The following is a 244,400-nucleotide window of genomic DNA, read 5'->3' on the forward strand; positions in this document are numbered from 1 at the left end:
TCCATTTTTAAAAATTAGAAGAAAATGAAAACAAGTAATTCATTAAAAAAAAAAAAAAACACAAAATAAGCAAAATATTCAAAAAAATAAAAAATAAAAAATTAATAAGACAAAAAGTTTAAGGGAAAATTACTTTTTTCATTATTTCTAAATATTTATCATTTTGTGTACGAAATGGAGCATTGCAACTCTTAACAGTAAATTAGAGGACATTGCAAAAATTGAAAGATTGGCATTACATATTTGTTTGTAAGGAGCTGCTCAGGGAAATATGACTGTTCCTACACTTAAGAGTGAAATCAAAGTATGCCTTGAGTGTATTGGTGGGAACTGCTGGTATGGCATTTAGGAACGATTTCCAGGCATACTTTCATCGCATTGCTCATCATAAACAATTGGCTGACTATAAAAGATCAGTTGGGTTATACAGGTGCTCCGCTGTGCATTTTTTGCAGAGGAATTATGACTATGGTTTTTTCATAAAGAACATTTAGTCATTGAGCTGCTGTTTTATCTCCAAACAAACTGGGTCATAGGAAAATGAATTAATTGTAGCCATATCCATGTCGAAAGATATGCATCATTTGACAACAGGTAGTCTTTTGCTTTTTGGCAAAACAAAAAACAAAAAAACAAAAAATTAACAAACAAATCAAAACATAAATCACTCACAAAATACTCCAAACTATTTTCACATTTATGTCACATCACAACCAAAAAGCAAAAAGCACCCTCTAAAAAGTTTTATCAAATAAACTGTTAGTTCCGATTGTAACCATTCTCAGGATAGACTGGGTACCCCATTGGTGTGACAGGAATCTGGCTAGAGTCGTTCTGAAGAAATCATTTTTCACGTAGTAATAAAGGATGTTCATATGAAACTTACCAACTGCAAAATTGTATCTAATTCACCTCTCAATAGAAGACCCTGTCAGTTGTCAGCATGGAAGTATGCCTACTGCAATGACTAGCCTTGTGTTAGGATTCTTTTCTTTAGAAAGTTCTTTCTTTTCTTAGGTGTTAAGTGTTATGTTGAGTTCTCTTTGTGCATCTGTTTGATGACTACTATTTGATTCATTTGAGGCACCAATTAGATCATACTATGCTTACTAGTAACCCTAATGTGATTACAACAGTAGACAGAAATGTTGCCAAAGAGGCCCGTAACAATCAATTTTACATTTGCACGAGTAGAACATTATAGAAAAATGCAAATAGATAACAGTTTAGTTGACAGTCATAACTTACCCCCTTGAACAAGTTAAGAACCCATGAACTAGATCCCCTTGTACTGTATTGGCAAAAGTTGAATTGTAGTTGTTTCTCACTATCAAGGGTTGGCTTTCTTCTCTTTTATCAGAGGGAGAGTTAAAAGATCAAGGTAAAAGAAAACCAATATGGAAGAACCCCCCCCAAAAAAAAAAAAAATCCCAAAAGAGGTGAAAAAATATAAAAGAAAAGAAAAGAATCCCCAGAAGGCAGCATGCTATGAAGAAGTTGCGTTTCCTGTCAATCCAACATTACAAAACCTAAATCTCTATTAGTTCACAAATAGCATCATAAAGCAGATAAATTACTCTTACATCCTTTTTGCCTACATTTTACTTGTTCATCTCTTTCTTTCTTTTCTTTTCTTTTATTTTTATTTTTTCTTTTTCTTTTGTTTTTTGAATCTCTGGGGTGTTTTTGTAGCAACTCAACCTCATAATATTTTGTGATGATAAAACTAATATTTCCTCTGAAGGACTGACCTAATATGGCTCAAACATTTCTGGTCATACTTCACTCAACAAGCCAACCAAATGTTACCTTAAGTAATCGAAAATCATTAAAAGAGTAAGGCGTCCCATTTTTTTTTTTTTTTTGATAAGTAAATGAAATTTTATAAAAAGCGTAATACAAGAGAGGCCACCTAGGTAAAAGGAACAAAAAGAACAAGAAAATCATGAAAACTAATCACTAAAAGATAAACATATGCAGCTGTCCAAAGGTATGAGGTGTTTAAGAAAAAAGATTTCAACTCCTCCAAAGACCTCTCGCAATCCTCAAAACACCCTATCATTCCTCTCCCGCCATAAACACCACAAAAGACACAAATGCATCATCTTCTAAACAATGGCACTCTGAGTGCTGTTAGCAGTCCACCAACAAGCAAATAAGTCAACAACTTGTCTTGGCATAACCCAAGACAACCTGAAACGTTTAAAGAAAACATTCCACATGGCACAAGCAACCTCCCAATGAAGAAGAAGGTGATCCTCAGACTTTCCATTCTCTTTACACATAACACACCAATCCATTACAATGATTTTCCGCTTATGGAGATTGTCAAGGGCAACCACACAAAAAAAGCTACCCTCAACGGGACCTTAGTCCTCCAAATATTCTTCCAAGGAAAATGAATACCATCAAGACAACCCATTTTTAAACCAAAGCTTCACAAAAGTCCAAATCATCCCACTAGAACTGCCACCAAAAGATAAGCTACAAACTTATTTGGAGATTACCACCTCAAAGAATGCGAGCCAAACAAAATTCTTTGGGAGGTAGTATAGAATTTCAAAGGTGATAAGGTCCCTGGTCCTGATGGCTTTACTCATTTTTCCAAAAGTTTTGGGAGGTTTTAAAGGTTGATATTATTGCGGTTTTGAAGAAATTTCATAACAGTGAAAAATTCGAGAAGAGTCTAAACACTACATTTGTTTCGCTTATTCCAAAGAAAGCCAGAGCGGTGAAAATCAAGGATATTCAACCTATAAGTTTAATAGGTGAAATGTACAAAATCATTTCGAAGGTTCTGGCAAACAGGTTGAAGTCAGTGTTAGGGAAAATTGTTTCTCATGCTCAGACTGCATTTATCAAGGGGAGACAAATCCTGGACTCTATATTGGTTGCTAATGAATGCTTAGGTAGTCGGCTTCGCTCTGAAACACCAGGTATTATTTGCAAATCGGATTTGGAGAAAGAAGGCCTATGACCATGTAAATTGGGATTTTTTGCTTTATTTGTTGGAGAGATGTGGTTTTGGAGAGAGATGACGAGGTTAGATTGCTCATTGTATAACTGTCCGTTTCTCTATCATTATTAATGGGTCACCTTTGGGATTTTTTAGTAGTTCACGAGGTCTACGACAAGGGGATCCTTTGTCTCCTTTACTGTTTATGTTGGTGATGGAAGCTTTAAGTCGGATGTTGTCTACAGCGGTGGGAAGTGGGCAACTCTCTAGGTTCTCTGTAGGCTCGAGATATCAGGAGGCTATGATTGTGTCTCATTTATTATTTGCAGATGATACCTTGATCTTTTGTGAGCCTGTTGAACAATTCCGAGATTTGAGATGCTTGCTGCTATGTTTTGAAGTGGTTTCGTGGCTGAAAATCTACTTGCCTCAATCCGAGATTGTTCCTATAGGTAATGTAGAGGATGTGGAGGAGTTGGCTAGCATTCTTGGGTGTGGTGCGGCTTCGCTTCTTATGGAGTATTTGGGTCTTCCTTTGGGTGCTAAGTATAAGGATTCTAATATTTGGACTAGCATTATTGAGAAAATGAAAAATAGATTGGCGGGGTGGAAGAGATTGTATTTATCAAATTGCGGGAGGTTAACATTGATCAATAGTACTCTTTCGAATTTGCCAACACATTTTTTGTACCTCTTCCCTATTCTAGTGGGAGTAACTAATCGTTTGGAAAAACTTCAGAGAGATTTCATTTGGGAAGGTATTGGAGATGAGTTTAAATTTCATCTGGTTAATTGGTCTACGATTTGTTCATCAAAGGTTTCGGGGGGGTTGGAGTGAGAAATATGATTCAGTTTAATAAAGCTTTGTTGGGTAAGTGGCGGTTTGCTATGGAAATGGATGCTCTTTGGAGAAAGGTGGTGGATATTAAATATGGTAGAATGAGGGGTGGTTGGTGTTCTAAGGAGGTTGGGGGTTCTTTTGAAGTAGGAGTGTGGAAGTGTATTAGGAGGGGTTGGGATGCTTTTGCAGCTCATGTGAGATATGAGGTCGGAGACGGTTCTAGAGTTTTGTTTTGGCATGATGTGTTGTGTGGCGATTTACCTTTAAAGCCTCTTTTTCCAGAACTGTTTACTATTGTGTGTGGTAAGGATAAATGGGTGGGAGAATATGCAGAAACAAATTTGTAACATTCTGTGGAATATTTTGTTTACTCGACTTGTACATGATTGTGAGATGGAAGTGGTCTCTAGATTTTTTGAGATGTTGTATTCTCTTAAAGTAAGGTATGAAGGAGAGAATAAAATTTGTTGGATTCCTACGAGAAGGAAATCATTTGAAGTGAAACTATAAGGTATTATCTAGCCCTATAAATTCTTCTTTTTCTTGGAATAGTATTTGGAAAGTTAAGATTCCTCCGAGAGTGGCTTTCTTTTGTGTGGACGACGACTTTAAGGTAAATTATAACTTTGGATAATTTACGCAAGAGAAATATTATTGTGATGGAGTTGTGCTATATGTGTAAGACTTGTATCCTTAATCTTTTTGGAGTCTCGTGAGTTATGCTTAACAACATCCAAGAACTTCTTCATTGCTAGAAAGTACAAGGGAGGGACATCCCAAAGATGCTATCTGGAAAGTTATTCCTGCCCTCTTAATGTGGAGCATTTGGAGAGAATGGAATCGTCGTATTTTCGAGGATAATGAGACAAACGTGCTCTTTCTAAAATCTTCTTTTTTGAGATCTCTCTTAGGTTGGGTTCTTGTTAATGTTCCTAACTTTGTCTCTACAAATTTGATTGATTTGATTAGCTTTTTGTATTGTAGCAGCTTATAGGGTTGAGTCCATATTGTATACTCTTCTTGTACGTAGGTTTAACCCTTTTTTTTTTTTTTTTTTTTTTTTTTTTTTTTTTTTTCTCAATAAGAAAAAAAGTGTAAGACTTGTGGAGAGTCTATTGATCATTTGTTCCAGCATTGTATGGTTGTTACAGAATTGTGGAGTACGATATTGCAGTTGTTTGGTGTTGTGTGGGTTATGCTGCGATCGGTGATAGAGATGTTGGGGAGTTGGAGGTGGCAAATGGGCAACCGGTTGTTGGTACCGATTTGGAGAATGACACCATTATGTTTGATGTGGTGTCTATGGAAGGAACGGAATGCACGCAATTGTGAAGATTGTGAAACTGGTTCGATTAACTTGAAAAAGTTGGTGATACAAACCTTGTTTATGTAAATAGTGACACTACAATATATTTCTAAGTGTTCTTATTCTGATTTTTTAGATTTGTGCTCTTTTTTCTCATTGAATCAGGGGTATCATGTATATATCTTGTGTACTTTGGGTTGCGCTTTTTGAAATATACTTTATTTATAAAAAAAAAAAACAGATTCTCTGATTCTACAAGTAATCAAGAGAGGAAATCTTTTGGGCTATGAGAATGAATGGAATACCCTGACTCTCCATTTGGGAGCTAACAAATCATAGAGAATAAAACACCTCAAGTGCAGGTGGGTAGGTTTGATTCTAGACTGCAACCACTTCATGTTAATAATTTCGACTATGTCAAGATCCACTCTCTCAGGATCCCGCTTTGTTAAGACCACCACAATTTTTGGCCATTGTAACAGTGTCTTCCCACAAAATTAAGTAATAAGCCAAATATACTGGTGCATGTCAAATAACAAAACCTAAGATCCAAATTTTAAATTTTATTTCTTTCATTTGCTATATCTTCTCAACAACCAAAAAGTAACTATCATCTCTAACAGATTTCAAGAGTTTCTCAAGCAGTAAATCAAACAAAATGGGTTCACATAAAAAAACAATTGCGCATGAAAACAGGTTTTTTTAAAACAAAAACAGAAGTAACATGTAATTATGGGCTCTAGCCATGTTCAAGGTGGGATTTTTGTGTGAAAAGATGTTTAGAAATAGTTAGTGCAAGCAAGACATTACAAGGGATCTGAACAACCTAGTGTGTAAATGGGTCAAACTTAAGCAACTACAAAATCTAGGGAGAAGAAAACAACCAATCAGTTGATCATCGTATCATCATTCAGGGGTGTCAGATTGGACCATATAAATCTAGGGAGGTGCTAAGTACAATGTATGCCTCCCTGCGCTTGGTGGATTGATGAGGATTGGCACCAACATAGATCAAAGCACCAACTCTTAAGTTCAACATTAAGCTTTGAAGCAACAAACAACTATCAACCATTTTTTTTATATATATATATATATAAATTGGGCCTTCCAACGATAATAAATTATCAACATCTATGACCAGTATTATTGCCTCCTTAAGAACTATCTCAACACGGCCCCGAAGAACAATTTGAATTGTCATAAAAGTGTGCATCAATGCATTGTTATCATTCTTACAACTAGTTGCGCACAATTCAAAGATCCCCTATTCAACTCTTACACTTTCCCCAGCAATCCCATGAACCCATCATTAACCTCCCAAAAGCAAGGGAAGCAATAACAGAACAAATAAATTACACAAGAAAGTAACAAGCTTCAACATGCCCACTATGACAAATCTTGAAAGGGCAAATCTTTTAACACAAACAAAACAAAATTAGTCTCTTAACACAAAAGAGCTTTGCAAATTTATTGAACGGAAAGCGAAGAACAACACAGGAAAGGAGAAGAATTATGGAATGTCCCAGGGCTTGGGCTCGGGGATGGCGACGACCATACCTTGGAGGTCATGGTTGAGGACGACCTGGCAGCCGAGGCGGGAGTGCTTGTTGAGGACGCGTGCGCGAGAGTTGCGCTTCAGCACGTACTCCTCGTCGTAGGAGCGAGGGGGGAGCCTTTCGAGCCATTCCTGGGCGATGCTGACCTCGCACTCGGCCGAGCAGGCGTCGATGTCCTCAAGGCGGTGGGAGGCCGGCTCGATCATCCCGCAGTTCGTCAGAGCCTTCAACAGGGTCTGCCCCGACAGCCCCACCACCTCGCGCTTGTGGCCATCCGGGTCCACCGCGAACAACTTCACGATGCGATCCGACACTTTCTTCGAGGAGGAGGTGGAGGTGGAGGTGGCGCTGGTGGTGGCGGTGGCGGTGGCGGAGGAGCGCGAAATCAGGACGGATTTGGAGGGGATTCGGGAGGAGATTCTCTGGAGGCTGCTTAGCCGTGACAGCATCGCCATTGCTTGCTTTCTTGCTATCACGGTTCACAATTGCTGTTGCCTGTTGGGACTAAAGGGGAGAAATCTTGTGAATTTCTGTGTTTTCCCCAACATTGTTATTATATTCTAATATTTCCCCATATATATATATATATATACCTCTCCACCCATTTTGCAAAGAGTAATGCTTCTTGTACACAAAGTGTACACACTTTATACACAACTCTTTTGTATTCATTTTAAAAAACAAAAACAAAAAAAAAAAAAAAAAATACAAAATGCACGCACTTTATGTACAACAAGCATTACTCTTTTGCAAAAGCACTATCAAATAACTGTTTAGGACACTTGACCCTCAAAGTATTGATTTATTTGGTGTTAAAATGGACATGAAATGGCACATATGACCTCACGTGTATGTTCTGGACTTAAAATTTCAAAATTTTCCTAAATTAGGATTAGCAAAGACACTCAAAACTACCAATTTGTAACACTCGTCAGCTTCCAACTACTATTTCATTGTAATTGATCCCTTTTTTTGATGTTGGTGAGAGACGAAAAATGGCCTATGTGCTTTAAGTCAAAATAAAAGAGAGATCGGTTCGAGGGGTTGCCGATCAGAGTAGGATTCCATTCATTTCAAATAAAATAGATACTAACTATTTTATGGTCAGGATATAAAGTTTATGTATTTAATGTTGTAGATGATTTTATATTATTTAAATTTTTAAAAAACGTGTCAATATTGACTTCATACACACGGATAACAACTTTAAATCTTGACATTTCATTTGAAATAGATAACATCAATTTTATTAAATGTAAATGGAGGGAATCATATTCCTTGTCGACCGCCCTCTAAAGAAGTAGCCGAATACCCCTTTAAAAGGCTAAGGAGTAGTTCATAACCTCTTCCTATTTTGGAATGACGGAACTATCCCATCATCATCGACATTTTGGGATGACCTAATTAAGGGGATGCTGATTCACCCCAAAACAAGGGTTGGCTGCTCCACAAGCTTAGGACATGACCTCCCATGCTTTGAAAGATTTTAATAATTGGTAGGGCTCCTCCCCTCAATATTTATGTTTTGGCCCTACAAAAAATTTTAGTTTGGCCTTGGCCCTTAAAAAACAATCCACGCACGCCCAAAATTGGAACACAGCCCAAAACTCTTGTTGCATAATTGCCCTAAAGTTGCTTTCTTAATGCAGGCCGAGAGCTCCTACATTATTTTTGGTGTACTCGAAGCCCACACACCATTGCCTCGAAAAATTTGTTTGTAGTTTAAGGGAGGTATCGACACAATTGATAGTTTGGGGAGATATTGTCAATAAGACGATAATCTTTTTCCTAGTTTTTATTATGGAGAATTTTATGCACTCTGACGACTGACAAGATATTCCAATTATGTTTACGTGAATGTTAATGAAAGAAATGGCTCTTAACTCTATAAGCATGATTTTCGAGATGTAAAAGAATGTTGAGTTGTATTTTAATAGGTGACTGAGTTGAAAATTGAAATATATTAAAAAACAATTATTCTTTGTTTTAATCTCCAATCTTGACATATTTTTCATTGAAGCTTTGATTCTCTATCTCAATATATTTCTCATTTGTGCTTTAACCCATCAAAAAAAAATTCAGGTTTCGTCGTCCTTGAACACGCCCCGATCTCCTCTGCCAACTCCGCCACCTCCAACTTATTGCAAGGGTGAGCCGTCTTGTGGGTAATGTGAATTTCTCCATTCTTTTTCACCATGTCAATTGCACTCCCCAAGAATCCCCTAACCAACTTCCTGTGAAGCCTAAAAAAAAGAAAAGAAGAAAGAAAGCGCAATTTCAAACGCACATTTTAAAATCGCAATTTTTAAATCGCACATTTTGAAATTGCAGATCCAAATAGACAGTAAAAAACTGAAAAAGAAGGTTTACTTGATTTGGCGCTTATCATTTTCTGGCCAAATGAAACCATCATGAGGGAAATTGAAGACAATCCTGTCGAACAATTTCGAATGAAGAAGAGGTTGTCGGTTCATAGCATGGGCATCCACATCATGCAAAACAGTGCATTCGAGCTCCTCCAGTTCTTTCAAATTGGTCATGGCATTTGGATATTTATTCATCAACACCTCTTTGGTATACATGTCCAAAATTATGTAAACAAACATATATACCAAGTATCAAATAGGCTAGGGAAGACATAAATAAATGTCTAACAAGAATAAATGAAAGAATGTTGTCATATTACCCAACTAACAATTACGAGAGGGATAGGGATCATAATTATTGGTAACAATTTAGGCAAGTAATATGAAATGTCTAGTATGGGACTCACTTACCCGTATGAGTGTAGTCGGGCATACCATAATTTATTTGGACAGGTGAATCCCATATAAGCTTTCTTAAATTATCTGTCCATATCTAAATTGCTAGCAATTTGAGAAGGTAATTACTGTGGATTCCTATCCGAGAGAGAGAGATGGAAGAGGTAACGGCACCCGACTTATACCTTTGGAATGAAAAGAGATGGCAATCATGTTGGCAGCAGTGCCAAATGCTTTTGCTAAGCATGAAGCAAAAGAGAAATCTCCCTCACCCACAAGTATTTTATGAGAGCTGCTATAATGCTCTATCCATTTCTCTGCTCCATTGTTGTCTACACTACACTCACCCATTTGATTCTCTTTGAATTTCAAAAAAATGTTCAAATTTCTTCTGTAAATTAATATTAACATCTTCATATGTGGGATATGTGTGTATATATATGTGTGTGTGTGTGTATGTGTGGAATTGAACTATCATTAAAATCACTATCATTAAGTCCAAAGAAATTCAAGTTGGAAGGCTTCCATGCATGCATGTATGCATTTATGTGGTGAGGCCTCCTCGTTTTCTTTCCCTATGGCTCCCCATTAAGGTTTGTTTGTTTACCGAAGTTTGTTGTTGTTCATGGTGCCTCTTTGAATTCTTGGTTGGGCCCTTTTTGTATATTTACCTAGCAATAGATGAAGAAAATGAAAAACACGTTATATTAACTAGGGGTGAAAAGGCAGGCGGTTAATAATCGTCCACTAACTGCTAATCACCCAACCGCTTTTATTAGCGATTTCAGTGGTAAGCAGAAGCGGTCACTAACCGCTAACTGTTTACTCATATATATTATATATATTTTATAAATGACACCAAAATGACATCGTTTCATATAAAGTTTTAAATGACACCATATATTTGGCAAAAAAAAAAAAAAGGGCCAAAATCATCTAAAACATGCTTACAAAGAAGTCAAATGAAGGCCTAACACACCCAAATTTAAAAGCAGTTATGCGGTGCGGTTATAGCTATTCTCCATGTAGTGAATATGTTATCACGTCATTTGAAATTTTTAAATGATGTGACATTATACACACCGTTAAATGAAATAAAATAAGATCTTAACCTTAAAATAATTTCGCTCTATTTCACTTAAAATAAAGAAAATAAACTTAATTACATTTTTAAAAATCGCTGTTCTTTAAAACACACATTTTGAAACCGCAAATCCAAATAAAAAAAATAATGCCATTGTTTTAGTAGAGCAAAGTTTACTAAAAATTATACCACAAACCTATATCAAAATTTACCTTAATTATTATTATTATTATTGTCTGGTGTATATATATATATATATATATATATATATATAGTAGCTAGCTCACTAAACAATTTTGGCATTTTATATTAGCTCACTAGAGAAGAAACCTAAGATGGAGGAAAGGTATCATATGCATAACCAAAAACCAAAGGCACGTAAAAACATGTTCAGGTTTTTCAATATATATATATATATATATAATGCACAAAGAAAGAATTTCATCATGAGTTAACCGGGAAAAAGAGAGCGCGGCCGGCCAATATGGAACGCCGACGCAGTACTATCGACGGGAAGGTTGTCATTATCCTTCATGGCCAATCACCTCCTGCAAATTCATCCATTTTTCTTCGGATCTTTGGTTGCACTGAAGCCACCCCAGGTTACTCGATCATGCCCAATCATTTCATCTTGTTTCAGAAATTTATATATAAGAAATAAATACCTTCTCTTCTCCTTTTTTTTTTTTTTTTTTTTCCATTTTTTTTTTTTTTGTCTAATCGGTAATTAATGCTACATATAGAAACTTAATTTTTATTTCACAAGGTTGACATAGCAGTGCTAACCAACGTTTAGATTAGTGCTTATTAAAATAATAAATAAAAAAAATTTAAGGGTTGGTTGGAACTGCCACATCAGCGTGGTGAGATAATTGCCGGATAAAAAAATGTGGTTTCTAGCATTACTAAATAAATAATAATAAAAAAAAAATCACTGGTTATTAGACCTTGCTACATCAGCTTTATGAGATATTTGTGTGGTATGTAGCGTTAGAGATTGATTATTTGTACACACTTTGTACACGTACTCACATTTGGTGTGTGACTCATGTATGTGAGACCCATCATACATGCATGGGTCTCACTGAGTCACACATGCATAGGTCTCACACCAAATATGAGTGTATGTACAAAGTGTGTACAATATCATTTGTTGCAACATTACTCCTATCTAATATCTTATAGAGTTGATTAAGATATACAGGCATGCATTAATTCAGTTACATATTTCCTTCATATATGTATATATATATATGACATGCAGCAGGATCTGGCGTAGGGAAGTCCGCAAAGGAAGCAGCATGCCTCAAACATGGAGAAATGAACAACTTTGATGGCATGAAAACCATAACATATAAACTGAAGTTTAAAGTGGAGCCAGATTTTGGAATTCCAGGAGCTTTGGTCATGAGAAGCGAACATAAGCATAAATTCTTCCTTGAGTCTGCAACTCTTGAAACCCTCAACCAGACTATCCACTTCAACTGCAACTCCTGGATATACCCTGTCAAAAATACCAAAGCTAATCGAGTTTTCTTCTCAAACACAGTAAGTCATGGAACAAATTTTATTTACTAGACTTCTTTATATACTCCTAGGCTCCGTTTGTTTCGGCGTAAAATATTGGTTAACATGAAAAATATATATTTTCAGGTTGACTAAGGAAAATAACTTTCATAAGGCGTAAAATAACTTATGCTGCTCATGAATCTCATCTACGTAAACTATTTTCTACTACTCTCCCATAATTGCATGCCTATATTGCTTGCAATTTGGCAATTTTCTACACAAGTCGAACACTATAAAATGTTTTTCAAACAAAGAACATAAAATATTTTATGCAGAAACAAACGGAGCCTTATATGCAATCAAACAACCAAAGTAATGTCTGTATTTCAGTGTTATCTTCCAAACCGAATGCCTAGTGGTCTAAGGGAACTGAGGAGGACAGAACTCCAGGGATTGAGAGGAAATGGAACTGGGGAGAGGAAGGAATGGGATAGAATCTATGACTATGACTGCTACAATGATCTTGGCAATCCTGATAAAGGTCGAGAACATGTGAGACCTGTCTTAGGGGGATTTAGACAGCATCCATATCCTCGGAGGGGAAGAACAGGTCGACCCCCCAGCAATGCAGGTATACAACTTCCTTCGTCTCATCAAGAATTCTGAATTCGAACCCTAACTCTGCAATTTATCCCTCATTTCAATTAAAATAGTCCACAGAGAACCCTAATCTGTTCTATTAAAGTTGGAGCACAATGTAGAATTAACTTGTACAAAAATTAAGCCAAAAAAAATAAAAATTAAGGAGAGGGCTGATGTTCTATCTCTACCATGGCTCAAAATCTGACAAACCCAATTTTTTCTTTTTCCTTTTTCTTCATGACTACTTTGCAGATCCTCTGACCGAGAGCCGTCCAGAGAGAAGCAAGTTAGACATATATGTTCCTTCAGACGAGCAGTTAAGCCCCAAGAAATTGTCTGAGTTGATATCAAATGTAGTCCAGGCTGCTGTACATTTCCTTTTCCCTGAGACAGACATGTTCCAACAAGATTCTAGGAGTTTTAGTTCATTTGAAGAGACGAGCAGCATCTTTTCTAGAAAAAGGAACCAAGTAGTGGAGAAATGGGTTAAAGAGACATTAAAGAAAATGGTACCAGATAAACTTTACAAAGAAGTTATTCATGCAAGCAAGGAAAACCCATTGGAGTTTCTATTGCCTCAAATTATAATAGGTGAAGTACCCATTGTCAATTTATACAGACAGTGCAACAGACAATTTCATTTTCAGTTTTGTTTTCTATTTTCAGAAAACAAATTGGCATGGCTGGATGATCAGGAGTTTGGGCGCCAAATGCTTGCTGGAGTTAATCCAACACGAATCAAGAGCTTGAAGGTACCTACCACCCTTATGGGCCAGGTTTAAGCAATTGTCAGCTCAGGTCAGATTAAGGAAAAGAAATGCTAGGACCTTGGCTTTAAGTTTCAATATACAGTTTATGTACATTTTAAGTTGTGCGAGCACATATCTGTGCAAAGTTATATATGGTGTACCACATAACAAACCTTTTAGAGGCGGGCTTCTCTAAGCTATTGAACTGACCCATCTTTGGCACAACTCCAAGCTGGCCCACTGACAATGAAACCTATTAGCCAGCCGGACTTTATCCATTCTACATTGACCTAAGCTAACCTGATCTAGGCCGGCCGGACCCAACTTAGTTAGGTCGGCTGGACCCAATTCAATTCAGAGAAACGAGTGCACAAGGCATAAAGACAAGCTACATCTATTATATTTCAGCCCTTGCTACCTAGACTACTATATTCCATTATATCAAACACTAATTTTACCACTCCCAGGTACAGTAAGCTAAATATAAGTATGCCAAACTGTATTGAAATGTTTAATATGATTTGACCTTGCAGATATTTCCACCACAAAGCAAAAATGGAGTGTTGAGTTCAATAAAGAGATCAAACATAGAAAAGAGCCTTGATGGGCTGACTCTTGATGAGGTAACCAATGTTGCTTTTGCTCTCTTTCTTCACCTTTCTCACCCGCCACTCCCCTCCCCTAGCCTTCTCCCCGGGTGAGAACACTGAACACATGATCACTCTGCCTATCAAATAATAGGGCTGCAAGTCTCAAAAATCTACTGATTTCATTTGAGTAGTAAAATCTATTGAATCAGACATTCAAGTCATATTTCAGGACAGTTTTCCGGCATTGACCAACTTCCTCCTTTTTGACTTCCAATAAATGTCACAGGCAATGAACCAATGGAGGATATTCATCTTGGATCACCATGACTATCTAATGCCATTTTTAGGCAGAATAAACACAAAGGGTGTTTGTGTCTATGCATCTCGAACACTACTATTCTTAAGGAGTGATAACACACTAAAGCCAATAGTGATAGAACTTAGCTTGCCTGACTACTCCAGTGGCAAAGAGATCAGTAGGGAGTTTCTTCCAGCAAGTAGTGAGGGTACTGAAGCAGCATTGTGGCAGCTTGCTAAAGCTCATGTTGCAGCCAATGACTCTGTTTATCATCAACTAATCAGCCATTGGTGAGTGGAACACTTCTGTGCACTCAAGGGAATCCAAATTCCTTAGTGTTTCAGGGCAGTACCTGCTCATGCAGTAAAACTTTTGTTATTAGTGTTACATATTTTAATTTAATGGTACAAAATTGTAAAAAGTTATACATGTTAAATCACCATTTATCTTCAAGCTTAATTAATATTTTAACACTTTTCTTACGTAGGGTAAATTGTAGAGTCAAGGTTCGAACTCAATACCTCTACTATGATATCACGTTAAATCATCACTTTTTTCAAAAGCTTAAACTTACAAAAAAAAAAAAAAAAAAAATGAATTTTTAATTATTTAATTAATATTTTAACAATATTTACCATTTAATAGTGCCTACATTTATGTTTACCTGTCTAAATAGTGTGCCGTGCTATTGGCAGCCAAATAGTTGGTATATCTTTGATCCCTCATTGTACCTCATGCCAAGTATTTCTAATAAAGTAATGCTGTTCTTCAATACCATTTCATATCGGTTGACATGACATGTTTTAAATGATTTTTTTTTTAAAAAAAAAAAAAAAGAAGAAGAGCTGACATGAAAAACCACTTAAAATACACTACATCTGTCAAAATATGATAAATTGGTGTGTAGTTGCAATAGTCGTAACATATTTGTGACAAGATATATTGTGAGTAGTTGCTATATGACACTTTTTCAGGTTGCAAACCCATGCAGTTGTGGAGCCATTCATCATTGCCACTAGAAGGCGGTTGAGTAAGGTGCACCCAATCCATCGTTTACTGGATCCTCATTTCAAAGACACCATGCACGTAAATGCAATGGCTCGGAGCATCCTCATTAACTCTGGAGGAGTCCTTGAGAAAATATTGTTTTCTGGCGAAATCTCCATGGAGTTGTCTTCCAAGCTTTACCAGGAGTGGAGATTTGATCACCAGGCCCTTCCTGCTGATCTAATCGAAAGGTATTTCATAAAATTAATATTGATTTCTCTTTTTTTCTTTTTAGATACAGAGATCTTCTTCAACACCACGATATTCTGATATTAGAACTTCATGGCAAATTTCCTCCAGAGGTATGGCCGTAACAGACCCAGATCCAAATAATCCCACTGGAGTTAAGCTCCTCTTCGAGGACTATCCCTATGGAAAAGATGGACTTGACATATGGACTGCCATCAAGACATGGGTCACAGATTTCTGCTCCATCTTCTACAAAGATGATGATTCTGTTAAGGCTGACTCAGAACTCCAATCATGGTGGGAGGAAATTCAAACAATGGGTCACTGTGATAAGCAATATTGGTCATGGTGGTATAAAATGACAACTTGCTCAAGCCTAATACAGGCTCTGACAATTCTCATATGGATCACCTCTGGCCTCCATGCTGCGGTGAATTTCGGGCAATACGCATATGCCGGCTACCCACTAAATCGTCCCACACTATGTCGGAAGTTCATTCCAATGGAAGGAACATTCGAATATGCTGAGTTCCTCAAGGATCCAGACCAATACTTTCTTAAGACGTTGCCTGATAGATTTGAGATGAGCGTTGGTGTAGCATTAGCGGCGGTCCTATCGCATCACACATCTGATGAAATGTACTTGGGTCAGAGGCCATTAGAGTGGACAGACAATGAAGAGGTTCGGCGTAAATTTAACAAGTTCATTGAAGAACTTTTAAATATAGAGAGAAAAATCAAGGAGAGGAATAGGGATCCTAGCCTCAAGAACAGACAAGGTCCTGCCAAAATTCCATACAATCTTTTATACCCTGATACATCAAATATTGGATTTGAGGGCATCACAGGAAAGGGGATTCCTAACAGCATATCCATTTGACATGTGTTATGAAACATATCCTGTATATTTGTATAACCTTAAACCATAACAAGTGAAGTCCCACTCCAAATGGGTTGCTCTAGCTCTACAGGTTTGCAGGTCAAAACATGGGTTATAATAGTTGCCCTAGCACTCATCTTATCAACATCGGCCTGGGACGGCAAAAGGTGCATTATCAACTTTCCCAGGATTGCCCAGCACCATATCAGCAACCATTTCAGCAGTTCCCAAAGCCTGGAAATTGGATCAAAATGATGAATAAGTTTTACAATTATGGCATATTACTTCACTGATGGGTAATGGAATCTGCAATGTGTTATGGCATTTGCTAAATACAGCTGGACTTTTTACACAAAATTGGTCAATTTAGCTTACCCCCAGCAACAAAATGCAATGGAAGACTAATAACCTGCATGCATACAGGGCAATTTATCCTTGTGCAAGTCTTTTGATTTCCATGCATTCTTTAGCAGAATAAGAGAGTACGAAAATTACCAAAGAAAGTCCTTGTCCTTCATGCCCAGTTGCAAGGAACACATTTGACAAGCCAGGCACAGGCCCAATCACGGGCTTCCCATCAGGCACTAGACAAGCAAATGATATTATCATTGCAGATATTAAAAAGCCTACTATTTAAAAATAATTCTCTGTTCCAAAGGATTTTAAATCAGATTGGGACTCACTATAAGGACGTAATCCTATTCTCACTTTTCTGCTCTTACTGAAATCTGAAAGGGGCAATTCTTTTAAAGTGGGAAAAAATTCCCCAGCCCGCTTCCATATATGAGTGATGATAGGCTCATCCACTTCAGAGCTGAACCCTGAGAACTGGCGGCTGCTCCCTGGAAAGAAAGATATTAGATTGATGGTTTTGTCCCGAAAATATAGAATACTCAACAGCGAGAAAAGTAAATAAATAAAGGTTGAAGGTGAGACTGGAATTTCTACCAACAGCCAACGTGATCTATTGCACACCCATAAATCTCTGAAGACAGACTAGTAAAAGGAAAAGAGTACAGAGAGTTTTGACAGGAAAACACACTCCCAGCTTAGGTCTACAAAATGCATGTTTTGGCAACTTAGCATTGAAACACCATCAAGTATGAGACTCTTGGGCTCGTAATCCCCCATAGTATATGTAGTATCTAGCTGAATGAATCTTAAAGCTCATAACAAATGAGAAGTGCTCCTTCTTTTATTTTTCTTAAAAAACAAATAAAAAGCAAATCAAAGAAAAAAAAAGGTGTTCAGAAAGATACAGGTAAATGTTATTTCAGTCAATTATTCATGAAATAATATGACCAGCACCACAAAGATCTTCTTGCTAAAATAATCATTTATACATACGATGATATAAACATAATACAAAAGTTTACAATCGTTGATATCACGCACCGAGTCCTACGGCACGTTGCTCCGGTTTGCGGTTATTAACATTTATTAGGCAGTTAGTAACCACCCGCTTGTGCACCCCTAGTAACTAAAAATATTAGAGAACAAAAGCAACGTTTTAAAGCCTTAAGGCCAAGACTGGACATGCAAAACCATTGCAATTGAATCGAGAAGTAATTATATAAGAAAAAAAAAAAAAAAGTAAGAAATACAGAACTGAAAGTTCTGTCCATCATGTAATGATAAAAGATATAAAAATAGTACCAAGAACAAGGTTCCCCATAGCATCCATTGTGGCTGTCATTGAAACGGACAAGGCTTGCCCATGATCAAGTGGTCCAGAAGCTGAAATGGTCTGATGATTGACATAGCCCACCTCCATTAGACCATGATTCAGTTGAAGGGCATTGTAATTTTCAAGCACAAGGAGGTGACCCTACCATTCAGATCAAAGGAAAGGTGGGGTGTTGCACAAAAACACAAGCTACTAATTTAACTCATTCAGAAGGGAAGATTGCATAAAAAAGTTGGTCAATGGAATAGTATCTTCACTTCAACAATAAAAATATCATTAATATCGCCTTATTACATCTGAGCCTCCCATGATAAATGCTGACATTGGATTCACACAAACACATCATTATTTGTCTTGCTGGAAACTTCACTTCGTTCCCATGTCACAAGGACTGGGACACCTGTGTCAAGTGTGCATGTGTTAACAAGTACATATGTGCACAAGATCTTAGAAGAACGAAACCATTCATATTAGCAAAGTGTCCAATTTTCATTTATCCACTAAAACTCACATAATGATGCACATGTTACATACTTCCACTCAAATTAGAAATTTTTAGGGAAAACTTCACTTAACCTTCTTGAACTTCCACGAAATTTGTGATTACCCCCCCCCCCCCCCCCTCCCCTCCCTCCGCCCAAAAAAAAAACCCCCCTCAATTTAGTGTATTGAACTTTCAATTTTTTGCAATGTCACTCCTCTTTTAGGGTTTTGGGTTAAATCTAAGAGTTTTTGAACTTTGGTGAGGTAGTTGCAAATGTTGTGAAAGTTCAGGGGATTAACTAAAGTTTTCCCAAATTTTTATGTAATAGTAGAACTTTATCAGAGAAGTACCTAAGGGATCATTTTCTAAAGTATCAAGTCCACCATTTCTAATTACATGTTTGAACTTGGGAATACCAGAAATGCATCTAACACCCATACCCATGATGTGTCATGTCATGTAATGTCTGACATGAGTACTTTGTATGTTGTGGCGGGTCCAAGAAACTTGACCTCTATCTCAAGACAATACAATAACAAAGAAAATGAAAAGGAAAGGAAGGAAACTTATGAGGTCAAAATAAGCGCACATTTTTTTTGTTTTGATAAGTAATAAAGAGTTTTATTAAAAGCGTAAGGCGCCCCTAAGTACACCGGAAGTATACAAAGAAAGCACCTAACTAGAAAGAGAACAAACAAACCCAAAGGAACTCCCAAGAAGCAGCCCACAACAAAAAAAAACCCAACTAAACCCAAAAGGAAATATACCCAAAACCCGAGAGCAAAACACCTCAAGACCCACAAAGGCTCCCTCTAGCCTTTGGACGTTTAGCGAGCTATCATCTCACTCATGATAGCCAAGAACTTCTCGCGGCGACCCAAATCCTTTGCCCGCTCAACGGGCAACCCGTCCCAAAACTCCAGAACATATATATGCAAGGCAAGCGAGATCTTGGAAATTAAGAGTGAAACAAGGTTTCTTGAATGCTTGTAACTTAAGCTAAAAACATTGTACTTGACTTGTCTCAGAAGCTTTACACTTCAAAAATGACCTATTTCAAAACTAAATTTTTGGTGGGCCAATAAAAGAAGTTTATGTGATTTTCCATCCTTTACTCCTCAAACAAACCAAATGAGCAGAGTAAAGGAAAATTCTTAATTCTACCTCCCTTTCCTCTTCCCCCTAACCAAGTGCAGTATAGATGACATCAGTCAAAACAAACTAAGGAATCTTAAGCTGTGCAGGAACAAGTCTAAAAAATCATAGATTATTAATGTGTGCATTCCATTATCGCGGGAATATTCTCCCCATGGCCCATCCAGAATATGGGGCCAGAAATTGCAGACAAGCAGGATCCGAAGAAGTGGATGCTACAAGAATGGAATATTCCAAAGGATTCGCTTTTGAATGAATTTGAACTAATTGTGCCACAGTTGAGCGTTTCTGTCCAATCGCTACATAGACACAATACAAAGTCGGTACATTTGAACTTACCTTTCGTGGCTTTACAGGGACATCCAACAAAATCTCCGATTCTCTAAGCAATTCATGCATTAAAGACCCACTCCAACAACCAGCTGCAATTATAATAGCCTTCTTACTGTACAAAGTATTTTTGGAAGTAAGAACAGCTTCAACTTCCTCATGGCTGCCAGACCTGAGTATGTAAGAATATGTAGTTAGCCTAACAATTGGTATCACCTCCATGCTGCATTTTCCACTCATGGCACTAGTTTCAAATGCATGTTATAATGTGACAACTAACCTTAATAAACATGTCACTGGGTCATGATAGAACTCTGCATATCTACCTTTTGATGCAAAATGTCTGTTTCCCTACATGTTAACCATATCTATCTATATAAATAATACTGTGTATGAACGGCAGATAATTTATCTTGATAAAAAATAAATAAATAAAAGTGTTTGCAAAAAGTACAAAATAACTAACCTTTTCAATATATCCAACAGTACGTTGAGCATCCAATTGGCAGTCATCAGGAAGAAAGGCAGCACTACTATCTTCTCCAATCATAAGGGCAGGTTCCTCTTGAAGCAAATCATGGCCAGACAGGTACTCTGCTTGCAATCCAGCTTCAGATAACTGCTGCACCCTCCTTTTTAATAAATCCGAATCTCCAGGAGTTCTACCAATTAATAGGCTTCCTATAAATTTGAGTTCCATATCATCCCATAGTTTTAATATTTGACCTTTTGTATCTCGAAAAAGAAACTTTTTTTACTAAAATCATCCCATAATTTTTTAAGAAGTTTCTGATATATAGAGCAAAGTGATTTCTGCTTGAGGACTTCCTGTTGTGCTCAGTAAGCAATAGAAAAAGTAAGGTAGGTTTTTCATTCTCTGATCCACACCTTATCTGTTCTATGAATGTTTAGGTAATGATTGCACCATGGATGATGTTTAGGTGAAGAATTACTAAAATCACAAGTCAAAATAAAAAGAAAATAGTTCAATAAATTTTCATAGCATATATGATATTTTTAAGCACATAGGCTATTCGACAAGATTTAGATATTAATTTATTTACAGGTACTCAGAACTAACTTTGAGAAAAATAAATAAATAAATCGAAAGTAGTAAAAATTTCAAAGGGCTATGCATAGAATGGACATAACTATGGCAATCTGAATTGTGTACAACAATCTACACTCACTTCCCAAATTAATTTTTTTTTTTCTTTTTTTTTTTTTGTAATCTGAAAAAAGTTTAGAGTTTGAATACCTGTCTTCTTCCAACCCAACACTTCTAGAGGATTCAACCCTTGATCATGTATGCTCTCTGCTAACATCTCCCACAATTTGTGACTTCTCATTGCTAGCTCCCATTTATCACTTCCAGGTGTTTTGTGTACCTTCCATATATAGCCCTGCCCTAGAAGCGGCTCAAATGCCAAACCAAAGGTGGAGAAATCAGGAAGGGATGAAAAAGAAGAAGAAAAAAAAAGACTTTAACAGAATAAACATCCTAAACATTTAAAATTCTCACACTATGACATAAGTGTTTCACATTTTCCTGAATGAAATGAAAGTGACAATGATATTAAGAAAAATTTAGAAAGACAGTAACCATACGACTAAAATAAACAATCTTTTGCTTAATTATCTATGCAATACTAAAGATAAAGTTTTTGAGTTGCCAAATACACACATTTTTTAGTAATGCTCAATCATCTCAAATTTTCAATACAACTCTTCAACTTTACCCTCTCAAGTTTTCAAATTCTTCCTAGGCTTTTCTTTTATTTTATATTAATAGTAAAGGGTACTGCAGAAAAGTGAAGAAACTTTTTGATATGATTTCTGGACCAAGGGTGCATTAATTAAATGATTTAATTTACCTCTTCCTATAAGCTCAACTTTTTAAGATAAGTGATAATTTGACATGATATCAAAGCAGATGTCTTGAATTCGAACCATGTCACCTTCATTTACCTCCAATTTCAGTTAAATATTTCATGTATTAGGTCTCACCTATTAAATGATTAAATTTATCTCTTCCTATGAGCTTAAGCTTTTAAAACAAGTAATAATTTAAGAAATGGAGCGTATATATGTCAAACAACTTCGTCGTGTCTAATTGTCATCGAAACTCTTGTTAATTCTTTTACTTATATATAAATGAAGACTAATATTTGCGGCACAACATTTGTACACACTTTGTACAACAAAGCTGACATAGAAATTATTTTTAATTTTTTTAAAGTGTGTAATGTTGTGCAACAATTTTCACATCAGCTTTGTCGGACAAAATGTGTACAAATATTGTAAAGCAAACATAACTCATAAATGAATGATCGGTCAGTCGAGGAAGTAGGCGGCGCGTGCGAGCGTGAGAAAGTGTTCTAAAGAGAAAGTCATCAGTTTTTTTCAATTTTGCTGTGCCGTGAAAGATGGGTTATTTGGGATTTTTTTATGTCGAAGCAAAATCAATCGAGATTTGTTTTGCCGAGAGGAGCAGTTTATATGTATATGCATATAATATATAGATACACACAGAGACACAAGAAACCCAAAGAGTTGGTACTGTATAAGGAAGTGGTTCGCTTGTTCTTTCCTTTGTCAACATTTTCTCGATAAACAAACAGCGCACAAGGAGAGACTAGACTTTACCTGCACCAGTGGCACCGGAACAAGGGACGGCCTTGTCGACCACGGCGACAGACAGGTCCGACCCGATCAGGAACTGCCGGGCGATAGTCAACCCGATGATTCCAGCGCCGATGATCACCACATCAAAAGAACGAGAAGACGCGGATGTTACGGCTTCGGGTCGGTTTATTCGGGCGGACAGCGAAAAGGATTTCCCGGCGAGTAATTTGGAGCCAAACAAGCTTGTGTTTGACTCGAAGGCGAGGCTACCAAACTGTCTCCTTGGAGCTGAGACGACGCCGTTGGTGCAGGGATTGGGATTTGGGCGAAATGTTGAGGCCAAAGCCATTTTCTGGGTCCTAGTTTGGTCCTCAGCAGCTGTATTGAAGTATCAGAGTGAAAAAGAAAGCAGCTGAGATTCTGAGAAGACTCAAGTAGGCAGTAGAGAGTGTTCTCCTCAAGAAAAGTTTCATGCAGGGATGTATTTATTTCTTTCCTTTTTTGTTTTTTTTCTTCTTTTATTCCTTAAGTGCAAATAACCTTCCAAACATGAAGAGTCAAGATTTTTTTTTTTTAATTTTTTTTTTATGAATAAAAAAATTAAAGTTAAACAAAATAAATTAAAAATTTTAACTAACGCAATAAATAAATAATTCATCAAAATATAATTATTCTTTAAAACATATAAATATAACTTACAATTTTAATTCAGTTGTCCTCGACGAGTCTTCGTACCTTGAAATCGCTACATAATTTTTTCATTGCTGATAGTCTTAATATATCATTCTCAATGTACGTGACTAAACAATCATTCATCCACTGATCTCACATTCTATTACGTAAATGACTTTTAACAATATTCATTACTGAAAATGTTCTTTCAGCAGTTGTGGTTGCAACTGGTAGAATTAATGACAATGTCACCAATGAATAAACCAATAAATACACAATATCTTTTTTCATCTCTACCATCTTCTCAGCAAGTTGTCCAATACCTTTAAGTGTTGCGAATTCTTCACTAGAACACATGTCAATGATATATATTTTAAGTTGATTGTCCAAAGTGGTAAGTTGAACTACTGAAAAATCATTCGGATAAAACTGAGCAACACGAAGTATATTATCCTTATTATCTGAACCCAGGCACGCAACACAAATTAATAATTCAAAATTCGTCTCATTAAAGCGATTATTAAGTTCTTCAAGTTGCATGTTTATAACAGTATAATAAAGTTCTACACGGTAATGCTGCGAATTTTTCATGCTTTAAACTTTTCGCCGTGATCGAGGTTGGTACATATCATCCATATTGGGGACAAACAATTTTTTTTTTTTGCATAAAACACAAAAAAATTTCAAATAAAGAGTTTCACCCTTCTTCTCTTGTAGCATCACTAGCATGTAAACGCTGCTTTGAAACTTAAACCAACTTAATTGCATTCAGAATATCTTGATATTTTCATTGTAATGCTTAAGATAACTCATTCATAATTCCCAAAATACCTTTCATTAAATGTAAATTGAAAGCAAATTCAAAAGTCTGTAGCGACTGAATTAGTATATTTGCTTATGCTCTCTGTTCAGAATATAAACCATATTCCACGATATCTTCAATGCGATAGAAGAAAACATGAGAATAAGACTAATAATTGCACCATAATGAGAACTTCATTGCATATCTCTAGGTCTCTTTAGATTAATTTATTGATTCAAGCCACGATCAATAGAAATTTTATTATTTTGTAGTGCTTCCACAACTTCAACAGTCCATTTTTTAAGAAGTATGTCACAACGTTTGCATGACGCTCCAACAACATTAAAAACACTATTAACCAAGCTAAAAAAAAGTTGCAATTTAGATGTGATTTTTAGCAACAACAACAAATGCATAGTTCCTGAATAACTAGTTTCACATATTGATTGTCTCTTTATCTTATCTTGATATTTTATTTGATTTTACAACATATTACTCTCTCATTATTATCTTGCTATGTTGATGTTAGATAATGATAACATTCACCATTTGATTGGTCATTAATAATAATAATAATAATAATAATAATAATTATTATTATTATTATTGTGAATTGACACTATCATGTCACCATAGTTGGATAATAGTGAGATAAAAGTGTGATTTATAGCATTCTTCATTTTTTTAAACATCCTACCAACTGGGCATTTTTTTTAAGAGGATTGCTAGAAATTGCTTTTTTATCTTATAATTATCTCACAATGCTATGTAACAGTCTCAAACAACTCTTAAATTAGTCATTGTTAAAAAAAAAAAATCAAATTAATTGAAATCATCACGTCAGTATTGTGAGATAAATATGTGGTATATAACATTACTTTTCTTTTAAATAACATCACAAAAAAGTACTGTATTTGATAGTTCTTTTTTTAAAAAAAATAAATAAACGGTTGAAAGGTGAAAAAAAAAAAATCACGTTTTCCCGCTACATATTTAAAAACACACAATTTTAAAGGCCTTTTTTTAAAAAAATAAAAATTAAAAATTAACACTCTTTCATATATTCTATAAAATGTTAAATTGCATTTAAAAAAGTCTCATTTTTATTAATTGTGTTTGGAAATTGTAACGTGGGTACGAGTCCAGGGTCCGTGGAAAGGACTATAGGGCCTTGGAGCAGGAGGACTGCTAGGTCCGTCATCGTCCTGCTAATAGTTTATATAAGATAGCGTAATGAAGCGAAGCTTATATAAGCGTAGCAGAATGATCTCTGCACACGCGTGTATAAATATTTTTAATTAATAAGACCCCAAGTAGAACCCAAGTAAACCCAGCCAAAGCAAAGTGCTACTTCTTACCCCACCCAGGTTACGATTGTCCTTTATCCAGCTCATATCACTGAATGATGTTTGAGCTTAAAACCATTAAACCAAACGTACGTTAAAATTGATTTTCTATCAAAATTTTGTTATGATGACTCGGCTTACCCAATTAGGCTTAGTCTCATCTTCTAAGTATGACCTCCCCAGCAAAAATCTAGCTAAACCTTGTGAATACACTACAGTCAAATTTGGAATAAGAGGCAATCTGTAGGCGATCTATTGAGCATTGATGTAAAACAATGCCCAATAGATTTGCAAATATCAACTGTAGCCATATCTGTTAGGTATTGATGTAAAACCTTGTTCAACAAATTGGAGGCCAACACTAAGATATGTTAAATGGTTATAAGCTTAAACATTAACCTAGCTTTAGGTGTGGAAATAATAAGGTAATTGAGAAATCTTCTCTCTCTCTCTCTCTCTCTCTCTTAATGACTGCGAATCCCTCTAAGGCAAAGGCTATTTCGTGTATTTACCTCGAGTAAACTTTTGACCTGTGCAAAGTACTCTCTCCACACGGATCGAGTAATACTTCGACTTCGTTGGAGGATTGGCTCCAAAGAATTGTCTGCACTCAAAGGGACTTTAAACCTTAAACCTGATAAAAATACTACTAAAATCAAGACCCTTCCTGCTTAAGCCAACCCCTAGAGTTAATAACCGAGGAATCTTGACATTGGGTCAGATCATACTTAACCCAAACTTGGCCTACTTCCTGAAGCTCACACCATCCAATGGTCCAAGCTGTGTCTGATAATTATGAGCTTTTATCTGCTGTTGAACTGCTACAGAACCAAGGCCAAAAAAAAAAAAAAACTTCTTCAAAAGCTTATAGGAAAAAATAGGCATCTCTTAGTCCAGCTGAGAGCTGGACGGACAGGTCTAGCTTTTATGCAGATCTTATACTATGATTGGAGCTGAGAGTAAGGAGGGTAAAGAAAATGGTATAGACAGGACTTGAAAAGTGGGCAGAAAAGGTTTTATCTGTTTTTTTTTTTTTAACTCCTCCAACTTCCTCAGTGATGTCCCAATTAAAGGATTTTGCTTATCACCTATCTTGTTCCCTCCCCTTTCGGACCTCTCCTCCCAATCACAGTATTAAGGTGTAATTTTGTTCAATTCAGCACTAGAAGTTCCAAAACACAGAAAACAAAAAGAACAAAGTTTCTTCCGAACCGAGAAATCTATTAAATTGACATCCGTCTAAAATACATGTGAAAAAAAAAAAGGTGGGGGGGGGGGGGGGGGGGGGGGGGGCTTCCAAAATAAAATTATTCAGGCACATTGTCTGGACAGTGGAAACCAAAATTTAAGAGTGGCAATGAGGCAGGAAATACATGAGAAACTCCAGCAAGTAAAAAGTATTACATGAAGAAATATATAAAAATAGAAAGATCTCATGACAAAGGCATTCATTCAACAACCACTACTTACATTTGCTTTTGAGGTTCCCAACAATTCGAATCCTATAAACACAGGAACTCACTTCCCATTAGTGCCTGAAGTTGATCTCCCAATCGAAAAGAACAAGCTGTTGCTCTTTTAGATTAAGTTAAAGCAGCATCAATCTCAGGTCAATGTTAATCTGTTGTTCAAGAAACAGAATACCATATATCAAAGGTCATCCAAGTTAATAACCAAGTCACTAAACCAGTGAACTTCCAATGGATTTGTTTCAGAATCAGTTTTCCCAAGGCAATCAGGTTCTTCCAAAACTTTTTCTAAGGACTCTGCCAAATCTGCCTCCCATATACCTAACCTACAAATGTTCTTGTAGTTTGCATAACACGCTGCTCTTAGGCCTTCCGAGACCATCTCCCTCAAAGATCCGCAAATCTCTTCACTATTCATTACATTGAGAAAAGTTTCAGATAAACCAGGTTTCCAAAAAACGACAATGGCACAGCTCTTATCCACTAACCGAACATCAAATTCTTCAGAGAAAACGTCATGCGACCCTTGGAGCAAGCTTTTCAGTTTTCCAGCAGTCATTGTACGCTTAAATCCCCACAAGAAAACCAAATGCTCACAACTCACTTTTCTTGTACTGTTTGTCCAAATACTAACATCCCCATCAGTTGATTCTTGAGGACTCATGGAGCATGGATTTAAAATGTTTGCATACTCCTCAAGGGCCGGAACCAAACTTTTGTTATCAGATTCGGCTGGTGCAATTCGTAGAATGGAGCAGAGCTTTGCAAACAAATAAGCGATGCGTAGAACATTATGCCCATGAATCTTGCCTTCATTCACAGTATCTGATTAACATAAAATTGGTATACAGAATTCAGGTCTGCTCTGAAGTAAATGACCAAGATGTGGTTACTAGCAGACTCACAAGCATGAGATTAAGGTCAAGTAGTTTATAACTAGTATTTTTTCAAAAGAAATTTTCAATTTGGAACATAAAATTTCAATTATGAAGTACCGGTACAGATATTGGATGCAGATATGTTAAGATACGGACATGAAAAGAAACCAATTCGTGAACTTTAGTTAATTAATATATGAATAAAATAATTTAAATATAAATACAAAGGCTTAAAATATGTACAAGTAATTAATCTGTCATAGAAATTACAAATAACAAAACAAACACATCTATGTTTGACATTCATAGCATTTGAAATTTTGAAAGGAATTGAATTAGCCAAAAAAACAGAGAAGAAACAGATCAGCAGAACATAAATAAACAAGTTGTTTGCATTATTGCAGCAATAGTATAAGCCTGCCTACCCTTAGCCAAAAAACTGAAAAAAGAAGAGAGAAAAAAGAATTGAGCCAGACTACTGTAGGTGACCCTCACGCCAACGAAATCCTCAATCAAGAAACTATCACTGAACCTAGGTGGGAAATCCAATTCTGAAGCAAGGATTATCTTTTCTTTCTTTCTTTTTTCCAACCAAACATGCCCCTAGTTCTAAAATTATCCAAGTGAGCACTGACATGAACCATGGCTGTGTTTCTATGTGTGGATGAGCGCATGTATGTGTTTGTGTTTTACGCCCAAGAAAGAGTGACAGACCTTGGTGCAGAGTTTCCATATCGATGGGTGCAAAAAAATGATCCTTTAAGTAGGAAATAGCTGTAGGTATATTGGTAACTTTTCTCAAAGGGCCAATTTCCTTCATCAGTTGCTGGACATCAAGTACAAGTGGGAAAACCAAGCGCAAGGAGCACATAAATTCATCAACATTAGGAGGTAAAGGAGTGATGAACTTTGAATGAATAAATGTAAAATCTGCATGAAGCAACAAAATTCTGTAAGATGAAGAATTAAAGAAAGCAGGTCATGGTTATTAGTGTTTGAAGGTATTGAAAATTATTTATATAGAGATACACCATTAAGGGAATTGTGGGAGACAACAGGTCTCTGTGAAGCAGAAATCAAGTCGATCACCTCTCGAAAGCCACGGACTTTCTTGGTTTGTTCGTCTTGAAGATTTTGAAGCTCATTCTGTCAATCAAAACCTCAATTACATAGCTTAGTAGAAGCTTCACCATGCATTTAATAACCAAAAAAAATTGATTCTACTTGCTACCTGAAGCAAAACCTTGTCCTCTTTTGAACTTGTCAAAATGACACGAACTGTCTGGGTTGCCCCACCCTTCGCCGGGATTATTAAAGGAACAAGGTCATCAGAGAATTCTTCCAACATCTGTAGCCAACCCAAAAAAATTAAAAATATTCCACATGAAGCCCAAAATGAAAATTAAAATCCATACTAATTATACCAGCACTAAGGGAGAGAAAACCTCAGCATCACTTCAACCAACGGATATAAAACTTTATTAGATCAATCTACCTCTAGCACGAGCTGCACTTGACGTTCGCTGCAAACATCAATATTCATGCATGGTCTTGTTCCATACTCTTCATTCCCTAAGACAAGTTTTCTTAGTGAACTCAAAAGCGGCTCTGCAAATTACAAGTAAATGCACCAAGGAATAAAATTGAACAAGAGTACACGCATAAAGAAATAATCAAATTAGGAGCATTATCCTTACCATCTCTGTTTGCACTAGAATCTTTACATGCATTTCTCCAATGCTTAACCCGTGATTTAACCCTCTCAATGAATACTGAATCAGCAACACTAGGTGTAGAAGAAGATTTCACTACATGAGTGATGGGCATTGGATTCCTCATCTGAAGTCTGGCTGCAGGCTCTTGTGCCCTAGATAAGTACGATATGCCTGTCACAAGAAAATTAACCTTTTTGTTCTGCTTGCTATAGGAGATTTTACCATCATGAAAGGACTTTGAAGTAGATTAAGTCTTTTTTTCTTTTCTTTTTTCTATACTCTGTATCTTTGGACAGGTGCTTTTGTTTCTCATGTGTTAATTAGTTATCATGATTTTCTTATTCTTTTTTCTCCTTTTACCTAAGTGTTTTCTCATGTATACTTCTAGTGTACCTAAGGATGCCTTACGCTTTTAATGATATCTCGATTACTTATTAAAAAAAAAAGAGAGAAATTATGAGACATTAATCTGAAAACATAAATAGCATTTTATCTGCTTTTGGTTACAATATCCCTAGTAAAATCATCAGCATCTGCCACTTGTTTAATTGAAGATAATATTATTAGACAAGATTATGGTCTGAGATTAAAAATCTTAAATCTTTGGAGTTCATATAACTATAAGGCTCACCATCGTATATACAGGCATTAAAATCAAAACCGTCTCGAGCCATGGACGTCAAATATGATGTTTGACATGAAAAACTATAAGATGGCATTCCCATCTTCAGCTCATCCCTAGGGAACAAATGGAAGTTATATCTGCACCAAAAGCAAGAAGATACCGTCATCAATCAAGTCTTGTGCATAAGAAGGCTGTTTGAATCTTAGTATTCAAAGTTTTCTCCTTTTTTGTGGCCTTGTTTCCACACCCACAAATTGGTTTGGAGGTAACATTTCCCTTTTATTTTTTTTTTCCTTTTCCTAAATGTTCTCGGAAACCAAACAGAGCGCAAAGAAGAAACAAGAAATTGATTGGACACATATAGCACCAAGCGGAGCAGTACAAGCAGTGACGAAGCTGAGGAATATGCATTTTGTAAAGTCATTTTATTTGTTATTTTCCCACATTTTCTTGCAAAGCAAACAGAACATAAGGACAAGCACGACTCACGGGTGAGCGAGGAGCTTGGAGGCTCTAATGGAGAAGGGGCAGACGGCGAACTGGAGGAGCTGGAAGCGCTCGGCGGCGCGCTTGGCCTTGGCGTATGCAGTGTGGGGCGTGTCGAATGGGAGGACGCGGTGCCACGGCGCAGACACGGAGCCGGTCCTCTGCAGTGACACGGCGATGAAGTCGGAGTGGGCGATGTGGGTCTTGATCTCCGAGAGAGATTCCTCGAAGTTCAACTTGGTCACTTGCTTCACGCTCCATTTATTGTGGGGTTTTGTGCAGAGGCACCGTCTCTGCGGCAGCAGAGAAAGCAGAGCCGCCATGGTTGGTCGCGACTCTCTTGTACTCGACAGAATTCCGTGCGCAATGTTGCCTCTGTCCCAAGGAAATTTCTTATTTTCAACATTTATTTATTTATTTTTGGGATATTTACACTTAATCTCCTAATTTATCCACGGTGTGGCGATTTACCCCCTAATGTACCAAAATTGGTACATGACCCCCCGAACTTGCCAACGTGTGGCAAAATCAACCTTCCGTCCAATCGACCGTTCGTTTGGACGAAAAATCGATCACGTGTAAGTCACGTGACCGTTTAAAACAGATACCTTCCCCAAATCACGTGACTTGCACGTGACTGACTTTCAGTCCAAACGAACAGTCGATTAGACGGAAGGTTGATTTTGCCACACGTTGGCAAGTTCGAGGGGGTCATGTACCAATTTCAGTACATTGGAAGGTAAATTGCCACACTGTGGATAAATCATGAGGGTTAAGTGTAATTATCCCTTTATTTTTCTTTTTCTTTTTATTTATTTATTTTTTTTTTTAAAAGACTAATGCTATGAGAGGAAGTGTAATGCCACACACATTCTAGTACTTTTATTTTTAAAATATGATATTTAACATTATTATTTTTTTCATATCTATTTATTATTCTCATGTCACACCGACTAGTAACATATTTTAAGTAACCGTCAACGTTTACATATCATAGCTTGATTGATTGTTAAAATAAGTAGAGAATATCTAAAAGAATTGAATTCTATATTTCTGTGTGTCTTTAACTATGTACATGAAGGGCTTATTTATAATTGAATAAGTCGACCTATACAAGTAAACCTAAATCGACTTATACAAGAAAACATTAATTGACATAGATTATAAAATATTAATGTACAATATTATAGAATAAATCAAAAACAGTAAATTGGGTAAATGCCGTAATATATTTTGAATATATTTTAACATCCCTCTCAAACTCAAGGTGGTAATGTTGATGCCAACTTGAGTTTGGAAACAAGATCACAAAAAGGTCCAGGCGGATGTGCTTTGGCGAACACATCAACAAGCTGATCAGCAGAAGCAATAGGACAAAAGCGAAAAGTTCCTAACAAGAAATGATGGGGCACAAAATGGCAGTCGATCTCAATATGTTTAATGCGCTCGTGAAATACATTATTGTGCATAATCTGAATCGCACTTTGATTGTCACAAAACATAGAAGTGAATCAAGTGATTACCCTAATTCATATTTTAAGATAGGCTCTCTTTCCGATAGGTTTCATTATAATTTCAATTTTTAAACTAAATAATTAAAATTTTATTAACAGCTATTACTTCAAAAAAAAAAAAATATATGAATAATAAGAAATATGAAAGAAAAAAAAAAAAAAAAAAGATTTTTAAAAAATAGTTATTATTCGCGCGCAAAATCTCGTCAATGAAGGCGTTGAATATCATCAGAGAGGATAGAGGGTTTAAGGGATGATTATGTTGAGCATTTTCTCTTCTGGTTAGTAATTGTAGAGAAATTGTAAGCTTATGGATCCCACTAAATTTACTTTGAAAAAAAAAAAAGAAAAAAAAAAAAAAGAAAAAAAGAAAGAGAAAAGAATCTAGGAATCTCTTATTGAGAACAGTAGAACAAACCAAAATTCAAAATCCACCCATTTATAATACAAATAAGGCTTAGATCGAACTTTTGGAAGGTAAAACCAACTAGGAACTGGGTTTTGATGAAACATAAATAGGAACATATATCTTAAAAGAGTAATGTCATTTAGTAGACTATTATATGACTGTCATACAACTGAGATGACATGACAGTGAAAATCAACTATTGATTTTTTTTTTTTTTTTTTTTAAGTGTTTATCTGATGGCTAATTTTCACTATCATGTTATTCCAATTATATAACTGTCCTATAAAAAATATGAGTTGAAAAACGATAAAATTAGGACTTTCCCTTGCTATTCAAAGGTGAGAAAATCTTGGGCCTAAGTGGGGTTTAGGATTATTTTTATTTTTTTAATAAAATTTTCCTCAACTCTTTTAAATTTTTAATGTTATTAGAAAAACATATATTCTATTTCTATCCTCCTAAAAGGTAGACAATGCAATTTTATAGATGGGTTGGACAAACAATTTCTGTCCAAGAAACGGGCCATGAAACCAATGAAGTTTCATGGAGGCCTATCAAAACCATATAATCCTCTTCTTTTTATTTTATTTATTTATTTTTATTTATTTATTTATTTTTATTTTTATATAACTTATTGTAAGCCACATCCAACATGTTAAGACATTATCAACTAAATTAATTGATACCCATACAACTATTGAATTTGTCAAAATTAATTCGTTATCTTAAAAGCTAAGATATATATATAAACAGAATAACATTTTTTATTTTGTTTCATCCTTCATTGCAAAACATCAGTAGAAAAATAATTTAAAAGCCATTATAGTTTGAGATTTAATTTGGAAACAGCAAAGTAAATAATATCATTTTCCCATTTATATGATATAATCAAGTTTCTCCCATACTCTTAAACCACATATATTTAAGGTGGGGAAAGAATCAGAATGGAAAGACTCCTCTCTGTCTCTCCCTCTCAATTAGAACTTGCATATTTCTTTCATATTGGTTTTCCAGACAAAAACCGGCTGTAAAAATCTAATGCTTCTCTTGGTTTGTATTCTGGAACAGTATGCCCAGCTCCCTGCAACAACACAATCAAATGAACATATATATGATCTTCAACAATGAAAGCCACAAATAATTGAATACTTCGAAAATAAGTTCTAATATAATCAGAAGATCTCCATGGACTGACCTTTATGGTTAGGAATGTGAGATTGTTATCATACCCTTGTGTATACCTGCAAAGAAAACAAAGAGTAATTTAGTAGTAAGTCATATGGGTCTTTTCAGGCTTTCAGGCAATGTATTGAGCACTCCAAAAACCATTGCTTCAAAAATGTGTAGAAGCAGAAAGAAAACCATCCATTTAATGCAATGATTATTGAAACATAGTTCTTTTGTGTTAAGATACTATTCCAAAGTTCTTAATGGGGGAAGGAAAAATGAAAATGAAAAAGGGAAATGAAAGTACCCAGCAATTTGTCCATTTGAAGTCCAAGGCCTCCATTCATCCAAAATCTTATATCCAATTGATTTTGTCCATGCTTCACTCCCAGTGAATGGAACACACATATCATGATCACCACTGCAGAAAAGTGAATAAAAAAAATGCATTATCCCGTTATCAGAGACCACATTTAAGAACGATATTAACAAAGTCAAAAGCATGTACGCTATCTCATGAAAAATAACCATGGGAAGGAGCTTTTAATTAGAAAACGGCCTAGAAGCAAGCCTGTCTACTTATAAAACCTCTATGTGGCTGTAGTAGATCTACCTGTAAATAAGTGCTGGATATCCCCTGGAAGTAATGTTCTTGTGGTAATTGATCATGCTTCCAGCATCATGATAATATGAAATTTTGTCTGTACACAAGTCCCAACTACCCACCACACTTCCCTGTTAGACAACATGGATCTTAATATTTACAGCTTTCAATGCCTGGTGCGAATTAGTAATATTTAGAGAACCATACCTCTTCAGTGTGAAGAGCTTTCCTAACTGCTTTGTCATTCAACCATGATGTTGCAACCTCATCATCCTACAGAAAATTTTTTAAATGAGAGCAAAATTTTCTGTTAAGAAAAAGAGAGCAAGTTACTTGAAGACAATCCCAGTATTGTGGGCAAATTAGTCCAGAAAAAACATAAGCAAGAAACTATTGTATAAACAATTTAAATAAGCAATGGCATTACTGAGAACACCGATTTGATCAATAGTTAACAAAATAGAGTGAAAAGGGAACCTTTTCTTTTGTATATACAAAACTAAGAGTGAAAGCAGATTTGTTGTTATTGATTGCACGATAGAAGCCTAATGGTGAAAAAAAGAAAAGAAGTATGAACCTGATAATGGGTTTCGAGAATCTATACCAGAAACTAGGTGATGTTTGGTAAAGTTTTTGAAAAGTGTATTAAGAAAAGCAAAAATCTGGTAAGTGTTTAAAAAAATTGAAAGAATTAAAACCAAAAAACACGCATTTCTTCGTTGCGTGGCCAACCCCCTCCCCTATGTTGGGGTGGTTGAGCGGCCACCTTTATCCTATTTGGGGTGGTCGTGCATCCACCCCCTCTTTGGTTGCGGGTCGTCGTGTGGCCCCCCTTTCTCTAGTTGAGGGTCATTGTGCGGCCACCCCCTCTCCTCTGTTGGAGATGGCCTTGTGGCCAACTCTTTTTTTAATTATTATTTTTATTTTTGTAAGTAATAAGTCAGCCTCTACACCCTTGAAAAATTAAGTTTTCAAAATATTCTTCAAGGAAGGTATGAGAAGTTTCTAGAAAGTGTTTTATGTTTTGTTTTTTGAAAAATGGCTTCTGATTTTTTTGAAAAGTGTGTTAGTGGTGGAGGTCACTTTTCAAAATCGTTTGATAAAAGTTTTCTAAAAAGTGTGTTTTAGTGTTAGAGAAGAGAAAAGAGTTTTTGAGCAGGTCAACAAACATAGCCTAGACTCTAGAGCTTTTAGCCCTACATGACAATTCATCTATAGAACCCAATAATAGGTCCAGAAAGCAGGGATACAAATTTAAATTTACTTAAAATATGCTTCTTTATTTCATAGGAGCATAGTCAAAGAATGGGAGTTCTAGAAATCTTAATGTGCCTTCAAAACCTAACCCTAATTTGAGTCAAGCCTTTGTTCTATTGGTGTGCTCATAATTTTGTTCTACATGACAAAAACTTGGTCAAATTTCATCTCTTTTGCTAAATAGTGTTACGTCTAAGTCCCCGTGCTGCATTTAACTTCAATTTGACCTACTTCAAATCTTGCCAATCATCTGCCTGAACATTTTCATCTCAGCCACAACAAAATATCCATCAAGGTGATACTTGGTCCGAATATTTGCCTATTTTCAATTTCCCATTATAGTCAACTGCTAGCATTGGTCTCTTAGGACTCCAGAAACATCTTTCTGCTAGAGTTTCTCCTAGGGATAGCAAAGACTTTGTTTGTTAGACGATTCTACTTCTCACTTTTGTCTTCTATTTTTAAAACAAAAACATTAACAAACAACCAGAAATACAAAACACTCAAAAAAAAAAAAAAAAAAAAACCTTTATATCCCTCAGAACACTATTTCAAACCAAAAACAAAAAGCACCATCCAAAACACATTAACAAACGAAGTCAAATTTTTTCATAATAAAGCTCACCTCCTATGATAAATTAATTGAAGCATCCAATTTGATACCAAAAGTATTTAGCATGTCTTATATGACAAGAAAGTTCCCAATATTATCACAAACTCTAGCAAGTAGAGAAAAAAAAAAATCCAGAATGGACATGATCTATAGAAGAAAAGAGAGTCATATCAATATAAGATATCACCTCTTCTGGCTCTTCATCAACAATAATGTCAGAGTACATGCTGCAAATGAGTAATTTCTACTAATGCATCTTATATAACTAGTAGTAGCATGGAAGAAGATATATATGAAAAGAGAAGAAATAGCATTTCAAAGTACAAGATGCCTTCTTTTAACTTTCTCAGAAACCTAAATACTAATACCCATGATGGAGCAAAATAAGCAGTGAGAAATCACTAGTAGAGAAAAGGAACAGGAGAAAAGAAATCAGACGTATAGTAATATACATAACTCACCGTGCATGGAACATTGTTGCTATTTATTAGCTGTGGCCAAGTTGGAACAATTCCATCTCTCACAGGAGCTCTAAGAGGCCAGGCACGACCAAACATCCTTTTTCTAACAGCAAGAGGCCTCTCTGTCTCACCCAATCGGCGGAAGCTGGATGGTAATCTAATGTTATCAGTTGCAATCTCTCTTATATTTGTGTCATGATAGCATGGTTCTAGAATGTCGTATATGTTTAAACCATCTATGTCCTGTGGATTGATAAGAATGTTAAAGTAAATGAATGGGCACATAATTCATATTTCAATTTCTTCTATAAACCATCACAGTAGATAAGTTATTACCTCATCAACTTTTGCAAGCTTGCTCTGACAGGTTTCATCAAGTGAATTATAGTAGTTTCCTCCACACTCCTTGTTAACCTCCTGCAATATGTAGCATAGATGATTGGAACTATGTTTGGGGGTAAGGGGAACTATAGCGAGGTTAGCCTAGTATGAAAGTTAAGCCCAGCCAAATTTGATAGGAAATTTGCATTTTTTGAAAGATAAATATTAGTGAAGATGTCTGCAAGCTGGTCATGGATAGACACAGAGAACTCGTCTTTTTGTTTAGCAATTTATATCCCAGAAATATATAAGCCAACAATATTTTAAATTTTACACATTGAAATTAGTTGCGTCCCTTTTAAACTAATCAAAGGAGCTGGAAGTAACTTCCAAAAAAGTTAATAATAAAATTTTATCAACTAATTAATACAGAATACAAAATAACTGAGAATAGACATTCCTGACCCAAAAGAACTCGGGAGAAACTACATTTACACCCTCTAACAACCAAAAAATTTGCAATGTCACCCCCTAATGTTTCAATTTTTGCAATCAACCCCCTCCCCCCCCCCCCCCCCCAAAAAAAAAAAAAAAAAATCTACCACTGACGTTGCAATGTCCCCCTTTTATGACCAAAAATGATGAAAATACCCCTGATAAAAATTTAGAAAAAAAAGAAGAAGTCAGAAATTGAAAGATTGAGGGAATATTGCAAAAATTGAAAGATTGAGGGGACATTGCAAATTTGTTTGTAGTAAGAGGGGATAAATGAACTTTCCCAAAAAAGCTACCATTATGCAATATGAGCTTCAACTTGTTTAAAGAGGTAACATTATGGAAATTATGTTTGTTAACAAGAATAGTTTCCAGGATCACGTGAAGTCAAAGACTGAAATTGGTGGAAATCCCAACATCAAAATTTAATATGACTTGGAAAATGGAATAAAAGGTCAAAATGTTGAAATTTCATAAGAGTCTAAAACCCTAGTCAGTGCAACATATCTTTTTTCTTTCTTTTTGGGCCAAGTGAGGCACTAGAAATTGGCATCACTATATATATCAAAATTTAAAAGGCTCCACCTACCTCAAATAGGTCGTCTGAGATTAGGCCCATCCCATGCGCAAATGGAACAAGAGCATTGCCATCAAATTCCTCATCTGCAACTCCATTTCCCACCAAGTAACCCTGTATGCAATGACTTCAGATTGCAGTCATAAATTTTAGGAAAAAATATAAAAGGCCCCCTCAACTAACCATCGATTTTAAAATAGCCCCATGAATTGACAAGTGTACTAAAGTGATACATTAAACTACTAGGGTGTGCCAAAAAGCCACTTTTTTTTTTTTTAATTATATTCCAATAATATCTTTATTCTCTTAAAAACTAAAATAAAAAATTGTTAAAATAAAAAAACTAAACTAACAGAATTTGACTGCAGGGACTAAACTGTTATTTTGGCCTACCCTAAGCACCTTTGAATTATTTTTTATATTACAAGGAGCGATTTGTAATTTATGACAACTATATTGACTGATTTTGCATTTATCCCAAAAAAATAGTTTTTAAGAGAATAAGTGTATTATAGGAATATATATATAAAAAAAAAAAAAAAAAAAAAAAAAAAAAAAAAAAACTGGCCTTTTTGGCACACCTTGGTAGTTTGATGGATCACTTTAGCACACTTGTCAATTCATGGGGCTATTTTAAAAGCGGCTGCTAGTTGAAGGGGCTTTTTTATATTTTTCTTAAATTTTAAAATTAACCAGACAAAAAAAAGAAAGAGAACAGTTAAAGATACACACCTTGAAGTTCAGAATGGGCTTTATACCAGCATCAATTCCTGTGAAAATTTTAAAACTGCTATTTAGTTTTGATTTTAATCATTGCAAGTTCAAATATAAGAAAGAATACCGTTCACTACTTCATAAGCTAGAGTCGGCACATATACTCCAGCATAGGACTCTCCGGCAATAAAAAATGGGTTGGAGAGGAACTCTGGGTACAACTCAAACCACTGGTTGCACAACATTAAAATGTAGACAATTAGTATTCCAAAAAGTAAGATGAAAAAACTCTATCAATTAGGTTGCAAGGCTTTTAAACTATTTTCCTTTTTACCTTAAGGAGAAATGTGTGTGTATCAGAGGCAGTCTTTAGGTCGCCAGTTTTATAATCTGTTTGATTTTTTGAGTATGAAAATCCAACACCAGCAGGAGAATCCAAATATATAATGTTGGAAACCTAAAATGTAAAGCAGAATTATAGATGAGCGATTAAACGTGGATATGAAAAAAAGGAAACTGAACAAAATCAAACTCAATACAGTCATTTCTTAATGTTTGCATTAAAAAATCCATCTTTTTTTTTTTTTTCTTTTTAAAGTTAGAATTAGTTCAAGAAATTCAACCTTTGACCAGCTGTACGGATTGAGGTGCAGCTGGGGAAGGCCTCCCTTAGTCTTTGCTGCTTCAAAATTGAAAGGGCCTGCAAAAAGTCATGGAAATAGTACTTCACAAATCAATTAAATTCAAGCACATTATTAATATTATCGGACTTTTAAGCAGTACCTAGAAGTTGAAAGGCATAGAAGCAGTGGCGGAGCCACTTCTAGGCCGGCAGGGGCCATGACCCCTGCAATAGTTGAAAAAAAAATATATTCCTAGAGAGCTCATCCCATGCAAGAGTTAAGGGCCCCTACAAATTTTGTTGCCCCTTCGAAATGACTCCACACAAAAGTTACAAAACTTTGCTTGTTTCACTCTTTTATTGAAAAGTTTAAACCTTAAGTGAAAAAAAAAGTCTTGAAGATTGGACATGGTGTAAACAAAGTTAGAATAGTGTTAAAAAAAAAAAAAAAAAAAAGTCTACTTCTTCTCTTCCCATTAAATGATAGATGCCTTTTCTTTTCTTATTTTTTATTCTTTTATAGTCTTGTTTAAATTTTTTTAGATGATAATTCATAATATTAGATTGCATAAACAAAGTATTGTGGAAAATGTGATTAATGTGTTTACTATATAGTGTCATATGAATTTAATTTTGTAGCTTGAAATGTGTAGAGTAGCTGAATAAGTCACAATGATGTTATCGTGTCCGTGTTAGTGGAGAATTTTGTATATACTAATTTCTAAGCAAGTGCCTTTAGTGGGAAGCTAGGAATTTAAGCTTCAGTTCGGCCCCATCAAGCATAAATTCCTGGCTCTGCCCCTGCATAGAAGTACTTGAATGCAGAACTATTTGTTTTAGATTCATGACTATTCAAAGGCTACTATAGTAGACTGCCAAGTAACCAGTAAATAAGATCACGTTATAGAATTTATGATCCTATTTTGGTATAAGAGAGTAATTAGCACAATTCAGTAATAAAATAAATAAATTGAAACACAATCATCAGAACTGTTGGAGTTGAACTTATCTTAGGCTATACTCGGAACAAACTATAATCAATCAAAACACAGTAAGAGTCAAAAGTCGCATTTCAATAGTCATGAAAAAACAATCTCATCATCATATGTCCCACATGCCCCTTAATGAATACTAATCAATCATGAAACACCAATTTGGTCAAACCTTATCATCTTCTTAGTCTTCAAAATACCCAAAACCACACTCATATATGCAGAAGTTCTAATCTAATTTTTTTTTTAATGATCGAACAAACGAGGAAAGGGGAACTTCAAAATTCATTAAAACTAAGGAAGAAAGGAATAAACTTTATGGCAGAATTGAAATGATACCGTGCTCATATACGAAACCGTCAAAGCTGGAGCAGCCTGGACCGCCGTTAAGCCACAGAACCAACGGATCCTCAGATGGGTTCCGTTCGGATTCCACAAGGTAGTAAAACAGATTCTTACCATGACTTTGGTCGATTGTCACATACCTTCAAAATACCCACATAACAAGAGAAACCCAACAAAGAATCCAAAGCATTAACATGAAAGAAATTATGCACTCCCAGAATACGGGAAACCAAATTGAGTAAGACAAACAGAGAAATGGGAAATGTAAAGGCATACCCAGAGTAGTGTTTGGAAAGGAGAGTGCCACTGAAGCCAGGAATCTCTGTTACGAGAGCAGTCTGTGGAGCTGACTGGGTGAGCACAAAGCTCAAGAAGATGTACACGAGCACCTTGTAGATGATAAGACAAGTTTCTGCCATGGATTGGCGTGTGAGTACAGACTAGTCTGTGGGATGGGATCTGTTTGAGATTAGACTTGAGAGAAACGTCAACCACACAAGCATGTCATATAGCTTACTAACTAACTATGTTGTTGGTGAAGAACATGGGTTCATTTTTTATGGTATTTATTGAGGGGCGTGCATAGGAGATGATGCAAAGATTGCAACTTGATGATTGTGGTTTTCTCCTTTTGCTAACAACTTCTTGCGATTGCTGTTGCTTACAAGCCACGGTCAGAGAGAGAGAGAGAGAATGAAGGAAAAAGTGGTGCAGTCTTAATTCACACGCGGACGCTGTGGAAAAAGTGGCAGGAGGTGATGGGCCTGATGGAGTACTTTGTGCTTGTGGGAGGACCAGTTATAGCATTACACGTTGTTCGCATGTTGTTTCTATCTGGTCCTAAAAACATCATGTTTCGCATAATTTTTTTTTTTTTTTTTTTTTTTTTAATGCGGCCTTTAAATTTTTTATTAAATTTTGATAAAATGATAATTAATTAAGATAACAAATGACTTTCACATGTCGAGATGATTTGTTTGGACTATTTAAGCACCTGCTTAAACAGGTGTATAGGTGTAACCTATTTAAAGGTCCGTTTGAGTTTCACCTCTCGAGATAATTTATTTGGACTTTTTAAGCACCTGCTTAAATTAGTGCAGCCTATTTATCCTTTTCATATACAATACGAACAGTTCATTACACTCAACTCCCGTTCACAAAGTAATAATGATTTTTCGATCTTTGCTTAAGGAGAGATGCTATAATTTGGGCCATTCGACCAAATATAGCTCACATATTCTTTTTTGATGTAATACGAACAGCTCATTACACTCTATCTTTGTCCCAAAGTAGTGACCAATGAGTTTTATCCCTTTGCTTCAAGAGAGGTGCTAACTTTAATGGTCATAATCCTCCTAAGCTTTGCTAAAAAGAGTGGGAGTTCAAATAAGGATAAGGCATCAAACTTGAATGGTCATTGTCCTCATCAGCTTTTTCCCTAAACTTCTCCACGGCATTGTGAAGGATTAAAAATTTGATAATTACAGATTGGATTTTTAGTTGTTTTTACACCTTTCACTCTTATCTCCTAAAAGAAAGGAAAAAAATGTAAGAAAATATGATAAATCTCTCCCATCAAACTGAATGAGAATAAGAAAGAAAGTAAAGAAAGGGGGCTTTTACCATTATCCCATTGTGTTAAGAAAGAGGAGGTGGTGAGGGTGCTAAAGCCTGATGGGGTTGAGGTGGCGTGGGATTAAGTTAAGGAGAGAAAGTGTTGCTATGTGTTGGAGAGCAACACTGTCATTCTGCGCACATAGACGACTCTTAGAACGTGTTTTGGTGAGTTTGATTTTTTTTTTTTCAAACACTATAAAAGATTTTGACTTCCCTCATCGGACACTAATTGATTTTCAAATGAGATAGTCAAAGGTTCGATCCAACAAATGCTATCAAAGCCAAGATCATTGGTTCGAGTCGGTCAAAGTAGGTGAGATGATCAAATGCCTGATTCAACAGAACGTAAGATGGTGGAGGATTTGCACTTAGGCTTGGATTGGTGGGCATAACTAGAATAAGAATAAAAAAAAAAAGTTTTATTAATAAAATGGACAGAAATAAGATGAAAACTAAAGGGATACCAAAAGAATAACAATGGGATCTAGGTGGGATTGAGATTTATTACAAATGATGATCTTAGTGAGAGACTTTCGATGCCCTCAACTCGAGTAAGAGCTCTCCTATTCAAACAGGACTTGTCTATCTTAGTGAAATTTTTGTGGACAAAATCATACCATTAGTTTATATTGTAAAAGAATAAAAGCAAATGTGATGATCGGACGCTATTTTACAGGTATAGATTAAGGAGTAATGCTAGAAGTCACTCTTGTGTCCTTTCAAAAATAATGTGCCTTTTAAAATCACCAGTAAACCTGTGATTAATCACTACTGAATTTTGATTAAGTAGATATTTTAAAAACCACATTATTGTTGAAGAAATACATAAATAATAAAAGAGCGACTTCTAAAATTACTCGTAGATTAAGTTGATAGAATTACTTTTTTTGAGATTTTGTTTTTGGTGGAAGCATTTGCGTGGTTGAATCAACTTGATATGACATTAGTTCAGCAAAAAGCTAAAAACAAAAGAAACAAGCTGGATATTTTTGGTGCTTTATGAGAGAGAGAGAGACAGAGGAAGCAGTGGAGGAACGGAGCAAAATGCCCGCATGCAATGTATTTGTGACAGTGACGATGTAGGACTGTAGGAGGAGGAAGACTTTTTCTTTTTTTAAATGTTATGATATAATATAAAAGTGTGGGGGATGACTACACTTGTGATGGTGTGATCATCCCTTAAACCCTTTATCATTTCCCACTTGATTACATTATAACATTAGATGATAAACTTAGTTGAACATGATTAAATTGATACCAAGAAACTCTTCCATGCCAACTCTCATTTGTGAGCCTCCACAGATCGACGTCGGATCGTGATTGGCTTACATGTGTGCACACTGTGCCACTACTTTATTTAATTGCACCCTCTACTATATGCTCTCCCACAATTGATGATTTTAGCTATACACAAATCCATTTATCAACCTACCCCACATATTTGATTAAGTACTCCTTCTATAGCCATTATTCCTGAAATTTTCCTTGATACACCTATCAGCATCTTTTACACTCTTAGAGCATAGATATTACCTAGTCTCTACATAATACATGTACCTCGTTAATGCCATTTGCCTTTAACCGACCAATTATGTCACCATTAGGCAGAAGTGCATAGTATCGGTCATCCAAACGTCCATAAATCCTTCCAACTATGCGCTAACCCATGCAACTATAACCTATGTGTTTCTTAATTTCATTGTCACTACATATCCTCTTAATTTATCAGAGGCAACCCCTTTGGTCATAAGATCAGCCACCATCTCGATTGAGGGAACAAACTCAACTTTAATTTCATCTCTCTACACAATATCTTGAACATAGTCTACAAACTTTGTCCTAGGTGAATATGTGTCAACGAAGTCTACATCAGGTTGTTGAGTAAACTATTTAGCCACCAACCTAACTTTGTAATATCAAGGCTTCCATCTACTGCTTCTTCTTTTTTCTCTTCTTTTTTTTTTCCTTCTCTTTTCTTATGCTTATGCAACTACAATGCCATTACCATGTCCTTGCTCTTTGGTACACAAAAAACATGCTCATCTATCAATTACACCGCAATACTTACTAAACAAAACGTTGTGTTTAAACTACAATGATACACGGTACAGTTACAATGTTACATGCTTTCATCGAGGAATATTCTACACTCCTTATACTCATTTTCTTTTCCCATGGAAACAGACAAAACCCGTATATGTTGCATTCCACTATTTCCTCAAACTACCAATCAAATATTTTTTCAATTACTTGACACATAAAGCTTGCTTATCATACAGTCACTACTTGATTACCTGATGGAAATTACAACTAAAGCTATCAATAATATGACCAATATTCCTCTGCGTGAATAGGATAAAGACGGTGCACCGGAGAACTTGACTCTCTGAGCCTGATCACTGCAGAAGAAAGAAACAAACAATAACCCTTAGTAAAGATGGCAAAAGGTGTTTGTTGAAGATCTATAGAATAAGAACCAAAGAATTAGAAAGTACTTTTTAGCATCACTCATTTCAAAAGCAAGGGTAAATCTGAAAAGGGTTTTGGCATTTGGATCTCCACTGACCAAAAATAGTATATTAGAAAGGATATAGCTGTGTTTGACTTCTTACTTTTGTAAGGATGAAAGCAAGCCACAATATATGGTATTCTCAGGCAAAGCAACCTCAGTGTTGTCATTCTCTGGGTTTAAAACGCTCACATAAACTTCCTGTCCCAGATACCATGAGTTGAGATTCTCCGCACGAAGGTTCCAAATGCCAGCATTGTCAAGAGAAATTAGAATGGCTGTCCAAGCTCCAGGAAAGACCTGTACTCAAAAGTGAGAAATAAGTAGTTATCAACACAATCTCTCATTTTTTTTCCTTTTTATTTTTTATTTTTTATAGCTCATCAGTTGTCAACAAAGAATCAAACCTAAACACAAGTACTTCAATGACAGCCACTAAGAAAGTAACTAAAAAGCTTGTACATATGAGCATGAAAGCAGCAAAAACTCCCAGGTTAAAGGATAGACTCGGAGCAATGGAATTAAGGAAATGAGTATCTACTTATTTTCCATTTAAAATTATGTATTCACATCCAAAACATGTCATAAATGAAAAGGTTAAAGGGAGTCTTTGAGAATTAATCCAAAAGTACATAATAGAAGCAACCATGGCAAAGAAACTCCTAACTTGTCATTGATCACCATGTGAGCATCCTTTTTCAAGTATCAAATCAATTATTTGATTTTGAAAATGTTTTAATTATAACATATACTGTCATCTATGATGATTCTTTTTTATTTTTTTCAAAACTCTGGATGTGGGCACTATTAATGGATTTCTCCAGCCACTAGATTCCAGTACGCAACTTTAGGTATCTTATGATGGCTTAGTGTGAAATTTGCTTAAAGTTCGCTATTGAAGTGCCTACCTGCAAAATGCAACTAGCAGTCTAGCACCTCTCTCAGGTAGAATTTAATAGTGCTCATTTATTAGATTTTGAGAGAAGATCTTCTCAGAATGTAAAAAATCGCCAGGCATTGCGTTTCATTTCATTTTGACAACATGCCTAAGAAAGGGTCCTAATATCTGGGAGCATCACAAATCCACAAGCACTTAGAACCATTCTTCAATTCTTCTATGCGTGATATTTCAAAGGAAATTAGCATCCAAACAGATTGTAAAACTCTTTGGCATTTAAAATAATCTCTAGTTTTCATTTTCATAAAATTGATCTTGTATGCCTTTCTTGACATCATCTATCCTATTCCTTGTAGCTAGCTTTCCAATACAAAAACTGCTTGACCAATTGATTTATACAAAAGCAATTAGGGTCAAGATTATTAGATGGGCATACCTGTATAGTGGAGCGAGCAACGCCATCCCATTTGTTATAAGTGCCTCTGCTATTCTCCGCCCACACTCCAAAATCCATACTACAGTGCAAATGGAAAATTGTCCAAATCAATTTTTGAATTCCATAAATTAGAATTAGTCAGCTGATAACATCATAGCTAAAGGCTCACCCCACAACAAAGAATGCATAGCCATCCATGTGGTAGCTCTGGACAGTGGTATCATTGTTTTGAAAGATGATTTCCATAAATCCTTTGAAAGTACCATTAATTAGAGATGTATCAACTTTGGGAGGTCTGTTCATCAATCTATTTGGGAAATCTAACTTGTACACCCCTGGAATGTTGAACTGGTGGGCAAGCTTCAGGGGTGTTGAAGGTGGTAAGTATGAAATACCATTGAGGGTAGTACGCCACTTCCCATGTATAAGCTCTGGAGGTCTATTGAGGATCACATATACATCTGTGACAGTAATTTGACCATATCTGAAAGATCCCTGTGGGTTTGGACGAGCAGCACCAGCAGATACGTTCCATCTGAAGAATGCACCACCGGGACAGGAATGTGAAAATAGTCAGCTCAGCATCCATGATTACTTAAAAAACCCACTAATAGAACAACAATGTTGCAAATATTTTATTTCAAGGATAACAAACAAGTCCATTGGTTTAGTTGTTCTGTTCTGTTTTGTCAGGCAGAGTGAGTTTGTTTCCCTCTAAGGGAATTTGAATCCAGTTTTCACTGGAGAGTTGTAGAATGTTGAGTTTGTTCTATGAAAGGTTTAATTCATCAAAAAAAAGGATAACAAACAACAAACAGAGCAAAATAGTAAAACCCTTCTTCAGTTTCTGTTGTAGTTTTGTTTGCTTCCCTTCAGATGAAACTGTTAATCATAAGCAGTTGAAAAGATAACTTTATCCCAGATCATAAAAATTATTATTATCCAGAACAGGGATGAAGCCATCTTTTCAACCACTCACATTCTTGCATAGGAAATGCTATTGATTAAAGAAAGACTGTCAGAATCTTCTTGAGGTCTAGAATATTTCCTTTAGGGATATTTATGTCAACAATCCAAAGAGAGATAAAAACTTATACTACAACCTTATGGATCTTGCTTGATTCATTGAGAAATAAGGGTCGTATTCATTAGGAAGATCAGGAAGAGGACCTGAAGCAGGTCCTAGAGAATTGGAGTAGCGCAAGATGGCAACTCCAGTAGCTCTAACCCAAGCAGATGAATTGACAAACCGAGAAGTTGCGACAATGTAGTAGTCATGGTTAGCATTTTGATCCATTGTGACCAAGAATGAGTATGACTGACCCACGTGAATATCCATGTTTGTGTAGTTCTGCTGAACTGTGTAAGATCCTTCAGTCTCCACAAGAATTAAGTTATGATCTTGTATTCTGAAATTCAAGCTAGTTGAAATACCAACATTGTGCACCCTGAGGCGGTATGTTTTTCCTGTAGCAAATGAAATTGAAAATATTTGGCTATCAGTAAAACTGCAACAAAAAAGAAACTGAGTATATATTTAATGTTAGCAGAACATCGTACATGTAGAAACCACCACAAGAGGGTGATCAATTACAATATATTGTAGTCGAGATGTTCTTGGGAAGAAAACCTACAAGATTTTATTTAGAACTACTACGGAAGGGAGCCCTTGCAGGTTCAAATACCTCAACTATCAGTATAGAGAAGTAGTACACCTCACAACTTTCATTTGGGCATACATGGGATTCTCAAGAAAATGAGATAATTTCCATTCTGCTTTCATAATATTTGAAGGCACACAAGCATACCCTTGAAAGGGTTAGCAAACAAGCTTGATAAGACGGAGCATGCACAAAAAAAAAAGTTCCAAGTGTAATTTCAGAAGTTCTGGAAAGAAATTCAGGCATCTTTCAAATTCTATACTATGCAAAAGAATGATTTGAATCTCAGAAAATTAAGCTTTCCTTAACAAACTAGAAACAGCTTTGAAGAGTATTTCATACAAAATTCAAATGAATGCATTGCCTTTCAGAAAGCACACAAAAAGGAAACCCACATCCTAGAATGAGGCCAAATATATAATGGAGATGATGCACCTAAAGAACATCTTGCAATTAAATTCTATCATTGTAGGAAGAAGGGGCCCACATGATCCAAATTCCTATGCTATTTAATTTTGTTTTTCTTCTGAAATCTTATTTGTATACTTTTTGCTTCATTTCTTAAGCGGTTATCACATAGTTTAGGAATATTTATGAGTCAAAGAATTGTTTGTAGAATAAAAAGTACAGAAAAGGGGTATATGTATATCAGTTTTTAGTGTTGAGTTGTGAAGCTTTGCTAGTTGTCTAGGGCTTGAACCTATCGTATCGCTTTGCTAATTTTCTCTCATTAATTAACTGCAGTTGCTTTTTTTTTTAATAAAAAAAAAAAAAAAAAAATTGGGGCATACTTGTGTAGGGTCGAATAAGTAGATCTCATATTTCCTTGGTTATTGCTGGTTTTAAGTTGTTTCCTTTTGCTGCATCAGGAGGGGTTTGGTCAAACTAGCACGTCCAGCATTCAACCATCATTATGAGAGGGCTACCATTTTCCATAATCACAGAAATCATAAAGATGGATTTTATAACTTTACGTGCTAGTAACACAAACTGGAGTCATTTAAATGTGGGACAGCTAGATCTGCCCTACATAAAATTGTAAATCAGTATACTCTTGGAATATGTGTTAGATAAATTTTAGATAGTTCCAAAATTTGTTCATTTGAGCATGTTAATGCTACATAATCGGCACACACATTGCAGGAAGTTACCTGGTTCAACATTTATTATCTGGTAAGCAATACCATCTGGAACAACCACCTCATCAAAGCGATAGGGACCCAGTCCATTTATAAGGATACCGTCGGGAACTCCAAGGTCGATTCCTTTTTCAACATCCTCCCTTAGTTCCTGTTTCCCCATAAGCATTGTTTAATACCAAGGAAATCAATAAAAGTAATTAGTTTTCACTAGTCACCACAGTCAGTGAGCCAAACATGATTTACACCGACCTTGTGACTCTTAGTATACCAGTCACTAATGAAGATTGTAATATCTCCATCTGGCATCCCGAACGGTAATGCAATCACTTCTCTGTTGTTTATGATGATTCCTCCATATCCACCTGCAGCTCTTTGGAAGCCTAGGGAAGGGAAGTAAAAGAAGCTCCCAATCTGATCTTTGACCTGAAACTGATATGTCCAATTCCAACCAGAAGGAATTGGACAATTGGTCCCTGAAACACCATCTTGCCAAGAGTTCTTCCTATGTTGTATGCCATTCCTGCATTAAACTAAGCAATATTAAAATTAAAATAAATCAAATGTGTTTTTTTTTTTTTTTTTTTTTTCTTGCTCTTGATGGTGGAAAATTTATATACCATGTGAGAAGCAATGGTTCATCAAGGTCATTCTTGACATTGACAACAACATTCCAATTTGTAGTGACATTGAGAATTGGTCCCGGAAATTGCTCATTAATCCCAATCACCTGGAATTATTGGTACAAATTAGTTGGCATGGGCGAAGCAGCCAAGAGATTTAAGCACTTTTTGGCATATAAACTACCAACATATAGATAGATACTGAAATAAATAAATGTAGAATATCACAGCTAAAAAGATAAACAAAAACTTTTGACTCCAAAAATCTAGGATCAGTATGAGAAAGAAATAGAATTAAGATCCCCTCAAATTCTTTGTCCGAATTTGATAGAATTCGGGCAGGTAGTTGTGAGTGAGCATTTATGAGACCCACCTGACCAAATAAAAGTTAGGCTGCCCAACTGCTTATCCGGTCAGGTGAATCTCATAAATGCTTACTCACAACAACCTGCCCGAATTGTATCAAATTCGGGCAAAGAATTTGAGGGGATCCTGATCCAAAGAAATAAGGGGTAAAAAATTAACAAGGTTGGCCATGCTTAAGTAGCCATCAGGTAAACCTCATTTCCGTACCAAGCTTTAGCCCAATCATTCATAACTCATGGCCCAGGAGAAACAGGAAGAACAGATGGGCAAAGACATAGTTGTCATGTTACAGATTATTTGAAGAAGCACAATTCAGTAACACAAATCAATAGGGAATTAAAGCTAAGGGGTAGAACAAGAATAAATCTCTAGACGTGACATACAAATGTAGCAAAAATAACACGGCAGGAAGAGTATTACCAAACAATGGATTAAGAGAAGGTGTTCGTTACTAGAGCCAATCTCTAGATATGAAGCAAATTATGGAGATTTACATGGTGGCAATATTTATTATCACAAGTATAAATTTCTCATTTTTTGTTCAACTACCTATTGTGGGACTTTGCACATCTAATACCATAAAATGTGAGATGAGTGGAATGAGCTTCACATGAGAAAAATGTGATGTAAAATCTTTTAATACAAGAAGGTTAAAGTATTGAGATAAATTGAAAAACTTATTCATGTGGCTGCTACATGCTTCATGATTAAATTACTCAATAATAGGGTCTCAATTACTGCAGTCTATAATTTGATACTAGTACCTAAGCCTACAAACTGGCTCACATCCACGACTCTTTTGAGATGAAACTAATTCAAACTTCTTCTGTTCAGTATGGATTTTATCTCATCTATATTGTACAGAAACTCAGGAAACATGTGGTTCACAGTCTCCAGATTTCTAAAGAAAAATGTTACTTGGTTCAGCTTCAGAGTCTAGGTAGCCAGTGATTAAGAGCAACAATTAACAACAATATTAGGATACTGAATAGGCTTTTGTACAATTTACTATCCGCTTAAACTTTTGGGACATGCAATGATTTAACATAGTGTCAGAGCAAAAATCATTTGAACCTTGTCTCCTCATTCCCCTTATATTTCAATTAAATATTCTCCGTATTAGACCTTGCTTATTAAAAAGAGTTGAGTCCCAAAACATGAGAAAAAGTGTTAAAATATTAATAAAATAATTAAATAACAATTTTCTATCCGCTAACCTTAGGAAAATGTAGTGATTTAACCGTTTCAAGCTAAACAGTTAGCAACTAGTGCCCAAAAAAACTAATTACTTGAAATCCAACTTGAACTACTACTAAACAGTGTCCATCTACGTTCTAAGAATAAGAGTGACAAAATTTGAAGCATAGATACAAAATCAACGAGTAAATAGGGAATTGAAGAGAAGGGGAGTGAAGAAATAACCCGTTGTTTAACTCCAAGTGGGGAGGAAGTGATGTAGGAGACAGTCCAATCAAAGAACACATAAGGGTCACCCGCCAAAGCAGCAGTTGAGATGCAGAAGATAAGGATAACAAAGAAGTAGGACGAGGGTGGCATTGTATTCAGATTCTCATGTCAATGTTATTTCTTTTTTCTTTTCTGGGTATCTTTCGTTTTCTTCCCCCTACTTCTCTACTGAAAAAGAGAGAGAGGAGAGAATTGGGTGGGTGGGATTGCTGGTAGAGTAAACAATGGCAGTGGCATATCTTCTTGACAGGGATAGAATCTCACGTGGGTGTGGGGAAAGGAACAGCTGGGGCCGTCAGATAACTCAGAGGTCCATTATTATGGTCCCATTTACTGCCATTCATGGAGATTTGAGCCAGAGCAACGGCGCTTTCGACGACTTTTGAAATCAGTGAATCACATTGCGGGCCAACAAAGTGTAAATCGTTTTGGGAAAGTTGGGCAATTTCCCGGTGGCAAATCTTTTTGACCGATTGGTCCCTCGCGCCCATCATTAACAATAGGTATATAATTGTATCAATATAATATGAGCACACTTCAAAAAAAAAAAAAAAAAAAATATATATATATATATAAAGAGCACTATAAGATTTAAAATTGTTTTTTTTAGAATGATACGTGTAAGTATGTGATTGAAGCTACGTCACGTAATAAAAAAAATTTGAACGCTTTTCAATAACATGCTGACATGTATAATAGATCAAAAAAGAGTTATAGGTCTACCGTGTTTCATATAATATACGGTCGTCGGGCGAAATATATACAATAAACTAAGAAAAATCTTAGACTTCTATTTTTTTTTTCTTTTTATTTTTTGTAGTTAACGTGACTCTAATATATGTTGATACGTATCAGCAAGTAGTAAAAAAATTGTAGATGTAGCATTACTCATGAAGTAAACAATATTATTTTTATGTTTTTTTTTTTGTTAGAATGTTGTTAGTGATATTAAATATATTAAGTAAAATTATTCAAATGCATGAAACACATGATATGGTGTTAGCATTTTGTTTCACATTGTTGATGTATTACAATAAAAATTAATAGGGTAGTAATTATTTTCCTATATAAATAGGTTATTAAGAAATTTAATTATTATGAAATATTATAATTCATTTGACCAAATGGTTCTTACAAAATATTTATACCCTCATTAATTACCATTTTCATTTTGTGGTTTAAATTTTCATTATATTGTGGTATTTTTTTTTTTATAATGTTCTTACTAATTAATTATAATTCTAACGTTCAAGCAACCAACTCCATATATATATATAAGGGTGCTTAATTTACGACTCTTCAGTATGAGAGAACATGTTTTGAATGTTGTTTTTTAATCACATCGTTAGTTATGCATATTGGATTTTATAAAAAAGAGGCATGCTATTTCTTCATCTTTCATTTTTCTTTTTCTTTTTTTTTTTCAAATCAACTATTAGATCCAGAGACGGACCCAGAAAATATTTTGGACAGGGCCAAGCTGCCAAGGCATGAATTATAAATATATTAAAATAAAAGTAAGGTCAAAGCATGAACAAAAAAATATATTAAAATTAAAGATAAAATAAATATATAAAAACCGTTTTGACGTTACATAAAAGATAATAATATTTTTTTTTCAATATTTTGGGGTAATTGTATTAGTCCTTGACAAAGAAAACAAAATAGTCAGTTTTTTTTTTTTTTTTTTGAAGTGAAAATAGTCAATTAATTAACTTCAAATGTTAAAGTTTTCTTTATTTATATATGTAATAACCAGGAGCTTTAGGGCTTTTGGGTTATTTTAATTTATAGTAAAAAAGAAATTAAAAAAAACAATTAATTACAGAGTCTGACGCGTGGGTAAGTGACTCATTCATCAAAACTATCTCTCCCTCACCCTTCCTCACGTCAAAACACTTCCAGCGAAAACCCCTTATCTTTTCCTTCATCCCCCTACTTCCTCTTACAGCACCACAACCCTAATACATAAGATTGAAGATGAAATGGGGGGGGGGGGGGGGGCATGGCCCCTACCGATCATTCCCCATTGGCCCTACCAGTTCCCCCTTCCTCCGTCACTGATCGATTAGATCTCTGGCTAACAAATTTAATGATTAATTTTTTTTTTTTTTTGGGAGATAAAAATTATATATATAGAGTTTCTCTATATAAAAAATAATATAAAAATTAAGTGTATTGAATGGAGAGATAACTGATATGATCAAATATTATGTGACAAAACATTGTGTTCTTTGGTGGAGCTTTTGTTTCATAGTATAGTAATTAGTACATACTCATGGAGTGATCTATTGCGTAAATGGTTGAATCATTGTATCTTAGGGACAACACCCAAGTGAACTCATGAGATATTTGCAAAAACGCTATTTTGTGTTCTCTTAGCGTACTTAGTTGACATGACATGCTCAATTTACCTTTGATTTTTTTTTTTCTTAATTAAGATTAATTTAAGGGTAAATTAAGTATACCATGTCAGCCAAATATGCTAAGAGTATACAAAATAGCATTTATGCTCTAATTCTCTGTAAGGGTGGACATAATATCCAATTGCCAACTATTGACTGCCATTAACTGCCTACCGACTTCCAGCAGTTGGTAGTCGAAATAAAAAAAGTTTTTTGACGTCGGTTCAGTTCGGTAGGCGGTAGAATTTTTATTTCGTTAGTTAACCAAACTGAATTGGCATAACTTGGTTTGACCTAATATAAAAAGTCCATGATAAACCGATCAACATTTAACCGACTTAACTGAAATAGTCAAAATTTATTCTTGTTGGTATGAAGTCGGTTAATTAACTGACTTTTTCGGTTCGGTAGATGAAAATACTCCTACCATCACCGATGTAACTGATATCCAGCCCTAATTTTTGCATTCAAATGCACGAAGAATTGATTGAGCTATATATTTATGGTATAGCTTGGGACGATTTTCCTTGGTGAGTAGGTGATTGGAGTTTCCTTGTACGTGCAGCATATGATTTTCCTTGATGAGGAGGGGGATTAGGATTTGCTTGTACAGCATGATTTTCTTCAACCAAATTTCCCTTAACACTTGGAGTTTCTTGTCCGGTGATTAGAGTTAAAAATTTCCTTGTACATTTATGATTTTCTTCAATCAGATTTTCCTTAACACTTGGATTTTCCTTGACTTCTTAACATAAGGCCTCGTTTGGTTCGTGAAACAGACTCTTGAAATGAAGTAAATATTTTTATGGAATAGTCATTACTTTGTTTAGTAGGATCTATTCATTGGATTCCCTTACGAAGATGAATACATATATCTTTATATAACAATGCCTAGAAGATCATATGCTAATTAGAGATAAATCGATCCCCTATTAGAGAGAAATCCCCTAAATTTGATTGGCATAAACTAGTTTAGTTTCCTTTTGCTATTCCTAGACATTCATTTTTCTTGTGGTTGACAATTAGGGATATCTATCGAAATGGGGATTGGTAAGGGATATGAAATGCTTATTTTGTCACCATATATATCATTGAATGCAGGGAACATGCATTTATTCTTTGAATGTGGGTGGAGTAAAAGACTATGGAATGAAGTAATGCTCAAATGCCTTGTTAACCCCATATATATGTTTTGGTTGGAATGAGATTGTGAAGGAAGAAATGAAGGCTTGGAAGGGTAGTGGAAGGGCAAAATGCTGCAAAGCATTCTTTGTAAATTGGCTTTGGGTGCTACACTTTACAATATATGGAAGCATCGGAATAACATCAAATTTTGGAATCGGGTGAATTCTGAAGAGCAAATTATGCAAGCCATTCCCTTATCTTTCCTAAATCGAGTGATTTGTAATCCTTTGTGTTTGGAATGAAGTGCTTATAAATAAATAAATAAATAAAAGAAGAGAAAATTATGCATACTTCGTGATTATGGAATACGCATACTTCATAAATATTCTTTCTACACTTTCTTGTATTGTTTTGCATTCTTTTGAACTTCAATCAAAATTAGGAATTTCGAAGAAAAAAGTCTAGAAATTATGTTTGGAAAGATGAATTAAATTGAATATATTTAAAATAAATATACACTACGAAAAAAAAAAAATCGATTGAATGATGTTTAATTTAGTGTCGCTTGTACTAAACGATACTATTTAGCGCTGTTTACTGTTCAAACGACACTAAATTTTAAATTGGCCGGTGTTGTTTTAACAGTAAACGATACTAAATTTAGCGTTATTTACTATTCAAACGACACTAATTTTAAATTTAACATTGCTTGAACAATAAATGTTGCTAAATTTTTTGTGTCATTTACTATTCAAATGACAATAAATTTAAAGTTAGCGTCGGTTGATCAGTAAACGACGCTAAATTTAGTGTTGATTATTGTTCAAATGACACTAAAATCCTTCGCATTTATATATTCTTCCTCACTTTTTCTTTCTTATATCTCCCTATTTCACGCATCCCCATTTTTCTTCCCTTCTCTTCTTCTCCCTCGCCCACAATTTTTTTTCTTGAAATATTGTGCTCTTGATGTTCCAAGCAGCCTCGTATATGGAATACATGATTCGGTAGGTTGGCTATATATGTTTGTAATGCATGGATGGTTATGTTTTGATCTTGGATGATGTATTTAATTAGTAGAAAAAAGTTTGAATTGGGTTGAAAAAGATTTGAGTTTGGTTTTTTGAAATTGAATTGAAGCCAAACTTGATTTCTGAAAAAAAGAGAAAATAGTTGAGTTGGGTATATATGACACCCAAACATGTCCTTAAGTGGATCTTGTTCAATTAGTTCTTACATGCATGGAAGAAAATCGGCCATTAAATTAAGCAAAACAAATCAAACCATTCTTAATTAAGATATATGTTCTCCACATAGAAAGTTCGAAACTATATATACGTACACCTTCATATATGGTCATTAATTAGACTCCAATAAGGAAAATTACACGTACACCCTAGCTCTCTCTCTCTCTCTCTAGCTATATATACGTACACCTTCATATATGGTCATTTAATTAGACTCCAATAAGGAAAATTATATACGTACACCTTCATATATGGTCATTAATTAGACTCCAATAAAGAAAATTACACGTACACCCTAGCTGTCTCTCTCTCTCTCTAGCTATATATACGTACACCTTCGTATATAGTCATTAATTAGACTCCAATAAGGAAAATTACACGTACACCCTAGCTCTCTCTCTCTCTAGCTATATTATATATATATATATATATATATATATATATATATATATATATATATATATATATATATATACAATAAACCCTAATATATATATAGAGAGAGAGAGAGAGAGAACATTAATAACGGGGGTTGTGGCCAATAATATGCATGGCTCTCTTTCGACTGATCTGTTGCTTCACTGTTTTTGCTCTGATCATCACGTCCTTTACTACTACCGCCTCCACCATCACAAAACCTCCCCGGTTTGTCAGCAAACTCATTCACCATTACACCGTTGGATCTGCCATTGAAAGCTCAGCCGCACGTTTTGCCTACTTAACGGCAAGGGTGCAGCTGGCCTCTCTCGCCAATGCTACAACTACTAGGACTGAATCTGATGATGATGATTTTCGGTCTGGTATTATTCCAGACAATAAAAACAACGCATATTTCATGGCAAACATATCTTTTGGCGATCCTCCTGTTCCACAGCTCCTCGCCATGGACACAGGCAGCCTCGTATTGTGGGCCCAGTGCCTCCCTTGCGCCAACTCATTCTGGAAGCCCTGTTTTCCTCAAACCGCTCCAGTTTTTGATCCTTCCAAGTCTTCCACATACGCCAACAAGTCTTGCTTCGCTCCTTCTTGTCTCCTATTTCGCAGTAACACCAGCCCCTGTGACTCTTCCAATAACTGCCACTTCTCTGAAAAATACGCCAACGGCCTCGTTGCAGACGGAGTTGTTGCCACCGAAAAGCTGACCTTCGAGACCTCCGACCAAGGTACATTGAAAACTATTTTATGAAAATTTAAATTTCCTTCCAACAATTAGAAACTGTTATTTCAACCTTAATAAACTGTTTTTTTAATTATATAAAATCTAATTTTTTTACGAAAGTTTATTTTCTTCTCTTCTTCTCTGCTATTATAGAATTTCTTATAAATTGTTTAGTCGAACAGTATTGTATTGTGTTAGAATTAATATAAATGATTAAGTATCACAATAAGAAATAAGGCAATTAACTTCCTTTTTAAAAAACCCTAAACCAAAGAAAAAGGACGTAGAAACAGTGCGTGACCTTTTTATAAAGCTACTTATAAAAGGTTGTAATTAAGCTTTTAGTTTATTAAAAAAAGAATAATAATAATAATTAACCACTTTTTTGTTCAAAACTTTGGAAAGCCACGTCACAACACAAAAACGCGGTGCTTCCTCTTCAAGTCGGTTTTTGAAACTATGTAAACAAAGTCATGTCCTTTTTTCAGGGACGTGACTCCACATCATTTTTTCATGGTCGTGAACACTATAACTACTTGTAGTTCATGTCGTATTTGTTTACATTGTTAGAGAAATGACGCCTTTAGTTAAGGTTCTTTACACAAACGAGTTGCACGTTGTTTGAAAAACGAGGTTGAGTTTATTATTTTGTTTAAAAATAATAATTAGTTGCCAGTATTTTCTCAGCAACCAAACAGCAAGCAAAACTCAAAATTTTGTGGTTGAAAAGAATCTTATTCATTTTTTTCTTTAGCCTCTTCTTCCTCTTCGTGAGGTTCAAAGCAATAAATCATCCCGAACACTTTTCATTTTTCTTGATATGGTTTCTTTTCCAAACTTACACTTTTTGCTTTTCTTGATACGGTTTCACTTCCAAACTTTTCTATACAATATGATTAAAGGGAAAAAAAAATAGTATTGCCTTTAATATGTTTATGAAAAATCAAAACAAATAATAATAAATAAATAAAAACCAAATACCTAAAAACCACTCAAGAAATCAAACCCAAAATTTCCATATCAAACTTATATAAACACAATCCTACCATAATGTATGTACCTACGGTAGTCGTGTGACGCTATGATGGAGGTTGATGAAGGGGTTGAGAGATGAGAGAGAGAGTGGATACCAACGAAGAGAGAAGATGGGGATTGTGCCACCTGGGAAAGAGAAAAATGAGAGTGAGAGACGGATGAGACAGATATATTTGAGGAGGAGGGAATCTAGGGTTGCAACAGGTCAAGCAACATGCAGTTTGGGGAAGAAGGAAAGTGGAGAGAGGGAGAAAGTGAAATTAGGGATATTGAGAAGGAAAGTGGGAAAATATGAAGTGTCTTGAAATGGGGCGATTAGTTTGAGGGATTAAATACATAATTGAAATGGCTTTTGCGTCCTTTACATAAAAATGACACTAAATTTACTACCTTTTTAAAGAAATTACCAAAATTATTTTTAAATTGGTTGGTGTCCTCTAATAAAAATGACACTAATTTTATTACCTTTTAAAAGAAATGACAAAAAATATTTATAAATGGGCGTCATTTGATAAAAATGACACTAATTTTACAACCTATTTAAAGAAATGAAGAAAATTATTTATAAATTGCCCTCCTTTAGTAAAAATGACTCTTGGGGCACAGATTTAGCCCAATGCCAGAAAAATTATGAAGAAATATCCCCCACTTAAAATGACTTAGGAAAAATTATGATTTAACATAATATTAATATTAAAGCAGAAGTACTCTTGAATTTGAACCATGTCTCCATTTTTATTCACCTCTTATTTTATTTAAAATATCTCACATGTTAGGCCTCACCTATTAATGGAGTTCACACATGAAAGAGAGTGTTAGAATATAAATGATTAAGCTCATCTCTTTCTATCAACTTAAACTTTTAGAAAAATGATGATTTGACACTGTGAACATAATTGTTATATATATTCTCCATTGCAAAACTTATTGTATGAAGGAAGGCAATTTTTGTCTAAGATTCCTATTCGTTTTTATTTCTAACAGGTACAACGTCGGTTTCGAATATTGTTTTTGGTTGTGCCTTTAACATAAACAATGGCGGTTTGAATGGCCAAAGCAGCGGCATTCTTGGTCTTGGCAATGACGACAATGATAAAGTCTCCTTGGCGACTCAATTGGGTTCTAAATTTTCTTACTGCATTGGCCTGATGAGGGATCCTTAGTATCCTTATAATCAGTTGATTTTGGGCGATGGTGCCAAAATAGAAGGCCCTTCAACCCCAGTTGAATTTTTCGCCGGCCTTTACTTTCTGACACTAGATTCGATCAGTGTCGGAGAGACACAGCTCGCCATTGATCCCACAATCTTCAGAAAAACACCGTCCGGCGATCGCGGAGTCATGATTGACTCAGGCTCGGCGCTGACTTATCTAGCAAGGCCCGGGTACAACGTTCTTAGCTTCCAAGAACAGAACTTGACGAATGGGCTGCTGACACGTATGGACAAACCTGGGTACGAGCCTCCCTGCTACGAGGGTGTTATTGATCGTGACCTCATCGGATTTCCTTCGGTCGCCTTTCACTTTGCCGGGGGAGTTGACCTTGTGTTGGACGCGGAGAGCATGTTTGTGGAGGCTGGTCCAAACTAGTTTTGCATGGCTGTGGCCCCCAGTAAGCATGCTGACTTGAGTGTTATTGGAGTGTTGGCTCAGCAGAACTATAACGTCGGCTATGATCTTGCTGCCAAAACCATTTCCTTCCAATAGATAGATTGTCAACTCTTGGAGACCTAATTGTCCAATGTATTAGTTTCGGATTTCGATTTTAGAATAAGCAGTGATTTAACGTATACAAATAAAAGTTAAGTTAGTGGAAACGTATTTCATTTTCACCTCCCAAAGTATAATTAGCGGTTTTAATGAAATCAGGATATCCAAATTTAAAAATTCACAATGTCGATATTCATGTTTCAACCTTTTTTAATTCACTCTCTTTTATTTTATTTTATTTTATTTTTGTTAAAATGCCCATTTTTCTTATTAAAACGAAGCATTAAGATCTTAATTAGCTGCTATTACAGACTTACAGTGCTTGTGTTTCAAGTTTGTTTTAACTCCACGAGGCAAGACGAAAGACGTGCAATATTACTGACACACCATTCTCTGTTTTGAGTATGTTGCAGCGTCCCAACACATACACTTTTCAATTGTGGCTTTGATGGTTTTTATTTTTTATTTTAATGATAAACATGTTAGCATTAACTGTGAAGCGGAAGATTTTATTTTCTTTTTATATTTATAAAATAGAAATTGGAAGAATTTCACTTATAAACTCATAATCTTTCATTATTTTTGTAAAAAGGTACTCAAATTTCAAAAAATATCAATTTATGGTATCCATCTTTTAATTTTTTTCAATTTCAACACTTCGTTAGAATTTTTCGTTAAATCTTATCAAAATTCTAAAAATACCCGTATTAATTTTTTGGGGTAATTACCTTTTCCCCCCATGAACTACCGGCCAATGTCATTTTGCCCCCATGAACTACCACTTCGACCAAAAGAGAGCATCAAACTACCATTTTTACACACTTTGCCCCTTTCCGTCAGTCTAATTTATGAAAAGACTTAAATGCCCTAACTCAATTTAAAAAATAACCTAAATACCATCGTCTTAAAAAAAAAAAAAAAACCTGAAGGAAAACCTCAGGGGTGGCTCGTGGCCCACCCCAGCCTAAGGGGTGGCCGCACGGCCTCCCCAGAACCTGGGTGGCCGCACGGCCACCTTAGGTCTTTTCTAGGGTGGCCGCGCGGCCACCCCAGAGGTCGTGGCTGGCCCGCGAGCCACCCCTAAAGGTGGCTCCGGCCACCCCGGAAGCTGGGGGTGGCTCGCAGCCCACCCGGCCACCTAAGGGGTGGCTGCCGCCACCCCTGAGGTTTTCCTTTTTTTTTTTTTTTTTTTTTTAATATATTACTTTTAATATTTTTTTATTAATTACTGTAGAGGGCATTTTGGTCTTTAAATCAAAATTAACGGAAAAAATGGCATATTCCATCCAACTTAACGGGATTCCTGACGGAAGGGGGCAAAGTGTGTAAAAATGGTAGTTTGATGCTCTCTTTTGGTCGAAGTGGTAGTTCGTGGGGGCAAAATGACATAGGCCGGTAGTTCATGGGGGGAAAAAGTAATTACCCCTAATTTTTTTTAAAAAAAAAAAATTATAAAATTTTCAATGATTCAAAAAACTTTTTATAAAATTATATATAAGAACTTAAATTATAAAAATAAAAAATAAAAACAATTTTTTTTTTTTTTTTTTTTTTGAAAAATGGTGGGTGGCCGACCACCCACCAAAGAGCCGGGAGTGGCCGCAACCCTGATGAGAATCGGGGTTGGCTAGGAGCCTAGGCCACCCCCGAGGGACTCTGGGGTGGCCTATGACACTCACAATTGCTACCATTCCTGGAACGCCTCAATGGTCTACCACTAGGCGTTACGGGGGTGGTGCGACCACCCCTGATGCCCTATGTAGCTGATTGACTACCCCAATGGGTGGTCAGCTCCATTGTGTAGGGGGTTGGGTTTTTTTTTTTTTTTTTTTGAAAAAAAAAATTGAAAGAAAATAAAAATAATTTTTTTTCCTTGAAATTGTAGTCTATTCTCATTGGAATATCTATTCCTCTCATTTTTTTAGAGAAATTAGTATTAATCTTCGTAAGGGAATAATTATTCCAATGAAAATAACTATTCCAAGGCATAAACCCCTACCAAACAAAAGAATAACTATTACATAGGAATAGTCATTCCATTCCAGAGGTCTATTCCACGAATCAAACAAAGCCTTAATGCTTAATGAGGCAAAAGATCCAGTTACTCAATGAAGCTTAAAGTATTTACATTTTTTTTTTTTTTAGAGATTATCTCTCATGACCTGGATAGTTTGGTAGGAGAGGTTATCTCTCACGACCAGTTTAAATAAATTTTTTTAAGATATTTGACTACCATTGTCTTAGATTTAGTCTGCTAGGAGCAGATCTGCTTTTTAATTATTTTTGTACATGAGTTAGCGAAAGATGAAAGTCATAGATAACACTTTATTGTAAGAATTTTGTTTGTATCTATGATTATGTAACCTCATAGCATGTGACTATGATTTTGCAGAGCTTTATACTTTGTGATGTAAGAGTTTTATGGTCGTGATCTTTAATCAATGAAATACTTAGATCTTTTGTTAAAAAAAAAGAAAGAAAGTATTGGTCGGATAGGTTCATCTTTATCTGTGCCCCTTTTGTAAGCTTTTATCCTCTACATATGGCCTATATATATATATATATATATATATATATATATATATATATATATATATTAATGATTTATGGTAATTTAATTGTATTAAATTACTTAATGGAATCAAATCAAATTAATTGTTATTGGCATTAATTTGCAAATTGATAATAAAATAAAATAAATTTAATTAATTATTCCTTGATGGTTAGAAGAACTGTGGTGAATTCTAACTTGAGGGTCCCTTACCTAGCCTATAAATATAGAGCCTATGTACTCCATCAGAACAACATTCCGTAGGTATAGGTCAGAAGATACCTCCTATATATTGTTATTTCAAATTTTTGGTTTCAGAGGTTTTTTACACGCTTGAACAAATTAAGATGGTTGGAGGTAACCCTATATTCTTTTACTTTCTATTGCGTATTTCTCTAGTATAGTAATTGTGTTTATGCTTACATGTAGTCTCAGAGCAACCTTTATGCCGTTTTATTTAGTATTAAGTTTTAGTCGAATCTAGTAACTTTTTGTGAACATAATTTGTTTATAATTATATTTATTATTCACATACAATTGAAAAGCATATGAGTATTTTTTATTTGCTTATACTGTTTGTTTTTTGTGAAAACTTTTCACTATGAGATGTTTCCTTTTTCACCTACGGTTTTGCCATGAAACCCATTCAAGACTACTATATCAACACTGGTCATTCGTCGAAAAAATGTTGTATAAGGCTATGCGGCAACCTAGACTGTTGCCAACAGCGTTTTGCCACATACAGTGTGTGGCGGCCGCTATACGAGCCACTTGTGCCGAATGGCAACGGCAGCCCTATACGGTTGCCTGTGGGCTGGCTGATATATCGGCGTTCTGTCGTATACAGTGGGCGGCGGCCCTACATGGCTGGCACATGAGGAAGGTGAGAAAGGGCAGTGGCGTGGGGCTTAGGGTTTCAACGGGTCAAAAGTTAAATTTTTCGGGTTAACAGGTTGGGCATCCAGGTAGGGTTTTTTAACCCAAGCACGATCCAGGAAGTTGTTAAAAAAAAAAAAAAAAAAATTGGGGTCTTTAAGTGGTCTGGCCCATTTGGTCCAATCCAAAATTGTAGCGCAACCCGATAAAGAGAACTGACCCAATGTAGTAGCCCATTCGGATATCAAAAAGAAGAAAAAAAGAGAAAAGAAATGCTTACTTTTATGTATCAATGTTAAAGTTTTATTTCACTTAACATATATATTGTTCAGGATTAATTATTTTAATGCATGAAATTTGAAATATTCTTTTATTATTTCATTTAGCATAATAATTGTGTTTATGCTTACACATTTTGCTTATGTAGCCGCCTTGTGCGGCTCCTTAAGAGGACCGAGTCTTTTGCACTGTTTTAATTTTTGTTTAGTCTGTTGTTGGGAAGCCTACCCCATTTTCATTTTTAAGATCATCCACTCTTTCTATTCGGATCAAGAATGGGAAGGATCCTCCCTAATAACCCTTTCGTTATTCAATTTAAAAAAAAAAAGAAAAAAAAAAGAAAAAAGAAAAAGAAGCTTCGATCAATGCTAATTAAATAATAGATAGACATATCTATTCATTTCCATCTAAAAATAAAAAATATCTGCCGTTAGAGCTACAATATATTGAATATTGAAGTATATTAAATTGCATTACTATGAGTGATATTTATAGAGGGGGGGTGAATACCAGGAGTACTTGCTAAGGGGGATCTTTGTGGCCGGTCAAAATGTTTTACCATTTCAAGCAATTTTGACCAAAAGGAGCTCTCATCAGTATTGCTGGCGTTCAAAGTAGGCCAATGTGAGCGAAGGAACTTAAACAAACAAACCAAGAGTGAGGACGTGGAAGCGACTACTGTGATGATGAATAGGCCCCCAAAGCTGTACAAACCAAGACTTTGTGAAGAGATTGTTGCACTTTGATCTTCACAAGGAGTAGTCGAAAAGTACTTCTCCTCAATCCCTCCAAACTTGTCTTTATCTTCGGTGACATTCAAAATTGCCCTAGAAATGTAAGGAAGTAAAGAAGATCCTTGTGGGAAGGCCTGAAGAAACATAGGGGAATTAAAAGACTGGCATTTGAAAGAAATATAGAATAACTGACTATGATCATAAGAATTATATCTTTGTTTCCAGTTTGATGTATATGATCTGATCATAATAGTATAATTTGATCACTACACTCATGGCATTAGTGATCGTTAGTACAGAAATCTAATACAGCAAAAATGCTCGATCCCCACCGATTCTGAATAAGTTTTCTTGAAAAAGTTATTTACTTGCCCCACCAATTAATTATGATCAATTGGTGTGCAAAGGGTTATGGCAAATACTTCTTCAAGATACAATGGAGCCCATAAAACTTTTATTGTTTGATTGTGTTTTTCACACAACATAAAAAAAAAAAAAAATCAAACAAGAACACCCTTAATTAAAGTATTTATCTATTCTAGCAATGAGATTAGTACTTTGTTTCTATAGAAAAACATGCAGAACATAATAAAACTGAACTTTAAACAATGTAGAAAGATTTTGAGAGAGATGGAAGAACAGAAATTTTTTGTGTCTAAGCTAGAATATATGAAATCGGCTATTTATAGTGATCAATTTAGCAGCTGCTTTAATGTTTGTTCATTAACATGCATATATTTACAAAATTAATATAAAATAACCGCCAAATCAAACTTAATTTAAACTCATAGTTGACTTTACTAATGATCAAGTAAATCCAACAATTATATCTACTTGATGCTTCTCATGATTGTACTATAGCATACACACAAGTACATAAACTCAAATATTGCTTTAAATTAAGCACTAGTTTGGTGTGAGTTAGCATTATAAATTATTTTAGTGTCTTCTCTTTTGTTTTTTTCATGCGAAACTATCATTTTCCAAGACTCTTTAAATGCTTTCATTATAAAAAGTTTCCAAACCAAAAACATAGACATGCATACATATAACATAATTATAATATTAATTTGAAAACTTTTTAACAGTGATTTGAAATTGAATATCTACTAAAAAATTTGTTTATTTTATATATGACTTTCTAAAAGTTTAACTGAAAAAGGTGGGGGAAAAAGATCACAAAGAGAGACTCACAAAGCCAAATCCACCGGTTCTGTAGGTCGGTCCAACCATTGTGTACCTAGAGCAATACTTTGCAATAAAGAGTTTAATGAATGGGATTTCATCAAAAATAACTGCCACCCCTCCGTTGGAGCTTCCTTTTGACAATGCGTCATTATACTCTTCAGGAGTTATATATGCCTTCAACTTGGACTCATCGAAATTCAACTGTTTTGTTAGAAGCCCTTTAACAAAGGAATCCTTTTGATATCCAACAAAATACCCATTCTTTTTTATCTCTTCTACATCAATAAATGCCGGCTGCAATCTCTGTACTGTTAACATTGAGGTTAAGCTTGCTGTATAACTTTGTGTCAGGATGAGTACCACGAAAATCCATATGATCATCACAAACTTTGACCAATTGTTTACCACTTTCTCCCCTGGTAACCATTAAAATGTACAATATAATTTAATATACACATTCACTAATTAATTAAGCTTATATATCATGGTTTTCACTTAGAGGAATAATGCTATATGGTAGATTGGAAAATCAGCTTTAGATTTGTATTTTAATAAGTCAATGACGGATCTAAAAGTTGATTTTCATTGTCACATCATCTCAATTGCATGACAGTCGTATAGTCGTCTACTAAATAGCGTTACTCTGTTATTGATTATCATGAAATTGAATAAAAAAGAAAACCATTAATAGTGTTGAAGAAAGTTTACTGTTAGCAAAGACTAGTGTTGAGAAGGAGAACCAGAATATGGTGGCAAGTTGTTGCCCTGGGGGGCCTCTAAACTCATTGTTTATCCGGTGCTCAAGAGCCCATATCACTAAACCTGTAAAGATGAATGTTGCAAAGGTTGCTAACCATAAATCCAAGCTTAGTGGCTTTAAGAAAATCCAAAAGTTTTTCTTCTCGTTATCTTTCACTAAAACCACCATTGATACGCCTGATTCTGAATAAGGCAAAGTAAAATCAATGTATGTGGAGCGATTAGCCACAATTGTTGTGTCTCCAACGACCGCATCATACTTCTGCATTTTGAGAGGGGGGATGATCATCAATTTATGAACTTTGAAGAAAAGTAAAGTATTTAATGAGTAATTATTTAATTAGTACTATGGAATGCTCCTCCTCTCTGCAGTAACAATGGAGTAATAAGAATAGAAATAGAAAACATAAAACTAAATGCGCCTAGATGCGTTATTGACTTGTTTTCTTACGAAATTATTTGCACCCACCAATTTTGATGAATTAGTATGCATTGGGTTACGACAAATACTTATTTAGAATATAATGGAGCCTAAAAAACCCTCTATAATTTAGTTGCATTTTGTACAAAACGAAACCAAGCTAGAACACCCTTTGAGTTTCTATTCTAGTACAAAAGGTACTTGAATTTTAAAATTACTGAAAGTTTTAAGAGAGACAGAAGAAGAGAGATTTATTTTTAATTTTTTAATTAATTAATTTTTAAAAAAAATTTGATATGTAGTGGACTCTTAATAGTGTTAAATCAACAATTTTAATGTTTGTTCACTAATGGACATGTAATTTCGCAATAACAATAAATAACAACTAATTTAACAGTCTTCAAAATCAGGCCGAGAGATAGAAGAAAAGAGATTTATTTTTTAATTTTTTAATTAATTTATTTTTTTTAAAAAAAAATTGATATGTAGTGGACTCTTAATAGTGTTAAATCAACAATTTTAATGTTTGTTCACTAATGGACATGTAATTTCGCAATAACAATAAATAATAACTAATTTAACAGTCATTAAAATCAGACCATCATATATTAATATACACCTAATTTTTTCCGTTTTGATAAAATTATAATTAACAATTGTTAAATTATAACCGTTAAATCGTAATTGTTACCAACGATCACTTAATCTAAATTTTTAGATCAAACTTAATTTGATTTTACAGTTGACTTTATTAGCAGTCAAGAAAGTCCAACTGTTGGATCTATTAGATCAAACACTAGATCTTATGATCATGACCGTCTAAAACTTAATGTTATTGATTTGATACACACAAGTGCATGCATTCAAGCATTGCATACTTTGAAGCAATAGCTTGATATGAGTTGAGCGTTATAAATATCAATTTTAATTTCTTTTTTTCTTAACAAATGGGTCTCAATATTCATGTGAGAAAAGGAAGCATTACTCTCCGGCCGGGCCGTATTTGTTAGTTTTTATGTTAGCTAAATTTGATGCATACATACCTGAAGTACTTTTTCTCCAAAAATTAAAGAAGTAGTGAATTAATGATTTTTCCTAATTAACATACAAATAGATATATATATATATACCTGAAGTTTAATTTGGTAAAGAAGCTCATCGTAGCTCCCTTTACTCGTCCTATTCTCATTCATGAAGGGAATAAACTCATAAGGAAGGGGGAATGGTAATGCACCCAGCACAGCATGGAACACGTCATAGGAGAACCCTGATATGTTAGACTCATTAGTACGAGGATTCAGCCATTCCACTTTCAGAAATTCAGCAAAACCTTGTTTTACTGGAACCCCAATCCTCAACTTTGTCGGCTGGTCTGTCGTGCCTCCTGGCCAGATAGGCTGCTTAAGTAATTTGTCGACCTTTGAAATTGAGCCTGCTACTTCACCAGTACTATCCTCCAATTCTTGTGAAAGCCCTCTCTTTCGTGTCCAGAATCCAATAATTCTCTCGCTTCTTCCTACGATATTGATTATTTCAAAGGCTGAAGGTTCCAACTGCCCTTTAACCAAATGAAAATTCCCGCTAAGGCCTCTAAATTCTGTATCTTGAATTGCTTTACGTAGCGTTTCAGAAATGCCTAAAGCTGCAAGATCAACGTTACTTTGTGAAGAATTTTGCTTAAAGAACCTAGAATGGACAATGCCAGCCTTCTCCACTGCCATTGCCAAAGCCCAAACTGTATCATATGCCCATAATCCAAACAGGTTTACTCCGGTATGCTTACTGATTGGTTTGCTTGAGGTTAAATTTCTTTTCAGCCTTCTTTTGAAATCTTTTAGTTTTTTCGACGTGGGTATGTGTGGCTGTAGTCCCAATACCCCTGTTAGAATTTAAATTAAATGGTTAAATAAACTATTTATAAAAATTTCATTTATCATCTCCAATTTTTTATTACTTTTGCAATTATACTCATAAACTTTAAAAAATATCATTTTATTTATTTATTTATTTATTTTTGTATTCATCTTTTAATTTTTTTTCAACTTCACCGATCCGTTAGAATTTTTTGACATATCCTAACGGATGGGTGTCAAAATTCTTTAAAATGCTTGAGTCTTTGAAGTTTATTTTATATGAAAAAAAAAAAAAAGAAGGTATTTTGAAAATTTTGACAGGATTTAACGGAAAAATATAACAGATTGGTAAAATTAAAAAAAATTAAAAAATGAATACACTAAATTGACATTTTTTTAAGTGTAAGGATATGATTGCAAAAGTGATGAAAGATCAGAGATAGTAAATAAATTTTCTCTAACTATTTGTTATCAACTTAAACTTTTGAGATAAGCGGTGATTTAACGATATTTACCTTGCATCGAGTCCCTGACCTTTGAGGGCATTGGATCTACCAAAGCTGATAACCCTGCCGTGAAGATCCATGCATAACCTTCCTTCATCATTCCTGTATTGTTTGCAAGTACAAAGAGCTTGGAGCCAAGTGCAGCATCCATGTGTACAATGAATATCCTCGTATGATATTTTTCCTTTAACTTGTTAAGCTCCTTACTGATTTCCGTAACGTTAGAAGATGGAGGAATGACACTTCTGTACGGCACCCGAACGTCAATATTTTGGAAAGCGTCAAGCAAATATGGAATTAAACCATTTCCGTATTCTGTGTCTGCATAAATCGGGATAATTTCGCGCCAACCATAAGCCTCTACAATTGCTGATATGGCTTTCACCTGTGCGGAGTCATCTTGTGCTGTGCGAATGAAAAACGGGTTTTGGGCTGGAGAAAGAGAGGGGCTTGTGGCTGAGAAGGAAATGATGGGAATCTGAGCTTTTTCACCGAGTTGAATGATAAAATTTGCTTGTGCTGACGTTTGAGGTCCCATGATGGCCTGAACTTCTTCATTCTTCATTAAATCCATTGCTGGAGATAGAAATTTTACTGGAGATGGTCAATAACAATGACAACAACAAAAACAATGTGCATGGAATATGATATTGTCGGAGCAAACTAGAAGCTAGATTATCCACTGTTATTAAAGATGGGAAAACTGGAACTGGATTATATCTTTTTTCGGACGAATGAGTTATTTTCATTAATTGATCGCAACGACAAAGAATACAACCTCACTTCAAGCAACACAGCTAGAACACCGGCCAACAGAAACACTATCCTCGTATTACTTGAAGAAAAAGACAAGCTAAATAAAATAGAATTGTAGGAGATCGAGAAGCTTGCATGGAAATTAAACACTACAATAGAATAATTACAATAGAATTAAAAGAAAGGAAATACAATAATTACATAATTAATCACAAAAATATTCCTATCATAATAACAATAGCAAATATTATGATAACATGTGGAGAATATTAACAATTACTATTTAAGACTCCTTTTCCTTGCTTTTTGGTTGAATTTTAACGTACGAATATACCTGCAGATGCTGCAGAAACGACATCATCCCCAGAATCCCTCGTCAGAAGAGCGAGTCGTGTATTATAGTTATGATTCTCTTGATAAAAATCTGAGAGCGCCATGGACATACAACGCTCTGCGATTCTTCCTACCGAAGAGTTCAAATCAAGAATGACGCCCACTGATATGACATCCTTTGCCATGGCCATCCTGAGGGTGAGCAAGATCAGAAAGGAGAGGAGCCGTTTCTGGTTTGCCATTGTTAAGCTAGCTAAAGCTTGCTAGATGACAAGGTTGTTTAATCGATGTCCTAACTTCTCGATCCGTCAAGAAATTAATTATAAAGACTTTGAAGTCATCGCTATATATAAAACGTGAAATGATTCCCTCACTACGTACTTTCCCCGAACTCCCCCACAACTTGGCTTTATTTTCTTTTCTTTTTTTTTTTTTTGTTTAAAAAATAGCAAAAAAAAAAAAACTGATGGAAGTTGAAACCAACAGGAAAATTTTTTTATGGGATAACTTAAAAAAAAAAAAAAAAAAAAAAAAAAAAAAAAAAAGTATCAAATTATCACGCGTTTTCAATTAAGGGTATCAAAATAACCAAACTGTGCAATGTCAAATATTTCGTCAGGCTCCGCTGTTAATCCATGACGAAACCTAAAACACTGTGTGTTTCATGTAATATTTTAAGGTCGAACTATTATTTTTTTCCCTCTACTAAAAAAATTATTTTATTTAAGGGTAATTACATTTTTCTTCCATCAACTACTAACTATTGTCAACATGCCCCTATCATCTGACACTTCGACAAAAAAAGAGCATCAAATTATCATCTTTATATGCTTTAGCCTATTCCGCCAGTCTAATTCATACAGAGGCTTAAATAACTTAAGTCAATTTCAAAAATGACCTATGCATTTTTGTGTGTTTACAGTTCTATGCATAATAGAACTCATCTTTGGAAAGTGCACAGAAAGTGCTTAGAAGATGGAATAGAGGCATGCTCGGTCGAAAACTACCTTCACGATTAAGTAAAAAATATTATTCTTTCATTGAATATTTGCATAGACTTTCGATATGAGCCTTTGTCGTCATCTTGTCATCATCGTCATTTTCATAATCCTCGTCATCATTGAAAGGTTTCGTTGTGGTCAATCATTAAATAAACGTTATCGAAACATGTAATTTTGTTCATCATCAGGATAATTCGTACAGATCGAGACTGAGCCAAGTCAAACAGTGGTGGACCCAGGTAATTGACATTGCAGAGGTCGATAAATATAATTTAAAATAAAAATTGAAAAAATTCATTATAAATATGTGCCAAAATTAATATATTAGCAACAAAAACATGTTGGTACTAATACAAAAAGACAGAAATATAAAGTGTTCAAAAACCTAGTTTACGTCCTTTTAGAGAAACAAAATCATCAAGTATCGAATCTAAATTGAAGCTCTCAGCAATTTCCCTTTCAATATACACAACTAAACTATTTGCAAGAAATTCATCTTCCATTTTGTTGCGAAGTCTTGTTTTAACAATTTTCATAGCTGAGAAGGCTCGTTCGGTAGTCGCTGTAGACACTGGAAGAGTCAAAACAAGACGAATCAATCTATCAATAAGATAGTATGTCTTTGATTTTCCTGTCTCTACCAATCCTTGACATAATTCTGCAACGGAAGACAAATTTTGCAACTTCAAATCATTATGCACATCAAGTTCAAAATACTTCAACTGGAATCCCAAATTAATTTTCTCCTGCTCAAAAAAATCAAGAGGATAATACACCTCTGCAAGACTACATATATCATCAATTTTAAATGATTTATAACCATCCTTTGGATCCAAAGCTGAGCTAAGTGTCAAAAGTTTGACTGCCCTTTCACCAAACCTACAATTAAGCTCTTGCAGTTGAAAGTCTATAGCAGCATTGAATATGTCAAAATGATAATGATGCTCCACTGTAATGTGATTCTGTTGATTACGACATCGACCTTCAACATAACGAGCACTCAAGTCTGGGATGTCAATTTCAAATTTCTTGGAGAAAGAGACAACACTCTCAAGCAATTTCTCCCAATCATCATCTCTCAGCTTTTGGATAAGTTTTTTTGCAGTAGAAACTGAATTAATAGCATTCAAAATGTCTTGAGATTTTTGCTGCAAAGCTTGACAAAGAACATCAGTGATACTCATGATTTTCTTCATCAAATGTAAAATAAAAATGAATTCGAAGGATGTAACCATTTTATAAGCAGCATTAGCATCTCCCCGTTGAGAGTAATTAGCTCCTTCTCTCCTAATTATTTCAAGCACTGAACAAGTAGCATCAAATATACTTATTAGGCTGCAAATAGAATTATAATGAGAACCCCAACGAGTATCACCAGCTCGTTTCAAAGTGCCAATTTGGTTAGCTCCTTTTCCAGTTTCAAGATCACCAATAGCTCGCATATGTGCAATTTTTTCTGCTTGAGCAGCTTGTAGTTGATCGTGACGTTTACATGAAGCACCAACCATATTGATAATGAAATTCAAATTTGTGAAGAACTCATGAACAGAAACCACTTCTCTAGATGCAGCAACTAATGCTAATTGCAATCGGTGAGCAAAACAATGAACATAGTATGCATAAGGACAATCATTAAGAAATAATGCCTGCAATCCTTTCCATTCACCACGCATATTGCTAGCACCATCATATCCTTGTCCACGAATATTTTGAATGTCAAGTCCATGATGAGAAAGAACATCAGATATTTTATTCTTGAGAGTCAATGCCGATGTATCTTTAACATGAACAAGATCAAAGAAGCGTTCTTGTATAAAACCATATTTGTCAACAAATCTCAGAACAATAGCCATTTGTTCTCTTTTAGACTCATCTCGTGCTTCATCAACAATAATACAAAATTTAGAGTCTCCAATATCTTCACGAATTTTATCTCGCACTTTACTTGCCATGACTTGCAAAATCTCCTTTTGAATTCTATGTGAAGTATACTTTGCAGATTTAGGAGCATTTTCCAAAACAATTGTTGCAACTTTTTCATTATATGATGCCAAAATTTTAATCTGAAGAAAATTACCTCGATTTTTTGAATCAGGAGTCTCATCATGACCTCTAAAAGCACATCCTTGAAATGCAAGCCACCGAACAACATCAATAGAAGTTTTTACACGTAGTCGATTATTTTGAATTTGTTTAGTACTTTGTGCATTCAATAATTTATCGATATGCTGTGATTGTTGTTTTAAATCCTCACAATATTTCACAGCATTATTATGGGGTGAACAAGGATCCTCTCCAATATGAGTCAAAAAGGCACATTTCTTTCCATCGTGAACCTTTTTCCAATTTCTAAATCCCTTGGTGATAAATACATCCCATCCATGACGTCCAACTGATTTCATTGTAAAAAGATAACATGGTAGATAATATGCGGCATCCGTAGTAGGAGAATACTCAAGCCAAGATGAAAATTGTGTGAACCATGAAGCTTGAAAACGACGGGGATGATTTTTTGGTCTAGAAAATGGATAGTCTTTACGCAAAATTTGATATGGACGTGCTTTCAAATAAGCCATTCTTATTTCATCACGTCGATTGACTGGATAGTCCCACATCGGAGGACGTTTTCCTGAATCCCGTTCTATAGAAAAACCATCAACTTCGTTAACATTAAGCGTGGAGGATTTAAAAGGAATCTCTTGAGCTTCCACAATTAGAGATTCATAAGGATGTTCTTCAACTTCAATCCTTTGAGATTTAAGAGAACGGTCTTTGAGATTTGAAGTTTCAGCATTAAAATTCAATGGTGGATTACTTTCTGGAACATCAACTTCTTTTCTTTTGAAGAATGACTCGATAGTTTTAAACTTTGACATGCTTGTTGAACCTAAATTTTTTAAATTAAATTACAACCCCATAAGATACAATCAAACTATCAACCAAAAAAAAAAAAAAAAATCATCAGAGTCTAACAAGTAACAATCACAATCTAAAAAAAAAAAAGCCAAAAAAAACAAGAGTCTATATAATACTAAACTAAAAATAATAATATGAAAAACTAAAAACTTCAAAACTAACATCATTCATAATTTCATATATAACCCAAAACCAAAAAATATTATGAAAATTTGAATAGAGAAATTACCTTGTAGACAAGAGTCACAAGATCAGCACAAGTATAGTAGAGAAGCAATGCCCAACTTCCACACTTCACAGTTTCTGAGTTTCGCACTTTCACTTCAGCTTCTTTTTCCACCACAGGTCCACAGCCACAAACACCACTCACGGTAATGAAAAATGTGACGACCCGTTTTTTTTTTTTTTTTTTTTTTTTTGAAAACATACAAACGGATCTTCACAGTGGCACGACTACACGTCGCTCAGCCAACATATGGCACATGCCCCATAACATGCACCTGATAATCAGAGTTGCATCTAATAGCGGAATATAATAATCAATGTGCAGTGGAACACATATCATAAGCGGAAATACATCTAATACATAATAGATAATTACAACAAGAGTCATTTACAAGTCTATCTATTTAAGGCTTATAAAACATATTACACTAATTACATACTAAAATACAGGCTCAACCAAAGACATATGCCACATAGGACACGAGCCATAAATAAAATACCCAAAATACAGATTACCTATGAGTCTGTGGCTTATGACTGTCACGATATGCTCCAATCATAGCATCCCATACGCTAGGTGGACGAGTCAATATCTATATCCGTAAAACCTGCAACCAAAATATCAATGTCTGTACGGTTGCAGGGGTTGCCGCATCCGTACAGGTGGAATTATGAGCCCACCGCCTTAGCATAAATAATTACACTAAGACCTCAGAGGTATACTATTCACTGAGTTTTCTCAAAGAACCAACTTTTCCCTTTTTAGTCGTGAGTACACTATAACAGCCACCAATTTATAAACTTTTGTTTGAAAACCCCCATAGCTGATATAGCAAACACCGACTAATATAAACCATTTTAAGCATACTACGCAGCTGAGCACATACGTAGAGGTTTCATTGTTGGAAACAACTACATGCATCCTCACCTACTATATTACTTTTGATTTAGTAAGACTTAGAAAACAATGGCATTTAAATCATGCAACCATCCGATAGAAATATACATAAGTTCTTTTCCATTGAGACTCTTATGCATACCAATACGTCTAGCATAAAACTACTATATATCATAATATGAAAACAATTCAATTATCATGAAACAAATGCTATGCATGCTTGTCGTTCGTTTGCCTAAGGGAATTGAACCCCGGTCTTGCTCGATGCCTAAGGGAATTGAACCCCGGTCTTATTCGTTTGCCTAAGGGAATTGAACCCCGGTCTTGCTCAATGCCTAAGGGAATTGAACCCCGGTCTTGCTCGATGCCTAAGGGAATTGAACCCCGGTCTTATTCGTTTGCCTAAGGGAATTGAACCCCGGTCTTATTCGTATGCCTAAGGGAATTGAACCCCGGTCTTGTTCGTGTCATGCTTAATGCTCATGCTCAAATACTATACATTTAATTTCATAGACATGCCTTTAACTCATGCTTTATTCATAAGACATAAATAGTTCAACATATCATTTTCTCAAACAATTTGCATAACTTAAGTTTCCAACTGCAGCAGACTATAAAACACTTCAAATCAAATCTCAATACGTCAAACATATTTCATACTCATATCTTAAATCATCTTAAATCACATAAACATTATTGTCATATTTCAACATAATTAAAACTACTCAAAACATCCAAAACATATAATTAATATTTGACTCACATTTAGCTCTTAAATAGCTCTTAAATTGCTCAAGAGCTAACCCATGAAAAACCCATAATATTTATAGGGTTTCCAAATATTTACCCATAGTCCCAGACACTAGCTAAACTCAAGTAACACTAACCCAAAGTATTTACTAAGGGTTAGATATTAAAATCACTATTTAATTATTTACTTATAATATTAATTACTAACCCGTAATTAATTCCACTAGCCCATACATTATTTTCACTAACACTTTATAATAATATTAGCCCTAAATTATATTCATTAATTTCTAGATTATTTCTCACTAACATTTTCCCAATATCATTAACTCTAATATTATGTTCATAAATCTTTTTACATCAATTACTAACATATTTACATAATTTAACTATCTAAATTTTAATCACTTAAAACTCCCAAATTAATTTAACCCATCAAATTAGGGTTTCCAAAATTAACCCATAATTTATAAAATACTAACTTAATCATAACAAATATTAATCTCACTAGCATAAACACTAATATATTTAAAATAACATTAATCCATAAATTATGAATTAAAGGAACTTACCCAAAAATTTACCCAAATAATACCCGGTATTTGGGGAATCTTTGCATGCTCCAAATAACACAAAGCCTAAAAAAAACACTATATCAAACTCATATTTGTTAGATTTAATCAAAAATCTCAAAATATGAAATTAGTTATTTACCTCAAAACGATCGGTAGAAACGTAGATCGAACTTCGTAAATCACGTTACCGAATTCGAATTTGAGTTTGGACGGTTAGATCTTCATAGATCAAAGGTTTTCTACTAAAAAAATCCAACCCCACTCTTTTTCCTTTCTCACTCTCGGATCTGATGGCCTTTCCTTCCATTTTTCTTGTTTTTTTTATTGCTTTTATTTTTTTGTGAAGGGCCAAGTGGCCCTTCACCTTTTCTTTTCAGCATGTGGGGCGCAGGTCGCCCCATATGTTGCATATATATATATATATATATATATATATATATATATATATATATATATATATATATATATATATTTTATTTATTTACTTCTTTCTTCCTTTGACTTTTCTTTTCTTTTCTTTTTAATTATTTTACTTTTCTTCTTCTTCTTTTTTTTGTTCAACCGATTCATTTTTCTTTTCTTTTTCTTTTTTATTTCTTTTTCTTATTTCATTTTCTTTTCTTATTTTATTCTTATTGTCTTTTTTTTTCAATTTTTTTTTTCTTTCTATTTTCTATTTTCTTTGGACTTTAAAACTATTCCTTTCCATTTTCAATGACACTAAAATAATTTTAATATATTATTTACTTAAATTTTGATAGTCTAATTATTAAATAATGTCTCGGACATTACAAAAAAAAGTTATTAGTAGCTTCTGAATCTGATGACTCTGATTTCTGCATGAAAAAGTTAAACAGCCAATGAATATGGGGTTTGCACATTTCCCAAAAAAACATAATAAAGGTGATATGCGTCAGATAATGGACTAACAAGCATTAAACTTAAATAAGTATAACCAAGGTATATCTTGAACTCTATGATTAGGACTTTTACACCACAGGCCTCGAGAGCTGAAAGAAAATCCATAATCCAACAAGAGTTTGGAGCAAGCAAAATCCAAAATCCTAACCAACTCAAAAGAAAATGCCAATTGAATGAACGACAGAAGAAGGCCAGAAGGGAATGAATACTTTGCATTGCTACATGATTTATCGTTTGGAATTCTGGAAAATCTGAACCTACTAACCGTCATCACCTAATTTGCATTAATTTTAGCTTATTTTAAACCTGAAGATCCTTTCAGTTGCTCAGAGAAACAATCAAGATTTTATTTTTCTTACATTTTCTCACCGACCAAACAGTATGTTGATCACAACCAATATAACCAAAAGAACTACCAAATCAGATCTCTCTCTCTCTCTCTCTGGTTGAACCCATTTTATTCTAAAAAATAGACAATTAATTTTCGTTTCTTTTCCTCAATTTTCCCAAAAGCCAAACAGAGCCTAACAAATTTCCATAACTCATAAGATATACGTTAAAACCTACAGTAACCAAACAGCGGCAATGCATTTTCATTTTTCAACTTCCATAAGCCCTAAAATTCGGTGAAATTACCACAGGAAAATGATATTCAAATCACCAAACGCAAATCCAAAACCCTAGAAAGTTCCAAAAATGATCACACAAATCCTGAAATTGCAAGAACTTTCTGGGTAAAACCTTAAAAGGCAGAAAATTTCAACAACAAAAATCCGCAAAGAAACCCCCCTCATATCAGGATCATATCCAAGAATTAGCATAAAAACCCTAAATAATAAAGAGCCAAGAAAGTTAGTGCTCTTACATTGTAAAGAAAAACGATAAAAACCGAGAGGCAAATCCTCGGTTATTTTCCCTACTATACCGACACCAGTCGGCAGTCACCGGCAGACTGGCAGTGGCGCAGTGCAGCTGTGCAGGCTTTTTTTTTTCGTTTGTTCGTTCGTTCGTTCTTTTTTTGTGTTTTTCGTTCGTTCTTTTAGTTCTTTGTCTAAGAGCTTTTACAGGTTTTTTTCCTTTTTTTTTTCTTCTTCTATCATTTCATTTCTTAAGCCGTGCGTGCTTGAGGTGCTACAGGGCAGCAGGTGAGATGGACTGAAACTGAAAGTCTGAATCGACTGATGGAGTGTCTTGGACAACGGACTCCTCACTTCTGATAGACTGCTAAGTGCTAATAGAAGGCTAGAGTAGAGGATAATAGACGGAAGAACCGAAGAACTAAGAAGCAATGAACTGATTTTGGTATTCAATGCTGTGGGCCCCTAAAAAAAAAAAATGGCTACTGGATAGTGATGGTGGCAGGGACGGAGGGAGGGGGGGGCTGGCAGGGGCCATGGCCCCCCCCCCAAATTTCCTAAAAAAAAAAAATTTAAGGTGAGAAAAAAAAAATAATCTAAAAAAATTAAAAAATTTAAGGTAAAAAAAAAATTTAGCTTACTTGGCCCCTACCCAAAAAAATTTTTTGGCCATTGGCCCCTGCCCATAAGAACTTCTGGCTCCGTCCCTGGATGGTGGCCTCGGTGGATAGTGATAGTCCGCCCCTGAAGTCAAAAATAACCTCTAATATACCAGAATATATTGCATAATAGAACTGTATCTTCCTGGAATAAAATAATTAATGTCCATCAAAGAAGGAAAGGAAAAAAGCCATTCAAATAATACATAGCCGTTGCCCTCATGCAGAAAAGGAAGATCAAAGACTATCATAACTGTTGCCTTCAAGCAGAATACATAGCTGTTGCCTTGTTCTTGAAAATGTGGCCTCGCGTGAAGAAGAAAAAGTTGATAATGAGGATGAGGAGGTTCATCGGAGAATTATGGATTTTTTGGTAGATTGGTTTCTCTGTGAAGAAGAGAAGAAGAGCATGGGTTGGGACAAACTCACCTCGTTGGATTCATGTTCGGCCACTTCCTCCGTTAGGGCGCATATCATTAAGCTAGTGACAAATACACAAGTTGTCAAACGCCAAACAGCTCTACTGACACAACACCGGTAGATGTGCTCAACCTAAAGGAGAGAAATATCAGATAGATTGCTATGAGGCCAACTCCTAACATCTTGTAGGGCGCATATCATTCCTTGGTATTACAACAAGTGACCAAGTAAGTCCCATCATTAGAAATCCCATAGTAAGAAACAGGCTACTATCTGTGGGAATTGTGTATGATTCAAGTCTGTTATACCAGGCTCCAAGCAGCATTGATATCCCGAAACCAGCAAGCGTGTTGAACATAGGCCCTGCAAAGCATCCTGACATGGCAATCTGCACTCCATCTCCACCATTCATTGCTAGTGCAACATTTGACATCAAATCACCCCTTGAATTTCCCCATGCCAATACAGTTACTCCAAGAATTGATGGGTTAGTTTCCAAAACAGAGTGTTCGGCCACTTCCTCTGTTTTAACTTCCATAAACAGAGTAAAACAGAGTATATGGCTGAACCTCCAAACTCATATGAAAAGTACATGAAAACAGCGGTAAGAACTGATAAATATCGTACTGAACTAGCCATTTCTATGAAGTTTGAGATCGAGAGAGAAAATGGCTAGCTTACAACTACACAGAAGGTTGGAGGAAATTAAACCAACTTGTTTTGAGTTGTCCTTTTGCTAGTTCTCTGTTTCCACTGGTGAGCAGAGATCTTTCCTTGAGAGGTGCTGTGGGTCTTGCCTTTTCTGTTTTGAAGAGTGATGGTGATTGGCCTTGCTTGTCGTTGGGAGAACACATTGAATATATGGCTGTATATTTTCTCCTTCTTTTTTGAGTCTGCAGGATATGTGGCATTTCTATGATGATCCCAGCATTAGTGGCAGTAGATTCTACAGCATGATTTGTGGTGATTGCATAGGTGTCTTTGGCTGAGTGTGCATGATATGCAGCATAGATGTCATGTTGAGAGGCTGCATGATCTTTGGGAATTGCCGTGGTGATACGTGTGGTAGCTAGGCTAGTATCACTAACCTTTTTTTTTTTTCCTTTTTTTGAGATACCCAGCCATTGCAATGAGGGTAGCAAACCACGTAAGGGTATTCCAGGCAACTAATTCGGCTAAGCACTCCTTCCATGTCACAACCCCAGACACCAGGAGGATTGATAATCCAAGAATGGCAGCAGTGACGGCATCCACATCCACAACATCATGAGGTCAAATTCTTGGCGCCTCTACAAATCTCGGCGAATGTGTTGAAGAAGTGCCAGACTTGGATGAGACGGACGGTGAAGGTGGAAAATACTGTGGACGTCGTCGCTGACGTTCTGTCGGACTCCGGACTTGGATGAAACGGACGGTGGAGATCCAACGACGTCTACGTGATGGAGCAGGTCCAAGTTAAGAGGTCGAAGGTGGTATGGTTTTTGTTTTTAGTTTTTTTTAGAGTTCTGAGGGGCATAAAGGGAAAAAATGCTGAAGTAAATCACGTAAGAGACACGTGATTTCTTTTTTGAATCTTTTATCTTCTTATGTCATTTCTTTGGTTTAGGTCCTACTTTCTTTTCTTCTTTCTTTTATTGGATCCAACTTCCATCCAACTTCCAACTACCATTTGGAAGTTGGAATTTTAAACTACCACATGGGTCTGTTGTTGAACACAAAATGATAATGTTTTTCACTTAAAAAAATTTGTAAAACTTAAACTTAATAATAAAAATTTTATTAAAACTTAAAAATTATAAAAATAATAATAATTAAAAACCAAAAATAAAAAAACTTAAAAAAACAAAAAGGGGTGGCTGGCCACCCCGTTATTGGCCAAGGGGGTGGCGCCAATCTGGGGTGGACGAATCACCCCAGTCGGCTTTGGGGGTGGTCAAGCCATCCTTAAATGGCCAAAAAAAAGAAGAAAAAGTTAGGGTTTTGGGGGGTGGCCAGACCACCCCCAAAGGCCTTGAAGGTGGCTCGGCCACCCCAGATCGGTCGTATGGGGTGGTCAAAACAACCCCCAAGCCCTTGAGGGTGGTTCGGCCACCCCCAAAAAGCTAAAAAAACAAAAAACAAAAAAAGGTTTGGGCTTTGGAGTTGGCCGAACCACCCCTAAAGGCTTGGGGGTGGTTTCAACCATCCCATACGGCCGATCTTGGGGTGGTCCGGCCACCCCCCAAAATCCTAACTTTTTTTTTTGTTTGTTTTTTTGGCTTTTTAGGGGTGGCCGGACCACCCCCAAAGCCGACTGGGGTGGACGATCCACCCCAGATCAGCCAAGGGGGTGGCTCTAGGGCAACGTCGGCCACCCTTTTTGTTTTTTTAGGTTTTTAATTATTATTATTTTTATAATTTTTAAGTTTTAATAAAAATTTTATTATTTAGTTTAAGTTCTGTAAATTTTTTTAAGTGGAAAACAATACAAAATGGTATCATTTTTCACTACAGCATCCATACGATAGTTTTTAAACTACCGCACTGACGCCGAAACAGAATAGCGATTATTCTGTAGGCTAATCAACAAGTAATTTGCAAGGAAGAAACAAGAAAATCACCCAAAAACAAAGAGAAAACTTTGAATTTTGATAATTAATCAATAACAATAATCTGCTGAAAAACGCCCACAATCGAGCTTAAATAGCTGAAAATTAGGTTTAGGAGAATTTTTGCCAAAAATAGCAAAATCTCGAAAACCCTAATAAAACGAAATACGTAATAAAATAAGTATTCTGTCGAAAATCTGGCCCAAATCGGGCTCAGAATCACCTCCTAAACAATAAACGAAAAGTTACCATAAATGAAAAAAATATCTAAAATTAGGGTTTTGACAAGGAAAACAGCGGATTTTGGGGCTCGAAACGAGGCGCACCTAGCGAAGCTGGTGGCCACGACGTGCGCGCCGAAGAGAGCTTACCGAATTGGGGTCATATGCGCGAAACGGATACTCGTAGCCAAAATTATGGCCAAATTACTGCAACGCACTCGAAAATTGCTCCAATTAGGCCAAATTACGATTTCTTGCCAATTTTGCGCTGATCCGCCTGCTCCAGGTATTTCAGCGCCATTATTGTGCAATCTGACAGCTCAGCGTCATCATACTCGGATCCTCCTGCATCACGCACGGAAGCTGAATCCTCTTTTCGGTTGCGGTACCTTTTTCTTTTTTTTTCTTTTTTTTGAAATGGTACCTTTTTCTTTTTGTTCTTCTTTATAGGTTTACGCAAGTCTTCTCCAGCAACCAACCTTTTTTGTTTTTTCTTTTGTCAATTGGGCAAAATTTGGACTTACATCATCATTCTTATTTTCTTTATTCCCTTGTGGACTATATTTGTTAAAACTCTTGAATACCTACAAAAGACTAAGAAACCTCCAGCATAACTTTTATACAATCTTTTCTCACATTGCATGAGTCTCACATGTGAAACCTACATGCATGGACTCAAACAATGTAAGAGAAGTTGTGTGGAAGGGGTTGTACAACTCTTACATAATTTTTGCACAACTTGATAACTCTAATTACTCTTTTTTTTTTTCTTTATTTATTTATTATTATTGTTATTATTATTATTATTATTATTTTTTATAATCGACCATTAAATTTATTTTTCTACATGTAAGTCCTAAATATTTAATAATAGATCCTAAAAAAAAAGTTATTAGAATTGTACAACAAACATTACTCCTTACAAAAACATAAAATCAACACAATAAAACTAAATAAAATTTAAAATAATCTTAACAAAGTATAAATTAAGCGTATAAAAAGCACACAATAACGTGCACATCACAAAGACAAACAGGAGTTTTCTATTTTTTCCTGCTTGTTGGGTACTGGTTTGAGAAGGAACTACAGCTACCATTCTTTTTCTACAGCAAGGACCGAGAGAGGAGGGAAGTTCTTCTTTCCTGTTTTAGGTTTAGACCGATGGAGAGATAGCTAGAGGGAAAATGAGAGGTTTTTCCTGCTCTGTTTAGCACTGAACTGAGAAGAAAAGTAGAGAATTTTCTGGTTTTGTTTACAAGGAGCAGTGAAAAAGAGACAAGAGTCTTGGGCTCTATTTATGCACGGTCGAGAGAGGGATAAAGGGTCTGTGAGGAGTTTTTTGTTTCTCTAACAGAAGCATGAATTGCTACAAACCGAGAGAAAACAGAGAGAGAGAGAGAGAGAGAGAGAGAGAAACTTGCAGAGAAAGAAGAAGAAGAGCAGTGCGTGAAACTAAGGGGGCTGCACCTTCTTATATGGCAATCTCGAATGGTTAGGATCAATTTGGTTGATCTTGATCAACGGTTGGAAGTCCTCTACGTGGGTGGGTGCTGTCATGCTGAGATCATGAGTTAGAAAATATCAGAGGACAGGTGTTCGGTGATATCTGCAATCTACAATTCTATGGCGATTGAGCGTTGGGTACTGGCAATCAAGCGCCGTGTGGATCGAGCCCCAGATCTAAGGGTCAATCGTCATTGTGGATTGATCTTCAGTTTTGAAGATCGATTGCCCATTTCTAGATTAGTTTTTTCTACTTTGTTGTATTCTAAAGTTTAAGGTCAAATATCAATGAATATTTAGTTCTATAAATATTCAAATAATTTTTATATTCTTTTATCATTATCATCAAGTTTTAAGTTTTAAGTTTAATTTGAGACATTATATTTTATGTATTAAAATTTGATGCGCTACATCGAGGAAGGAGTTTCCTAAACAAAATTCCAAAACAAAATAAAGATAAAAACAAGCCAAACTCTTTGGTCGGTTCTTCTTCCTCAAGCAAACCTTTTCTTGGGAAAAGAAAAACAAGCCAAACTCTTTGGTTTTTGCCTCTACTGGTGAAAGCATGCATTAGCCAGTCAAGGTCTCTCCCCCCTCCCCCAATCTTTTATTTATTTATTTTATTTTTTATGATTCAACTACATTATTATGCAGAATAATGAATCAGAGCCTAACACTCTAATAAGCACGAGCACATTGCTCGAAATTTGCAACATCACGAAGACTCTAAAGAATTTCTTCAATTCATACTCTATTCATAATTTATTTAACCGCTACCTTAACTGACCCATGAGTTGTAAAATTTGTCACTCTACAAAGATGCCTAATTTGCCAAACTTGTCGAGCAGAAAGAATTATTCGTATATCAGCCACCAATTGTCTGTACCTCATGCACCAATTTGGTCCAATTGCATTGACCGCATTAACCACCTGTGAGGACTCTCCCTCTAAAATAATATCCTGAATCCTAGGTCGCAACAAAATTCTCCAGCACATAAAGACATTTTATGTGCAAGCTTAGATTTGTGCAATTAATTTAACAACCAAAACCACTCAAAACTAAAAAAACTCAAATACACCCATATCTTACTTTCACACAAAAGAGAATTAAATATAGATTCCAAACATGAGAATACTAGTTGCTGCCTCTCTCTACACGAAGCTGTTGGCTTCAGCTCCCCCCATAACCGAATGAGGCTTCAATATATATTGACCAACAAGACTTCACCATTCATCCCATTTCCCCTTTCCCCTTTCCCCTCTCTCTCAAAAAATAAAAGAAGAAGAAGAAGAAGGTGTGTGTGAGTGTTGTCCCACATCGGAGAGGTACGTAGATTGAGGCGGCCTTATATATAAACTCATTCCTCTCTTCAAGATATAGGTCATTCTGAAGAGATGTGCTGGATTAAGCTTGTAAGACTGTCTTAATCTGTCTGTAACTTCCTCTTAAAATTCTTCCGATGTGTCGTGACTTCATTCCATTTCTCCGTTCCCCTTCTCTCTTAAAAAAAAAAAAAAAAAAAAAAAAAAGAAGTTCACTATGAAGTAAAACGGAATCAAACGTGGATAACCAAAAAAGAACAACCAAGAAGAGGGACCCACCATGTGAAAAGTTTTCACAAGTCACCTTTACACGACATGTATATATATATAGGAAAATTATATTTACACTTCTTGCACACAACAAATACACTCACACAAGACACATTAGGATGAAGCACACACATTGGACCCCACCCTAATGTGTCTTGTGTGAGTGTAGTTGTTGTGAGGATGATGTGTAAGTATCATTTCCTATATATATATATATATATATATATATATATATAGCCATTTGAGCTTCCTCAAACTATCAAAAGTAGTTCTGCTAATTTAAAGGACCATAGGGAGAAAGAAGACATGGGAGATAAAAGTCGCCATCCTCACCCTGCTGACAGTGATGCAAGTGGTATAGTACTCTCCCGGCCTCTCTCTAATTGATAGTTAATTACTTGTTTATATATAGTAATTGTCAAGAGTATCGAAAGTAGTTGCATTTGCTCTGGTCAATCTGGGTTTGATTCTGATGCTACGAATTAGCCACACATTTGGAGCTGGCAATTTAGGTTTTGCAACATTAATTATACAACTTGCAATTAGTTAAAACCTAATACTATTTCCATGGGCTAGCTGAATATAATCCACTAACAGTTTTTTTCCTAAGTATCTTTGCCAATGGGTAGATTTGCATGAACACTGACTTATCAAAAGATCTGTATGAAAAAGCTGCATATCTGGTCACAACTCTCGATTGAATCTCAAACATGTATTGGATTTAAGATTAATAATGTTGAAAAATGAACCTCAAAGTTGCACTTACTTCAGTCATATCTAATATTTACTTTTATTTATTGCCAAGTATTTTTTTGAGGATGGTAACATTGAACTCTAGGTCAATTATGTACGGTTAATAGTTGTACTAAATTATGCGGTCAAATATGCTATCCTAATAGAGAAAAGACTCTTGCAACTGCTGTGCAGGACCTACCACATGGGTCCCACCCCATGTGTCTACAAAAGTACACAACAATTGCACAACTATTGTGCACCAATCAGCTCTCATCCTAATACCTACCCTATCAAAAAAAATTCAACTGCAACGGATAGCACCTAAAATTCCCCTCTTTAGAAGGGGAGAGGCTGAATAAATTACTCGAAGGTATTCATATAATACATTTGGGGAAGTTTAAGAAGTACTCTACTGCCCAACCCTCTTACTTCTTATTGATTTACAACTAAATATTGTTGGGGTGAATGGCAATAACAAAAAAACGCAACAGAAATTATCTACCTCCTTTGTGCAAATTAAATAGTCAATCTAGCACCAAAGTATCAACTCACCAAGAAACAATGCAGAAAAATAAATCCAACAACCCACAAGCAAGACACCAAGATTTTTACGTGGAAACCCTCCAATGTGATGGGAAAAACCACGAGACCTATTCCTGTTAAATCTTCCACTATCAACAATAATGGGTTTAAAAGTGTCTTCTCTAAAACAATATCTAGAGGTTATTACCACATCGATCAAGAATACATACATTCTTGGATACAACATAAATTCATTAGTGTGGATTCCAACAAAAACAAATAAAGGTCTCATTAAGTGGGGATGACCAACCAAGCAACTAGAGAGGAAATCCAACGATTGACATCAATCAATACGTAGCTCTTGTCGTCAGGAACAACATACTGAAATTTCATCAAGATCGGACCATAAACGATCCTCCAATCTCTGACGAAAATGGCTAGGTAGAAAACTCTATTTTTCTCCTCCTCCTCTCACTGTTTGGTCGAACCTCTTCACAAAACTAATTTCTTTTCTTTGTATGTCTCGGCTGAACTACAAGCCCCCCTCCCCCCCCTTTTTTTCTTTTTCTCTCTTGGTCGCAAGTCACGCACAATGCGTGACCTGCTTCTTTGCCAACAGAAACAGAGGTTCTTGCCTCTATTTCTTTTGGCTCACAAAGGTTGGTCCCCCACGTAGGATGGACCACCCAACAAATCTCCCCTTCCGAACTAGGTGGGGGGCTCCACCAAGCCCACTTTCCTTCTACAAATTTCAAGCTTTTGCATAGGCAATGTTTATGTCATCATATCTGAACCATTATCATCAATATGAATTTTCTCAATCTGCAACAATTTCTCATCCAACGCATCACGAATCGAATGATACCTAATATCAATATGTTTGGATCTTGAGTGGAAAGTTGAATTCTTACTGAGATGGATGACACTCTGACTGCCACAGTGAATCAAATACCTCTCTTGCTGTAGACTCAGTTCTTGTAAGAATTTTTTTCATCCATAACAACTCTTTGGCAGCTTCTATGATTGCAATGTACTCAGCCTCTGTAGGAAACAAAGCAACACATTTCTGCAATTTGAATTGACATGACATTGTTCCCCCTAAATAAGTGATCATGTACCCTAAAGTAGACTATATGGAATCAATATAATCGGCTATATTTGCATCTGTAAACCCTTCAAGCACTTGCTTACCGTTATCGAAGCACAAACATACCCTCGAAGTACCTCTGAGATACCTGAGAATCCATTTCACAACTGCCCAATGTTCTTTGCTGGGATTAAAAAGGAACCAGCTGACACTCCAACAACATGAGCTATATTAGGCCTCGTGCACAACATGACATACATCAAGCTACCCACAATTGAAGCATAAGATATTTTCTTCATTTCTTCATTTTCTTTCTCACTTGTAGGACTTTGCTTTGAACTTAGCTTCAAATCACCTACAAGTGGAGAGCTCACCGATTTTGCCTTGCTCATGTTGAACTTGTCCAATACCTTCTCAATATAACTCTCTTGTGATAGCCACAATCTTGCATTTTTCCTGTCACGAGAGATCTCCATACCAAGAATCTATTTTCCGGGTCCTACGTCCTTCACAGCAAAGGACTTACTCAACTTATCCTTCAATCTATCAATTTTGCTAGTGTCATAACCAATTATTAATATGTCGTCCACGTATAGCAAGAGAATAATAAACTCTCCATCTGAGAACTTCTTCCAAATACACAATGATCAGAAGTAGTTCTGTCATACCCGTGCTCAACCATGAAGGAATCAAATTTCTTATATCACTGCCTCGGTGCCTACTTAAGTCCGTACAAGCTCTTTTTCAACTGACACACTAAATGTTCATTGCCTTTAGTTGTAAACCTCACTGGTTGCTCCATATATATTTCCTCATCCAAGTCACCATGGAGGAAAGCAGTCTTCACATTGATGTTCAATCTCCAAATTCATATTGGCAGCCAGACCTAGAACAACTCTGATAGAAGACATTTTCACCACGGGTGAAAAAATTTCTTCAAAGTTAATACCTTTCTTCTGACTAAACCCTTTCACAACCAGTCGTGCATTGTACCTTGGTTGTGATTTGTTTGATTCAATCATGCATCTGAACACTCATTTATTCTTGAGTGCTATCTTGCCCTTAGGCAGTTCCACCAAGTCATATGTGTGGTTCTCATGCAAGGATTTCATCTCTTTTTGCATGGCTTCTTGGGACTCATTTTTCTGGTCATGTAGCATAACCTCCCGATAACTTTCTGGCTCTCCCCCATCAGAAAATAATACATACTCATCAAATGAATATCTTCTGGAAGGTTGTCGCTCTCTGGTAGATCTCCTCAACTGAATCTCAATGGATGACTCTGAGGAAGTTTGCTCTAGGTGCTCTTCTGATTCCACATTATCAATTGTGAGATCACCATTTCTACCAACTGTGTCAACCTATTCTTCTTATACATCTCTTCTACATTCATCATGTGTCACACAAGGAAGAACAATTGGACCCAAATCAACACGTTCTTCACATAGAGTCTATGGCTTGTTATTCTATTCCATGTCTTCAATGGTTTGATTTTCAAAGAAAACAACATCTCTGCTCTGTATGATTTTCTTTGTAACTGGATCCCAAAATCTGTAACAAAACTCCTCACGTCCATAACCTAGGAAGATACATTGTTTAGCCTTGCTATCAAGCTTGAACCAACTGAACAAGTCTCCCCGAGGACACTCCCATTTGCATGAGTTTTCAAAGATTCATGCATGAGTTTTTTTGGAAATTAATTCCTTTAAATTCTGACCAACACCTAAATTCTATCAATTTTATTCTTCTTCTTTTTTTCTTCCTAAAAACAAAGTGGGGTATTTTTAAAATTTTGATAGGGTTTAACGAAAAATTCTAACAGTGTGTTAAAATTGACTAACTAAGTGCAACGATGAATCCACAAATTGAACAAGTCTCCCCGAGGACACTCCCATTTGCATGAGTTTTTTTGGAAATTCCCCGAGGACACTCCCATTTGCATGAGTTTTCAAAGATTCATGCCTGAGTTTTTTTGAAAATTCCTTTAAATTCTGACCAACACTTAAATCCTATCAATTTTATTCTTCTTTTTTTTTTTTTTTTTTTCTAAAAACAAAGTGGGGTATTTTGGAAATTTTGATAGAATTTAACGAAAAATTCTAACGGAGTGTTAAAATTGAAAAAAATTAAAATATGAATGCCCTAAATTGACACTTTTTAAAGTTTTAGTATCTTTTTGCAAATGTGATGAAAGATCATGGGTTATAAGTAAAGTTTTCCTAAAGAAATATTTTGTTTATTTCGTGATGTATTTTTTTTTTTCGAATATTAATTTTCAGAAATATATGTATTTTATTTGTATTGAAAATAACAAAAATCACATCGACAATATCAGATTTTCCAGCTAATTTTCTTTTAATGCTAATCAAAATCCTATTAATTTTCTTTTAATGCTTTGATAATCAAAATCCAGATTTTCTTCTTACTTATATATATACTTTTTTTCATTTTACACTACACTTATGGGAACGAGGATTTTAATGAGATTTTCATGCATGAATCTAGAAGATGGCCGGTTTAAGAAAGATTTATTTGTTTGCGCTAAATGTTAAGTAAAAGATTTTGTTTTATTTTGTTTTCATAAAAAAAGAGATTTTGTTTAATTTTCTCTGTATCTTTTTTTTTCTTTTTTCTTTCTTTTTAACTGAATGTTCAGTATTAGATGAGTTTTATTTGTATTGAAATATAATCGGTATCACCCCATTAATCTCAATGATTCCTTCTAATTTTCTATTAATGCTTTAATATAATCATTATCAAGGTTTTGTCCCCTTTTTTCATTTTTTTTTTATTTTTTTTTATACACTTCTTTTTATTTTAAACAATCCAATGAGAAGGGGAATACGAGTTTCACTTCAACAAAATCTGTTTAATATTAATTGGCTTAAATAAACTCAAATGACTAAACCCTAATCTTAATCCTCATTTGACTAATTTAAGCAAAATTAAGGCCCATAACTGCAATTAGGTCTCCAAGAGTTCGCAGTCTATCCTTTGGAAGGAAACAGTTTTTGCATCAAGATCATAGCCAACGTTATAGTTCTGCTGAGCCAACACTCCAATAACACTGACGTCATCAGGCTTACTGGGGACCACAGCCATGCAAAATTGATTCGGACCAGCCGCAAAAAACATGCTCTCTGAGTCCAACACAAGGTCAACTCCCCCGGCAAAGTGAAAGGCGACCGGCGGAAATCCGACAAGGTCACGGTTTATAACACCCTTGTAGCATGGAGCTTCCAAGTCCGGTCTGTCTATACGTGATAGCATTGCATTCGCGGCCAATCTCTGTACTTCACTGCTAAGCGGCTCGAACCCAGCTCTTGTTAGATATGTATGTGTTGTACCCGAGTCAATTATGACTCCACCTGATAGAAAGGAAGAGGTAAATTTAATTATTTGATTAATATTTTAACATTTTTTTCACGTGTATGTTCAAAATTTATTTTAATAAATTAACAGATTTAACACGTACGTAAAACATTTAATTAAAATATGAGATAAATGAAAGAGATGGGGTTAGAGCATTCTTACTAGAATCACCAAAGTTTACTAATTAACCAAAATAGCTAAAAAAAAATCTTTTCTCTATTTTAGCCACCAACTTTTTTAAAGCACTCTCAGTAGCCTCTTCATTTTAGCCATTCACACTATTTCATTTAAATAATTTTTTTTAAAAAGGAGGTTGTGTGGTGCATGAAAGAGAAATAAAAAAAAAATGAAGAAAGAGAACATTTCAATAGTTTTTTTTTTATTGTTTTGGTGAGTGAATTATTGGTAATTACTGTTCACTCATTAATTTTTTTTTAAAACCAAGATTGGTAAGAATGCTAAAGAGTCATTTTAAATCATTTCAGCAAATTAACTCAGCAAAATAACAAACAAGCGTCCAATTTTAGTGAGTCTATTAAGAATGTTCTAATCGAAAAAAGATTAAAAAACAAGAAAGAGAGACAGAAAATTAAGACAGTAGTTTAACATGATCACCTTTGCCCGTTTTTGTTGATCTTCTGAATATTTGAGGGTCAATATCAAGCTCTTTCTCTCCCACGCTGATGCCATCTAGGGTTAGAAAGTACAAGCCAAGGAAAAATTCAACTGGGGTTGAAGGGCCTTCTATTTGCGCACCATCGCCCAAAACCAACTGATTGTGAGGATACTGAGGATCCCTTATAGGGCCAAGGCAGTAAGAAAATTTAGAACCCAGTTGAGTCACCAAGGATACTTTGTCATAGCCATTGTCATACCCAAGACCAACAATTCCGCTACCTTGGCCGTTGAAAGTAACATGATTGTTATTTGCACAACCAAATGCAATATCGGAAACCGACGTTGTTCCTTCGTCGGAGGTCTCGAAGGTCAGCTTTTCGGTGGCGATAACTCCAGCTGCGGTGCTGCCGTCGACGTAGTTTTGGGAGAACTTGCAAGTATTCGACGAGTCACACGGGGTGTTAATGCGGCTGCCGGGAAATATGTGACAGGAAGGAGACATGCAAGGCATGGTGGCGTATGTGGAAGACTTGGAAGGATCGAAAACTGGAAAAGTTTGAGGAAAACATGATGAATTGGCGCAAGGGAGGCACTGGGTCCACAACAGATTGCTGCCGGTGTCCATAATTAGGAGCTGTGGAACAGGAGGCTCGCCGATGGATATGTTTGCCAAAAAATATGCATGATATGTTTTGTCCGGAATAACACCGGCCCGGAAATCATCGCTAGTATTGCCGACAGCCAACCTTGCGTTTAAGTAGGCGAAACGTGCGGCTGAGCTTTCAATGGCAGATCCAACGGTGTAATTGTGAATGAGTTTGCTGACAAACCTCGGAGGTTTTGTGATGGTGGAGGCGGTAGTGGTAAGGGACGTGATGATCAGAGCAAAAGCAGTGAAGCAACAGATCAGTACTTGAAAGAGAGCCATGTTCTTGGCCACAGCGCTATTAATTGTTCTATTAGGGTGTATTATATATTAGGGTGTATTATATATATATATATATACTATTCCAAATAACAATTTTTTAAAAACACAAATTTTAAAGATTTATTTTCCGTAATCATATATATATATATGAAAGTCGAGTTCGAACTTAGAAATTGGCATAAAATTATGACATGTAACATGAACCTATAATTTTTAAACATTGAATCGATCTTTTAAGTAAAAAAATAGTTAAATTTTAAAGGTTTAACCGGTTTTGTCATGATTTTAATTAATTTATTGTGCTTTAATAAAAATGTCATGAGTGTGAATCTTCGTGAGACCAAAATAATGACTTTTTCGCATTATAACATTAAGTATCATTATAGTATTATGTCGTGAGATTTTATTTTAAAAAACTTTCCTTATTATATGGGATTTCATTAAGTTCAAAACTTTAATGTACAACATTATTGTTTCAAAATTACTTTCCAAATTAAAACAATAGAGAGACAAGATTTACATTTAAGAACATACTACATTAATTACGCATAATAGATCATATAGGTATTACATGCATTAATTTTAAAAAATTTAGATAAACAGTGAAGAAAAACACTGTATAAGTAAGCTGAAAAGTCATATTACTCTCTTAGATTGCTTATTTCATCTCTCTCTCTCTCTTTAGGATTTGAAACATCATGAATTATGAAATCAACAGCATCTAGCAGCAACATTCAAAAGAAGAACAGAGTGTTAAGTACATAATTTTATTTTGTTTTGTTTTTTCCATAAGACTTTGCATTCTTTTTTTCTTTTTCCTTTTTTAATGAAAGTTGAATTTGACGTTGATTCAGTCTAGAATTTCTATTTAATCAAAAACTTTGTTGTTGTTATTTTGTATCTTTGTGTTCTAAGCACTTTTTTTATTAGAATCCATATAATATTCTTACTACCTTTTTTTTCCTTTATACTTTCTAATTTTAACCATGTATACCTATGTGAATAAATTTTCATTAAAATAAATGTTTATTTTTCTCTATAATTTTTTTTCTTCTAATGTTTAGAATTATTTGTATTGAAATATAATAGGTATCACACTAAGAGATTCCTACTAATTTTGTATAAATGCTTTGATAAGTAGATTAAACCATGTATTCTTCTTACTATTTTTTATTGTTTGTTTGTACTTTTCATTTTAAACCATGTATACCTATTGGAACAAAGATTTAAATATGCTTTAATGTACATATATTAAATTAAGATAAAGGCTCGTATGTTCTACTGGATTTTTTTTTTTTTTCTCGTTTATGCGATTTACTCAATTTTCAGTCATTTTTTTAAACTGTTTTTCTGCTTTTGAAAGCAAAACAAGGCAAAAATTCATTTTATTGTTCTACACCAAATATTTTCATTATAAACCACTCATATGAGAGAAAAGATTTTAACATGTTTTAATTTATATGGATTAAACTAAAATTAAAGGTTTTATTTTTTTAATTCATTTGAATGTTTTATGAAATATTTTTGTTTTCGTTTGTATGATTTACTCGATTTTCAGCCATTTTTTAGAGTAGTTTTTTTTGCTTTTGAAAGCAAAACAAGGCAAAAATTTATTTGATTGTTGTGAATAAAATGAATATAAATACTTTCAAAATACTAAAGATCGAGATATTAAGCAATGATTTTGAGAAAAAAAAAAAAAAAAAAAAAAAAAAGAAGATAATTGCACCATTGGTTCCTGGAATATACCATAATTACAAATCACTTCCTATGGTTTAAAAAGTTCTTAGGAAGTCCTTGTGGTAAACTATAATTATAAATCGATCCACGGAGTCAAATTCTATTAAATTTTTTGACAAATTCTGTTAAATGTCATGTCAGCACCACATCAAACCAATAAAATTGCGACACGTGTCCATCTTAAAAAAATATATAAATTTATTAAAAAATAAATAAATAAACTTATTTTTTAAAAAAATAAAAAAATAAAAAAAGGGAAGGGGTGGCCCGAGCCACACCTTCTTTTTTTTTTCTTTTTTTTTTTAATTTTAATTTTTTTTAAAAAAAATAAGTTTATTTATTTTTTTTTAATAAATTTATATTTTTTTATTAAGATTGATACGCGTCGCCATCTTATTGGTTTGATGTGGTGCTGACGTGGCATTTAACAAAATCTGTTAAAAATTTTAATAGAATTTGACTCCAGTGATCGATTTGTAATTATACTTTACCACAAGAACCTCCCATTAACTTTCTAAACCATAGAGAGTGATTTATATTTATAGCATACCCCAGGGACCAGTGGTGCAATTATCAAAAAAAAAAAGTTGAGTTCCAACTTAGGACTTGTTTGGTTCGCGGAATAGGTATTCCATTAAGAAAATGAATAGTTATTACTAGGAATAAGGAAGAATGGAATGAAATTGACCAAAATTCTATAATTTGATGACAATTCTTTAATTTGATGATGACACATATACCGCAATTGGAATTGACTCTAAATTACTAAAAACCTACATAATTTCTTATTTTTCAAAAAAACTCAAATCTTAAAAATAAATAAATATTGGACCTTAGATCTGTGGGTGGCCGGCAGATCTTTGTTTTTTTTTTTTTAATTTTTTAGTTTTTTATATAATTTTTAATTTTATTAATTTTTTTTCTTTAAAGTTTAGTTTGGAAAAATTAAAGAAAAATATATTTTTTTTTAGGGGTAATTACCTTTTCCCCACATGAACTACCAAAAAATACGCGATGCCCCCATGAACTACCAACTCAACCAAAATAGAGCATTCAACTACCAAAGACAATCATTTTCCCTCCTTCCGTCAGTCAAAGGGGTTAAAACAAATGGTCAACGGGTCACGTAACCGTCACACACCGTTTTACCCTCATTTTCTTCCTCTTTTCCCCCCATGAACTACCACCATCTTTCTTTTTTCCTCCCATTAACTACCACCATCTTCCAACATGCCCCCATGTAAAACGGCACATGACCTGTTGACTGTTTCTTTTAACCCCTCTAACTAACGGAAGGGGGAAAAATTGTTGTCTTTGGTAGTTGAATTCCCTATTTTGGTCTAGTTCATGGGGCATTGCGCATTTTTTGGTAGTTCATGAGGGAAAAAGGTAATTACCATTTTTTTTTTTATAAAAATGTTGTCTATTCCCTCAGGAATAGCTATTCCTCTTCGTACGGGAATAGTTATTCCTAAGAAATAGCAATTCCAAGGAATAAGTCCCTACCAAATAAAGGAATAGCAATTCTAATGAAATAGTGATTTCATTCAAATGACTTATTCCACGAACTAAACGAGGCCTTAGAGTTGGCATAAAATTATAACACGTGGCGTAAACCCATAATTTTTAAATACTGAATCAATCTTTTAAATAAAAAAACTAGGGAATTTTAAATGTTGAACCGGTTTTATCATGACTTTAATAAATTTATTGTGCTTTAATGAAAATATAACGGGTGTGAATCTTCATAAGACCAAAATAAGGACTTTTTCCCATTATAAGATTAAGTGTCATTATAGAATTAAGTTGTGAGATTTTATTTCGAAAATTTTTCTTATATGAGATTTCATTAAGTTCAAAATATTAATGTAAAATATTATGGTTTCGGAATTTACTACTCTCCAAAACTATAAAGAGACAAATTTAAAATTAAGAACATACTACATTAACTACCCATAATTGACCATATAGGTATTGCATGCATTAATTCTAAAAAAAAATTAGACGTATTAGTAATGCTTCAACGTATAACAAAACGGTGAAAAAGGAAACCGTACAAATAAGCTAAAAAGTTATATGACTCTCTAGATTGGTTATTTATACATCTCTGTTTATGATTTAAAAGATCTTGAATTGTGAAATCTAGAGCATCTAGCAACGACATTTAAGAGAAGAACAACGTATTTAAGTACATAATTTTATTTTGTTTTGTATTTTTTAAGGACTTTACTTTCTTTTTTCTTTTTCTTTTTCTTTTTCTTTTTTTTTTGTTTATATTTTTGTTTTGTGGAGGTTGAATTTGGCGTTGATTCAATCTATGAACAAAGATTTTAACAAATATTCAATCTGACAATATCCTAGATTCCTACTAATTTTTTATTAATACTTTGATAATTAGATTAAAACATGTTTTCTTCTTGCTTTTCTTTTTTCTTTTCTTTTTTTCCCTTCTGTTTGTACTTCTTTTTCGATATAAACTTCTAATATGGGAATAAGGATTTTAACATGTTTTAATTTATATGGATTGAACTAATATTAAGGGACTTATTTTTTAATTCATTTGAATGTTTTATGGAATATTTTTATTTTTATTTTTATTTGTATGATATACTAGATTTTCAGCCATTTTTTAATTTTTTTTTTTTTTTAAAGCAAAACAAGGCAAAAATTTATTTGATTGTTGTACATAAAATGAACATAAATACTTTCGAAACACTAAAGAGATATTAAGCAACCGAGACCGATTTAATAGGTATCACACAAACGGCTAATTTTCTATTAATGCTTTAATAATAAAAAGAGAAAAGTACACATAACCCCCTCAAACTACCACTCAATTGTCAATGTACCCTCTAAACTACCAATTGTGTCAATGTCCCCCCCTAAACTACCAAAAAATGTCAATGTCCCCCCTAAGACCAACAAAAAGACAAAAATGACCCTAATTTTTTTTTAATAAGACAAAAATGTACTCATAAATTCAAAAAACTTAAAACTTAAACTAAAAAACTTAAAAAATAAATATAAATAAATAAATATTTAAAAAAAATAAATAAAAAACGAATTTTCTTTTTTTTTTGAAAAAAAAAAAGAACAATTTTTATTTTTTATTTTTTTTATTTAAAAAAAAAAAAGCAAACAAAAAAATAACTGAGATTTATTTATTTTTTTAAAAAAAGAAAAAAAAAACCAGTTTTTATTAAATTAAAAAACGAAAAAGAACAATTATTTTTAAAGAAAAAAATGAAAAAACAAAAAATAACTGAAATTTATTTATTTTTTAAAAAAAAATACAAATGAAAAAAAAACCAGTTTTTATTAAATTAAAAAACAAAAAAGAACAATTTTTTTTGAAAGAAAAGAAAAACGAAAAAACAAAAAATAACTGAAATTTATTTATTTATTTTTTAAAAATAAAAAAAATGAAAAAAAAAACCTGTTTTTATTAAATTAAAAAAAAAACGAAAAAGAACAATTTTTTTTTAAAAGAAAAAAAAAACTGAAAAATATTATTATTATTTTTTAAAAAAAAAAAGTTTTTTTTGGAATAAATTTTTGTTATTTTATATTTTTTTAATAAGTTTTTTTAGTTTTTATTTTATTTTAATAATTTTATGAAGGGCATTTTTGTCATTAGGAAGACATTGACATTTTCTGATAGTTTAAGGGGGGAGATTGACACAATTGGTAATTTGGGGGGTACATTGACAATGATGTGATAGTTTGAGGGGGTTATGTGTACTTTTCCCAAATAAAAATTTAGATTTTCTTCTTACTATTTTTTTTTTTAATACTTATTTTCCTTATAAACTACATCTATGAGAACAACGATTTTAACAAATTTTTCTTTTTATGGATTAAAATAAAATTAATAGCTTTAACCTTTAATGTATTTTTATTGAAAAATTTGTTTAAATTTTAAAATTAAATTAAAATGAAGAATCTCATGCATAGTGAGAGTTATGAGCAAGTTTGGTTTAAAATTGAACTTTCAATCACAAACGCACCCTAAATTAATTTCCATATATGTAATAGTACCAAATTGTTTTTAGGAAATTGAGAGAGATTTGGGAAGATTTGAGCGACGAGCCAAAACTTCCACTGGTTCTGGTTGAATAATACCTTCTGCATCAACTGGAGGAAGCACTATGATAGCAGCCACTTTAGAACTGAGCTTTGGTTTCAACTGAGAAACATGGAACACCAGATGAATTCTGGAAGTATAAGGTAAATCTAGCTCATAAGCAATAGAACCAATCTTCCTTAGAACAATGAAAGGCCCATAAAATCTTGGAGAAAGCTTCGGAGCTCGTTTGGTAACCATAGAGTTTTGCCTATAAGGCTGCAGCCTCAAATACACCTGCTGCCCCACTAGAGTCCTCTCACTCCTCTTGAGATTAGCAAATCCCTCCTTGATATGAAAGACTTCAGATCTTTCTTCATTCCTTTCCAATAGAAGTCCTGGCAAGCTCTTTACATTGTCCTCTCATAACCAACATGGCTGGTCAAAGGATCACTATGCAAAAATTGCAATACCTCCTACTTGAACTGCATATCATTGCCCAACAAAATTATTCCCTTATACGGCAATAGACCACTTTGAAAAGAGTACTTCTAAGGGTCTAGGCTGTTAGAATGCTACTTCAACAATTCCTGGAACACGTTGTCCAGTAGGTACTGTTCCTTCACCTTTTCCACCCAAGTAGCCATTGGAATGGAAAGAACAAAAATACTAACTTCTTCATCCCATCCATCCCTCCTTGATAAGGTATCAGTCACCTTATTATCCACGCCCCTTTTATACTCCACCTTGAAACTATAACACAATAACTTGGTTATCCATTTCTCTTGAAAGGGTGTACCCACCTTTTGTTCAATGAGAAACTTAAGACTCTGCTGGTCAGTCTTAATCACAAAAGTCTACCCTAATAAGTATGGCCTCCACCTTTGAATTGCAGTGACTAATGCAAATAATTCTTTGTCATATGTTTACATATGCAGAGCTCTTCCTTTAAGGGTCTTACTCAAAAAAGCTATAGGCCTATGATCTTGCATCAACACGGCTCTAATGCCCACCCCACTAGCATCACACTCAACCTCAAATGGTTGGTTGAAATTTGGAAGAGCTAACACCGGGGCATGTGTAACAGCAACCTGCAACTTTTGGAAAGCAAGCTTAGCATCCTCAGTCCACAAAAAAAAACATTTTTTTTTTTTTTAACATTGCAATTAGTGGAGCTGCAATTGAGCCATAACCCCTTATGAATTTCCTATGATATCCTGTAAGTCCATGAAAGCCTCTCAAAGACTTGGTATTCATAGGAAAAGGCCAATCTATCATGGCCTTGATTTTCTTTGGATCCGCCTTAACACCCAACTCAGAGACAATGTGTCCTAAGTAGTCAACCTCACTGCACCCAAATCGGCACCTAGACTTCTTAGCAAATAACTGATGCTACCAAAGAAGATATAAAGTGCTTTCAAGGTAGTTTAGATGTGATTGAAAATCTTGACTATACACAAAAATATCATCGAAGAAGACAAGGATGGATTTTTTTAGGTCAGGCCAAAACACGTGATTCATAAGAATTTGAAAGGTGAATGGTGCATTGGTTAAACCAAACGTCATTATCAAGAATTCATAGTGGCCTTCATGTGTTCGAAAAGCTGTTTTAGGGATGTCCTTCTCCACAACTCTAATCTGGTGATAAACAATTCTAAGATCCAATTTAGAAAACACTAGAGCACCCCACAACTCATTCAGCAACTCATCGACAACCGGGATAGGAAATTTATCCTTGATGGTGACCTTGTTCAATGATCTATAATTCTAGCATTAGCCTTTCTCACCAACAACACCAGAGAAGAAAAATGACTATGACTAGGCCTAATGACCCCAGCATGTAGCAATTCCTTAACTATCTTCTCAATCACATCTTTCTGGTAGAAGGGATGCCTATATGCCTTTATTGAAACCGGTTGAGCTCCTTCCACTAAAGGAATAGAATGGTCATGCTGCCGAGGAGGATGTAGTTGCTTCAGTTCCTTAAACACATCTTCATATTTTTGCAAGAGATCTACCAAAGGACTAGAATCCTCTGTAGTGATAGGAGTCATAGCCTTGCGAATCCCCTCTGATGTACTCATCAATGGCAGCAGGACGCCTTTACTTTTTCGTGGGGATAGCTTAAAGGTGGCAGGATCCTCTAAACTCCAATTCAAGCCCAGTTGAATCCCTTTCAACATACACTTCTTATCAAGATAAGTAAATTCCATAGTTAAGGTTGCAAAATCCCACAAGATTGGCCCTAAAATTCTCAGCCAATGTATCCTTAGTACAATAACACAACCAACTAAGGGAAGCGCAAACAGCTCTATATGAAGCTAAGTGCCATGCATATTAATGGACACATCTTCACTTCTACCCAAACTTACAATCTCCTGCCCATTGGCCACCTTAAGTTGAATCTCTTCCTCATTCTTAGGCATAACACCTAATAAGGTTGCAAGTTTAGAATCCAGAAAGTTATGCGTAATTCCTGAATCAATGAGGATGATCACTTGCTGATATTCGAGACTCCTATTAACCTCATAGTTTTAGGTGTTGGAGTTCCAGTAATTGCATTCAAAGAGATTTCAAGTTTTTTCATAGTATTTTCTTCACAGCTTACAACCTCTTCAACCACCAAGGAAGCAAGATCATCTTCTACTACCTCTTCTATTTCTTCAATTAAAAATAATTTCGACCCTTCACACACATAACCCCTACTCCACTTAGTATCACACAAATAAATAAGGCCCTTCCGACGCCTTTCTTCCATTTGAGCTTGAGACACCTTCTGCACAGGCACCAAGGCTCTACTAACATCTCCCCCCTCAGTTGCTCTTACAGCAGGACTACTTTCCCCAAGAGCTCTATTACCTCTAGACAAAGGCAATTTAGGACTAAAAGAGCTATTAATATACTGAGAACTCTGTGATTGAACAGAGGTCCAAGAAGGTTTATTAGTCCTCTTACTCGTCCAAATCAATTCCTCCTATATTTTTGCCAAAGAGTAGGCATCAATCATCCTAATAGGATTGAACATCTGCACATGAAGTCGGATTTCATTCCTGAGACCTCCCAAAAAACAACTTAGTTTTAAATGTTCTGCCAAATCATGAACAAGATTGGCTAAAGTCTCAAATTTAGACTTGAATTCCTCAACACTACCAGTCTGCTTCAACTTAACCAAGGTCTCCATAGGATCATCATATGATCCAGTGCCAAACCTAGTTTGGAGAACCTTAAGGAACTCACTCCAAGTGGTTAAACCATTACCACTAGGTAACTCTTGAAACCACACTAAGGCTCTGTTTAGTAAATCACTCCCCCCTCCCCTCCCCCTTTTCAGTCCTTTCCCCCATAGTACGGTGTAGCAGGTTGAAAAATTCAAACGAAACAAATGATGAAGCTTCTTTTTTTCAATACCCATTTTACCTCCAACCCAAAAACATCAAAAAATTCACAAAAAGCAGGCCAATGCCCTATAGCTGCCATCACCAATTCCTCGTAACCTCTCCCCTATACTAAGAAAACCCCTCCCCTTCCATAAACAAAACTCATAAAGCTCCCATCACCCACATTCACCTACTCGATTTTCGTTATACACAGCTTCCTCTTCACTGGAACTCGCAAACACCTTCACAATTAGCGCCCCAAGAAGCATTGTATAACCAAATTCATAGATTTCGGTTCAGCTAGACTAGAATCATGGTAAAGGCTAGAACCTTTAATTTTATTCATGTAAATTTGATTTGTTTCCCACACTTCTCCCCTGTTTTCTTCGGATGCAGTGGTGTGAGAGGTTTGAGGATAGGCGCTTAGACGGAGAGGATGTTTTCTTGAGAACGCTGGATTTTCGGGGGTAATGGGGTAATAGCACTGTGCTGGGCATGATGTTTTGCAGGGGGTGATGTTTTTGGGTTGGGGGTAAAATAGGAATTGAGTAAACGTTGGCTTCTTCAAGAAGCCAACTATTTCAGTCTTCTGGTTATCCGTATTGACAGTAAACAAAGGGAAAGGGGGGGATGGGGGAGGGGAGTAGTTTACTAAACATGGCCTAAAGCCCTTCCCTCCATGTGAAAACTAGCAATAGTGAATCGTTGTTGTTCAGAAATTACGTAATATTCAAAGAATTGAGATGCTCTATAGCACCATCAAAACGCGGAAAATCCAGTCGCAATGTGCGAGTGTGGGATGGATCTGTATGCATTGAATCCTAAAAGTGTTGATCTCCTGCATGGCGATTGTGAAATGAATCCGTATGTGTTGTTTTCGGGATCTGGTGTTCGCCAGCACGACAACTATTTTCACCATTGCCATCAGGATTCTTCGGATCTTTGCCCTTGAGCATCACCATAACTTGCCGGAATTGTTCATCCTGAGTCTTTTTCATCACAGCTTGAACCCCCTACATTTCTGCCTAAGACCTTTGATATTCAGCTTGATGCAGCCAAAACCTCTCATCCTGAGACCGTAATTCCTCCCAAATTCCAATCTGATGATGGCGGACTTCTAGTTGAACCTCGGCAATCTCGAGCTGGAATCGAGAGAAACCTTCATGTAACAACTGCACACCATCCGCGCTCGTCAATTCATCAGAAGTAGATCTGGTTTTCATCATCATAATCAAACAAGATCAGAACAGTTTTCCCTTGGATCTAGGGCTCTAATACCAATTGTAACAATACCAAACTGTTTTTAGGAAACTGAGAGAGATTTGGGAAGATTTGAGAAAAATTGAGAGAAGAAAATGAAGAACTATAGTATTTAGGGTTCTGGCAATTCAATGAGCCAAGAAAACCTCCAATATCCAATCTGTAATCCACAAACTGAATGGTTTGATCAACCAAAGCCAATCCTATTTAAACATTTCCCACTCCCACCTGAGCAACAAAATTAACAGAAAGAAAGCAACAACTGTACATGCAATCAATTATTAAAACGACAGCGTATTAAAGGTAAAACCAATGAAACGCAACACTTAAACCAACTAAGCTAGCTGTCAAGGCTGCATGCTTATTCATCAAACTTCCAAGTGTCATTGACTCCTTTCTCCAGCTGTCTTCCAGCTGTCCACCAAGCCAAGGCTTGTGACAATATATAATCACTAATTACTATGCGTAATTTCCGATTGATCGTCGTATCTGGGTGTGGTTTCTTTCTAGTTAACTTTAAACTTTAGAGTAGTCAACAACAACCCAAATACAAATACAAAAAAAAACTCATAATTATGAACAGTGGCATTATTGAATCATCAAAACTATTTCAATCTTTCTTTTTTTAAGTTTCTATTCACATAATTTTTGTGCTGGTGTGATCATACTTATTATATTTCAATAAAAATAAAAACTCATATATTTCTAAATATTCTATAAAAAAAAATACAAAATATAAATAAATAAATAAGCGATTTTTATTTTTTTTATGAATATAGAATAAAACAAAATATTTCACTTAACATTAATTAGTGTAATAAAATAAATCCCCTCACATCATGTTCAATATTTAATTATCTCTTTGGTAATATATATGTTGCTGTTAAAACGAAGACTAAAATTGCTAGAAGACTTTCAAAAGCAGGAAATCCAGGAGAATTTAGAAAAAATAAAAAATATTCAGGCGGATATAGAAAAATTGTTCGAGTAAGAAGACCCGAAGTGGAAGCAAAGAGCAAAGCAAAATTGGTTTCAAAACGGAGACAAAAATACAAAATTATTTCATGCCTATGTACAAACAAAACATGAGGACATCAACTCTGCCTTTGTTGATCTTCATAAAAACTTACTTACAACCGCAGAGCTTGAATGAGTGGAAGTATGCATGTATAACTAAGTATTGAACTGTAGAGATGAATCCTCAACTTTTGAAGATTTTCTCAGCAAATTATGAAGTTGTATCAGCCTTAACCCAAATGCAACCGTCACTATAAAAATAATAATAAAAAATAAAAACCACTCTTTGGTGTCGTTTTTGGGCCAAAAAACGACACTATTCAATTAGTGCACTCAAATTTGAGTCCAGACAGGTTCACAACAGGTTTTTATCAAAAATTATGACACACTTTCAGTGTCGTTTTTGGGCTAAAAACAACACTATTCATTTAGTGCACTCAAATTCCAATCCAGATAGGTTTGCAATAGGTTTTTATCAAAAAAATTGGCCTACAGTATGGGGAGAGCTAGGTATGTTAAGCTGTTCTTGGCTTCCTGAATTCTGAAATTTTTTATGACATCAAGTGATAGAATATTATTGACCGACCAGCTTGTTCAATGTCTTGTACAAGTTAATTGCCAAGCTATTGGCGAATTGGCTGTAGAAAATAGTGTCTAATATTATCTCTAAGAATCAGAGTGCTCTCATTCTTGGGAGGTTGATACATAAATCCTTGTGGCTTATGAGACGCTCCACACAATGCAATCTTAAATGAAAATGAAGGAATTAATGATACATGGCGTTCAAAGTTGACATGAGTAAAGCATATGACAATTGAATGAAATTTCTAGAGGCTATAATCAAGAATTTGGCTTTTTAATATGTGAGTGACATTAATCATGGTTTGCGTCAAATCACTCAGTTATTCCATCCTAAATAATGTTCGACCTCAAGGAAAATTGATTTCGTCTAGAGATATCAGGCAAGGTGATCCTTTATCCCCTACTTTTTTTTATATTATGTGTTGAACGGCGAAAGAAAGTACATTGTTGTTTGGGGTCCCAATCACGAGAGAGGGCATGAAACTAAGCCATCTATTTATTGCGAATGATAGCTTATTATTTTGCAAAGCAAATGTGGTGCAATGGAGCAGTATTCAAGTGTTGTTGGCAGTTTATGAAAAAGCATCCAGTGACTAAAGATCCTTTGTGCCACCAAATTTTGTGCTACTTATAATTTTGTGCCATCAAATTTATTTTCAGAGTGGCTCACTTTGTTGGATTTAATAAAAAAATTTCTATTTTTCAACTTCACAATAAGTAATCCAATTTCTCGAAATTTCACGTGTAGTCAATGATAGAATATAAATTTTTCTTCATCACAATTAGCGAAAAATTAGTAATGTTATTTAATAGATTCTTATACAACAATGAAAATCAGTCATTAAATCAACACTTCTATATAAAATAAAAATAAATAAATAAAAAAGAGTTAATTTTGACTATCACGACATCTCAGTTGTATGGCAAAATAGTTTGTTTACACAAGACTTAATTTGGGGAGAGCGTTTGCTAAGGAAAAAACAAAAAACAAAATGGGGAAAATATTGATGAAATCAAATAGTCAAGGGGAACATCATAGCTAGCTAGGGTGGGGTAACAAAGCAAAGGGTTTTATTTCCTAATCCAAATTCTTACCTCTAATACAAAAGTACTAATGAACAAGACGGCAAGAACAACTCCATACCCAACACTCCAACCGTGTCCTTCTCCACCCAAATGGATTCCATAGAAGATGTTTGCAACTGCGAAAATAAATAAAATTCTCCCCACATTATGATGGTACCAATTCCAGTATTTTCTCCATTTTGACATCTTGTTTGGTCGAGCCAAAAAGGCCATCACCTGTAAAATTAAAATCAATACAAATAATTATGTCAAAATTAATATTATAATCTACATTAATCCACCAGAAAAATAACTGCAATAATAAAATTCATAGTTCTAATTTGGTTTTAAAGTTTGAAAGTAGTAATTAAAATAGATGATTATGTATCATTTTATTGTGTATAAACTAATAACAAATGTTAATATTAAGAACTTGAGAAAGCTTCACTTACACTGGCCTACCCAAATATAAGCGGTTTTGCAATCGTAACTTTGAAGTTTAAAAATTTGAAATGCCGGTATTCCATGTTTTAACCTCTTTTAATTTCTTCTCTTTTGTGTTAAAATGCCCAATTTTTATTTTTTTTTATTTTTTTTTTTAAAGAAAAAAAAAAGAAATAGAAAATTCAACAGACCCACGGCCAAGCCATGCATATATAGGTGATCGAGTCCAAGGCAATTTTTTTTATTTTTCTATTGCATTTTCACCCTTTTTCTTTAAAGAAAAAAGAAATAAATAAAAGAAATTTGAGGTATTTTGGGCATTTTAACAAACAAAAAAGTGTGATATTAAAAGGGGTTGAAACATGGAATCCTAACATTGCAAATTTTTGACTTTGATATTATGATTGTAAAACCGCTTATATTTCAGAAGTATAAATGAAGTTTTCTCTAAAAAATTTAATTTTTCCATATATTTATATATATTTTAAGAAAAAAAAATTGAAATCGAAAGGTCATGAGTCCTAAATAATAGTAGAAGTCACTTTTGTGTCCCTCTAAAAATGAAGTGAGTTGTAAAATTACCATTGGACTTGTGATTGATCACTATTGAATTTTGATAAAATAGTAATTTTAAAAGCCACATCATTTTTTGAATGACGTAAAAGTGACACATGAAATTACATATGAGCCCCGGTTCGACCTGTTCATGTCTATATATATATTTAGGGTTTTGAACAAATTACCTGGAGGCAACCAAGCACAAGAATGAAGATTCCAAGACCCTTGTGAGCAGTGACATTGGCGTTGAGACGATCATTCAAGACGAATCCACATATTACTCCCACAACTCCAAGTAAAAATCCGAATGATTGAATAGAGATATGGAAATAAAACCAAATTGGGTCTTTTTCCTTCAAGTAACGAGCAACCATGGCTCCTATTATCATTAGAATGCCCCATCCAAGCATGTTCAGCACTCCATGGCTCCTTCTTAGTCTTCCATATGGGCTTCCTCCCGATGCACTTTGACCTGTTGAAAGAAATGAATTAAGTCAACCCTGTATTCTTCCACATAAACTCTAAACGTTCTTCTTCCGTACGTACGTACGTCATCACTCTTGTGTTCTTCAAGTTCAATGGTGATTTTAAAAGCCAATCATTCTTGGAGGGGCACAAAAGTGACAAAAAGTACCCAAATAAACACCTTAATTTGCAAAAGTCTCTTTATAATAGGAAATAAAGATCTAAAATATTTTTATTTTTTTGTTTAACTAATTTACTGACGCACGAAGGACAGAACTATGGGAGCTAGAAGGGCCTTGGCCCCTTTGGTTTTGAAAATTTTTCTTAAATTTTTATATGAAAGTGTATATTTGATTTTAGGCTTAAAAATTAGATACGACCCGTTATTGACTTATTCATATTTTGACCCTAAATGAAAAATTTTGGTTCCGTCCCTCTCTTCACCTAAAAAAATTTGAACTAGATCCTAAGTAGCAACTTTTTTATAGACAATTTTGACATTGAAGACTTCATTGTTTTTAGGCTTAAAAATTAGATATGACCCTTATTGACTTATTCATATTTTGACCTGAAATGAAAAATCTTGGTTCTGTCCCTTTTTTCACCTAAAAAAATTTGAAATAGGATCCTAGTAGCAACTTTTTATAAACAATTTTGACATTGAAGACTTCATTGATATATATATATATATATATATATAACCATGATTTCAAAATCTAGCCAATGAGGTCATGTACAGTTGCTTGAATCTCACGTAATTTAAAAGGGAAAATGTTAGATTTACAACACCAATGCAACAACTGCACAATAACCCTTCACATGAGGGTGAACCCCACACACTGAGTCCACCCTCATGTGAGGGCTTGTTGTAAGAATGTAGTACAAAAATCAAATCCCATTTAAAAATTTTAAATAACACGTACGCCATTAGATAAAATAATAAAATAAATTTTCTCTATTTAACTTCTATATTAAATGAGATTGAGATAAATTTAAAAAATAAATAAATAAATAATTCTACGTGAGCCGCATGGGTAAGCTGTGCCAACCAACCTTCTTTTCGTATCCCGACACCAAATGTTCAACGGTTGGTGGCCGGTAGAAAAAATAATAATAATAATAAATAATTAAGTTCTAGATACTTAGATGTGATGCCCACGTTTATTAATCTCTGTTTTTCAAAGGTAATTGTTGTCAGTTGCGCCAAACAGGTCAGAAAAGTAGTTGACTTTGGCTGTCGAGTAATATATAAGCATCAAATTAGGTAACCATATATTCAAATGGACGTTCTTGTGATTCATTCTTTGATTTAGTCTTCCGATTTCGTAGGCATAACGTATGTTTTTAAATAAAATCGTAAAAAAAAAAAAAATCGAACGAAAACTTGACGACAAAGGAAAAAGAAAATGAAGAAAATTAACCAAACAAGATGCCGAGATGGAATTGAGAAGGGTTGTATATATCTACCTGTTCCATAGTTGATGGTAGTGGAGACCTTTGCTTGGTGCTCGGACAAGGCGAAGTTCGGCGCAGAGGGCAACACGCCGCCTTGTCCGACCGAGTACAGCAGCCGAGATTCAGGCTGATTGGTTTGCAACTGGAAAGCCATGTATAAACGCGACGATTGGGATACGATTGCGGTTGAGCCGCTCACAAATTGCAAGCTGCCCTGATCAGGCGACACAAGGCTCGGTGAAGTTCCGCCCAGATGATACTGCTTTACCGTTCCAACATTTGATGGGTCGACCCAACCCACCACCGCGCTCGAACCAACCATCGCGCCGTTGGTTGAGAACCCTATGGCTATGTAAGAGTTGGTGTCGGGAGCCGACAGAACAAAGCTCCATATGTTTGATGCGGTCTGCGAATACTGCACAGTTTCTCCAATATGCATAGACCGTTAGTACAAGTTTTTTAAAAATAATTAAAAAAAAAAAAAAAAAAAAACCTATTTTTAATTACCGCTCCTAATTTTTCATCATTTTTACAATAATACTCTTAAATTTTAAAAAGTGTTAATTTAGTGTATTCATTTTTCAAGATTTTCAATTTCAACATTCCGTTAAATTATGTCAAAATTTTCAAAATATCATTTTTTAAATAAAAAAAAAATCAAAGATTTAAGCATGAATATTTTTGTAAATTTTGTTAAATCTTGACCTATGCTTAAATCTTTTCAAAAAAAATTCTCTTTTTTTCGTAAAAAAAAAAAAAATTATTTTAAGAATTTTGACACCACTAAGTTAAGATTTAAAGAAAAATTCTAAGAGAGCGGTGAAATTAAAAAAAAAATTAAAAAAACAAATATATAAAATTAACAATTATGAAAATCGTTTAAATTTTCTGTTAAATTCTCTCAAAATTTTTAAAATACCTATGTTTTTCTTTTTTAAAAACAAATCAAATATTCAGACATGAGTATTTTTACAAATTCTGTTAAATCTTGAACAACACATAAATCCTTATAACTTTTTTTTTATTAAAAAAATATATATTATAAGTATTTTATGAATTTTGACAGCACTATATTAAGATTTAACAAAAAATTATAACGGATTATGAAATATAAAAAAAGAAAAGAAGATAAATACACTAAATTAATAATTTTTAAAATTTATAGATTTGATTGTAAAAATAATGAAATATTGGATACGATGGTAGCTGAAGTTTTCCAATAAATAAATTAAAAAAAAAAAAAAAAAAAAAAAAAAAAAAAAAAGAATGATGAACTTACTCGTAGGATGAAGCCTTGACCATCCCAAACAGGTAGACATCGGAGGGAAGATGTATCGAAAGAGACAGAACCATTGAGGTTCAGGTTAGAGCTGCAGGAATCTGCTTGTGAATTCACGAGGGATGATGATAACCCATACACATCTATGGCGATGATGAACGCAATTATGAAAACCCAACAACTACTCTTCATTCTCTCTCTCTCTCTCTCTCTCTCTCAAAGCAGCTGTGCCAGTGGTCAGGCGATCATCACCATATAACTCACCTGGAAGCTAAAAGTTGAAAGCGCTCTTCTTCTTCGGTCTTTTCCAAGCGTTGATGATGAATGATTGACAGCCATTGTTGCTTAAACAAATGATATTGGGAAAAGGAGTAGGTGAGTTCCCTGCATTTTTTTATTGTGCCTGCAGTTCACATCTGTGACTCTGACACGCTGGAAAGTGGGCCTAGAAAATCATGATGATACCCGGCCCGGCAATTCGGCCCAAAATAAAAAAAAAAATTAAAAATTAAAAAAAAAACTTTAATTAATTAATTAATATTCTTCTACATCTTTCATCACTTTTGCAATCATATTCATAAACTTTAAAAAGTTTCAATTTAATATATTTATCTTTCAATTTTTTCACTTGCACTCTTATATATATATATATATATACTCTTATATATATATATATATATATATCAATTATTACTCATAATTTTTCATCACTTTTATAATCATACACAAACTTTTTTTAAAAGTGTGGATTAGGCTTAGGTGCTGTAATTTTTTCAACGGTCAAGATTTAAATTATTTTCTCTATTTCTTATAAAACACTAAACATTATATATTACTCCAAAATAACTAGTCAATTTGGAGTTTTATAACACCCTAGTCTCATATTGGGAAGATGAGTAGCCTACATAGAGTGTGTGGTTTATAAAAATAATAATGAGTGTTAAGTCCCACATTGCCTAGTTATTAAGTGAAACTGGGCTTTATAATGGATTCTAAGAAAGCTCCAAATTGACTAGTCATTTTGGAGTAATAGCGCAGATGTGGTTAGCGCTTTTTCTTAGGTCGTTACATGAGGAGTCTGTCCTGTTTAATTAAATAGGTTGGGTTAGAGTTAACATATATTATATAATTTTATATTAATGATTTGACATAACCAAAACCAGACACATGACATAATTGCAGATAATTTTTTATATGACCTGCAAACTCGACATGAACCCAATACAAAATTAAAGGGTTAGGGTTTAAGGGGTTTGACTCATTTAATTAAATAGGTCGAATTATAATTGACTTATATAGTTTTATTCACATATCTCAATACGATCTCAACACGAATCATGGGAAATTATTATTATTATTATTATTTTGGCCATATCAAAGTACAAGCTGCCCTTTCTTTCTTTTTTCCCCAGGCAAACATCATGGAAAAAGGGTGAGGAAAAATTACAACAACCAAAAAAGGAAAAATATAAAAAAATTCCTTCAACCATCAATTGATTTTAGAATAATCTTTTAAACTTTCAAGTGTATTAATGTGGCCCATCAAACTATTAAAGTGTGCCAAAAATGTTATTTTTGTCGAAATATTCATATAATACCCTTATTCTTTTACTGGATAAGTGGTTTGACAGCCCAAATTTTATTTAGTCAGGTGGGTTTCATAAATGATCTCTCATAATTACCTGTCCAAATTCTCTCAAATTCGGACAAATAAGACAATTTCCTCCAAAATTATAATTCTCCTCGACAAATATTAATTTTCCATTCAATCTCTATTTTTACTCTTATGGCTCATTTTTTTTCTTTAATAGTCGCTATTTTCTTCCCAAAATCCTTCATGATGACTCTAATGATGATTTAGAGATAATTACGGGTGCTGAGATTGATTCGTGTGAGATTGAAAAGAATAAGAAGGAAAAAAAAAAAAAAAAAAGAGAGAGAGAGAGGGAGAGAGAGAGAGAGAGAAATGGTCATATATATCACTCATCACTCATAATTTTTCATCACTTTTGCAATCATACACATAAACTTTTTTAAAAAGTGTAGATTAAGCTTAGGTGCTGTAATTTTTTTAATGGTCAAGATTTAAATTATTTTCTCTATTTCTTTTAAAACACTTAACATTAAATCTTGGCCATTGAACTGTAGGGTTTTTTTTTGTTTGTTTTTTTTTTTCAGTGTCAATTTAGTGTATCTATCTTTTAATTTTTTTCAATTTCAACTCTCCATTAAGAATTTCTGTTAGATCTTGTCAAAATTTCTCAAAATACCCTTATGTTTAGTCGACACTTAAATCTTTGAAATTTTTTTCTAATGTGTATTTTATGAATTTTGATACTACTACGTTATAATTTAACGAAAAATTATAACAGATTGTTGAAATTGAAGAAAAAAAAAAGAAATATGGATATACTAAATTGACACTTTTAAAGTTTAAAGATATGATTGTAAAAACGATGAAAGATCATGGGTGATAAATGAAGTTTTTTTTTAAATTAAACTTTAAACTTTAATAGTATAATTGCAAAAGTAATAAAAATTCGGATAGGTAAGTGAAAGATTATTTTTTTAAAAAAATAAAAAAAATCGTGGCGATTCTAATTTCTCATTTCTAGGATGTGCTTAATCACTTCCTTGCAATTAGGCTTGGCGGCTTACCAATTCAGTCAGAACAGAGCCTCTCCAATAGCGCTTTAATTTGGGCCGATTATTTTAAAATGAATCTAAAATTTTCTTTACACCAACAGCCCAGCCCATTCTCACACTAGGGTCGCCACCCTGAGCCATTTACACTGATTTGCTTCCTAATTAGGATTTAGTAGTGGTCAAATGAGTAGTTTGACCAAATCACTTATTTTGACCAAATTAGAGTATTAAACGGTCTAAATTAGAGTTATTAATCAGAAATACCCTAAGTATTAGGGTTGACAATTTTTTACACGACTCACAAACTTAACACAAAATTAAAGGGTTAAGGTTGAAGAGTCTGTCCCGTTTAATTAAATAGGTCGGGTTAGAGTTAACATATATTATATAGTCTTATATTAATGATTCGACACAACCAGAACAAGACACATAACATAATTGCAGATAATTTCTGACATGACTCGCAAACTCGACATGAACTCAATATAAAATTAGAGTGTTACGGTTAAGGGGTTTGACTCATTTAATTAAATGAGTCGGATTATGGTTGACTTATATAATTTTATTCTCATATCTCGGCACAATCCGAAACCGACATATGGACAAGAACTGCTGCCCCTACTAAGTATTGCACGCTACCATAATCCTTAATCTTTGAGCTTTGAGTTCATTCGACTTGCTGCATAATTTTTTTGGGCCATATCAAAGTATAAGCTACACTTTTTTTTTATTCCTAGGCAAACATCATGGGAAGAGGGTGAGGGGAAATTACACAAAAAAAAAAAATGTGGAAAAAAAAAATTTCATGAACTAACAACTGATTTTAGAATAGTCCCATGAACTTTCAAGTTACTAATGTGACCCATCAAACTACCAAAGTGTGCCAAATATGTCATTTTTGTCGAAATATTCCTAAAATACCCTTATTCTCTTACCGGATAAATGGTTGATCAGCTCAATTTTTATTTGGTCAAGTGGTCTCATAAATGGTCTCTCACAATCACCTACCCGAATTCTCTTAAATTCAAACAAATAATTTGAGTGGATCCCAATCCATTTAATCTTCTCATCATCTCTCATCTCATTAGGAGTTATTACTCCACAGCTTGCTTGGACCTTCCTCCCACGTGATGGCTTATTGAGACCTTCCTCCTTTAGTAGCATCCTCATGGACCTTTCTCCCTTTGGTCTACCTCATTAACCATTTATTATTTTTTAATAATATTGGGGCCCTTCCACACCCATGACCGCGAACCTTTCTCCCAACTTATTATTATGTTAACAGCAATAAATCCCTTCCACACTCAGCCTGGGCACAATCCTCCCAATTTTATTAAATGTCTTATTATTCATTTTATGCAGTAGTCTAGATCCATTGGACTTTTACATGATATCATAGCAGGTTCCTTAAATGATGATGAGCCTTTTCCTCTTGGTTTAACATGTATTTGGACAAAGTTGTCACACGTGAAGAGGCGTATCAAAGTGTCCCACATTGGGCATTTTATAAGCCATGGACACCCCTCCTCTCTCAATGCGTCTTTTGAAAGTAGTAATGCCCATTAATTTTTACAGCAATGTCATGCAATGATCATAAACATTTCATCTCATTTCATAAATCATAAAAAAAATCTCAAAATCATCAAAAATATATGATCACATTATTGAATAAAATAATCAAGCTCAATTATAAAACAAATATCACATTTAAAAATAAGTATAAAGTCTCAATAAGTAGTTATACAACTTACCGTTCTCTGTAAACCTCTAAAGGGGACATAGCTGATACATAGGGGACGTTTTACCGTCCCCCCAGCAGCCTCTTTTAACTAAAAAAATCAAGTTTTAATGAAAAATGTCATTTGATGTGATATCAAAGGACATTTTTTATTAAAACTTGATTTTTTTAATACAAAAGGCCTGTTGGGGGACGGTAAAACGTCCCCCACATATCATTTCCCCAACTCAATTTCGATCTAGTCTCTAATTCTAGTACTCAGTGCATTTATTGTGCTTGCCTGCGACAATATATTAGTTTTGATTTTTTTTTAAAGGCTAAAATACCGACTCTTAGTTTTTCTCCATATACTCTGTCAAAGAATGGGCAGCATAACGACTTATTTAAAATTGCAAATATATAACGAGCTTGGTACCATGATACTGCATGCATGTTACAATTTACGTAAGTGCATGACACTACGTAAATGCATGGACATAAATCATAATTTTTATTTTATTAGCCTAAACATAGTATTGTATTCCCATTATTTATTTTGGCAGCATTATGGTATATCTATGAGGTCATATTGTCACTCAATCATTATGACGGTATATTTATGTCTTCATATTGTCACTTGGGCATTATAATGATTTTATTTAAATAAATGGACTTCAAAATGTAAAAGAGAGCATTGAAAGGAGCTTGCTGAGCTTTTTTGTGAAGAAAGCCTTCCCCGTCCCCGTGCACTATTCATTTACTACTACCTAAGCACCATATTTTCCTAAATGGATAAAGGAGATATGATTATGTATTAAGAGTGACCACGCTTCCGCGGAATTATTTGACAATCACATCAAATTTACTTAATGGTATACAGTTGACTAATTTATGGTGTGTTTGTTTCGTATAAAAAGTTGAATAAAGTTGAATAATATTCAACTTTTTTCAAAAATAAATCATATTTTATTTAACTTTTTCAAATTTTTTCAAATTTTATCTCACAAAGTCAAACCTCGTAATTCGCGCAATATATTCGAATAGTATTCGTATTCAACACCCAAACGGACCATAATACGATGTTAACCTCCATTCGGAGCTTAGTTATCTTGTGTCAACTGGGTAATGAGATGTTTTTGAGTCCAATCCGAAACACCGGTACTTCCACTTGCCATCTTTTTCACTTCTTTTAATTTTTATGTGGTTTTCCTCATATACTCTGGCAATTAAAAATGCAACTGTGATTGTCCTTGGTCTTTGGGCCTTGACTTCCCGTCTGATTTATGATTGAAGTCCTTTAATAAAAGTTCCCACCAACTACTTTTTTGATCACTTGTGAGTTCGGTTGTAGAGGTGCTTAATGCGGTTTTGCAATTGAACTTTTGGTGCTCCTCGATTTTTGTTTGACTTGGCATCGTGCCCCCTTTGCTTTTAAAATACAATTTTTTTAACACAATCCTAAACAATTCATTTTTTGCAATTTAACTTAAAATCACCTTTTTTTATACGAAATTGCAATATCAAATGCACCATAAGCTCTCTCTTCTTAATACGACTGAAGGGCATAAAACATTTTTTTTTTACTTAAAAAATAAAAAATAAAAATTTGAGGCTATACTCAAGTTACAGTAAACCTGGAATAAGAGCACAGTAATCCTATAGCCAAACGATTCAACTCTAACACCCAAATGTGGAATAAGCTAATCTTGTGCTGAAATGGAAGCAAACTTGGATAGGGGTGTAAACCCGGAGCGGTTTCCGGGTATTGGATAAAAATCGGGAACTGGCTCCGGGGTCTCCGGTTTTTCATTTTCAACACCTGGCCCCAGACCCGGGTACCCGGGTAAAACCGGTTATCCGAGGCGGGTGGTATTTTTGAAGTATTTTGAGCATGCCTTATGATACATCAGCCGAGGCAGAACTGCTTTATTCTCTTATAGTTAAAGCCAAGTTTGAGAACAATCGATACCAAAGGCCAAAGAAGCAACCTAAAACTTCAACAAAATATGTTGATTGGTTTTGAGATTTGGATGGCAATATTTGTATGCTGCTTCAAACGCACCTACAGCACGCTGATTTGATTGGAGAAAATGGAAGCTGATACTGCTTATTGCCTTCAATCATCTATGTGATTTATGGACTTCAGTGATGCCAATATAAGGCCTCGTTGCTAATATTATACGAAATGTTGAAGAAAGCCCTCTGTTTATTGTTCATTTGGAGAATTAAAATAGCCAGAGCATCACATATATAAGCAATATCGGCGCTATAAACAGAAGAGATTCTACCTGAAAGCTAGCCATGCATGTGCTTCTGCAAAGCAAAGCTGGTTTAGTGGCTGTCGGGCTGTGGCCTGTGGGCTGAACGAGCGGAATGAAGTGAACGTGAGGCAGTGTGCAGCGGCAAAGGGACCAAGGTAAAAGACTAAAAGAGTAAAAGTGTTAGGGCAACAATGTTAAACTAATAAAATGACCGGAAAGCCCCCCTTCCTAAGCAGTGTGATATTAGGGTAGGGGGTAATCATTATTTTTTTAATAAACTAAGCTACCCGGAGCCGGGTACCCGGACATAACCAGGATTTCTTAAACTCAATACCCGGCTCCGGCTCCGGGTACCCGGGTACCAACCGGGTTTCCCGGATCCGGTTTCCCAGCCGGTTATACCCGGCCCGGATTTACACCCCTAAACTTGGATGATAATTTGATAAATATGCTTCGCAAATCTTATGTGTTATTAAGACTAACTCATAGCCCGCACTATACGTGGGATTCTTCATTAATTTAACAATTTAAACACATATTTATCGTATTTTTTATTATAGGTTAAAAAATGCGTGTAAAAAAACTATTACACATCTGTCAATAAAAAGACATTAAAGGTTAAGACCCTTAATTTTATTTTAATTCATAAAAAATATAACTTTTTTTAAAAAAATTTTTGTTCCCATATGTGTAGTTTATAGCGAAAAAAAGTATATAAAAATCTCACTAGGAAGAAGAAAATCTAAAAAATAAGATCGTTAATTTTCTTTTAATCCATATAAATTGAAAAATGTTAAAATATTTGTTTCCATATGAGTAGTTTAAAATGAAAGGAAGTATAAAGAAAAAAAAAAAAAAAAGCAAGAAGAAAACTTGTATATTATGAATATCAAAGCATTAATAAAATATTAGCAAGAGTCTATAATATTACTTAACATTATCAAATAAATCTTCACATAATGTTCAATGCTTAATATCTTTGGTGTTTCGAAAGTATTTATATTTCTTTTATGCAAAACAATCAAATAAATTTTTATTTTGTTTTGCTTTTAAAAGCATAAAAACATTTTCAAAAAATGGCTAAAAATTGAGTAAATTAAATAAACAGAAAAAAGAAAAGAAAAGAAAAAAAGGGTGGGGAAAACATAAAGAGTCTTTTTCATAGTTTAATCCATATACATTAAAATATGTTTAAATCTTTGTTCCCAGATGTATACATGATTTAAAATGAAAAGTATAAAGAAAAAAAGAAGCAAAAGAATACATAGTTTAATCTAATTATCAAATCATTAATACAAAATTATTAGGAATCTGTTGGTGTGATACCTATTTTATTTCAATACAAATAAAACGCAAATAATTCTAAACATTAGGAAAAAAATATAAAGAAAAGTGAACATTTTTTTTCTAATGAAAATTTATTCACATAGGCATACATGGTTGAAAACGAAAAGTACAAAGAAAAAAAAATAGAAAGAAGAATATCTAGATTATAATTATAAAAATGCATAGAACACAAGAATACAAAAAAACAACAAAGTTTTTGATCAAATAGAAACTTCAGACTGAATCAACGCCAAATTCAACCTTCATGAGAACAAAAAAAGAAAAAGAAAAAGAAAGAACGCAAAGTCCTTAAAAAAAAAAAAAAAAATTATGTACTTCAACACCTTGTTATTCTATTGAATGTCGCTGCTGGATGCTCTTTATTTCACAATTCAAGATCTTTCAAACCATAAAGAGAGAGAGAGAGGTAGAAATAACTAATTTAAGAGAGTAATATGACTTTTCATCTTACTTGTGACATTACTAATATGTTTTAGAATTAATGCACGCAATACCTATATGGTCTATTTATGGGTAGTTAATGTATATGTTCTTAATTTTAAATTTTGCCTTTCTATAGTTTTGGAGAGTAGTAAATTTTGAAAACATAATATTGTACATTAAATTTTGAATTTAATGAAATCCAATATAAAGATTTTTGAATTAAATTTTTGGAGAAAAAAAAAACTCATTAGTTATAATTTTGATTCGGAGATGGAGTTTGACGTACTGGTGGCGGTGGTAGCTGATGGTCGACGGTGGCAGACTTATGTGTGGCGGTCAATGGGGTTGAGGAAGGAGATGGAGAGAGGGAGGAAAAGATTTGGGAGGGGGGGGGGATTTTGGGGAAGAAAGAAAATGGCTGAAGAGTTTAACAAACACTGGATTTTTTTTTTTTTTAAAAAAAAATTGAGGGTTAACGTGATTGGTGCCACGTCAACAGGTGCTAGACATTGGAGGGATGATTATTTGCCGGATAGAATTACTCGAGGAAAAATTGATTAATTCTACCCGTTGCGCATGTGTCCATCAAGTGAAATAGGAAATTTCTTAAAAAAAAAAAGTGAAATAGGAAAGGGGCTTGTTATTTGCACAACATGAGCACAACATCCCCTCACATAGGAGTAGGTTCCAGTGTGTGGGACTCACCCCCATGTGAGGGGGTGTTCAGTGTTGTACCCATGTTGTACACCTAAAGTGCAAATAGCATTTTCCAATAGGAAATGAATATGATTATCTCAATAAAAAATGCTATTTGCACTTCAGATGCACAACATGGGTATAACACCCCCTCACATGAGGGTGAGCCCCATACAATGGGACTCACCCCATGTGAGGGGGTGTTGTGTCCTGTTGTGCACTTGAAGTGCAAATGACAAGCCCCTATCTCAATTGAGAAATGATCCCTACACTAATTTATCACAACAGCTCCACAACAAGCTGATGTGACTAGTAATATTTTATTATTTTTTTACAAAAAGAAAAGAAAAGAAAACAATAAAATATTACCAGCCACGTCAGCTTATTGTGGGGCTGTTGTGAGAAATGAGTGTAGGGATTATTTATCATCTCAATTTTGTTATAAAGTAAGGGAAATTATCAAAATACTCGTAATGTACAACAATGGTACAACAACAAGACACATTGGGGTGGGACCTAATGATAGTTGTCTTTTTACACTCATTTCTCACAACAGCCCCACAACAAGCTGACGTGGCTGGTAATATTTTATTATTTTTTTACAAAAAGAAAAGCAAACAAAACAAAAAAAATAGAGAAATGATCCCTACACTCATTTCTCACAACAGCCCCACAACAAGCTGATGTGGCTGGTAATATTTTATTATTGAGAAATGATCCCTACACTCATTTCTTACAACAGCCCCACAACAAGCTGACATGGCTGATAATATTTTATTATTTTTTTGTTTTGTTTTCATTTATTTTTGTAAAAAAATAATAAAATATTACCAGCCACGTCAGCTTGTTGTGGGACTGTTGTGAGAAATGAGTGTATGAATCATTTTTCTTTATTATTTTTTGAGAAATGATCCCTACACTCATTTCTCACAACAGCCCCACAACAAGCTGACATGGCTGGTAATATTTTATTATTTTTTTGTTTTGTTTTCATTTCTTTTTGTAAAAAAATAATAAAATATTACCAGCCACGTCAGCTTGTTGTGGGTCTGTTGTGAGAAATGAGTGTATGGATCATTTCTCTTATTTTTTTGAGAAATGATCCCTACACTCATTTCTCACAACAGCCCCACAACAAGCTGACGTGGCTGGTAATATTTTATTATTTTTTTACAAAAAGAAAAGCAAACAAAACAAAAAAAATAGAGAAATGATCCCTACACTCATTTCTCACAACAGCCCCACAACAAGCTGACATGACTGATAATATTTTATTATTTTTTTGTTTTGTTTTCATTTCTTTTTGTAAAAAAATAATAAAATATTACCAGCCACGTCAGCTTGTTGTGGGGCTGTTGTGAGAAATGAGTGTATGGATCATTTCTCTTATTTTTTTGAGAAATGATCCCTATACTCATTTCTCACAACAGCCCCACAACAAGCTGAAGTGGCTGGTAGTATTTTATTATTTTTTTACAAAAAGAAAAGAAAACAAAACAAAAAAGTAATAAAATATTACCAGCCACATCAGCTTGTTGTGGGGCTGTTGTGAGAAATGAGTGTATGGATCATTTCTCTATTTTTTTTGTTTTGTTTTCTTTTCTTTTTGTAAAAAAATAATTAAATATTACCAGAAATGAGTGTAGGGATCATTTCTCAAAAAAATAATAAAATATTACCAGCCACGTCAGCTTGTTGTGGGGCTGTTGTGAAAAATGAGTGTAGGGATCATTTCTCTTTTTAAATTGCCATCAAGTAGGGATTTGATTATTGTACAACACCAATACAACAATCCCTCACATGAGGGTGGGTCCGGAATTGTTGTACAGTTGTTGTATTGGTGTTGTAAATCTAACATTTTCCCATCAAGTATACTACTCATTTGACGTGGCATAGTCCACGTCAGGCCTTTCTTTTTATTTTTTATTTAAAAAAAGAAAATTAAAATCCTGCGTTTAATTTCCCCTCCCCTAACACACTCACGGCGTCAACCCCCCCACCAACGCCCCTCTCTCTCTCTCACTCTCTCTCTCCGGCACTCTCTCTTTCAGGCCGTCCTTCCTTCTTCACCGGTGCCTTCTCCACCGTCCCGCTTCTCCCTCGTTCGTTCTTCACCGGCGGTAAACACACTCTCTCTCTCTCTCTCTCTCCGGTCGGCCGTTCTACTTTACCGGTCGGCCAATTATGGTTTTTTTTGGTTGATTTATATTTAATTTTCTGGATGTTGGCCGATTAATTTGATTTGTACGACTTTTTGCTACATGTTGCAAGGATTTTGAGGGGGTTTTACTTTGTGGGTCGTTGAAGATCTGGGTATTTCAGGGGGATCTGGGTTTTTGATTTGACACAGATCAATGGCAGCTCTTGTGCCTCGTGGGGCACCTAGGCCCAACAGTAATAGCAATAACCCATCGCAACCTCCGCCCCCTAATTACAATCCTAATTCCAATCCCAATTCACTCGCCAATAATTTGAGTAATTTGAATCTCAATCGGCCACCTTCGATGCCGAATTCGGGTCCTAGGCCTTCCCCTTTTGGTCAACCACCTAATTTCCCTTCATCAGCCCCGCTGCCTGGAGTTCCCAGTGGTTCCCCGCCATTCTCTAGGCCTGGCCCACCACCCGGTGCGCTCTCAAGACCTGCAGTGCCTCCATCAGGATCTCCACAATACACATTGCCTCCCAATGTGGCCCCAGTAAGACCCACTGGGACACCCATTGGGCAGCCTTCACCTTTTGGGTACAGAGCCCCCCCTGGCATTAATGCACCATCCACTTCTGGGGCACCTCCTCCTGGTGCTTTTCCGTTTTCAGGTTTGCCCAGTGGTCCGGTTGTTTCAGCAGCACCACCAGGTATCCGCCCTAGCAGTCCCTCTCCGCCTTTAACCACTGGTGCGGTTTTGCCTCATTCAAGTGCATCGAGTGGTTTCGTGAGTAATGGGCCACCAGCATTCACTTCAGGGGCTTTGCCGGGTGGGCCCCGGTTTCCTCCAGCTAGCAGTGCTTCACAACCACCTGTTGGGCCTCCACAAACGATGGGGTTTGCTGGCGCTACCCCTCAGGCTCCAAGCATGCGTTCTCTTCTAGGTAATCCAGCGATTGTTGCTCCACCAGGTACTCCTTTACAACCAACATCACCATTTTCAGCGCCCCCTCAAGGTGTACCGCTCCCTCCAGGTTCTTATGGGCCACCCACATGGCCAAGGCATCCCGGCCAGGTAATGAATGTCTTTCACAGTATATTTTGTTCATTTTTTAAAGCTTAATTACTGGTAATGCATGAGGATCATATTGTTGGTAAACTGATTGATATAAGCAATATGCACCGAGCTGTTTTTTTTGGCTCCTTCCTCTTGTTTTATGTGCAGAGAAATTTTTGTTTCGAGTGTGTGAAAGTCAGTTTATTTGCAATGAGCTGGCACTTATTTAAAGTTTGAATGAGTGTTGCAACTATGTGGTAGCCTTAAAATCATCAAATACTAAGTAGGTTATCACTATGGAGTTATATATGCATATAGACAGAATGTTGCTGTTTGTTTAGGAGGTAAGTAAAACCTATAAAATGATCAAGAGTAAAACAAGCAAAATAGGAATCTCAACAAAGAGGTCAAAGAAAGAGAATATTATGTCTTGAAAATAAAGAAAATAATATGCTCTGTAGTTTGGGTGGATTCTAAGGTAGCCAACTCTAGGTGGAACTTTATCATCTCCTTTCTTTATTTTTCAATAGTACGGAAATAACTGGGGTACATGAATGTACTATAAGAAATCTAAATGTATAATGTCACATTTTGGGATGCTGATAAGGCAACAGTTCAAATATAGTTCTTGAGTAGCTTTCTGTGAACTTGAGTGGCCACATTGACTGTTCCTGTTTTTAGTGCATGGCAGCAAGGGTCTTTCCTTCCCCTGATAAAAATCTTTGACATGAGTGATAAGTGAACATAAGAGAAGGGAGTTTTTACATTCATGTTCTTTTGTTTCTTCTGATTAGGGCACTTTTGTATACTTCCTGTGTACTAGGGTTGTGCCCCTTTGCGTTTTTTATTGAATTTTATTACTTATAAAAAAAAAAAAAACAAAAGAGAAGGGAATTTTTCAAGCAGACTGTGCACATGTTTATATTACGGGTGATCCATAACTCAGGCACTTTGTCAAATTCAGGGTACTTATGTTGCATAAAAATGCCACACATCGATAGTTAACACATTTTCTATGTTAATGATTTATGGTACTCATAAGAATGAAATATTGCATGAGTACATATATGCAATTTCCTTTCAGTCTGATCAGCACACTGGATTCTGAATTTTTGAATTGTGATAGGTGGCTCCACCTCCACCAATTCCTGGTTCTGTGCAACCACCTAGGATGTTTGGAATGACACCACAACCTCTGCCAAATCAATCTATGACTGCCATACCTGCGCTGGGTCAAACTGGAGCCCCTGTGTCAGGGACATCGAAGATTGATCCCAATCAAATTCCACGTCCCATTCCAAGTTCCTCTCCAATGTTGTATGAAACTCTTCAGGGCAATCAGGCCAATCCCCCTCCGGTATCTCTTTTTTCATCTTTTATTTTCAAGTTGAAGAGAAGTATTTGATTTGATTTAAAATTTTCTACATTAAGCTATATGATCTTGTTACTTTTTTCTTTTAAATTGTGTGTTCTGCGAATTCACTTTTATTGTTATTGTTTATTTGGATGCTGCACAGTAATTTAATTGACTGGTATACTTTTTGTTGTCTGCTAACATTGTCCTTGTACTTTTGTCAAGCCTGCTACAAGTGATTATATTGTAAGAGACACAGGGAATTGCAGTCCACGTTACATGAGGTGCACCATCAGTCAGGTCATGGTCAAGAATATAACAAGCATTGGTGTCAAGTAGTCTTTATAATAATTTTGCAAACTCTTTGATGTTAATGTTTCTCAGTTCTTTGTATCCTGTTAATATCTTTTGATGATATGACAGATTCCGTGCACTGCTGACCTTTTGACAACATCGGGGATGCAGTTAGCCTTGTTAGTCCAACCTTTGGCCCTTCCTCATCCATCTGAGGAACCCATACAAGTAATGCATGATTTCTTTCTTCTCTAATCCTTGCATACTACACTTTTTGGTCATTAGAAATTTATTTTCACATTGTTTCTTTCTTGTAATCTCTTACTTTTTTTATGAGTTAATTATTCTACTGTCATGAATTCAGATCTGAAGCCTTTAACTGTAGTAATTGGATTTGATTAAAGAGGAAAGAACCTTATTCGTGTAAAGACAAAACTTACCACACTTTTTGGTTCTTGGTTGTGTTTGGGTGTTGAAATTCCATTTACTGATTAATTTATGTGAGTCTATATTGTGGGAAAAGGTCGTCTTGGCTTCCATAGCAATATAAGGAGTGCCATCATTGCTCCCACAGAAAACTTATGGGATGTTTGGGTGCATTGTTTTTCAAAAACAAATTCTATTGGTATTCGCAATTTTTCAAAAACAAATAAGATTTTATCTTCTTTTTTTTTTTTAAATTTTATTTTGTCTCAGGAAGTCAAACCATCAAAACATCTTTTTCAACTTTATTTTGTCTCGAAATTCGCGCAGTAAATTGTAGTTGAATTTAGATTTCAAAAAATCGAATACCCAAATGTGCCATTAAGTATTAGCCCTTTGTATGTCAGATAAATGTATAGGTTTTGTATCTAAATAATTTCATCCTTGGAAGAAAAAGGGTTTCTGTCAAATTTTTATTTTATTTTAAAATTTCTTTGCAATTTTTTGAACTGGAGAGGCTTTAGTGACTTGTTATGAATGGCCGGAATGGGCTCCTTACTTGTGCTATATGAGTTATTAAAAGACACCACCCCCCCCCCCCCCCCCCCCCCGGTCCCAAAAAAAAAAAGAAAGAAAGAAAAGAAAAAGAAAGAAAGAAGGGATTTGGATTGCCTTGGCCATGGGGACAATATGATTCAAAATTTGTCCTTTTTATGTTGTTTGGGAATTGGATAAATGAAGTTTCTACAAGATATACGAAGTGAAAAACCTAAAATAAAAGCTATGGAAAATGATATAAATCCATCCCCTACCCATCTTATTTTCAAATCCACCATTGGATTTGAAACTTGATTGTATGGAGATGGGTAGGAGATGGATGTGTAACATGTCCCGAAATCTATAGCATATTCCTACTAACTAAAATAAGAACTCCTCGTTTTTTAGAAATCCTCCTCGTGTTTTAGAAATCCTTTATGTTCTAACCATCGTGAGAAGGAAAAAAAATTTGCGTTCAAGTTGCCTTTTTTTGTTTTTTTAGATTGTTGGATTTGTCAAGGTTTAACTTAGAGAATTTCATAGGGTTAATTGGCATGATGTTATTTAATTGTTTCCTATGGGCTTTTTGGCACTATCCCTGCCTCCTTTGTGTGTATTTTCTTCATTTCAAATTTTGATGAGAACATAGGGTTTGATTTCCCTCTTCTTTTCTCGGAATAACTACTATGAAAAAGAAGTTCATTGTTAATCCCAAAAGAAAATGGTAGAAGATCAATAAGATGGTTGTTTAATGTGAGGGATTGCATAACAATTGAAACATTTTGAATCTTTAGTGAGCTACTAAGTAGAGAAGATATGATCGTGAAAATAAAAACCCAAGACTCCAACAACACCTAGAAGAAGGGGGTTCAATAAGTGTATGTCAAAATAATGCGGAATTTAAAATAAAGCAACGACACAAACATTCACCAAATATCTAGCCCCTTATCCCATAAGTCATCTTCTGGGTTGAGGATTGGGAATGGGCTGGATATTGTTCCGGTCTCGGAGGAGGAGGAAGTTTTTTGTGGGGGTATTCCTAGTAAGCAGGAGGGCTCAAAGGAGTTATTCTCTGTTGTTGCTCAATCTGTGCTCAGTTCTGTTTTTGTGGAGGGTGGTGTAGGTGATGAGGTAGAGGGTTTGGGCCCGATATCGGTTTTGCCTTTGGCAGTGGAGATGGACAAGGATTCCAGTTCGATTGTGTCTCCTAGATGGGTGATGGAGAGGGTGAAGGGTTACTACAAACTAATAGGAGTGTCATGTGACCAATTTGAAGATAAATTGTTGGCTTTGTTTGAACTAATTGAAGCCAGGCGGGTCCAATCTTTGGCTATGGTTCCCTCTGTGTCAGGAGTGAAAGGTCAGAGGGAGATTAAGCGGCTGGATTGCTCCATTAACTATGACAAGAAGGGGGTTCAATCTTATAGAAGGAGAGGAAAAGGTAGGGGCTTGTTTTGTGTTAATGAAGCTTAAAATTCTATCGTGGAATGTTAGGGGAATTAATGAGCTAGACAAGAGATTGCGTATTAAAGGGCTCATTAGAGATTGGAAGGTTGATTTGGTATGTTTGATGGAGACAAAAATGGAAGTCATTACTAGAGAGGTGGTTCGAAGCTTATGGGGTTGCCAACATGTGGATTGGTGTTTTATGGGGGCTAGTGGGGCGTCAGGTGAGATTCTAATTATGTGGGATAGGAGGGCTGTGGAGAAGGTGGATGATTGCGTGGGACGGTATACTTTAGCTGTTTCGTTGCGTAACGTTGATGAAAATTTTTTGTGGGCGTTTGGGGGTGTGTATGGGCCTAATGATGATGGGGAGAGGAGGGTGTTGTGGAATGAGATGGTTGGATTGATGAGTTGGTGGGATAGGCCGTGGTGTTTTGGGGGAGATTTCAATGTGGTGCGGTTTCCAAGTGAGCGTTCCGGAGTTGGTGCTTTTTCTGCTGCTATGGAAGAGTTCTCGGAGTTCATTCATGGGTAGAGTTTGGTGGATATTCCTCTCCAAGGAGGGCAGTTCACTTGGTCCAATAATCAGGTATGATCTAAAATTGATAGGTTTCTGTTATCTCCGGAGTGGGAAGAACATTTCCCTGATGTGTCACAAAGTCGTTTTCCTAGACTTTTATCGGGCCATTTTCCTTTGATGTTGGATTGTGGAGTGCAAAGAGAAAGGAAAGGATACTTCAAATTTGAAAACATGTGGCTCAAATCCGATGGCTTTGTAGAACTTGTGCAACGTTGGTGGGAGTCTTATGATTTTCAAGGACGGCCAAGTTATGTGCTGACTAAAATGTTGAAAGCTTTAAAGGTGGACTTGAAGAAATGGAATGCAGAGGTTTTTGGTGATGTGGGGAAGAAGAAGAAGGAATTATTGGAAGGTATTAAAGAGCTGGAGTGTTTTGAAGAAGCTCGGGGGCTAGTGGAGGAGGAGCGGGTTCAGAAGTCAGACATGATCAGGGAGCTGGAAAAAACACTCATGTGTGAGGAGGTTAATTGGAGGCAAAAATCTCGGGCTCTGTGGCTAAAGGAAGGGGATAATAATACTAAATTCTTTCACAGGGTGGCTAATTCCCATTGGAGGCACAATCATGTGGGAGTCTTGAGGATCAATGGGGCTCTGTCTTCTGATTCGGTGGAAATTAAGGATCATATTGTGAATTATTATGACTCTCTGTACACCGAGCAGACTTCGTGGCGGCCTAGGGTGGATGAGATTTCTTTCTCCTCCATTGATGCAGATGAGTGTCTCTGGTTAGAACGAGGTTTTGAGGAGCAGGTGGTGTGGGAGATGAACGGGGATAAGGCTCCGGGTCCAGATGGTTTTTCAATGGCGTTCTTTCAGCAATGTTGGGGGGTTCTCAAAAAAGATATTATGGCGGTTTTTTCGAAATTTCATAATAGTCGCCAGTTTGAGAGGAGCTTGAATGCAACTTTTATTTCCTTAATTCCCAAGAAGGCAGATGCGTTGGAGGTTAAGGATTTTAGGCCTATTAGTTTGGTGGGAGGGGTTTATAAAATTATTTCTAAGGTCCTTGCTAACAGGCTCAAATCAGTATTGGGGAAAATTATCTCGAGCTCTCAGAATGCTTTTATTGGTGGAAGGCAAATCTTGGATTCAGTTCTTATAGCCAATGAATGTTTGGATAGCCAAATGCGGTCAGGGGAGGCCGGGTTATTGTGCAAACTGGATTTGGAGAAAGCTTATGATCACGTGAATTGGGATTTCCTTCTTTACATGCTTCAGAGATGTGGGTTTGGGGAGAGGTGGAGGGAATGGATTAAATGTTGCATTTCCACTGTAAAATTTTCCATTTTGGTTAATGGTACCCCTTCTGGTTTCTTTCAGAGCTCGCGGGGGATTAGGCAAGGTGATCCTTTTTCTCCTTTGTTGTTTGTGGTGGTTATGGAAGCGCTTAGCATAATGTTGTATGAGTCTATGCGTCAAGGCTTGCTGTCAGGCTTCTCAGTGGGCATTAGGGGTAATGAAGCTTTAGTGGTGAATCACTTATTGTTTGTGGATGATACCTTAATTTTTTGTGGAGCACAGGCCGAGCACGTTCGAAATTTGAGGTGTACCTTCTTATGTTTTGAAGCGGTGTCAGGGTTGAGAATCAATTTAGGCAAATCCGAATTGGTCCCTATTGGCGAGGTGGAAGATGTAGAGTCTTTGGCACATATGCTGGGGTGTAGAATTGGGTCTCTGCCGATGACTTATTTGGGTATGCCGTTGGGGGCGTCTTTCAAATCTATTTCTATTTGGAATGGGGTTATTGAGAAGGTGGAACGAAGGCTGGCTAGTTGGAACAAACTTTATTTATCCAAGGGTGGTAGGGTGACGTTGATTCACAGTACTCTTTCCAGCATTCCTTCTTATTATTTATCTCTGTTCCCTATTCCTGTGAGTGTAGCTAAAAAACTGGAGCGGCTTCAAAGGAATTTTCTCTGGAACGGTATGGGTGATGAGACTAAACTTCATTTAGTCAATTGGCATCGTATTTGTTCTCCAATCAAGGCTGGTGGACTGGGAGTTCGTAATGTTATTAATTTTAATCAAGCCTTATTGGGGAAGTGGATCTGGAGGTTTTCTCAGGAGCGCGATGCTTTGTGGAGATAGGTGATTGAGGTGAAGTATGGGAGTGTGAGGGGAGGTTGGTGTTCTTTACCGGTGACGGGGCCTTATGGTGTCAATGTTTGGAAGTTTATTTTTGAAGGGGGTGGGACAATGTTGCCAAGTTTTTGCGTTTTGAGGTAGGTGATGGGTCCCATATTCGCTTCTGGCATGATTTATGGTGTGGGGATAGGCTTCTCAAGCTCTGTTTTCCAACTTTGTATACTATTGCGCGTTCTCCTGATGCTTGGGTGGTGGATAATTTGTCTATGGTAGGAGGTGTGGCTCATTGGAATGTTCTCTTTACGCGCAATGCTTAGGATTGGGAGTTGGAGATGGTGATGTCCTTCTTCGAACAGTTATACTCTACTCGGGTTCGGCATGGGGAGGTTGATAGGGCGGTGTGGATTCTTTCCAAGAGGAGGAATTTTGAAGTGAAGACTTTCTATAAAGCTTTAGTTTGTCACGAGGCGGCTTCTTTTCCTTGGAAGGGTATATGGCGTGTTAAAGCTCCGAAGCGGGTTGCGTTCTTTGTATGGACAACAGCTTTAGGAAAGATTTAACTCATGACAACCTACGAAGGCGTGGTATTGTGGTGGTTGAGTGGTGTCTTATGTGTAAAAAGCATGGGGAATCCGTTGATCACCTTCTTCTCCATTGTGACGTGGCTCGGGTTGTTTGGAGTTTCTTTTATAGTTTGTTTGGGGTGGAGTGGGTTATGCCTAGTAGTGTCTTGGATTTATTGAGTGCTTGGGGCACTTTGCTGGGTCGTGGTCCTGTTCACCGTATTTGGAAGCAGGTTCCTCTTTGTGTTTTGTGGGGCTTGTGGCGTGAGAGAAATTCTAGGCTTTTTGAGGATGTGGAGGTTCAGGTTGGGGCTCTTTGTAGAAATGTGGTTAATATGTTATATCTTTGGGTGTCGGCGCATAGCTTGGGTAGTATGCCGTATTCTGATTTTTTACTTTCTTGTTCGTTTCGGTCCTCTAATTAGGGACTCCTTTGTATACTTCCTGTGTACTAGGGTTTCGCCCCTCTACGCTTTTTAATGAATTTTTATTTATAAAAAAAATAAAATTAATGAAAGCGATAAATTAATTAACACAAGTAATTTGGTGACAAAGTGGAAGCCTTTTTTTGCGCCCCTCTGCGCTTTATAAATGATATGAAATTACTTATAAAAAAAAGTGGAAACCTTTTGAGAAATCTTCAAAAAGTAAAACCATTTTGGAGCAGTTAAACCTAGGAAATCAATCCACTATAGAAGAATGAGAAATTAGAAGATGTTTATACTTACAAAACCTTTGCAATTTTTTTTTGATAAGTAATAAACCAATCTCATTGAAAGTGTAAGGCGTCCTTAAGTACACATGAAGTATACAAAAGGAACCACCTAACTAGAAAGAGCAAAACGAACAAGAAAGTCGCTAAAACTAATCGACAAAGGAGATACAAACGCCGCCGTCCAAAGATACAAAGTTTCAAAGAACAAAGATATAATTTCCCCCATAGTCCTCTCTCTGTCCTCAAAGAGGCACGTATGCACCATTTTACACACCGCAACACTCCTTGGCCTGCTAGAGGACCACTAGTAGTCATATAGGTCAGTAACACATTTAGGCATAGCCAAGGACATCCTAAAACGACTGAAAAAAAACACTCCCAATAGCGGAAGCCACATCGCAATGAAGAAGGAGGTGGTTTACAGACTCCCCATTTCTCTTGCACATGCAATATATGTCCATCACGATGATGTGCCTCCTCCTAATATTATCCAAAGTGAGGATCTTGCCTAGAGCCACCAACCACGCAAAAAAGACTGCCTTCGAAGGAGCTCGAGTTTGCTAAACACTCTTTCAGGGGAAACAACTACCTTGAGAAGAAGCCAGAAAGCAATAGAAGGATTGGACCTTGAACAATCCTCTTTTGGAAGGATTCCACCACAGTTGATCTACACATCATCTTCTCACTCAAATTGAATGCAACACTCGGAAAAAAGAGGCAAAGACATCTACCACCCAGTTATGTGCCGCTCTAGTGAAACTCACGCTCCACTAATTAGAGCTGCCCAAAAACTCCAAATTAGCCACAATAGAGGCATCCTTTGCACAAACAAAAGGCCATATAAAACCTGGAAAGCTACCTTTAGAGTTGCTTCCCCAAACCACTGGTCATGCAAAAGCTAATCCTGAAACCATCCCCCACCTCAAATCTGGAAGAGCTAGAAAGTTTTTCCTAATTTTCTTCCACAACCCCACCCCAAAGGCTACTGCAGACTCAAGAGAGCACCACCCTCCCTATAAAATGCCAAATTTAGAGTCCACCGTTACTCTCCACCAAGTTTCTCTCTCAAGCCCATAGCGCCACAACCATTTACTTAAGAGAGGACAGTTTAAACACAATCGAATTCCTGATACCCAACCCTTCCTCAGAGATCGGTGAACAAACCTTAGACCAATTCACCAGGTGCTATTTGAACTCTTTGTCTAACCCACCCAACAAGAAATCCCGATGGATCTTCTCAATACGGTTAGCAACAGTCGCCAGAAGAGGGAAGATAGACATGTAATACGTAGGCATATTTGCAAGAGTACTCTTGGTGAGAGTAACCCTACCCCCCTTGGACAAATACATCATTTTCCAACTAGCCAACTTATATTCCACCTTCTCAATAACACCATCCCATATATGCTTATCCTTATAGGAAGCCCCTTACGGTAAACCAAGATACTTGATCGGCAGAATGAAACCCCACACCCTAAGATTCAGGCCAACCTTCCCACTTGAGTAACAATCCCCACAGGAACCAATTTTGCAATTGACACACCCTTGTACTAGATAAGCGACCCACTTGTCCGCTACCGCAGTAGTTTTCCCAGAACCTTTGGACAATTCTTCTACTTGATCTTCTTTATCAGAACTCTGATAGACTTCAGTTGCTGATGAATTGCTGTGGTGTTACAACAAAGACTCTTAAAAGAAATATACTTGAAAGTCCATGTCACAAATTTCTCTCTTAGCACAAAGAAACTATAGTCTAAGCTCTCTGAAAATATTGCCTATAGTCTCGTAGAAAATCGTTCTCTAAGAGCCCTTTAAATAGAGTTATGGTCTGGCTTTCCCCGTCGTTGGTGCTGCTGTGGGCGGACGCAACGCGCCGTCTCGGCGCGCGTGGCCGAGGGGTTTTTTGAAGTTTGGGAGTTAGATCTATGGTGTTGGGGACCTCTTCGCCGCGCACGCGCCCCTCTGACGGCTTTTCCAGCAGATTCCGTGACGTCCGACAATTTTTCCAGTTGGTTCAGTGCCGCGCCGACGACTGTAGCGCCACGCGCCACCGACTGTAGTTTTTTTCTTTTTCTTTTGTATTTGGGGTTTGATTTGTAGTTTGGGTTTGCTTTTCAGATGTAATTCGGGCTTTTTTGTATTTTTGGGTTTGTATTTCTGTTGGGTTTGGGTGCTTTTGGGCAGATTTGGGTGAATGTTGGGGTTTTTTGGGCTTTGTGTTTCTTGTGGTTCTGGGTGTTGTGGGTGCTGCTTGTGGGTTTTAGGGTTGGTCCTTTGGGTTTGTTTGGGTTTTTCTTTTTATGGGTTAGCTTTGGCTGTTCCTGTGTATACTCCCGGTGTACTTAGGGGCGCCTTACGCTTTTATATAAAGTTTTCTTACTTATCAAAAAAAAAAAAATAGAGTTATGAAAACTAGGTTTACTAGAGCATTAGGAGACCCAAATAGGATAAAACATTGTAGCATTTGATTGGTCCAACCCATCGTTCGAGTGGAACTAGGTTAAATAGTAGTCCTTTACGGCGCTGTTTGAACGACTCAATGAACGGTGAACTCTGGAAGACAAGTGTTCGAATAGTGCTTCAAATGGCTCAGTGAACACTGATCTCTGGATCTTCAAAGCAACATACCATTCGAACGGTCTAGCGAATGGTGCTCTCTGAAGCTTTACCGTTCAAACCCTCCAGCAAACGATCTAGCAAATGCTCGCTTCTGGAAGTTGGTTTTGACCCAGTAAACTTTGGAATTGGAAACTTTTCATGAAATACAATGTTGTAGTATTTTGAGTCATCTTTCCAACGCCACCAAGCTTGCTTTCATCTGACGTCAGACAATGTAGGACAACAAACACAAACTTGAATTGTCATGTCTTGTATCAACTTTTGTATCGACTTAACCCTAGAGTTAAAACTTACAACCAAACATGTTTTGAAACTAAATTTGCCAACACTAAAAACTTAATAGATTGAATTATTGAAGTAAGTTCATGATTTTTTTATTTTTTTTTTACTTTTTCACTTAATGATGTGTTTTCTGATTTCTTGGATTAATTGAAGACTCATTAGGTTCTTGTGGATAACTGAATTATGAGGAAAGATGATGACCTGGCTAGCCCTTTATAGGTGTGTTTCTTTTTGGGAATGTAGATTAGTGAGCTCTGATGCTTGCTCAAAGAGGAGCTCATTTCGTTGAGTTTTTTATTTTTTTATCTTTTATTTATTGAGAAACTTCTTTAGTGTTTCTTTTCAGGTTGTTAGCTATGTATGCTTGTATCTTGTTCATTGTCACGTAACGTTCTCATTTTCTACTTCTATAAGTTCCCCCTTCTATAAACATTTAAAATCTCATATATAATGCAAAATTTGGGAGGCTTCCCCCACTCTTTGGTAGCTGTTGAAACTCTGCCATTATATTCTCGAACTTGTCTTCGGCATGTGGTCAAACAAATTATTGCTTCTACATCTTAATCAATAAAACAATTGAAGCTGTATCCATTTTTCATATTAGTTTTGTGATTTTTTTTGTTGCTATAGGTTGTAGATTTTGGGGAAAGTGGTCCTGTTCGATGTTCTCGCTGCAAAGGCTACATAAACCCTTTCATGAAGTTCATTGATCAGGGAAGGCAGTTCATCTGTAACTTATGTGGTCAGTATAAACCGTCTCTGTATATTTGTGTTATTTATCTAGTGATTGTTAGCTTGTTTGTTTGTTGTGCAGATTGGACGTCTCACCTTTTTCCTCGCTCTCCAATTTAAGCATAGATAACATGTTATGTAATATGTATTACACATAGGTATTCAGGTTGCCAAGATTTTAGAATAGTTATAGGTATAGGAAATAGCACTTATCTTTTAAATAAATCTCGGTATTCATTGGCATTAATAGCTTGTTGATTTGACTCTATTACTATAAGTTGGGGACTTTAAATTTCTTCTGCAGGGTATACTGATGAGACTCCTCGTGACTACCACTGCAACCTTGGTCCAGATGGTAAGCGTAGAGATGCTAATGAGAGGCCTGAGCTGTGTAGAGGAACGGTTGAATTTGTTGCTACCAAGGAATACATGGTTAGTTAATTCATAAGATTTGCCATGTGAAACTATTTTTTTTCCCTGCTGACTAGTTTTGTTCTGTTTGACGACATCTAGGAAATTCCCTAGCAATAATTAGCTTGTTGGGTGCTCACTATCGCGTAACATGTCATGTCTAACTATTTAAGATACGTACTAGAAGTCCACCTTATATCACTTGTTGGACTTTGATGAAAATTTGACCTGATTCTAGATTGAAAATGTCCATTTATCTCTAATGGTGTCTTTCTCATTCTTTTAGAAGGAAACGTGTGTTAATGTTTTAATTTTTCATCCATTATGGATTTGGATGGCCAGCAAATGAGATCCATTTGGCAGATCAAATGTGCGAAAATCATATGTTGATATGAGTTATGTTCATCCATTATATTGTTCTGTTGAAGATTCCATGCACCTTAAATAATTGATTGGAAAATGATTAGCTGGACTGGATTATTAAACAAATGGTTCTTCTGGCACACATTATTTGTTGACTGCGGTTTGTCTTATGGTCGGTGTCTTCCTATTGTGTTTTTTTAGGAGACATGAGGGGAACTTAATATTTGCTAGAAATTTGAAATATGTGGCTAAAGTTTGAGGGTTTTGCAGACAAGGTGAAACAGTGGTGGGACTCTTATCTTTTCCAAGGCACTCTAGGAAGTTCAAGGGTTTGAAAGTTGACCTAATGAGATGGGATGAGAAGGTGTTTGGCAATGTAAAAAGGTAGAAGAAGGTCCTTTTGGAGGAGCTACGTGTTCTCGGTATCATTGAAGAGGGTAGGGCATTAGGTGTTGAGAAGAGTATAAAGAAGGCTGAAATTGCTAGCGAACTAGAAAGATCCACTCTCATGGAGGTGGTGAGTTGGAGGCAAAAATCAAGATCTTGTGGCTCAGGGAAGGTGGCAAGTGCATGGAAGTTTTTCACACAATGGCTAACTTCAATAGAAGAAGGAATTCCATTGATTCCTTGTTGATTGATGGTACTATTTCTACCAACCGATTGGAGATTAGTGAGCACATTGTATAGTTTTATAAAAAGTTGTTTACTGAGCGGTTAAGTTGGAAGCCTGTGGTGGACGATCTTTCCTTTGATTCTATTGATGAGGTTGTGGCTAGCTGGTTGGAGAGAGATTTTGAGAAAAATGAGGTGTGGGAGGTTGTGAAAGCAATGGATGGTGATAAGGCGTCGGGCCTTGATGGACATTTTATGGTGTTCATCCAAGCTTGTTGGGTTGTTTTGAAATAGGACATCATGAACGTCTTTCGTGAGTTCCATGCTAGTGGTAAGTTCGAGAGAAGCCTTAATGCTACGTTCCTTACCCTCATTCCGAAGATTCTAGGGGCTGTCAACCCTAAGGATGTTCACCCAATTAGTCTTGTGGGTGGCATCTACAAGATTATTGCTAAGACTCTAGCGAACATGCTTAAGATGGTGTTGGAGAAGATCATTTCTAAGTCACAAAATGCATTCATCCGAGGTAGGCAGATTCTAGATCCTATTCTTATTGCCAATGAATGTCTTGATAGCAGGTTGAGATATGGAGAAGCAAGGGTGTTATTTGTAAAATGGACTTAGAAAAAGCTTACGATCATGTTAATTGGGATTTCCTATTGTACATGTTGAGAATGTGTAGGTTTGGGGGGAAATGGTGTTCATGGATAGCTCATTGTATTTTCTTGGTGCGGTTCTCTGTTTTGGTAAATGGCTCTCCCACAGGCTTCTTTAGCAGCTCTTGTGGCTTGAGGCAAGGGAACCCTTTGTCTTCTTTGTTGTTTATCATAGTAATGGAGGCGTTGGGTAGGATGATTTCAGCTGCAGTGAGTGTTGATTTGTTGTCTAGGTTCTCTGTGGGAACATGGACTGATATCTCCCTTCTCTTGTTTGTTGATGTTCCCTTACTTTTTTTTTGTGGGGCCGACCCAAATCATCTACGGATTTTATTCTTATTATTTGAAGATGTGTCAAGTTTGAAGACGAACTTAGCCACCCCCCACCCCCCCAAAAAAAAAAAAGACGAACTTAGCCAAGTTGGAATTGGTCCCTGTGGGTTATGTTGATAATGTGGCTGGGTTGGTTGAAATTTTGGGTTGTGGGGTTGCGTCTCTGCCCTTGAAGTACCTTGGTCTTCCATTGTGGGCATCCTATAAGGCCAAGCATGTATGTGATAGTGATATAGAAGATAGAACGTCGGTTGGCTAGTTGGAAAATGTGGTATTTGTCTAAGAGTGGTAGGGTTACCCTTATCAAGAGCACCCATCCAACTTACCGATGTACTTATTCTTTTTTTTTAATAAGTAAGAGAAATTTCATTAAAAGCGCAAAGTGTGATCAAGTACACAAGGAGTATACAAGAACGACAACTAAGAAGAAGAAAACAGTATAAAGAAATCATTAAAACTAATCACAAAAGGGGCAAGGAACGCAGTCGTCCACGAGTACAAAGAATAAAAGAAAAAAGAAATAAGCTCGCGAGACCAAGAGGGGTTCTCCTGATTATTAGACCACGTAAACGACCCTTTTGCAAGGGGGATATCCATAAGACCCTGCTCAAAAATAAAATCCGAAAACTCCAACATGGCGGCGTTCAGGCGAACATCTCTCAATCTTTCGGCAAGAAAGCGTGTGACATTGAAGTTGTCCCCAATACACCAAGGCAACTCCCAAGAAGAAAGGCCAGCCAACTCATCCCATAGAGAACTTCTGAAAGCGTCAATAATAGTACTGTAGACCCCAACAAAGGCCCAATAAAAGTCATCATCAACACTTCTAAAAAGCAGGCAATGACGAACTCACCCACGTACACGTCTATCTTCTCTACAATCCTTTTATCCCCACATAATCAACATACCACCAGAGGCACCACAGGAGGCTAAGTAACACCAATCAACAAAGTGACAACCCCAAAGACTTCTCACTAAATTGTTATAAATAATCTCCAGTTTAGTTTCTTGCAAGCAAATAATATCTGCCTTTCATTGCCTAATTAAGTTTGACTTTTAGCCGCTTGCCGCCCTCGTTTAACCCTCTAACATTCCAAGATGTAGGATTATAGAATATTTGGGAAAATTGCCTACTAAACCGTATGGCAGTGTATAACCTTTATAGAGAATTGAATCATCTAGATAAACACTAGATGTGATTTACATGAACATAAATTCTATCAGCAACTATCTAGCTTATCTCATGACTATAGAGACCTAGTCTATTACAATACAACTAGTCTAAAGTTTATCTATAGAGTAAGAATCTTGATCTAACTCTAACACTTTGCTTTTATCACTGACGGATAATAAGTCTAATCCAATAAAGGCATTTCTGACATCTACTTGCTGAATTTCCCAACCTGCAGAAACAACAATGGAAAGCACAGTACGAATTGTAATAGGTTTAACCACTGGACTATAGGTTTCAGCAAAGTCAATTCCAGGTTGTTGGTGAAACCCTTTGGCTACTAAACGGGCCCTGTATCGTTCAATGTCCCTATTTGCTTTCCTTTTAATTCTGAAAATTCATTTTGAACCGACAATATTCATGGATGGAAGGAATGGAACTAGAGACCCTGTTCCACTTTTGAGAAGAGCATCAAATTCAATATTCATTGTTGCACACTAATCTGGATGTTTGCTGGCTTGAGAGAAACAAGTAGGTTCTTCTTCATGTGTTGCCATGAAAGCTGTGAGAGCTTGAGGAGGTTGGTACTTCACCCTGTCATTAGTGAATTTGGAAGGCTTGTAGATCATATTCTGTGACCGGGTGGTCATGCCATGGACTCGGGTTGGAAGAATTGACAAGGGTGCAGAGGAAGCAGTTGACTCGAATTGAGGAGTTGGGGAGGTTGTGTCTGCTACTGTTGAAGATGTTGGAGAATTTGATGTATTGGGAAATGTAAGACTTGATGGATCTGACCATGAGTCATAAGATTGAGGAGTTAATGAGTGAACAAGAGGAATGGAAATGGAGGAAGTTGTTGAAGGAGCATGAGATATTCTGGTTGGAGTTGGAGTTGAAAATGGGAAACTATTTTCATTGAAGACAACATGTCTTGCAATGTAAACTCGACCGGAGGGAAGATGAAGGCATTTGTAGCCGAGATGGTTTTTGCTATATCCAATGAACACACAAGAAGTAGACCAGAAGGAAAGTTTGGAGGAGTTATATGGTTGGAGAAATGGCCAGCATTCACAGCCAAAATTTTTCAAGAATTTGTAATCTGGAGGGATGTGAAAAAGACACTCATATGGAGATTTTTGCTTGGTTACTTTAGAAGGAAGTCGATTTATGAGATATGTTACTGTTTCAAAAGCTGAATCCCAAAAGATAAATGGAACATTGGCAGTAGCAAGAAAGGATTAGCCGATTTCAACTATGTGGCGATGTTTTCTTTCAACTGTTCCCATTTGATGATGGTTGTGTGGACAGCTTAACCTATAAGAAATTCCCATGGAATTGAGTGCAGTTTGAAGTGGACGAAATTTACCACCATTATCACTTTGGACAGATGTAATTTTGGTATTGAAGAAAGCTTCAACAACTTGTTTGAAACGAAGAAAAGTAGCACACACTTCTGATTTAGTTGCAAGTATACTTACTAAAATCATCAACCACACTTAAATAAAAACGGTTGTTGTTTACAGAATTTACAGAGGCAGGGCCCCATACATCAAGAAACAACAATTGAAGAGGAGTATTTGAGATAGAAGGGGAATAACTGAATGAAAGCGGTGACTCTGTCCCTGTTGACATGGAGAGCACACGGAAGAGGATTTTGATGAAAGCGCGGGCAGCTTATTTGATTGGACAACTTGGTTGACGATAGGAGATGCAGGATGACCAAGCCTAAGATGCCACTGATCCAAGGAAACTTTTTCACCAATAAAGGCGACAAGAGACCAGGAAGAGGAAGCAGGAAAGGATGGCCATGGATAGAGGCCGAGCTTATTCGGGCCTTGAAGGAGCAGCTGACGTGTTCAGAGATCCTTAACACAAAAAAAGTTAAGATGAAATTCAATAAAAACATGGTTATCTTGTGTGAATTGATTAACAGAGATACGTTTTTTCTGTATTTGAGGAACATAAAAGAGAGAATAAATGAAAGTTACATGAGGGAGTAGGTAAGAGTCCACGACCAGAATTTGAAATATGTAAACCTTGCCCATTGCCTACTCAGATCTTATCAGTACCAGTGTAGTCCTCAGCATGCATGTTGAGGTTCGAAAGCTCATTAGTAAGATGGACATTGGAGCCGGTGTCAGGATACCATTGAGAATCTGATGCAGAAGGGACATAAACCAAGTTTGCATTCATGGGAGAATTTTTAGCTTGAGATCCTTGTTCAAACCGGAACCCGCAGGGGGTAGCTGTGTGGCTTGGCTTGTGACAGACTTGACAAATAGGACGTTGGGACGGGCTAGAAAATGAGTATTGTTGAGATGGTCCTTGACCACGGCCATGCCTTCTGCCATGAGAAAAGTTGGTGTTGCGATATCCTATGTTGGAAGGAAGGGCTTTACCATTGAGCAGTGTTGGCAGTAGAGATGTTCAGTTCGAGTGCAGTTTTGTGAGTCTCAAGACGCAGCTCATAAGATAGCATGTAGCCATAGAGATTAGTGACAGAGATAGAGTCTTGCCTTGTAGTAGCATATGTAACAAGAGGGTCATAATCAGCACCCAGGCTAACAAGAATATTTGAAATTAATTCTGAATTTTTGATAGACTTGCCAATGGCAGCCAAGAGATTAGCAACCCCTTGTGCTTTCTGGAAATAAGCAGAGACGGTTTGAGCACCTTTCTTCAGGTTGGAGAGCTACTGCTTGAGTTGGAGAATACGAGATTGAGATTGAGCAGCAAAGAGAGTTTCCAGGGTAACTCAGACTTCACGAGCTGTGGAGAGGCCAATAACATGAGGTAGTGTCTCCACGGATATGGTAGAGATGATGGCGCTAAAGATAATTCGATCTTGATGATACCAGGGTAAATGATCTGGATTGAGAATGAGAAGACTAGAGGTTCAGTCGGGAATAAGTTTGGAAGGCTGTAGAATGGTGTCATCAACATGGCCGAACAGGTTTTGGCCCTCTAAGAAAGGAACCATAAGAAATTGCCATAGGATATAATTATCCTGGGTGAGTTTTTCAGAGATGTGATAATGCACATTCTGAATAGGTATTGGAGAAGCAGCTGTGATGGAGATAGGAGGTGGAGAGGTATTGGTAGAATTGGTTTCAGAGGTTGGAACAACCATAGACGTTGGTCTTGAATGGCTCTGATACCATGTAGGATTATAGAATATTTGGGAAAACTTATCAAAAAAATATTTGGGAAAACTGCCTACTAAACCGTATGGCAGTGTATAACCTTTATAGATAATTGAATCATCTAGATAAACATTAGATGTGATTTACATGAACAAAAATTCTATAAGCAACTATCTAGCTTATCTCATGACTATAGAGACCTAGTCTATTACAATACAACTAGTCTAAAGTTTATCTATAGAGTAAGAATCTTGATGTAACTACACTTTGCTTTTATCACCAAGAAAGGATTTTGGGCTTCATAACAAACCTCTGTGCACCCTCCCTTTGCGCCTACCAAGAGAAATGCTACCACTATGTGAGTTATAATTAATAGAACATAATAATTTGTTTAGTTCCCTCATGCCTTTGATACCCAATTTCGAGCTAATGCCCACTTCCTTCTTATCATGACTGGCATGATATCCTCGTACAAGGCCGAAAGCTGACCTTTAGAGCCATCACACGTAATCCCCACCAAATGTCTGTACTCTAGAGCCATCTTCAAAAGCCACTTTCAAGACCCCTTACCAAAAAATCCCTTGACTTTGTCAATAGGACAACTGGACTGAGGAGAAGGCTCTTCGTCTGGGATCAAATCTAATTCCAATCCATCTTAAACCCCAAGCCAGGAAGAAGAGTGTGGGTAATTGGGCCAGACACCAACGAAGAAACAGAGGAAGAGGAATCCGACGCTACCAAAGAGCCCGAAGGACCCAAACCAGCCCAAACAACCAAAGCATCTTTTGAGATCGTCGGAATTTTGGCCAAAACGATAGGGTCTATGAGTTTGGCCTCCGGACCAAGGACGGAAATCTCTGGCCTAGTACTCAGTTCCGGTTGGGAGACAAAGCTTGCTGGTGTAGGGACTTCAAGGGAGGAAGACGACCCACCGGCGACCAATGTACTCTCCGGAAGCGAACCCATCATCTCAGCCTGACCCATTCCATCCTCCAGTGACACTACGGCGTTTTCTGGTCGTGTTCCCCACTCGGGTCTGGAAGAATATGCGGCAGTCTGGTTCTCTGAAATAAGGATTCTGGACGTCAGAGGCAGAAGACTCAAACCACCGGTTGTCTCTAAAATTGTCGGAGACTTCTCTGGACCGCTAGAACCCATTGCCGACGTCGACCTTGTCTTTGGAAGCATTGCCAGTTCAGCTGTCGATTCACTTGGATTGGGCTTTGGAGCTTTCTGAACCCAACGAAGCCTCTGCATTTTCTTCTTCAAATTCTTCTTACTCTTCCGCCTAATACCATTGGACTTGGAGCCCGGCCCAAACAAAAGAAGCCCTTCATGCACACTACTTAGGTCTCGGTCCACATCATCCTTCAGCTTCTCTAGCTAGCTTTGCCAAAGCAACAGAGAGGAATACGTGTCCTTCCCTCCTATAAGCTGAAATCCTGCAGAAGTTTTACCAAAGGAGCACTCTGAAACTGCTTCTTCCCTTCCTTCGAACGGTCACAATGGTCTTTGCCCAGAGGAACCACTAGTCGGGGCAGCTGCTTCTCCTTCTTTGGGCGACTGAGACTTGTGTGCAGGACTTCCATGTAAGATGGCGCACCGTCTTTGGGATGAGAACTAGTAGAAATACCAGAGTTAGCTTCGTCACAATCTTTCTGGGGCTTCTCTAACAGTGGTACTGGCCGAACCAAACCTTGCCCAGCCGGGGCTTTGAGGAAATCTCTGACCTTTCCCAACTCAAGGATGAATCTACTCCAGCCCCGCCCATCTCGACCTTTAGGAATGAAGATAATCCCTCTCCGGCCTCCTACAACATAGACTGTCATTTCAAGAAACCTACCAGCCGCGTTTCCACCTCGTCTCACGGTGTGGACCTTTGACCCCTCCCTGAAAGACCTAACAAAGTCCTTCTCCCTCAATAACCACAGCAGGCTCTCCATTGTCGATATCCAACTTATCTACGTACTTCTTGTCCCTCTTTCCTCTCTTTGTGAGTGTTACAAACTGTATTGAGAAGCTCTAACGTGATTTCATATGGGGGGCTAGGAGAAGAGTTCAAGTATTACCTAGTGAGATGGTCCAAGGTTTGTACACCGATCTCTAAGGGAGGGTTAGGGTTTAGGAACTTGTTGAGGTTCAATGCTCTCTTAGGTAAATGGATTTGGCACTATGGGTTTGAGAGAGAGGCTTGACGAAGGGTGGTGGTAGACTCTAAATATGGAAGTGCATGGGGAGGGTCGTGTTCTAGGGAGCCCATCGGGCCGTATGGGGTGGGTTTATGGAAGAATATTAAGAGGGGTTGGGGAAGTTTTGTAGTCATACCAGATTTGAACTGGAAGATGGCTCTAAGGTTAGATTCTGACATGATCTTTGGTGTGGGGATACAGCCCTTAAGGAAGCCTTTATGGTTTTATTTGGTATTGTTGCATAAAGGATGCTTCAGTTGCGAGACTCGTGGAATTTTCTGGAGGTGACATTCAGTGGAACGTTAGCTTTACCAGAGCGTCTCATGATTGGGAGATGGAAGCCTTTGCCTCGTTCTTCATGGTGTTGTATTTAGCGAGAGCGAGACAGGAAGGAGAGGACAAGCTGTGGTGAGTCCCGTCCAAAAAGGGGTTGTTTGGTGTTAAATCTTTCTACAGTGTCATTGGTTGTCATGATGGTGTCCATTTCTCTTGGAAAATTGTTTGGCGTAATTATGTTTTGTTGAGAGTGGCCTTTTTTGGTTGGTCGGCGGCCCTAGAAAAGATCCTTACCATGGATAGTCTCTGAAAGCGGCACGACATTGTGGTTGATTGGTGTTGTTTATGTAAAAGGAATGAGGAGTCCATGGACCATCTTTTGCTTTATTGTGAGGTTGCTTGTGCCATTTGGAAGGTTTTCTTTAGTCGATTTGGGTTGTCTTGGTTCATGCCTAGATGAGTAGTCGACTTGTATGCATGTTGGTGAATTGCTAGCGACACTTGAAGTGGTGCTGTGTGGAAGAGGGTTTCCTAGTGCCTTTTGTAGTGTCCATGGAGGGAAAAGAGTGATAGAAGTTTCGAAGACCGTGATAAGACTTTGGAGGAGATTTAAGTCTTTATTTTTCAACACATTGTATTTTTGTACAGATGTTTTGGTTTTCTGTTGGTAATTAATTATCATGATTTTCTTGTTCTTTTTGCCCCTACTAGCTATGTGGCTTCTCTTGTATATTTCCTGTGTACCTGAGGTTGCCTTACGATTTTAATGATATTTGGATTACGTATAAAAAAATAAATATTTGCTAGAAGCATTTGGTATCTCGCTGTATATAAGTTGCAAAATATTGTTGTGTAGTTTGTGGCCGAACAGCTTTGCAACGCCTATGGATAATATTTTTGGTGGTGTGGAACTCAAAAAGTTTTGTTAATGCATTTCATAACTTATCACAAACAAAGGAAAAGTTATGTGAATGAATAATTTTTCTTTTGCTGCTTGTTCTTATATATAACCCAATGTTTCTTAATAAAGTTACACATTTTTTTGGTCTCCCAAACAGCATCTTATCGTCACACAAATGATATGAATGTTTTGTTCTATCATAGGCTGTGACCTGAGAGTAGTTCAATATAATATTGTTGTGAAGTAATTGAATATAATGTAGTTGTTAAATGATTCCTTTGTTCTTAGTCTCATCCACAGTTGTTTCTCCTGTTATTGTTTTCTCTGGGTTGCCGGACCAAGTAATTTTTGCTTCAATTGCCTTATTTCAGGTGCGTGACCCCATGCCAGCTGTTTATTTCTTCCTCATCGATGTATCCATGAATGCCATACAAACTGGTGCAACTGCTGCAGCTTGCAGTGCAATCAGTCAAGTTATTTCTGATCTTCCTGTAAGTTTATGCCTATTTGCATATGGGTATGGTATTTGATTGTGCCTATTTACAAAAAGACACTCTTTATTGTTGTTTTCCTGAAAGTTTTGACTGATGTAGTGATCGTTATATTATTGCAGGAAGGCCCTCAGACAATGGTTGGAGTTGCAACATTTGACTCCACTATCCATTTTTACAATTTGAAACGTGCACTACAGCAGGTTACTATTAGATGCAATAATTTTGCCTTTCTCAAAAATTTTAAGAACTTTATTCACATTAAAATTTAAGATATCCATTAATTTTGGGTCATAAGAATGTGCATGAACTTATGAAAAAATAAAAATAAGAATATGCATGAACTAATTTTATTTTTTGGGATGATTGTGGGATAACTAATTTAATAAGTAATCAAATTTCGTTAAAACACAAAGGGGCACAACTAAGTACACATGGGTATTCAAGAGAGACACCAATCAAGAAAATTATAATTAGTGAAAGAGAGAAAGGGAAATTCATACATATCCTGCTTCTAGTAGTGGTTGGAGCTGCAATGAAACATTATATGCATCATCTTCTGTATGCTTGTTGATCCTGGTCCATGAATGAAGTTTATTTTTGTTCTATCCTGTTTGGTCATGTTGTGTAATTAAAATTGTAGATAAATTTTGCCTTAGAGTTCAAAGGGCCATATATGACATGGCTAGCTGAGAGCCGAAATTATAAACCACTGTTAAAGACGGATTTAAAATTTTGAAGATCCATCCTCTGACTTAGAGGGGTTCCTCGTCATAATAGAAAAAATTCTTTGATTTGTTGTATGCTGTGCTGGTTACTAGTATGAAGACGGACAGTTTGGGATGGGCTTTGTCAAAAAGCAAGAAATTTGATGTACGATCATTTTGTTGGGTTTTGAAAGGAGGTTTGCTGGTTTAGTTTCCTTGGTGTTCCATTTGCAAGGTGAGTTCCAGCAATGGTGGTTTTCTCGGTTTGGATAGTGGCTCATTTGACTGGGGATGATTTTAGAAAGACAGATAATAATAATTGATTGGTGTTGAATTGTGCATAGCGATTGAGTGACAAGACGGTTGATCATCATTTTTCTTCGTGGGTGCTAGGGAGTTCTGGTCAATGGTTCTCTTTTGTTGGGATTTCTTGGGTTAATTATGCAAGAGTTGGTGGTGGTTTTATTGTGGTGGTCCAAGTATATAAAGTGTTGAACATGATCATCCGTAGCTCTAGCATCGAAGTCTCTACATCTTCAAAGTTTTGAGCGTTCCGCTCTCTCCAAAGGCACCACATTAAACACAGTGGAGCCAGTCTCCATACTTCCATCATATTATCATGCCCTACTCGATCTCCCAAACAAATTGCTCACCTATTGAGGCTTAACCCATTTTTTGGACCTTGCTGTTTTGTGGGTTTTGGGTTTGAGGGCTTGTCAAATTTTGGGTTTGAGGGCTTGGACTTCATGCTTGTTTGGAGCCTCTTGTGTATACTGTTCGTGTACTTAGGGGCGTCTTATGCTTTTTAAAAAATTAGTACCTAGAAAAAAAAAATTAAGAATAGAGCTCCATATCTCTATTGCTACTTCAGATTGAATCAGCAAGTGATCAATGGACTCTCTATTCTTTTTGCACATGCAACATCACTCCATCACTACAACGTTCTTTTTCTCAAATTATCCATTTTCAGGATTGCAAACAAATAGCGGAAAAACCAATTTTTCTGGACAAACGTTTTCAGCTAATAATATTTTACGCTGAAACAAACGGGATATAAGAGATTTTGTTGTAACATTGTAACTCTAGGTAGCTCTGACTTGTAGTTTTACTGTCAATAATTTGGAAATGTTTCACACTGATTTCGCTCTTCTACTTCAACATATGTTTTCAGCCATCAATGCTCGTTATTCCTGATGTACAAGATGTTTATACTCCTCTCCAAACTGATGTTGTTGTTCAGCTTTCTGAGGTTAGTTTAAACTGTGAAATCTTCTCTTTTGGTGGTTTTTGTGGTTCTGCTAAGAAGTTGATCTCTAGCACTTCCATTTAATTTTTGTCAATTTAACGAATTTCCAAATACTATTTTTTATATTTGTTTATTTTTCATATTTAGTGCCGACAACATTTAGAGCTATTGCTGGAAATCATTCCAACCACGTTTCAGAATAACAGAACTGCTGAATCAGCCTTTGGCGCTGCAGTCCAGGTATGCCCTTCTGTACAAGGCAATTCTGTCCATTCGTGGTGCATGATCTATATGCCTTTTCAATTGATAGTATCAAACTATATTGAACATACTTAGGAATTGTGTCATGATTATGAACCCCAGTTTTGGCTTTGAGTGGCCATGATAAATGTATTCAACATGTCTTCTTGTAAATCATTTTTCATCACATGAATACATAATATGATAAGATGATGAAGCATACATATCCATTGCAATTCGGCATTTCTTTATGGTTCTTTATGAAATAAAAATTGTGTTCCCAAACTTGGGGCATAATGAGCTCAAGTGCTGGTGATGGTGCTGAACATGGTATTTGAAAGAACATGATATGATTAGTGTCTTTTTTTTTTTGATGAGTAAGAGAAATTCCAAAAAAGAGCAAAGTGCGATAAAAAAAGAAAAAAAAATCAGGTAAAATCTGCTTGTTGCTTTTATTTTATTATATTCTGGTATCAGTGAGTGAAAGTAAAATACTTCTTCCTGGTGTTATCATATGTCAGCAGATTCTGAGAACTTGGAATATTGTATAATTTACTGACACATTTATTTACATTGACAGATATTTGACTATTGTGCATTAACGTTTTAGAATTCATAGAAAGAGAGGTATTTGATTATTGCACATTACAACAGTTTTAAGTTTTTGTTCCCATTCAGGCTGCTTTCTTGGCAATAAAGAGTAGCGGGGGAAAGGTTTTGGTATTTCAATCAGGTAAGCTCATAATTTTATATACAATATTATTTGTCTTATTGGCCTGTTACAATATAAGATTTGTTACATAGTTGTTTATGTTTGTGTATGCAGTCATTTATGTGGTGTCCCTCCTGTAGTTTTCTTCTTAAAGAAGTCTGTAGAAGATTACCAAAAACAAAAACAAAACCATCACTGTTTCTAGTTTGATTTAGGTGCCTGTGATGCCGCGACATTCTGATGTTGCAGTTGCCTGCTGCATGGATGCAAATTTAGGGGATATGTGTACGATCATTAATAATTATGATGCAATTGGTTGCGTTTATACAGCCAAGCCACTTTGGAAATCTGATCCTGAAGATATTAGGAAATTTAACATGTCAATAGGGATTTAATATTGAAATGGAAGAAATTGCAAGAGGGATGATTTTTTTTTTTTTTTAAGTAATCGTTTGACAACTCCTTCGAGTAGTCTCTAGTTCAATTTCTAAGTTTTTAAGGGTCGGCCATCATCCCAGCAAGAGAATTATATTTTCTAAATGAACCCGAGCCAATCCGACTTGATCTTGTATGAGATCCACTACAGAATGAACACATGTCATAGGTCTATAATTCAAAGGTTTATCATTCAATGAACTGCATATAGCAACTTTTGCTTTTAATGGATTTAACGCTGGCTCCTGATCCCCAACTAGAAAAGAAATTGAGACTCAGTACTTTAGCTCGTAGTGGTGTCTTAGGTACTGTCCCTGTGTAGGGATGATTTTAGAATATAGGGTAGGGACAATTTGGGACTTTACACAGCAGATTATGCTCATGGCTCTGTTAGGCATGTCTCAGTTGGAGTTGTGAGAGGGAAGAGAGAAAAAATTTCAAGGATAGCTGATCCTACGTGAGAGTTCTTCGTCAGACACTAGGGTTAAAGAAAATGGTGAGCATGGATGTGAGACTTGAGTTGCTTGGAGTCGGACAAATGGGCTTGTATTCTAATTGAATAGTTTGTTTTTTTTTTTTTAAAGTATTCTAATTGAATGGTTGAGTTGTAATAACTAGGCTATACGGTTTTTTGAACAAAGTATAAGATTAGATGTTTTGCATTTTGCAGAGTGTTATAAAAAATCATTAAATGGGATTAATAATGGACGTGTAATATGGAGGTACAGAAGTGGATACACTTACTAAAAATTTCTATGTAATTTTTTTTTTTTTTTTAAAGTTATAGTTTGACAACTCCTTCGAGTAGTCTCCAGTTCAATTTCTAAATTTTTAAGGGTCGGCCATCATCCCAGCAAGAGAATTATATTTTTTTAAATGAACCCGTGCCAATCCGACTTTATCTTGTACGAGATCTGCTACAGAATGAATACGTGTCAAAGATCTATAATTCAAATTAGGTTTATCGTTGTATGAACTGCATATAGCAGCTTATGCTTTTAATGGATTTGAGGCTGGCTCCTGATCCCCAACTAGAAAAGAAACTGAAACTCAGTACTTTAGCTCGTAGTGATGTCTTAGGCACTGTCCCTGTGTAGGGATGATTTTGGAATATATGGTAGGGACAATTGGGACTTTACACTGCAGATTATGCTCATGGTTCTGTTAGGCATGCCTCAATTGGAGTTGTGAGAGGGAAGAGAGAAAAAATTTCAAGGATAGCTGATCTTACGTGAGAGTTCTTGGTAGAACTCAGACACTAGGGTTAACGAAAATGGTGAGCCTAGATGTGAGACTTGAGTTGCTTGGAGTCAGACAAATGGGCTTGTATTCTAATTGAATAGATATTTTTTTTCTTCTTCTTCTTTTTTTTTTTTAATGTAAGTATTCTAATTGAATGGTTGAGTTGTAATAACTAGGCTTTGCTGTTTTTTGAACAAAGTTTAAGATTAGATGTTTTGCATTTTGCAGAGTGTTATAAAAAATTATTAAATGGGATTAATAATGGAGGTGTAATATGGAGGTACAGATGTGGATACACTTAATAAGAATTTGTATGCAATTTGATAAGTTGGCGTTAACGTCAGTACTGGTATATTTTTGTTGCTCGCTTCTAATGTTCTCTCTACTAGAATTTTGACAGGTACTTTCGCTTAAACAGATTAATTCCTGCCAATGATTTACTAGTTATCTTCAAGTGCACTGCCTTTGACAACATCCATTGATAACCAAGTCGGATAATAACTGTTGAGAAATAGCTATGAAAACAGGAAGAGTAATGCTATTTAGTAAAGTTCTATTCCATTGCCATACGAATTGATAATGTGACAGTAAAAATCAGCCCTTAGATCAGCACTTGGAAAAAAAATAATTTCAATGGCTGATTTTCATTGCTACGTCATACCAGTTGTATGGGAGTCGTATAACAATTTACTAAAGAGCATTACTCAAACAGGAAACATCCTCATCATTAATAACTGGTTGCTGTCAAACTTGAAATTATTTGTTCTTTTCATATACTACAATCGTAGAACATACTAATGCTCACTGTCTTGAAATTCAACCTTTGATGTTATGTGCCTGCTAAATGTAGGATATATTGTTGCAAGTGAATTTGGAAACTGCCCCCTGGGTGGTACAGAATTCCATCCTAATTTCATGAGAGATTTGCAATTTAGGATTTTAGCATGAGATGTATGAAGAAGGGGGTTCTTGTGGGGCTAATGGAAAATTTTGTCTGGTCTCATGAAATCATTAAATCAAACCTACCTCATGGCTGCTTGAGTCAATAACTTTTTTGTTTGCGTTGCTGAATATACAGAGCCCAGAGTGCATTATCAAGGTGTTTTAATAATCTACATGTTCTAACAATGACTGGAGTTGTTTCCATGGTGTTTGTCTTTTAATTGTATGTCATCTTGCAGCTAATTTACTAGAAACTCCAGCTTTATAGATTTGGCTAGCTTTGCACTACCTTTTTTTTTTTTTAATAAGTAATTCTATCTTATTAGACCCAAGTACACAAGGAGTATACAAGAGAGACACTTAACTAGGAGGAAAAAGAACACAAATCCAGAAACTCTAGGAAATTAGAAAAAGTTAGCATTTTAGTTCTTCTCTTCTGTATATTGTGTTGTTCTTCACAATTCTTAGATCTTTTAACTTGCTATTCGAAGCCATTTTTGTATAGCTTGGTCATTTTCTTTCACAAGAACCTTTGCTTCCCTTGAAATCCATAAAGATGTACTAAAAATTTATAGCATCATATGATGCTGACGATTGTATTATGTTTTCTGCAGTCTTGCCATCAATTGGCCTTGGATCACTTTCTGCTAGAGAGGCTGAGGGACGAACTAATATATCTGCGGGGGAGAAGGTATTAGTATCTTATATGTATCTTTAGTCTTACCATCTGTGCGTTCTTTGGATAAATATGATGGCTGTTGTTCTTACTTTTGCTGTGTGGTATTGTCAGTCAGTAAAATAAGGCCAGATCACTGTTCCCCGAGACCCCAAATCAAAGAGAATCGATTAATATTGACTTCTTGTAAAGACGTTCTTACTGTTTGTTGGTTGGTTGATTATATGTACCATTCATTTTTATTTTTTATTTTTTTTTATTTCATCTAATGAACCATTCAATTTGTTTTCTATTTCATCTCTTTGTGTGTGTTCATTAGATGTAAAACTATCGTTATTCGTAGTGTAATGCTAGTGTTAATCGGTACTAGAGGACAATTTAGTGTTGTGGTTTTGAATTGAATATTTTTCCCTACTGGATTTCAGGAGGCCCATAAATTGCTCCAACCAGCAGACAAAACTTTAAAGACGATGGCAATTGAATTTGCTGAGTTTCAGGTTAACTTTAATTTCTTCTCGATTGACTGTAATAAGGATTCTGACAATAAATTCTGCCAACTGACACTCGTTACTGGTTATAGCAGTGAGTGAGCGTATTTTATTTGGGCTAATTGTTATTATCATGATATTTCCAGGTTTGTGTTGATGTATTTATTACTACCCAGACGTATGTGGACATTGCTTCTATCTCTGTTGTCCCAAGAACAACTGGAGGACAGGTATCAATGAATCTCTGGTCCCTGGTTAGGCCTTGTTTGTTAATGCTTTTTAGAGAGTGTTTTTTGTTTGAAAAAGTGTTCTGATGTAACATAAAGGTGAAAATAGTTTTGATTGTTTGGTGTTTTCGGTTGTTTGTTATTGTTTTTGTTTTGAAAAGGGAACAAAAGGGAGAAGGAAAAAGTGTTATCAAACAAAGCTAGTTTTTCTTGTGTATTGGCTGTTTCATTATTCAACTTTGAATGTCTTCTACTTTCTTCCAGGTTTATTATTACTACCCATTCTCGGCTGTTTCTGATTCTGCAAAGCTTTACAATGATCTTAGATGGAATGTCACAAGGCCCCAAGGTTTTGAGGCAGTGATGCGTGTGAGATGCAGCCAGGTAGTCTTTTTAGTACACTGACGTTTCTTTTTATGTAAGCTTCTATATTCTTGATATTTGTCCTACTGTAGTAAGTTGATATTGTTTCCGTCATTTATAGGGTATTCAAGTTCAAGAATACCATGGAAACTTTTGCAAACGCACCCCGACAGATGTTGACCTACCTGGGGTTTGTATATCTACATAATGTTTGATTATCATTGGGTTATTAGTATATGACATTCATTTTTATTTTCCACAAAAAGTTTAATGTTACAGAATTACAGATTATTTTGACCAGCAATAACACTGAAATCTTGAAGTTTTTAATCATTGTGTAGGAATTTTATTGGAAGATATTGGCATTTTATCTTTGAACTTCGTAGTAGGCAATATTTATCCTCTAGAGATGATTATATAATTGGATTTCTTAATTCGAATTCAAGCATCAGACCAAATTCAAAATCATTCTCTGTATTTTGCCTTAGGCCTGTTGGTATATTTTCTGGTATTCTTATTGAGGGTGGTTCTTGTTTGAGGCAGATTCTGTAGTTCTTTTTACCATGTTTTCTTTAAGCCTAACACATCTTTCTGCTTTGCAGATTGACTGTGACAAAACTATAATGGTAACCTTAAAGCATGATGATAAGTTGCCGGATGGCTCGGAATGTGCTTTTCAGGTACAAGTAAATTTCTGAAGTGGAGTTTGTAATGATCATATTGTTTTTTTTCTTTATGAAGGTGTTTGTCTTATCTGTTAGTGCGGGAAAGTAAATCATTGTTGTTATCATTATTAGTATTACTGATATTAGTGTTATTTATTTATTTATGTATGTATTTGTTTTTTTTTGTGTGTAGTGTGCCCTTCTTTACACCACTGTGTATGGCCAACGAAGAATTCGACTTACGACTTTGTCTCTCCCTTGCACCAGTATGCTAAGTAACCTATTCCGCTCAGCGGACTTGGACACTCAATTTGCTTGTTTCTTGAAAGAAGGTATTATATCTTGTTTTTACTTGCTGCTATGCATTTTCATTGGTTTTGTAAAAATCCTTTTGACATCCATAACAATGGATTCATTGCGATCATTATTTGTAACTCACAATAACGGATTTAAAATGCTATCTCCTACTCTAGCGGTTCTTACGTTGCACTGCCTCCTTTGTTGCTAGTGTTGTTTTACATTTTAACAGAAGCTCTATGATTCATGGTTTCATTATTTCTTTTTGATTTACTGCTTTTGTATGACAGAATACCATTAACAGTTTTTTTTAATTTTGCTCTTGTAGCGGCACATAAAATTCCATCCTCTCCACTCTTGCAAGTCCGGGAACAAGTGACAAATCTTTGTATCAGTGTTCTGCTTTCTTATCGTAAATTTTGTGCTACAGTAACATCGTCTGGACAGCTGATTCTTCCTGAGGCACTTAAGCTACTGCCTCTATACACGCTTGGTACATTCCTTTCAGCTAATATGTTTATGCCAAGTTATAGGAATGTATTAAGTTTAAGCTGCCACATTTTGGTAAAACTTTGTACAACTAACATTTTTGTGCTGTAGAGTGTATGCTATTAACTTTTCTCCATGTACGCTAGACATACTGCTCTGTCCATGGTTGTAGAAATGCCATTCCTGAACCCAAAGGCTCTCTCTCTCTCATGTGGTTGGGTTTTTATTCTTTTTTCTTTCATTTTTTTAGTGGGGTGGGGAATGGATCTTTCTCATGCTATAATATTATAAGAATGATTTTGGTACCATACTGGGGATTAGTCCTTGTGGTTTTTGCAGAAACGCTTACGGGAAATCAGAGGGTGGTGGGCTGGAATTAGGAATATTTAACAAATTTGGTGGGTTTAGTGGTTTCAATTGTAGCAGGTAGAAATTACATCTGTTTCCAATGGAAATAAGAAGATTAAATCCTAGCAATCACACCTCAGCATTTTAAACAATAATGAAGAACCAGATGGAGTCGAAATCAGGACGACACAAAAAATTTCAAATGACACAAGTAGTCCCAAATAAACACCCATGGACCAACCAAATAATCTTTTAACTACTGAAATCTAGTCAAACTTTAACACTTGCAAGGTAGCAAGTGCCCCCAAGTAAATTTCCACCAATATGCATACATTTGGTCTCTAAAGGTTTCTCTTTCTTCAGCCGCTTGTTGTTTGCTTCAAAAGATGACATGCTACTGCAGCAGTTGTACTGTTTGCATATACCAACCCATGTATATGTTGAGTAGTAAATCTCTATGAAGTTTCACCTTCGTTTTCTTTTACTTCTTTTTGCCTTCCATATTAAAGTAGTGCAGGTTGGGTTTTCATACATTTGAGAAGTCTGTGTATATTTATATTTTCTAAATGGTAATTCCTGATAAACATGGTTGTCATCAAACATGTTGCTTCTGTTGGGAAAATTTGGAACCGCAGACAATATTTGATGTCTATGATATTTGTTAGATTCACTATTGTAGATTGGTTTATATATCTTGTTCTCTTGTTTCTTTTCAGCATTAATGAAAAGTACAGGACTGCGAAGTGATGGGAGAATAGATGATCGGTCTATTTGGATCAATTATGTTTCCTACCTTTCTACTCCTTTGGCAATTCCACTGGTGTATCCAAGGATGGTGGCTATCCACAACCTTAGTCCAAAGGTGTGAATATGCCACTTAAAGTTTTGTGATATTTTTTCTAACATGCTATTAAAACCACCTGGTAACTTTCTCTTAATTGGCAGGATGAGGATGAATCACTTGTTCCTCCTGTGATTCCGCTTTCTAGTGAACATGTTAATGACGACGGAATTTATCTTCTCGAGAATGGTGAGGACTGTTTGATATATATTGGGAACTCGGTGGATTCAAATATCTTGCAACAACTGTTTGGCATCTCCTCGCCTAATGAAATTCCTACTCAGGTACTTTTTTTCTGATCCTTTCAGAATGAGTAATTTTTGCCTTATACATGGGAACGGCTTGTGTCTGAATCAGAATTAGTATTAAGCAAGGAAACTCAATTATTGTGGCATAGTTGTCTGCAAAAAAATCTTGGAAGGCTGGATGACTTTGTGCTACTTTATCTTGAAACCTTGTTTTGCCTTTTTCTTTTGCAAAAATGATGTGGGAGTCTGGACCTAGTGAACAAGCTCTTGACTTATGAACGGAATACAAGTCTAAATGTATGTTGTATGCTTCAAAATATTTATAATGGGGTGCATCTAATTTTGGTTTTCATGTGAAAGGCAACACAGGCAAGGGCGCTCATAAAATGCTTGGAGGCTCAATTCAATAGTTTTTTTTTTCAAACTCGTTTTTGATATTGGTGTTTATGTTGCTTACGGTCCTTAGATCAGAGGTTCTCTTCAATCCCTTGGTGTTTGGGGTTGTCACTGTTCCCTTGGTCTTTGGGGTTATCTTAGTGTTGTGTTGTGAAAAATGAGAGATTTATCAGTGATGTGCATCTTCAGAATTCTATTTCTGGCATACATTTCAAGCTGTGCGACATGGCTTTTGTAACTTATGATTTTGTGCTTTCAGTTTGTGCTGCAGCAATATGACAATCCACTATCGCAGAAACTAAATGATGTGGTAAATGAGATACGGCGCCAAAGATGTTCCTACCTTCGGTATGACTTCTTAAGAGAAATCATTACTGCATCTTAGGCTTATTTAGCTACTTTTATTTTTGATGTCTTTATTTAATGCAATTGCTGATAATCTTTGTGATGCTTTTTGCAGCTTAAAATTGTGTAAGAAAGGAGATCCATCAGGTCAGTGCTTGTCGAAAACCATTTAGGCAAACTAGGAAACCTAACTGTTTATACCTGCTAGTCAACTACTATATATAAAGATAACTCAAACGGCATCAAGTTTTATACATATGGCTTACGTCGTCCAATAGCCTCATTCAGCAGAATCAGTTAATTGTTTCTGTTTGAGATTGGGAAGGGAGATTAACTGGTATTTGGATGTCCCATCTTCAAAGCTGGACCTGTTTGATAATTCAGATTGAACCATCATGTGTTATTTTTTATAGCAGCAGCCAAATTTACTTCTTCATAACACTTGATTTAGACAAGGTGTAACGCCCCCTTCCCATAGGAAGACAATATTACACATTGTTCAATCAGAAACATGAGGATATTAGAATTCCAATAAACTAAAAATTAAAAAAAACCAAACGTATAATTTAAACTTAAACCATCACATTACAGTTATTACACTCATCTCATAAAACTTTTTTGATAAGTAACTCATCTCATAAAACTTAAAACTATAAGCCCTTAGTCTTATTATAGAAAGTATGCAAACTAATGTACTTATCAAAAAAAAAAGTATGCAAACTAATGTGCTAGATGCACTTATTCGATTCCTCTTCTATGTGAGGGCTTCTTTCTCTAGTTTCTCTGGCCTGTAGAATCATCCATGACATCATATGGGTTGTTTGAAACGGAAAAACAAAAGGTGAGTCGAATACTCAGTAAGTGTTTGTTGGATACAGTAAATAAAGTTGTAAACAATTTTAAGTTTAAAAACATAAAAAATTCAATTAAACACTCATCATAAATCTTTTCTTTCCTTTAAACTCTTGAGCGGCCGACATACAATTACACCCTGTGTGTAAAGGTTGGCGACCACAAGGATCCTGGCTCTGTTTGTGTGGCCACGTGTAGCTGTGTCTAGGGTATGGACCTCACTCGATAAACTATGGTGCACTCGAGTGAGCCATTCCCAACGGACCATACAAGATGGCTGCCCCCCCGCCCATTATCTCCGGCACCATTGCACATCATTTCATATGGCGAAGAAAACACTTTAAAACGTCTCATTCTTTCATGCAATAATTTATTTACTTTCTTTTCATTCACTTTTTATCAATTATCATAACGTATTTATAACATGTTCATAACGTAGTGGAAGCATGCATATAAAGTTATTTACATTTAAACTCCTTTTCAACATATAGTTTAGGATGCATAAAATGGCTACCAAATAAAGGCTAACATTACATAGTATACTTTGAAAACAACTTTAAGAAAACATGACATTGACATTTTTAAGAAAGCAAAGTTCGATCATGTCTATTTCCCTCGCTCCTTAGCTTCAAAGTTCTACACACTCAACCTAGCAATCATTCACAACAATTACTATTGTTAATGCTCTCGTATACCATTCATTCTCTTTTCTGTTTGACCCTCCTAAACACTGCTCTCCATGCTAAGGGGCAGAATTGATTTCTCCTTCCTATGTTAGTTTGTTTATTTACACGCTTCCAGATCGCTATTCATTGTATGCATTCTTCCTTTTTAAGCACTAGGGCTCTTGTTTAGTTTGAATATGTTGATATATGTTGCATGGGATCACATCACCGTTTGTAGTACATGCATTATTCCCATTCTTGGACTGTCAAATCAGATGCAGCATGGGGATTATTATCTTAGTTTGATCTTATGGACAAATTATTGTCGCTTGTTTTGTTGTTATTGAATGCAGTAGAGAAATCTCTCATTTAAGAAATTGTTTCATAACCTTTTTTATTATTATTGCTCAAAAGCTTTGTACTATTTCTTGTCCCCAGGAGCATTGTTCTTCTCTTATTTGGTTGAAGATAAGAGTCCAAGCGGCCCTTCCTATGTCGAGTTTCTAGTCCATGTCCACCGGGAAATTCAAATGAAAATGTCGTCTTCATAATTTTTAAATCTGATATACAAGTTTTGATCACCTCCGGCCATTGCGCGCATGAAATTCAAAGAAAGAGGAACTCAGATTCTTGCTATCTGTATGCAGTCATTGGAACATCCCTCTGGTATTAATTTTATGGTATAGGCTATATTCAGTGGACAATGGTGGTAGTAAATACAGAGCTGAGTTCTCGAAGTTTGTTGGTTGAGCATACATTTTCTGGATTTGACCTTGTTCTTTTGATATTTGTAAAGGGCAAACGGGTTACTGCAAAAATTATAAAACCCTTTTATATATTGTTGTCTCCACATTCTTTATAGAGGCAAAACATCAGATGTAATATGCGTTGAGTTTGGGAATACATAAGAAAAAACTTTGTAAAAAAGAAAAAGAAAAAGAAATCAGTCTTAAAAATTACAACTTAAACTATCTGCTTGAATCGGATTTATTAATTAGGGTGAGTTTTGTATTACAGTAATATCAATGGTTAAAAAACTCCATTCCATTATATCATGATCCAAAATGAGATACGAATACAAAGTAAGTAATGCTAGAATTCCAACACTTTAACAGCTTTGTTGACACGTGTTAGCGTGTGATTGGAGCAATCCGATTCATGTAAAAAATTAATTTAACACCCTTTGTAATTGTAAAAAGATTGTTGGTCTAGTATTTTTCTGTAGACGCTAAAAAGAAGAAAAACAGCTCGTTTCCTTGCGGAACACATAACCTAATTATTATAGTATTTATTTATCTACATCCTTGTATAGAGAGTGCAGCAGCTTGTTCTAGGAAAATAATTTTTATAGACTAATACCTGAAATAAAGAGATTGCAATAATAAGTAATCATATCATATATATATATATATATATATATATATATATATATATATATATATATATATATATATATATATATATAAAAGCCGAGTTCTTCCTTAGAATGGCATAGATGGTGACACGTGGCATGAACCCATTCTTTTTAGTGACTAAACCGGTCCTTTAAATATTGAACCGGTCTTTTAAATAAAATTGAATAGGTCAATTTAATTTCTCTCTCTCTCTCTCTCTCTCTCTCTCTCTCTCTCTCTCTATATATATATATATATATATATATATATATATATATATATATATTAATGATACAATTAGTCTCTCTCAATTAATGATACAATTAAAGGTGTTTCTTTAGTATTTTATATTTTTGGTTGAAATCTAAATATGTTTCTATTTTTTTTTGTGAAATTTTTGGTTGAGCAATTCCTCATTTGAATGTTTATGAGATTTTTTTTTTTTTTTTTTGTCATTCATTTGCTTTTTCGAATGTTCGAACAAAGATTTTAACACGTTTTAATTTATATGAATTAAACTAAAAATAAGGATCTTATGTTTTAATTTGTTTGAATGTTTTATGGGATAACCGGTTATTTAAGTATTGAACCGATCTATTCAATCTTTCTCTCTCCCCCCCCTCTCTCTCTCTCTCTCTCTCTATTAATGATACAGTTAAAGGTGTTTCTTTAGTCTTTTATATTTTTGGTTAAAATCTAAATATGTTTCCATTTTGTTTGTGAAATTTTTGGTTGACCAATTATTCATTTGAATATTTATGAGATTTTTTTTTTTTTTTTTTTTCCCGTTCATTTGCTTTTTCAAATGTTCAAAATTATATAGGATTGAAATATAATATGTATCACATCGACAATAAAAAAAAATTCCTACTAATATAATAGGTGACACGTGGCATGAACTCATTCCTTTTAGTGTCTAAACCAGTCCTTTAAGTATTGAACCGGTCTTTTAAATAAAATTGAACCGGTCTATTTAGTCTCTCTCTCTCTATTAATGATACAATTAAATGTGTTTCTTTAGTATTTTATATTTTTTGTTAAAATTTAAATATGTTTCCATTTTGTTTATGAAATTTTTGGTTGAGCAATTATTTATTTGAATATTTATGAGATTTTTATGTTTTTTTTTTTTTTTTTTTTTTTTCCGTTCATTTGCTTTTTCAAATGTTCAAAATTATATAGGATTGAAATATAATAGGTATCACATCGACAATAAAAAAAATTCCTACTAATATAATAGGTGACATGTGGCATGAACCCATTCTTTTTAGTGACTAAACCGGTCCTTTAAGTATTAAACCGGCCTTTTAAATAAAATTGAACAGGTCTATTTAATCTCTCTCTCTCTCTCTCTCTCTCTCTCTCTATTAATGATACAATTAGTCTCTCTCAATTAATGATACAATTAAAGATGTTTCTTTAGTATTTTATATTTTTTGTTGAAATCTAAATATGTTTCCATTTTGTTTGTGAAATTTTTGGTTGAATAATTCTTCATTTGAATGTTTATGAGATTATTTTTTTTTTTTTATCATTCATTTGCTTTTTCGAATGTTCGGAATTATATAAAATTGAAATATAATAGGTATCACATCGACAATAAAAAAAGTTTATGCTAATTTTCTATTTTATTCCTTGATAATCAAAATCATGGTTCTCTTCTTGCTATTTTTCTTCTTCATACTTATTTTCATTCTAAATTATACATATAAGAACAAAGATTTTATTATCTTTTAATTTATATGAATTAAACTAAAAATAAGGATTTTATGTATTAATTTGTTTGAATGTTTTATGGGATAACCGGTTATTTAAGTATTGAACCGGTCTTTTTAAATAAAATTGAACCGGTCTATTTAATCTCTCTCTCTCTACCTCTCTCTCTCTCTCTATTAATGATACAATTTTAGGTGTTTCTTTAGTAATTTATATTTTTGGTTAAAATCTAAATATATTTTCATTTTGTTTGTGAAATTTTTGGTTGAGCAATTATTCATTTGAATATTTATGAGATTTTTTTTTTTTCTATTCATTTGCTTTTTTAAATGTTCAGAATTATATAGGATTGAAATATAATAGGTATCACATCGACAATAAAAAAAATTCCTGCTAATTTTCTATTTTATGCTTTGGTAAATGGTAATCAAAATCATGGTTTTCTTCTTGCTATTTTTCTTCTTCATACTTATTTTCATTATAAACTATACCTATGGAAACAAAGATTTTAACATGTTTTAATTTATATGAATTAAACTAAAAATAAGGGTCTTATGTTTTAATTCGTTTGAATGTTTTATGGGATATTTGTTTTTCTTTTATATGATTTACACAATTTTCACTTATTTTTTGGAACTGTTATTCTGCTTTTAAAAGTCAAAAAAAGCAAAATTTTATTTGATTATTGTGCACAAAAGGAATATAAATGCTTTTAAAACACTAAAGAGTTAATAAAACATTAAATTTGAAATGCTTTTTTTTTTTTTTTAATGTTCAAAATTATATGGATTTTAGTTTTATTGAAACATAATAGGTACGTATCACACTGACAATATCATAGATTCCTACTATTAATCCTATTATTAATGCTTTGATAATCAAAATTCAAGTTTTTCTCTTGTTATTTCTTTTTTCTTTACACTTCTTTCCATTTTAAACTATACATATGAGAATATTTTAAATGTCTTAATTTATATGGATTAAAACTAAAATTATGGTTACTCTCCAAAATTATAGAGAGACAAAATTTAAAACTAAGAACGTACTACATTAATTACCCATAATTGACCATATAGGTATTGCATGCATTAATTATAAGTGGTTAGATTTTTTTTTTTTTTTTCAAAAAATTTCCTTATATGAGATTTCATTAAGTTCAAAATTTTAATGTATAATATTATGGTTTCAGAATTTACGACTCTCCAATCTTATAGAGGGATCAAATTTAAAACTAAGAACATATTACATTAACTACCCATAATTCACCATATAGTATTGCATGCATTAATTCTAAAGAAACCGTACAAGTAAGCTGAAAAGTCATATTACTCTCCGTTTTCAACAATGTCTATATTGTGGAGGTTAAAGGGCTTTAGATTTTATGCATTTTTATAATTAGAATCTAAATATTCTTCTGCTATTTTTTTTTTCTCTATACTTTCCGTTTTCAACAATGTCTACCTATAGGAATAAATTTTCTCAGTGTTTTTTTTTTTTCTTAATGTTCAAAATTATTTGTGTTTTATTTGTATTGAAATATAATAGGTATCACAAAAAGATTCCTACTAATTTTGTATTAATGCTTTGATATTTAGATTAAACTATGTATTCTTTTTGATATTTTTTTTCTTTATACTTTTCATTTTAAACTATGTATACATAAGGGAACAAAGATTTAAACATGTTTTAATGTATATGGATTAAACTAAGATGAAGACTTTTGTTTTTCAGAATTTAATTTTCTTCGTTTATGTGATTTACTCCATTTTTAGCCATTTTTTGAAAGTGTTTTTATGCTTGTGAAAACAAAACAAGGCAAAATTTTATTTAATTGTTGTGCATAAAAAGAATACAAATACTTTTGAAACACCGAAGAGATATTAAGCATTAAACATGATGTGAGAATTTATTTGATTGCGTTAAATGTTTAATAAAAGATTTTGCTATTTTTTTAAAATGTTTACAATTACTTGGGTTTTATTTGTATTTAAATATAATAGGTATCACACTAACAATATCATAGAATCCTGCTAATTTTTTATTAATACTTTGATAATTAGATTAAACCATTTTTTTTCTTGATATTTTTTTTTTCTTTATACTTCTTTTTCGTTATAAACTATTCATATGGGCACAAAGATTTTAATATTTTTTAATTTATATGGATTAAACTAAAATTAAGTGTCTTATTTTTTCGTTCATTTGAATGTTTTAAAGAATATTTTTATTTTCACTTGTATGATTTACTCGATTTTCAGCCATTTTATTTAGTTTGCTATGTATTTTTTTTAGAATGTTTATAATTATATGGGTTTTATTTGTATCAAAATGTAATATGTATCACACCAATAATATATATATATATATATATATATATATATATATATATATTTCATTTTAAACTATTGATATGGGAACAAATATTTTAATATGTGTTAATTTATATGGATTAAAATAAAATTAAAAGGTCTTATTTTTTTAATATATTTGAAATTTTTATTGGTTTTTTTTTTTTTACAATTTTTTTTAAGTGTTTTTTCTGCATTTAAAAGTTAAATAAGGCAAAAAATTATTTGGTTAAGCATTGAACGTGATGTGAGAGGATTTATTTGATTCATTAAATATTTAGTGAAAAAATTTGTAGGATTTGGCTCAGGTGTTGTAAAAAATAAATAAAAAAAAATTACAGCACTATCTTGACTATTAAAAAAACTACAGCACCTACGCTATAATATTTGGAATTTAGATTTTATTTTTGCTATTTTTTTTTTTATACTTCTTTTTGTTATAAACTACACCTATGTGAACAACATTTTAAAATTTTTTGCTTTTTTTGGGTTAAAATAAAATTAAAGGTCCTAACCTTTATTGTTTTTTTATTGAAAGATGTGTGATATATATATATATATTTTTTTTACAAGCATTTTTTAACCTATAATAAAAAGACCAAATATGTTTAAATTCTGAAAATAAATTATAATGAAAAATCAAGCGCATAGCGCGAGTTATGAGCTAGTTATTATGATTATGGAGAATATCATGAGAATATAATGGAGATCCTATCAATTAGGCAGAGGATATTGGACTTATAATTCTAAGTAGCAGCATATTACACCCAAATTCCCAATACTTCACTTGTCAGATTCTCAAATGATGCGGTTGTGTATTGTGATTTCTCTTTCCTAGGAATGTCAATGTCAAAAATTAACAATGACCATGCACGTCTAGTTCTCAATTTGGGATCCCTACAATATAGTCAAACGTCATAGTGGTGCGCCACAAAGGAAGGAAGGGGGTGGCAACACTGCCTCTGAAGTTTTAGCCAGTAAAGGTATGGGGTGAGAATGAAAGAAATAGATGGAAATTAGTGCATAAGAGGTTGGCTTGTCGAGCGCAGATGTGAGGAAGCGAGAGCAATAAAACCACTCTGACGTTTTGGGGCCATGTTTTGGCTGTTCACTAGGCTAGTGGGCGATTTAAGCTGCCATTCTAGTAGTCCCACATTCCTTGGGCTACTTGTGTAGGCCAATGAGAATTAAGTTGAAGATAAGATCGTGGGCTTCCATTATAGGAAATAAAATTACTTACTAATTTCTCTATCCTAGGAAATATGTTATTAGGCTAAATCATACGAGTAATGATTCATTGCCACATTTTTATACAACTTTTTACTATCTTGCTTATGTAGTAAGGTAGTCCCCCTACTACTTTTTGAGTTTTAAAAATAAAATAACATGGGGGACCACCTTGCCACATAAGCAAGGTGGTGAAAAGTTGTATAAAAAAGTGATAATGAATCATTACTCTTTCTCATATATACATCGTGAAGATGTTCCAATTGTTATATTATATATGTAATGATACAATGCGTTTGTGCGTGTCCACACCACATAGATGAAACTATGTATGGCTTAATGCATATTTTAATGGCTTTCTACTAAATTAGTTTATATATATATGACATTAAGAGGAATGAGATCCACTATTTGATTATTTTCCTCCCAAAGATAACATTGGCCTTGAAAATATGATTGGATACCAAAATATTTGAAAATGATGGAGAGGAATGATACGAGTGTAGGTAAAAGGTGTATACAAAAACTTTGCAAATAATACTTACAGTAGTAAAAGTAGCTTTTATAGAAAGTCTTCACAAGATTTCACCTCAATTCAAATGAGAGAAGAAATATGGACAGAAAATCTTAAACCAATCCCTTGTATGCCAATCAAGCTTTAGCAAGTCTACTACTCAAACTTATTTCTACGACTTTCTTATAAACCCAATTCCCATTAGCATACAAGAATCAACATCTTGATCTTTTTCATTAGGATTTACTTGCTAAAAAGGACACAGAAACAATTTTCTCACCTAACAAAAGAAGCTAGAAATGTAGGACCAAACTAAATTTAGGACGGGCAGAATCAAGGAATTCTAGAAGTAGGCATCCTAAGTTCAGTTCGAATTGAACTTAGGATAGACTGAAATATTTTAATCAATTCAAACTAGTAATTGTCTCAGTTCGAACTAGCTGTGATAAATTTCTTTAACCAACTTTTTCGATATTATACTAGGTTTAGGGTGTTATTTACTATAAATACATGATATAGGTAACCTAGAATCAGAGCTTTGACATTATTTTTGATTGATTATCATTGGGAAACACTTTACTAGTAGTTTTCTTTCTATCATACCTTGAATCCTTGATAGAATCTTGGTTTTGAGAAGAGTTGTGATTCTTGTGCTGTTTGTCTTTGTGAACTTACTACGTCACGTTGCATAAGTTGGTATCAGAGCCAGCAACTTTCATACCATGGCGCAAAGAAGGTGCGACGGAGGAAACATATATGCAAGCCTTGCTGTTGTTCATGAGCATGATGAACGGCTGTTGACACGGGTACAACAACACATGGAGGAGCAATTTGAAGAGAGATTTAAGCAATTTGGTGCCAAGATTAAGGCCTAAATTAGGGATCTCATACAATAACTTGCCGCCATGGAGGGGCCAAAATATCATCGTTGTCAACCAAATCCACGTTTTGCGGATGATGATGACGTCATTACCTTTAGTGAGGTGCAATCTCAATGGAGGAAGGAACAGAGTCCGAGGCGCGCCACATGTTTATTAATTGACATTATTTATTTGAGGATTTTATAGGCTTGAATAGAGGGTTAGAAAAATTTTCAAAGATGAAATGAAAATCTGGATTGTTTCCATTGTGTAGCAAAAATGCCAAGTATTTCTACGTACAAAAACTTGGGATAGGCAATTATCTTTGGGTTGCTATAAATTTAGTAAGAAAATTAGTCCAAGGAGTCAGAAAAGCTACAAAATTGGATTGATGCTATTTAGAGTTAAGGTAAATTATTTATGATCTTTTGAAGCAACAAAGGTCCTACCGTCACATTGCTAGAATGTTAAAACTCAAATTTTAGTGACCATGCAATATGGTAGAACTTGATTTTTAATGCTTAGAACACAATGAGTTTTAAATATGTGGTATTCTTGGATACTATGAAGGATTTGGTTAAGGTTTTGTTGGATTTTGGTGGAAGAAAAATGGTGAAACCTCGAGATAAGTAAATTTTGTTAGCAAGTGAAGCAAGATCCATAGTTACTACCTCTCACAAGTTATCACATATAATCCTCAAATGCCTTTAAGGGTATATCATGGGATTGAAGGGCACGCAGTAAGGATTTATGGACCTTATATTTTCAGGTCACTTGCATAATTCATGCATAATCATTAAATTCATTTTGACCATTATTCTAACAAGGCTACGTTAGGCCGAGGACGTTTAAGTGACTCTTTGAAGAAAATCGAAGTAGATCCCTTGCCTCTTCTAAGGTTATTTCATGTCATGCGATTTCATCCATGTTTTGGTGCCTCAACTACGTATATGTGAATATTTGCCCCATATATGTATTATGAAATGATTTTGCATCAATGAAAAGTTTTTAAAGAGCTTTTGAAATGAAAAGTCGTGATATTGTTTTAGAAGGTTCTTAATTATGAAATACTTTCAAAGTATAGTAAATGACTATTTTGGAAAGTTCCTCATTTGAGAAAGCAATACTTTCATAAATGGATGAATAAGAGAAGTGCTTAGAGGAAAAAACCCTCCTACACATTGCCCGAAGCTATAATAAAAGAAGATAAATGAAATAATTCTTATAAGATGAAGACACATGTATAAAGGAGATAATTTTAACCTAAGAAAATTAATAGAAACACGGCTCGATGCCGACACTGGGACGGAGGCGCAACCACCGAACGAGGCTATGCTAAAAGATGACATTTATTTATACATTTAGTTAATGTGTTCTGTAAACCTTATAATACTTTGTGTCTATGAGAGAATATGAGAGAACAAGTTGGCAAACCTAGCCATGGATTACAAGTTATATAGAAGGGTAGTTTTGTAATTTTACATTAGCTAAAATTACAAGAATACCCTCTATGTATAACTAAGCCCTCTCCAGTTCAGTGCCTCTGAATTGGAGAGTATCCAGTTCCTGATGGATTGGTACAAACAAGAAAAGCTATTGATGATGATTGAGGCGATGGCGCCAGACATAGACGCAGTGATGAGTCAGAGCAAGATGACAATGAAGTTGTTGATGACGAAGGTGAGGTGGCTTACATCGTACATGCTTTGGCTATTTGAATCTGCAAAAACTGGAAAGGTTAGTGGTCTCCTCAAGTGCTAGCCCTAGCCAGTTACGGAATTGATTGATACGTTATTAGCAAGGGGCCGAGCTTAATATGGAAATAAGCGAGACGTGAGCAAGCAATGGTGTATATATGGAAATATGCGGGAACGATTTGGGGAAGAGAAGAATCTTTGATTCTATTCCTAACAAACCCACGAGAAAAAAAGAAAAGAAAAGAAAATTTGAGATCGGTTAGAATTGGGCTTTAAAAAGCCGTCCCTCTAACCCCTTCGCATCCCCAATCGCACGCTAAACCTCTACCTGTGACCTGCTGCCGCCGCCGCACTTTTTAAAGGTTTCTCTCTGTCAAAACCTGCGTTTTCCTCTTTCTCTGTCAATTCGGTACGTTTTTGTTATTGTTTTTAGGTGATTTACTAACTGTAATAGCCTCTGCGCAGGTAACCCTCTCGCAATGGCAGCTCCTGGGGCACCTAGGCCCAACAGTAATACCAATAACCACCCATCGCAACCTCCACCGCCTAATTACAATCCTAATTCCAATCCCAATTCAATCGCCTATAATTTGAGTAATTTGAATCTCAATCCGCCACCTTCGATGCCGAATTCTGGTTCTACGCCTTCCCTTTTGGGTCAACCACCTAATTTCCCTTCATCAGCCCCACTGCCTGGAGTTCCCAGTGTTTCCCCGCCATTCTCTAGGCCTGGCCCACCACCCGGTGTGCTCCCAAGACCTGCAGTGCCTCCATCAGGACCCCCACAATCCACATTGCCTCCCAATCTGGCCCCATTCAGACCCACTGGGACACCCATTGGCCAGCCTGCACCTTTTGGGTACAGAGCCCCTCCTGGGTCCATCCCATTGTTAACGGGCAGTAATGTTCCACCCTCTTCTGGGGCACCTCCTCCTGGTGCTTTCCCGTCTTCAGGTTTGCCGAGTGGTCCAGTTGTTTCAGCACCACCACCACCAGGTACTCGCCCTAGCACTCCCTCTCCGCCTTTGACCACTGGCCCGCTTTTGCCTCATTCAAGTGCATCGAGTGTTTTCGTGAGTAATGGGCCACCATCATTCACTTCAGGGGCTTTGCCGGGTGGACCCCGGTTTCCTCCAGCTAGCAGTGCGTCAAAACCACCTGTTGGGCCTCCACCAACGATGGGGTTTGCTGGCGCTACCCCTGAGACTCCAACCATGCATTCTCTTGTAGGTAGTCCAGCGATTGCTGCTCCACCGCCAGGTACTCCTTTACAACCAGCACCACCATTTTCAGCACCCCCTCAAGGTGTACCGCCACCTCCAGGTTCTTATGGGTCACCCACATGGCCAAGGCATCCCGGCCAGGTAATGAATAACTTTCACAGTACATTTTGTTCCTTTTTTAAAGCTTAATTACTAGTAATGCATGAGGATCATAAATGTTGGTAAACTGACTAATTTGGGCAATATGCACCGAGCTGTTTTTTTGGCTCCTTCCTCTTATTTTATATGCAAAGAAAGTTTTGTTTCGAGTGTGTGCGGAAGTTAGTTTATTTGTAATGAGCTGGCACTTATTTAGTAGTTTGAATGTAAGTGTTGCAACTACGTGGTAGCCTTAAAATCATCAAATACACTTAGGTTATCACTATGAAGTTTATTTTTCAATAATACGGAAATAACTGGGGTACATGAATGAGTACTATAAGAAATCTAAATGTATAATGTCACATTTTGGGATGCTGATAAGGCAACAGTTCAAATATAGTTCTTGAGTAGGTGTCTGTGAACTTGAGTGGCCACATTGACCGTTCCTGTTTTTAGTGCATGGCAGCATGGGTCTTTTCTTCCCCTGATAAAAAAATCTTTGACATGAGTGACAAGTGAACATAAGAGAAGGGAACTTCTAGAGCAGACTGTGCACATGTCTATATTGCGGGTGATCCATATCTCAGGAACTTTGTCAAATTCAGGGTACTTATGTTGCATAAAAATGCCACACATCGATAGTAAACACATTTTCTATGTTAATGATTTATGGTACTCATAAGAACGAAATATTGCATGAGTCTATATATGCAATTTCCTTTCAGTCTTATCAGCACACTGGATTCTGAATTTTTGAATTGTGATAGGTGGCTCCACCTCCACCAATTCCTGGTTCTGTGCAACCACCTAGGATGTTTGGAATGACACCACAACCTCTGCCAAATCAATCTATGACTGCCATACCTGTGCTGGGTCAAACTGGAGCCCCTGTGTCAGGGACATCAAAGGTTGATCTCAATCAAATTCCACATCCCATTCCAAGTTCCTCTCCAATGTTGTATGAAACTCTTCAGGGCAATCAGGCCAATCCCCCTCCGGTATCTCTTTTTTCATCTTTTATTTTCAAGTTGAAGAGAAGTATTTGATTTGATTTAAAATTTCTACATTAAGCTATATGATCTTGTTACCTTTTTCCTTTAAATTGTGTGTTCCACGAATTCACTTTTATTGTCATTGTTTATTTGGATGCTGCAAAGTAATTTAATTGATGGGTATACTTTTTGTTGTCTGCTAACATTGTCCTTGTACTTTTGTCAAGCCTGCTACAAGTGATTATATTGTAAGAGACACAGGGAATTGCAGTCCACGTTACATGAGGTGCACCATCAGTCAGGTCATGGTCAAGAATATAACAAGCATTGGTTGACAGTAGTCTTTATAATGATTTTGCAAACTCTTTGATGTTAATGTTTCTCAGTTCTTTGTATCCTGTTAATATCTTTTGATGATATGACAGATTCCGTGCACTGCCGACCTTTTAACAGCATCAGGGATGCAGTTAGCCTTGTTAGTCCAACCTTTGGCCCTTCCTCATCCATCTGAGGAACCCATCCAAGTAATGCATGATTTCTTTCTTCTCTAATCCTTGCATACTACACTTTTTGGTCATTATAAATTTATTTTCACATTGTTTCTTTCTTGTAATCTCTTACTTTTTTTGAGTTAATTAGTCTATTGTCATGAATTCAGATCTGAAGCCTTTAACTGTAGTAATTGGATTTGATTAAGAGGAAAGAACCTGATTCGTGTAAAGACAAAACTTACCACGCTGTTTGGTTCTTGGCTGTGTTTGGGTGTCAAAATTTCATTTACTGATTAATTTATGTGAGTTTATATTGTGGGAAAAGGTTGTCTTGGCTTACATAGCGATATAAGGAGTGCCATCATTGCTGCCACCGAAAGCTTTAAGTATTAGCCCTTGTTATGTAAGATAAATGTATAGGTTTTGTATTTAAATAATGTCATCCCTAGGGTTTTTGCCAAATTTTTATTTTATTTTATTTTTTAAAAAAAATTATTTGCAATTTTTTGAACTGGAGAAGGTGGTCCATCCTTTGCACAAGCAAGACCATATACAAACGCCGCCATCCAAATATACGAAGTTTCAAAGAACAAAGATATAATTTCTCTCATAGTCCTCCCCCTGTCCTCAAAAGTTTCTATCATTCATTTTCCTCCATAAACACCAAAAGAGGCACATATGCACCATTTTACACTCCGCAACACTCTTTGGCTTGCTGGAGGACCACCAGCAGTCATACAAATCAATAACACATCTAGGCATAACCCAAGACATCCCAAAACGATTGAAAAAAAACTCCAAATAACGGAAGCCACATCACAATGAATAAGAAGGTGGCCCACAGACTCCAAATTTCTTTTGCACATGCAACTTATGTCCATCATGATAACGTGCTGCCTCCTAAGATTATCCAAGGTGAGGATCTTGCCTAGAGCCACCCACCGCACAAAAAAGGTTGACTTTGAAAGAGCCCACCGCACAAAAAAGGTTGACTTTGAAAGAGCCCGAGTCCGCTAAACACTCTTCTAGGGGAAACAATTACCTTGAGAAGAAGCCAGAAAGCAATAGAAGGATTTGACCTTGAACAATCCTCTTTTGGAAGGATTCCACTATAGTTGATTTACACATCATCTTCTCACTCTAATTGAATGCAACACTTGGAAAAAAAGAGGCAAAGACATCTACCTTCCAATCACGTGCCGCTCTAGTGAAGCTCACACTCCACTAATTATAGCTGCCCAAAAACTCCAAATTAGCCACAATAGAGGCATCCTTTGCACAAGTAAGACCATACAAAACATGGAAAGCTACCTTTAGAGCCGCTTCCCCAAACCACTAGTCATGCCAAAACTAATCTTGGAATCATCCCCTACCTCAAATCTGGTAGAGCTAGAAAGTTTTCCCCATCCTTTCCTAATATTCTTCCACAACCCTACCCCAAAGGCTCCTGCAGGCTCAAGAGAGCACCACCCTCCCTATAAAATGCCAAATTTAGAGTTCACCGCTACTATCCACCAATCTTCTCTCTCAAGCCTATAGCGCCACAACCATTTACTTAAAAGACCACAGTTTAAATGCCATCGAATTCCTGATACCCAACCCTCCCTTAGAGATCGGTGAACAAACCTTAAACCAACTTCAGTTCCTTCTAGTCTAGGTCCTCTAGTGTTTTTCTACTTCTTTTTGGTCTTTTAGTTTTGGGTTTCTCTTCTTCTTGGGAGTATATCTACAGTGGTTGGGTCATCTTCGGCGCACTCGCGCCTCGCCGCCTTGTTCTGGTCTCATCGTTGACATCGATTCTATGGATGGTCGTCGCGCCGTTGTGCGTGGCTGATTTGGTTCTTTTGCATCTTAGGTTGTAGATCTACGGTGTTTGCGACCTCCTCCCTGTGCACGTGCCTATCCGTCGTATTTCAGCTTTACTCCGCCGTCGGCGCAGCTGTGGGTGGCCACCACACAATGATCCAGAGCGCATGGCCAAGGGAGTTTCTGAAGCTTGGGAGTTAGATCTACAGTGTTTGGGACCTCTTCACCGCGCACGCGCCTCTCCGGCAATTTTCGCACTGTTTTGATGGTTTCACTAGCTGGTTCCGCGCCGCACCTGTGGCGCGCCACTATCTTTGCAGTTTTTTTTCCTTGTTTTTCTAGCATTTCCTTTGTTTTTTTTTTTCGGGCTTCCGTCGGCTCGGGTTTTGGGCGTCTCTCATGGGTTTTGAGTTTGTTGGTTTTTTTTTTTGGGAGGGTTGTTCGGGGTTTCTGGTGGGTTTTGGGGGGTTCGTTAGATTGGGGTGCTTTCGTGGCTTGTTTGGGTGTTTGACGGGGGCTTCAACTATTTTTTGGGTTTTGGGTTTCATGTGGGTTTTGCTTAGGATGGGTCAGTGTTGAGGCATTTGTTTCTTGTATACTCTGTGTATACTAGGGGTGCCTTACGCTATTATTTATAAAATCTGCACTGACATAAAAAAAAAAAAATAACGACGTCCCATAGATGCTTAGCCTTATACGAGGCCGCTAACGATAAACCATGATACTTGATCGGTAGAATGATAACCCCACACCCTAGGATTCGGCGAACTTTCCCACCTGAGTAACATTCCCCACATGAACTAATTTTCTAATTGACACACCCTTGTACTAGATAAAGCGACCCATTTGCCTGCTATCGTAGTAGTTCTCCCAGAACCTTTGGACAATACTTCTACATGATCTTCTTTATCGGAACTTTGATAGACTTCAGTTGTTGATGAATTGCTGTGGTGTTACAACAAAGACTAAAAGAAATATTTTTTTTTATAAGTAATAAAAATCAAGTAGATGTATGGGTAAAAAGAATGATTATGTGGATCATCTACTCCTTCATTGTGAGGTTGCTTGCGTTATTTGGAATGCCATTTTTAGTCGCTTCAGTCTGTCTTGGGTTATGCCTCGTCGGGTGGTAGATCTATTCGCTTGTTGGTAGACTGGTGGTTGCTCTCAGAGTGCGGTTGTGTGGAAGATGGTCCCTTGCTGCCTCTTATGGTGCTTGTGGAGGGAACGCAATGATAGACAGTTCGAGGATAAAGAAAGTATTAAGAGTCTCACATTGTCAAGGTATGCTTGGGTTGTGGGCTTTATAAGCCTTGAACAAACCTCTTCCCTTAAGGTGCCTTTTGTGGAAGAGTAAGACCCATGAACTTTTACATTGTATTAGAGCGGGTTCCTTGGGTGATGATGGGCATTTTCCTCCCGATGTTGAACACCTATTAGGCTAAAGTTGTCACACGTTATGAGCGTGTTAAAGTGTCTCATATCGCCAAGAGATACATAATTTGGGCACTTTATAAGCCATAGACACCCCTCCTCTCTCAAGGCGTCTTTTGAGAGTAAGTCCCATGGATTTTTACATGGTATCAAAGCTTCAGGGTCTTGGCAATGTTGGGTCTTCCCTCCCGTTGTACACGTGTTTGGACAATTGTGCCACACGTGAGGGGGCGTGTTAAGAGTCCCACATTGTCAAGGTATGCTTGGAGCGTGTTAACCTCTTCCCTTAAGGTGCTTTTTGTGGAGGAGTAAGGTTTAATGGACTTTATCAGAAAGAACCATTGAGGAGCTCATTTCTTTTTCCTTTTATTCTTTGTACTCTTAAATGGTTGCGTTCCTTGCCCCTATAGTGATTAGTTATTATGATTTTCTTGTATTGTTTTCATCTTCTTCTTAATTGTCGTTCTTGTATACTTCCTGTGTACTTGATTGCACTTTGCGCTTTTATTGAAATTTCTCTTACTCATAAAAAAAATAATAATAAAAATTTCATTAAAAAGCGTAGAGGGGCACAACCCTTTTTTCAAAGGAAGTATACAAAAGTGCTCATAATCAGAGGAAACAAAAGAACATGAATGTAGAAACTCAGCAAACATAATACGACTCGGGCTATGAGCCGAGACCCACACATATAACATATTAAGCACATTTCAACACAATTCCAAAACCGGTAATTCCACATCTTCAAAAAGCCTTGCATTCCTCTCACGCCAAAGACCCCACATAACACTCAAGGGGAGACATGTCACAAATTTCTTGAAAGAGCATGTCAGAGAGCACTAAGAGAAATATACTTGAAAGAGCATGTCACAAATTTCTCTCTTAGTGCAAAGAAACTAAACTCTAAGCTCTTTGAAAATATTGCCTATAGTCTCTTAGAAAATTGTTCTCTAACAGCCCTTTAAATAGAGTTTTGAAAACTAGGTTTACTAGAGCATTAGGAGACCCAAATAGGGTAAAACGCAGTAGCGTTTGAACGGTCCAACCCATTGTTCGAATGGAACTAGGTTAAATACTAGTCCTTGTCGGCGCTGTTCGAACTACTCAATGAGCGGTGCAGCAAACGATGAACTCTGGAAGACAAGCGTTTGAATAGTGCTCAGAATGGCTCGGCGAACATTGATCTCTGGATCTTTAAAGCAACATACCGTTCAAACGGTCCAGCGAATGGTGCTCTTTGATGCTTTTCCGTTCAAACCCTCCAGCAAACGGTCTAGAAACGTTCGCTTCCCGAAGTTGGTTTTGGAACTGGAAACTTTTCGTGAAATACAAAGTTGTAGCACTTTGAGTCATATTTCCAACGCCACCAAGCTTGCCTTCATTTGATGTTGGAATCAAAAGATATGGTCATTTTAATCTGACTATATCAATGTAGGACAACAAACATTAACTTGAATTGTCATGTCTTGGATCAACTTTTGCATTGACTTAACCCTAGACTTAAAACTTACAACCAAACATGTTTTGATACTGAATTTGCCAACACTAAAAACCTAATAGATCGAATTATCAAAGTAAGTTCATGATTTTTATTTCTTTTACTTTTTCACTTAATGACGTGTTTTTCTGATTTCTTGGATTAATTGAAGACTCATTAGGTCCTTGTGGATAACTGAGTTATGAGGAAAGATGATAGTTGTGTTTCTTTTTGGGAGTGTAGATCAGTGAGCTCTGTTGCTTGCTCAAAGAGGAGCTCATTTCTTTGTGTGTGTTTATTTTATTTTATTTTTTATTTTTTAATTGAGAAACTTCTTTAGTGTTTCTTTTCAGGTTGTTAGCTATGTATGCTTGTATCTTGTTCATTGTCACATATCGTTCTCATTTTCTACTTCTATAAGTTCCCCCTTCCCCCGCTCTTTGGTAGCTGTTAAAACTCTGCCATTATTTTCTCTAACTTGTCTTCGGGGTGAGTTCAAACAAATTATTGCTTCTACATCTTAATCAATAAAACAATTGAAGCTGTATCCATTTTTCATATTAGTTTTGTGATTTTTTTTTGTTGCTATAGGTTGTAGATTTTGGGGAAAGTGGTCCTGTTCGATGTTCTCGCTGCAAAGGCTACATAAATCCTTTCATGAAGTTCATTGATCAGGGAAGGCAGTTCATCTGTAACTTATGTGGTCAGTATAAACTGTCTCTGTATATTTGTGTTATTTATCTAGTGATTGTTAGCTTGTTGTCTGTTGTGGAGATTCGACGTCGCACCTTTTTCCCGCTCTCCAAATTAAGCATAGATAACATGTTATGTAATATGTATTACACATAGGTATTCAGGTTGTCAAGATTTTAGAATAGTTATAGGTATAGGAAATAGCACTTATCTTCATTGGCATTAATAGCTTGTTGATTTGACTCTATTACTATAAGTTGGGGACTTTAAATTTCTTCTGCAGGGTATACTGATGAGACTCCCCGTGACTACCGCTGCAACCTTGGTCCAGATGGTAGGCGTAGAGATGCTGATGAAAGGCCTGAGCTGTGTAGAGGAACAGTTGAATTTGTTGCTACCAAGGAATACATGGTTAGTTAATTCATAAGATTTGCTATGCAGAACTATTTTTTTCCCCTGCTGACTACTTTTGTTCTGTTTGACGACATCTAGGAAATTCCCTTGCAATAATTAGCTTGTTGGGTGCTTACTATCATGGAACATGTCATGTCTAACTATTTAAGATACATATGTAGAAGTCCTCCTTATATCACTTGTTGGACTTTGATGATAATTTGACCTGATTCTAGATTGAAAATGTCCATTTGTCTCTAATGGTGTCTTTCCCATTCTTTTAGAAGGAAACATGTGTTAAAGTTTTAATTTTTCATCCATTAAGGACTTGGATGGCCAGCAAATGAGATCCATTTGGCAGAGCAAATGTGCAAAAATCATATGTTGATATGAGTTATGTTCATCCATTATATTTTTCTGTTGAAGATTCCATGCACCTTAAATAATTGATTGGAAAATAATTAGCTGGACTGGATTATTAAACAAATGGTTCTTCTGGCACACATTATTTGTTGACTGCAGTTTGTCTTGTGGTGGGCGTCTTCCTATTGTGTTTTTTTAGGGTGAGGCATGAGAGGAACTTAATATTTGCTAGAAAATTTGAAATGTGGCTAAAGTCTAAGGGTTTTGCAGATAAGGTGAAACAGTGGTGGGACTCTTATCTTTTCCAAGGCACTCCTAGCTTGGTGGGATGGTTCAAGGTTTGTACACCGATCTCTAAGGGAGGGTTAGGGTTTAGGAGCTTGTTAAGGTTCAATCATGCTCTCTTAGGCAAATGACTTTGGTGCTATGGGCTTAAGAGAGAGCCTTGGCAGAGGGTGGTGGTGGACTTTAAGTATGGAAGTGCATGGGGTGGGTTTATGGAAGAATATTAGGAGGGATTGGGGAAAGTTTTGTAGTCATACTAGATTTGAAGTGGATGATGGCTTCAAGGTTAGATTCTGACATGATCTTTGGTGTGGGAATACGGTCCTTAAGGAAGCCTTTATGGTTTTATTTGGTATTGTTTCATAAAGGATGTTTCTGTTGCGACACTCGTGGGATTTTCTGGAGGTGACATTTAGTGGAACGTTATCTTTACTAGAGCGTCTCGTGATTGAAAGATGGAAGCCTTTACCTCGTTCTTCATGGTGTTGTATTTAGCAAGAGTGAGATAAGAAAGGGAGGGCGAGCTATGGTGGGTCCCTTCCAAAAATGGGTTGTTTGATGTTAAATCCTTCTACAGTGTCATGGGTTGTCATGATGGTGTCCATTTCTCTTGGAAAATTGTTTGGCATAATAATGTTCTGTTGAGAGTGGCTTTTTTGGTTGGTCGGCGGACCTAGGAAAGAATCAAAAGATCCTTGCCATGGATAGTCTCTGTAAGCGGCACGATATTGTGGTTGATTGGTGTTGTTTATGTAAAAGGAATGAAGAGTCCATGAACCATCTTTTGCTTTATTGTGAGGTTGCTTGTGCCATTTGGAAGGTTTTCTTCAGTCGATTTGGGTTGTCTTAGTTCATGCCTAGATGAGTAGTCGATTTGTATGCTTGTTGGTGGATTGCTAGCATCACTTGAAGTGCTGTTGTGTGGAAGAGGGTTTCTTAGTGCCTTTTGTGGTGTCCATGGAGGGAAATGAATAATAAAAGTTTCGAAGACCGTGAGAAGACTTTGAAGGAGATTGAAGTCTTTGTTTTTCAATACATTGTATCTTTGGACAACTGTTTTTGTTTTTCTATTGGTAATTAATTATCATGATTTTCTTGTTATTTTTTCCCCTACTAGCTATGTGGCTTCTTTTGTATATTTCATGCCTACTTGTGGGCGCCTTACGATTTTAATGATATTTGGATTACACAAAAAATATATATATATATATTTGCTAGAAGCATTTGGTATCTCACTGTATTTAAGTTGCAAAATATTGTTGTGTAGTTTGTGGCCAAACAGCTTTGCTACGCCTATGGATAATATTTTTTTGGTGGTGTGGAATAAGTTATGTGAATGAATAATTTTTCTTTTGCTGCTTGTTCTTATATATAACCTAATGTTTCTTAATAAAATTACACATTTTTTTGGTCACCCAAACAGCATCTTATCGTCACACAAATGATATGAATGTTTTGTTCTATCATAGGCTGTGACCTGAGAGTAGTTCAATATAATATTGTTGTGAAGTAATTGAATATAATGTAGTTGTCAAATGATTCCTTTGTTCTTAGTCTCATCCACAGTTGTTTCTCCTGTTATTGTTTTCTCTGGGTTGCTGGACAAGTAATTTTTGCTTCAATTGCCTTATTTCAGGTGCGTGGCCCCATGCCACCTGTTTATTTCTTCCTCATCGATGTATCCATGAATGCCGTACAAACTGGTGCAACTGCTGCAGCTTGCAGTGCAATCAGTCAAGTTATTTCTGATCTTCCTGTAAGTTTATGCCTATTTGCATATGGGTATGGTATTTACTATTTGATTGTGCGTATTTACAAAAAGATATTCTTTATTGTTGTTTTCCTGAAAGTTTTGACTGATGTATTGATGGTTATATTATTGCAGGAAGGCCCTCAGACAATGGTTGGAATTGCAACATTTGACTCCACTATCCATTTTTACTGTTTGAAACGTGCACTGCGGCAGGTTAGTTACTGTTAGTTGCAATAATTTGGCCTTTCTCAAAAGTTTTAAGAACTTTATTCACATTAAAATTTAAGATATTCATTATTTTTGGGTCATAAGAATATGCATGAACTTGTGAAAAAAATAAAAATAAGAATATGCATGAACTAATTTTTTTTTGGGATGAATGTGGGATAATTAATTTAACAAGTAATCGAATTTCATTAAAACACAAAGGGGCACAACTAAGTACACACGGAGTATTCAAGAGAGACACCAATCGAGAAAATTATAATTAGTGAAAGAGAGAAAGGGAAATTCACACTTATCAAAAAAAAAAAAAAAAAGAGAAAGGGAAATTCATACATATCCTGCTTCAAGTAGTGGTTGGAGCTGCAATGAAACATTATATGCATCATCTTCTGTATGCTTGTTGATCCTGGTCTTTGAATGAAGTTTATTTTTGTTGTATCCTGTTTGGTCCTGTTGTGTAATTAAAATTGTGGAAAAATTTTGCCGTAAGAGTTGGAAGGGCCATGTATGACATGGCTGGCTGAGAGCCGAAATTATAAACCACTGTTAAAGACGGATTTAAAATTTTGAAGATCCATCCTATGTTGGGATAGGCTGTTAATCTGAAGGTTAAAGGTATGTTAGGGCTTGTAGATCCACAACAGTTATTGTTGAAGAAACTATCACTAATAGTGCTAGTATTATCAATAATGCATGTGTTTCTGCACGTGTTTGCATGCGTCTGTGGTGTAAGTAGCGACGGATTTGGGGAGTTGCCTTTGAAGACCCTTTTTACTGATTTATTTTGAGATGCGATAGATAGGGGGCTGCAGTAGCAGATTATGTGCAGGTTGTCAAAAGTGTCATTCATTGGCATCCTACATTTGCTAGGGTTTTAGGGCTTGGAGATGGAATCATTCCATAGTTTCCTTGATTTGTTAACTCCAAGGGATTGGCTCAAGTGGTAAGAGCATTGGTCTTTGTGGTAGTCCCATCAGGTCTAAGGTTTGAATCTTTGATTTGTTGTATGCTCTGCTGGTTAATAGGATGGGGACAGACAGTTTGGGATGGGCTTTGTCAAAAAGCAAGAAATTTGATGTACGATCATTTTGTTGGGTTTTGAAAGGAGTTTTGCTGGTTTAGTTTCCTTGGCGTTCCATTTGCAAGGTGAAAGTTCCAGCAATGGTGGTTTTCTCGGTTTGGATAGTGGCTCACAATATTTTGATTGTGGATAATTTTAGAAAGACGAAGATGATAATAATTGATTGATGTTGACATGTTGTATTGTGCATAGTGATTGAGTGACAAGACAGTTGATCATCATTTTTCTTCATGGGTGCTAGGGAGTTCTGGTCAATGGTTCTCTTTGTTGGGATTTCTTGGGTTAATTATGCAAGAGTTGGTGATGGTTTTATTGTGGTGGTCCATGTATATAAAGTGTTGAACATGACCCTCCGTAGCTCTAGCACCGAAGTCTCTACATCTTGAAAGCTCCGAGCATTATGTTCTCTCCAAAGGCACCACATTAAACACAGTGGAGCCAGTCTCCATACTTCCATGATATTATCATGCCCTACTTGATCTCCCAAACAAATTGCTCACCTATTGAGGCATAACCTATTTTTTGGGCCTTGCTGTTTAGTGGGTTTTGGGTTTGAGGGCTTGGGCTTCATGCTTGTTTGGAGCCTCTTGTGTATACTACCCGTGTATTTAGGGGCGCCTTACGATTTTTAATAAACCCAAGAAAGAACAGCCAAACAACCCATAAAGGAGCCCAAATAGAGTTACAAGATATAATAAATATTAGTTGATTTTCCCTATGAACCAAACGCTGGAAAATATTTTTCGTACCATTTTCAGGATTGCAAACAAATTTTGACTTGTAGTTATTTTGTTGTAACATTGTAACTCTTGGTAGCTTTGACTTGTAGTTTTACTGATAATTTGGAAATGTTTCACACTGATTTCACTCTTCAACATATGTTTTCAGCCATCAATGCTCGTTATTCCTGATGTACAAGATGTTTATACTCCTCTCCAAACTGATGTTGTTGTTCAGCTTTCTGAGGTTAGTTTAAACTGTGAAATCTTCACTTTCGGTTGTTTTTGTGGTTCTGCTAAGAAGTTGATCTCTAGCACTTTCATTTAATATTTTTCAATTTAATGAATTTCCAAATACCATTTTTTATATTTGTTTATTTTTCATATTTAGGGCCGACAACATTTAGAGGTATTGCTGGAAACCATTCCAACCATGTTTAAGAAAAACGGAACACCTGCTGAATCATCCTTTGGTGCTGCAGTCCAGGTATGCGCTTCTATACAAGGCAATTCTGTCCATTCGTGGTGCATGATGTATATGCCTTTTCAATTGATAGTATCAAACCATATTGAACATGCTTAGGAATTGTGTCATGATTATGAACCCCAGTTTTGGAGGGGAGTGGCCATGATAAATGTATTCCACATGTCTTCTTGTAAATTATTTTTCATCATATGAATACATAATGATAAGATGAAGCATACATATCCATTGCAATTCGGCATTTCTTTATGGTTCTTTATGAAATAAAAGTTTTGTGGCTTGTGGAGGGAACGCAATGATAGGCAGTTTGAGGACAAAGAAAGAACCATTGAGGAACTCATGTCCTTTTTCTTTCATTCTTTGTACTCTTGGTCGGCGGCGTTCCTCGCACCTTTATCGTTTAGTTTTAATGATTTCCTTTGTCTTTTTTTCTTCTTCTACTTAGTTGCCTTTCTTGTATACTTCCTGTGTACTTGATTGCGCTATGCGCTTTTTAATGATATTTCTCTTATCAAAAAAAAAAAAAGTTGTGTTCCCAAACTTAGGGCATAATGAGCTCAGGTGCTGGTGCTGGTGCTGAACATGGTATTTGAAAGAACAGGATATGATTAGTGTCTTTGCCACATTTGAAGCTTCTTGCTTTTATTTTATTATATTCTGGTATCAGCGAGTGAAAGTAAAATACTTCTTCCTGTTGTTTTCATATGTCAGCAGATTCTGAGAACTTTGAATATTGTATAATTTACTGACACATGTATTTACATTGACCGATATTTGACTATTGTGCATTAATGTTTTAGAATTCATAGAAAGAGAGATATTTGATTATTGCACATTACAACAGTTTTAATTATTGCACATTGCCCTATAGTGATTAGTTATTATGATTTTCTTGTTTTGTTTTCCTCTTCTTCTTAGTTGTCGTTCTTTTATACTCCGTGTACTTGATCGCACTTGCGCTTTTAATGAAATTTCTCTTACTCATAAAAAAAAAAAATAGTTTTAAGTTCTTGTTCCCATTCAGGCTGCTTTCTTGGCAATAAAGAGTAGTGGCGGAAAGGTTTTGGTATTTCAATCAGGTAAGCTCATAATTTTCTATACAATATTATTTGTTTTATTGGCCTGTTACAATATAAGATTTGTTACATACTTGTTTATGTTTGTGTATGCAGTCGTTTATGTTGTGTCCCTCCTGTAGTTTTCTTCTTAAAGAAGTCTGTAGAAGATTACCCAAAAAAAAAATTAAAAACAAAAACAAAACCATCATTGTTTCTAGTTTGATTTAGGTGCCTGTGATGCCTTGACATTCTGATGTTGCAGTTGCCTGCTGAGCGGATGCAAATTTAGGGGATATGTGTACGATCATTAATAATTATGATGCAATTGGTTGCGTTTATACAGCCAATTCACTTTGGAAATCTGATCCGGAAGATATTAGGAAATTTAACATGTCAATAGGGATTTAATATTGAAATGGAAGAAATTGCAAGAGGGATTTTTTTTTTTTATTTTAAAGTAATCGTTTGACAACTCCTTCGAGTAGTCTCCAGTTCAATTTCTAAGTTTTTAAGGGTTGGTCATCATCCCGGCAAGAGAATTATATTTTCTAAATGAACCCGAGCCAATCCGACTTGATCTTGTACGAGATCCACTACAGAATGAATACATGTCATAGATCTATAATTCAAATTAGGTTTATCATTCAATGAACTGCATATAGCAACTTTTGCTTTTAATGGATTTAACGCTGGCTTCTGATCCCCAACTAGAAAAGAAATTGAGACTCAGTACTTTAGCTCGCAGTGGTGTCTTAGGTACTGTCCCTGTGTTGGGATGATTTTAGAATATAGGGTAGGGACAATTTGGGACTTTACACAGCAGATTATGCTCATGGTTCTGTTAGGCATGTCTCAGTTGGAGTCATGAGAGGGAAGAGAGAAAAAATTTCAAGGATAGCTGATCCTACGTGCGAGTTCTTCATAGAACTCAGACACTAGGGTTAAAGAAAATGGTGAGCCTGGATGTGAGACTTGAGTTGCTTGGAGTCAAACAAATGGGCTTGTATTCTAATTGAATAGTTTTTTTTTTTTTTTTTATAAGTATTCTAATTGAATGGTTGAGTTGTAATAACTAAGCTATGCGGTTTTTTGAACAAAGTTTAAGATTAGATGTTTTGCATTTTGCAGAGTGTTATAAAAAATCATTAAATGGGATTAATAATGGACGTGTAATATGGAGGTACAGAAGTGGATACACTTGCTAAGAATTTCTATGCAATTTAATTAGTTGGCATTAACGTCAGTACAGGTATATTTTTGTTGCTCACTTCTAATGTTCTCTCCACTAGAATTTTGACGGGTACTTTCACTTAAACAGATTAATTCTTGCCAATGATTTACTAGTTGTCTTCGAGCACACTGCCTTTGACAACATCCATTGATAACCAAGTCCGATAATAACTGCTGAGAAATAGCTATGAAAACAGGAAAAGTAATTCTATTTAGTAAATTGCTATCAATCGTAGAACATACTAATGACCTCACTGTCTAGAAATACAACCTTCGATGTTATGAGTCTGCTAAATGTAGGATATATTGTTGCAAGTGAATTTGGAAACTGCCCCCTTGGGTGGTAAAGAATTCCATCCTACTTTCATGAGAGTTTTGCAATTTAGGATTTTTGCATGAGATGCGAATATGAAGAAGGGGGTTCTTGTGGGGCTAATGGAAAATTTTGTCTGGTGTCATGAAATCATTAAATCAAACCTACCTCCTGTCAGCTTGAGTCAATAACTTTTTTGTTTGTGTTGCTGAATATACAGAGCCCAGAGTGCATTATCAAGGTGTTTTAATAATCTACCTGTTCTAACAATGACTGGAGTTGATTGCCTTTCTTGTATACCCCCTGTGTACTTGATTGCGCTTTGCGTTTTTTAATAAAACCTCTCTTACTTTATAAAAAAAACAATGACTGGAGTTGTTTCCATGGTGTTTGTCTTTTAATTTTATGTCATCTTGCAGCTAATTTACTAGAAACTCCAGCTTTATAGATTTGGCTAGCATTGCACTACCCTTTTTTTTTTTTCAAGTAATTCTCTCTTATTAGACCCAAGTACACAAGGAGTATACAAGAGAGACAGCTAACTAGGAGGAAAAAGAACACAAATCCAGAAACTCTAGGAAATTAGAAAAAGCTAGCGTTTTAGTTCTTGTCTTCTGTATGTTGTGTTGTTCTTCACAAGTCTTAGAGCTTTTAACTTGCTATTCAAAGCCATTTTTGTATAGCTTGGTCATTTTCTTTCACAACCTTTGGTTCCCTTGAAATCCATAAAGATGTACTAGAAAGTTTATAGCATCATATGATGCTGATGATTGTATTGTGTTTTCTGCAGTCTTGCCATCAATTGGCCTTGGATCACTTTCTGCTAGAGAGGCTGAGGGACGAACTAATATATCTGCGCGGCAGAAGGTATTAGGATCTTATTTTTATCTTTTGTCTTACCATCTGTGCGTTCTTTGGATAAATATGATGGCTGTTGTTCTTACTTTTGCTGTGTGGTATTGTCAGTCAGTAAAATAAGGCCAGATCACTGTTCCCCTAGACCCCAAATGAAAGAGAATCAATTAATATTTACTTCTTAATTGGTTGGTTGATTATATGTACCATTCATTTTGTTTTTTATTTCATCCAATGAACCATTCAATTTGTTTTCTATTTCATCTCTGTGTTTGTTAATTAGATGTAAAACTATCGTTATTTGTAGTGTAATGCTAGTGGTAATCAGTACTGGAGGACAATTTAGTGTTGTGGTTTTGAATTGAATATTTTTCCCCACTGGATTTCAGGAGGCCCATAAATTGCTCCAACCAGCAGACAAAACTTTAAAGACGATGGCAATGGAATTTGCTGAGTATCAGGTTAACTTTAATTTCTTCTCGATTGACTGTAATAAGGATTCTGATAATAAATTCTGCCAACTGACAATCGTTAGTGATTAAAGCAGCGAGTGAGCATATTTTATTTGGGCTCATTGCTATTATCATGATATTTCCAGGTTTGTGTTGATGTATTTATTACTACCCAGACGTATGTGGACATTGCTTCTATCTCTGTTGTCCCAAGAACAACTGGAGGACAGGTATCAATGTTTCTCTGGTCCCTGGTTAGGCTTTGTTTGTTAATGCTTTTTAGAGAGTGCTTTTTTTTTTTTTTTTTTGTGAAAGTGTTCTGATGTAACATAAAGGTAAAAATAGTTTTGATTGTTTCGTGTTTTCGGTTGTTTGTTATTGTTTTTGTTTGAAAAGGGAATAAAAGGGAGAAGAAAAAAGTTTTATCAAACAAAGCTAGTTTTTCTTGTGTATTGGCTGTTTCATGATTCAACTTTGAATGTCTTCTACTTTCTTCCAGGTTTATTATTACTACCCATTCTCGGCTGTTTCTGATTCTGCAAAGCTTTACAATGATCTTAGATGGAATGTCACAAGGCCCCAAGGTTTTGAGGCAGTGATGCGTGTGAGATGCAGCCAGGTATTCTTTTTGGTACACTGAAGTTTCTTTTTATGTAAGCTTCTATATTCTTGATATTTGTCCTACTCTAGTAAGTTGATATTGTTTTCTTCATTTATAGGGTATTCAAGTTCAAGAATACCATGGAAACTTTTGCAAACGCACCCCGACAGATGTTGACCTACCTGGGGTTTGTATTTCTACATCATGTTTGATTATCGTTGAGTTATTAGTATATGACATTCATTTTTATTTTCCACTAAAAGTTTAATGTTACAGAATTACAGATTATTTTGACCAGCAATAACACTGAAATCTTGAAGTTTTTAATCATTCCGTAGGAAATTTATTGAAAGATATTGGCATTTTATCTTTGAACTTTATAGTAGGCAATATTTATCCGCTAGAGATGATTATATAATTGGTTTTCTTAATTTGAATTCAAGCATCAGACGAAATTCAAAATCATTCTCTTTATTTTGCCTTAGGCCTGTTGGTATATTTTCTGGTATTCTTATTGAGGGTGGTTCTTATTTGAGGCAGATTCTGTAGTTCTTTTTACCATGTTTTCTTTAAGCCTAACACATCTTTCTACTTTGCAGATTGACTGTGACAAAACCATAATGGTAACCTTAAAGCATGATGATAAGTTGCAGGATGGCTCGGAATGTGCTTTTCAGGTACAAGTAAATTTCTGAAGTGGAGTTTGTAATGATCATATTGTTTTTTTCTTTATGATGATGTTTGTCTTATCTGTTAGTGGGCGAAAGTAAATCATTATTGTTATCGTTATTAGTATTACAGATATTAGTGTTATTTATTTATTTATGTATGTATTTGTTTATTTTGTGTAGTGTGCCCTTCTTTACACCACTGTGTATGGCCAACGAAGAATTCGACTTACGACTTTATCTCTCCCTTGCACCAGTATGCTAAGTAATCTATTCCGCTCAGCGGACTTGGACACTCAATTTGCTTGTTTTTTGAAAGAAGGTATTAGATCTTGTTTTTACTTGCTGCTCTGCATTTTCATTGGTTTTGTAAAAATCCTTTTGATATCCATAACAACAGATTCATTGCGATCATTATTTGTAACTCACAATAACGGATTTTTAATGTTCTCTCCTACTCTAGGGGTTCTTACATTGCACTGCCTCCTTTCTTGCTAGTGTTGTTTTACATCTTAACAGAAGCTCTATGATTCATGGTTTCATTTTTTTCTTTTCGATTTACTGATTTTATATGACAGAATACTATTAACAGTTATTTTAATTTTGCTCTTGTAGCGGCACATAAAATTCCATCCTCTCCACTCTTGCAAGTCCGGGAACAAGTGACAAATCTTTGTATCAGCATTCTGCTTTCTTATCGTAAATTTTGTGCTACAGTAACATCGTCTGGACAGCTGATTCTTCCTGAGGCACTTAAGCTGCTGCCTCTGTACACCCTTGGTATATTCCTTTCAGCCAATTTGTTTATGTCAAGTTATAGGAATGAATTTAGTTTAAGCTGCCACATTTTGGTAAAACTTTGTACAACTAACATTTTTGTGCTGTAGAGTGTTTGCTATTAACTTTTCTTGTGTACGCTAGACATACTGCTCTGTCCATGGTTGTAGAAATGCCATTCCTGAACCCAAAGGCTCACTCTCTCATGTAGTTGGGTTTTTATTCTTTTTTCTTTTTTAGTGGGGTGGGGAATGGATCTTTCTCTTGCTATAATATTATAAGAATGATCTTGGTACTATGTTGGGGATTAGTCCTTGTTGTTTATGCAGAAACACTTACGGGAAATCAGAGGGTGGTGGGGTGGAATTTTGGTATGGAATTAGGAATATTTAACAAATTTGGTGGGTTTAGAGGTTTAAATTGCAGCAGGCAGCAAAACACATATGTTTCCGATGGAAACAAGAAGAATAAATCCTAGCAATCACAGCTGAGCATTTTAAGCAATAATGAAGATACAGATGGAGTCGAAATTAGGAACTATAAAAATTTAAGAAAAGAAGACACCAAAAATTTCAAATGGCACAGGTAGTCCCAAAATAAAGGCCCATGGACCAACCAAATAATCTTTAACTACTGCAATCTAGTTAAACTTTAACAACTGTCTGAGCAAGGTAGCAAGTGCTCCCAAGCAAACTTTCACCAATATGCATACTTTTTGGTCTATAAAGGTTTCTCTTTCTTCAGCCTCTTGCTGTCTGCTTCAAAAGATGACATGCTACTGCAGCAGTTTTACTGTTTGCATATACCCACCCATGTATATCTTGAGTAGTAAATCTCTATGAAGTTTCACCTTCGTTTTCTTTTACTTCTTTTTGCCTTCCATATTAAATTAGTGCAGGTTGGGTCTTTCATACATTTGAGAAGTGTGTATATTTATATTTTCTAAATGGTAATTCCTGATAAACATGGTTGTCATCAAACATGTTGCTTCTGTTGGGAAAATTTGGAACCGCAGACAATATTTGATGCCTGTGATATTTGTTAGATTCACTATTTTGTAGATTGGTTTATATATCTTGTTCTCTTGTTTCTTTTCAGCATTAATGAAAAGTACAGGACTGCAAAGTGATGGGAGAATAGATGATCGGTCTATTTGGATCAATTATGTTTCCTACCTTTCTACTCCTTTGGCAATTCCTCTGGTGTATCCAAGGATGGTGGCTATCCACAACCATGGTCCAAAGGTGTGAATATGCCACTTAAAGTTATGTGATATTTTTTCTAACATGCTCTTAAAACCACCTGGTAACTTTCTCTTAATTGACAGGATAAGGATGAATCACTTGTTCCTCCTGTGATTCCGCTTTCTAGTGATCATGTTAATGACGACGGAATTTATCTTCTGGAGAATGGTGAGGACTGTTTGGTATATATTGGGAACTCGGTGGATTCAAATATCTTGCAACAACTGTTTGGCATCTCCTCACCTAATGAAATTCCTACTCAGGTACTTTTTGTCTAATCCTTTCGGAATGTATAATTTTTGCCTTATAAATGGGAACAGCTTGTGTCTGAATCAGAATTAGTATTAAGCAAGGAAACTCAATTATTGTGGCATAGTTGTTTGCAAAAAAATCTTGGAAGGCTGGATGACTTTGTGATACTTTATCTTGAAACCTGTTTTGCCTTTTTCTTTTGCAATAAATGATGTGGGAGTCTGGACCTAGTGAACAAGGTCTTGACGTATGAAAGGAATGTATGTTATATGCTTCAAAATATTTAGACTTATTTGCCTTCTCGGGTGTTAGACTTATTTGCATGTTGGTGGTCGGGGGGACGGTCCCGTAGTGCGGTCGTGTGGAAGATGGCTCCTTGTTGTCTTATGTGGTGCTTGTGGACGGAACGCAACGATAGACAGTTTGAGGACAGAGAAAGAACCATAGAGGAGCTTATTTCCTTTTTTCTTCATTCTTTGTACTCCTGGACGGCTGCGTATTTAGCACCTCTAGAGATTAGTTATAACGATTTCCTTGTATTGCTTTCTTCTTCTTCTTCTTAATTGTCTCTCTTGTATACCCCCTGTATACTTGATTGCGTTTTTCGCTTTTTTAATAAAATTTTCTTCTTACTTATCAAAAAAAAAAAATTTATAAGGTCCCCCGCTCTCTTTTTCCTCCCTCCTGCTAGTGGTGGCGCGTGTAGGCGCTTCCCACCAGAGTTTGGTTCTGGTTCATTTTTGTTGGGTGCGTCAAACTGGTTTTCTCTGGTTTCTCCTTTTCCGAACTCGCTTGGTCCTGGTTTTTGGCTGGTTGTGTTGAGGGGCTGTTCGTGGGAGTTTCGTGCTGGGGTGTATGCCCGTGGGCTTTGCGTCTGGGTGGTCTTCCTCGCCGGTCATTATGCTTTCTTTCTCAGGGTTGGTCTTATAAGTTCGGGTATTTCTGCGATGGAAAGGAACTTTACGGTGGAGTCGAAGTCCTTTTCTCTCTCGGTTTTGGAGGGGGCTTCGATGGTGCGGGTGGAGGAGAAGAGAAAAAGCTTCTTCGGGGCGATCGTCCTGAGCACTCAGTGTTCAGATTGGCTTGCGTCGACGTTGGAGACTCTCTTGGGTTTCTCTGGTGATCATGACTTCGTCAAATCCTTCAGGGAAGAGTCTAAACTTCCGATTGCCCGTAGAGGTGAAAATAAAGCTGGTCGGTTCTTAGAGGCGGCAGCCTATGGGTTGCGTGGTCGGAGAGGGCTCATTCGGATCCCTGAGGAGCGCGGTGGATGGGGTTGGCGTAAGTTTTCCGGTGAGTTGAGAACTGTTTATGTTTCTCTCTCTGTGGGTTGCGGGCTTGGTTTGTCTGCGTCGGACAAGAAGGATGGGAAAGTAGAAGGGGCAAAGTTGAGCACAGGTCTGGATTCTCTTGGAGCCACAAAAGGGTCTCCGTTTTCTGGTGGTTTTCCGACGGGTGTTAAGCTAGGAAAGGGAACTGGCCCTCCGTCGTTCGCGGAGGTGGTGCGCTCGGGAGCAACCGACTCTGCATTGGGTTGCCGGTCTCCGGGTCATAAGTCGGGTTCATGGGATGCGGCAAAGGTCGTTGATGTTAGGTCAGTGGCGGGATGGTGTGATTTGAAGAAGCAACCGCCGGTGGATTGCTCCGCCATGGAGAAGCAAGCGCCTGATCCCCTGGGTAAGGACCTTCGTGTTGATGAGCGTCTTAGTTCTAGAATTTGTGTTAGTTGTTCGGCTTGCGTGTCTGGGGTAGCCATTATTGAGGGTGACACTTCACTGCAAAAGGAAAGCATTTCTGGATTGTTCGGGCAGATTCTAGAGATCCTTGGGCGCCTATCCAGTGCTTTGATTTGGGCTTGTGGGTCTTCGAAGAGAATGGGCTTTAAGTCCTCTGTTGGGCTTAAACGCATGTTGGGTTTTGTGGCGGGCCGGATGCTTAAGAGGTGTGAGGCAGCTATTAAAGGGACCCGGTTTCGGGATGGGACTAAGGTGCTTAAGCCCTTTGCCAAGAGGGTTGCTGTATCGGCTCCTACGTTGGTTTCGGGGCGGGTCTTGGCTCCGGATTTGTGTTGTCCGGCACCGAAAGCGGTAGGCGTTTCGACTGCTACTTTTTCCGGCGTTTGTTGAGCATTCCTCTTCCATTCCTTCGGTGGTTTCTGCCCCAGAGGTTGTCTCGAAGAAGTCTTCGTTCTCTTCTGAGGATTCTATGACTTTGGGGTCTGCGTCTTCAGGATCAGCGTCGCCGGTGGCTGGGTTTTCTTTTCCCCCATTAGCTTCTTCCAGGTTGGAGGGGATCTCTCCGGTAGTTTTGGGTTTCTCTTCAGCGCCCCTGGTAGCTCCTACCAGATCTGATGGGACACCTCCGGTTCCTTCTTTTTCAGAGGCGGCTGAGTTGGGGAAGAGGTTGCGTTTATCTTCTCCTCATGTGCTGTCAGATTCTAAGCCGTTTTAGAAGTACTTTCGGAAGGCTAGGGAAGCTAGAAAAATGCATTTGGACGATTTATCCGTTGCCGATGCTTTGGAAGCTTTAAGGCCAGGTGCTATAGTGCCTGGGTCTATTTCTCGGGTTCCTCCTGCTAGAGAGCCAGTCGAGACAGTGGCTCTTGTGCTTCCAGTGCAGGATTCTGCTGTTCTGGCAGTGTCCATGAAGGATAAGGGTAGTTCTCCCGCGCTGATGAGGGGTTTTCTTCGGCGGGGGTTTCTCAATCCGAGCCCTGCGTCGATTCCGATTGTTAAAGAAGGTGCAACGGCTTCGAGTTCTTCTTTCGCCATTAAGGGAGAGGTTAGTTTGACCCAATCTCAAAAGTGGCCAGTGGGTTTTGGTCCGTCAAGGGAGGTGGTTGCTCAGGAGCAGGGCGATGAGTTATGGGATGGGGAGGATGACGATTTCCCTCTCCCTTTGGGTGTGTTTCCTCCCGATTGGGCTGTAGATTGGGAGTTGAAAAGTGATGAGGGTTTGGACCCGTCCTTGGCGATTTTGGATGCCATTGAAGAGAACTTCCATCGAGGAGTTAAGGCAGCTCGCCCAAAGTCCAAGGGTAGGAGGGAAGTTTTGAAATTGGCAAGCTCCATCAACTACGGGGATTCTTGTGCTTCCTCCCAACACAGGAAAGGCAAGGCACACATGGTGTAGGGCTGGGTGGATTGATCGGGTTTTCTTGTGGGTTTTGAGGGTTTTGTTGGGTTGGGGTGCTTGTGGGGCTGGTTTGGGTGTTTGTTGGGGACTTCTTTGGGTTTTAGGGTTTATCCTTGTGGGTTTGTTTGGTTTTTCTTTTTGTGGGTTGGTTTTGGTTGTTCCTGTGTATACTCCCGGTGTACTTATGGGCACCTTACGCTTTTTATAAAATTTTCTTACTTATCGAAAAAATATATATATATTTATAATGGGGTGCATCTAATTTTGGTTTTCATGTTAAAGGCAACACTGGCAAGGGCGCTCATAAAATGCTTGGAGGCTCAATTCAGTATTTTTTTTTTCAAACTCGTTTTTGATATTGCTGTTTTTGTTGCTTACGGTCCTTAGATCAAGTGGCATTATCTCCCCAAGCAAACAAGGAGTTTAGTGTGAGGTATTGGGTGCGTGAGTTGTGTTTGCTTATCGAGGAAAAAAAAAATAGAGGTTCCCTTCTATCCCTTGTTCTTTGGGGTTGTCCCTGTTCCCTTGGTCTTTGGGGTTATCTTAGTGTTGTGTTGTGAAAAACGAGAGATTTATCAGTGATGTGCATCTTCAGAATTCTATTGCTGGCATACATTTCCAGCTGTGCAACATGGCTTTTGTGACTTATGATTTTGTGCATTCAGTTTGTGCTGCAGCAATATGACAATCCACTATCGCAGAAACTAAATGATGTGGTAAATGAGATACGGCGCCAAAGATGTTCCTACCTTCGGTATGACTTCTCAAGAGAAATCATTAATGAATCTTAGGCTTATTTAGCTACTTTTATTTATGCTGTCTTTATTTAATGCAATTGCTGATAATCTTTGTGATGCTTTTTGCAGCTTCAAATTGTGTAAGAAAGGAGATCCATCAGGTCAGTGCTTGTCGAAAACCATTGTAGCAAACTAGGACACCTAACTAATTGTACCTGCTAGTCAACTACTATATATAAAGATAACTCAAACGGCATCAAATTTTATACATAGCTTAAGTTGTCCAATAGCCTCATTCAGCAGAATCATTTAATTCTTTCTGTTTGAGATAGGAAGGGAGATTAACTGGTATTTGGATGTCCCATCTTGAAAGCTGGACCTGTTTGATGATTAAGATTGAACCATCATGTTTTTTTTTTATAGCAGTAGCGAAATTTACGTCTTCATATCACTTGATTAAGACAAGGTGTAATGCCCCCTTCCCGTAGTAAGATGATATTACACATTGTTCAATCAGAAACATGAGGATATAAGAATTCCAATAAACTAAAAATCAAAGAAAACCAAACGTCTCATAATAATTTAAACTTAAACCATCACATTACAGTTATTACAACTCATCTCATAAAACTTAAAACTATAAACCCTTAGTCTTATTATAGGAAGTATTCAAACTAATGTACTCTTTTTTTCTTTTCTTTTTTTGATGAATAGAAAACTTTCATTGAACAACTCTCAGTTTACACTCTAGAAAGAAAAACAAACTGGAACACAATTTCTAAACAGAGGAAACAAATCAAAGGCCAGAAAAACAAGCCTAAGAAAAACAAACGAAAACACCCCTCAAGAACAAGAGGAAAAAAAAAAACACCCGCCCAAATCCTCAAAACTTACAACAGAGCAGCCCAAAGAAGCACACCAGAACACCACCAACCTGTCACAGTGTCAACAAAAAGCAGAAAACGTCAAAAACTAGACACTATCTGCAACCTCAAACCAAACCAATAGAAGAGTGTAGATTCCAACGGAAGACTAAGCTATGGTTGAGATGCTTGAACTGCCCGTTAGCCACCAACCTTGAACGAACTTCCCATCTAATACAATCCATAAGAGATTCTTCTGTTTTGAGTGAGGAATTATGTAGAAGAGCATTCCTCTGTTTCCAAAGAGTATACACAGTAGAACCCAAACACATCCTCCCCAAATTTGCTCTAATACCTTTGCCCTTTAAATCCTTCAATCCCCAAGCTTCAATAGCTTCCCAACCCAAAGGAGCATTTGAAATGGAACACTCGGCCATGATATTTAACCAGATTCGACTACTGAAGCTACACCTAAAGAAAAGGTGTTCTCGGTTCTCTTGGGCACCATGACAGAATAAACACAAAGTGCATCCAGTGTAACCCCATCCGCACATTCTATCCTTAGTAACCAATGCATTCCGGAAAACAAGCCACAGAAAAAAGAGGTGAGTCGAATACTCAGTTAGTGTATGTTGCATACAGTAAATAAAGTTGGAAACAATTTTAAGTTTCAAAACATCAAAAATTCAATTAAACATTCATCATAAATCTTTTCTTTCCTTTAAAGTCTTAAGGGGCCGACATACAATTACACCCTGTGTGTAAAGGTTGGTGATCACAAGGATCCTAGCTCCATTCGCGTGGCCACATGTGTGGCTGTGTCTAGAATATGGACCTCACTCAATAAGCTATGGTGCACTCAAGTGAGCCATTCCCGGCGGACCATACAAGATGGCTGCCCGTGCCAACTCCAGTACCATTGCACATGGCCAAGAAAACACTTTAAAATGTATCATTCTTTCATGCAATAATTTCATTTCTTTCTTTTCAATCACTTTTTATCAAGTATCATAATGCATTTATAACACGTTCATAACAAAGTGGATGCATGCATATAAAGTCAATTACATTTAAACTCTTTTTCAACATATAGTTTAGGATGCATAAAATGGCTACCAAATAAAGGCTAACATTACATCATATACTTTGAAACAACTTTAAGAAAACATGATTTTGACATTTTGAAGAAAGCAAAGTACGATCATATCTACTTATCTCACTCCTTAGCTTCAAAGTTCAACACACTCAACCTAGCAATCATTCACAACAATTAGTATTGTTAATCCTCTCGTATACCATTCATTCTCTTTTCTGTTTGACCCTCCTAAACATTGCTTTCCATACTAAGGGGCAGAATTGATTTCTCCTTCCTATGTTTGTGTTTGTTTACACGCTTTCCAGATCGCTATTCATTGTATGCATTCTTCCTTTTCAAGCACTAGGGCTCATGTTTAGTTTGAATATGTTGATACATCTGTTGCATGGGATCACATCACCGTTTGTAGCACATCCATTATTCCGGTTCTTGTACTGTCGTATGAGACGCAGCTTGGGGATTATTATCTTAGTTTGATCTTATGGACAGATTATTGTCGCTTGTTTTGTTTTGAATGCAGTAGAGAAATCTCTCATTTAAGAAATTGTTTCATAACCTTTTTTTTTTTTTTAATTATTATTGCTCAAAAGCTTTGTACTATTTCTTGTCCCCAGGAGCATTGTTCTTCTCTTATTTGGTAGAAGATAAGAGTCCAAGCGGCCCTTCCTATGTTGAGTTTCTAGTCCATGTCCACCGGGAAATTCAAATGAAAATGTCATCTTCATAATTTTTAGGTGGTCTGATATACAAGTTTTGATCACTTCCGGCCATCAAAGAAAAGAGGAACTCAGATTCTTGCCATCTGTATGCAGTCATCGGAACATCCCTCTGGTATTAATTTGTTAAAAGGAAGCAGGGCTTAGTTTTGTTAGCATAGGCTATATTCGGTGGACAATGGTGGTAGTAAACACAAAGCTTTCATTTACTTATATGTTATCGTTTGTTCTTCTACGTAGCTGGCAACTTAATATAGGGCTGGCAAATTTTGATAGTGTTTTGGTATAATCGGGTTTGGGTCAACCCGATTGACTCTCTTTAGCTACTGGTTTTTCTATACATTTCAATAGATTCTCTATTCTCTTCTCTACTTGCTTCTAAATATTAGTTCTCATTTTTTTTTATTATTATTTACGAATTAAAATTGCATCACGTTTTTATGTTTAAAAAGTAATAGATAATATACAAAATAAAATAAATCTTAATTCAAGAAACCTTTTGCATAGTATAGGAATTCACAAAAACAGAACAAAATAGTGCACTTATGTCATTGCAATAACTTGTATTCAATATTTACATTCAGGAAAACCTATATTAAAATGCTATATGAAATTTATCCTTTTTTTTTTTTTTAAACAGGAACTAGCTTAAACATTTCACTCAAGGCACATTTTAAAAAATAATTTAACTTAAACCTAGTCTTATTTAAAAGAAAATACACTTGATTGTATAATAGCACTAGTAGCAGATGCCCTATAAGTGATTCTATTCCTTAAAATAGGGAAAATTTGTAAAAAGTTTCAAAAAAACAAGCCACAGCAGTTACCCTATTATAGGGCTCCATCATTGGGTAGCTACAGTGTTACCCAATACCTTATTTTAATAATAAAAAAATCTCTCTCCTCTCTAGCTCTCTCTAGTCTCCTCTCTCCTCTATGGCTCTCACGCGTCTTGAAGCAGGGAGATGGGTTGGCGAAAAATCAGTACGCATCTTGTAGTCGGCGAACTCACGGCCTCTCCGACGCCGGAAGCAAATGAAGACGGCGATCTCGAAAAGGACGGAGGAGATGGCAATCCAGATGGGTTGGGGGTAGAACTGGAAAATGGGATATTGGGTGCGGCTTATCTTCTCCAAAGTCCAAGAGTCTGAAACCAAGACTGCTTGGTTCCTTTTCTCGCCTTTTCAGGTCGAGCTACTTGACGAGAAAGTCTGTTTGAACACCAATACGACACGTCAGAGAGGGTGAAGCACGGCTCAAGACCCTCGAGGAGAACTTGACCCTAACCTGGATTGTCATCGACCTAACCCGAAATTGCGCGGTGAACGTGTCCAGCCGGAGACCCACTGGTTGACTGGGGAGATACAGCTCCGGTTCACGACGATCATGGCTGGCGAAATGGCGTTGTCGTCGAAGTTGGTGGGTTTTGAGAGAGAGAGAGGACGGAGAAGGACTGAAGGAGAGAGCAAGATAGAATAAAAAAAATAAAAGTATGAAAGATAAAAAAAGAATAAAATAAGAGTAAAAAAATAGTATTTAATTGATATAGAGAAAATTAATGGAATCTATTGTGAGATTTTTTTTATAGGGAATTAAAAAGTGGTTTGGTTCCCTAAATTTTTCCTAAATTAGGGAAAATGGTTGGGTGGCTGCTAGTGATATAATGGAATGGTACTTGTCACAATGTTATGCAGTGTTTTAGATTTAAAAATTCAAATGAATAATTGCTCAACCAAAAATTATAAACATTCGAGACAAAATAATAATAATAACAAAAAAATAATGGAAACTAAATAACAGAACTATAGGAAATGACCAATGTGAGTGGGTGTTAAAATGGTGTAAAGATGATGTGTGCAACAATCACTCATCATAGGAAATAAAGACAACCAAAAAGAAAAAGAAAAAGACAACATTTCACATTTTTGTAACTTCAATTTAACAATATGTAAGGATACTTGTCACTATATAATGACGCCACTTGTCTCACTATACAGTTATTTTTTAGGAAAAAAAAACTGTTTTCACTCAAAAATATGATACAATTATTTTCTAGGAAAAAAAAATAAAAAAACTTATTTTACAATGTTATTAAACTCACGGTTCAACTTTAAGAAGGCACTTGGTTGCATTTTAAATGGTCACTTGTCACAATATTATGCAATGCTCGGAGTGATTCAAAAACTATATAATTTTGAACATTCAAAAAGAATACAAAGCATTTTTTTTTTAATAAATATAAAATTAAAGAGAAAATCTTCATTAAAATGGATGAGCAAAATCTAAAAATTTAAATAATAATAATAATAATAATTACACCCACATGGAATTACCATCTTAATGTGTTGCAATCTGGATTAGAATTATATATATTACCCCATAACAGAAATAGGTTGCGGCAAAGATAATGTATTTGCAACTTAGTTTAGAAATCGTTGAGAATATATAATTTTGGTTCTTTAAATTACAATCAAAACAAAAAGAATGCAAAAAAATCAAAAAGAGAGAAATCAATCAGAGAGAGAGAGAAGCACCTTTAGGAATCTGACTGGAGGGAGAAGAAACTAACGTTCAGGGTAAAAAAAACAATCAATTGTGTTAATTGAAAACTGGTTAAAAAGTGTGACGGTTTTTCAAGAGGATATATATGATTTAGTGTGAGGGGAAGCGATGTTTGATTGAAAATGTGAAACAAAGTGTTTTAAACTCGCCATTAACTTTACAAATACTTGTCAAATTTTTAAGTAGCCACTTGTCATAATTATAGGCACTACTCTTATAGTCTTATTGATTCCCCTATTAAATAGGATACAGTTATTTTCTAGGAAAAAAAAAATACCTTTTACAATTTTATTAAACGTACAGTTTAACTTTAAAATGACATTTGGCTGCATTTTAAAAGACCACTTGTCACAATATTATACAATGCTCTAAGTGATTCTCCTATATATATATTCTTCATCTTTTCCTTACGATCATATTTTCTCAACGGTCATTTTTCGATGATAAGCTATAATTTTATATAAAAGTATTCCCCAAACAAAAACACATATATCTTAAAAATAAATAAATAAATAAAACACATATATCATTAAAACCATTACAAAAAGAAATTAACCCCAAAATCACTTCTTCAGTTCTTGAGCATAATGCTTTCAAAACCTCCAACGAGTCTATTATGCAGTTCGTGAATCACCTAATGCAGCAGACAAAACATAACTTAATGCTCGACTCTTAAAACTAAAACTAGTAAAAGCAAACCATTGACCCTTTGGTGTACCACGTAAAGCTGGTGTTTCTGTGTGTTTGCTTTTCTTTTTTCTTCTTGTTTTTAGAGTACTATAATATTTTACAATTCTTTAGATTTAGGAAAAGGATTGTTTAAGATAAGTATTGTCAAAATCCTTTTGATTCAGACCAAGCTGGAATTGTTTTAATGACGGCAATTCATGTAATCAAAATCAATTTTATAGTTCTCTACCCCCCAAAGAAAAAAGAAAAAAAGAGATGAAACAATCAAATTGAGTCTTTTTCTGCATGATTTACTTCTTTGATAAAATATAATTGTGATCCTTCGACGAGTTCGGTTCGGCTCGAAATATTGGTATTAGGCTATACAGGTCAACTCTAACCTGACAAATTTAATTAAACGGGTTAGACTCTTCAACCTTAACTTACTAATTTAATGTTTGATTCATATCGAATCCGCAGGTCGTGTCAAAAATGGACAGCCTACTTAAAAGGGTACTATGCAATTCTTAGATCCTAAAAGAGATTATATTTCAGGATATACCCACATATTACACTCAGCAAATTTTGCAGAAGTTTGTAACTATTCAAGTTAGCTCTTTGCAGAGTAATTGGATAATAATTCAGATTGTTTATCATGCTAATATAGAGAAATTACAGATTCATTATTCTTGTAATTTACAGTTTTAACTATACTTTTTTGGTCTTTATCTATAGGGTAGAATACATATCCACTGAAAATCTCCATTATCAGATATAAATTAAAGAAAGCATTTTACAACCCATGCTTACTGCCAAGATCTTAAAGAACTTCATCATCAGGCATCCATGAAAGGGCAGATTCAGCACGGTCAAGTCCTACAAATACAAAAAATAAATAAAGGTAAAGCTTGCATGGAACTGTTTATGAAATTCAAAGATCATTATCGTACTTCTAATTAGTTAAAATTGCATCAATTGGAAGAGTAAACCTAAGTTAGTTCACAAAAATCCAAAAGTAGATATACCTTTATAGAAGCTTCGAGCGAATATCAATTTCTGGTAGGGGTGGCAATTTGTGTTCGTGTGTCAGGTTTGGATCGTGTCGAGGCATAGGTATAAGACTATATAGGTCAACCATAACCCAACCCATTTAATTAAACAGGTTAAACCCACAATCCTAACCTATTAATTTCGTGTTGAGTTCGTGTGTCGTGTACAAATTTGTCAGCCCTAATTTCAGGTAGGCATTTTCCAGAAAACCATAGACTATCATCATATAATATAAAAATATAGAAGCAACATCAGAATAAGTAAAAGCAAAGGTACAAAATAAGCACAGCAATTCTTAGGCACCAACCACATTGCACCAAACTACAATTTAGCATAACGCAAATGGTTGACCAATTCACAAGTTATATCACTATAATATTCATAATGTGTTAGTGTAGATGTGTGTATTCTGATCCACATTGTTGAAATCTGAATCCTAGGGGTGATCTTGATAAACTAACTACCAACAGAACAAGATTGCCAGTTTGTCCATAACAAGTTTCTTTATATGCAATACATGCCCAATATCAAGTGTTCATACAAACAGCTAGGCTAGCAACTACACAATGTTGCAAAAATGTCAAAAGAATCCAGATTTTTAAATGAACGAAAATATATCCAACTTCTTGCTTAATCTATGTTATTCAAGTAACAACATAGACTTCCTTTTTGCAATCTTATAATTTGTTGAACAAGGCCACATTATACAGCCCTATCCGTGCCATCCAAATTACAAATCAGGTCTTGACACGCATTAGATGTACGTGAGGCACACATTTCGAGTGATAGTACCGTTTTTATTTTCTTAAGGCTTCGACAAGAAATCAACAAGAAGAAAACAAAATCAGCATTTGAAAGATCTAAGGCATGGTAAAATCTCTCTATCTTATTTATGGATTTGTTTAGCAGAGCTTGGAAACAAATAAGATGATTTCTTCTCTTAATGGCAAGTCTCTCCAACCACTATCCAGATAGTGATCTCCAACCACTATCCAGATAGTGATAAAAAAAATAAAATCGAATGCTCTCAAACTAAAATGTATAAACTAGCAGGCATCAAGGTGAATACAGTAAGTTCTGGAGTTACTACAATGAAGTCATTCCCAAACAAATGCTTTGCACCATGGATAATAAGTAGAGGGACAAATAGGATATATCAAGCACAAATCAAGATTTTCCTGATCAATTAAACCTTTTCCAAGTAGGAACCAAAAAATGAAAGCAAATCAGGTAGCTGAAATTTTTCAGTTCTATTTACTTCTTCATGTGGTTGGTCCGAGCAAATAATGACATCTGCTGCAAGCCTTTTTTAGGCTGTTATTAGGTGCCTAAGAGCTGTGCTTGTATCTTCTATTCAAGTTAATAAAATTTCATTTCCACAGAAATAAAAATTGGGGCTAAACAACAAGATAAAGACCATCTTGTGATGAATTATTAATGCACTGAAATTATGAAAACTTACTAAAAACCTTACAAACTGATGCAGCCATCATTTCTGTATTTCTCTTATAAAGCATGATCATACAAGAGATCTTGAAACCTGTATGTTTCCTTATACGTTGCAGTAATAAAAGGAAAAGCTTGTGAGTTTATGGCCTATGATGATATTCCCCCAAATGACTGAGATGTTCAATCGATTCCCTTTTGAGAGGCTCTGGACTCCTACTAGTGAGTACAAAAGACAAGGTGGAAAGAAAGGATTCATGACTCGTACATTGTCAATGGGCTGAAAAAATTAACGTTTCATAGTGGAAACACTGGAAAGGTTGCAGGAAATTGGAAATAAGATTCCAAGAAACTCTGGACAGCAGTTTTATAAAGGAGACTGTAAAAGCACAGAGATGAGAAAAACAGATGTTGAGTTTACATATAAATGATGAAAATTCAGGGCAAACATTTGCCCAAGGGACGTAGGAAGCTATAATGTACGTACTCATGAATGTAGATATGTGATCTGCCCTTGTGGCCTGATTAGGAACACAAACATATGGCATGGGGTCAAAGATGACTCATAAAGATCCATGCCAACAGGCAACCAACTTAGCCAACAATTCCGCCTCTATACTGGCCATCAACCACAAACCATTTCTGAAAATCCAAAATAATAATATACTCATCCTGTATTAGATACAGGAGAAGGTGGACAAAAAACGTTCATATTTGGACCACAATACTGGTTGAAAGCACAGCCTTGCATGTGTATCAGTAAAACTTATCTTGGGCACATATCACAAATTTAGGACAGGTTAAATATGTAACATCCAACAGAAAGTAATTATAGATTATTATGCCTGCTAAACTCCCAAATCAGTAAACAGGTAGTACCATAATAGAGCTATCAGATTTTTAAGAAAAAAAAAAATCTTACCATGTGAAACATATGCTGGCAGGCTGACATAAAGAGGACAAGAGCTTTTTGAAGAGATTATGTCATTTTGAATGCTAGATCCAACTGCACAGTCCCGTGGCTGTAATAACATCAAATGTTAACAATGTATGAAATCTTCTAAGCAAATACGGAAGTTTGAATCAAAAGTTCTTTTCGACAGCAAGGATGGTCTGTTAACGGAAATACTTGAACCATGCTAGACCTGAATTCTCTTGAAGCAAGGATGGTCTGATCATCTAGTATGTTGGTTTTTAGTATGTCAAAAATTGAATTTGAGCAAGGTAAGGTAGATTTGGTAGCAAAATTCCAATCAATCACATTCATGGCCAGGAACAACAAAGATGGTATAAATCAAAGACAGTGGGCCATGACTATATGAAGTTATGAACTGAACCACATTAATTATCCCTTGATCTAATTCAGTTCAATACAGGATCTAATTTTAGTATCATTTAAGAAGCTAACCTTGAAATCCTTATAGAAGCATAAATGAAGTTCCTCTACAGAGCCTTTTGAGCACACCAGTAATGGAGTTGCGTGGAAAGCATTCTCAATGGCAGAAACAATGCCTCCAAGAGGATACTTTTCGGTATTGGAAGGAAGGTATCCAGCTTCGTTCAGAACTTGCTGAGTGTAAGAAATACAACTAATGAATGAACCTAATTTATACAAATGGAGAACTTAAGCAGAACAATTTCTACATACAATTGTCATAGAATTAAAAACAAAAAATGGAGAAATTAATGGTTAGTAATTCAACAGAGGAGAGCCACGACATATTGGCAACATGACAGTGATCACGTCTTCAGTTGAGCCAAGACCTAGAATCAGGTACCAAGTTTGACCAAATCAGCAGTTGCATTTATACCTCTAGCTCATAACAAAACCAGGAAAGTATCTTGTTTTAGTTTGAGGACTGATGCAATCCACACTTTTCTACAAGCTGTTAAGGAAGGGGGGAAAAAATAAAAGACAACGCTAAATTATATTTTTTGCTTTTCCTAATATTATTTATTCTAGAAACCTTATCTATGCCATTGTGCCAAAACTTAACATGAAAGATCAATAAGTTGAGTATACATAGGCCTTAAGTAATGAAGCAAAGACCATTCGTAAGTTTTTATCCCACAAGGTGCTCCTTTTGAGGGTAAGAAGGGGAAATCCTGGCACTTCAGTGCCATACCAGGATCTATGGGGCTGAAGTATCCGTGCCATACTCCGAAGAGAAGCTTGAACAACCTTCTAATTCCACTGACAGATTAGCTCATTATGTAGACGACTAAGAAGCCCACACCAATGACCATACAGGAGACAGCCTTGCTACTTAACACATAATGGTCTAAAAGACTGAAATGCAACAAGCAGGAGCCTTGTAAAAACTTTGAGCACCCAAAATGGCATCTAAAAAGGAAATCAAATCTTTTTTTTAAGTAGAAATCAAATCTGAAAAGTACTGGATAACATAAGCACGAAAGGAAAAAAGATAGCAGATGCTATACAGGAAATCATGAATGAGGTAAAGTTCACATGCTTCAACCCTTGTTACTCCTACGTGAGTCATGAAATAGACAGTCCAAGTGTTTCCACCATGAGCTTTGGCCACTCTTTGCCCACTTTGTTCAGTTCTACATTGGTTAATAAGTTGTTTTACAAATAATAAGCTAATTTTTTTTTTTTTATAAGTAATCAAAATATCAATAAAAGAGAAAATCGAAACTCAGGTACACAGCAAATATATAGGAGAAACACCTAGCTAGGAGGAGAGAAAATAACAACAAAATTATGAAAACTAAGCTTCCAGGGAGCTACAAACGCAGCTGTCCAAGTATAAAAATTAAAAAAGAAAAAGGACTCAAGCTCCACCAACGACCTCTCACAGTCCACAACTTTTGTCATTTCTTTCCCTCCAAAGACACCACAAGAGGCAAGAAAGCACCAGCTTTCACACATAAGCACTTGGAGTTCTACTAACAAGTCAGCTACACTACTAGGCATCACCCAAAAGAGCCCAAAATGACTGCAAAATGCATTTCATAAGGTGCAAGCGACCTCACAATGGAAGAAAAAAGGGTCCATGGACTCCTGGTAGCGATCCAACCGATGATTTAAAAATAGGAATTTGGTTTTACACTTAATCGGTTTTCACAACTACGTGAATTTTAATATTTTTAACCACTCGCAATAGTACGGGACTTTGTAGTATAATACTAAGGAGGGTATCGTACCACAAGGATTGGAAGGTTGTTAAATTTATGAAGTACCTAAAATGTTACCTAATTTAATTATGAAAAAGATGATTTGTTTTGTTCTAACACTAAGCTAAACAAGTAAAAATGAAAAGTCTAAGAATAAAGAAAGTGTAGGGCATTGATTTCACTCAATCCTTAAGCACATGGTATATTGTATTCCTCTCGGATTTCTTTCACAAATGCAATACGAGCGCGTAATGATTGTCAATCACACGACGACCTCAATATGAAATTACTTTAGTTAATGACAATGATAAGCCATCTATTCATACACAAGTCATTCAACTCAAATCTAGGGTTGAATGATTCATGCTTCCTAGTATGGATTATAAGGTCTATTAATAAGCATACACATTCATGGAAAAAGCATAAATCATCTTAGTTCAACACATAATCTCCACCTAAACTTACACTAGAATGGAAAAACATTTAAGCAATAATTACACTAAAAAGAGTGTGGAGAGATATGTGTTCCCTAGCATGAGTTTATCAAATTCACATAAATTATGTCATAAGCACCATTACACAACCATCCTTAGGTTATGTAATCATCACACTTATATGGAAATCCAAGAACAACACAATCTACCCCATGGCCCTTAGAGAGAGTTCATCAACACCCTACAACTAAATTAGCTACTCATGGAGTTATGGAATTCTCTTATAGAAGAAGAAGAACCCATTACTCTAGAGGATATAAAAACTACAACCCACACTAATAAGATGTAAAAACTACTAACTTTGATTATTGAATCTACTTTAACAACTAAAAAGATACTCAAAAACAAGCTTTAAGGAAAAGAAATTCTAGGTAGAACATTAAAGAACAAGCTATGGGCTCTGGAATCTAAGGATTCCAGAATTGTTTTCAACATAAAATAACACAAAAACAAAAGGAAGAAGAAGAAAGAAGTGCTGGAAATGTAAAGAAAATAGTAAGAACACTTGAATGAATTAAACTCCAACTTCACTTTACTATAAAAACGAGTTTAGACTAAGTTACAGCACAAACATACCTTGAAAATAGCTCTCTGGAAAACATGAAGAAAAGAGTGCATCACTTGGATGCACAAAAACTCAAACTACAATTTATCAACTAAAACTAACTATATTATTAACCCACACGTCCATCCTCTATTTATAGAGGATTTGGTACAACAAACTTAGCTCTAACAATCACTCTCAGCCGTACAAAATGATGGTGACAACTTCTGTTTAGAACCGCACAACTTGAGGATGAATCTGAGCCACACAAAAAGCTGCCGACATCAATATGACCCCAAAGTGCCTTGCCCTTGAGAAAGAACTCAAACTGAAATGCCCAGGTTGCATAATTGGTGCCGGTAAACTTAACACACACAGGAGCTGAATCCATAGGGAAGAAAAAGAGATTCTGCCGAGAAGAGAGATTATGCCGAGAGAAGGGCCGAGAAAATTTGAGAGACAAAGAAGAGGATTGCTAAGAAATTCACCGAGAGTGAAAAAAAAAAAAAAAAATCACGGGTACACTACAGACTTGACCGAAACCCACCAGCGTCACGTCCGAAACCGAGAAGAAGGAAAAATTACAGGGAAAGGAAAACTTAGCAATTAGGCTCTGATACCATGACAAAATATTATGTGAATGGCTTCTCTATCTTTTGCCTTGAGTTCTGTCTATTATATATACATTTCATGAATGCTATACATGGAATAATAAACAATTATGGAGAACAATTATGGTCAGCACCCAGCACATGAACATGCTATCCATTGTCAATAATGAACAATGGACAACACACAGCACATGCTGTCCATTGTCAATAATGAACAATGGACAACACACAGCACATGAAGGACAGCACACAGCACATGCTGTCCAGCACATGAACAATCAGCACATGAACAATAATGGACAGCTGTGCTGTCCATTGACACTCCATAGCACTCTGCCGAGCCAGGATCTCCGTGCGAGTCTCTCGCATCTCTCCAGCTAAAATGTCCAACTGACTCTGTAGTAATGAGAAATCGGTGACAGGGGACGGAACTGAAGTCTGCTCGGGAGATGACTGCTCACCCTCGTGTGTCGCCGCCGCACGTGCATCATCGACCTCCATGTCGGCCTGTGGTTCGCCCAACTGTGGCATATGGGAAATACTCTGCGTCCACTGAGCTAGACCGAACACTGGAATACTCCTATCTAAGTTGGCCCGCTCCGGAAGATGAATGCCACTAGAAATGATAAGCTTGGTAATGAGGCGCGGAAATGGTAGTGGCCTCTGTGCAGCGTTCCGCAGCCGCTTCTCGATCATATCTTCCCAACACTTGTACATTTGCCTCCAAATTATCTCTGGGATGTTCACCCAATATCGCTTCTCAAAAGCATAAAGAGTATGTAAAATGTCACCTATCCTCTGTGTCTTATGCCCCAATGGACACACATTCTTCTTTAAGACCGAGTCCACGAGTAATAGATGAGGTGGTAATTGTGCTCTCTTTGCACAAGTGCGCCGAATATCGCCGTAAGCCCCTCCAAACATGTCATGAATAATGAAATGTAAATCACAATGGGGAGGGTACTCACCAAATTTACCGCGCGGGTCATCAGTTGGGCAGCCAAGCGCTCTAGCAATATCGTCAACGCTCACATACACTTGTTGCCCCAAGACGATGGAAGACAAATAGGCCGGATTGTCCGTGTCATATGTAAGATTCTGGTAGAACACACGGACAAATGGCGGATAGAAGAAATCATCGGCGGGCTTCAAAAGTGGCAACAAGTTGCGCTTCCGGATTTGACGATAAGCCCATTTCACCTCTTCTTTCTCTCGGAATTCACCGACAATGTCGAAACGAGTTTCGACATTGAGCGGTTTGTGCCGCCATTCTGGTGTAACAAACTCACCAAGGTGGCCGGGACTGTCGGGGGAGAGAGGAGAGTCTTGTTCCATCAAAAAGGTTCTTTGAGGACTTTTTACAAACACGTGGTGGGCCACAAAAAATTTGCTAAGGAAGGAAAATTTTTTGACTTGGAATTGGTGGGAAATGGAGGAAAAGGGAAGAGGAAGAGATTGGAGGAAAAAAATTTGGTGAAAAATGAACAAGAAATGAGGAAATAGGGGAGTTGGGAAGAAGGAACCAAGAGGAGGAGAAGTAGGCTCTCGGTGGTTTTGAAAAAGAAAGGGAGAAAATGAGGGAGTGAGGAGGGCACGGGGGTTTTAAAACCCTGTCACGTGGCTACTGGGCGATGTCGATCGATCGACTTATAAATTCGATCGATCGACAATTCGATCGATCTACTTATAAATTCGATCGATCGACAATGCGATCGTTCTACTTATAAATTAGATCGATCGAATTCCTCCTCCAATTTTTTTTTTTTTTTTTTAAACGGAGAGATAAAAACAGTAAAAATAATTTATACAAGGCAAAATAAACGGTGATGAAACATATGCACAACAAAACAAAAGTACTACCGAATATACTTAGGTAAATAATGTACAAGATGAAGCTCTAAGTATCAAAAGTAGATGAGATCCGTTAGATCAACGGATTCCACATCTTCGTTATGCGCAATGCCCTGAATGTAGGGTTTTAATCTCTGACCGTTAACCTTAAAAAATTGGCCAGTTTTGGGATCTTTTAACTCAACCGCTCCGTGAGGGGATACAGATGTGACTATAAAGGGCCCATCCCATCTCGAACGGAGTTTACCAGGAAACAGGCTAAGTCTAGAATTGTAAAGCCATACCTTCTGATCTGGAACGAAAGTCTTCGGCCGGATGTGTTTGTCATGAAATGCTTTCGTTCTTTCCTTGTACATCCGGGCACTTTCGTAAGCATCATTGCGGAGCTCTTCAAGCTCGCTCAATTGTAACCTTCTGTAGGACCCTGCAGATTTCATATCAAAATTATAGGTCTTGATTGCCCACCAAGCCTTGTGCTCTAACTCTACAGGGAGATGGCATGCCTTGCCATAAACAAGCCGATATGGCGACATGCCAATCGGTGTCTTGAAAGCTGTACGGTAGGCCCATAATGCGTCATTGAGGCGCAATGACCAATCCTTGCGATCCGGCCGAACCGTTTTCTCTAAAATTCTCTTTATCTCCCTATTAGATAATTCCACCTGGCCACTTGTCTGAGGATGGTAGGGTGTGGCAACTTTATGAGTGACAGAGTATTTGACAAGCAATGTTTTTATGAATCGATTACAAAAATGTGTTCCTCCGTCACTGATAATTGCTCGAGGCATACCAAATCTACTAAAAATATTTGTCTGAATGAACTTCACAACAACTTTATGATCATTGGTTTTGGTTGCCACAGCCTCTATCCATTTTGATACATAGTCTACCGCCACTAAAATATACTCAAATCCGAAAGATGGCGGGAAGGGTCCCATGAAGTCTATCCCCCATACATCAAAAATTTCCACAATTAGGATGGGGTTAAGAGGCATCATGTCCCTCCGGGATATTGTTCCAAGGCGTTGACATCGATCACACGCCTTACAAAACTTGAAAGAATCCTTAAACAAGGATGGCCAAAAGAATCCACTTTGCAAAACCTTCGCCGCAGTCTTTTGCGCACTAAAATGTCCTCCACATGCTAGAGTATGACAAAACATGAGGATACTATGAATTTCACCTTGCGGTACACAACGGCGAATAATCTGATCAGCACAGTACTTGAAAAGTTCAGGATCCTCCCAAAAATAGGATCGGATTTGCTTGAAAAAGTGATCCTTAGCTTGCTTAGACCAATAAGAAGGGACCTTACCTGTAGCAAGATAATTAACTATGTCAGCATACCAAGGTATTCCTTGAGGCGTGATCTCTAGCAGTTGCTCATCCGGAAAGGAATCATGCACTGGGAGGAGAGAGGACTCAAGAAATATACGAGAAAGATGGTCAGCTACAACATTTTCAGATCCTTTCTTGTCCCGTATCTCTAAATCAAACTCTTGTAGTAAGAGTATCCATCGAATCAAACGGGGCTTTGTTTCCTTTTTGGCCATTAAATGCCTCAATGCGGCATGATCAGAGTATACAATCACCTTGGACCCTAAAAGATAAGAGCGGAATTTGTCCAAGGCGAAAACAACTGCTAGTAACTCCTTCTCTGTGGTGGTATAATTTGCTTGTGCTTCTAAAAGAGTCTTACTAGCTTATGAAGAGCATCTAAAGCAATTTTGAAGAATTAGATGTAGTGTTGGAGTGGAATCCATGTGTATGATGTCCTGTGGGTAATCGAAGGTTAATGGTGTTATAAGGTTTGTCAGTTTGTAGTACCGTGAAATAAACAGAGAAACGAGTAACCTGGAAATGATTCTTACGAATTGTAAGTCAGAAACATAATTTTTTCCATTGAAAATCCTGCTCTCTGTTTACATGTATATATAATATTAGACATCTATTCCTATTAGGCCACTACTCCCGGTTTCATGGCTAGAATCAAGGATAACAACTCACGCTTATCCTCTCTAATAACAACTCACGCCTACACTCCCCCTATTAGCCCACACGGGCGGTGCTACCACCAACGGGAGAAAACCAAAAAGAGAGGTTTAGCCAAGGATCTAAACCAGCTCTGATACCATGTTTTAGGGAAAGAGGAGGCTAATTATCTTATTTAGCCTACCTCACATAACATTATATAGACTTTGGAGAATATTACAATGACCATAGTACCCTCTTACCTACCACATATTATAATGATAATAATATATTATTCTAACACTGACCATTACTTGCTACCAGAAAATGGATTGTCTGGCAGCTTGGCCTCTTTACGAAACAGAAGGCGGTTTTGGGCAAAGCAATTTCCTTGGTTTGATCCAGAGATCCACGACCAGGTATCAAGTAACTTTCATGTGTACTTGGCAGGCAAGAAAACTGTGCCATGTTACAGACTGGCATCCAGAAATTGGTTTATTGGCATACCATGCAATGTAGTAATATTGTGCAATCCTTTCAGATGATAATACGAGTAACTTGGTTAACATAAGGAACATTCATTCTCACTAACACAAGTTCCTTGTCAACTGTATATTTCTTAGAGATAGTAGTCATCTCTCGTTTTTAGAGGAGAAGCATCATTTTTAAGGTGCAGAACATCTCCAATTAATAAAGTTGATGTTATTACCACTTATGTCACCACAGCTTGAAGCTATTTTGACTCCCACAACCTTCAAGTCACATAACTTTTTAGTTTGTTTCACATATCTCAAGGCCAAATGTAGTTTGTGTTAATAAATACTTTTATTGATAAGTCTTGTGCTAATAAATTTTTTGACGAGTCTTATGTTAATAAATATAAATGTTAACCAACTGAATTTGATTACTGTTAAACCACCACTAATCCCAAAAGCTTAAGCTGATAGAAAGAAGTAAATTTAATCACTTAATCAAATATTTTAACACTCCCTTCATGTGTGGGCTGGTGAGGCCCAACACATAACATATTTAATTGAAATAGAAGGTAAATGAATGAAACAGAATTCAAACTCAAGACCTCTGCTCTAATACCATGCTAAATCACCACTTATCCTAAAAGCTTAAGCTTAGGAAGGGGTAAATTTTAATCATTTAATTAATACTTTAACAATTACAATAGAGTAATCAATCAGTGCACATAACAACTTTCAGGTGCATAGTTTCCACAAGATGCGTAAATTGTAATCAAGCAATTTTGATGCTCAACAAATGATTTTCTATCAAAATTTAATTCTTTCACGAGAATGGCTTAGTTTAAAAAGCATAAAAGGCTTTGGGTTGATGTATAACAGAAAACTTACTGTGACATTATATTTGAAATAGACATTGAGGGTCATTAAAAAATAACTGTATTCATCTCGGACTACTGGAAAGGAACACGTCCCATGTTTCTCTGCAAAAGAGAATGAGAAGATGTCAACAAGGTAGAGAACCAAAATAATTTATTTGTTTCAGAAATAAACCTCACACTTGCAATCTAGGTAGCTTAACATAATGAGCACATAGGTCAAAATTGGATATAATTATCAATGGTGAACACATAATATGAAACTTGGTACACAAGCAAAGGCCACTGTCAACACTCAGTGATCCTAATCAAGTCAATATCCTATTCTGAACGAAATATCATTTTTTCCTTTTTCCTTTTTTGCCTTATCTTATCATTAAAACAAACTTGAAACCATTTTTAGAAGTAAATGACTTGTAAAGTTACCTAGGAATAAAGAAAAAGAAATGGATGTCATCATAAAGCAGTTAAACATAGCACGAACAACACATCATCACTAAAGATTAACAAGAAAACAACTTCCTTTTTTCCAACATCTCAGCTGTCATTTCTTTTAGTGAGGGATCTGCTCAAACTTTAAAAACTTTTATTTGTCTGTCTTAACAGCCAAAGAAAAGCAAAAGGGCAAGAAAAAAGGAGAATCTTAAACGTAAAAGTTTCGGAATCTAAGAATTTCAACAATTTCCTGGGACTAACAGGAATGCAGGATTCACAACACTCTTAAGTGTTCATGAAGAACCATTGCACATGTGCAACTTGTATAGAGCACAATTTCTACATCCTTTCAGAGATAACTCCCCCTTCTATACAAATCCAAGAGAGGAAATACAATCAACTTTACAATTCAATTAAAAGCATGTAACTAAGCAGAGGTTGAAGATCATTACCCCACTGGCATTGTATATCACCCAGTTCAGTCATCATAGCACATAAGAAAGAAAAATTGTTAGTTGGTGTCGTGGTAAGGGAAGATTTGCAAAGAACTAAGTCAAACATATTATGAGCACCTCATGCGCCCAAAATGATCCTTTTCCACCATGGCAGTTTGATGATGAACCACAACTTAATGACGGCCAATACTTCTCCAGAGCATCAAGCAATGTTGAGATCTACGAATTAAATGCATTTGCACAACTTATGGTTTGAAAAAAAAAATACAAATTAGAAGCAACTGGTTACAATAGTAGAAATTTACTACAAATCCTAAAAGTTAGAATCCACGAGCCAAGGTTGGTAGAGTGCACTGACCCAGACAAATAAAAGGGGGAAAGGACAACAGGTAGGAGAACTAAGAGTTTTGAAAGCACGCTAACATCGGGTACAACATGCATAACCCCTTTTAATCAATAGTTTATCTTTTATACAAATAAGATATTACATTTAAGCATCAACTTCAACAAGGCTTCAGGTGAACATTTTTCTTATTGAAAAAAATATGCTTTCAGGAAAGAAATCGAACCACGCCCAAGTCACATTTAAAATCTAAACCCAATTCCTCTCTGCCCTAGTGACGGCGCGTGAGAGCGCGTCCAAGTAGGGGCTCGATTTCTTTTCCATCCTCTCGCATCCTCTATCTTTCTTAGCCTCTCGCTTGGTTCTCAAGTTTTGTGTTTCGATTCTCTGACTTGTTGGGTGGTTCTTTTTCCGGCGACGTAGTTTTTTTTGGGTTGGTCATCTTAGTTCCGGGTGTGTCGTGAGATGGATAAGAATTTCATAGTTGAGTCGAAGTCTTTTACCTTCTCGGTTTTGGGTGGGGTGTCGACGTTGAGGGTGGAGGAGAAGAGGAAAAAAATTCTGGGCGTGGTCATCTTGAATTCTCAAAACTCCGAGTGGCTTGCGCCGACGTTGGAAGTGTTGTTGGATTTCCCGGAAGAGCAAGATTTTGTTAAGTCGTTTCAAGAAGGATCGAAAGTTCTGATTGCTCGAAGAGGTGAGAATAAAGGTAGGCACTTCTTAGAGGCGACATCATTCGGGTTGGGCGGTCGGAAAGGGTCCATTCTTATCCCCGAAGGCCGTGGAGGGTGGGGATGGTGATAAGCACGGCAAATAGCAATTAGGGTTTCCAGCATCCTAACTATCAATTAGGGTTTCCAGCAATTAGGGTTCCACCTAAGGCATGCGGCTAGAGGCAATTGGCACCAAGCTTGCTTTCCAAATCCTGCATAGCCTCTAACAGCTACTTTCCTTCTCAGTCTATTTCACTTTCCTTCTCAGCCTATTTCAATATGGCAAGCTAATAAGTCTTATTTCATTTCCTTGTAGTGTAATTTCCTTTCCTTGTTTACACACTAAGCTATCCTATAAATGTAACCCTAGTCTATGAGCTGGGATATCAAATGAATTATCAATGAAAGTTCTCTGTTTTAGTTTTCAGTAATTTGGTTCTTATCAATTGGTATCAGAGCATCTTTGATCTAGTGTATGGTTCACACACGCAAGCAGAAACAGCAAAAGATGGACTCAGAGCATCTCACTCATTTCATGGAACGATCGAAGCAACACATGAAGGAGATGACGGAAGCCATTGCCGCCCTCAATCAGAAGTATGATAAGCTGTCCACTAGTGTACAACGGATGGAAGCCGAGTCCAGCAACGGGCGAACTAACGGAGTTGTCCAAGGTGGTGCTCCACCGCCTCCTCCACACAACCATGAGCCAGAATACAACTCTGGTACCGGGTATAACCAAGAACAGCGACGTGGTGACAGCTCCATTCACACTCGGGCATTACGCCTCGACTTCCCTCGCTTCGATGGTGGCGATTCGTCGGGATGGCTCTACAGGGCGGAGCAATTCTTCGAGTACCACCAAACCCAAGCTACCCAGCAGATCCGTATTGCTTCTTTTCATTTGGAAGGAGACGCCCTGCAGTGGTATCAATGGGCAATGGCGGCCAACCCCATGACAACATGGCCGGAATTCGCCAAGGCTCTCTTAACCCGCTTCGGGCCAACGGAGTATGATGACTCCGCGGAAACTCTGGCGAAATTGCAACAAGTCGACAGTATCCGAGAGTACCAAACTGAATTTGAGAAGCTAGCCACACAGGTCTCGGGCTTGAGCGAGCCATTCCTGATCAGCTGCTTCGTCGATGGGTTGAAGGAGGAGATCCGTCTAAACGTTAAAATGTTTAGACCCAATTCTCTCACCTCAGCCATTGGCCTAGCCCGATTACAGGAAGAGAGCCAAAACCACCACAAGCCTCTATCTAAAATTATAGACAAGCCCACAACCGAACCCGCGATTCCTGCTACCCCTGCTGCCCAGAAGCTACCACCGATCAAATGACTAACCCCTGCTGAAGCCGCTGAACGACGCCGCAAGCAACTATGCTATAATTGTGATGAACGCTGGGAGGCTAGACATAAGTGCAAACAGAAAACCCTTTTCCTCATCGATGGTGAAGACGCAGCAGCAAAAGATGCAGAAGAGGAATTTGAGGATGCAGAAACTGCTGCCCTTGCCGGAGAACGATTTCCTAATTTCCAACCTTGAGGACAAGGTTGATCTCAAGGTGGCGGGAATGATAAGCACGGCAAATAGCAATTAGGGTTTCCAGCATCCTAGCTATCAATTAGGGTTTCCAGCAATTAGGGTTCCACCTAAGGCATGCGGCTAAAGGCAGTTGGCACCAAGCTTGCTTTCCAAATCCTGCATAGCCTCTAACGGCTACTTTCCTTCTCAGTCTATTTCACTTTCCTTCTCAAACTATTTCAATATGGCAAGCTAATAAGTCTTATTTCATTTCCTTGTAGTGTTATTTCCTTTCCTTGTTTACACACTAAGCTATCCTATAAATGTAACCCTAGTCTATGAGCTGGGATATCAAATGAATTATCAATGAAAGTTCTCTGTTTTAGTTTTCAGTAATTTGGTTCTTATCAGATGGCTTAAATTCTTCGACGAGCTGAGAAAGGTTGTAGATTTTCTCTCGGTCTCAGTGGGTTGTGGGCTCGGTTCCTCACCTACATCAGAGAAGAAGGTTATGAAGGATGTTCGGCCGACTCTGGGCTTGGCTCCAAAGTGGACGGGGCCTTCTTTTGTGGAGGTTTTGAGGTTGGATTCGACCACTACTGTGAAGGCGTTGCCTATAGTGGGTGGTAGTCGTTCCTGGTTAAGGGCTTCGTTGGCGGAACCTTGCGAGTTTGATCTTCTTCCAGCGGTGTGGCATGCAGAGGCTGATACGAGATCAGCAGTGGACTGCTACTCGTTGGAGTCTCATCCGCTTGATCTGCTGGACAAAGACCAGAATGTTCGTCCGCAGGGTAAGTACTCTCGTTTGAATTTTGAAAATTCGAGACTGCAGACGTGGCGTAAGTTGGGTCCCGGTTTTTATTTGGCATTGGGCCGGGCTATAAGGAGAATTCTGGTCCGGTTTGCCAGGTCGGGGCTGAATCGAAAACCCTTAGGTTTCCGTGTGGCCCAACTCTTGCAGAAACCTAAAGTTTCCTGTCCGCCGCCATCCCTGCCCAAGAAGACGCCAGAGGTGTCTTCTCGAGTTAGTTCTGAATCGGCTTCCTCCTGGGGGTTTGGAGGTTACAACATTGGGAGCCATAGAGGGCGCGAGTCCAGCTTCATCGGTTTTTGTTGGGGATTTTTTCGAGTCGGAGCCCTCGTCAGCGGCAGGTACAGGGACGAGTCTTCTTCCGGGGGTGTGTTGAGCAGTTCCCAGGTGTTTCCGGTGTTTTCTAGCCGGACTCCAGCCTCTAAAGTTTTCGGTTTCCCCCCTTCGCCGGCACAGAATCTAGGTTTTCCGGCGGATCCTGCTCCTTCAACTCCTGTCTTTAAGTTCACTCCTTTGGGGACGCTTCATATTCCTAAACCCTATATTGCCCCTCCGTCTCTCGGTGGAGCAGCTGTTTTGGGAGAGAAGCTGCGTTCTCCCCTCCCCGTGGTGATTTCTAAGCCTTTTCAATGTTACTACAGGAGGGCGAAAAAACTGAGGGAAGGGCAATCTGTGAAATGGAATGATGTGCTACTTTCTGATTTCCTGGAAGCTGTGAAGATGTTTGTTGGCTACACTGATAAGAGGGTTACGGGTGTAGAGACGCCAGCGGAGAAGGCGGCAAAGCCTCCTGCAATGAAGAAGTTAGAGACGCCAATGAATCAGGGCCTTTTTAGGAAAGGGTTTCTCAACCTTCCCCCGATAGTTTCAGTCCCTCCCGCGTCGCCTCAGGAGGTCAACAATGGCGGGTTGGTAGGTCCTTCCTCCCCTTCAAGTGGTTGCTTAAATGGTTTCTCCCAATCTCGGAATTCATCAATCGGTTTTAATCATAACAGGGAGATTGTGATGTAGGAAGAGGAAGAAGAAGATGATTATTGGGATGGTTTGCAATTAGATTGGGCAATGGATGGGGATTTTGGGGAAGAGGCCATGGCTATTCAGGATGCCATGGAAGATGAGTTCCAGTTGATTGTGCGCCAGAAGTCTAAAGGAAAAAGGGAGCTTTTGAATCTACATAGCTCCATCAATTATGGTGATGCAAAATATCCCTCTAGGCGTAGGAAAGGCAATGCACACATCTTGTAGGCTTGTTGTGCCTTGGCGGGTAATGGGTAGTCTTGCCCTTAGTTGGGTCCTTTTGTAGTTTGTTTTTGGTTTTTCATTTTCTGGGGCCTTGGTGTTGTGGGTTTTTGCGGGTTAGCTTTGGTTGTTCTTGTGTATACTTCCTATGTACTTAGAGGCGCCTTACGCTTTCTTTAATAAAGTTTTTCTTACTTATAAAAAAAAAAACATTTTTTTTGTTGAAATATAATTTTTTTTTTTCAACTTACCTAATCAATTCCTACTTGCATTTAGTTTGGTAAGGGCATCTTAGCCATTCATTATATGCCTTAAGAATTTCTCACATCTATATATAGTACTATAGATGTGTGTGTGTGTGTGTGTGTGTGTGTGTGAGAGAGAGAGAGAGAGAGAGAGAGAGAGAGAGAGAATAAATGAGCTAAGAACTATTCATCATCCACACCTGCAGCGGTTCCAAAAAGAAGTTTTAACTACTGAACTAAGAGTGCAAGTCAAAAAGTACGCATTTACTAGGGTAAAAAGACAACCAGTACTAGGGTAGCTGAGTATAATTGGTACTTTCAATTCTTAAATCATGATTTTCACCAGACTTTAGACCAAATTTGTGAAACTGAACTAGTTTAAGTTGTAATAAACTTGAAAATACTACAAACAATGAAAAGCTACTAACACAAAACACATTCAGCTGAAATAATTTATTTAGACTTTTGGGTTTCTACGAAATATGCAGACATTGTAGCCTTTTGATCCTCTTATAAGGCAACATCAACGTGGAATGAAGTTTTCAAGGGAACAAAGAGAAGGTTAGCTGGGTGGAAGAAATTATATCCATCCAAAGGTAGGATAGTTACTCCTATAGAAAAAAAATTTATTTTTATTTTTATAAGTGTAATATCATTAAAAGCGCAACCTAGTACATAGGGAGTATACAAGAGAAGCATCTAACAAGGAGAAGAAAAAAGAACACGAAAATCATTAAAGCTAAGAACGCAGCAGTCCAAGACAAAAGAGAATAAAAAAAGAAGGTTTTGAGCTCCTAATTTGCCAACCTATTTTTTTTTTTTTCTTTTCTTTATGCCTGTGTGTATGCTAATAGACTGGGGAAGCTACTATGAGGATTCTAGGAGATAAGCAGAAATATCATCTAGTGGATTGGAAAGTTGCTTCTTCTCCAATTCACATAAGATGTTTCGGAATTAGAGAACCTAGGATTTTTGGGAAAATAGTTATGGCACAATGCACTTTTTTTAATATGAATAATTAAGGCGCCATGCACATTAGAGAAATTAGTTGTGGAGAGGCTGAGTGGGTATTAAATATGGGGGAAATTAAGGTAATTGGCATCACCTACAATTAGAGGTAATCATGGCATGGGCTTATGGAAAGGAATCAAAAGCAAACAGGAACTATTTCATGATTGGTGCATTTAAAATCAGTGATGGCGATGTGTCTTACTTTTGGCATGATATAAGATGAACAAATGAGCTTCTTAAATTTTGATTCGCAGAACTTTCCTGAGGCCGCACAAGGTGGGGCTTTGGAAGAATGTTAGGATGGGTAGAGATTGTTTTTTAGACATACCAGTTTTGTTATGGGTGATGGGTCCAAGATCAGATTTTGGGATGATGTGTGGTGCGGAGATGACCCTCAAGGAAGCTTTCCCGGATTTATATAACTTTGCCCGTGTAAAGGATGCGTCTGTCACAGCTAATCTGGACTACTCTAGTGGATCCCTTCAGTGGAATGTTAGCTTTACTCGTACGGCTCAAAATTGGGAGGTGGATGTTTTGGCTTCCTTCTACACTTTGTTGCATTGCCATAAAGTGAGTAGGGAAGGGGAAGACAAGCTTCGGTGGGCCCCGTCTCACAAAAAAAAGTTTGATGTTAGCTCTTTTTACAAGATCCTTGTTTGTAAAGATGTATTTCCTTTCCCCTGAAAGAGTATTTGGCGAACCAAAATTCCTTTGAAAGTGGCTTTTTTCGCTTAGTTGGCGGCTTTAGGGAAGATTCTTACCGTGAACAATTTTAAGAAGAGGCATATCATCGTGGTCGATAAGTGTTGTTTGTGCAAACGGAATGGGGAGCATGTGGATCATCTTCTTCTCCATTGTGAGGTTGTCTATGCGGTATGGAATGCTATCTTCAGTCACTTTGGAATGCCATGGGTTATGCCTAATCGAGTGGTTGATTTGTTTGCTTGTTGGTGGATGGGTAATCGTTCTCAGAGTGCTGTCATATGGAACATAGTGTTTTCTTGCCTTATGTGGTGCTTGTGGAGGAAACGTAATGACAGAAATTTCGAGAACCAAGAGAGGACGTTGGAGGAGCTCATGTCCTTCTTTCTTCTTCTATTTAGGGGTTCTCTTGTATACTTCCTATGTACTAAGATTACGCTTCTCTACGCTCTTTGATATGCATTTTATTGCTTATAAAAATAAATAAAAAAAAAAAAAACCAACTAGCCTCTTAAAGTTTGATTCGCATAACTTTCATGAGTAGCTGTTGATAAGGACACCTATGTTGCATCTTTTCTTGGCATATCTTTTTTTGATAAGTAATCGAAATGTCATTAAAAGCGTAAGGCACCCCAGGTATACAAGAGAAAACACCTAACTAAAAGGAGAAAACAAAACAAGAAAATCATGATAACTAATAACCAAAGGAAAAACAAAAACAAAAAACCAAAAGAAATTGTTCAAAAAAAACAAAGTTTTGAAGAAAAAAAGACTTAATCTCCTCTAATGTTCTCTAACAATCCTCAAAACTACTAACTGAATATAACACTCTGAAGAACGGGGCAAACACATCCACCTTTCAATCATTAAACTTTTTTTGGGGGGAAAGGCTCAGGTTCTGTAGTTTGTGGGTCGGGTGTGGGGTACGGGTGTCGTGTTTTAGGGTGTTGGGTTCTGAGGGTTCTTGGATGGGTTTGTTGTGTGTTCTTTGAGGGTTTGGGTTGGGGTGTTTTTGTTCTTGTAAGCTCTGGCTCTCGTGGGATGGTGTTGGTGGGTTTCTTTCTTTCTTTTTTTGGGCTGTTTTTTTTATTTCAAGCATTGCGTTTTCTCTTGTATACTGCCGGTGTACCAAGGGGCGCCTGACGCTTTTAATAAAGTTAGTTTATTACTTATCAAAAAAAATTAATGCGCAACAACAGCATCCTTTGCGCGTGCAATACCAAATAAAACTGGAAATGCATCCTTCAGGGTCATATCCCCACACCACAAATCATGTCATAATCAAACATTGAAGCCCTCTCCCACTTCAAATCTGATATGACTAGAAAACTTCTCCCAACCCCCCTAATATTCTTCCATAACCCCACCCCCATAGGCTCATTAGAATACCACTCACCCCACGAACTGCCAAATTTAGAGTCCACTACAACTCTCCACAAGGCCTCTCTCTTTTGCCCATAGCGCAATAGGCATTTTCCTAAAAGAGCGCAATTGAACATTAACAAGTTCTGGACCCCCCAACCATTCCTTAGAGATAGGAGAACAGACCTTGGACCAGCTTATCATGTGATACTTGAACTCATCACCAAGCCCACCGCATAAGAAATCGTGTTGAAGCTTCTCAATATAGTTTGCAACGCCCGCAGTGAGAGGAAAGAGGGACATGAAATACGTAGATAAATTTTTGGAAATGATGCTCTTAATAAGGGTAATCCTACCATCCTTAGACAAGTAAATCTTTTTCCAACTAGCCAACCGACGCTCTATCTTTTCAATAACATTGTCCCAAATCAACTTAGCCCTATAGAAGGCGCCCAACAGAATACCAAGATACTTCAAAGGTAAAGAGGATACTCCACAACCCAGAATACTAGCCAACCCATCCGCATCATCAATATTACCCACAAAAACCAATTCTGACTTAGCCAAATGGACCTTCAAGCCCGAAACAACTTCAAAACATAAGAACAAGTACTGCAAGTGATGTAGATGATCTAGATCAATGCCAATGAAAATCAAAGTATCATCTGCAAACAGCAAGTGAGAAATAGCAATCCCACCACCATTTCCTATCCCCACAGAGAAGCCCAATAATAAGTCTACACTCACTCATAATGACAAATAGCAAAGAGACAGATGGTCTCATTGTCTCAAGCCCTGCAAGCTACTAAAAAAATCGATGGGAGTGTCGTTCACTAAAACCGAGAAACACACCAAGGAGATATAATGAACTATCCAAGAGCACCACTACCCCCTCAAAACCACACCTCCTCGGCATGTAGAGCAAAAAATCCCAATTCACGTAACTATAGGCTTTTTCTAAGTTCAGTTTGAAGAGTACACTCGGCTCCCAAGATTTTATTCTACTGTCAAGGCATTCATTGGCTATAAGAACAGGATCTAAGATTTGCCTACCTTGGATGAAAGCATTCTCTGACTTAGAAACAATATTCTCCAACACCAACTTTAGCCTGTTAGCTATAATCTTAGCAATAATGTTGTAAATGTCACTCACAAGATTAATCGGGTGAAAGTCCTTGGGATCAACAACTCTTAAAATCTTCGAAATAAGGGCAATAGCCCCTTGGCATATCTAGCAAAGGAATGCATTGGAATCCTATTTCTTGGAGAGCAGAAAAAGATTGGACTGAATTCTCTTTTTGAGTTGTTGTACTTCGTGAGAATATAAGGAAAAGAGGAAACGATATCTTGGAAGTTGAATAGAAATGGTTGTTCTGACGTATGCTCTTATTATGTTGATAGAGCCAGAACACACAATATTTCCTTGTAGGACTGTTTGGCAGATTAAGGCACCTTTCAAGGTTGCCTTGTTCATCTGGACAGCTTCTTTGCAAATAATTCTCAAAATAAATAATTTGAGAAAAAAAAACAAGACTATTTTTTTTTATAAGTAAGAATTCATTAAAAAGCGTAGAGGGGCACAACCCTAGTACACAGGAAGTATACAAAAGTGCCCCTAAACAGAGGAAATGAAAGAACAAGAAAGTAAAAAGTCAGCAAACAACAAACTACCCGGGCTATGTGCCGACACTCAAAGATATAACAAATTAAGCACCTTTCTACAAATAGCCCCAACTGAAGACTCCACATCCTCAAAAAGCCTAGAATTTCTCTCACGCCACAAACCCCACAAAACACATAAAGGAACCTGCTTCCATATACGAAAAACAGGACCACGACCCAGCAAAGTGCCCCAACCCCTCAATAAATCCACAACACTACTAGGCATAACCCACTCCACCCCAAACAAACTAAAAAAAAAACTCCAAACAACCCGTGCCACATCACAATGAAGAAGAAGTTGATCAACGGACTCCCCATGCTTTTTACACATAACACACCACTCAACCACCACAATACCACGCCTACGTAAATTGTCATGAGTTAAGATCTTTCCTAAAGCCGCTGTCCAAACAAAGAACGCCACCCGCTTCGGAGCTTTAACACGCCATATACCCTTCCAAGGAAAAGAGACCGCCTCGTGACAAACTAAAGCTTTGTAGAAAGTCTTCAATTCAAAATTCCTCCTCTTGGAAGGATTCCACACCACCCTATCAACCTCCCCATGTCGAACCCGAGTAGAGTATAACTGATCAAAGAAGGACATCACCATCTCCACCTCCCAATCCTGAGCATAGTGCGTAAAGAGAATATTCCAATGAACCACGCCTCCAACCACAGACAAATTATCCAGCACCCAAGCATCAGGAGAACGCGCAATAGAGTACAAAGCTGAAAAACAGAGCTTGAGAGGCTTGTCCCCACACCAAAGATCATGCCAAAAGCGAATATGAGACCCATCTCCCACCTCAAAACGCAAAAACTAGGCAACACTATCCCACCCCCTTCGAATAAACTTCCAAACACTGACACCATAATGCCCCGTAACCGGTAAAGAACACCAACCTCCCCTCACACTCCCGTACTTCACCTCAATCACCGATCTCCACAAAACATCACGCTCTTGAGAGAACCTCCAAATCCACTTCCCCAATAAGGCTTGATTAAAATTAATAACATTACGAACACCCAGTCCACCAGCCTTAATTGGAGTACAGACTCGATGCCAATTGACTAAATGAAATTTAGTTTCATCACCCAAACCACTCCACAGAAACTCCCTTTGAAGCCGCTCCAGTTTCTTTGCTACACTCACAGGAATAGGGAACAGAGATAAATAATAAGTAGGAATGCTAGAAAGAGTACTGTGAATCAAAGTTACCCTACCACTCTTGGACAAATATAGTTTCTTCCAACTAACCAACCTTCGTTCCACCTTCTCAATAACCCCATTCCAAATAGAAATAGATTTGAACGACGCCCCCAACGGCATACCCAAATAAGTCATCGGCAGAGACCCAATTCTACAACCCAGAATATGAGCCAAAGACTCTACATCTCCCACATCGCCAATAGGGACTAATTCGGATTTGCCTAAATTGATCCTCAACCTTGACACCGCTTCGAAACATAACAAGGTACACCTCAAATTTCGAACATGCTCGGCTTGAGCTCCACAAAAAATTAAGGTATCATCCGCAAACAGTAAATGATTCACCACTAAAGCTTCATTACCCATGAAGCCTGAAAGCAAGCCTTGGAGCATAGATGCATTCAACATCCTGCTAAGCGCTTCCATAACCACCACAAACAGCATAGGAGAAAGAGGATCACCTTGCCTAATCCCCCGCGAGCTCTGAAAGAAACCAGAAGGGACGCCATTTACCAAAATGGAAAATTTTACTGTAGAAACGCAAAATTTAATCCATTTCCTCCACCTCTCCCCAAACCCACATCTCTGAAGCATGTAAAGAAGGAAATCCCAATTCACGTGATCATAAGCTTCCTCCAAATCCAGTTTGCACAATAATCCGGCCTCCCCTGACCGCCTTTGGCTATCCAGACATTCATTGGCTATAAGAACCGAATCCAAAATTTGCCTACCACCAACAAAAGCATTCTGAGAGTTTGAAATAATTTTCCCCAACACTAATTTGAGCCTATTAGCAAGGACCTTAGAAATAATTTTATAGACCCCTCCCACCAAACTGATAGGCCTAAAGTCCTTAACCTCCAAAGCATCAGCCTTCTTAGGAATAAGGGAAACAAAAGTTGCATTCAAACTCCTCTCAAACTGGCAACTATTATGAAATTCTGAAAATACCGCCATAACATCTTTTTTGAGAACCCCCCAACATTTCTGAAAGAAAGCCATAGAAAAACCATCTGGACCCGGTGCCTTATCCCCGTTCATCTCCCACACCTCCTGCTCCTCAAAACCTCGTTCTAACCAAAGACACTCATCCGCATCAATGGAGGAGAAAGAAATACCATCCACCCTTGGCCGCCACGAACTCTGCTCGGTGTACAGGGAGTCATAATAATTTACAATATGATCCTTAATTACCACCGGATCAGAAGACAAAGCCCCATTGATCCTCAAAACTCCCACATGATCGTACCTCCGATGCGAATTGGCCACCCTATGAAAGAATTTAGTGTTATTATCCCCTTCCTTCAACCACAGAGCCCGAGATTTTTGCCTCCAGTTAACCTCCTCAAACAGGAGAGTTTTTTCCAGCTCCCTGATCATGTCTGACTTCTGAACCCGCTCCTCCTCCACTAACCCCCGAGCTTCTTCAAAACACTCTAACTCTTTAATACCTTCTAATAATTCCTTCTTCTTCTTCCCTACATCACCGAAGACCTCCACATTCCAAATCTTCAAGTCCACTTTTAAAGTTTTCAACTTGCTAGCCAGCACAAAACTCGGCAGGCCTTGAAAATCATAAGACTCCCACCAACGTTGCACTTGTTCTACAAAGCCAACAGATTTGAGCCACATGTTTTCAAATTTGAAGTATTTTTTCCCCTCTCTATGCGATCCACAATCCAACATCAAAGGAAAATGGTCTGATAAAAGTCTAGGCAAACGACTTTGTGACACATCAGGGTAATGTTCTTCCCACTCTGGAGATAACAAAAACCTATCAATTTTAGACCATACCTGATTATTGGACCAAGTGAACTGCCCTCCTTGGAGAGGAATATCCACCAAACTCTGCCCATGTATGAACTCCGAGAAATCTTCCATAGCAGCAAAAAAACCATCAACTCCCGATCGCTCACTCGGAAACCGCACCACATTGAAATCACCCCCAAAGCACCACGGTCTATCCCACCAACTCATCAAGCCAGCCATCTCATTCCACAATACCCTCCTCTCCCCATCATCATTAGGCCCATACACACCCCCAAAAGCCCATAAGAAATTATCTTCAGCGTTACGCAACGAAACAGTTAAAGTATACCGTCCCATGCATTCATCCACCTTCTCCACAACCCTCCTATCCCACATAATCAAAATCCCACTTGATGCCCCACTAGCCCCCATATAACACCAATCCACATGATGGCAACCCCATAAACTTCGAACCACCTCACTAGTAATGACTTCCATTTTTGTTTCCATCAAACACACCAAATCAACCTTCCATTCTCTAATGAGCCCTTTAATACACAATCTTTTATCCAGCTCATTAATCCCCCTTACATTCCAAGAAAGAATTTTAAGCTTCATTAACACAAGACACGCCCTTGCCCTTTCCTCTCCTATAAGATTGCTCTCCCTTCTTTTCATAGTTAATGGAACAATCCAGCTACTTAATCCCCCTCTGGCCTTTTACTCCTGATACAGAGGTGACCAAAGCCAAAGAATCAACCAAAGATTGGTCCCGCTTGGCTTCAATTTGTTCAAACAAAGCCAACAATTTATCTTCAAATTGGTCACAAGACACTACTACTAGTTTGTAGTAACCCTTCACCCTCTCCATCACCCATCTAGGAGACACATTCGAAGCAGAATTCTTGTCCAACTCCACTGCCAAAGGCAAAACCGATAATGGGCCCAAACCCTCCACCTCATCCCCTACACCACCCTCCACATTTACAGACCTGAAATCAGAATGGAAACTGAAATAGGACAACTCCTTTGAGCCCTCCTGCTCTCTTGGAATGCCCACAGAAAAAACACCATCCCCCTCAGAGATCAAAACAGAAACCAGCCCATTCCTAGACCTCAAACCGAGAGGGCCAGAAACCAAAGAAAGAGAGGGAGAAAGATCCGAATTAACCAAAGTGTCCGATGGGTCCGAAACAGCCCCGACCACCAGCGCATCTTCTGCCTTCAACGGAGAGTCGACCACAGCAAGATTGGCCTCCGGACCCTCCAGACCAAGAACAGCCCCAGAAAAAGGTTCCGGTTGATAGACCAATCTAACCAACTCGTGGACAGCATTAGAAGAAAACGACCCACCGGAACCCTCTAGAGTCACCGGAGAAGAACCCATCCTCACCGACGGACCCGCTCCATCCTCCCTAGCCGCTGCGACAGAATCAGGCCAAGGGCCCTGCACGGGATCGGAAAACTGATTCTCCGAAACAAAGAGACCGGCCGTTAACATGGGACACAACCCACCTGGAGGCTTAGAGACTGCCGGAGGAATCTCAGACCCGCCGCAGTCCAACGTTGACGACGGACCCACCTCAGGACGCCCTACCGATTCCGCTAACAGGTCAAAAGAACTGGGTTTCGGGGCTTTCGAAACCCAACGCAGTCTTCTCTTCCTATTCTTAATTTTTTTCTTCCGCCCAATACACTTGGACTTAGACCCAGGCCCAAACGAGAAAAGCCCTTCACAAATCCTGCTAAGAGCTTGATCCACATCAGCCTTCAGCTTCTCCAGCTGGCTTTTCCACAACAAAAGAGAGGGAAATGTGTGCTCTTCTCCTATCGGCTGATAAACCGCAGAATCACCACAGAAGCTACCACCCTTGCCTCGAGCAGCAGACTTCATAGGCAACAGACTGCCACCCATCCCATCCTTCACGTTCTCTGCGCCACAACGGTCACAAAAATCCTTCTCCAATGGCTTCTTTGTTCGGGACAGCTCCTTCTCCTCAACTGAGTGATCACGGCGCTTCTCACCTACCGGAGCCACTGGATGAGGCAGTTTCTTTTCCACCCCAGGACAATTGGCACCTCTACGCAGAACTTCCACGAAGGAAGAAACTCCATTTTTGCTGGGAGAACCAATCGGGATAAAGGGGACAAAAACTTCATTGACATCCACACCTGCTCCACGAATCCTTTCTGGAACTGGAGCTAAACGAACCGTGCCATGCCCATCCGGAACATTGAGAAAATCTTTGACCTTACCCAGCTCAAGAACAAATTTGCTCCAACCCCGCCCCTCATATCCTTCAGGGATGCAAATAAACCCTCTCCGACCCCCCACAGCGTGAACAGCCACTTCGAGGAATCTACCAGCTACATTACCACCTCGTCTAACAATGAAAACCTTTGACCCCTCCCTGAAAGACCTAACAAAATCCTTATCCCCCGGAAACCACAACAGACTCTCCATCGTCAAAACTAGCCACCCAATACTTTGAGCACCAAGCAAAACCAGTCCTGAAAAGTTCCTCCTCCTTTCTTCCACTCTCACCACCGAGGCTCCTTCTACCACCGAAAACACAAACGACTTCGCCTCCACCCAATACCACCTCTCCATCTTTAAAAAAATAAAAAATAAATAAAAAAACAAGACTATTGTAGTAGATCAATCTTGTATGTGTAAGAAAACGATGAAAAGCTGACTATTATTTCTTCATTTCCAGTTGCACATGATGTGTGTTTGTGTTGTTTGGTGCCAAATGGGTAATGCCAAGGACACAGGTCGACTACTTTCTTGTTCTAGCATAAGCCAAGACAATAAAGCGATAAGGTTTGAAGCATGGTTCTATTACAATGTGGACTTTATGGTGGGAGAGAAACAGACGGTCATTCAATGGGATGGAGCTTCCTCTAGACAGACTAAAGCTTCTATTTTTGAGATCACCTATTGTGGACGTCTATAGATATTACCAGTCCTTTTATTTTTGGATTTATGGATTTTTGGCATTTGTAATCTGTATTCCAAAGGGTCATCTAGTACACAACCCACGTACTTTTGATTTCTACTTCTTTTTTTCTTTAATAGTTCTTACTTATCAAAAATTAATGATGACAATCAAGCCATGTTCACCACAGGCACTTAGTTCCTTGGGGTATCCATTTAGGATATACCTATGTGCATTGGTGAAAAATTGGACATTGTCAACTAGCTGTATTGCACAAATTAGTCAGTAAATTTATCAGCAACAGGAACATATTGTCCAGTTTGACCATACACACCTACCTAATAACATTCTTCAGAGCGGAGATATCTAAAGGTCTTCAACAAGCCCCAAGCATATTCATGCTGAATAACACATAAAGGAGTTGAAAGTCAAAGAAACGAAAAATATACCTCCTTTTCATCAAAATTGGATCGGGTGCAACAGGCAGGCCAGGTCCCATCATTATAGTCAGGCCACAGTCCATCTGTTGTACAAGTATATGAAACAGATCAGTTTATTTCTCACAGTATCCTCAAGAGATTTATGTACACAAGCTCGAGTTACAACTGAAAATTAGTTTGAAAAGGCATAAATAATGGGTCCATCTAATGCTTAACTCACCTGGTAAATAAAGGACAAAGGAAAAAGTTGTTACACTTCCTACACTCTAATGAAATTTCTCCCAAAAAAGGTGTCCAAAAACACACTCCTAATAGGCCACATTTTCCAAAACTTAAAACGGGATTTGAAAACAGTATTTATGCAAACTATGCAACCTTTGAACTACAATATAAAGAGATAACTGATTATAACTCATACTCACGGATTGTAAATTCAGTTGGAGCATTTGAGCTGAAAAAAAAAATACAAAATAAATACATAAGTATTCATACCAAGTTTGACATGTGTAAGTTGAACAAAATAATAACAAATTCACATGCCACAAGAAACAATATTAATATCAGAGGCAACATGCAAAAGCACCAAAATAATCGGGACAAGCTAAGTGCATTATTTGGCACAAACTAGGATGAAACCATCTTAAAAGGTCAATATCTTCCCCCATTTAGTTTCCGTCCCATTTGTCTTGGGCCTTTGGCAGATAAAAATAGACTGCACTTTAATCCCTCAGTGTTATCGTTGCTGACAATCGACAGTAATCTCAAGACCGTAAAAAGTGAGAACTAATGAATGAATTCAACTATAATGTACATGTCATGTAATTCAATGGTAAACAAGAGCCCAAAGAGCTAGATTGGAAACCCAGATAATGTTTCGTTTTGGGGTTCGTATTCAGACAGAAAAAAATATTTTTATACAGGGTATTTTTAATACAAAATAAATATATAAAGCATGTAATATAGAGAGAGAGATCTATTACACAATAATTGAGGAACTTCAATGGGGAACAGTCATATCTTTTAATTCCTTCTACATAAGACAGGCATTAAACCAAAAGCAAAACAGCCTTAACTCCTATCATGTACTTAAAATAAAAAATAAAAAATTGAACTCATATCATCCTTTTGCAAACATGCCTTTATCTTATAGTTCTTGGGTTATCTCACAACTAAACAATAGAGCTGCCAGACATTCCACTTCAAAATTTACAACAATTAGATCAAAACACTAAACAATAACATCTAAAAGCAACAAAAGACCAACAACGAGCTGTACCCACCAAAAGTTATATTGTGAGCTCTCAAATTTTCCACTTTTAACTGACTTTTAGACCCCCAAAAGAAAAGTGAAGACAAAGAAAAAACACGTACCAAAAAATGCTAAAAACAAATGGGTATAAGCCCAATGAAAAATAAGAATTAAAAAAAAAAAAAAAAAACAATTGGGTATAAACTATAAACCCAATGATGATAATCAAAGAAAATAATAAGTTAGATCACATGTGATAAATTTGACCCAATGGATGATAAGAAAATTTGACACCAACCCATAAAATTGCGTGCTTCTAATTTTTCAAAACAATAAAAGAAAAAAGAGGAGAGTTGAATTTACCCGCGGCAGCAGGCATTGGAGGAACAGCAATGGCGGGTTCGGCGACAGACTGTGCCGGGCCATTGCAACGCCAAATTGAAGTAATCGAATTCCCTCGGCCCATTCATAGCCATATGCATCGCGTTCGAACCCATTACCCCCACAATCATTGCAGCCAACTGCAGAGAGAGATGGACGAGAAGCGTTTGAGCAGAGAGAGACCACGCCATTATGCCCACGCACAGTCCTCTGATTTCAGTTATTTCTATTCTGAATTTCCTGATGCTATGAGTTCTTTCTTATTCTTTACTAGCTTTTAATGTTTAAAGCGAAATGCTTTACTTTTCAAAAAAAAAAAAAAAATTCTCAAATTATGTGCCGGACACAATTTTTAATCTTTTGTCATCTTAAGACACAACTCTTGACATTGGCAAACTAACCATCTTGCTAGCTTTTAGGTTTGAGAAATGATCCTTACACTTATTTCTCACAACAGCCCCACAACAAGTTGATGTGGCTGGTAATATTTTATTATTTTTTTGTTTTCTTTTCTTTTCTTTTTGTTAAAAAAATAATAAAATATTACCAGTCCCATCAGCTTGTTGTGGGGCTGTTGTGAGAAATGAGTGTAAGGATCATTTCTCTTTAGGTTTTATTTTTTAAAAAATAAGTTACCACGTTGGCAAATGTGGTCAAAAATTGTATCTTTGAATGGTAATGTATAAATATGATGTATTGCCATCCCAATACGCAACTCCTTACTATTTTTGCTCATGTGGCAACTTTTACTTATTTTTTTAAAGAAAAAAAAAAAAAAAAAAAAAAAACTAAAGCTAGCTAGATGACCACCTTGCCACATGGGTAAGGTAGTCAAGAGTTGTCTTAGGATGACAAAAAATCATATCTCTTTTTTAAAATGGTAGATTTCAACCATGATTGACACATCATCTGAGAATAAAATTTTGGAAATAAAAAATATATATTGATAAATGTAGCACTTCTCATATTTAAAAGGGATATACGTTTCCTACAAACAAAGTTTTAATAGTGACTTGTGTCCCTTACATGTAAGAAGCACGTAATTTTTTAATTGCATTTGTTTTTCACATGCTTTTTTAATAGCTTAAAAGACACATATCGTTTTTAAAGGCGGGTTTGTACGAGTTTCCAAAATTTATGTCTATTTAAAAGCCCAACAATTGTTCTCAACTTTTAATATTATGATAACTTCATAAAAATGTATCGAATTATACGCCATTTTAAGATAATTATAATAAATTAGCAAATGTCTCAAACTGCGATATCCACGTTTCTAAATGTTTTACTTAAAGGTACTTCGTTAGAACTTGCTGTTAAATCCTAATAGAGTACCCAAAATACCCCTACTTTTTTAGAAAAAAAAAAAAAGAAAAAAAAAAAGAAAAAAAAAAAAAAGAATGCTATGATTTAGGTGTTAGCCAAAATTTAACAGAATTAACAATAATACATATGCTTGAATCTTTGAAAAATATTATATTTAAAAAAAAAAACAAATGGGTATTTTGAAAAATTTGGCAGGATTTAACAGTATATCATAATGAAGTACCCTTAAGTGATACGTTTGGAAACGTAGATATATCGGTTTGAGATGTTTGCGAGTTCAGTACCCTTATCTCAAAACAGTGCATTATTTGATACACTTTTGTAAAGTTATCCCTTTAAAATTTTAGGTAAATATAATAATAACAAGTATCTATGTTAGTTTTTATTCATTTGTATCACATGGCTCATCCAAAAAGTTATTTTGAGGCTCTATGACCTTGGAATATGAGAAAATCTTATCATTAGCCATAATCTCGGGTTAAAATTGCTTATATGCTTTAATCAGTTTAAAGTATGTATTTTGCCTGACCCATGAATGTTCGTGATACAATGCTCGAACGTTCAAAACATTATGAACAATTGTTCGAGGCACGAGGATTGAACATTTGGCTAAGTAGACCAAACGTTCAATTATGGCATAAACCCATTTCAAACCAAAACGCAACCAAACTATTTCTAAACGAATCCTATGATATTAACAATACTCCTAATACGGTACCAATCCATATCAATGCATCATACAGGAATCACAACATCTAATAACATCATAATGCTAACCCTAAAACTAAACTAGCATTAAGACTATTATAATGACTAGATGATTAAACCTATGATTATAAGCTATAAAAGTAAACCAACAATTTAACGACTAAGAAGAAAAGAGTTTAAGGTAAGGGCATTACATACTCAACGCAAAACATTTCCCTCACACTGAAACAACTTGACATGCTCTTAGCAGAGTAACACCAGCTCTAAGGGTCGGAATACACGAAATAAACAGGGGGGTGGGGGCTATTAGGGGAAAGGTCGTAGGTGGATAAGGATCATGTGATATGCCAGCTGGCAAACATTCGCCAAGCAAAGCTCAAACGTTTGTGTACGATATAGGGTTAGACAAACATTCATTGTACAATCCCGATCGTTCTGTGTATGATCTGACACATGCCTAAAAGTGTGAGATGTATCTTCTGACCCATAGTACGACACACCATCAAACATTCTCGATTGGAACTTCAAACGTTCCTGGAGGGAACTTCGAATGTTCTTGTTTCGGGACAAATGTTCGGTTAACGTAAAAAGTGGGGCACTGCAACACTATTATGTCAGCCCACCAAAATAAAAGTGGGATGCGAATTGAGTATGCAATTTATAAATATAACATATTCATATAAATATTCCATGTTCAAATATGTATCATATATATATATATATACACACATAATAAAATGAATGTTTAATACATTTAGTTTTCTAATAATATGTATTATAGCTAACAAAATTGACAAAACTATAAAATTGAGGAAAAAATGAGTGTGTTTGGTAAATTTGTTGGGAGTGTTTTTGTTTTTTGGTAAACTGCAAGTAAGATAGTACTTTTTTGAAAATGTAAATTATTAAAGGCTAATTTACAATTTTAAAGATTAAATTGCGATTTTATCAAATACTTAACAACGTTTTTAAAAATTACATTTTTTAAATAGTATATTTTAAATTGCATTTTTTAAAATAAAAAAACCCAAACGGCCAATACCAACGCCGCACTACCTCCCCCTCACTCCGTTGAAGTAGAAGAAGTTTCCGAGCCGAGAAAAGGAAGGTATGAAATTTCAACGAGCTTTCCTTTTTTCTCAAATTTATTTGTTTGTTTGAATATTCAGTCTTTTTCCTTTCCTTCTTCTCTTCTCTTCTCTCCCTATTTGCTCGTAGAGTGGTAAGGAAATGGGAGATACCAGCAACGATGTCGCAGGGGAGCGGAAGGCCGGGAAGCTTCCGATCGAAGGCAAGCGGAACATCCTCATCACCAGCGCCTTGCCTTACGTCAACAACGTCCCACATCTTGGCAACATCATAGGATGTAACTCTCTTGTCCTTTGTTTGGCTCCCGATAAGAAAGCAAAGATTTTCATGGATGTATTTGTTTTCTGATATCTGTGTGTGTGTTTTTTTTTTCTTTGGGGAAGGTGTGCTGAGTGCTGATGTGTTTGCTCGGTACTGCCGGCTTCGGGGCTACAATGCGATATACATGTGTGGAACAGATGAGTACGGGACGGCCACAGAAACAAAGGCCATGGAAGAGAATTGCACGCCTAAAGAGATTTGCGACAAGTAGCATTTTCCACCCAAGTTTATTTTTTGATTCTACTTTTCAGTCTATATATGTATTTTATTTCTTATGTTTCTATGTATGACGTTGAATTGCAATTTGTATACCGATTCTGTTTTAGGCACAGTTTGTTTCGACTTCAAATGTTATCTGAGGTATTTTTTTTAGTAAGTAATCGGTTTAAGGAGAGGGCAAGGGGAGATTCAAATTAGTGCATGGTTCTCAACCAATTGAGCTACCTTGGGATTAAAACTTTTCAGTTGAAAACATTTTTAGGGAAAATTACTGATTTTTCAGTGTTTTAGCTATTACGTGGAAAATATTTTCCCCTGAAAACATTTTTCTTTGTTTAGTTTGCACCCAAAAACAGAGGGGGGGGGGGGGGGGGGGGTGTCTCCTGTGGGGATGGTGCCTATGTCAGGGGTGGGTGTGGTGGGTGGCTCCGGTGGAGGTTGATGCTGACAGAAGGGGGTGGGGGTGTGCCTTGAGGTGGGTATCCCCTGGGAGGGGAGATTGAAGAAAGGAGGTGAGGACGAAAATGTTTTATTTCTTAAAAAATTTAAACCATTTTATGGAAATGTAAAACAAGGGGGTGTTTTATAGTTGATCAAGTTTTCTCAGCACAACCAAACACCAAATAATACTGAAAATCATTTTTTCATCAAAACAAATGGAGCCTTATTATTACCTCAAATTCCACGAGGTGAGAATGACCCTTGGTATTTTTAAGCTATTCTCTCTTTTTAAAGTTTTTTCTTTTTCTTCTTGTTTCAAAGCTTTTTTAAACGTTTAGAAAATAATCTATTCCACAAGATAGACCTTAACCCATCTAATTTGTTTTGCATTTGTAGATACCATGCGATTCATAAGGAAGTCTATGACTGGTTCAATATAAGTTTTGATAAATTTGGACGTACGTCAACCCCACAGCAGACTGAAGTTTGCCAATCAATTTTTAAGAAACTGTTGGAGAATAATTGGCTTACTGAGAACACAATGCAGCAGGTATGGGTTATTTCTTGTTTATAGTTGGTGTATCCTGTACTTTGCTGACTTCTATATTCTTGTTTAGTTGTCTGGTTATTGGTTCTGGTGTCTCCTATTTGTTTTTCTGCTTTTCTTATTGTGGTCAAATTATAAGCTTCAATGTTGATAAATGCATTTTACCTCTTGCTACTAACATCCAATTACTACCATATTCAGCTTTACTGTGATACATGCAAAAGGTTCTTAGCTGACCGGCTTGTGGAGGGTACTTGCCCAAATGAAGGATGTGATTACAAGTCTGCACGAGGAGATCAATGTGAAAAGTGTAGTAGGCTTTTGAATCCAACAGAATTAATAGATCCTAGGTGCAAGGTACAATGCTTACTTCTAATATTGAGGTCTCTATTTTGTTTATCCAATTTTAAATGGAATTTGATTGGATAAAATATTATCCATATCTACACTCAGGTTGTTTTTTGCTCCAAGGAAATAATATCCCTAGCAATGTTGTTAAAAGTGTGCCCAAGCGTGCTTGATGTGCAAAGCACTAAGTACCAAAGAAAAAACACTTCTTACCCCTAAAGTGAAACGCATGTAATTAAAGCACCTAAAGCACAAAAAGTGCGTGCATTTTTGTGAAGTGCTAGTTACTAGAAAGCATGCTTTTTTATTTTTTATTTTTAGTTAAACATGCGTGATTCAATTTAAAAAGAGGATTGGATCTAAAGCCAATTGCAATACACTGTTGAAAAATTATACCGGCTCTATTTATGGTCTAATACACTACACAAGTTTGTTTTGCTTTACATAGCTAAATCTTTGGGATAAAATCTAGATGAATAAGACACTCGAATCTGAAGGGACCACCACATCATCTACTCACCTCCTGTAACGACCTAGGGAAAACATTATTTACATCTGCGCTATCACTCCAAAAAGACTAGTCAAATCATAATTGGAGCTTTCTAAAATCGCTTATAAAGCCCAGTATCACATAGTAAGGAACTAATGTGGGGCTTAGCCCAATCTCCCTTTTTCAGGGCAATTTTTTTTTTTTTTTTTTTTTTTTTCTGACTTTTTTTTTGGGGGGTAAAAAAGAAAAAAAGTGTCATGGGGCTTAAAACAATAATATATATATATATGAAAAAAGAATGGCATGAGATTTAAAATTGAGTAAAAATAGAGCATTGATTCATTTTATTTTTATTTTTTATCTTTTAATTGTAAGTAATTTAGTTATACGATATATTTTGCAGTTAATTTCTATACTTATCATTATTGCGATTTAGTTATATGGTATTATGGCCATTGAGGATTAACAAATAAAGATTTTGCATGTTAGTATGGCTGTCTAGCAGATTCGAAGAGAACATAAATGACTTGACATGTATCTCAAAAATTTGTGCTTGGCTTTGATTAGGTATGTGCTTACACTTTGGGGTTCTTGCCTAGGCTTTATGGGGTTTTTGCACTTAAATTTGCATGGCGCTTTTAACAACACTGGCACTGATCCTTAGCCAGGGTAGGCATAGCATGCTTGGATGCTTTAAAAGTATGTAGTTCATCTTGAAAGGGCATTTTAATCCAGACATTTTATTGCTTTCCCTTTTAGATAATTTTTATTTTGCAACATCAGATCCTTTTGGCCATTATGGTTTTAAAGCTACAAACCTAATCTAAAATTCTTGTTAAAGTATTAGCTACATTATTATTACTTATCAAAAAAAAAAAAAAATCTTGTTAAAGTAGAAACTTTTCCAATAAATCATTCAGAGGATAAGAAAACTAGTGCTTGGTAAATGCTTTTTCCAACTAAATTATGACTTCCAGTCAGACAACCGTATTTCAGTGTTGAATTGAGTCCTGATTTATGTTTGAGAACATTTTTGTGAAATAATCACATCAGAAACAAAGGGAGATCCCAACATGCCCTTACGCTTTTTTTAAATATATTTGTATTACTTATCAAAAAAAGAAAGAAAGATATAATGGGAGATTTCCAAGGCACAAGCTCCATGTAAACATAGTTCCAGATTTTTCAAAAATATGAAACAACACGCAAAAGAAAGTATGATCACATACCTTAGTATTGATGGCTAGGGTTTTTTGTTAGTGATGCACGGCTAGGGTTTCTCTAGAGACCTTTTGATCTTCTCCTTAAGTCTAATTGAGTGGTAAAGGCTCTATTGCATAATATCTCCTTTTATAGATCTCTTAACCTAGAGTCCTAAACTTCGAGAACAAGTCCATAGGACGCTAGGAATTCGGCCACCACAAGGAATGGGTGTTTGGGCCACCATTAGGAGTAGCACTTCCATGCAATTTCGACCAGCCCCAATAATTAGCTTAAAGAGAGACGTAAAGGAAAAATAAAACTGGCTCCAATGGATTTAGGGCACTTGTCATCTCATGACTTATTCTAGGTTACCATTAATTACAACTTATTCTACAAAAAAGTTGTAATTGCACTCTAGTATTTATTTTTATTAATCAAGAGCTCCCTTGACTTCTTATAATTGCATTTGACCCCTCCATGAAATATCCATAGTGAAATTAAAGTCAAAAGAGTAATTATTGTCGCTTTATTTCGCTATCTCTTTATCCTTGAGTAATGAGTTTAATCTTTTGATTATTCTCATACGCTTCAAATCATATTTCATTTACATTTAATTTTAGTAATTTCTTACTAAAATGCTCATTCTCGAAACTTAGAACAATCAATTTTCTTTAAATCTATCTCAAGGGGATATTTCATATCTTTTTGATCATAATCAAAGTGGTTATGGATTCTATCTTGAGGAGCAGTGCTCACACAATGCTAAATGTGATCACCTAACATATCGAGATTCCGATCATAGATGATCTCACTTTTTTTTTAATAAGTAAGAAACCAATCTCACTAAAAAAGCGTAAAGCGCTCCTTAGTACACTGGGAGTATACAAGGAAACACCTAACTAGAAAGAGAAAAGCGAGCGAGAAAGTCAGCAAAAGTAAAAGACAGGGTGGACATAAGCCGTAGTACAAAAATACAAATTAAGGTAGAACGAGGAATAATCTCTTTCAAGGTACTTTCCAAATTAGATGATCTCACTCCTAAATGTATCAAAGCGACTTATACTTCACATTTGAGTTTACATTCCTCTCGGAATTAAGAGTCAATGCTATAAGCAGTCGTGAGTTAAATTTATTTAATTTATAGTAATTTATAGAATAACAACTCACGTGGTCCAGTTCGATGCATTGTAATCACACCAACAAAGTCTCCACTTCCATAATCAAGATAGATCATCATGATTGATATGTTATAGTCTTATCAGATGGAATGCTCACTTCTATCATTGACTATAAATTAGGGTTTATAAGTTACAAGGTATTATGGCTTAGATATTTTGTGTGATAATATCTTATTAACACATTTAAACCATATTCAATGTAACTTAAGGACTATATATACATAAATATCACACGTGTATATAAAGATATGCCCAATGTTCTAATTTATCTTAGAAAATAAGCAACTTTATTATTAAACTGAAAATGTCACACAAATCAAATTGGGTTTTAGGTCACTATCTCTAACAATTTAGTCACTTGGACTCCATTCTTGTTGAGATCGTGTTTTGTTGCTAGGAGTGTTGGTTCTAGCTGGGTTATAGGCAAGAGGGCCCTTGCTGTTGTGTAAAGTAGTCCAGGTTTCTTTGAGGGCTCTAGGTTTATGTGGTAGGGTTGGGGGTATCTTCTGTCTTTTGGGTTTTTTCGGGTGTTCTTTCTTTGTTTTCTGTTTTTCCTTTGTTTTGGTATCCTTTTTGTATGCTCCCTGTATACTTAGGGGCGGCTGATGCTTTTTTTTAATACTATTTCTTTGCTTACCTATAAAAAAAAATGTTTCAGTGTATATAAATTCATCTTTGTCCTCCATGATCTTTATAGAAGAAGATAAATTATAGAAAAGCAAGCTACTGTCATTAGATATATGGAACTGTGGTGATGTTTTGATATTCTGTGTTACACTTCTAGTTGATACATAAGCTTTATCTCAAACAGGTTTGTCAGACAACACCACGCATTCGTGACACAAATCACTTGTTTCTTGAACTACCTTTGCTGAAGGACAAATTGGAGGAATATATCAACAAAATGTCTGTGGCTGGATCTTGGAGCCAGAATGCTATTCATGCAACATATGCATGGCTTAAAGAAGGGCTGAAATCACGATGTATTACCAGGGATCTGAAGTGGGGGGTTCCAGTACCACATGAGAATTTTAGTGATAAGGTTATTAGTTATTGATAGAAAAAACATGCTGAACTTATGCTGCACTTTTCAAATTTTTATCTTTTAATATATTTTAGCATTTTTTTTTTGTGTGTGTGTTGGGGATAGGTTTTCTATGTCTGGTTTGATGCGCCTATAGGATATGTCTCCATCACTTCTTGCTACACACCTGAGTGGGAGAAATGGTGGAAGAATCCTGAAAATGTGGAGCTGTATCAGTTTATGGGCAAGGATAATGTGCCGTTCCACACTGTAAGTGTTATAAATTACAAAATTTTGTGATAACTTAAAGAAAGAGGGAAAAATACTAACATTTGTTAGTTTTAGTTTCTTGGATTTGTGCGTGTTAATGTTCCTTCCTCAGCTGAGAAACTGAAGTTTAATGGTTCTTTAAAGAAATCACCATATTGGCAAAAACCTGTGTTATTATTTTCCGTGTTTTCAGATTTTGTCTTGCTACTTGTAACAATGTTTTTTTTCTCTTGCTTTAACTTGTAGGTCCAATAATTCCCTAATACAGGTAGTCGATGTATCTTGTAAATAACATACAATTATTGCATCTTATAACTTTAAAAGGTTACACATATCCATTGCACTTTCTAGATAAGGCGCAAGAATTATTGGTGCTTATAATTTTAGAACCTTGCAATGATCACTAAGTTGGTAGCAAGTTGTTGTAGGATATAGATTGGTGTAGATTGTGTACTTACTGTTATAGGGATTGATATCTTGTATCATCATGCTAGATCCTGTTGAATTGTTTTTCTTTGGATCCACATGGCCATTTTGCTTTGATGGAATCCTTTGGACTTGCCAATTATTGATCCCCATTGACTTGCTTTGGATATAATGACACTGCAATCTAAATTGTAATGAATTGAGTCTTTCATTGATCTGAATCAAATCTATAGAAATGAGACTTCCTGATGTTATAGAAATAAAGTTTAAAATAAAATCGATTTTTTAGTTTTGAGGACCGGGAGAGGATTTTGGAGGAGATTAAGTCTTTGTTTTTCAAAACATTGTATATTTGGACAGCTGCTTTTGTTTCTCCTTTGGTGATTAGATATCATGATTTTCTTCTTCTTTTTGCCCCTACTAGCTAGGTGGCTTCTTTTGTATACTTCCTTTGTACTTGGGGGTGCCTTTTGCTTTTATTGATGTTTCGATTATTTATAAAAAAAAAAAAAAAAATCGATATATTTATATATATTTTTTTTTATCATTTTCAAACTGTTAATGCTAGTTGAATAGCATGGATTACAAAGCACCAGGAGAGTTCAATTATTTCGCCTAATTAGCGTAATAGGCTGCATACAAGACTATCATGAAATTTTTGGCTTCAAAAGTAAACCTTGAACTGTACATAGTGTAGCAACTTATAGCTCTCCCCTTTTTCTACGCCCCTAAAACAAGAAAGAGGTGGAGATGGTTGTACTGGTGGATGCTTTGAGCCTAGTAAACCTGTGTATGTCCTTTCTTGCCCATGGTTGTCATGCAAATATACAGTTTGGCTTGGCTGTGGGGTTCTCTTTTCTTGTATTTTTTACTGCAACTTTATTCTTGTGTCAGGTGATGTTTCCATCTACGCTTCTTGGAACTGGCGAAAACTGGACTTTAATGAAGACCATCAGTGTCACCGAATACTTGAACTATGAAGCAGGTTGGCCAACCATCTGGTAGTGGTTTAAACGATATGCTACAGTGGCCAAGTTATCAAGCATTTAGATATGGATGATTGATGAATAAACTTCCCTTTTTATGTAGCAATGATGCTTCTCATTTGAACAGCTTGAACTAGATGAATGTTCATTTTGATGGTTTTTACAGGAAAGTTTTCTAAGAGTAAAGGTATTGGAGTTTTTGGCAATGATGCAAAAGATACAAACATTCCTGTGGAAGTATGGAGATATTACTTGCTAAATAATAGGCCTGAGGTAATTTTTGTTATACAGCATATATTTTGACTTCGTTTTAAATATAACTCTAGATTCTACTAATTTGCTTTCTGGATTTATGACTGGTTTGTGTAAACTAGGTATCAGACACATTATTTACATGGACTGACTTGCAAGCAAAATTAAACAGCGAGTTGCTAAGTAATTTGGGCAACTTTATAAATCGAGTTTTGAGTTTCATTGCTAAACCTCCAGGTTGATCAACTGCTACCTTTAATTTCTCAAAGTTCTGTTTGTTCAGATATATATATTTTTTATTTGATTCCCCTGATTGTGGGATATACTTATAATACTTCTGGATTGCTGTTATACTACAGAACACTATTTTTAAAATGGGTATGTTTTATTCATCTGTCTCACTGAAAGAGAACAATATGCATAATGCAAATATTTATAAGGATTTATTTTCTATTTTAAAGAATTAACAACAGTGCCAATCATCCATATTATATCACACCAAGACCTTTGATGTTTGTAAAATTCTGAATGACATTTGCCTTTTTACTCATGGGTTTTACTGGTATAAAGAGAAATTGCAAGCGTTTATCTGATTTTCTGCTTACAGGTCTAGGATATGGTTCCATTATTCCTGACCCTTCAGATGCTGACCCAGATCCATTGAAACATGAACCAACAAAGAAATTGGTTGGTAGCATTGTTGAGTATTTGGAGCAATATGTAGAAGCCATGGAAAAGGTGATTGAAATTACTGGATATATTGCATGCAATTAGAAGATGCTCCATGCTTCTATTTCTCTAATTGCTTTTGCATTGAAATGGCGTTTTTATTTGCAATATGTATAGGTTAAACTAAAGCAAGGACTAAAAACTGCAATGAGCATTTCTGGTGAGGGGAATGCATATCTGCAAGTAAGTTCCTATTTTATTTGCTCTGATTTGGATGCTTGTTTTATATTTTATTTTTATGAATCTATTGGTTGGAAACAGCACTTGCAAAATGCCTACGAATTTTTTTTTCCTGTCACTGCCTGAGACACTCTGTTCATTAATGCTATGTAGGAAAGCCAATTCTGGAAACTTTACAAGGAAGACCAACCTTCCTGTTCTCTCGTTATAAGAACTTCAGCAGGGCTTGTATATCTACTTGCATGTTTGCTAGAACCTTTTATGCCATCTTTCTCTCTTGAGGTAATTTAACCTGCCAGCAGATCTCTCTGTGACATTCCTGGAAATACATAGTATTGTTTATCATAAATTCGCTAATGCAACTGTGCAATGCTGACATTGTTTTGGTCCTTAAGGTTCTTAAGCAGCTCAATTTGCCTCCTGAAACTCCATTTTCACTTGAAAAAGAAGATATTGATAGGGCAAGCAGACCTTGGGAGATCCTGCCAGCTGGTCACAAAATTGGGACACCAGAGCCACTGTTCAAAGAATTGGTGTGCCTGCTATTTCTGAGTTGTTTTGCGAACTGTCATGGGCCTTAAGCTAGCATAGTTACTGATTTAGTGAAAATAAATTGTTGTTCAGAAAGATGAAGAAGTAGAATTTTTCAGAGAGAAGTTTGCAGGAAGTCAAGCTGATAGGATCGTGAGGGCAGAAGCGGAAGCAGAGAAGATTGCTGAGCAACTGAAGAAAACAAAAGTTTCAGGTTGCACTTTATTTACATTTTTTATTTTACATTTATTTACTGTCGCGTCTAATAGTTGGCAATTCAATTACCGCTCGTTGCATGGGTTGGGTGTCATATACATGCTACATTTCCAAAACAATAATTTCATAAAAGCACTAGCTAACATATCTTTCAATGTAGGTTCTTCTCAGGTCTTCTCTGTTCAAATGCTAATGGCTCGTTTTGGTGTGCGATTTTTAAAAAAACTGTGAATACCAAGAGAATTTGTTTTTTGAAATTATGTTTGGATGATTTAGAAAACTTGAGACAAAATTAGAAAAAATTGGATAAAATCTGAGTAGAATTTGATATTTAAAAAACAGTATTTGAAAAGTATTTAAATTTTTTTTCTCACCCAAACATGCCATAACTATTTTGTTTTTTACGACAAACGTGGCTCCCTTGTGGTTGACAAGTTGTTGATATTACAGGAGTGCTATGATGATTGTACCTTTTGATACCTCTTTCTGGAGTATTTCTTGGTTAATCTTAGTATATGTTGATGATATTCTTGGTGTTACTAGTTTGTTTTGCTTAGAAAGGCACTATTCGTTATTTTTGCTTATAATAAGGCATTATTTGTAACAGATAGCAGTAGCAAAAGGCAACAGCCTACGAAATCTGCAAAAGAAGCCAATGCTAGGGCCACTGCTGAGCCAGAAATTTCTGTTACAAGACTTGACATCCGTGTTGGCCTTATTACAAGTGCTAAGAAGCATCCTGATGCTGATTCGCTCTATGTGGAAGAGATTGATGTGGGTGAAGCACAGCCCCGAACCGTTGTTAGTGGACTCGTCAAGTATATACCTCTTGAAGAAATGCAGGTTTTTGTTCGCTGCTATTACAGATCACAACATTGGAATGTGCATCTTTATTTATTCTTTAAATAAATCATCTGCAAGTCTAGTAGTTCACATTTATGTTTCTTTGGCAGCAAAGGAAGGTGTGCGTTCTTTGCAACCTGAAGCCAGCAACAATGCGGGGTATAAAATCACAAGCAATGGTTCTTGCTGCTTCCAGTAGTGATCACACCAAGGTTAGTAAATCCATAACACCTTTTCATCAGAATCCGCATCTTACCTGAGTTTTTTTTTTGGCCATATTTCAAAGTGATTATACCCTTTCTCACCGCATGAGGATAGAGTCTGACGTTACCGATATAGAGAGCAGCACAGATTGCTAACTTGAAAAGGATGTGGATCGCTTACTTTGTTTTTGGGTTTCTCACCTCTTTAAACCCCAAGGATAATTCAATTGGCTAGGGGGCCACACCTCATGAAGTAGAGGTCACTAGTTCGAATCTTCCTATCCACTCTTCTTGGGGTCAATTACTTATACAATTTTAAGAAGTTATATTTGTTTACAAGATTTAAGCAGTTTTGTAGATCCGTTTTTAAGATATAGATGGTTTCGATATATCTGTTATTGTTTAAGTAACGATCATTGAACTTGAACACTAATGTAATTGATGGTAAAAAAATCTTAGGTTGAATTAGTTGATCCACCTCAATCTGCTCGTGTTGGAGAAAGAGTTACATTTCCGGGGTTCGACGGTGTGCCTGACGATGTCTTAAACCCGAAAAAGAAGGTCTGGGAAACAGTGCAAGTGGATCTGAACACTAACTCGGAACTAGTGGCCTGCTACAAAGATGTTCCATTCACCACATCAGCTGGTATTTGCAGGGTTTCATCCATTTCCAGTGGGTCAATCAGGTAGATAAATGTCTTTGTTGCATTACTTAAAAACAAGGAAAAAATGCCCTAGATTTTGCCTGCAATTTCTCTTATTTTTTCACCATTGTGTTTCCATATATGTATGATTAACTTTTCTTCATCATGTTGGTATAAAAATACAAGTCCGAAAAAAATTTGGAGAAGGGGATTTATACAACTTTTCTTCATCATGTTGGTATGAAAAAACAATTCCCAAGATTTTTTTTTTTAATTTTTTTTTATGTGTATATATATATATACAACTTTTCTTCGTCATGTTGATATGAAAAATCAATTCCCAAGTTTTTATTTTTTATTTTTTTTATTATATATATATACTTGAAAAAGATAAACAAACTAAAGAACTGAGAAAGGGAGAGAGGAATCCTATCCAAAATAGGTAGGAGAGGATTCTTGATAAAACAGAAAAAATGGGAATGCAGCCAAAAAAATTTCTGGTCGCGGCCCAGTTTGACACATGATGAGCACAGAAGTTTAGACTTCTGTTGACATGACTAGCTGTCCAGCTAGTTGTTGATGGAATGATTGTTAAAACTTGAGAGATTGTTGTAGCAATACGTCAATTTTGCATGATATCTGGATGTTGAAGTAACAAAGTAACTGTGAGAGAATTACTTCCCAAGAAAATTTGATGAAGGGAATTTAAGCAATTTGATGTTTATATAGTTCAAAACATTGAGGACCAAACATCTTGCAAGTACGTTGACAAACCATTAAATCTTGCAGGTTTAAAACTGTTTCCAAAACAGCTACCAAACAGCCAATCTGAATAAACCGATTATTTGCTCATAGCACTTCATCACATGGTTACGAATAACTGTGAAAACATTACAGATTAACATGACATTTTTTTATCAAGAAATATACTGTCTCCTATGATAAGTTAGTGGCAAAATGCTACACTGGATTAACATGACATTTTTTTATCAAGAATTTTTTTTTTTTTTTTTTTTTTTCAAAAAATAATAATAAAAAAAAAACCTAAAAGAAAAAGAAAAAGCCGAGAGCAGAGAGTGGCCACTCCAAATTGGTCAGAAGAGATGTACAACCAATCTACTCTCAATTTATTTCTCTTTTATTTTTATTTTTAAAAAGAACAAAAAAGAAAAAAGAAAAGAAAAATTGGTTTAGGGGTGGCCAAACCACCCTCATAGGGGTGGTCGGCCACCAAAACCATTTTTTATTTTCTTTTTATTTTGAGACGTTTAAGATTTATTTGTTACAAAATCAAACCACACGAACGAACTTAATAATTTTTTCTTTAAAGAAAAAAAAATGATATTTTAAGTTAAAAGTAATGTTAGAAATTACATTTTTATCTTACGATGATGAAGTTTGACATGACAGTCCCAATTAACTCTTGGATCAATTTTTGTTAAAAAAAGAAAAAGAAACAAAGAAAATCCAAGGGTTGGTTGGGCTACCACATTAGCATTGTGGAATAATTGTTTAATAGAAATATGGTTTCTAGTATTACTCTTTAAAGTAATAATGATCAACTAGTATTAAAAATGTGTAATGTTACATACCACATATAAACGTCTCATAAATATCTCATAAAGTTGACGTGATAGAGTCTAGTAGCTATTGGATTACCAACTATTTTATATTATATATATTCAATGGCTAATAGACCTTGCCACGTCGGCTTTGTAAAAAATCACGTTTTTATCCTATAATGCTAA

At 36.3% G+C, this 244,400-nt stretch overlaps 16 protein-coding genes and 1 long non-coding RNA gene across 21 annotated transcripts; 5 read left to right on the forward strand and 12 right to left on the reverse strand.

Moving 5' to 3' along the window:
- Nucleotides 1-6,283: 6,283 nt before the first annotated feature.
- LOC133880547 (uncharacterized) lies at nt 6,284-7,188 on the reverse strand. Its single transcript, XM_062319499.1, has one exon. It carries the CDS (start codon nt 7,112-7,114, stop codon nt 6,614-6,616), a length of 501 nt encoding a protein of 166 aa, XP_062175483.1. The 5' UTR covers nt 7,115-7,188; the 3' UTR covers nt 6,284-6,613.
- Nucleotides 7,189-8,706: 1,518 nt separating this feature from the next.
- Nucleotides 8,707-9,772, reverse strand: LOC133879794 (uncharacterized protein At4g26485-like). The gene is made up of 3 exons (XM_062318570.1): nt 9,607-9,772; nt 9,030-9,228; nt 8,707-8,902 (listed from the first exon to the last, which is right to left on the reverse strand). Exons 1-3 carry the CDS (start codon nt 9,770-9,772, stop codon nt 8,707-8,709), a joined length of 561 nt encoding a protein of 186 aa, XP_062174554.1.
- Nucleotides 9,773-10,970: 1,198 nt separating this feature from the next.
- Nucleotides 10,971-16,644, forward strand: LOC133879951 (linoleate 9S-lipoxygenase 6-like). Of its 2 annotated transcripts, none has more exons than XM_062318782.1 (9): nt 10,971-11,107; nt 11,770-12,053; nt 12,405-12,645; nt 12,909-13,247; nt 13,323-13,408; nt 13,939-14,028; nt 14,282-14,583; nt 15,268-15,531; nt 15,641-16,644. In XM_062318782.1, the coding sequence occupies exons 1-9, from the start codon at nt 10,990-10,992 to the stop codon at nt 16,407-16,409; spliced, it is 2,493 nt and encodes an 830-aa protein (XP_062174766.1). In that variant the 5' UTR covers nt 10,971-10,989; the 3' UTR covers nt 16,410-16,644. The 2 variants fall into 2 exon arrangements, with proteins under 2 accessions (XP_062174766.1, XP_062174767.1); XM_062318783.1 differs by having other exon boundaries at nt 11,773-12,053.
- On the reverse strand, nt 16,272-23,185 carry LOC133879953 (uncharacterized). 2 transcript variants are annotated; one of them, XM_062318785.1, is made up of 9 exons: nt 22,712-23,185; nt 21,324-21,473; nt 20,532-20,746; nt 20,346-20,416; nt 20,075-20,237; nt 18,066-18,156; nt 17,093-17,251; nt 16,905-16,993; nt 16,272-16,643 (listed from the first exon to the last, which is right to left on the reverse strand). In XM_062318785.1, exons 1-9 carry the CDS (start codon nt 23,037-23,039, stop codon nt 16,551-16,553), a joined length of 1,359 nt encoding a protein of 452 aa, XP_062174769.1. In that variant the 5' UTR covers nt 23,040-23,185; the 3' UTR covers nt 16,272-16,550. The 2 variants fall into 2 exon arrangements, with proteins under 2 accessions (XP_062174769.1, XP_062174768.1); XM_062318784.1 differs by having other exon boundaries at nt 18,066-18,237; nt 22,712-23,184.
- Nucleotides 23,186-26,927: 3,742 nt separating this feature from the next.
- LOC133878772 (poly(A)-specific ribonuclease PARN-like) lies at nt 26,928-31,074 on the reverse strand. Of its 2 annotated transcripts, none has more exons than XM_062317305.1 (8): nt 30,687-31,074; nt 30,204-30,334; nt 29,555-29,743; nt 29,353-29,429; nt 29,089-29,205; nt 28,889-29,003; nt 28,572-28,787; nt 26,928-27,804 (listed from the first exon to the last, which is right to left on the reverse strand). In XM_062317305.1, the coding sequence occupies exons 1-8, from the start codon at nt 31,004-31,006 to the stop codon at nt 27,161-27,163; spliced, it is 1,809 nt and encodes a 602-aa protein (XP_062173289.1). In that variant the 5' UTR covers nt 31,007-31,074; the 3' UTR covers nt 26,928-27,160. The 2 variants fall into 2 exon arrangements, with proteins under 2 accessions (XP_062173289.1, XP_062173287.1); XM_062317303.1 differs by having other exon boundaries at nt 29,353-29,465.
- A 2,386-nt stretch (nt 31,075-33,460) lies between these two features.
- Nucleotides 33,461-41,514, reverse strand: LOC133879574 (serine carboxypeptidase-like 20). Its single transcript, XM_062318191.1, has 14 exons — nt 41,051-41,514; nt 40,769-40,914; nt 39,439-39,515; nt 39,150-39,272; nt 38,943-39,045; nt 38,834-38,871; nt 38,114-38,215; nt 37,045-37,125; nt 36,709-36,951; nt 34,585-34,650; nt 34,387-34,508; nt 34,081-34,194; nt 33,802-33,847; nt 33,461-33,687 (listed from the first exon to the last, which is right to left on the reverse strand). The coding sequence occupies exons 1-14, from the start codon at nt 41,191-41,193 to the stop codon at nt 33,604-33,606; spliced, it is 1,488 nt and encodes a 495-aa protein (XP_062174175.1). The 5' UTR covers nt 41,194-41,514; the 3' UTR covers nt 33,461-33,603.
- A 2,938-nt stretch (nt 41,515-44,452) lies between these two features.
- On the reverse strand, nt 44,453-51,937 carry LOC133879573 (monocopper oxidase-like protein SKU5). The gene is made up of 9 exons (XM_062318190.1): nt 51,446-51,937; nt 49,655-49,764; nt 49,287-49,557; nt 49,047-49,185; nt 47,338-47,701; nt 46,404-46,769; nt 46,235-46,313; nt 45,004-45,200; nt 44,453-44,790 (listed from the first exon to the last, which is right to left on the reverse strand). The coding sequence occupies exons 1-9, from the start codon at nt 51,578-51,580 to the stop codon at nt 44,682-44,684; spliced, it is 1,770 nt and encodes a 589-aa protein (XP_062174174.1). The 5' UTR covers nt 51,581-51,937; the 3' UTR covers nt 44,453-44,681.
- Nucleotides 51,938-56,817: 4,880 nt separating this feature from the next.
- Nucleotides 56,818-60,050, forward strand: LOC133879795 (aspartic proteinase nepenthesin-1-like). Its single transcript, XM_062318571.1, has 3 exons — nt 56,818-57,430; nt 59,446-59,558; nt 59,640-60,050. The coding sequence occupies exons 1-3, from the start codon at nt 56,818-56,820 to the stop codon at nt 60,048-60,050; spliced, it is 1,137 nt and encodes a 378-aa protein (XP_062174555.1).
- Nucleotides 60,051-64,316: 4,266 nt separating this feature from the next.
- Nucleotides 64,317-70,723, reverse strand: LOC133880466 (glutamate receptor 2.8-like). The gene is made up of 6 exons (XM_062319414.1): nt 70,428-70,723; nt 69,347-69,913; nt 68,109-68,857; nt 66,507-66,819; nt 65,805-66,214; nt 64,317-64,744 (listed from the first exon to the last, which is right to left on the reverse strand). Exons 1-6 carry the CDS (start codon nt 70,666-70,668, stop codon nt 64,340-64,342), a joined length of 2,685 nt encoding a protein of 894 aa, XP_062175398.1. The 5' UTR covers nt 70,669-70,723; the 3' UTR covers nt 64,317-64,339.
- Nucleotides 70,724-71,804: 1,081 nt separating this feature from the next.
- On the reverse strand, nt 71,805-74,303 carry LOC133879796 (uncharacterized). Its single transcript, XM_062318572.1, has one exon. The coding sequence runs from the start codon at nt 74,301-74,303 to the stop codon at nt 71,805-71,807; it is 2,499 nt and encodes an 832-aa protein (XP_062174556.1).
- Nucleotides 74,304-75,013: 710 nt separating this feature from the next.
- On the reverse strand, nt 75,014-77,118 carry LOC133879510 (uncharacterized). The gene is made up of 3 exons (XR_009902106.1): nt 76,931-77,118; nt 76,789-76,854; nt 75,014-75,197 (listed from the first exon to the last, which is right to left on the reverse strand). It is a non-coding gene; the product is annotated as an uncharacterized LOC133879510 (long non-coding RNA).
- Nucleotides 77,119-90,861: 13,743 nt separating this feature from the next.
- LOC133879797 (aspartic proteinase nepenthesin-1-like) lies at nt 90,862-92,815 on the reverse strand. Its single transcript, XM_062318573.1, has 2 exons — nt 91,885-92,815; nt 90,862-91,265 (listed from the first exon to the last, which is right to left on the reverse strand). Exons 1-2 carry the CDS (start codon nt 92,813-92,815, stop codon nt 90,862-90,864), a joined length of 1,335 nt encoding a protein of 444 aa, XP_062174557.1.
- Nucleotides 92,816-105,690: 12,875 nt separating this feature from the next.
- LOC133880598 (cytochrome b561 and DOMON domain-containing protein At3g07570) lies at nt 105,691-110,457 on the reverse strand. Its single transcript, XM_062319585.1, has 4 exons — nt 110,121-110,457; nt 108,854-109,256; nt 107,107-107,393; nt 105,691-106,156 (listed from the first exon to the last, which is right to left on the reverse strand). Exons 1-4 carry the CDS (start codon nt 110,310-110,312, stop codon nt 105,926-105,928), a joined length of 1,113 nt encoding a protein of 370 aa, XP_062175569.1. The 5' UTR covers nt 110,313-110,457; the 3' UTR covers nt 105,691-105,925.
- Nucleotides 110,458-121,173: 10,716 nt separating this feature from the next.
- LOC133878831 (protein transport protein SEC24 C) lies at nt 121,174-157,885 on the forward strand. The gene is made up of 25 exons (XM_062317374.1): nt 121,174-121,330; nt 121,482-122,428; nt 123,537-123,767; nt 123,990-124,064; nt 124,188-124,286; nt 133,939-134,050; nt 134,345-134,472; nt 144,467-144,586; nt 144,709-144,789; nt 146,465-146,542; nt 146,687-146,779; nt 147,458-147,512; nt 150,725-150,801; nt 151,212-151,283; nt 151,421-151,504; nt 151,766-151,885; nt 151,986-152,054; nt 152,467-152,544; nt 152,723-152,861; nt 153,155-153,319; nt 154,380-154,525; nt 154,609-154,788; nt 155,408-155,496; nt 155,609-155,640; nt 157,449-157,885. The coding sequence occupies exons 2-25, from the start codon at nt 121,565-121,567 to the stop codon at nt 157,559-157,561; spliced, it is 3,300 nt and encodes a 1,099-aa protein (XP_062173358.1). The 5' UTR covers nt 121,174-121,330; nt 121,482-121,564; the 3' UTR covers nt 157,562-157,885.
- Nucleotides 157,886-166,633: 8,748 nt separating this feature from the next.
- Nucleotides 166,634-194,690, forward strand: LOC133879518 (protein transport protein SEC24 C-like). 2 transcript variants are annotated; one of them, XM_062318094.1, is made up of 26 exons: nt 166,634-167,128; nt 167,232-167,762; nt 167,871-168,130; nt 168,898-169,128; nt 169,350-169,424; nt 169,548-169,646; nt 174,922-175,033; nt 175,307-175,434; nt 177,701-177,820; nt 177,950-178,030; nt 180,012-180,089; nt 180,234-180,329; nt 181,351-181,405; nt 183,718-183,794; nt 184,172-184,243; nt 184,381-184,464; nt 184,734-184,853; nt 184,954-185,022; nt 185,435-185,512; nt 185,687-185,825; nt 186,119-186,283; nt 187,379-187,524; nt 187,608-187,787; nt 191,577-191,665; nt 191,778-191,809; nt 194,222-194,690. In XM_062318094.1, exons 2-26 carry the CDS (start codon nt 167,246-167,248, stop codon nt 194,332-194,334), a joined length of 3,216 nt encoding a protein of 1,071 aa, XP_062174078.1. In that variant the 5' UTR covers nt 166,634-167,128; nt 167,232-167,245; the 3' UTR covers nt 194,335-194,690. The 2 variants fall into 2 exon arrangements, with proteins under 2 accessions (XP_062174078.1, XP_062174077.1); XM_062318093.1 differs by having other exon boundaries at nt 167,232-168,130.
- A 3,493-nt stretch (nt 194,691-198,183) lies between these two features.
- Nucleotides 198,184-228,743, reverse strand: LOC133880216 (ribonuclease 2). Its single transcript, XM_062319119.1, has 9 exons — nt 228,464-228,743; nt 227,274-227,302; nt 226,861-226,934; nt 211,015-211,116; nt 210,895-210,898; nt 210,021-210,112; nt 201,459-201,620; nt 200,973-201,072; nt 198,184-198,430 (listed from the first exon to the last, which is right to left on the reverse strand). The coding sequence occupies exons 1-9, from the start codon at nt 228,670-228,672 to the stop codon at nt 198,375-198,377; spliced, it is 828 nt and encodes a 275-aa protein (XP_062175103.1). The 5' UTR covers nt 228,673-228,743; the 3' UTR covers nt 198,184-198,374.
- Nucleotides 228,744-231,545: 2,802 nt separating this feature from the next.
- LOC133880070 (methionine--tRNA ligase, cytoplasmic-like) lies at nt 231,546-242,885 on the forward strand. The gene is made up of 18 exons (XM_062318945.1): nt 231,546-231,620; nt 231,731-231,878; nt 231,985-232,129; nt 232,979-233,132; nt 233,331-233,486; nt 237,160-237,390; nt 237,499-237,642; nt 238,963-239,053; nt 239,221-239,327; nt 239,429-239,543; nt 239,914-240,044; nt 240,153-240,218; nt 240,369-240,497; nt 240,611-240,748; nt 240,840-240,960; nt 241,570-241,805; nt 241,916-242,017; nt 242,468-242,885. The coding sequence occupies exons 2-18, from the start codon at nt 231,743-231,745 to the stop codon at nt 242,696-242,698; spliced, it is 2,433 nt and encodes an 810-aa protein (XP_062174929.1). The 5' UTR covers nt 231,546-231,620; nt 231,731-231,742; the 3' UTR covers nt 242,699-242,885.
- Nucleotides 242,886-244,400: the final 1,515 nt, after the last annotated feature.

Source organism: Alnus glutinosa, chromosome 10, assembly GCF_958979055.1.
Source record: "Alnus glutinosa chromosome 10, dhAlnGlut1.1, whole genome shotgun sequence".
In the NCBI taxonomy this organism is placed as follows: Eukaryota; Viridiplantae; Streptophyta; class Magnoliopsida; order Fagales; family Betulaceae; genus Alnus; species Alnus glutinosa.

Excerpts from the sequence above, each read along its gene's own strand:
- LOC133879797 (XM_062318573.1), bottom strand. The coding sequence starts at position 92,815 with ATGGCTCTCTTTCAAGTACTGATCTGTTGCTTCACTGCTTTTGCTCTG. Across the intron at positions 91,266-91,884 it reads ATCAACAAAAACGGGCAAAG|GTGGAGTCATAATTGACTCG; the intron begins GTGATCATGTTA and ends CCTTTCTATCAG.
- LOC133880598 (XM_062319585.1), bottom strand. The coding sequence starts at position 110,312 with ATGAAGAGTAGTTGTTGGGTTTTCATAATTGCGTTCATCATCGCCATA. Across the intron at positions 107,394-108,853 it reads TACCATCAACTATGGAACAG|GTCAAAGTGCATCGGGAGGA; the intron begins GTAGATATATAC and ends TTCTTTCAACAG. Across the intron at positions 106,157-107,106 it reads TTGTGCTTGGTTGCCTCCAG|GTGATGGCCTTTTTGGCTCG; the intron begins GTAATTTGTTCA and ends TTAATTTTACAG.
- LOC133879951 (XM_062318782.1), top strand. The coding sequence starts at position 10,990 with ATGGAACGCCGACGCAGTACTATCGACGGGAAGGTTGTCATTATCCTT. Across the intron at positions 12,054-12,404 it reads GAGTTTTCTTCTCAAACACA|TGTTATCTTCCAAACCGAAT; the intron begins GTAAGTCATGGA and ends TCTGTATTTCAG. Across the intron at positions 14,584-15,267 it reads CATCAACTAATCAGCCATTG|GTTGCAAACCCATGCAGTTG; the intron begins GTGAGTGGAACA and ends ACACTTTTTCAG.
- LOC133879573 (XM_062318190.1), bottom strand. The coding sequence starts at position 51,580 with ATGCCACCCTCGTCCTACTTCTTTGTTATCCTTATCTTCTGCATCTCA. Across the intron at positions 49,558-49,654 it reads GAACCATTGCTTCTCACATG|GAATGGCATACAACATAGGA; the intron begins GTATATAAATTT and ends AGTTTAATGCAG. Across the intron at positions 46,770-47,337 it reads AATCAAGCAAGATCCATAAG|ATGGAACGTATCTGCTGGTG; the intron begins GTTGTAGTATAA and ends TGCATTCTTCAG.
- LOC133880216 (XM_062319119.1), bottom strand. The coding sequence starts at position 228,672 with ATGGCGTGGTCTCTCTCTGCTCAAACGCTTCTCGTCCATCTCTCTCTG. Across the intron at positions 227,303-228,463 it reads TCCAATGCCTGCTGCCGCGG|CTCAAATGCTCCAACTGAAT; the intron begins GTAAATTCAACT and ends TTTTTTTTTCAG. Across the intron at positions 201,073-201,458 it reads GCTTCTATAAGGATTTCAAG|CCACGGGACTGTGCAGTTGG; the intron begins GTTAGCTTCTTA and ends ATGTTATTACAG.
- LOC133879796 (XM_062318572.1), bottom strand. The coding sequence starts at position 74,303 with ATGTCAAAGTTTAAAACTATCGAGTCATTCTTCAAAAGAAAAGAAGTT.
- LOC133879574 (XM_062318191.1), bottom strand. The coding sequence starts at position 41,193 with ATGGCAGAAACTTGTCTTATCATCTACAAGGTGCTCGTGTACATCTTC. Across the intron at positions 38,872-38,942 it reads AGCTTATGAAGTAGTGAACG|GAATTGATGCTGGTATAAAG; the intron begins GTATTCTTTCTT and ends AAATTTTCACAG. Across the intron at positions 33,688-33,801 it reads TCACATTCCTAACCATAAAG|GGAGCTGGGCATACTGTTCC; the intron begins GTCAGTCCATGG and ends GTGTTGTTGCAG.
- LOC133879518 (XM_062318093.1), top strand. The coding sequence starts at position 167,246 with ATGGCAGCTCCTGGGGCACCTAGGCCCAACAGTAATACCAATAACCAC. Across the intron at positions 175,435-177,700 it reads TTGCTACCAAGGAATACATG|GTGCGTGGCCCCATGCCACC; the intron begins GTTAGTTAATTC and ends GCCTTATTTCAG. Across the intron at positions 185,513-185,686 it reads GCTCGGAATGTGCTTTTCAG|TGTGCCCTTCTTTACACCAC; the intron begins GTACAAGTAAAT and ends TATTTTGTGTAG.
- LOC133879953 (XM_062318784.1), bottom strand. The coding sequence starts at position 23,039 with ATGGCTTTGGCCTCAACATTTCGCCCAAATCCCAATCCCTGCACCAAC. Across the intron at positions 17,252-18,065 it reads TATGGGGAACCTTGTTCTTG|GGAGCAGCCGCCAGTTCTCA; the intron begins GTACTATTTTTA and ends CTTTCTTTCCAG. Across the intron at positions 16,644-16,904 it reads AAGGACAAGGACTTTCTTTG|GCTTTGGGAACTGCTGAAAT; the intron begins GTAATTTTCGTA and ends TCCAATTTCCAG.
- LOC133880466 (XM_062319414.1), bottom strand. The coding sequence starts at position 70,668 with ATGGCAAACCAGAAACGGCTCCTCTCCTTTCTGATCTTGCTCACCCTC. Across the intron at positions 69,914-70,427 it reads CGTTTCTGCAGCATCTGCAG|CAATGGATTTAATGAAGAAT; the intron begins GTATATTCGTAC and ends TTCTATCTCCAG. Across the intron at positions 64,745-65,804 it reads GAACCGGTGGATTTGGCTTT|GCCTTCCCACAAGGATCTTC; the intron begins GTGAGTCTCTCT and ends ATGTTTCTTCAG.
- LOC133878772 (XM_062317303.1), bottom strand. The coding sequence starts at position 31,006 with ATGGCGGCTCTGCTTTCTCTGCTGCCGCAGAGACGGTGCCTCTGCACA. Across the intron at positions 29,744-30,203 it reads TAATGCCTGTATATACGATG|GCATATCGTACTTATCTAGG; the intron begins GTGAGCCTTATA and ends TTCTTGTGACAG. Across the intron at positions 28,788-28,888 it reads CTCCCACAATTCCCTTAATG|ATTTTACATTTATTCATTCA; the intron begins GTGTATCTCTAT and ends TGCTTCATGCAG.
- LOC133880070 (XM_062318945.1), top strand. The coding sequence starts at position 231,743 with ATGGGAGATACCAGCAACGATGTCGCAGGGGAGCGGAAGGCCGGGAAG. Across the intron at positions 231,879-231,984 it reads TCTTGGCAACATCATAGGAT|GTGTGCTGAGTGCTGATGTG; the intron begins GTAACTCTCTTG and ends TCTTTGGGGAAG. Across the intron at positions 239,328-239,428 it reads TGCTAAATAATAGGCCTGAG|GTATCAGACACATTATTTAC; the intron begins GTAATTTTTGTT and ends TGTGTAAACTAG.
- LOC133880547 (XM_062319499.1), bottom strand. The coding sequence starts at position 7,114 with ATGGCGATGCTGTCACGGCTAAGCAGCCTCCAGAGAATCTCCTCCCGA.
- LOC133879794 (XM_062318570.1), bottom strand. The coding sequence starts at position 9,772 with ATGGGTGAGTGTAGTGTAGACAACAATGGAGCAGAGAAATGGATAGAG. Across the intron at positions 9,229-9,606 it reads CATCTCTTTTCATTCCAAAG|AGGTGTTGATGAATAAATAT; the intron begins GTATAAGTCGGG and ends TGTATACCAAAG. Across the intron at positions 8,903-9,029 it reads AATGATAAGCGCCAAATCAA|GCTTCACAGGAAGTTGGTTA; the intron begins GTAAACCTTCTT and ends TCTTTTTTTTAG.
- LOC133878831 (XM_062317374.1), top strand. The coding sequence starts at position 121,565 with ATGGCAGCTCTTGTGCCTCGTGGGGCACCTAGGCCCAACAGTAATAGC. Across the intron at positions 146,543-146,686 it reads TTGTTGTTCAGCTTTCTGAG|TGCCGACAACATTTAGAGCT; the intron begins GTTAGTTTAAAC and ends TTTCATATTTAG. Across the intron at positions 155,497-155,608 it reads CAAAGATGTTCCTACCTTCG|CTTAAAATTGTGTAAGAAAG; the intron begins GTATGACTTCTT and ends TGCTTTTTGCAG.
- LOC133879795 (XM_062318571.1), top strand. The coding sequence starts at position 56,818 with ATGGCTCTCTTTCGACTGATCTGTTGCTTCACTGTTTTTGCTCTGATC. Across the intron at positions 57,431-59,445 it reads CTTCGAGACCTCCGACCAAG|GTACAACGTCGGTTTCGAAT; the intron begins GTACATTGAAAA and ends TATTTCTAACAG. Across the intron at positions 59,559-59,639 it reads GCAATGACGACAATGATAAA|TTGATTTTGGGCGATGGTGC; the intron begins GTCTCCTTGGCG and ends CCTTATAATCAG.